Source organism: Carcharodon carcharias, chromosome 9 (assembly GCF_017639515.1).
Source record: "Carcharodon carcharias isolate sCarCar2 chromosome 9, sCarCar2.pri, whole genome shotgun sequence".
In the NCBI taxonomy this organism is placed as follows: domain Eukaryota; kingdom Metazoa; phylum Chordata; class Chondrichthyes; order Lamniformes; family Lamnidae; genus Carcharodon; species Carcharodon carcharias.
The window spans coordinates 162,163,286-162,451,643 of record NC_054475.1 but is presented as its reverse complement, the minus strand read 5'-3'; positions in this window follow the sequence as shown (position 1 = coordinate 162,451,643).

Below are 288,358 nucleotides of genomic sequence, written 5' to 3'. Positions count from 1 at the left end.
GGTTTAAATCCGGCTCCCCAGAGAATTACCCTAGGTCTTTGGAACAGTAGTCCAGTGACAAGATCACGATGCCACTTATGTCTTAATGTCTCCTTATTTTGTCTCACTGTCAATTCTTTTTGTCTTGCAGTGTCTTGAGGAATTTTCCTACATTAAAGGCACAATATAACTGAAAACTGTTCTTGAAATACAGACCAATTTTACCAATTGTTTCATAAAACTGTGACAATCAAATAATAAGCTTTACTAAACATTTTGAACTTTTGATTTATTCCAAACCTATTATTAAGAACCAAAATTCTTGTGAAAATTCAAAGTTAATTTATTTCGAAAGACACTTCTATACCCTGCATCCATTAAAAATGGCTTATTAAAAACATTTATGTCAAACACTGGTGAAGAAATGAACCGATTTACTCATAAGAACATAATAAATAGCAACAGGGATAGACCATTCGGCCCCTCGAGCCTACTCCACCATTCAATAAGATCATGGCTGATGATCTTGTGTTTCGATTTCCTACTCCCATCTACCCCCTGATGCCCTTTGATCCTATTGCCTAACAAGAATCGATCTAACTCTGCCTTAAAAATATTCAATGACCCCAGCTCCAACGTCTTCTGAGGCAGAGAGTTCCTAGGTTATACAACCCTTTGAGAGAAAAAAATTCTCATCTCTGTCCTAGAAGGGTGACCCCTAATTTTAAAACAGTGGCCCCTAGTTCTGGACTCACCCACAAGAGGAAACATCCCATCAACATCCACCTTGTCAAGGCCATTCAGGATCTTGTATACTTCAATCAAATCAGCCCTCACTCTTTTAAACTCCAATGGGAACAAGTCCAGTCTGTCCAACCTTTCCTCATAAGACAACCCATTCATTCCAGGTGTTAATCTAGTAAACCTCCTCTGAACCACCTCCAATGCATTTACATCCTTCCTTAAATAAGGAGACCTAAACTGCACATGGTATTCGAGGTGTGGTCTCACCAATGCCCTGTATAACTGAAGCAAAACATTCTTACTTTTATGTTCAATCCCTCTCGTAGTAAAGGATAGCATTCTATTAGCCTTCTTAATTACTAGTTGGACCTGCATACTAACTTTTTGTGACTCATGTACTAGAACACCTAGATCCCTCTGCACCTCAGAATTATGCAGCCGTGCTCCATTTAAGTAATACTCTGCTTTTTTGTTCTTCCTGCCAAGGTGAACAATTTCATATTTTCCCACATTAAACTCCATTTGCCAGATCTTTGCCCACTCACTCAAACTATCTATATCCATCTGGAACCTCCTCATGTCCTCTTCACTACATGCTTTCCTACTTATTTTTGTGTCATCTGCAAATTTAGCTACTATACCTTCACTCCCCTCATCTAAGTCATTGATGTAAATTGTAAAAAGTTGAGGCCTGTAGGACTCTACTTGTCACATCCTGCCAATCCGAAAAAGACCCATTTATGCATACTCTCTGCTTTCTGCCAGCCAGCCAATCTTCTATCTATGCTAATATGTTACCCACTACACCATGTGCTTTTATTTTCCATCGTTGGAATGGCATCATTTCAAATGCCTTCTGGAAATCCAAGTACAGTACGTCTATAGCTCCCCTTTATCCACAATGCATGTTGCTCCTTCAACAAACTCCAATAAATTGGTTAAACATAATTTTCCTTTCACAAACCTATGCTGACACTTCCCAATTGACTTGAGCTCTTCTAAGTGCCCAGCTATGACCTCCTTAATGATCAAAAACTCTCCATTGGTTGGAGTCATACCTAGCACAAAAGAAGATGTTTGTAGTTGTTGGAGATCAGTCATCTCAGCTCCAAGACATCACTGCAGGAGTTCCTCAGGGTAGTGTCCTCAGCCCAACCATCTTCAACTACTTCATCAATGACCTTCCTTCCATCTCAAGGTCAGAAGTGGGGATGTTTACTGATACTTGCACAATGTTCAACACCATTCGCGACTCCTCAGATACTGAAGCAGTCCATGTCCAAATGCAGCAATGTCCAATATCCAAGCTTGGGCTGACAAGTGGCAAGTAACATTCATGTCACACAAGTGTCAGGTAAAGACCATCTCCAGTAAGAAAGAATCCAACCATCGACCCTTGATGTCCAATGGCATTGCCATTACTGAATCCCCCACTATCAACATCCATTGACCAGAAACTGAACTGGACTAGCCATATAAATACTGTGACTACAAAAGCAGGTCAGAGGCTAGGAATCACGCGACGAGTAATTCACCTCCTGACTCCACAAAGCCTGTCCACCATCTACAAAGCACAAGTCAAGAACGTGATGGAGTACTCCCCACTTGTCCGATGAGTGCAGCTCCCACATCACTGAAGAAGCTAGACACCATCCCGGACAAAGCAGCCCGCTTGATTAGCACCACATCCACAAACATTCACTCCCTCCACCACCGACACACAGTAGCAGCAGTGTGTACCATCTACAAGATGCATTGCAAGAATGCACCAAGGCTCCTTCAACAGCACTTCCCAAACCCACGACCACTACCATTTAGAAGGACAAGGGCAGCAGATAGATGGGAACACCACCACCTGGAAGTTCCCTCCAAGTCACTGACCATTCTTGACTTGGAAATATATTGCCGTTCCTTCACTGTTGCTGGGTCAAAACCTGTAACTCCCTCCCTAACAGCACAGTGGGTGTACCTACACCACAGGGACTCAGCGGCTCAAGAAGGCAGCTCACCACCACCTTCTCAAGGGCAAGTAAGGATGGATAACAAATCCTGGCCCAGCCAACAAAGCCCAGTTTCCACGAATGAATGAAAAAAACTTCCCCACGGAAGATGTCAAGCTAACAGGCGGCCTATAGTTTCCTGTTTTCTGCCTCCCGCCCTTCTTTAATAGAGGGGTTACATTTGCTACTTTCCAGTCTGATGGAACTTTTCCAGAGTCTAGGGAATTTTGGAAAATTAACACCAGCGCATCGACTACCTCATCAGCCATCTCTTTTAAGACCCTAGGATGTAGCCGATTGGGACCCGGAGACTTGCCAGCTCACAGCTCCATCGGATTGCTTGGTACCATTTCCCTAGTGATTTCAATTCTACCAAGTTCCTCTCTCCCTTTCACCTCCTGATTAACAGCTACAGCTGGAATGTTTTTTGTATCCTCTATAATGAATATAGAAGCAAAACATTAGTTCATTTCATCCGCCATTTCCTTATTATCTTCTATTAACTCTCCATTGTCACTCTCTAGAGGACCAACACTCACTTTACTTACTCTTTTACTTTTTAAATACCTGTAGAAACGCTTGCTATCCATTGTTACATTTCTAGCTAGCTTCCTCTCTTACTCTAATTTCTTTCTCCTGGTTAACCTTTTAGTCATTCTCTGCCATTTTTTATATTCTGACCAATCATCTGTCCTGCCACTCATCTTGCAGAGTTGTATGCTTTTTCCTTAAGCTTGATGCTTTCCTTAACTTCTTTACTTAACCATGGAGGGTTTGTACTCCCCTTAGAATTTATCTTTATAATAGGAATGTACTTATTCTGAATACTCTGAAATATCTCCATAAATGTCTGGCACCACTTCTCTGTTGGTCTATCCTCTAGCCTAGTTTCCCAGCTCACTTCAGCTAGCTCAGCTTTCATCCCCACATAATTGCCCTTATTTAAGATTAAGATACTAGTCTTAGACCCACTCTCCTTCCTTTCAAACTGGATGTAAAATTCAATCATATTGTGGTCAGTGCTACATAGGGATGCCTTTACTCTGAGGTCATTAGTTAATCCTGTCACATTACACAATACCAAGTCTAATATAGCCTGCTCTCTGGTTGGTTCCAGAATATGCTGCTCTAAGAAACTGTCTTGAAAGTGTTCTAAGAACTCTTCATCCAGGCTACTACTGCCAACCTGATTTTTCCAGTTTACATGTTGATTAAAATCACCCATGATTTTTGCTGTCCCTCTAGCACAATCACACAATATTTTCTTTTGAATACTTTGTTCTACACTGTGGCTACTGTTAGGGAGCCTGTAGACCAATCCCACAATAACTCTTTTCCCTCTACTATTCCTCAGCTCAGCCCAAACCGATTCTACGTCCTTATCTTCTGATCCAAGGTCATTTCTGATTATTGCACCAAGCCTTCTTTGATTAACTGTGCTACCCCTCCACCTTTACCTAGCTTCTTATTCTTCTTGAGTCTCATTTACCCCTCAATATTCAGGACCCAATCTTTGTAGTCCTGCAGCTATGTCTCCGTAACTGCTATCAGATCATATTTATTTACTTCAACGTGGGCCATCAATTCATTTAGTTTGTTATGAATGCTACGTGCATTCAGGTAGAGATTCAGTTTTATCTTTTTGTTACCTTTGTAACATCTAGTCCCGACTATTGATGTATTCTTAGGTTTTTTCTCTCTGTCCTTTGTCTTTTTTAACAGACTAATGAATAAGATAAATTCTAGGAATGAGAGTGATTATAACATGTTGCTAAAGGATAATTAGAAAAAATCTCTTGATTAGGTCTAAACTCTAGTGATATAGAAATATAACTCACATGTCTATAAGAAGAAAGAGAACATTTTTATTTCTGAACGATTTAAGTAAAATGGAACCCAAAGGATCATGTATCATATCCTCAAAAGAAAAATAACACTTGAAACTACTTGAGCTTTTTTTTTTCACTTAGGATATGTTTTGGAAAGGCGTAGTGCTGTTTGGCTGCTTCAGAGATTACATGAGGGTTGTTGTTTTTTCCCATAACATATGCATTAATTACCTTTAAAACCAGTACAGATGTATGGGGCTCAATTTTCCGACCCCATAGAGATGGTTTAGGAAGGAAGAGTGCCAGAAAAATAGAAGGAATTTACATTGGGATGGCTCCCAGATGGGAGCCTTTCCCAGGGGTCAGCAATGACCTGGGTGAGCTGCCTGCTCTGTGAAGGCGGGCAACAATCAGGACAATGAATGCCCTTCTTTGTGGTCATTTTGCAATGGCACCGATATTTATGACCTCCTGCCATGAGCAGAAGGTGCCTGTGGGGGGGGGGGGGGGGTCACTAATGTCAAAGGCTCCATGCCCCAGTGATAGGGCTACAAAGGTGAAAGGTTGCAAATGCATCTGTCACTGCTCTTGTTAAGGGGTTTCCATTCCATCCATGGCCCTACAGGCTTCAGGACTCTTTGTTTGCTCTTGAGACAGCCAAGGGTGCCTCCAAGTTAAGGTGCCCTCCTGATTACCTGCCTGCGTCAGCAGCGCCCACCTCTCCATGGGTTTGTTGGCCATCCAACGGCGCAGGCCCTCTGAGTCGGCCTCAGGCCTCCAGCCTCGGGATCTTGCCCGCTGTCCTTAACGGGATGCTGAGCGCAGAGGCAGCCAATTCGGAAGTCCACTCCAGGAAGGTTGCGCCAGCGGACAAGCTGACCACATGGGTAGGCTCAGGAGCCCCTTATGGACTCGGCATTAGGGGTCCCGACACCTGCCGGAAAACTCAGCCCATGATTTTCAATCGCGAGTTCCTTAGGGATGGAAGGATTCTCATTCCTATGTTATGAATAAATTTTGCATGGGAAAAATGGAAGCTGCTTTTGGGATGATTTTTAAAATAAAAAATTCCTGGTAGCGCAATTTCTCAAGTTGCAAGATGACACACAAATTCTGATCAATTTATGATCAGAATAATTTTAATCAGATAATGTCATTAGATACTTTGTGAAATAATTAAATTGGCTTAAAGATTGATGGCGTGCATCTTCCAGCTTGGCATAGATGTATTGCTCTACAATACCATTATATGTACATGTGCAACCTACTTTAATATCACTCGCTCTTTCATTTGACTGAATAAAACATCAACGAAGGTAGCTTTCAATCCAGAATCTTTGTTCATGTGTCGCTGGAAAAGATCTGAGAATAGTTTGGATTTTGATACATCTTTTAAAAATGAAGAATTTGAATTAATATAGTGCCCTTAATATTCTCAGAAAACCCCAAAGAGCTTTGCAACCAATGGTCTAGTTTTGAAGCCTAGGCACTGTGTCAATGTAGGAAATGTGGCAGCCAATTTTGCACACAGCAAACTCCCACAAACAGCAATACGATAAATAAAAACAGAAAATGCTGGAAAAACCCAGTTAACGGTTTCGAGTCCAATATGACTCTTCTTTTCTGAAGATATTGGACCTGAAACATTAACTCTGTTCCTCCCTCCGCAGATGCTGCGAGACCTGCTGAGTTTTTTCAGCATTTCCTGTCTCTATTTTTGATTTCCAGCATCCATAGTATTTTGTTTTTTATTTCAGCAATGTGATAACCTGTTTTAATGGTGTTGATTGACTGAGGGGAAGACCCTGGCCCTTCTTTGAAATAGTGCCATGGGATATTTATATCCAGCTGAGAGGGTAGGCAGGGCCTCGGTTTGACATCTCGGCCGAGGGATGCCCACCCCCGACACTCTAGCACTCCCTGATTGCTGGCACGGAGAGAGTAATCCCGGATTTTGTTCTGAAATCTCTGGATAGTCACTCAAAGCCAGCAACCATCTGATCAGAGGTGACAATGCTATTCACAGCTGACACCCGGTTAAGGGAAGTAGCTCACCCCCATCCTCTCTGGGAAATTTGGAAAAGGTATTTAATGTTGGATTCACCTAAGTCACCCATGCCCCGAGAGCAAATAGGAGGAAACGGGTCTGTTTGAACCAGGCTAGATAATTCAAATCACTTTTTTCTGTACCTTACATTTGAGGTTGGAACCTTGTGCCTTCCCCAGTGGCATGTTTGGTGGCTGGAGGACATTCTCGAGGGTAATTAGGAATGGGCAATAATGCCCACACCCCATGGAAGAACAAATAACATTTAAATCGGCTGGGAAGGTGAGGGCACTGCCATATTCCCGACCCCACCCCAACAGCCAATCAAGGCCCTTAAGTGGGCACTTGATGGAAAGCGGCAAGGAACTTGGCCATCAGATGGTACTGGCTTAGGAAGGGATGCTGGAAACAAACAGGGAGCATTCCTTGCCCTTCTTTGAAATAGTGCCATGATTTATTTTACATCTACCTGAACTGGGAGGTAAGGCTTCGTTTTAATATCTAATCTTAAAGTTAGAATCCCCACGGCATACACCCAAGCATTAGCTTAGAATATAGGTTCAACACTTAGAGGAATCTTTGAGGTCACAATTTTATGACTCAGAAACAAAAGTGCTATAACTGAGTCAGCCTGATGTTTAATATATCAGAAAATGTTGCTGAAACATGCAGATTTATTCAGATTTATCAATGGTAATGTATCTTAAACTACTTTCTCAAAAAGTTCTGAAGATTTTGCTTTTCAAACATAGGACATTTTAATTGGTTTTAAAATAAAAATATCACAACATTTCATTTGGGAAGAAATGTAGTCTTGGAACAGTTTGTTCTTTCAATAATTAAAGGGTAATAATTAAAGAATTTTCATAAAATTGCTCTGGGCACCTACTGATGTTGTGTGCTAAACAATGCCACAAATATGAAGCAACTAGTTGCCACTTTGGGTTGATGCCAAGTTAGGTATTTAGGATGGGATCTTGTGGAGGTGGCAAGGAGCTTGGCCATCAGCTCAGGAGCTGGAGAGATCTCTGCGTCATCACTCCTTGGTAATGCCCGCCACATCTTGTGCTGTTCGGGTGCTTAACAGGCCAGCAGTGAGCATTCCCCCTCTTCCCCGAGACCACGAAGCCTGAGGATAGAATTAATACCCCACCCGAGAGCTGCCGGCGAATCAGGAATGGGTAGCTCCTCTGTTCTCAGCAGTGCCACCAGGGAAGTGGTGGTTGCTGCTGATACTACACCTACCCGTAGCTTCGGATGAATGAGGGACCCAGGAACAGATAGTGATGGAGGAAAGGGGGGTGTCAGGATGGGGAGGTCATGAGGTGGGGGGGAGGGTTCAGCAGCAAGGGCAGAGGGTGGCTTCTGAGTCATAAAATTGTGACCTCAAAGATTCCTCTAGTTTTTGAACCTATATTCTAGGCTAACGCTTCAGCGTATGCGGTGGGGATTCTATCTTTAAGATTAGACATTAAAATGAAGCCCTACCTCCCAGTTCAGGTAGATGTAAAATAAATCATGGCACTATTTCAAAGAAGGGCAAGGAATGCTCCCTGCATGTTTCCAGCATTCCTTCTTAAACCAGCACCACCAGAACCAGCTGAACTGAGCTGTTCGTTGATTGTGATTAGTTTGGTAACATGTGCAAGTTTCCCATGTAAAGACGCAATTCCTGAACCTACACTTCACGAATAACATTTCTGCAATTTTGTTGCTTGGTTGCTTTACATCCCAAAGTTAGAAACAATCAGATCTTGAAGATTATTTTGCCTTAAGTCCCATTATTTTCTTAATTACCATGGTTTAACTCATTAACTCCCACTGAGTTCCATATCTTGACTTATTTTTAGGATTTATTGCACCACTAGTACTTAGTCCTCTCCCTCCACTGTGAAAACATTTGCAAGGTACTCATTTAACACATCGTCCACTATGTTATTATCCATTGTATTGTCACCTGTACCTGCTTTCATGGGCCCACATTTCTCTCTTCTGTGCTTATTCTCCTAATTTTATTGGTAAAAGCTTACTGTTTCTTTTGATATCACTTGTAAGTTTTTGATTCATATTTTCCTTGTGCACCTTCTCATTGTTGATTTTCAAAGTCCCTCCAGTCCACTGAATTTCTAAATCTACATTAGATACTTTCCATTAATTCTGTTGTTTAGCATCTCGTTGAAATTTACAAAAGACATAGGTCAGAATTTTACACCTCGCGGGCAGGGGTGCGCCCGACCCGATAAGGCATAAAATAGTGCGAGAAGACATCGGTCGAGTGTTCTGATGTCATCTCGCCCACGCGTAATCTTCAGGTCAGCAGGCACACACAGGTTTTGGAGCCATCTCGCCATCAAGAGGCCACTTAAGACCATTAAAAACCCAATTGAACCCAATTTTACGTTGCCCATGTGGTTTTGCACTTGGCGCATGGGCAAAATGGGCAGGCGGGCAGCCCACATTTTGCAAATCCTCATCCAGGGGATGAAAAGGATCACCAGTATTGCCAGTGTGAGTAGTGAGGAGATTAGGAGATAGTTGGCCGCTGGTTGCTTATTCAAACATGACAGCTTCATCTCAGTTCTGAGATTCAGTCTTAGCATTTCTAGGCTTCATTCCAGGGCTCATTGGCATCTCCAAGGCCCTCGGAGGATTTTGACCATATGAACCCTTCCAGGTATCAGACAACCTTCTGTTACTCTTGTAATGGGGATTGTGCTATCCAATGGTGGTACCTCCCCTGAAAAGGGAGAGAGGGGCAGAAGGGAGAGGAGGCCAGGTGTCCCTATGCAGTTCCCATGGGAGGGACCTGTGGGAGGAGAAGCTCAGGCACAAGGGGCGCAAGGCAGAAGATGCCACTAGCCTGCTGCCAGGTTTTACAGGCGGCAATGTAGCTACCTCAATATGTCCGAGGTGCAATGACGAAGGAGGCTCCACCTCTCGGGGGAGACTGTGACCTCCACCTGTCAGATGATTTGTCAGCTCTGACTGTGAAGGTGGACACCCAAAGCCAGTGACTCTGAAGGTCACAGTGGCCCTCAACGTCTATGCCTTTGGCTCTTTCCAGGGGTCAATGGGGAAAGCTATTCAGTGCTCAAGCCCAACTGGATGGATGGCTGCTGGGTGACAAGGGCTATCTGTTGAAAAGATGGCTTTTAATGCTTCTCTGTCACCCAAGAGCAGAGGCAGAGCAGCGTTTTAATAGGAGCCATGCCTCCACAAGGGCGGTGATAGCGCGGACCATGTGTCTTCTGAAGATGGGCTTCCGATGCCTGGACCGTTCAGGACAAGCACTACAATACCCGCTCCGAGCGGGTGTCACTGATCGTGGTTACATGCTGTGCTCTCCACAATCTGGCACTGGAAAATGGGGACCCACTGGAGGAAGAGGATCTTAACACAGATCCACAGGCCACAGAGGGTGAATCAAGTAGTGAGTCAGAAGAAGGGCATGGTGAGGGAAATGCTGGGGCCATGTATGCTGACCTCTGTAGCATTCAGGAAGGCAGGGACACCTTGATCCAACGCTCCTTCAGCCAGGCTGCCAAAGATCTGCTACCACCTCATGCCAGGGCTGGCACCTCTACCCCGGATGTCTGAAATGACCCTTTCATTTGAACCCAAAGTCCGCTCAGTGCCTGTGCAATAAAGTTTAGAGCCACTTACACCCAGCACTACGTACTGCCCCCCCAAAAAAACCAAAAAGGTGAAGCACGGCAGCAAAAACAAAATTGATCTAAAAAAATTACCATAACCTTCTCTGGCCTTCATTCCCAAACCAGTAAAAATAAACAAAACACTATACAACAGAAGATCACCTGTGACCAGCTCCCCCTGTGCTCATGGTGCCTTAAAATTTCCTTTGTGTGTGCCACGTCCTCGTGCACCCACCTCGCTGGCAGCGGCATTGGAGACAGCTGCTGACTCTGGTGTCTTGTTGTCCTTGACAACCTTGGGGGTTGTCCTCTGGCCAGTGGAGCCATCGCTGGCCCCGCCTGGGAGGAGCAGCCAGTGCCACGGCTGGCATCTCCCCAGTCATCGTGGCCTCATCAGACACCATGATCACTGGCAGAGGGGCGGAGGAGCTGCCACTGTCATCCAGAGCATCTTGAGAGGACCCCCCAGAGATGACAAACAGCTCATGCGCCAACGTCAGGTCACTCTGGACCTCCCTGCTCACCATTGATGGACAGGCACCTGTCTGGGATACTGGGTGCCTCATCAATTTCCCACAATGGCACTGACCACCTGAGGTCATTGCCTGTGTGAGGGCTTGCAGGTCCAAGCGCAACTCCAGGAATTGTTCCTGGAGCTGCCTCTCCAGGAGAGTTGCCACTCTCTCAATGGAGGAGGCAGTGTACTTGGCCATGAGGGTCAATGCAGTGCTTACGCTCTGCATGGACTCCTCCACAACAGAGATGATGGCACACATACCCTCATGGATCACCGCACATTACACTGCACATCCAGCATCTGCCACCTAGTGGACAACTCCAGGGGCTTCTCATCTGCCTTTGACTCAGCATCGTCCTGGTCCCCAGCAGTCCCCTGACTCCCTGTGCCCAGGGCATTCTCTGCCTCCACCTGCCCCTCAAGGGAGTGTGAAGTGCCCTCACTGCTGTGTTCCAACATTCTAGCTGACAATCTAACTCCCACCGAGGTGCTGGTATCTGCACTGGTGCCTGGTTCAGAGACGGGGTGTAATGCAGATGCATGTGAAGCTGGTGGTCCTCTGGCATCAGGGGTGGCTCTTCAGGGTCCTGCAATTGAGTACATGCTGGCAAACTTAATGGCGTGCAACAATATGTCATTAGTTAAAATCACCACACTGTCACTGTACATGCCAGGCACCCTGATGAGACAATGGAGATCTGCATCATGGTGCCATTGTCTTTCAATGATCAATGGGGACTCCAGTTTTGAGGCTCCCATCAGTGATGAGACTACACAAAAATGTTTGCACTATCTAAAACTCTCACCTCTTTGCACGGCACTCTTACCTTTGTCTGACATCCCAGCCTCTCCACGACAGAGGTGCATGGAACCTCCCCAGCTCCAAGGCATCCTGCTCATACCTGGATAGGATTAGGAGGTTTGGGTGGGGGGGGTGGGGGGGCTCTGCCTGTCTGCGACCTTTCAATGTTGTTCTGGGACGTCTTCTCCTGAAAGGACAGGGGAGTATTTAGTAGTCTACTCTCTACCTGCAGCACCATCACAGCCTGGACAACCCCACCTGAGGAGCACCTTGCAGGGCACATCTGAGTCGTGGCCTGAGTTGCAAGGCACTCAGTGCAAGCAGCCAGGGCTCACCCCCTTGGCCAGACTCTGAAGCCCCTGAGCTCCATGGGGACCGGAGGGTGGTGGCCAGACCTTATCTCTTCATCACACTGATCCATGCCAAAATGGTATTCACCCTTCCCGAGCGCAGCGGGTCATTAAACCTTTTGCGGCACTGCACCCATGTGCACCGCACGATGTTGTGGCTGCTGACCTGCGCTGCCACTTCCTCCCAAGCTCTTTTCGTTAGGTACCCTGGCCTCCTCCTTCCATCTCTGGGGACAAGGTTGTCTCTCCTGGCAGCCACCTCCTCCCATTGGACCACGAGGCGTTCGTCAGAAAACTGGGGGGACCGATTGCCCACCCAGCCTCCCCTTCCGCCTGGCGTCTCCAGCCACACTTGAGGTCATAACTTTGGCCTTCAGACCGCTGCAAGTATGTTCTTCCCTGGCAGCCTCCAAGGAGCTGCGTATGCCGTTCTTAACCCAGCCACCGTTGGACCTGGTGGCTGACAGGCCCCCACCTCCGCCCGGCCCTTCCTGACCATTGGGAAGACGTGTTTCACACTGGATGGGCCTTAATTGGCCAACCAACGTGAAATCACGGTCAGGGGAGGGGCCAATTGCGGGTGGCAGCCTGTTTCCCAACTGGTCGCTGGCCCGCTGATTGTGCCCGCCCGCCAAGGGTAAAATTCAGGCCACAAAATTCTTAGAGGGCTTGACAAGGTAAATGCAGAAGGGGTGTTTCTCCTGGTAGGTCAGTCTAGAACCAGAGGTCATAGTTCAGGATAGGGAGTCAACCCTTTAGCAATGAGATGAGCAGAAACCTCTTCACTCAGAGCATTGTAAATCTTTGGCATTGTCTTCCCCAGAGGGTTGTGGAAGCTCAGTCACTGAGGATGTTCCAGGCTGTGATTGATAGATTAGTGGACACTGAAGGATTAACTTGGGATATAGGGATAGAGCAGGAAAATGTCAAAGTTCAGCCATGATCTTATTGAATGGCAGAGTGGGCTCCTGGCACTATATGCTCTTAAACACCAAAAGTGGAGCTTCTGGCTTTTAGAGGCATGCAGTAGTTTTGTATTATACAAGATACATAGAAGCACAGAAATAGAACCATAAAAAATTTATGGCACAAAAAGAGGCCATTCAGCCCATCATGTATGCACTCGCTGAAAAAGAAAAAGTAAAGAAGTAAATAGCCGCCTATTGTAGTCCCACTTTCCAGTGCCTGGTCCATAGCCTTTGCAGGTTACAGCACCTCAGCTGCAGATCCAGGTGCCTTTTAAATGAGTTGAGGGTTTCTGCCTCCACCACGAAGCCAGGACGTGAATTCCAGACACCCGCCACTCTCTGGGAGAGTTTTATCTCATGCCCCTGTAATCGTCCTACCAATTACCATAAATCTGTGCTCCTTGATAATTGACCTCTCTACTAAGGGAAACAGGGCAGCCCTGTTTACTCTCTCTAGGCCCCTCATAATCTGGTACACTTCAATCAGGTCTCCTCAGTCCCAGGCCTATCCAATCTTTCCTCATAGCTGCAATTTTCAAGCCCTGGCAACATTCCTGTAGATCTCCTCCATACTCTGTCCAGAGCAATTATGTCCTTCCTGTAATGTGGTGACCAGAACTGTAAACAAAATTCCAGCTGTGGCCTAACCAGCGTTTTACACAGTTCCATCATTACATCCATGCTTTTGTATTCAATACCTCATCCAATAAAGGAAAGCATTCCATATGCTTTCTTTATCACTTTATCCACCTTCCCGCCACCTTCAGGGACATGTGGACATGCACTCCAAGGTCTCTCACTTCCTCTACCCCTCCCAATAACCTCCCATTTATTGTGTATCCCCTTGCTTCGTTTGCCATCCCTAAATGCATTACATCACACTTCTCTGAATTGAGTCCCATTTGCTACTTTTCCACCCACTCAACCAAACCATTTTCTGGAGTTGTAGTAATTAAGGTTTTATTTATTGTGTAATCTACCTTTAAGAGTAATAAGTGTTCAGGAAGATCACATGATCTGAAGTAACCAAGAGGAGAGTAGCTCAAGGCTTCCTCAATAATCAGTGTAGAGGTAGAGTTGGAGTAGAAAGCACACATGTTGTAGCTGCTGAGAATGTTGTAAATAAGCTTAAAGTTTCAACCAAGAAGTGTCTGCAGTTCAACTCTATCAGCAATAGTAGCAACTCGGCGACCCTTACAACAGGAGTCGACAACTGCCTTTTCACCATCAACAATAAGTGTACTTGATTCCCCTTTTGAATGTTGCTGATGTGCTTTCAAAACCAAAAGTTTATTGCAAGCTACAGCATTTTGAGTAAAATCTTTGAATAATTTGTCTGCGTTTATATCTAATATCAGTTTGCCCAGGTTACTAAGGTTAATTCATTCCTCTGCCCTTTGAAGTTAGAATTGCGTAAAATTTAAAACCTTGGCTTGTGACCCTCCCTTCTTCCTCTCAGACGTTACCTATTTATATATCTAACCGGCAGGTATTCAGAGATTTAAGTTACATAGAATTTACAGAGTAGAATTCTCCCCCCCAATCAGGGGGGTTGTGCGAGGGTGGGCACAGGCGGTGCCCCCAATCGGGTCCGCGCTGCCCGTGAACGTGGGTGGGCCGATTAAGGCCCCCCCAGCGTGACACACGCCTGGAAGCGCTGAGTGCTCCCTGTGCGGGCGGGGTGGGGGGTTCCCTGAGTCGGGAGTGCCTCCACAGAGGTGCCTCAGGGAGATTAGTTTTAAGTTTTAACAGTTCAATAAAGTGTTGGAAAAATTTTTATGACATGTCCCCTCCTGTGAAACTGCCGCATGCGCTGGGACATGTGCATTAATTTCAATAAAAATTTTTTGAGAAAATTTAAAGTCATTCATGAAACCTCATCCCGCCCGTGGATGAGGTTCCATGAAAAATGCAAAGGCCGCCTGGGCTCTTCGCCTGCCCACCTCCCGCCCCCCCACCACCAACCTTAAGGTTGGACGGGCAGCCCCGTTAATTATTTTAATTGTTAATTAAATGGTCTTAATAGGACTTTGACAGTTTGGCGGGTGGGCAGCCGATTCGGCAGTGCGTCCGCCGAACTGGAAATCTAAATGACGCGTGGTGACGTTGGGATGCCTGCCCGATGTCACCCTGTGTCATTTTACTCCTCGGCGAGCAGGACCCGTCCCCGTTCACCAAGCCGAAGATTCAGGCCACAGTTCAGAAACTGGCCACTCTGCCTCTACCATTAAAGAGGTGGGGTGGTGGGGAGGAATTGCAATGTGACAGCATCGCTGGCTGATCATCAGTCCTAACTGGGACCTTATGCATTGGAGTTTCTTTTATTAGTCGCTAGTTTTTGTGACACCTATATACCTACCACATTGTATTCTCTGCTGAAAGGGGAGGCTGAATGGCTTAAGCCTGTTCCTTTGTAATGTGCAAAAAAGACTGAAAGCAAAATTCAAGTGAATTCCAGTAAAATGTAGTTCTTGGGTCAAATGTTTGCTGAGACTTTATACCAGATTGAAAAGCACATGTCTCAACCATCTATCTAACGTAGCAATTCAAGAGTTCAGCTCTATCTCTGACAGTACCAGGGTGCCTCAAAGTGCTAAAATTTACAATAAATGCCACACTTTTGACTTTGAGAGCACATCAGCAACATTCAAAAGGGGAATGAAGTGCATGTGAGAAACCTTTGATCACATAGAGGGGTAGGAACTGAAGAGAGCATTCACATCTCCCTGAACGTACAGCAGGATAATCCAATTATATGCAAGTCCTTACGTGATACTTAAGGTTTCTCTCCATGGTCTTCCATCAGGGAACTTCCACAGGAGGTGCACAGCGAGTGCAGTCGATGGTCACAATAAATTTTTTAAAAGTTCAGATTTTCCTTAAATTAATCCTTAGATTCAGGTTTGTGGAAGATTATTCCAGTCCTTAAAATTGTTCTTGGGAAAAGAGTTGGCACATATGCAGTTGGAACTGTTGGTTATGAACTCTTCGAGCTTGATCACTTTTGATTAATGGACTGCTTAGAAATATTTTTTCGGTTTTGGAGACTATGCCAGCCTAGCAACATAACCAGCTGGGAGACACCAGAATGTTAAGGATAATTGTTCACCTGGCATTGGACAATGTGTTTAAGCAGTATATGGGTCCCAAGCATTGTACTCAAGAATGGTCCAAGCATTGAAGTAAATATTGTACCAAATATGGTCATTGAAGAACGATGGAAGCTCAGTTTCATGAACTCAAGCATGTTGGTGCTGTGCAGGCTGGGGATTGACTTTGTACATTCCACCTTAATTGCCGACAAGGCATCGGGACCAGATGAGGGTCCAGAGGAGGTTCACGAGAATGATCCCAGGAATAAAAGGCTTAACATATGAGAAATGTTTGAGGACTCTGGGTCTATACTCGATGGAGTTTAGAAGGATGATTGAGACTTACAGAAAAGTGAAAGGCCTTGGTAGAGTGGATGTGGGGAAGATGTTTCCATTAGTAGGAGAGGCCAGGACCCGAGGGCACAGCCTCAGAGTAAAGGGAAGACCTTTTAGAACAGAGATGAGGAGAAACTTCTTTAGCCAGAGAGTGGTGAATCTATGGAATTCATTGCCACAAAAGGCTGTGGAGGCCAGGTCATTGAGTGTATTTAAGATCGAGATAGATAGGTTCTTGATTGGTAAGGGTATCAAAGGTTAAGGGGAGAAAGTGGGAGAATGGGGCTGAAAAACTTATCAGCCATGATTGAATGGCGGAGCAGACTCGATGGGCCGAATGGCCTAATTTCTGCTCCTATGTCTTATGGTCTTATGGTCTAAATGCATCCAAGGATATTGAAGGAAGTAAGAGTGGAAATTGCAGAGGCAACTGGTCACAATATTTCAGTCTCCCCTAGACTCAGGGAGGTGCCAGAGGGCTGGAGAATTGAAAAAATTACACCCATGTTCAAAAATGGTTGTACAGATAAGTCTAGCAGTTACAGACTAGTCAGTTTAACTTCAGTGGTGGGGAAGCTTCTAGAGACAATTATTCAGGATAGAGTTAAAGGCCACTTGGAAAAACATGTGTTGATTAGCAAGAGCCAGCATGGATTTCTAAAGGGGAAATTGTGTTTAACTAACTTGTTAGAGTTCAGGTTACATTCAGGTTACATTCAGATTAGCCATGATCTTATCGAATAGTGGAGCAGGCTCAAGGGGCTGAGTGTCCTCCTCCTGCTCCTAGTTCATACATTTGTATGAGTTTTTTGAAGAGGTAACAGAAAGGGTTGATGAGGGTAACGCTGTTGATGTGATGTACATGGACTTTCAAAAGGCATTTGATCCAGTGCCTTGCAACAGACTTGTTAGGAAAGTTATAAATCATGGGATAAAAGGGACAGTAGCAACGTGGATATAAAATTGGCTGAATAATAGGAAACAGAGGGTAATGGACATTTTTCAAGCTGGAGGAAGGTTTGTATTGGAGTTCCTCAGGGGTTGATATTGGGGCCCTTGCTTTTCCTGATATATATTAGGTCTTGGTCTAGATTTTGGTGTGCAGGGGACAATGTCAAAGTTTGTGGATGAAACGAAGCTTAGAAGCATTGTAAACTGTGAAGAAGACAGCGTAGAACTTCAAAAGGACATTGACACATTGGTGGAGTGGGCAGATAGGTAGCAGATAAAGTTCAATACGAGAAGCGTGAGGTGATTTGTTTTGGTAGGAGGAACATGGAGAGACAATATAAAATAAGGGGTATGATTCTTAAGGGTATGCAGGAGCAGAGAGATCTAGGTGTATATGTGCATAGATCATTGAAGGTGGCAAGACAGGTGGAAAGAGCATTTAGTAAAGCATATAGTATCCTGGGCTTCATTAATAGGGGCTTAGAGTAGAAGAACAGGGAGGTTATGCTGAGCTTATATAAGACACTAGTTATACCTCAGCTGGAGTATTGCGTACATTCTGGATGTCACACTGTAGGAAGTGAACACATTAGAGGGAGTGCAGAAGAGGTTTACAAGAATGATTCCAGGGATGAGAAACTTGAGTTATGAGGATAGATTGCAGAGGTTGGAACTGTTTTCCCTGGAGAGGAGAAGGCTAAGAGGAGATTTGATAGAGGTGTGCAAAATCATGAGGGGGCTAGACTGAGTAGATGGGGAGAAGTTGTTCCCACTCATAAAAGGATCGAGAACAAGAGGACACAGATTTAAAGCAATTTGCAAAAGAAGCAAATGTGACGTGAGAAAAAACCTCCTCACTCAGCGAGTGGTCTGGGTCTGAAATGCACTGCCTGAAAGTGTGGTGGAGGCAGGTTCATTTGAGGCATTCAAGAGGGCATGAGATGATTATTTAAATAGAAACAATGTACAAGGGTACAGGGAAAATGCAGGACAATGGCACTAAGTCATGATGCTTATTTGGAGAGCTGGTATAAGCACGATGGGCCAAATGGCCTCCTTCTGAGCCCTTAAAATGCTGTGAATTTCAATGTGGATTCCTAAGTAACAGCATTCTTCAACTTAAGGGGAGAAATCATGCATTATGTAATTGGGTGCTGATGGATAGAGTATTACCAATTCTCATGTTGTTACATTTCTCTCTGTTGAATTGCTTTCCCACATATTGGCTGATTTGTTGAGAATTAGATCTTTTTGAAGGCTGACCTCATCTGCTGCTTCAGTAATGGCTCTGTAGACCAGGCTGTCAACTGCAAGTATCTGATCTGACTTGATATTCCTTCCTGGGTGTCATTTTAAAGAGGCGAAAAATGTAGGTCCAGGGCCGTACCTTGGAGCACAGTGCTTAAAATGTGTTTCCAGTTTGCGGCTTCCCTATTCACTTGGCTCTTTGCTGCCATTTGGCGAGAAACGTTCTTCTCCATTTCTTAGCATTTCCTCTGACTCTAATGATTCAGTTTGTCCAGTAGCTTTGTGTGTGGTACTCAGACAAAAAACTTTGGAAAAATCTAAATAGCTAGACCAATGGTGACGTGATTGTCAAGGTTATAAGTCGGAACTGTTGTGCGTGTTATAATGATATATAGGTACCAATCATTCATAAGGGATTGTGCAATTGCGCATTCATTTATCAATTCTAGGCACCTGTGCACATATATACATGGATAGAAAGCTTGAAGACGTCAGGGCGACAGGGCTGCATGGCTGTATCCTGCTCCAGACCAAAGTGAAATTGAGGCTATATCCCATGACACTTCCCTTAAAGTGACAGGACGCTTCTATCCCTTAAAGGCATATTACAACCAGATCATGGATGGTAAAGATGTGTTGAGAATCTGGTGATCTGACTTTACAAAAGGCTGTTCATCAGTGAGGATATCCTGCTCTTCAAGATGTCTCATTAGCTGACTATCAATGATGTCTTCTCGTGATTTACAGCAAACGTTCATTAGCAAAATAAGCCAGTAGTTTGCTGGGTCGGTAGGGGGTCCTTTCTTGTAAATTGGAAATGTTAGCTCATAACCAGTCAATGGGTAGTTCTACATGTTTGTAACATTGATGCAAGCTCACCTGCTGCAGTTTATTTGCCGCAGTGTTAAGTGCATGGTTTGGGATGCCATCAGGTCCACAAATTGAAATGGATCAATGTTTGTGAGGAATTTCTCAACACCTTTTGTTGTGATTATAACATCAAGCAGCCTTACAAAACCATGCCGGCGGACAACAGATTCACACTCAGGTGCTCTGATTCCTTCTTTGAAGATGCTCTGAAACTGCAAGATTAGAGCCTTCAGCTTATTCCTTGTCAACCAAGGGTAACTTATCCCCTACATGCAGAATTGGTATTCCAGTATTATTCTTATTTTATTGATTTAATACACCTCCAAAAATTTTCTGGGGTTCTCTTTCCTGGCCAGTTCAATTTCATATCTACACTTGGTGTGAATCTCCATTGACCACAGTGTGACATTGTTCAAACATAATTCAGACTTCCTCTTTCTTTGAAGGGTTGTTGTTCCACCAACAATGTTTAGCATGGATATATAATTTCTCCTTCTTGCAACTTTCTCTTTGAGATAGCCTGTAAACAGTGGAGTAGTCCTCTTTCCAGAGTAATTTACAAGATGATTTACACACTTGGTAAACACCTTCCAGTTCTTTACCAGGAGAGTTGTTAGGGGAAAAAAATCTGTCATCTGTGCAGCTTGGCTCCTAAAAGCATCAACATTCCTGCACTGTCGCTGCCGCACTTTCCTTGATGGTTTTTGGTGCAGTGGTGCCTTAACTCAACAATCACCCAAGACTGTTGGTTAAGTGGTCACTTATCTCGGAATGGGGCCCGACAAATCTCAAAGCAGGGAGTGTAATGAAAAGTATAACATAAATAATGAAAATAAGTCATTTGACAGAGAATTTCAGCAGCATAGAATGGGATTTAAGTTGATGTTCTGATAGCAAATCCAATGAATAAAAACTCCAAGTGTTTCTCACCTCCTTATAGCTAGAACACCTTTTGTGTCCCCGTTGTTGAGGCAAAGTCAAGGAACAAAGCCTACTTAGAGCTAGGCCCTTCAGGAGCACTTCTTTACACCAAGGTTAGTAGAAATGTGGAATGGCAAAGTTATCAAGTATGACAAGGTAGTTGCAGCATAGAAACAGACCATTTGACCCATCGGGTCCATGCCAATATTTATACTCCTCAGAAGCTTCGTCCCACCCCATCAATACATAATGGCTATTTCTTTCTCCCACATCCAGCATATCTTTGAATAGATTTCTGCTATTAGCCTCAACCATTCCCTGTGGTAGCAAAGTTCCACATTCTAACCATACTCTAGAGTAAAGAAGTTTGACCTGAATTCTCTGCTGGGTTTATTAGTGATTACCTTATAGTTATGGCCCCAAGTTCTCGTCTTGCTCAAAAGTGGAACTCTCTCCCTCAAAATCCTATGAGATTGGAAGTCAATTTAAAACTATCAAAACTGAGATTGGTGGATTTGTTAGACGATTGGATCATAACTGATCTGTATCTCAACCCCATTTACCCACTTTGGTTCTGTAAGCCTAAATTCTGATTGATATTTGCAGGGCAGGGACTATCCATATGGAAGTCATTAAAAGAACCAATTAGAAAGTAATAAAACACAGCAATGAAGGGAGGAAATGCTTGATCAATGAGGAAGATAAAGGAGATGGTGTTCGTTCATCCTCCAGAGATTGTATTTCTTGGCTGGCTAGCAGTTCCACATTGACTTGATAGGATTACAGTTGATTAAACATTACATTTTTAATATCTTCCTTAGTGTTGGGTTGCAATGTCTCTCCCTTCACACTTCCTCGACGGGGGGAGTGGGTGATGTTCTTGTTTGCTTTTCTCACCTTCACCTTGAAAGGTGGTCTTGCATTTTTAAAGCAGTTTGTGCCGTCTCATTTCAAGTTACAGAGTTTCAGTTGAAGGTTTCTTTAAACAATCATTTTTCAAAAAAATAATGAGCTGTTATTTCAGGACACCTCGATAAATTCACAGCTTATCATAAATCACTAACAACAAGTTGCATTCACAGAGCACCTTTAAAATGTTCCAAGGTGCTTCATGGTTGCATAATCAGACAAAAGTTGATGCCAAGCCAAAGAAAATAGGTTAAGGCAGGTGGCCAAAAAACTTGGTCAAAGAGGTAGGTTTTTAAAGAAGGGCCTTAAAGCAGGAAATAGAGGTGGAGCCAGAGAGCTTTAGGGAAGAAATTCCAGAGCTTGGGGCCTAGACAGCTGAAGAAATAGGGGCATCAACATATAGCAATGGAAAATTGGGGATACGCAATAGATCATAAGAACAGAGCTCTTGGAGAGCTGTAGCGTTGAAGGAGGTTACAGGGATGAGGAGGGACAAGGTTAAGGAGAGTTAGTTGGTAGTGAATCCATAACTTCTTGATAAGCCCCTTAGTGTTCAAGGTTTTACTAACAACTAGGGGCCTCAGACAATTCCACCCACAGACTTGGCTGTATCACTATAGATGACCAAAATGAAAAATATTACTATAAAGTTGTGCTGCTCTGCATTATTCTAGAGAAGTAAGTGATAAAGGTTAAAAGTCATTTAGATGAACAACCAACATTAGTATTTGCAAAGGCAATAAAAAAAAACAAATCTATCAATCTACTGTTGAAGCATTCATTATATGTATAAACTTCAAATCCTGGGCATTGAAATTAAATTAGGCTTGTTAGTCTACATTTAAGAGAATTGGTTTCTGTAAGATGAATGGGGAATGTCGTAACAGGCATACACTGTAGGTATATTCAAGTTGCATGTTAAAAGCAAAAGGTTTGTGCAGGACAGAAAAAGACCATTTCCATCAATCTGGATGGCCCAGAACTCAAAAACCAAATATACAGTTCACTAACCAATATCACTCAATTGATTTTCTTGTCATGGGCCTGTCCAATACCTTCTTAAAATTATGGATGTTAGTAGCCTTAATTGTCTCCCTCGCTAGTCTATTCCAAATATTCAAGCACCCACTGTATTAAATAGCTTTATTTGATCAGCTCATTTGCCTTCCCTCCTTCCAGCTTCATCCTAAACTCCTTAATGCTCCTTGATTAATGGACATTGAGTTTCCTAAGTAACACACTTTGTGTGTACCTAGACCATATGGCCGGCAGCAGTTCAGAGAGCTGGTCCATTGCCGGATTCACAAGGGCAATAAATGCTGGTCTTGCCAGTAACAGCCACATCTCATGCAAAAACATTAAAAAGCAGCTTTCCCATTTGGCTAATGGACATTATGGGTGCACTTACCACTAAGTCTAACAGAGATTAGGTGAAATGGGGGTGAGAAGGTACCCAAAAACTTAGCCTTAACACCCTACAGCATCATGAAAAATTGTAATTAAACTTTCAAAATTTAACATTACCATTAAATCTTCAGCTGCTATTTTTTAAATGCATCTGTTACTGCATATATCATTGGTGTGTTAAATTAGTCACCACTTTACACATTCTCTGATGATATTCATGTCACATCATTGAGTCTTTATGCTGGATATTTTCTTGAGGTATCTTCACCTATCTCTCCCGTATATGGTGCTTGTGCTCCTTATAATCTGGGATATGTCTTAATCTACCCAAAATTCAAGGTAAACATTAACTAGACTCTGGGGTCAAAACTGAAAACCCTCACACGTATCAAGTGACGTCATGGGATTCTGCTCTGCTTCAAAGATGGACTGAATACATGCTTTATTGTACCTCACAATCCTCCTCAAAATACATCCCAGGTTGCTGAAAGAAGCAAAGGTGGAGGCAGCAGAGGCATAGGTGTTAAATCAGTCCCAAGCTACTTGAGGCATGAGACTAGCCACTAATACTTTTCTTGCTAATAGGTTTATTTATAGAACACAGCATTACCTACACCGACTTCTGACCCATAGCCCAGAAGTTCCTCTTTATACTCTTTTGAATACCAATTTAACAAATTGACCAATTAAGAAAAGCCAATTGATTGCCCCTTAAAGAGCACTAAGATGATATTGGCGACCATGGACTTCCATTGGATTGGTCCATGATTATGCTTGGCAAAGTATTGCAGTGATTTGCCATTGCCTTCTGTAGTATGGCTGACCAGAAAACTCTCCCACTCTTACTGCCTGTCATTGGGTATATTGAAAGGATTTAGAGCCTTATGATCAACCTGTTTGGCCACATTATAAATGCGCTTTTAGTTGCAGTAAAATCTTGAAGTGGGAATAGAACTTGAAGCTCCTGGCCCAGACATAGGGATGCTATCAGTGCACCACAAGATCTCCCCCTTGACCAGAAGGCATTCAAAAAAGTTCCACATGGAAGGCTTGTTAAGAAGTTGAAAGCCCATAGAATTAAGGGAGAATTATGGCTGGCTGGTTACTAACTTGGCTCAGTGACAGACAACAAAGAGGGTGACAGGTGATGTTTTTCAGACTGGGAGGTAGTTTGCAGCTCTAGCTCCTCCATGGATAATTTTGGGTGCATTAATTTTCCAGTTTTTATAGACAACCTAGAATTGGGTTTAGGGAGCAGCATTATAAAGTTTGCAGCCAATGCAAAGCTTGGCAACACAGATAATGACAAGGATATTTATAGACTTAAGGATAACATAAACAGGGTGGTGAAATGGTTAGAAATACAACCGATAGTGTTCAATGCAGAGCAGTGTGAAGTGATGCACTTTGCAAAGACCAACAGGGAAAAATCAATATATCATAAATGGCACAATTTTGAAAAATCTAGATGAACGTTGAGACCCTGTTGTCTATTTGCACGAATCCTTTAAGATGACAGGGCAAGTTGATAAGGTGGTTAAAAAAGCATATCACTTACATGGGTTTATAAATAGAGGAAGAAACAAAAGAGATACATTTACATAGCACCTTTCACGACTGCAGGACAACCTAAAGCACTTACAGTCAATGCTATACTTTTGAAATGTTGTCACTGTTGTAACATAGGAAGTGCAACAACCAACTTGCACAAAGCAAGTTCTCAGAAGGAGCAATGTGATAATGAGCAGATAATCTGTTTCTGTGATGTTGATTTCAGGATAAAATTTTGCTGGGACACCAGAGAAAACTCCCCAGCTCTCCTTTGAAATAGCACCATCTGCCTGAGAGGACAGGTGGGGCCTGAGTTTGGCACCTCATTTGAAAGCTCATCCAACTGGGATGGCAAGATTGTTGTATGAGTAGAGATTGGGCTGGCTAGGCCTGTATTCACTGGAGCTTAGAAGAACAAGAAGGGATCTCATTGAAATGTATAAAATTGTGACAGGGATGGACAGACTGGATACAGGGAGGATATTTCCTCTGGCTGGAGGATCTAGAACAAAGGGTCACAGTCTCAGGATACGAGGTAGACCATTTAGGACTGAAATGAGGAGAAACTTCTTCACTCAGAGGGTGGTGAGCTTATGGAATTCTCTACCACAGAGGCTGTGGAGATCAAGTCACTGAATATATTTAAGAAGGAAATAGATAGACTTCTGGACTCTAAAGGTGTCAAGGGGTATCGGGAGAGCATAGGAATACGGCCTTGAGATAGAGGATCAGCAGCAGGCTTGAAGAGCTGAATGACCTATTCCTATGTTGCTGTGCAGCACTCTCTCAGTGCAGCATTGGAGTGTCTGACTATTTGTGCTCTAGTCCTGGAGCAGGACTTAAACTCATAACCTTCTGACTCAGAGGCAAGAGCACTCATCACTAAAGCCATAGCTTACACACTGAGGCATAGAATATAAAAGAAAAGAAGTCAAGCTAGAAATGTACAAATCTTTGGTACAGGCCTAGGCTGGAGTATTGTGGACAATTCTGGCAATAACACTTTAGGAAGGATGTTAGGGTCTTAGAAAGGGTACAGAGGAGGTTTATTAGGATGGTATTAGGAATGGGGGATTTCAATTATGAAGAAAGGTTGAAAAAGTTAGGACTGTTCTGTTTGGAACAGGAAAGATTAGCAGTTACCCTAATAGAAGTTTTCAAAAATGATGAAAAGTTTTAATAGGGTAGATAGAGAAAAGCTATTCTGTTTGATGGGTGGGTCAATAATCACTAGGTATAGATTTTAAATCATTAGGAAGAGATTTAGAGGGGAGATGAGGAGAATTTTATTTCATTCAAAGTTGTCAGGATCAGGAACATTCTGTCAGAAAAGGTGAAGTTGATTCTATAAATAATTTTAAAAGGGGGTTGGCGAAGCAATGGATCACTCATACTTACATAGGTTATTGATTACTTGTATAAGTATACTCAAATACAATTCCTGCTTCCATTAAGCTTTGGAGATATTTTATAATCTGACCATCCATAATCAAATTGTCAAAATGTTTACAGTTTACAGCAAAAAATAATACAAGTTAAAAATATAACACTAACAAAAATCACCATTTTATTACATGAGCGAGGATTCTTTTCCTTGTTCATTTTAGTGCAAATCAAGAAACACGTAAAAGTTTTGATAATAATTGAATTGTAGGAAGAGGAGAAAAGAGTGACTCTTGCATACAGTGGGCAAAAACACAGATCTATTAGGTACTATCCTGAACAGCACATCTCCAGCAACAGGCTTAACATGACAGAGGAACAGTACACAAAGAAGCTGGGGCTCCATGAAGAGGCTATGACTGTTCTGTATCAGTTGGTGCATAGGACCTTCCAGATAATCACAAGGGGCAGCTCGTGAGTCACTTGCTTTGCAGTATAGTCTTCCTTTGAGCAGGTTCACAGTTGTAATATGCCTTTAAGGGATAGCAGCATGCCATCACCAGAAAGGAAGAGTGTCATGTGATCCAGTCTTAGTTTCACTTTGGTCTGTGAGCAGAACTTAGCACACACAGCTCTGCTGCTGATGTCTTCAAACTTTCTGTTCTCATGTACCTAGTTTAAATAAAAAAAACTAACAATGTGTTTACACAATCATTCAGGAGTGATTGGTGCCTTATATCACTTTAAAAACATGACAGTAACTATCATCTATGCCTTTTCTATCTCTAAACTTAATTGTTCCAATGCCACGCTGGCTGATTTCTCACCTCGCACCCGCCGTAAACATGAGCTCATCCAAAACTTTGCTGTCTGGATTCTTAACTTGCACCAGGTTCTGTTCACCCAGCATCCCTGTGCTCGCTGGCTTACATTGTCTCCTAGTCCTGTCACACCTCAATTTAAAATTCCTGTCCTTGTTTTCAATCCTTTCATGGCATCTCCATTCCTAATCTCTGCCTACCCTATAAACCTCTCAGATCTCTGCACTCCCCCAATTCTGAACTCTTGCCTATCACTGATTTTCATCACTCTAGCATCGGTGATTGTGCCTTCAGCTGCCTTGGCCCTAAGTTCCGGAATTCCATCCTTAAATTTTGTGACCTTTCTGCCGCTCTTTTAAAATGCTCCTTATAACCTACCTCATTGACCAAACTGTCTTAATGTCTCCTAATATAGATCAGTGTCAAACTTTGTTCGCTCCTTGGGATGTTTAAATTAATTTAAGGAGCTATAAAAATGAAAGTTGTTGTTGTTGTAACTAGTTCTCTCTCATCATGTCCGGTGAAACATATGTCAGAGGCATCCACTAGCAGTAAGTGTTTTTCCACTTTGGTAGTCTTTGCGTGTTGCATTGAGTCTACAGCCATCCTCATTCACACACCAAACAGCAATACTATGCCACATGTACCAGGGAAGAGTACATGGTATCCAAACTTCACAAGATCAGCATATACCTTAAGTTACCATTCCCAAGAAATATGAATGATGCTTTCATTCTGAGGCAATGGCATATGGGACAGGTCTTTTGAATGAGATGAAGTAGGAGAGGCTTAGCTCCACAGACATATGTGTTCAATGGTGCAATCATTGCCATAAATCCAGTCATATGAAGGCACTTCTTCATAATACACAGCAGTCTTTGTAAATGTGAGACAAAAGTAGAAAATGCTGGAAATACTCAGCATGTCAGGCATCATCTCTGGAGAGAGAAACAGAGATAACGTCTCAGGTAATGGACTTGGATGTTAATTCAGCTTCGCCAAATACTATTTTTTAACCAATCAGCACACCTTTTCTCCTATAGTATAAATTGTGATGATCGTTTGAAATTTGGCATTCTTGGGTTTGCCCTGATGAGTGCAAGAGTCAAAGCTTATTTCTCTTTTCAGTAATACCTCTGCTTTTCCCTCCACAGCTGCTACGTGACCTGCTGAGTATCTCCAGCATTTTCTGTCTTCACTTCAGATTTCCAGCATCCACAGTATTTTGCTTTTGTAACTGTGAGCTTGTGAGCATCTCTGATGTCTCAGGATTTCACAGGATTGTTCTTCAGTAAGACAATAAAGGCTACATCTTAGAAATGGATCAAGAAGCCTTCATAGCAGCCATGAGCTCATTTTTGAGCGATGCCCCCACTCTCTCTGGCTTTCAAAACTGAGGACTCCACTGCAAAATGACACTGATGTTGTTATTTGCTCAAAAGAAGTGGCATTCATAGAAAGATAGGAAGAACAGAAGGCCCTTAAGCTCTTTGACCTTGCTTCACCATTCATTTAGATCATATCTGATTTACTTCAATGCCATTTCTCCCTTTATTCATCTTTGCCCTTTATCCTTTGACACTCTTGCCTAAAGAAACCTATTGACCTTAGCCTTGTGAACTTTAGCATTTTGGGAAAGGGAAACAACTGTTCCTCAATGATGTCAACAACCTAAGTGATTTCAGTGAATATCTGGGTTTTGTAAACCCTGAATGCGCTCAGGCCACCTTCCAGTCTTGTCTGCTTGATGGACAGGTGAATTTGCAGTGCATGTTTCTCTAATAGTTTGCACTTAAAGGTAACAGGGAAGCCTACATTGTCAGACAACTGAGAGAGGATCTTTCAACATGCTGTCTCTTGCATCCTGTACTTCAATGCTGACCCCTCAGTGAACTAATGAAGAATTATCTGCTGCATGACTGCTTTTTCTCTCCAAAGCTCAGGGTCTAATAGGCTCCTCCTACTGCTGCCTGACAGAGATCAGCCAACTCAATATAGACCTGGTATGGTCTTGTTCCATATAGCTCAGCGTCAGAAAAAAAGTGATGCACTCACCCAATTAAATAGCAACAGTTAATCTCCCATTGTGCATTTCTTATTAAAATAGGAGAACAAACATTTGATGCTAAATGAAGTTCAAGCTCACAATGTGGAATCAAACAATTTGCAACAGAAGCTCCCACCTTCAGACTGATGCACAAGTGACAACTCTACACCTGGTGCTGACACCACTAAGAAAATTAAAAGGCAACACATTCAGCCAGATGACATGGTTGGCGCAAAGCCATATTCTGAGCAAGGTCACAACAGATTTCTGATTGTAATTTTGGCATGAGTTATTTTGACTTCAAGCAGATATACATCACTAAAGGGATTGGATTTAGCAAATTGCTTAATCCACTTAGGTCTCACTGTTAAGACAATTTTACCCGTGCACTTGGAAGTTGTAAGGTCAAGGATACAGTAAAAGTATCTCTCAATATCTCTCTGAAGGTTCCTGGATCCAAACTGTCTTCAACTTACTTGGTCAGAAGAAAAAAGGATTTGCAATTATTCAGGGCTTTACATCCAATATTTTCTTTTTAAGTGTAGTCACTGGCATAATGTAGGAAACTCAGCAACCAATTTGTGCACAGCAAGATCTCACAAACAACAATGCAATAATGTCCAGATAATCTGTTTCCTGGTCTATTTTTGTTGACAGGGCATTGATCTTCTTTGCAATGGTGTCATGGGATATTCCATATCTAGCTGAGAGGATAAACAGGGTCTCAGTTTAAAATCACATCTGAGAGACAAGACATCCAACAATGCAGCATTGCCACAGCACTGCAATAGAGTGTAAGCCAAGCTCTTGCACTATAGCCTGTGCAGTGCGTCTTGAAGAACCGCTGAGACATGGAGAAAAGTCACAGGCATTCGCAAATAAGTTCAAGACCTCTTAGATGTGCGTTAGCTCATACTTACATAGATAGGTGTACATCATAAAGAGATACGTTAGCATAAATGAAGTGGCACAAGCCTCCAATGCCGTCATGTAGCTTTGCGCAAGTGACAGTAAGTGCTGCCTTTGCAAACTTAAGCCCAGAGCTCAACAATGATCTCAATGAATGACCTGAAGGGCTGAATGGCTTACTACTGTTCTTAGAATCCTAAGTAGTTAAGTGGCCTTGCCATCTGTAAGTTGATAGCTGACACAAGCAGGAAGAACTTCTCCTGAAATCCAATAGGAAGACAGCAAAACGGAATTTGGTGTTATAGCACTGTAATGAATAGTCATTCATTCATATGAATAATTAATTAGTTGGTTCTAAGGTTCTATTCATCTCATTTAATTATTGAGTCATATTACGCAGGAGGACTTTTGGCCCCTGTCAGCAGCCGGAGCTATCCAATTATTTACGTTGCCATTTTGTTTCCATAGTCCTGGAAGAGGTGACTGAATTTAGTGCTAATGGCACAACTTCTGCCGATGGGCCTGATGACGGGGGTTGTGGGGATGGGGAGATTCCGTTATGGCTGTTAATGGGACCTGGGGCCACGTCTTGCACATCTTGTTAACCAGCTGTCACTGAGGTAGCTATCCCGATTAAGGATGGCCGCCGATCCCCAAAAGCCTCCAATCACTTGGAGGGAGGCTACTGATGGGCCTGAGCCTGGAGGAGGCAGGCGGACCAATGGATGTGCGCCCTCGCAACCAGGTCAGTGGGGTCTGGGACTGCTGGGACCAGTCAGGCAGGTCCCCGATGAGGGCAGGGAGAAGTTGGTGAGAGCAGGTGGCTCTTTGACATGTGGGTGGTCATTGCCAGTGGCGAATCCTCCATGGGGCATAGAGTGTCCAAAGAAACAGTTGCACCCCCCATAAGGGGGCTGGTTGGAAGGCTGTCAGTGTTTACTTGGCGATCTCTACACGCAAAGGAGGATTGCACCCGCGTGGTCAGTTGGCCTCTGGGCAGGAGGGCCATCCGCCATTTACCTACCACTGGAAAGATGGCATGGCAGCGGGAAGATAAGGCACACACCTTTCACCCTGCCTTCCCATGCCATTTAGGAGCCCCTGGCTCCTTGCCTGTCCTCAGAAGTCTGGTAAAATTCAGTCCAAGCTGTTGGACAATCTGGTCCAACTCCACCAATTCCACTTAATCTCATTCTGACTTTTGATTCTCTGAACTCCAGCAAATGCTTCCTCTTACAACTAACTGACCACCAAGAGAAGCTGTATCTAAACTTACAGATGCAGGTGCAGTGATACTGCAGGAACATGGGACATAAAAAAAACCATAGAGAGGCACCTGGGAAGTTTAAAAAAAAGCTTAAGAGGAAGGGAGCTGGGAAATTTAAAAGCTATCTTAACATCGAGAACAGAAAACAATATTGCACAATGAAGTGCTTAAGCAATTGAGCTGAAATGTAGTGAATAATGCTCTGTTACCGGACTTTGACATGCCTGCCACAATATGGTCTTTGGTGTGAAAATTTGGAAAATATAAGAGTTATTAAACATGTAGCTGCCCCTTTGCAATTTTTACCTCAAAACCAGACAAACAGGGATGAGAATAGATGGATCCAGGAAAAGGGCTTCATGCAGAATAACTTGAGCTTTGGAGTTAGCCTGGGAACTGGAAAATTCCAGAAGGGGAGGGACTATGTGAGGTCAGGTGGCAGAAAGAAGCCGATCAAGTGAATGGACGAAGATTTAAATCTGTTACATGTAGAAGGATATAAAAGAGGACACTCTACCCTTTGAAAATGAGTGTAATGAGAGCATGCATGGTTATATGTATCGTAAGTGATTATATAACTACGCCCTTTTTAAATTATTTTTCTTGCTCAAGGAATAAATAAAAGTACCGAGAACTGCTGAGCATTAGGAGGTTCTGTGGTGCAATGGGTAGTGCCCTTGTCTCTGAGCCAAAAGCTCTGGGTTTGTGTCCCACTCCATGACTTGATAGCCATGGAAGGTGTATTCATAATGTCGCAAAACATGATGATTATCAACCAGCAAATCTTTCCAACATGCTGATGGTGAGCAGGAGAAATTCCTGGTCAGCCATGCTCGCGTTTTCATCCCCTGATAAATGGGGAAGATTTAGCAGCAAGAAGGGCTTTGAAACTGCCCGCCAAATCCAAAAAATGATGGTTGATATCAAGGTGATCAACCAGCATTCTGGTGACCCCATGTAGCATGGGCAAAGAAGATTGAATCTCTAAGCATTGGCTGTTTTTGGTACTACTCAAGTAAAAAGAATGTAGTCACCTTTTTAAGATGTTTTACTAGGTCAAGCCAATAAATTGCGTACTGTCACCTCTAGCTTTTGAGTATCTGGAGGAGCAGAAGAAGAACGTATTTTAAATGGTGTCAGAAAATGAGCCAATGAAGAATAGTTGACATACTGGGCCTTTCTGTTGTGCTATACTGCAATGGTGCCATGAATGATCATGGGAGAAAGGTCAGTGAGTGAGAGAATGAGGGAGAGAGTGAGTGAATGAGTGACTGAGCTGGTGAGGAAAGGCTAAATTAAATGAGGAGATAAAGAGAATGAGAAATAAAAGATGCTACTAACAATAAGTTCCAGGAAGGCTTCCAACATCCCTGTCCCCAATTTATTCTACTTCCTCCAGTCCCTAAAACACCTTCTTCTCATTGGAGGTCAAAGGTTGTAGGTTAAATGAGCTTACCTACTGCTGCAGCTTGGCATTTGCAAAATGTCCTTTGATGCACACAGAAATATATTTATGTTGAAACGAGGAACCTGAAAGATGTTTGGTACTCAAATACCTAATCAATTAGCTGAGTTAGGTAAGTTTGTGAACTAACTGTATGTCTCTGCATTTGCAGCTAATGTGTTTAATATGTTTCTTCGGTGACACGTATAATGGGGCCAAGGGTCAATGTATTGTCATGGCAGCATTACACAATGACATGGTGAAATATAGCCTGTGCATTTGGAAAGTACATGTATGGGTGCCAGAGTGCAAAGTAATGCTTCCTTGTAATCTCCACAGTTGTTAAGGTGTCTTCAAGGCAAGATTATAAAAATAATCAATACGTTAGTAGAGCTTAGCTTAGCAACAGTCCTCACTTGTTCCCATCTCTGATGCCCTCTTTTAGCCTCTTCTGTCTGGATGGCTCTGTTTATTGGTTGGTGACTGTTAACCTTTTCTAGCTTACCTTCAAAGCTGCTTCATCGAACGTTCATAATCACTGCTCCATTTCTTTTGGACAAAAAATGCAGGGGACAGCAGCATGGTGATAATGTTACTGGATTAATTAGTCCAGAGCCTCTGACTAAAGCTCTGGAGGCATGAGTTCAAATCCCACCATGGTAGCTGGATGAATTTGAATTCAATTAATTAATAAATCTGAAATAAAATACTAGTCTCATTAGTAATGATCATAAAACTACTGGATTGTTATACAAACCTAACTGGTCCACTAATGTCCTTCAGAGGATGAAATCTACTGTCCTTCCTTAGTCTAGCCTACCCACTGTCTCCAGACCCACAACAATGCAGTTGATTCTTAACTTCCCTCTGAAATGGTCATGCAAGCTTCTCAGTCATAGGTATCTCACCACCATCTGCACTAGGGCAATAAATACTGGCCTTGCCAGTGACACCTATATCCCAAGAACAAATAAAAAGAGGTAATGGTTCTGACAATCCCATTCATACTTCCTTTAGAGCCATCTTTTGCTTCTTGTCCCATTACCATTTCCTTTTTTATGCCTTGCACCATCATTCCTTTTATCATTTAATCTCTCCTGTCTTCCAACCTATCACAAACCTTCCCTTTTTTGCTTCCCCCATCCCCTTTCTATGTCTCCGTACTTGCTTCAAACATCTCCACAAATATCACTGAGTATTTCCAGCATTTTCTGTTTTCATTTGCAATTTCCAGCATCCAGAGTATGTTGTTGTTCATCCAACAGAGCTCGTCTGGTTTATTTCACTGGCTGTGTTTGCTGATGATGTAACTGCAGAGGGCACACCCCTTGCACATGCAGTTCCTGTGACATCACTGAGAGCGATGCCAGGCAGCTGCCTCATCAGAAATGATGCAAGTCAAACAAAGAGAGAAAAGAGCACATAGAAACATAGAACCATGGGAAGTAGGAGCACGAGTAGTTCATTTGGCCTTCGGGCCTGCTCCACCATTCAATATGATCATGGCTGATCCTCTATCTCAATGCCATACTCTGCATACCCCTTGACACCTTTAGTGTACAGAAATCTACTTAAACATATTCAGTGACTTGGCCTCCACAATCTTCTGTAGTAGAGAAATCGACAGGTTCACCTGAGTGAAGAAATTTCTCCTCATCTCAGTCCTAAATGACCTACCCTGTATCCTCAGACTGTGACCCCTTGTTCTAGACTCCCCCCCCAGCCAGGAGAAACATTCTTCCTGCATTCAGTCTGTCCAGCCCTGTCAATATTTTATACGTTTCGATGAGATCCCCTCTCATTTTTCTAAACTCCAGTCAACCCAATCTCTCCATAGATGACAATCTTGCCATCCCAGGAATCAATCTGGTGAACCTTCGGTGCACTCCTCCTATGCCAGTATATCCTTCCTTATGTAAGGGGGCCAAAACTGTACACAGTACTCCAGGTGTGGTCTCACCAAGACCCTGTACAGCTGCAACATGACACCATTGCTCCTGTACTCAATCCTCTTGCAATGAAGGTCAATATACCATTTGCCTTCCAAACTGCTTGTTGCACCTGCATGTGTGTTTTCAGTGACTGGTGTACAAGGACACCCAGGTCCCATTGTTCATCAATATTTCCCAATTGATCTCCATTTAAATAATCCTCTGCCATTCTGTTTTTCCCTCCACAGTGGATAACTCCACACTTAGCCACATTATACTGTATCTACCATGTATTTACCCAATCACTCAACTTGTCTAAATCGTCTTGAAGCCTCTTACCATCCATCTCAACTCTCACATTCCCATCTAGTTTTGTGGCATCAGCAAACTTGGAAATGTTAGGTTTGGTTCCTTCATCTAAATCATTGATATATATTTTGAATAGCTGGGGTCCAAGCACTGATCCCTGGGGTACCCACTAGTCACCGTGTGCCACTCCGAAAAAGACTTATTTATTACTACTTTCTATTTCCTGTATGTTAATCAATTTTTAATCCGTACCAATATATTAGACCCAATCCCATGTGCTTTAATTTTGAACACTAACCTCTTATGTGGGACTTTATCAAAAGCTTTCTGAAATCCAAATACACCACCTCCACTGGTTCTCCCTTATCTATTCTACTGGTCACATCCTCAAAAGACTCCAGCAGGTTTGTCAAGTATGATTTCCCTTTCATAAACCCATATTCACTTTGCCTAACCCCAATGATATTTTCTAAGTGTCCTGTTATCATATCCTTTATAATAAATAGACTATATCATTTTCCTTACTACTAATGTTAGGCTAACCGGTCTGTAATTCACTACTCCATGCCACCTCCCCACACATTTTTCACCCATTCCTGCCACCTCCCCACACTCACTTCATCACTCCCTGTCACTACCCCACATTCTCTTCACCGGTCCCTAGCACTTTCCCATGCTGTCTTCATCACTCCCTCCCACCTCTGGCTCCCTACCCTTCCTCCGCTCACTGGTCCCTTCACCAATCCCTGGTGCTTGCCCCCCCCCCCCCCCCGCCCCCCGCTTCCACTCTCTTTACCAACCCCATTGTCACTCCTTCCTTCTTCCTATGCTCACTTCGTCACTCCCTTCCCCGCTTCCTCCTGTTGCACCCCCCCCCCACTCTCTTCGCTGCTCCCTTTGCCACTCCCTCCTGTTGCCCCATCTCCCACCACTCTCTTTGGAGTTCACGTCATCGCTCCCTTCCACTCAAGCGCAACATTCAAGAGGTGACAGCCTCGTCAAGTCTGTACCAGAACCATTGTATTGGCAATGAGTATTCTGCATATTACAATATTTGAACCTGCATCCTAGTGTGCATAACTCTTCTTGTTTGTGTTGCCTTTTCTGCTAATCTACTATCCAGGCAATTGTAGGTAACAATTTATCAAGACTGAAAAAAATGTGAGAAACACAGAACGCGATGATTTAAGTGAAACTTGTCCAAGGATATTCAGCTTCTGTTGAAGAGAGTTCATGCTAAATTATCACTGACAACAACAGATAGGGAAAATACAGTCCCTATTGATTTATTTGATTTTCAGGAAGCTTTTGACAAGGTTCCACAGTGACAATTAATGGCTACCATAATAAAATAAATAGCAAAGTCTGACACTAGAGAGATAAAAACAGCAGAGTGGAAAGCTTTCAGTGGCAAATTTTTTGAACTGTCAGAACATTATGCGTTGGTTACATTTGTAAGGTGTCAACTGTGGCTCAGCGATAGAACTCACACCTCTGATTCAGAGTGTTCATGGGTTCAAGTCGAACTCTCGAAACACAAGGGAAAATGTCAAAGCTGACAGTGCAGTGAAGTGATAGTGCTGATCTGTCGGCGTACTGATGAGACGCTCAGGCCCCATTTTCTCTATCAGACAGAGGTAAAAGATCCATGGCAGTTGTTTGAAGAGCAGAAGAGTTCTTCCTAGTGTCCTGGCCAACATTTATCCATCAACATCACTAAAAGGAGTTTTCTGCTGTCACATTTCCTACATTACAACAGTGATTGCACTTCAGAAAGTACTTCATTGGCTATGAAGTGCTTTGAGACATCTTGAGGTCAAAAAGGGCTCCTTATGAATGCAAATTCTTCCTTTCTTTCTTTTCTTTTAAGTACTTTCGTAAACCTCCGAGTGTGCTGCTAGTCCATGGTCTTGCAGACTGCTGTTTATGGTTGTTGCATGGTGCTGCCTTTCCACAACCCCTTATAGTCAACTAATTACATTTTGAAGGTTTGCCTCCCAGTGTATTTTCTAGCACTCCAAATAGATTGTTTATTTGTTAATTTATCTCTCCCCAAAACCTTCTCTCGATAGTTAGATAAGAAATAAGAGGAGGGATAGACAATATTGACCAGTGAGCTTGATGTGCTATTCATGGCTGATCTTCCACCTCAATACTTCCCAAAGTGGGGTGCATGCACTCCTGTGGCTTTGGCAGAAGTCCTTGGGGGGCACTTTTTCCTTATATATAATGGCAGACTTTCAGGACTGAGAAATTTTTCTGAACTCCGTCATCAGCTCTAAACACATGTGTCTCTGGTGCTCATGCCATTCCCACTGCTCGCTGCTCCTCCAATCGCAGGTTAGAGCCATAGAGTCATACAGCACAGAAACAGGCCCTTTGTTCCTCTCCCACGGTTGCAGCTAATAGGCTCACCAGTGTGATGCAGTTGTGCCTACCAGCAGCCAGCACGGGAGAGGAACAACCTGTGATTGGAGGAGCAGCAAGCACCGAGTAGGTGAGTGGCAGTCCATGAGCCTGAGCACCAGCTGCAGCGGTGGTTGGAGAGCCCGCAGCTGCCAACCGAAACACTGTCCAAGTGGGAGAGGTGGCGGCTTGATCTGCAGGTCACCTGACCGCTGAGCAGGCACAGCTTGCTGGGTCAATGCCATCACCCTGGTGGAGCCATCTCACCAAGATACCAGGGAGCGAGTGGGGCAGGGGATTTGGGAAGAGGGGCTGCTGAGTGAATGAGTTGGAGGTGGAGAGGGGATTTGGGGAGAGGAGTTGCCAAATGAGTGAGTAGGGTTATGGGGGTTGGTAATAGAAGCTTCTGAGTGAGTGGGGAGTGGAAAGCTGGAATGATGGGCTGCTGATTGAGTGAGTGGGGGGAGGGGATTCATTGAAGTATCTATTATCTAGCACTTTTTTCACAATATGTTGATCAAAATTTTGTAATTAGCTTCTTCATCATAGTATTAAAAATTGTATCTAGAGTATTTAAATTATTTTCAAATTTGCCAGTGAGAGTACAGCAAATGCAGAAAAATATTATGTGCACTCCTTGCAGCCAATGATCATACAACTTGGTGTCAAGCCCTATTAGAGCCTTTTCAGTTTGTAACTTTTCCAAAATGTGCGGCTATTAGAGGGGTAGTTAAAAAAGAAACTGTCTTCAGGGTTGCACAAAACATTAGTAAATCTGAATAGGGGTACACAACAAAAAAAATTGGGAACTGCTGTTCTATTTCAACATCACTTTCCTGCTCCATGCTCATATCCCTTGATTCCCAAATTGTCCAAATATTTATCAATCTCGGTTTTGAACATATTCATAGACTGTAAATCGACAGCCTTCTGGGGTAGAGAATTCCAAAGATTCACAACCCCTTGAGTGAAGAAATTTCTCCTCATCTCAGTCCTGAATGGCAAATCCTCAGACTGTGACCTCTGGTTCTGTGCATTCCAACCAGATGAAGCAGCCGCTCAGTGCCCATCCTGTAAGAGTTTTATGTCATTCAATGACACCTCATTCCTCTAAGGTCCAAAGAACATAGCCTCATTCTGCACAATCTCTCCTCCTAGGACAACACTCCAATCCAGTCTTAAAATACTTTTCTCTCGACTTCTGTTGAAGTGATTCATGACCCGGGATGATCTAATTTGAGATGTTCAGGATGATTAAAGAATTTGATAGGATGGATAGAGAGAAACTATTTTCTCTGGTGGGAGAGCCAGGAAAAAGAAGGTATAGCCTTAAATTTACATCTAAGGTGATATCAGGAAGCAGTTCTTCACACAGAAGGCTGTGGAAATCTGAAGCTCTCTCCCTGCCAAAGCTGTTAAGACTGAACATCAATCAACTGAAAAAAAAATTTCAAAATTGAGATTGATTCCTTTTTTTTTGGTTAGGCAAGGGTGTCAAGCGATATGGAACCAAGATGGCTCAATAGAATTAAGATATGAATTAGTCAGCACTAATTGATTGGTGGCAGCCCAGTAGGGCTGAGTGGTCCAATCTGTTTCCATAGGTTGTGAATTTGAAGCTCTCTTTAGTGTAACGTTGAAGAAGAGAGGTTTGCTCATGGATATGTGTTGAATGACAAGAATCTTGTAGGGGTGATCATTTGTCATGCTCTGAGACTGACTGAATAACTGACTCTTGTCGCAATGTCTAAGCTCATTATCAATGTGCCTCATAAACATGCCCCTCTGACCTTGATGCAAGCATTGACTTTCTTCAGTGAGACAGAGATTCCACATCACAAATGATATATTTATTCAGAGGATTTTTTTTTTAGTTACTTGAAAAGTGTAGGACATTGAAAATTATTAAATTCTGGCATATTGCACTGACTCAATGAAAGCACTCTTGCCTTTGAGTTGAAAACTGTGGGTTCAGGCCTTAGAGTTATTGAATGATATAGCATGTAAGGAGACCATTCAGCCCATTGTGTCCATGTCAGCTCTTAGGTAAGGTTTTCCAATTAGTCTCACTGTACTGCTCTTTCCCCATCGCCCTGTTTATTTTTCCTTCATATATTTATTCTGTTCCCTTTTGGATCTTACTCTTAAATCAGTTTCTACCACCTTCTCCTCATGTCACCTCTGGTTCTTTTGCCAATCACCTTAAATCTGTGTCTTCTGGTTACTGATCTTCCTGCCACTTGAAACATTTATCTTTATTTACTCTACCAAAACTATTAATGATTTGCAGCACTTGTATCAAATCTCGTCTTAACCTTCTCAGCTCTAAGGAGAACAGCCCTAGTTTCTCCAGTTCCTTCATATAATCAAAGTCCCCACTGGTGCCATTCTAGTAAATCTCCTCTGTGCCATCTCCAAGGCCTTGAATCCTTCTTAAAGTGTGGTGCCCAGAACTGGCAGAGCACAGAGCACATAATCCAGAATGGGGAGATGATGATAGAATGGTAGTGTCACTGGACAAGTAATCCAGAGGCCCAGGCTGATGCTCTGGGGACACTGGACAAATTTCACCATGGTAGCTGGTGGAACTTAAATGCCGTTAATAGTCAGGTATTAAAAGCTAGCTCAGTAATGGTGACGATGAAACCATAGTCATAAAAATCAATCTGGTTCACTGATGCCCTATAGAAAAGGAAATCTGCCTTCTTACCTGGTCTGGGCCTACATGTGACACCAGACCCACAGCAAGGTGGTTGACTCTTAACTGCCCTCTGAGATTGTCGAGCAAGCCAATCAATTGTATCAAACTGCAACGGAAAAGTTAGAAAGGAAAGAAACCAGACGGACCATCCGGCATCAACCTAGACATCGGAAACAGTCCTGTTGTCCTTGCAAAGTCCTGCTTACTTAACATCTGGGTGGGGGGGCTTCAAAGTCTAGCACCAAGACTGCTTGGTAGCACCACTACTGAGTGAGCTCGCTGAGTCTTAAAGGACTTTGCCGTGTCACTGAGTCTGCGGCAGGTGGTGAGGGAGCCAACAAGAGGGAAAAACTTACTTGATCTTGTCCTCACTAATGCACCTGATACAGATGCATCTGTCCACATAAAACTCAAAACTGGGCATCCATGAGGCACTGTGGGCCATCAGCAGCAGCAGATTTGTACTCAACCACAATCTGTAACTTCATGGCCTGGCATATCCCTCACTCTACCATTACCATCAAATTAGAGGATCAACCCTGGTTCAATGAAGAGTGCAAGAGCAGCAGCAAGCATACCATAAAATGAGGTGTTAACCAGGTGAAGCTACAGCACAGGACTACTTGGGTGCCAAACAACGTAAGCAGCATGTGGCAGATAGAGCTAAGCAATCCCAGAACCAACAGATCATATCTGAGCTCTGCAGTCCTGCCACACCCAGTCTTGAATGATGGTGGACAATTAAACTACTCACTAGGGGAAGAAGCTCCATAAATATCCCCATCCTCAATGATGGAGGAGCCGGGCACATCAATGCAAAAGAGAAAGCTGAAGCATTTGCTACAAGCTTCAACCAGTAATGCCAAGTGGATGATCCATCTCGGCCTCCTCCAGAGGTCCCCAGCATCACAGATGCCAGTCTTCAGCCAATTCTATTCATTCCACTTAATATCAAGAAATGGCCGAAGGTCCTGGATACTGCAAAGGCTATGGGCCCTGACAATATTCTGGCAATAGTACTGAAGATTTGTGCCCCAGAACTAACCATGCCGCTGGCCAAGTTGTTCTAGTACAGCTACAACACTGCCCTCTACCCAGCAATGTGGAAAATTGCCCAGGTATGTCCTGTACACAAAAAACAGGACAAATCCAATCTGGCAAATCACTGCCCCATCAGTGTACTCTCGATCATCAGTAAAGCAATGGAAAGTGTCGTCGACATTGCTATCAAGCTGCACTTACTCAGCAATAACCTACTCACTGAGTCTCAATTTGGGTTCTGCCAGGGCCACTCAGCTCCTGACCTCATTACAGTCTTGGTTCAAACATGGAAAAAAGAGCTGAACTCAAGAGGTGAGGTGAGAATGACTGCCATTGATATCAAGGCTGCATTTGACTGACTGTGGCATCAACGAACCCGAACAAAACTGGAGTCATTGGAAATAGGGAGAAACCTCTCTACTGGTTGGAGTTATACCTAGCACAAAGGAAGATGGTAGTGGTTGTTGGAGGTCAATCATCTCAGCTCCAGGACATCACTGCAGGAGATCCACAGTGTAGTGTCCTAGGCCCAATCATCTTCAGCTACTTCATTAATGCCCTTCCCTCGTTCATAACATAAGAAGTGGGGGTGTTTGCTGATGATTGCAAAATATTCAGCACCACTTGCAATGCCTCAGATACTGAAGCAGTCTATGTCCTTATGAAGAAAGACCTGGACAACATCCATCTTGGGCTGAAATGTGACAACTTACATTTACACCACATAAGTGCCAGGCAATGACCATCTCCAATAAAGAGAGAATCCAACCATCTCCCTTTGACATTCAATGGCATTACCATTGCTGAATCCTCCACTATCAACATCCTGGGGATTACCATTGATCAGAAACTGAACTGGACTAGCCATATAAATACTGTGGCTACAAAAGCAGGACAGAGGCTAGGAATTCTGCAGCGAGCAATTCACCTCTTGACTCCCCAAAGCCTGTCCACCATCTACAAGATACAAGTCAGGAGTGTGATGGAATACTCTCCACTTACCTGGATGAATGCAGCTCCCACAACACTCCAGAAGCTCGACCCATTGAGCAACCCACTTGATTGGCACCCCATCCACCTCCTTTAACATTTATTTTCTCCACCACCAACGCACTGTGGCAGCAGTGTGTGCCATCCACAAGGTGCATTGAAGCAACTCATCAAGGTTCCTTCAAAACCATCTTCCAAGCCCATGACCACTACGACCTAGAAGGACAAGGGCAGCAGATGCATGGGAACACCACCACCTGCAAGTTCCCCTCCAAGCCACACACCATCCTGTCTTGGAACTATATTGCCATTTCTTTATTCAGTCAAAATCGTGGAACTCCCTTCCTAAAAGCACTGTGGGTGTACCTGTACCAGATTGACTGCAGCAGTTCAAGAAGGTGACTCATCACCACATTCTCAAGGGCAATTAGAGATGGGCAACAAAAGCTGGCCTTGCCAGTGATGGCCACATCCCATGAAAGGATAATTTTATAACACCAGTGCAGGACTTCATTGTCTGAGACACCATCTTGCAGAAGAGAAGCTAAACCAACATCTTGGTTGCCCATTCAGAAGCATGTAAAAAATGCCTTAGGACCATTGGAAAAGGACAGTGTTATGTCCTTGCTACCATTCCTCCCTTCACCAAGAATGATAACCATTCCCTGGTTCATTGGCCATGGCAATGTTTGACTAATCAGAGTCGATCTGCCTGGTTTGAATTCAAACAATAGCTTGGAAGTTAACTGTTCCTTGCTGTATGCTCCATGGCAATGCCTTCGCCAATCAGAGTCTATTTGCCAACCAATCAGCACTCTCTACTCATGCAGTATAAATTGTTGTTCAATTTACTGCTGGTAATCTTGCGATCTGTCCTACTTCAATAGCATACCTCTTTTTGCAGCAGTGCTCAAGTTCTGAGCTACCAAGTGACTATTTGAATAATTATATGTTCATCCAACTGTTGTTTATTGGACTTTGCTGTGCCTATATATAAGATCTGTGGCTATACTTACAGAAAGAATTGTTATGGAATATTCTGCAAATATTAAAGGTTTGGAGGGATTCAGCTGTTCCAGTGATTTGTGAACCTGGACAGTAGGCAGCTAAAGAGACTCTCATACAACGCACACAGTTGGTTCATAAACCAAAAGTGACTCTTTAATGATTTGAACAATTCACATGAGCATCAAACAAGTCGGCAGCTGCATAAAACCTTTTAAACCAAGGATTTCAGTATCAAGTCAGGAGTGGTTACATTCCACTTCAAAGTTCTTCCTCTTGTGCCTGGGCACCCTTCCTCGAAGGTTCCTCTGTCCACAGTAAAGAATTTGCCACCATGTCTCATTTCGACCACTCAATTATGCATTAACTGAGGCTCTCAAAATCATGTGAATCCAAATTTAACTTTTCCCCTGTGTGAAAACCTCCTACCATTTTTCCTCTAGGTGAGAATATTGTGTGAAATGTCCCATAGCACCCTGTCCATTTTGAAACCAGCTACTGGACTCCTAATGGCCCTTCCACTAATGAGATACTGCCATAGTCCAAAAAGATGTTCTGCCTACCACAAAGTGCACTAATAACTACACTAGCAAACAATTTAAGATAATCAGGCAAGCTTTTAACGTGCCTCATTCACAATGGCTACCACTTTGGTAGGAAAAACAGAATGGCAGAGTGTTATTTAAATGGTGATAGATTGGGAAATGTTGATGTACAAAGGGACCTGGGTGTCCTTGTACACCAATCACTGAAAGCAAGTGTGCAGGTGCAGCAAGCAGTTAAGAAAGCAAATGGTATGTTGGCCTTCATTGCGAGAGGAGCAAGGATGTCTTACGAAGGTTCACCAGACTGATTCCTGGGATAGCAGGATTTTCGTATGAGGTTAAGATTGGGCCAACCAGGCTGAATTCACTGGAGTTTAGAAGATTAAGAGGGGATCTCATTGAAACATATAAAATTCTAACAGGGAAGGACAGACTGGATGCAAGGATGATGTTTCCGCTGGATGGAGGGTCTCGAGCAGGGGGTCACAATCTCAGGATATGAGGTAGACCATTTAGGAGATGTGGAGAAGCTTACTCACTCAGAGAGTGGTGAACCTGTTGAATTCTCTACCACAGAAGGCCAAGTCATTGAATATATTTAAGAACTCTAAAGATGTCAAGGGATAAGGAGAGAGAGTGGGAGTACGGTATTGAGATAGAGGTTCAGCCATGATCATAGTGAATGACAGTGCAGGCTTGAAGGACCGAATGACCTAATCCTGCTCCTATTTTCTATGTTCCTATGGGCTGAATTTTACGCTGATTGGGCGACCAACCTGAAAGGGTAATTTGGCCCAAAGGGCACAATTATCTGTCATTTTACGTAGCCCGTGCAACCTTACGGTTGGCGGAGGGGTTAATCAGCCAGGCAGCCTTTGCCTTTTTCAACAAACCTCATCCACGGGTGGGATGAGATTTCCCTGATGAAGTAAACTATAAATAAATTTCTGTGGACCCACATTTTCATTAAATTTCCAGGTGACGGATTGTGATGCACGGACACTTTTTTTTCAGCTTTTGAAACCATTATTTTTGCTGTTCCAGGTCCTCAGCTCCCCGAGGTAGCTCCCTGCTTCCAGGGGGCTCTCTTTCAGTGCTGTGCCCACCACCCCGCACCCCCCCCCCCCCACCCCCCCAACCCCAACCCCACCAGCTGCATTGACATCATCGCCCACCCACTTCCTGTCCCCACCCAGGCAGCGCTGAGCTTTTCAGCGCACGGTTCACCTAGGCTGGCCTTTAATTGGCCGGCCAGCGTGAAACCATGGTCAGGGGCCTGATTGTGGTCGGCGATCCATTTCCCAGCCAATCCCAGGCCCACTGATCGCGCCTGCCCGATGAGCTGAAAATTCCGGCCTATGTTTCTAAGTGAGGTACTTTCATACGCAGGGACCTGTCCTCTGAAAACAAAAGGAGCATGTTCAAGCCTTTTGTGAATTACCTGGAAGAATGGGGAGTGTACAGTTCGAAACAATCCGCATCCCATTTCTCCTGTAGTCGAGATTTTTTTGATTATTTGAAAATCGACCTTCTTGCATTTGTCCTGATGAATGCAAGATGAACAGCTTTGGCAACGTGTCTCCCCTCTCACCAATATTCAAGTTCTATGCTACCAAGCGAGTGTTAGAGCTGTTATGATCGATCTTAGATGAGCATACATTGAGGAGGGGTGTGAGGAGGCTCATGTGGAATCATAAATCATAGACCAGTTAGGCCGACTGGCCTGTTTTAGTGCTGTAAACCTGATGTAACTCAGTGTAAAGACACGCACACCTATCCATACTCCAAATTAATCTGCGTACGATGCAGGATTCAAAGCCCAGCTGAAATGTTCAGTTATAGACTGATTCACAACTCAAACCTTTGGTTTTCAATCAAAGAACGGGCCTGTAAATGGTAACTTTATTTCGGGTATATCTGAAAGCAAATTTTATGGATGCATGTATGTAGTGCCTACCACCACCTCAGGACATGCCAAAACACTTGTCTTTTTATTGTTTGATGTGGTGTGGGCATCGCTGACAAGGCCAGCATGTGTTGCCCATCCCTAATTCCCCTTGATCTGCGTGGCCTAGTAAGCTACTTCAGAGGGTAGTTAAGAGTCAACCACGTTGCTGTGGATCTGGACCCACCTGTAGATCAGATCATGTAAGAAAGGGGAGGGGTTGCTTTCCATAAAGGTCATCAGTGAACTAAGTCAGTTTTTACAATCAATGATAGCTTCATAGTCACTATTACTCAGACTAGCTTTCAATTTCAGATTTAATTGAGCTGAATTTAAATCCCACCAGTTACGATGGTGGGATTTGAACTCATGCCCTTGGAGCATTAGCCTCAGTCTCCATCACACTATCATCTCTCCTTAGGGAAGCTTTACCTACAGACAATTAAAGACCTTTGAATGTAGTCACTGTTGTAATGTGGGAAACCCTGCCAATCAATTTGTGCACAGTAAGAGCCCATAGGCAGTAATATGAGAATGACTAAATAGCTTATTTTAATAGCGTAGAATGCAGGATAAATATTGGCTCGGAAACCAAGGAGAACTCCCCTGCCCTTCTTCAAAATAGTGTCATGGAATCTTTTACATGCATGCGTGGCTGTTTAACTTTGCAGTCAAAAGACACCACCTCTAACACTGCAACAATTCAGAAGTACTGCACTGCAGCGCTAGACTAGGATTTTAGGTACGAGGTTCTAGAGTAGGGTTTGCAACCCACAACCTTCTGACTCCGGGGGAAGAGTGCTCCTAACTGAGACACAGCTCACCGAAGGCATGAATTAGCAAATAGGAACAAAGGAAAAGGCTTGTTTCGTGGGAAGCTGACTGAATCGTACAGCATTGCTAACCCCACGTCTACCTGTGGGATGCGCTGGGAAGGCAGGTAAGGTGGGGTCGAAGGCTTTTTTTTAAATAGATAAACAGAAAATGCTGGAAATACCCAGCAGGCCAGGCAGCCAATATTGAGTTCAACAACTTCACATCATCCTAACCACCGCTGCTTTGTTTTCTCAGACAGCTGATGCCAGTAATGATTCTCCTGTTGCTGTTTACATTTCCGCTAGATCCACTTTGTTTACTTTATTTGTCCAGTTATCACTCCCTTTTCCAACTGATCACAGATCTTCCCTTTTATTCTTCCACTCTCCCTTCCAACCCGCACCCGTTTGCTTTTCCCTGACTCCGCGCTCGCTTATACACTTTTCATTTTCCAGTTCTGCTGAAAAGTCATTGACCTGAAACACTGGCCGGAATTTTCCAGCCCCTCACTCCCATCCCTGCCGATGGGAACGGAGATTTCAGTGGCTCACTGGGCCCCCCCGACCCCCTTGCACAGGGCTGGAACATTCCGGCCGTTCGCTCTGGGAGGAATTGCCCGTGCCTGCTGGCGTGGGGCATGTTCGGCGGTGTGAGTGGACAATGTGGTGAGAGAAGGCCAAAAATTGGTTTCACGACATCGTGAAGCCAATTTACAACCGTCCACTCAGCCTGTCGATGGTGGGCCACGTTTCAGGCCATTGTGCATCGGAAACTTTATTGTAATACATCAGCGTATCGCTACAAGGCCAGCCCGCCGGGATCATTCCCCCCCCCCCCACCCCAACCGCTGGATTGTCCGCCCACATCAGCGTGATTGCACGCCAACATGTTTCACAACAGCATATGAAAGGCATGCACTTGGCGGGCTGCACTCTAAGGGGTACTCGGGGGTGAGTGCACAGTAACGTTGCAGAGCGCTCGCCAGGGACGCCTGTTGGACTTCAAGGTTGAGGTGCTTTGGGGGAGGGCAAAGGCTGCCCTGCAGTTGAGGCGACCTTGAGTGGGGGGCGAGGCCGGTGGGGGTCAAAGGCTGTCTTGCGGTTGAAGGTACCGCGCAAGCATGTGCCAGCTGGAGGGGGGGGGTGCAGTGGGCACACCTTGCATACAGCGACCATTCTTCTGCAGCTGAGACAGTTCAGGCACAGCCACATTGATGTGATTGGAATCGGGCCTCTAGCTTATCTGCCCACTCAAGCAACACAGGGGCATCAAAGTGCCACCAAGCGCTCCGAACCTTTTTACCCCTCTTGGCACAGAATGCAAACTAATGAGTGTTTTAGTGGACTGCAAAACAGTTGGACGATTGGGCATGTTGTACAATCTCCTCGCTAAATCTGGCCATGGTGCAGTCACTGGTGGAGGTGCTCACAGCCCCTTGCAATGTCAGCATCCCGGTTTGGATCAGTCTCCCCCAGGGTTCAAGCTAACAGTGCAGCCTTGCAGTGCACGTTAGGAGAATGCCTGTGCCTGAGCTGAGAGCACAACGTGCAGTCCAATGGGCAAAGCTGCTGCCAATCGGTCGGGTGGTGTGGGACGGAGGTGGGTAGGATTTCGGGCAGCCATGCAGCACAATAATCTCTGGCCATCAAGCTTGGTGGAGCAGACCATAGGGATTCGGAAAATGAGGTTCCGGCGCCTGTGGATCCTAGTGGATCCTTGCAATATTGTCCACAGAGGGTATCGTGTATCATCCTCATCTGCTGCACTCTTACAACCTGGTGTGGCAACAGGGAGAGGAGCAGCTAAGGAGAAGACATAGGAGCTGGAGGTCTCCTCCAATGAGGAGGGTTTTGACACTAATGAGGGTGAGGTGGTCCTCGAAGGTAAGGATGACAGGGATGAGGCCCTTGCACTGGCCAGACAAGGCAGGCACGCTCGGGAGGCCCTTATAGCTGCTAGATTTGTGGAGGATAATGACGACATGCAGTGAAGAGACACCATAAGATCCTCAAATTGCATCTATGAACATGTGACCCCAGTCTGGCTTATGGCAACGCAAATACCCTCTGTGAGAATGCTCCTGTCATGGAGACGCAATGGAGGCCTGAATTGTCGCTCGATTGCAGGAGGATGATGATGACGTGCAGTGAGGACACCCCATAGATCTTCACATAGCCTCTGAAAATGTCTGACTCCTGTCTGGCCAAGGGCAACTTGCTTGCGCTCCATAACCAGGGCCATCCGAGACGCAGCCATGAAACTTGAGAAACAATTGATCCTTTGTCCGCCTTCAGCACCTGAGCCCTTCAGGAGCACAGCATCACTGGTCACAGGTGCTGAAGAGATGGGGGCCAGCCCCACCATAAAGGTGAGAATGATGGAACTCTGTGACGTCTGCCCACAACATTCTGGCAGCAATGACAAGCACCGTTGAGGAGTAGGCATCATTAATGTGTCCAGGGAGCGTGAGACCGGACCATCACTGTGGTCTGAAGGCCACACAGAGCACAGGGAAGAGGCGCTAGACTGAGATACCTACCTTTATCTTGTGCAGAAAGGTTTAACATCTGAGTGACATGAACACTGCTCGTCAGAACAAGGAGCCAAAGGCAGGGAGACATTCTTGGGAGTTTATTGACAATAGTGAACAGTATATGTACAAGTGATTTACACCCATGCCCAGGCTGTGCAATTACATCTTCTTAACCTTCCTAACCCTGCCACTACCTCTTGGTGCTCCCCAGGCATCCCCAGCGGAGGTGGAGGCATCCTGCTCACTGCTACACCCTGTCTGTGATGACCTTGGCGGGCATCCTCTGAAGGGCCGAGACCTGGCGGGTCTGGCCTGCATTCGGGGTCCTGCTGTGAGACAGTGGCACTCTATTTAGCCTGTGGAGCTGGAGCTGCTGAGGTCACAGGAAGATGGGCCGGAAACCCCCAGAGTCACTTGGTTGGATGGGCCTGGGGAGTACACCTGCTGATCCTCCTCCCTATAGGTGCCTTAGGGCCCCTGGCTGACTCCTTAAGGAGAAGGGGTAGCTGGACTGAGATCAGGCTACTAGCACCCCTCTCGCAAACACACTGTTGGAGGCCAAATACGGCATCAGTGATGGAGTTCAGCCCACGCAGCAATGCAGTAGCGATGTCCTGGACCAAGGTCTCCATGGCGGCCACCATCCTACCGATGCTGACCTTGGTGTGTTGGCACACCAGTGCCATCACCTTAACCTGAAGGCGGACGGACTCCTCCATCGTGCCTTGCAATCTGAGGAGTGCAGCAGACATCCCTTCCTGTTGTTCCCAAGCTTGCCTTTGCAGCTCCAGCAGTTGTGATATGACTGAGCCCAGAGGCTCATCATCTGACTTGGACTCAGCAAATCTCTGGCAGTCCTCTGTATGTCAGGGACCTGGGAAGTCGCTGCCTCTGCAGATAGTGCGATGTGCTCACCAGACCTAAAGCTAGGTCCCACCGAGGTGTGTGTCTGCGCTGAGTGAGCGCTGTGACGGGTCTTCAGGGAACATTTCAACTGATTCCACTTCTGAGCTTCCCTCACAGTTTGATTAGAAGCCCTCGGCCATGGAATCCCTTGACAGTTTCCCAGATGTGCCTGCGAAAGCAAGGAGAGATAATTAGTGCACGACAGTGGCCTGTGAAAGGGGACACATCACTCACAGCATGGTTACCTGATGGATGTTGCACTGTTGGATCCTCACTTGGTAGAGCACCACCAATCTCACCGTCAGCACACGGCTGGTCCAGATCCTCACCGGTCAGCTGGATGACTCTGTTTTCAGAGTATGTGAGTATTTAGATTTCAGGCATTCCTCCACCAGCCTATGACCTCTCCCTCTTGTTGTGTGCCAGCTTGGACTGCATGAATAGAGATGGAGAGAGTGTAAGCAGGATGCCTGCCAGGACAGATGATAAGTAAGCCTGGCATGTGTGGGTGGTGAGTGGTCCCATGGATGGGATGAGGACAATGAAGGTGCTTGTGCGAGAGTGAATGGTGATGTCCCTTGAACTTGCAGTGAATGAGGGCCCTGTGGATGTGTGATGGGTTTGTGAGTGTGAGAGTTGGGAGTGATGAGAAGAGTGACTTATCCTGGCAGAACGGAAGAGATCATTCACCCTCTTGCGGCACTGGGTGGATGTCTCTTTCGCAGGGTATTGGTGCAGAACACTGCTGTTACTGCCTCCCAAGCCAAATTAGTGATGTTGCTGCCCATCCTGCCACCAGAGCGGGGGATAGAGAACACCACGGTGTCCAAAAGGCACTCGAAGGATGCATCATTGAACTGGCCTGCAGTCTTTCGGGGCCATGTCTTCTGTGCAGCAGTTGTGGATTAGAAGCACTGAGATGTGCGCGTGCGGCTGCACTTTAAATATGGTGCCCGGCGGATGAAGCGGCAAGGTGATGGCGCAGTGGGCGAATGAGAGCCCGGCAGCCATGGAAACCGGGTGTTTTCCGGGAATGCATAATTAATGCGGAGGGTTTGGGACGATATGGCGTGAAAAGTTGCCACTGCGGCTGATGGGTAAAATGTCATTTTATCCGTCCGCTACCACACTCAGTACAAATCTGGGACGAAACCACGCTCTAGTTGCTCCCAGGACCTTTGAGCTTTCCAGCATTCTCTGTTTCTATTTCAGGTTTCCACCATCCAGCATCCTCTGCTTTTTGTACCGATGATATTCTTTTTTGCCCTGTTCCTCAAACTCCCTAAGTTGGTTTGTGTTGACCTGCTGTGTGTAAAAAGGCTCGCTGGAGAATATTGTATCAAAACTGCTCATGAATCAGGAGCTGTATACAACAGCAAGAAAGATAAAGTAATTGGCAACCCAACAGTGGGAAACTTACTTACTTATACAGCCCTGAAAGGCATTATCTAAATCTTTTTCATCTCAGCAGAGGATTTTCAAATATACTATAGTCCGATGTGCCAAAAAAAATGTTGCACATAAGCAGAATTTCATACAAGTAGGGAATGCATGCTACCCTCTTTTACATCCTCCCTGTCAACATTCTGTACTCTATCCGATCGAACTTTCCTGCTACACTTGCTCACTGCTCCGCTCCACCCCAATCCCCACATGTTGCGGATGTCATAGAGTGCTCAAATCTGACAGGACAGTCTTGAGGGCCAATATGGCCTGTGCATTTTCCTATTTCTTATGTTCTTACATTGCCTTTATGCCTATCTTCAGCTTGTTGATGGCTCCCTGGGGCCATCCCATGTGTGGACGCTTGTGGTTTAAGCCCTCAGCGTCCTATACAAGAGGTATCTCAGCTTCTTGGTGTTCCCATTGCTGCTGGAATAAGGATTGAAATCGATTTTATTCAATCTCATCACTGGTGTTGCCCATTTCTACTTGCCCTTGAGAAGTTGACTCTTCTTGAACCACTGCAGTCAAAACTGTAGTGAAAGCATCCCATGGGAGACCCCAGGGACTCCAGTTTAATGTGTACCCACGCTCTATTTTTCCTGATCCCTAAGCATGTGCAGTTTCCCTAGGGGAAGCAATCAGAAAAGTTGACTCAATAATTTTATTTCAGATCCACATGTCGTGTTGTGTGCTTTCCTATGCACCAAAGAGTGACTCACCAATGTGTTCAACATTAAATTCAAGATTTTACCAGGATCTTCTGAGAGATTTGGAACCCGTATCAGTGTCTTCCTGCCTTGCTGTCTTGATGCCATCTTCTCTATTTTGGGTGCTCCCTGATGTCTCTCCTGCACTATGATGAGATTGACAGTTAAATGTAATCTTGCTCTTGTAAAGACTTTTATTGTCACACAGACAGTTTCTGCAGTCATTTCCCTTCTTGTTTGATGTATTTTTAAAAATTCATTCATGGGATGTGAACATCACTAGGTAGGATTTTGATCCAGCGACAGTGAAGGAACTGCAATATATTTTCAGGTCAGGATGGTGAGAGACTTGGAGGGGAACTTGGAGGTGGTGGTGTTAGGAGGTGCATTACTTGCTGCATGATTCCTAGACTCTGACCTGCTCTTGTCACCACTGTATTTATATGGCTAGTCCAGTTTCTGATCAATGGTAACCCCCAGGACCAAACTGGACTAGCCATATAACTATTGTGGCTACAAGAGCAGGTCAAAGACTGGGAATTCTGCATTGACTAACTCACATCCTGACTCCCCAAAGCCTGTCCACCATCTACACAGCTTAATTCAGGAGTATGATGGAATACTCTCCACTTGCCTAGACAGTGCAGCTCTCACAACATTCAAGAAGTTTGACAACATCCAGGATAAAGCAGCCCACTTGATTGGCACTCTATCCACCACTTTAAACACTCACCCCTTCCACACCAACACACAAGTTGCAGCAGTGTGTACCATCGACAAGATGCACTGCAGCAATTCACCAAGACTCCTTTGACACTGCATTCCAAATCTGTGACCTCTAGTACCTAGGAGGCCAAGGTTAGCAGATTGATGGGAACACCACCTGGAAGTTCCCCTCCAAGTCACTCACCATCCTGACTTGGAAATATATCGCTGTTCCTTCACTGCTGCTAGGTCAAAATCCTGGAACTCTCTTCCTAACAGCACTGTGGGGTTACCTACACCACATGGGCTGCAGCGGTTCAAGAAGGCAGCTCACCACCACACTGTCAAGGGCAGTTAGGGATGGGCAGTAAATGCTGGCCTAGCCAGTGATGGCCAAACCCTGTGAAAGAATACATTTTTAAAAAAATCCATCTCATCTTTTTTACCCAGCCTCTTTTGAAGAACTAGCTGTCAGTGGAATCAAGACTAGACTCACTTCCAAAGGTCAAATATCTTATTTATAGGTTATTTATGGAGCGCATTTATGGGCCATTAAGCTGATTATTATGTATCATTACAACATAGAGCTTATTGGACAATTATATTTATAACTACTCAGTTTGTTTCCTAGAAAAAGATATGATTTCAACAATTAGAGAATTTCAGGCTAATGCACACAATTTAGGACAGGACTGTTAGAGTAGTGCCTGTTAGTGAATTTGGTATATGTGTCAGTTGTTTCATGTGTTCTGCATGGCAAAGCTTTAAATATGTATTACCACAATGAGGTGGAATTAACAGCGCAGAAACCAGTCACTCGGCCCAACTGGACCATGCAGGTGTTTATGCTGCACACAAACCTCCTCCCATCCTTATCTAACTCTATCTGCATAACCTTCCAATACTTTGTTCCTCATGTAATTACCTAGGTTCCCCCTAAATGCATCCATGCTATTCACCTCAACTACTCCTTGTACCGGCAAGTTCCACGTTCTCTCCACTGTCTGACAGAAGATGTTTCTCCTGAATTCCTCATTGGGTTTATTAGTGACCATCAGATATTTATGATCCCTGGTCCAAGTCTCCCCCAGAAATAGAAACACCCCTGTTCACAGCTACCCAATCATACCCCTTCAATTTTTAAATACCTCTATTATATCACTCCGCAGGCTGCTCTTGTCTCGAGAAAAGGGGCCCAGACTGCTCAGCTCTTCCTGATAGTTATAGCTCTCAGTGCTAGTAGCATGGTTGTAAATATTTCTTGCATGTTCTCCAGTGTCTACATCTTTTTTTGCTATATGAAGACCAGAGGTGCAGTACTCCAAGTATGGTCTAATCAAGACTCTGTATCAGTTTAACACAATCTCTGTATAAGTTTGACATGAACAATCAACAGTAAATTTGGTGAAATTTTCCTGTGTAGGTCATAGGCTATTACATATCATTATTTCAGCCATGTTTGATAAGATATTACAGCTTGCAATTATTGTTTCCCTGATTAACCTGATGCTATAATGGAATCATCAATGATGGAGATAATAGGAACACACAATATGCGATTTAGGAGCAGGAGTAGGCCATTTGGAGACTCAAGCCTGGTCCATCATTCAATAAGAATTTGGCTGATCTGATTGTGGTCAACTCCACATTCTGCCTACCTCCTGTAACCTTTGACTCCCTTGTTAGTCAAGAATCCATCTACCTTGACCTTAAAAATATTCAATGACCTTGACTCAACTGCTCTTTGGGGAAGAGAGTTCCAAAGACTAGTGACCCTCTAAGAGAAAAAAATTCTTCTCATCTCCATCTTAAATAGGAGACCCCTTATGTTTACACTGTGTCCTCTGGGTCTAGTCTCTCCCACAAAGGGAAGCATTTTAGCATCCACCCTGTCAAGTCCCCTCAGGATCTTATATATTTCAGCCTCTCAACCTTCTAAACTCCATTGGATACAGGCCTAGCTTGTACAACCTTTCCCCCTAAGATAAACCCTGACCCCAGGTATCAGTCAACTGGACCTTCTCTGAACTGCTTCTGATGCATTTATATCCTTTCTTAAATAAGGAGATCAAAACTGTGCATAGTGCTCCACATGTAATGTCACCAAAGCCTTGTACAACTGTAGCAAAATATCCCTAATTTTATACTCCATTCCCCTTGCAATAAATGCCAACATTCCATTTGCCTTCCTAATCACTTGCTGTATCTGCATACTAACATTTGAGATTCATGTACCAGGAAACCCAAATCCTTCTGTACCTCAGAGTTCTGCAATCTCTCTCCATTTAAATAACATGCTGCTTTTCTATTCTTCCTGCCAAAGTGAACAAGTTCACATTTTCCCACATTATACTGCACCTGCCAAAATTCTGCCCGCTCACTTAAGCTATCTTAGCTCTTTGCAGACTCCTTGTGTCCTCTTCACAACTTTCTTTCCTCCCTATCTTTGTGCTATTATGCAAATTTAGCAACCACACATTTAGTCCATTCATCCAAGTCATTGATATAAATTGTAAATAGTTGAGGTCCCAGCACTGATCCCTGGGGCACTCCATGCATCACATCTTGCCAACCCAAACATGAATGACTTATGCCCTATTCTCTGTTTTCTATTAGCTAAGTAATTCTCTATACTAATATATATCGCCCTACACCATGAGCTCTTACTTTGCATAGGAACCTTTGATGTGGCATCTTGTTAAATACCTCCTGGAAACAAATACCTCCTATGTAAAAAGCATCCACATGTTTCCTTTATCCATGTTGCTCATTGCTTCTTCAAAGAGCTCCAAGTAAATAGTCAAACATGGGTCAACATTGGGGGGATGTGCGGGAAATGGGTGCAGGCGGGCAGGTTCCCAATCGGCGCCGCCATTTTACGTGGGCGGGCCAATTAAGGCCCACCCAGCATGATGTCCGCCAGGAAGAGTTATGCGCTCCCTGTGCGGGCAGGGGTGGGGGGGGGGGAGGATTCCCTGATCCGGGAGTGCGGTCTTTTGCACATGTGCACAATATAGCGCACAGCACTCCCTGAGACAAAGTGCTGCATCAGGGAGATCGGCTCAGGTTTGCAACCCTAAATAATGATGAGAAAAATTTTTTGCTGCCCTGTCCCCTCTATGTGACACTGTCACATGAGTTGGGACATGTCCATAACTTTTATTTTAAAATATTCTGAAATTTTTAAGTACATCATGAAACCTCATCCCACCCATGGATGAGGTTCCGTGTTTTTTCAGAAGCCCGCCAGGGATCCCAGCTTGCCTGCTAACCTTAAGGTTGGACGGGCAGGTCCATTGATGATTTCAATTAATTTTTTAGTGGCCTTAATAGGCCGTTGACAGCTCGGCAGCTACACAGCCGACTCGGCTGCCCGCCCGTCAACATGAGAATGTGACATCGGGATGCCCACCTGATATCACCCCACATCATTTTACAAGTTGGCCAACGTACCCTGCCACCCACTCGCCAACCGGAAGATTCCGCCTATGATTCCCCTTCCACAAAACCATATTGATGCTGCCTGATTGCATTGAGATTTTCTAAGTGTCCCACTATAACTTCCTTAATAATAGATTCCAGTAACTTCTCTATGACAGATGGTAAGCTAACTGGCCTGTACTGTTCTGCTTTCTGTCTCCCTTCTTTCTTGAATAGAAGAATCACATTCACTATTTTCCAATCTGAAAGGACCTTTTCAGAATTTAGGGAATTTTGAAAAATTGAAATCAATTCATCTACTACCTCAACAGCCACTTCATTTAAGAACCTAGGGTGAAGCCCATCGGGACATGGGGACTTGACAGGTTTTGTTTCTGAAGATTTGCTTTGTACTCTTTCCCTGTTGATTGTAATTGTTTTATTTCCTCCCTCACTTTCACCTCCTCATTCACAATTATTTCTGGAATGTTATTTGTATCCTCCATAGTGAAGGCAGATGCAAGATATCTGTTCAATTCAATGTTATTTCCTTATTTTCCATTATTAATTCGTCAGTATCACACTCCAGAGAACCAATGTTCACTTTACTTACTCTTTTCCTTTTTAAATACCTGGAAATACTCTTGCTTTCTGTTTTTTTATATATTTTTAACTTGCTTTCTCTCATATTCTAATTTCTTCCTCCTTCTTAATCTTTTAGTCATTCTTTGCTGTTCTTAACATTTTGTCTAATCTCCTAGCCTTTTTAAAAATTTGTTCCTGGGACGTGGCTAGACCAGCATTTATTGCCCATCCTTAATTGACCTTGTTCAGAAGGCATTTTTAGCGTCAACCACATAGGGTCTATCTTCTCAGAATTATATGCTTTTTCTTTCAATTTCATACTATCTTTGACTTCTTTAGTTAGCCACAGATGGTGTGGCCTTTCCTTAGAGTTTTTACTATCTCACTGGAATGTTTCATTTCTGAGTATTCAGAAATACCGCCTTAAACATCTGCCAATGCATCTCTATTGACCTGTCCCTTAACCTAATTTTCCATTCATTTTAGCCAGATCTGTCTTCATGCCCTCATAGTTGCCCTTATTTAAGTTTAAAACACTAGTCTTAGATCCACTCCTCTCCCCCACCAAAACTGAATGTGAAATTCAATCATATTATGATCACTGCTACTTAGGGGCACCTTCACTATGGGGTCATTAATTGACCCTGTCTCATTGCACATTACCAGATCTAGTATAGCCTGTTCTCTGGTTGTTACCAGAATGCGCTACTCCAGGAAGCTGTCCCATAAACACACTATGAACTCACCATCCAGGCTACCTTTGCCAATCTGATTCATCCAATATATATGCAGATTAAAATCACCCATGATTGTCACTATATCTTTCTCACACACTCTCAATATTTATTCTTGCATACCCTTTCCTACATTGTGTTTACTGTTATGGAGCCCATAAACCACTCTCACAAGTGACTTCTTACCTTTATTCAAACTGATTCTACATCTTGATCTCCAGAACTAAGGTCCTCTCTCTCTATTATAGCAATGTCATCCTTAATTAACAGAGCTACCCCTCCACCTTTTCCCTAGCTTCCTGTCCTTCTTAAATGCCATGTACCCTTGAATATTCAGGTCCCAGTCTTTGTCACCCTGTAGCTATGTCTCTGCATGGGCTATCAGATTATACATATATATTTCCATCTGCGAAGTCAATTCATCCATTTTTTTATTCATTCAAGGGACGTGGGCTTCACTGGCTAGGCCAGTATTTATTGCCATCCCTAATTGCCCTTGAAAAGGCAGTGGTGAGCTGCCTTCTTGAACTGCTGCAGTCCATGTGGTGTAGGTACACCCACAGTGCTGTTAGGGAAGAAGTTCTAGGATTTTGACCCAGTAGCAGTGAAGAAATGCTATTATGTTATGAATGTGATATGCAGTTAGATACAGAGCCTTTAGTTTTGCCTTTTTATTACTTTTGTCACCTTTAACCTTGAACTTTTAGGTGTCTCTTTCTCTTCCTGCCATGCGCTGATCATCATTTTCCTTTTTGTAACCTTGCTTTCTTCCCTTGTCTTCTCTATATAATTTATCACATCTTCCCAAACTTGACCTCTCGTCCACAGTATTTTTTTAAAACTATCTCTACTGCCCTAGTTATATGACTCACCAGAACACTCATCCCAGCACATTTCAGGTGAAGATTATCCCAATGGTAGAGCTCTCACTTTGCCCAGTATTGGTGCCAGTTAATCAAAACCCATTTCTCTCAGACCAAACTTTGACCCACGCATTTAACTCTCTAATCTGAGTTATGCTACCCAGATTTGCTTGTGGTTCAAGTATTAATCTAGAGATTATTACCTTTGAGATTCTGCTTTTTAATTTCAGCCCCAGCTGCTCATACTCCCTAAGAAGAACCTCTTTCCTAGTTCCTGCCATGTGGTTGGTACCTATGTGAACCATGACCACTGGCTCCTCCCCCACCCCACTACAAGCTCCTCTCCAAGCTAGAGCAGATGTCCCAACCCCTGGCATTGGGCAGGCAACACAGACACCAGCACTCCCGCTCTGGGCTGCAGAGAATTGTGTCTATCCCCCTGATTATACTGTCCCAACCTACCACAACATTCCTATTAACTCCACCCACTTGAATGGCTTCCTGTACCATGGTGTTGTGGTCAGTTCACTCACCCACCCTGCAGCCTTCGCTTTCAGTAACACAGGCTGCAAGAACTTTGAACCTGTTGGACAATTGCAAAGGCTGAAGCTTCTCCTCTTCTGCCTTCTGGGTCCCCATACCTGGTTCACTCGCAATCACACCCTCCTGTCCTTGACCACTGACCAAATCAGAAGACCCTATCCTAAGGGGTTTGACTGCCATGTGACATATCAAAAGAGCAGTAAAACATCCGAAGACACTTCACAAGAACATAGGCCAGGATTTTACATTCGGTGTGTGGAATTCGGGCCCGACACCCCGGAATGTAAAATGATGCACGATGATGTTGGGCGTGCGTCCCGATGTCATTGCGTTGTCTTGTGGCGTTTCATTTGGCCAGAGTCAGCTGCTTGCCTGCCTACCGATAATTAAAAGGTCCATTAAGGCCATTAGCAACCTAATTAACCTGAAATTTACAACCTAACATTTGGCAGGCAGGCAAAAAGGCCAAGCGGCCTTTACATTATTTAGAAAACCTCATCCACGAGCGGGATGAGGTTTCCTAAAGTTTTAACAAATTGAATAAAAACTTTTCCTTTGGAAAATAAAAGCACGTCTCATCTCATGCGACACAGTCATATGAGGGGACGTGTTTTATTAAATTTTTAATGTTTCGAATAATTCCTTCAAAAAGCGTTTCAATCTCCCTTAGGTAGCTCCGTGCCTCAGGGTGATTGAAGTGCTCTTTCGCGCACATATGTGAAAGAGCGCTGGACCCAACTCTCCCTCCTTCCCCCGCCCGCACAGGTGGCGCTCAGCGCCACCACTTGTGGTCCATGCTGGGTGAGCCATAATTGGCCCATCTGTGTGAAATTGCGGTGCCGAACTGATCGCGGCCGGCTCCATGACTACCCCCACTCACTCCTGCTGAGCCCACCGGACGCAGGAAACATTCAGGCCATAACATGTAACTTGTTGGGTTGAGAGGAATATCAGAGAAGTCAGAGATAAAGAAATAGAAGCACACGTTGATAGCGTGAGATGAAGTAAGGTAGACAGAGTCTCATGTGGGGTATAAACACTGGCATGGATGCATCAGGCTGAATGGCCTCTTCATGTGCTGCAATTTGTAAATTCCTCTCCGCTCTTTGGAAGCAATCAGTAACTGAGTTCTGAGATAACAGCGTCCATGTCCAAGATACAGCATCCTGCATCCCACCTATTTATTACACATGGATTGAAGCGTACAAAGATGATTAATCAAGATGTGCAGCACCATGTGTGACCGACTTTATATTTAAGAAAAATGTTGGATAAATTGGAAGGCTTAGCTTGATGGTTATTGAATCAACTTTAAGAGGTGACTCTGAGGTATTTTGGAGTTGTTGGTTAAACATTATTGCACTGATCATCAGAAGTTTATTTAATAAAAAAATGCATTGCAGAATGATAAATCACTGGGGTTTCTGGGGTTTTTTTCAACAAGCGATGGAAATAAAAGGCCAAAATTGGTGATTATAAGTGTTGGTAATTTATACTATTTTAAGTAAATTCTGACCAGATTTCACCCTTTCAGAATAATAGCCTAACTGTTTCTCCATTACAGGGTTAATGTAGACCTGAATAGATGAATGGGATCTCAGTTGTAGCATCTCTTTTAAAAGATAGAAAGAAATGAACTTTTTTAAAATTCATTCATGGAATGTGGGCATCGCTGGCTAGGCCAGCATTTATTGCCCAACCCTAATTGCCCTTGTTCAGAGGGCATTTAAGAGTCAACCACACTGCTGTGGGCCTGGAGTCACACGTAGGCCAGGCCAGGTAAGGACAGCAGATTTCCTTCCCTAAAGGACATTTGAGAACCAGAGAGATTTTTCATGACAATCAACGATGGTCATCATTAGACTTTTAATTCCAGATTTTTTACTGGATTTAAATTTCACCATCAGCCTTGGTGGGATTCAAACCCAGGTCCCCAGAACATTACCCTGGGTCTCTGGCATGCTAGTCTAGTGATAATACCACTGTGCCACCTTCTCCCAAATGCATGGTGCATTATCACATCTGCATGTTATGCATATAGTGACAATTGTTACATAGACATATATGGCAGTCATTTACTCACCATAATTATGCAAAGAGATGGCTGACTAGTTAATCTATTTACGCTGGCATGTTGGTCCTGATACCCAATGGAATTCTATTCACTTCTTCAACTGCTATCGTGAAGAAAAAATGTCTTGCATTTGGTTATGAGGCTATGTCCTTTTATCTTTGAAAATATGACTTTTCACCTTTCAACTGACTGGGACGTTTGCAATTTGATAGGACAGACAGAGCAAACTGTTTTAAAAGGCAAGGCCACATTCCAAGGTGAAGGTGAGAAACCAACAAATCGCCCTCAGGGGAGTGTGAAGAGAGAGAGACATTTCCTATAAACCAGACACCAATCAAAACTCATAATCGTCTAAGGAAGAGACAGTAAGAATGCAAAGTACTGGATATTGAACCAATGGCAGACATACCAAAAAACCTCTTGGTGAACTATTTCAAGGCCAAGCTGCCAGCCACTAGAAAGAGATTGCAACTGACCAACTGAGGAGGTTGAATAGGGCGGTGTTAGTTCACCCCTTCTCACCTGGTCATAATAATTTATACAGTGCCTTTCACAACTTCAGGACATCCCAAAATTCCTTACAACCAATCAAGTTCCTTTGGAACTGTAGCCACTGTTGTAATATATGAAATGTGGCATCAATTTGAACACAGCAAGCTCCGACAAACAACAGTATGATAAATGACCAGATAATCTGCTTTTGTGATGTTGGTTGAGGGAAAAATATTGGCTCATGCAGGGAGAATTACCCTGCATTTCTTCAAAAGAGTGCCATGGAATCTTTTAGATCTAACTAAAGGAGCAGTTTAATGTCTCACCCCAAAATACAACACCTCCAACAGTGCAATACTCCCTCAGTACTGCATTTGAGTTTCAACCAAGACTTTGTGTTCATTGGGTCTACCACCTCAGACTCTAAAGCAAGAGTGCTAACCACTAAGTCATGGGACTTTGACATCTACTGACACCAGATGAACATGTACTTTGGTTTTTAACATCTCATTTGAAGGACACAACCTCAAACAATGCAGTGGCACTGCATTATAGTGTCAATTTAAATGATACGTTTCAGCCCACAACCTTCTGAGTCAGGAGCAATGACGCTACCAATATAGGCAAGACTGCAAAAAAACAAATTCATAAACTTGAGTAGCAATCATCGGGTATGATTTATATTTTATATTTTATATACGGAGCTCCATTTTACAATGGGTGCAATCTAATTTAACCTGCTTCCTGAAAAGGGTTCGTGGGATGTAAGTGTCACTGGCAAGGCCAGCATTTATTGCCCATTCCTGGTTGCCCTGAAGAGATAGTGGTAGGCCTTCTTTTTGAGACGTTACAGTCCATGTGATTTGTAGCAATTTAATACAAGTAAGTCGTTGCTCGGCCACTTCGGAGAGAAGTTAAGAGTTAACCATGTTGATGTGGAACTAAAGTCAGATATAAGGCCAGACCAGGTAAGGCTGGCAGATTTCCTTTGCTAAAGGACATTAGTGAACCAACTGGGCAATTACAGCCATCTGACAGTGGCGTGGTCACTTTTACTGATCCCAGATTTTTATTTCTAAAAGTTTTGGTTGATTTACCAGTGACATAAAGGGAAATGGAGATAATGTGGGAAAAGGGTATCGAAGTGGATGATCAGCCATGATCATATTGAATGATGGAGCAGGCTTGACGGGCTGAATGGCCTACTCCTGTTCCTATTTCAAATTCTCAAACTGCCACAAAGGGATTTGAACTCAAATCCCATGGATTACTAATCCTGACAATTTAACGTCCAGATTGCCATAGCAATGTCATTTAGTGCTCTCTTACTTATAATAGCAAATGTATTTCATTACAAAGGTTGTACTATTTAGCCTATAAAACTCATAGAATCTTACATAACAGGAGACTCTTTGACCCATTGTGCTTGTGTCAGCTCTTCACAAGAGTTATTCTATTTAGTCGCACACACCATCCTCTTTCTCCATAATCCTGCAAACCCAGAGGTCATTAGTATCGGATGTGTTGATTCTGTTCCTGGTTTTTATCATCACCATCAACCAATTGTATTCAATTTTTAGGTTTCAAAAATTCATCCATGTTTAAAAACGTTTTCTAGCTGTTCTGTTCTAAATTAAATTTTTCACTGCGTTCTGCAATTTCTGCTACCCAGCCTCAGATCTCCATTTCTGCTATTTCTGGCCTCTTGCACATCCTCAGTTTTAATTGCACCACCATTAGCAACTATGCTTTTTTATAAATTCCTTCCATGCTTTCCATCCCATTGTTTCATGGGACGTAAGGTGCCTCTGGCATGGCCAGTATTTGTTTCCCAGCCCTAATTGCCCTTAAACTGAGTGGCTTGCTGGGCCATTTCAGAGGGCAGCTAAGAGCCAACCCCATTGCTGTGGGTCTGGAGCTGCATCCTTACCAGACCAGGTAAAGACGGCAGATTTCCTTCCCTAAAGGACATTAGTGAAGCAGATGGGTTTTTACAACAATCGATGATAGTCCCATTACTGAGACTAGCTTTTTAATTCCAGGTTCATTAATTTAATTTGTTACAGCATAGCTGATGGTAAATGCTGAGCTGCTCAAATCCCAAAGGGAAACTTCACACAACTGCCACAACTGTTTTTGCAATTTGTATATTTTGAGATGCACGCCTTGAATTCAATAGTAATCAGACCACTGAGTCTTAATGGTGGCTTACAAAACTAAATTAAGCCTGCATGAATAGAAAAAAATATTTTAAGCTCTTACATTGGTCTACAAATTACCACTATGAAAACTTGTAAATCGCCTAATTAATCTAACTCCCAGTTACACCTCTGTTAAGGCAACAGTAAAGCACACAGATTTAAACAGACCCAGGCAAAGCACACACCCTGGACAGTCAAATTCAAAATGAGTTTTTCTCAGCTTTGGTTCCTTGTAGACAGCAGCTTAAGTCTTAGATGCTGGAAGCTTTTCACACTTGCATTGGGTCTTAAATTGCCTTCTTTCACACACAGCCTTCTCTCCTTTTATACATACATTCCCCTTTGAATGCAAATTCCCTTGCTTCGATATATCTTTTCAACTCTACTTTCCTAATAATAAAAACCTTTCATAGTACCAACTTTATCAGTAAGCTTTGGGAAAAATAAACACACTGTTTGTCTTAGCCTCTGTTGGCTAGGTGTAACACCTTGCCACCTCTTTGAAATTCACTACTCTAATTTATCTAAAAAAGCAAAAGTTCCCTTTACACCTCACATTCTAAAACTCCAGCCATGTCTACATATTTAACATTTCAAACCTAGCTTCTCTTCTTGATACATCAAAGCCTTGAGACCAGCTGTCTCTTATTCAATTAAGACCCATACACACACACACACACACCACTATTACTCTACAATAAATTCCAATGACATTGTGAAAATTATTATATCTTCCTGGCAAATTTAAATTCCACCAGCTGCCATGGTTGGATTTGAACTAATGCACCTAGAGCATTAGACTGCATTGCTGGGTTACTAGGCCAGTGATATTACCACTACACCACCAACTTCCCTAAATACTACTAAATCAAGGCTTTCAACTGCCAAATCTCTAAGCTCTGGAATTCCCTCCCTAAACCTCTCTGCTTCTCTCCCTTTCTCCCTTCCTTTAAGATATCCTTTAAAACCTACCACTTTGACCAAGTTTATGTCCTCTGTCCTTATGTGTCAAATTTTGTTTTGAGTGCGCTCCTGAGAAGCTACATTTTGCTACGTTTCCGGTACCACAGAAATGCAAGATGCTGTTGCTAAAAAGCTTTGCCTTTTAAGCTATTGCTTATCAGAGGATAGATATTTGTTGCTATAGATTTCTTAGAGATAAAGAGAATCATTTGTCAAGACACTCATGTTTCACAATGAGATGAGTGAAATGGGCACTTGACAGATGGTACCAATAACCCTGCAAAACATGTCCACGAAGACAGCTGAGAATCTGATTATTTTAATATAATGCTATTTTGCACACACTGTATGTTCAAATGGGAAGAATATAACACCCTCAAGAAATCAGCGGCTGCTATCATTAGTATCGTTTATTGAATCTGTCACTCATTCATAGGAATGGATAGAGGGAGCAGTGTAAGATTGGTGTAACTGGGTGAGGACATTGTAATAAGCATATTAGCATCAATGACACAGGATAAACCACCGGTAAATAGCATATTTTCTCACCTAAGCTTTGATGCAGTTTTGAAAAAGATAAGTGGGGATGTCAACCCAATTATTTAGCTCTTGCACCAAACATGTGTTGGTTTAGCGTATGCAGTTCTGAGGTGAATCCTATTCCCTATCTGTGATTATTCATCATTAAGCATTAGGCTATTTTTTCCAAAAGCTCCCCTCGGTCATTAATCTGATGAAATTAGAATTGTTTCCTTTCTTTCACTGCTTTACCACCTCACACCAGGATATTTGGAATTTACCAGGCCACACTTAATTGATCCAACAAATTAAATTGGTGCAGCACGAGAGCCTCTGTCTAATGAGATTATTACTCTATTTCCTCCTTAAGATGGAAAAGCAGTTTCTCCTCATCCTCCTTGCCTGCAGTACTGAATGCTGGCTCCCTGCTCTGGTTTCTGAATCTGTCACCCTGATGCACGTCACTGCGAATACCATCAAAAATTGAGCAGCACTCTAATTGAGTCATTGTGAGTTACAGTCAAAAGGAAGATGTCTGCACCTGCTACATCCTTTATTGCATGTCAAAGGCATTGCCTTTCTCTACAGAATTGAACATTGAGTCACTAGATAAATGATAGTCACCATTAACTCCAGCTTAATATGTTCTCTACCTATGCCTCATTCTGTTATACATCGACAACAGCTGCTCGTTTGAAGATGTGGTTATATATAAATGTATTTATTAGAAAGGGAAAAACAAGGTATTTTTGTCTGGTATCATTGGAGGTGACAATTAACACCATGGGCCACAGTTTGTGGGAGCTGTTTGCCCCATTAGTTTGACCTGTTAGTGCACATTTAGATATGAAAATGTTTCTTCCACAAAGTTGCTGGATTGGTGAGCTGATAGCACCTTAGTGAAGGCAACTGGGACCTTGGTGGACAATGGGAGCAGCAGCGTGTGCCCTTAATCAAGTTTTAAGGATTGTCTCAGCCATGGCTCAGTTAGTATCGCTCTTACTCTGAACCAGTAGGTTGTGGGTTTAACTCCCACTTCAGGATATGAGCTCAAAAATCAAAGCTGATACACATTGCAAGTATTGAGGGAGGGCCACACTGTCGGATGTGCTGTCCTTTGGCTGAGTTGTTAAACAAAGGCCCTAATTTCCCTCTCAAGTGGACATAAAAGATCCCATGGCACAATTTTGAAGACGAGTAGGGGAGTTATGACAACAGCAACACCTTACATTTATATAGTGCCTTTAACATAATAAAACAACCCAAGGTGCTTTGCAGTACTATGAAACAATATTTGACACTAAGCCACATAAGGAGATATTAGGTCAGGTGGCTAAAAGCTTGGTCTAAAAGGTAGCTTTGAAGGAGCATCCTAATGGAGGAAAGCAAGGTAGAGAGGTGGTGAAGTTGAGGGATGGAATTCCAGAGCTAAGTGCCTATGCAGTGTAGAGTAAAGGGTTAACTCTAACACTATTCTAGTCATAGCTATTTGAGCATGTGTGTAAGGAGTTATGTCACAATGATGTCGCTCAGAGAGAGATGAACGAGAAGAGCCTAAAGGGAGCAGAGGCTCTGCCCTGATGTTCTGTAATCTTATATTTAGTTAGCTTTGTAAATAAAAGCGTTTTTAAGGAAAGATCTTTGCCTCAGCCAGATCTCTTGCTAGAGTAAGATACCGGATATCTTCTGGTACATTGAGTATCTTACCCAACAATAACAGGGGCAGCTGAGGTAAGAACCATCAAAGATAGCACATGAAAATCGATAACAAAAACAAAAATACCTGGAAAAACTCAGCAGGTCTGGCAGCATCTGCGGAGAGGAACACAGTTAACGTTTCGAGTCCGAATGACCCTTCAACAGAACTAAGTGAAAATAGAAGATTTCACCTCTCTTCTATTTTCACTTAGTTCTGTTGAAGGATCATTCGGACTCGGAACGTTAACTGTGTTCCTCTCCGCCGATGCTGCCAGACCTGCTGAGTTTTTCCAGGTATTTTTTTTGTTTGTTTTGGATTTCCAGCATCCGCAGTTTTTTTGCTTTTATCTACATGAAAATTGATAATGTCCAAGAGGCCATATTTGGATGAGCACAGATATCTTGAAGGGTTATGGGACTAGAAGAGATTACATAGATAGGGAGGGGCAAGGCCACGGAGGTGTTTGCAGAAAAAGGATGTGAATTTTCAAATCGAGATGTTGGCTGACCAGTAGCCAGTGTAAGTCAGTGAGCACTGGAGTGATGGGTAAATGGGATTTGGTGTGAAATGGGACACCGGCAACATGAATGTTGGAAACCGGCCAGGAATGCATTGGAATAATTGAGTCAAGAGGTGGCGAAGGCGTGAACGAGGATTTCAGCAGCAGATAAGCTCAGGCAGTGGGGGAGTTGGGTAATGTTATGGAGATGGAAATAAATGGTCTTAGTGCAAAAATGTGGTCGGAAGAACATGCGGACCAGAATTTTTCCGTCGGCGAGCTGGGGGTGGGGCCCGCTCGCTGACACGAAAATGATGTGGGATGATGTTGGAAGGAACCCCCGACGTCATCTCCCCTCCCCCCCCCCCCCATTTAAATATTCAGGAAGACGGGCAGACAGCGAAATCAGCTGTCCACCCGCCGACCTGTCAATGGCCAATTGAGGCCATTGACAGGATAATTAAGCCAATTAAAGGCCCTGCCCATCCAACCTTAAGGCAGGTGGGCAGGCCAGGAGCCTCAGTGGGCTTCTGAAAAAAACATGAAACCTCATCCGCTGGCGGGATGAGGTTTCATGTCTGTTTTTAAAAACTTTAATAAAGTTTATGTGATATTTATTAACATGTCCCATCTCGTGTGACATTGTCACATGAGGGGAACATGTTAAAGATTTTTTAATTTTTCTATTTGTGAAGTTTAAAAAACTTTCAGCGCTCTCCCTGAGGCAGCACTTAGTCCCAGGGAGATGAGTGCACTCTGGCAGTTGGGGAATCCCTCCACCCCCCCACCCCCGCACACTTCCTATCGAGTGGCCCAATGAGTGGGCCTCAATTGGCCCACCCACTCAAAATGGCTGCGGGGCCCATTTTGGCGGCAGCAATCGGCTACCCGCCCGCCCATCAAGGGCAAAATTCTGCCCACAGGATCAAATATGATGCCAAAGTCGTGAACGGACTGCTTTGGATGCAGACTGTTACCAAGAGGAGGGATGGAGCCGGTAGTTAGGGAATGCGGTTTGCAGTAGCGATCAAAAACAACAACATCAATCTTCCCAATATTTCATTCGAGGAAATTTCAGCCCATCCAGGGCTGGATGTGAGCCTGATAATTTAGCAACAGTGGGGGAACTGAAAGAGGTGTTGGTCAGATAGAGCTGGGTGCCATCAGCCTACATGTGATAACTGACACTGTGCTTTGAAATTATGTTGCCGTGGAGCAGGAAAGGATGGGGAAAATGACAGATCCTTCATACGCACCAAAGGAGCAGGAACAGAAACCACTGGAAGCGAAATGCTGGCTACAATTAGATAGATAAGGATAGAACCAGGTGAGAGTTGTCTCACCCAGCTGGAAGATAGATAGTGGAGAGGCATTGGAGGAGGAGGAGGATGTGGTCAACCATGTCAAAGGCTGCAGACAGGTGGAAAGGGATGAAGAGGGAAAGTTTACCTTTGTCACAGTCACAAAAGGATATCATTTTTGACTTTGATAAGAGCGGCTATGGTACTATGACAGGGGCAGAACCCTGATTGGGGAGGGGCTGGTGTAATGGTATTGTTACTGGACTGGTAATCCAGGGACCCAGGGTAATGTTTGAATCCCACCACAGCAGATGGTGGAATTTGAATTCAATAAAAAAAAATCTGGAATTAATTAAAAGTCTAATGATGGCCATGAAACCATTGTTGATTTTCACAAAAACTCATCTGGTTCACTAATTTCCTTTAGGGAAGGAAATCTGCTGTCCTTACCTGGTCTGGCCTACATGTGACTCCAGACACACAGCAATGTGGTTGACTCTTAAAAAAAAATGCCCTCGGAACAAGGGCAATAAATGCTGGCCTAGCCAGTGATGCCCACATCCCATATACAAATAAGCAAAAAATTCAATTATGGAATAATGGGAAAGAGTGACTATTTGGGCGGTGACAACATATTCAAGGGGCGAGGAAAGCGAGATTGGAGATTGAGTGGTAGTTTGCAAGAATGGTGGGGCCTAGGGTTGCTTTTTTGAGGAGGGGGTGACTACTGCAGATTTAAAAGAGAGAGAAATGATCTGAAGAGAGAGAGAACAATTTACAATATCAGCCAACACGGGGACCAGGAGGGGTAGTTGGGTGGTTAGCAGTTTAGGGAAAATAGGGGTCAAGGGTGCAGGAGGTGTGCCTCATGGACAAGATGAATAAAGATGCGAGTTCAGGGCTAGGAAGTGGCGAGTTTCAAAGGAGCTTTGGCCTTGGAGCCTAACGGAAGGGAGGGACATGGCACAAGCAGCTGATCTTGTGCTCTTATACTTAGATAGAAGTCCGTGGGCTCCTTGCACTTATTGTTGGAGACAAGAGCGGAGAGGGCAGGGGAGAGGGGTTTAAGAAGACAATTTGCAGGAGGGAAAAGGAGTCAGGATTACCCCTCCTTTCCTGGCTAATACTTATCACTCAATCAACATAAAAAAAGCAGACTATCAGATCATCAAGTTGCTCCTTGTGGGAGCTTGCTGTGTCATGTTTCCAAAACTATAGTGATGACAAACCCTTCAAAAGATGTGAGTTCAGGGCTGTATGCTCTTTGGGACATCTGTTGGTTGTGATCAACGCTATATAAATACAAGCTGCCCTTTCTCTTTTGTTCTGGGAAATAAGCCCAGGAAGGACTGAGAAGGACTGAAATAATGTCAAATCAGGTACAGAACGAGAAATAAAGAGAGGGGAAGAAAGACTTGATAAAGGGAGGTTGAAAAAGAGACAGGTAAGAAATGTAAGTTATTTTTTAAATGTAAATATTGACATTTTTAAAATCGACTAAAAAAATTCACTATCTGGTAGGACGAGACTTCACATGCTCACTTTCTGGGTAAGAGAGGTTGATTGGCCATCAGTAATAACTATCGCATTATTAAAGTGGACTTACGCTGACTTAACTAGAATCGACTGCCTGTGGTGGTTTTAATGGGTATTAACGTATACTGGTAACCACTTTGTGAATCCTGATTCAAAGGTAATGATAAGTTATAGATCTTGTAATGGCAGTAGCAGATACTGCAATGATCCAGCAGCTTTTGGCAATTTGCAATTCTCAGGAAACCTCGTCCTTGAGCTGCGGTCGATTTGTGCATTAATGACACTGAAGCAGCGCCCAAGAACATTATTTTTTTCAGCAAAAATCTGGGCCGCTGAAGTGACCTTAAAGACTAATTGTTGAACAGTAATGTCGCAAGTACACTCTCACTGGACACCAAGGTGGAGTCATGGAAGTATGCCTATCATAGGGCTGAATATTATGAGCCACCCAGGGGCAGGTAAACAGCTGGGTGGACCCACAAACTAGGGCACCATGCCATTGGGGCATGCCTGCTGCTGGCCTGTCCACCCTGCCACCCCCACCCACCCAAACCCCCCCCACCCAACCCCCCGCCATGATTTTACAGGCAGCGGGGGCAAGGGATGATAGGTCAATACCAATTGATCCTCTTACGTGGGCATTTAATGCCCCATTAAGAGCCTCATCCCATCTCTGCTTAACAGGTGGTGGGAGATGCCAACGGCCAAAGTGCAGCCCCACACATTTAACCCTGCGCACTGTTGCTGGAAGGGGGGCGGGGTGCGGTGTGACTCCTTCCTGGGCCCCTCCATTAATCAGAGACGCCCCATAGTTTGGCTCCCTGCATCCACCCTGCCCTATCCGACATGCCTCCCCCCCCCCACAACCACCTCTCTGGGGCCTGCCAACTCAGCCCCGGCGATGTCCCGGGCTTACCTAGCTTTGGGGGCACCCATGATCCCTCTTCCTCCTAGGCCTCCTGCAATACCAGCAGTGGCCACCAATCCTGGTGTGGTGCAGAGCTGCTGGCAACCAATTGGCCAGCAATCTACAAGGTGGGACCTCCTCCGGGAGGCAGATGGAATTCCAGCCTCATACTAATTAAAGACCCGTTGCCCAAAAACTGAAAGTGGGGCGAGCCAACCAAATGGAGTCAGGCTCTCCCCATGTGTACAACAGGGTTTACGCACAATGCTTCAAAATGTCTACTCCATGTGACAACCCAGGCTTCCAGCTCTTTTCTACAGTTTGTTTACTTTCCTCAGGGTCCGCATCTAGGTTTAACCAATCAAGCACAGTGTGCATCAATATCAAACAGGCTCACAAGATCAAACACAGAACAAGTGAACACCACAGTAGCAAGTTCCACATTCTGGCACTCATTGGGTAATTAAGTTTTTCTTGAATTGCATATTAGATTTATTATACTTATAGACTGTACTTTGGTCTCCCCCACTGGTGGAAATAATTTCTCTGCATTGACCTGATCAAACCTTTACATAATTTTAAAGATCTTTCAGATAACCCTTCAGCCATCTCTTTCCTCAAGAAAAATAATCCCAGTTTATTCAGTCTTTCCTGATCGTTTTCACCTCTCAAATCTGGTATTATTCTCATGCTTTGCACATTCTTCAGTGCCTCCACATGAAGACCAGGATGTTCATCTCGTAGAACTGAGGTTCTATATAAGCTTAACATAACTTACTGCTCTCCTTTTGAAACCTCTCGAAATAAACCCCGGTGATTTGTTTGTGTTGTTTATTTGTATTGGGGTACCTTATTGCTACAGGGAGTCGGGGGAGAATTAGTTTGCCTCTGGCCAATACTGAACTTGGGAGTACTTGAAGATAATTTTCCAATGCTCGCATCTATTTTTTAAATTTATTCTCGGGATGTGGGCTACAGTTGCAAGGCCACATTTATTGCCCAGCCTTAATTGGCTTGTGAACATGGTGGCTTAACATGTGATTTCATGGCTATTTATCTCACTAACCCATTTCAGAGGGCAATTAGGGGTCAACTGCATCAGATGGAAGTGGAGTTACATGGGGAGGAGACATTAGTGAACCCGTTGAGTTTCTAGAACAATCCAGCATTCTAATTGAAAGAGAATAGACTCTCAGGCAATTGGCCAAAGAAGGATAGGGTGAGAAGAATTATTTTTATGCAATGCGTTATTATAATGTGGAATGCACTACCTGGAAGGGTGGGATATGCAGATTCAATTGTAACTTTCAAAGGGAATTGGAAAAACACCTGAAGGAGAGAGCAAAGCAGCAGTGGGATGAATTAAATAGCTCCAGGATCAATGGGATAAATTGCCTCCTTCTGTGCTGTATGATTCTATGGTCAGGATTTTCCACGCCTGCTGACATCAGGCATGTTCAGTGGTGTAAGTGGACAATATGGCAAGAAGGCCAAAAATCGGTTTCATAATGCCATGAAACCACTTTGCGATCGCCCACTCAGCTTGCTGAAGGCGGGTTGCGTTCCCCACCATCGGATTTTAGGAACTTCATTGTAGTCCGTCAGCATTTCATTATAAGTTCAGTCCGCCGGACTTGCCCCTGGATTATCTGCCCACGTCGGCGGGAAAACACGCTGGTGCAGAACACATCTTGACAACTGAGATGTGCAGAAGTCAGGGCCTTGCCCACATCGTGGGCATCCGAGGAGCAGAAGACGCTGGAGCCCGACAGCAATGGGATTCTGGAGGAATGCCCGTCGCCTGCTGGGTGGATGGTCATGGATGTAGTTCTGCTGGGAAGCAGCTCACGGAAGTTGGAAAGTCACCGTTGATGCTCACAACGGATGGTGGCCGAGGGGATGGGAGAGGAGGGTCTAGGATCGACTGGGAGAGGGAGAGGTGTCGGGGGGGTGAGTTTGGGAGGGAGGGAATGAAGGTGTTGGGGGGGTGAGGTTGTGGGGTGGGGGGAATGAAGATGTCAAGGGGAGTGAGGTTGGCGGGGAGGAAGTATTGGGGGGGAGGAGGAGGTAACGGGGGAGAAGGTGGCAACTGGGGAGGTAGGTGTAAGGGGGTGGAAGGTGTAAGGGAAGGAGTTCAGAGGGGTGAAGGAGTCCAGCGGGAGGCAGGCGTGCGGAGAGGGGAGGGCGTAAGAGTGGAGGAAGACGTCGGGAAAGAGGAAGGAGTAAAGCTGGAGGAAGAAGTGAGCGTGTCTGAGGGAGTAAGGAAGGGGGTGGGGCTAATTGGGGAGTGGAGCCTACAGGGTTGGAGGTCTAAGGTGGAGGAAAAGGGTTCCAGAGGGGAAGGGGTCAAGCAGGGGGAGGGTTTCCGGCGGGGGGAAGGGGTCCGCATAGGGGACGGGATTCCAGGCAGGAAGGCGGTCCAAAGTGGGGAAGGGGTTCCCGGGGAGGGAGGGGGGGGGGGGGGGGGGGGGGGGGAAGGGATCTGGAGGAGGGAAGGGGTCTGCAAGGGGTCATGCCCGGGTGAACGTGCAAGGGAGGGTCCATGGCTGCTTCCTGGGGAGTGACGCGGTATGAGGGAATGGTGGGAAAGATGGTAGGTCATGGAGAGGAGGAGGAAGGTGATGCCGGGGGTGGGGTCAACTCTGATGGGGGAAAGGAAATGGGTGACTGAGAGAGGGGAGAAGATGGGGGAACACACGAAAAACCGAATCCAGGCCATGCTGTCCAAATAAAAAGTGAAACAGGAGTCATGGTGGGCGAGATCAGGCGCTGCACGGGAGTGTGATCATTGGGCGGACGGAGATACAGCTCAGCTCAGATGGACAACCGAAAGTGAACCCCAGCAGGCAGCACTGAAAATGCTCAGGGTTTTGAGGTGAGTGTGAAACATGAAGGATCCATGTGTGTGGGAGAGAGCTTGCATGAGGCTCCAAAAGGCCCTGATACACGCACCGTTCTCCATCTGGAATCACTCGTTGTCTAGCTGCTCCCTGTGCAGCGACAGAGGACGAGGTTGAGGGGCTCACAGGCAAAGGGGACTCGGAGGGAGAGGAAAGCCTCTCAGATTCCTGAGTGGATGACCCAGGGGTGTCCAGCGGCCGCTTCTCTTCCCTTTGGGTGCCTGGAGGCCCCAGCCTGACTCTTTGAGGGGAAGGACACCCGGAGGGACATTGAGGTGCCCCATTTCCCTCTTGCGTTGCCACTGCAGGAACTCACCCACAGCTCCGGCGATGGAGCACAGGTCTGCACACATCTACATGCTCTGCTGGACCTATGGCGTCCACCAGCCTCCCCATGGAGACCTCCATACACATATATGTGAGCACCACTTCATCAGAGAGCAGGCAGATGCATTCTTCTGACTCGCGTGCCATCCTGTTGAGGGCTTCCAACAGCTCTGCGCGATGTTCCCATGCCTTCTTCTAACTCTCCAGGATGTGAAGGCCAAATCTAGAGGCTTGTCATCTGACTCAGACCTCACAGATGCCTGATCCCCAGCAGTTCTCCGAGTGCCAGGAGCTCGCATGAACCTGCCTCCTGCTGCTGCAGACACGTGTCCAAGCGGTGACCACCAGATTGTGAACCCGAGCGGGTGTTCGCTGCCAACCTCACCATCACTGCAGGCACAGTCCATGCCCTCAACAGTCAGTGTGATGGCACACTCATCAAAGTGAGTGAGGGGCCTAATGTGGACCACTCTACCCCTGGTCTTGGACCTCTTCCTGCTGATGTGAGCAGGCCTCTCCTGCATGAAAACAGTTGGAGAGAGTGTGACACATGACACTGCTTGGAATGATTGTGTGGTGAGTGGAGCCATGGACAGGGTGAGGATGCGAGCTCCAGAGGGTATGAGGCTGATGGAGATGTGAGGGTGTATGTGTGAGAGTTAGTGGTGTTGTCTCTTGAGGTGTGAGATCCCTGTGGATGTGTGATGGGTTTGTGAGTGTGTGAGATGAGAGTGATGAGAAGAGTGAATTACCCTGGCGGAACAGATGAGACCATTCATCCTATAGTGGCAATGGGTGGTTGTCTGCTTTTGCAGGACATTGGCACTGACCACCGCTGCCACCACCTCCCAAGCTGGATTAGTGAAGTTGCTGCACATCCTGCGGCCAGAAAAAAGATTGAAATCTAAAATACCAAGAAGTACTTGGCACACTAGAGTACATGCCTCTGTTATATGCTCAAATAACTCTTTGAATTAATCAATGCTAGCTAAGCAATAATTACTCATTCATTTCATTAATCCGAATCCTTTGCCGTTTTTTGAAATATAAGAGGTACTTGTGTTTCATATTACTTCTTATCTTGAAAGATTTTGAACCATTTTGCGCACGTAAGGGTTTTCCAAAATTACTCAGATGCAGTTTTATTTTAATTAATTTTCAGTGTTGACGAAGTTCATGCCTTTTGAAGATTACAGAAATTATGCTGTACCACTCTGGAAAAATACATCAGTGCTGAATGCTTGTCAAATATTGTATTAGCATATTCATGCTAACTACAGGAAACATTAAAATAGCACAGTTGGATGCAACCTTGAGCTAACCGATGTTTTAGAAAGAAATACTTAATAGTTCCAAGCAGCAAACATTTATCATAATTGAAATGCACTGATTGTAGCTGTGTAGCCAAATAATGAATGTGTAGCTTTTCAACCTAAACCTCTCTGCTATCTTTTTAATTGTAAAATCAGCCAATAACGGCTGCATACAATTTAATTTATCTGTATCCTAATTGTTTTGAGGAACTGTAAAAGAGCTGTGTCTGCTCCTGAATGACTCAGTGGATGCGTTTTCATGAAGTGGACAATGTTAAGTTCTTCATTATCCAAACTCATTTTGTTGGTGTGTTTGGAGGGTCGAATGCTGCAGCCTTTTTTGGGAGATTTCAGCATTCTTACTCGGATTAGTTTCCTGCTATTAAAAGAACTGTTGACAAACCTTGGAACAATTGCATACGAATGGAAGTTCCCTGTCAACAGGCATTCAGGCATCCTGCATCAAATAATGCTTGCAAGTTAATTAGTGACTGCTGGTAACATGGAAAATAAAAATGTACGGAACAAGAAACAACATACGGTCCTTCGAGTCGAGTCCCTTCACAGTTCTATCTAACCCTTTATGGGCTACCTCACATCTTAATCTCCTGAAAGTCCTTGATCTTGAACATGGACTCCAAATACCTATCCACATTCCCAATTAGCTATCTATGACATATGGAATCCTAGGCTTTATTCATAGAGGAATGGAGTGCAAAAGCAAGAAAGTCTTTCAAAATGTTTAGAAATACTGCTAAGGCCTCAGCTGGAGTATTGTCTTCAATTCTGGGCACCGCACTTTAGGAAGAATGCCAGGCTTTGGAGAGGGTGCAGAGATTTAATAGAGCAGCGCCATATCTGAGGAACTTCAGTTCTGCAGAGAGACTGGAGCAGCTGGGGTTGTTTTCCTTAGAGCAGAGAGGGTTAAGAGGAGATTTGACAGAGGTGTTCAAAATCAGGAGTGGTTTTGATAGCGTAAATAAGGACAAACTGTTTCCAATAGCAGATGTATTGGCAAGCAGAGGACACAGATTGAATATCATTGACAAAATAACAAGATGCAACAGGAGGATTTTTTTTTAATGCAGCGTATTGCTGTGATCTGGAATGCAACACACTGAAAGGATGGTAGCAAGAGATTCAATGGTGACTCGGGAAAGAAAATTGGATGTTACTTGAAAGGAAAGAATTTACAAGGTATGAGGAAAGGCAGGGGAATGGGATTAACTGGACAACTCTACCGATAAACAGTTGACAAAATGGGCAGAACGGCCTCAATCGGTGCCATATTTTTCCTCGGGCCTGATTTTAACCTTTGGTGGGCGCGCCCGATCGGCGGGCCCAGGAGCAGTCAGGAAAGGGACCGCAGACCGCGATTGGTCCCTCGCCGCAGTTTCACAACGGCTGGCCAATTAAGGGCCAATCAGCATGAAACGCGAGCTGATATGTTCAGCGCTGCCAGGGCGGGGGGCCGGGAAGAGGGCGCGCGATGATGTCACCACAGGGTATGGGTGAGCGCGGCGAGAAAGCCTGCCCGAAGGCAGACGGTTCATCTAGGGAGCTGCAGACCTGAAAATCATCAAATAAAGCTGAAAAAGAATGTCCATGCATCACAATCAATCACCTGAAAATATAGCTGATAAAAATGCTGCCCGTAGATATCTACTTTTATTTTATCTCGTAGTGTTAATTTCACCCCGCCCTTGGATGAGGTTTGATGAAAAATGTAAAGGCCGCTTGGCCGATTTGCTTGCCGCCACCCATAAGACTGGGCGGGCCACAAAAAATCAGGGACGATTGCACCATTAATACTCTTGATTGCCCTCTCGATTGCCGGCGGACACGCTTCTGACTTTTGCACGGTACCGCCAAGCGAAGTATCGCGCAAGTGCGCCATGATGTCGGGACGTTTGCCTGACATCGTCTCGCGTGATTTTTACACCCGATCGGGTTGGGCACCCGCCCGCCCACAAGATGTAAACTTCTGCCCTCGGATTCCATGGGCTGAATTTTCCTGGCCCATTGGCAACACTAGGAGGTGGGGGGCGGGGGGGGGTGTAATAGGACAGGGAACGTGTCAGGAGTTGAGCTCAATGTCTTCCTGTAGCCCTGGCATTTTACCAGTGTGTTGTCGGGTAGCTGAGTTGTACCATTAACGATAGCATTGATCAGCAGCCACTTCTTGGGTGGAAACTTAAAGTTTATTTACAATGTACTCAGCAGCAACGACACATGTGCTTTCAACTCCAACTCTACACTGTCTGCTGAGGCAGCCCACACTACTCTCCCATTGGTTACTACAGGTCATTTGATCTCTCCTAACAAGTATCTTTTTTTAATATATGCTCATGGGATATGGGCATCACTGGCTAGGCCAGCATTTATTGCCCATCCCTAATTTCAGGGTCAACCACAGTTCTGTGGGTCTGGAGTCACATGTAGGCCAGACCAGGTAAGGGACAGCAGAATTCCTTCCCTAAATGGCCTTAGTGAACCAGATGGGTTTTGATGACAATGGGCAATGGTTTGGTGGTCATCATCAGGCCCTTAATTCCAGATTTTGATTGAATTCAAATTTCACCGTCTGCTATGGTGGGATTCAAACTCGGGTCTCCAGAGGGTTACCCTGGGTCTCTGAGTTATGAGTCCAGTGACAATGCCACTACACCACAGTCTTTGACACATGAAATAAAACCATGATGCTACATTCCTCCCCCTTTAACTCGTACCTGGTTTTCTGACTTCCCTGACTCCCTTCTACCTTCCCCTCTAAATTCGGCATCATTAAGCTAAATCTTGTTCTGGGATAGTGGGCAGAATTTTAGGTTTGTCTGCCCGACCGACTCAGCAGCGGGCAGCCAATTGCCGCCGGCAAAACGGGCCATGCCGCCATTTTCCGCGGGCGAGCCAATTAAGACCGGCACCGCGGCATTGTGGCACCCGTGGAGAACGGGAAAATAGTCGCGGGGGACGGGCGGGCTCAGACTGCCGGTTCCAATGGGGAGCCGGCAGCCTGTATAAAGAATGGCCGGGCAGCCTGCTTGAGGCAGTGCACCATGGCCACTCAGAGAGGCAGAAATGCTCCAAGGAGGGCAGAGGAGGAGGTGGAAGAGGAGGGGGGGCCAGGCTGCAGGAGAGGCCAGCGATGGCCCACTGTGCACCCAGATTTTCTGATGCTTTCCTTGCTGTCCTCCTGGAAGAGGTGGGCCAGCGACGTGATGTTCTGTATCCTGAGGATAGGAGGGGGAGGGCCCCCCCATGCTACCAGCCAGGCGTGGGAGGAGGTGGGCGAGGATGTAAGTGCCCACGATAACATCAGACACACTGGCACCCAGTGCCAAAAACGCTTCAATGATTGGCTGCGCTCCGGACGGGTGAGTACCATGTCTGTCTGGGCTATTTGAGGTAGAAGGCAGCCTTAGCCTTTGCAGCACCACCCACCTCCCCACCATGTCTTGCTGCCGTTACTGTATTGGGCATCTGTCACACGCTGGGTGGGCAAATGGTTACTGACAATGCTTATATCAGCCTTAGTGGTTGAGGAGAAGAAGAGCTTTCTACGCAGCATATGTTGGTTTCTGTGGCATTTGAGTAGTTTGGGGGCAAGCTGCAGGGGAGGCCGGTAGACACATACTCAGAACATATTGATGGTAATGACATGGTCTAAGGGGAGCCTCAAGGTCTTTTGGGCAAGTCCCATCTGCTGGCATCGGTGCCGCACCTATTTGATCCTCCTTTCCATGGGTGCTAGGACCCGTGTGTTATTCAAAGTGATGGACGTTGAATGTGTCCAAGGTGTCCAATCGGGGAGGGGTTTAGGACCAGCTGTACTATCTTCTGGGGACTCATCACTAGTAGTGTGGACAGGAGCCGCTGGAGGCCTCAGATGTGCCACTGTGGTTGTGGTGCAGCTTGCGCGTGCAGAGTACATGAGTGACCTGCCCCAATACATCCTCTTATATGTTTTGCAGGCAAAAAGTAACCACAATGCCCAGGAGCACCTGAGGACTGGTGGTGGGCACACCCTTCTCCAACACCTCACCCCATTCGAGGAACAGGCCATGAAGCTGGGGAGGAGGCAGGAGGCCAGGGCGGCTGGGGGGCGGTGAGGCTGGGGTCCGAGGGGCAGGTATTTGAGGTCCACAGTCCCATCCACTCTGTGTGCCCACCATTCAAGGCTCTGATGGTTGCTGCAATCGTTGATGCTGAAACAATGCTCATTCACTGACTGAGACATTCTGACATGAGGGCCATACAGGAGGGACCCTCGTCCCTTTGAGGATTCGCCTCTCCACCACCTTCCAAAGTCACCTTATCCCATTTGTGACCACTGTCACCATGGTCTAACATGCCATTGGGTTGCCGCTGCACAACCAAAGACCTATTCCATTTTCGGGGGGTTTGGGACCTCCAGCTCCCTTTCAGCCAGTGCGCCCCACGTTACTCTGTCCAGAAGCTCCTCAGCACCTCAACTGTGAACCTCATGACACTCAACTTAGATGAATGCCACCACGTTACTCATCCCTGCGCCAAGGGGAAATGTTGCCTTTTGCCCACCTGGTCTATACCCCACCTTACGGAATGAAGGCCAATAATGTGACCTCTCAATCTCCTGAGTCCGGTGGAAAATGACACAACTGTTTGTGATGCTTCCTCAGCCCCGCAACTATCCAGGCCACAATGCATCCAGGTCAGGTACCTCCGCACTCTCCCCACTCCTTTGGTTCATAACCTGCCATGTGGCATTCATGAGGCCATCTGACCAGCCTGTCTGCGTGTGCATTTAATGTTTGGGGCTCGTCTTGACTCAGTCAGACCTCACCAATGTTCTTTTAAAGGTCTTTAAGGGTGAGCTACTTATGCGGCTGGTGGGGGGAAAGAGATGAAAGGTTGAAGTGAATGAACGCTAACAGATGCACTGTCCTTGTTGTTAATTTCAGCATCACCACCAGAGCGACTCACTCGTCCTCAATGCAGCGCCCCCTCCACACCTGAGGGGCAACATGTGCAACTTGTGGCACATCATTTCAGCCAGCCAGGCACCAGCGCAGACACATACACCACGGTGGGGAATTTACTGTCCGGGTGACAGTGGAGAGGGCACATCACAATCTCTGGAGGAGATGGTCGGGGCAGAGAGTGCCAATGGCTCCAGCAGCTGGAGGGCTGCAGGGGATGAGGCACATGCTGAGTCCGGCAGAGATGATGTGCCTCTGGAGTTGTCCCCATTGCAGCAGCTGCAGGACAGGCGGCAGGAAGTGCGTTTGCATCTGGCAGGGTTGCATGAGGGAATGGTTCAGTTGCTCTCTGCGTCGGAGGAGTCTAGGCAGAGTGCATTCGAAGAATCTGCCCTCAGGGCAGAGCATCAGGATTCCTTCAATGAGAGATTGGCAACTCTCAGAGAGGGGCTTCCACCAAATGGATCAAAATATGATTGGGTTACACTCTGAGCTGCAAGCCCTCACAGCGGTTCTGGGCACAGACGGTCTTTCCCATTGTGGGAGATGTCGTGGACACCAAGCGCCGGCACTCGGTGCCCATGCACCTGCGGTGAGCAGGGAGGTAGATTTGGACCTCACATTGGTGCAGCAGCTGCCTGCCGTCGCTGAGAGATCCTCTCAGGGCGCTCCGGATGAGGGCAGCAGCTCCTCCGCCCCTCTGCCAGTCAATGTTTCTTCCATTGAGGCTGCAACAACTGGGGAGGTGCCAGTTCTGGAACTGGCCGCTCCCTCCCAGGCGGGGCCAGCACAGGCTCCACAGGCCAGAGGATGCCCGCCAAGGTCATCGAGGCCAACAGGACAGCAGAGTCAGCAGGCTGGCTCACAAGCCACTCCGAGCGATGGGGCGGCACCTAGACATAGCACCGGCAAACATAAGCATAAGGCACGTTAGGCACTCCACAGGTATATCACTGGTGATTTTGTGTTGGCCTTAGAATAGGGACCCCTTTTTGTAACATTGTCAAATAATCATGTGGGCTTTAATTGTGGACAGAATAAAGTCCACCTTTGTTACCATGGCTGAACATCTTTTTTCATTTTCACAAAATTATCATGAGTGTTTGAGTGGAGGTTGATGTTCCTGTACTAAGGCCTTAGTTACAGCTGATCAGGTGGGAGATGTAGCACCTAAGTGCCAGGTGTGGAAGTTCCAGGCAATGCTGCTCCTGCTGATACATTTGTGTGGAGCTAGCTGAAGGTTCTTTGGATTAAATTGTCCCGGGTGTCCCTGACTCCTTGGTGTAGGAGCGGGTCAGCGTTCTGCCCCTCATCATCGCCCTGTGCTTCCTCACCCTCTGAGGCACTGCTGGATTCATCATGTGCAGCCTCATCCACTGTGTCAAGGTCTTCATCATCAACTGCATCCCCCCTTTCCAGTGTAAGATTGTACAGAGTGCAACATGCTACCACTATCAGAGAGACACGGTCTGGGGGGTACTGGAGTGTGCCCCCTGAGTGGTCCAGGCAACGGAAGCACATTTTGAGAAGACCAATGTCTCTCTCCACCACAGCCCTTGTGGTGCCCTGGCTCCTATTGTACCGCTGCTCAGCTTCTGTTCTTGGATGGTGGAGAGGCGTCATGAGCCACCTTCTGAGGGCATAGCCCTTGTCACTCAGCAGCCATCCATCCAGCCGGGCTGGAGCACTGAAGAGCCCCGGCACCTCGGAGTGTCTGAGGATGAAGGTGTCGTGGGAGCTGCCTGGGTACCTTGCACAAACTTGTAGAATCAGCATCCTGTGATCACACACTATCTGCACGTTCATGGAGTGGAAGCCCTTCCTGTTGACGAAGGCACCGGGCTCACCCGCTGGCACCTTGATGGCCACATGTGTGCAGTCTATAGCACCCTGGACACGGGGGAAGCCAGCAATGGCCACAAAGCCTCTGGCTCGCTGTGTCTGGCTTGCCTGGTCCCAGCGGAAGTGGATAAAGGTGGATGTCCATCTGAACAGAGAATCTGTAACCTGTTTGACACAAGTGTGGACAGCTGATTGGGAGACACTGCAAAGATCACCCACCAAGCCCTGGAAGGAGCCAGAGGCATAGAGGTGGAGGGCAGCTGTGACCTTCAGAGCCGCTAGCATGGGGTGTCCACCAACACAGTTAGGGGAAGTCTCAGGGCCAATCATCTGACAGATATAGTTGACTGTCTCCCTTGAGAGTCAGAACCTCCTTTGGCACTGCACCTCAGACATATTGAGGTAGCTGCTTCACCGCCTGTATACCCTGACAGCAGGATAGTGGCGGCTTCTGCGGTCCCTTCCACCTTGGACAACCTCTTGGCCCTGCGCCCCTTGTGCCTGCAGCTGGACACCCAAAGTTGCCTCCCTTAGAGGCTGATTGTCCAGTCCTGGCCTCCTCCTGGTTCTATCCCTCCCTTCCTCCTCAGGGGAGCTGCCTCCACTGGAGAGGTCAGAACCCATAGCCCCAGGCTAGATGGAGGCCTCCAGAAAGCTGCAAGGCCAAAAAAGAATGCTGTCTGCAGACTGGTTTCACTTTACACAAAAACCTCTTGGACATCGATGAGAACTACTAACAATCACACAGGTATGTTTTAAACACTTTCATCAATTCTAACTTCGTGAAAAACATGAACAAACCCTCTGAGTCCACATATCCCGACATTGCAAAAGTTTTCTTAAATAATCTCCTACCCACCTTCCCGTTGGGCTCGTGCGCCAACCTGAAGTTCGCACGGGCCCCTCAAAATCGGACACAATTGGCAAGTTAAGGGGCTTAACGAGCCCTTCAAATAATGGTGGGTGAACTGATCGCGCCCGCCCACCGAAATATCACGATGGCGCGCTCTGATGTCGGCGCCCGTCGTTTAACACGCTGATGTGCGGGCTAACGCCATCCACACGTCAACCGGAAAATTCTGGCCAGTGTTTCAACAATAACGCCACAGGGTGTGACATTTGTTGTAGTCCTGTAATGAAAAAGAAAGCATGCTAGCTTGATTGCCAAGGAATCACCAGTTAGCTTTTTCATGCCTGTCTTGAATGTTTGAACTGCCCTTTCGGCCAGTCCGTTTGAGGGAGGGTGTTATGGTGCAGTTTTCACATGAGTGATACTGTTGAGGCTGATAAACCGTTGAAACTCAGCGCTCGTAAATGCTGTGCCATTATCAGAAACGACTACTTCTGGAAGTCAGTGAATGGCAAAGCTCTGACTTGGTTTCTCAATTGTAGAGGCCGATGTTGGTGACTTCACCTCATATACATTCAACCATTTTGAATTGGCATCGACAATTCCCAGGAAAAATCCAACGTAGTCAATGTGTAACCGCACCCAGGGTCTACCTGGCCACTCCCATGGGTGTAATGGAACTGTCACTGGCAACTTTTGCAGTTGCTGACATTGCATACAGTGCTTTACTAAACTCTCTATTTCTCTATCCATCCCAGGCCATCATAGATAGCTGCATGCTATGGTCTCCATTTAGGAAATTCCTGGATGGGCACTGTGTAGTTCAATTAAAAATGGCTCCCTTTCCTTTGGAGGAATTATCACTCATGCTCCCCACATTAAGATACCATTCTGCCTGGTTATTTCATGTCTTCTGTGGAAGTGCAGCTTCATTCCATCAGATATGGGCTCCTGTGACCAACCATGTAGCACTTGTTCTCGAACTTGAGATAGGACTGGGACCCAACTTGTCCAGTCTAAGAAATTTAACAGTAAAACAAGTTCCTGTGGAACTGGATGTGCTCATCATTTTCTCTTAAAGGTAAATGACTAAGGGCATCGGCATTTGTGGTTTGATTGCCGGGCCAGTGTACGAAAGTGTACTCATATGTTGCCAGAATTAAAGCTGATCATTGTATTCTTGCTGAGGCTATGGGTGGTATAGCCTTGTCCTCATTGAACAATCCTAGCAATGGCTTGTGGTCTGAAATAATTGTAAAATGATGGCCGTGTACGTACTGGTGAAATTTCTTAACACCAAAGATGATGGACAGGTTTCTTTTTCTATCTGCGAGTATCTCTTTTCCGCTGTCGTAAGCGTTCTTGAGATGTAACCTATTGGCCGTTCCATGCTGTCGTTCATCTGATGAGAGAGCACTGCTCCCACTCCGTAGGGAGATGTGTCACGTCAGCACCAATTCTTTCGTCTGGTTATAATGCACTCATAGATCGGACGAGTGCAACAATTGTTTCACCTTTATGAAAGCTTCTTTCTGGGGCACCTCCAAACACCAACATTGGTTCTTTTTGAGTAGAGAATGCAGGGGGGGCCAGCACTGTAGACAAATTGGGTAAGAACCGCCCATAATAGTTCCTAAGAATGATTTGAGCTCTGAGGTGTTCTTTGGGGCAAGTGCCTCTCTTATGGCTCTCACTTTCTCCTCAGCTGGGTGGAGGCCCTGTGACTCTACCCAATGACCCAAATAGATTACCTCCCTCGCTTGCAATGTGTACATTGCTTTTTTTAAAAGCACTCCAGCTTGCAAGAAACATTTTAAGACTTCTAAGTTTGCCAAATGCTCTCTTTCAGTGAAGCCTGTCATCAATACATCATCTAAATAGACTACGGACTGGGGTAGTTCCTGCAGTGAGCTTTCCATTGTTCTCTGAAAGATGGCACAAGCTGAGGAGAGACCAAAAGACAATTGTGGATTTTGGTACAACCCTTTGTGGATATTAATTGTGACAAATTCCCGGGAGGCATTATCCAATTCTAACTGTTGGTAAGCATCACTCATGTCAAGATTTGTGTACATTGCCTCTCCTGCCAGCTTGGCATACAGGTCTTTGATTTTTGAAATGAGGTGCCTGTCTAGCTTAGCTACTTTATTAACCTTCAGTTTGTAGTCTCCACAAATTCGAACGCATTGGTTGGGTTTAGACATGGGGACAATGGGTGCAGCCCATTCTGAGAACTGAACAGGTTGTATAATGCCCAGTTTCTCTAGTCTGTTCAGTTCAATGTCGACTTTTTCTCTCAGGGCATATGGCACTGGTCTCACCTTCATGAAGCGAGGGGTTGCTTCCAGATCCACGTGAGATTTGGCCTGCAGGCCATGGATTTTTCCCAGTTCATCCTTAAAGGCAGTGGCGTACTTTTTAAGTAGCTCTGGTAGCCCACTTGATCTCAACTAGAAAATTTCAGAACATTCTAACTTAACCTCCTTTAACCAATTTCGCCCCAGGAGACTTGGCCCTTCACTTGCTACCACCATCAAGGGTAGCTTTGCCAGTTGGCTTCCATAATGGACAGTTACTCTGCTTATGCCTTTTACTTGAATGTCTTCACCCGTATATGTTTTTAGCTTCGTGGCTGTTTCTTCTAAACTTAATTGATGTTTACAATTATTCAGATATCTGAAGGTATGTTCCCCAATTACTGTAGTGGAAGTTCCCATGCCCACTTCCATTCTAACAGGTTTGCCATTTACTTTCACTGTGACAAGTATTGGTTCTGTCTTTCCAACTTTCAGATTAAACATCGAGTAAATAGCTGCATTTGCTGTTTCAGCCTCTTCTACATTGTAGATTTCATTGGGCTTCTTCTTTTGATTAAAAGCCTGCTTGAATCTTTCCTTGCACTGCCTCAGCATTTATCCATTTCTGTGACAATAGTAGCATTCAAATTTTTTAATCTATCAATCGCTAAAAAAGACAGCTTGTTTCCACCTCGATTAAAAATATTCTTCGCTTTCGCTGCTACGTTATTGTTCTTTATTCTTCGGCTAGCAGGGGCTGCTTCCCGCTCCTCAGTAGAGTCTTGCTTTCGGCTGAGGTTTTCGGCCCGATGTGGAAGACAGCGCCATTTTGCGCACCCTGTATTGCTTTTGAATCTCTTACTGGGTTGACCCTGGCCAGCACTATCTCTAGCGCCTTTTGGAATCTCTTACTGCGCTTTCCATGGCAGCTCCAACTCTAGCGCCTTCTTGAAATCCAAATTCACTTTGGACGATAATCTTTTCTGAATAGAGTCTTCTTTCACACCACACACTAAAGGATCTCTGAGCATGTCGTTCAGAATTGTACTGAATTCACAACGTTCCATTAACTGCTTCAAATTTGCCACATAGCATGCAATTGTCTCACCTGAGTCTCTATTTTTTGAATTAAACCTGAACCTCTTCGCCATGACGGAGGGCTTTGTTTGAAAGTGACCCTTCATGAAGTCCAGCAATTCATCAAAATTCTTTGAATCTGGGGCAATGGGTGCCATCAAACTTGGAATCAAACCATCGATTTTGCTCCCACAAGTACTCAAGAGAATCGCTCACCCCTTCTCTTTCCCCATAATCTTGTTCACTTGAAAAAAGGAATGTGATGCGTTATATGTATTGAGACCAATCATCTGTGGCAGGTTCAGAAGGATCAATTCTCCCAAATTGTGGCATTTTGAGAGGTGATAAATTCTTCAATTCTAACAGAGCTTGTTACTTACAATCACTGGGCGAGGTATAGTGCTGATTTCTTTCTAACTTGGTTTCTTCTGTTCAATCCTGTTTTCTGCCTGTCACCAGTTTATTGTAGGGTGGCCGAGTCATGCAGTTAATGATAGAGGTGATCAGCAGACACTTCTTAGGTGGAAACTTAACATTTATTTACAATGTACTCAGCAGCAACTACGCGTATGCTTTGAACTCCAACTCTATCGCTACACTGAGTGCTGAGGTAGCCTGCACTACTCTCCTATTGATTACTACAGACCATGTGATTTCTCCTAATAAGTATTATTCTTAAAGGTACATTACACACTAAATAAAACCGTCATTACTACACAGTGGCAGCTCCTCAGCAGAGTGGCTGCCTGCTGGGGGGGGCCAATTCAGCCACTTAAGGCCCCCATTAAGTGCCATTTCCTGCCTCCATTTTTCCCACATCAGCAGGGCCCGCTGCCCCGTGGGGAGACCATTGGGTAAAGCCCCCAGTAGATTGCCGGTGGGCCGGCCCCACTTAAAGGCCACTCTGTGACCCTCAGAGGGCTCTCCTGGTGGCAGCCCACCTCCTGCATGGCTAGGGCGCTACCACTCGGAAGAGACCCCACACCCCACACCCCCCCCATCGCTGCTGTCTGCCTGCCTAGCCCTGGCTGTTAAACTCATCTGCCCTTCTCCTTCATGCTGCAGCCTCGGCGATGGGCACTGCAGGCGATGGGCACTGCAGGCGATGATGCTGCTGATGCTGCTGAGCTGGGCTCTGATGGGGCCAGCAACTCTGGGGGAGCCGAGCAACCATCCTCAATTGGACAGCAGCCCCAAGGTGGCAGAGCCCCTTTTATCCAGCTCCAGTGGCGGGTCTCGATCCCTCAACAACAATATTCATATATCGTCTTTAACATAATGGGGCAGAATTTGCCCATCGCCGGGTGGGGGTGGGGGTGGGGTGGGTGGGTGGGGTGTGGGGGCGGTGGGGGGGGGGTGGTGGGGGGTTGGGGTAGGTCCCGCTCGACCCGACTTCACCGCGCACCATCGCGATATTTCGCTGGACAGGTGCACAACGATGTCCAACGCGTCCGTGCCATTAACTAACGGGCCAGTTAAGGCCCTTGACTCCACAGTCGACACCGATTTTTCAGCGCCCGTGCAATCTTCAGGTCAGTGCACAGCCGTAGAGATAGAGTTGGAGTTCAAGGCACACGTGCAGTTGCTGCTGAGTACATTGTAAATTATTCTGTGAATTTAACTAATCCAAGATACAAATGAGTCACATACGACAACCTGCATCACGTACTCACATGTACAACCCTGATTGTCAAACTGACATCAGATAAATTGTATTCTGTAAAAGAGAGTGCATATCTGTATTGACATGGCACCTCAAGACATCTGCAGGACATCCCCAAGCATTTTGCAACCAATGTGTTACGATTTGAAGTGTAATCACTGTTGCTATATGGCAAATGCAGCAAACAATTTGCAATCAGCAAGCTCCTGTCTGAATAAATTACTTGTTAAACTGTCCAGACACAGCCTCAGTTTAACATTTTTAAAATTGAAAGAACATGCATTTCTATAGTGCTTTTCATGACCCTATGAAGGCCTGAAAATGCTTTACAGTCAATGAAGTAGTTTCGAAATCACTGTAATAATGTAAGAAATGTGGCAACCAATTTGCGCAGCCAGGTCCCACTAACTGCAAAATTAAAATAAACAAACCATCTGCTTTCTTTAAGGTTGTTTGAGGGATAAATATTGGCTGGGTCATTGGGAATAATTCCCCTGCTCTTCTTCGAAAGAGTGCCTTGGGATCTCTGGCTGAGTTGGCAGTCAGGACTTACCTTCTATATAAAAGACAGTACCCCTGACAGTTCAGCATTTCTTCAGTACTGCATTTAAATATCAGGCTGGATTATGTGTTTAAGTCCCTGGGGTGGGGCTCAAACCTTTTGAATTAGGCGAGGGCACTAACACGTTCTTACACACATTGTGACACTTGAACCACTGATGTGATTTGGTGTCAATGATGCCACCGACCATGGCTAAAATGGCATCAGTTTAATTCAACTTTAGATACGGCAAAATATACATTTAAACATGCAACTCTGAGATAGCAGTCACTGAGGATGGTGTTTGACATATATATGAATATTGCAAAGTACAGTTGGCATATCTGAATTCTGCTCACATCATTGAATGTCAAGGCCCTGACCTTAGTATAATCTGGGAATATTTATCTTGCTTTACATTCAAATTACCTGCCCTCATTGTAAGAGGTTATCACATTAGGCAGGCTTTACTTAAAGTTGAGGGATAAGCACGAGAAGTTTGCCAGCAGCAAATGGCACAAGGTGAATATTTCTGGTTGTAGTAACTTTGCAGATTGGTGGCTGAGATTTTTAGTGATAATTCGACATCAAAGTAACATTGAAAGGACAATAAGGTAAGAATAATTCTGAAAAGAGATTACATTATATGGGGTTTTGATAGAGTAATTAAGGAGAAACTGTTTCCACAGCTAGCTGAAAGTTCAGAAACCGGAGGATGTAGTTTGAAGATAATTAGGAAAAGAAGGCGATAATTTTTTTTTTAATGTAGCCAAATGTTATGACCTGAAATGTACTGTGTGAAAGAGTAGTGAAAGCAAATTCAATCATAACTTTTAATGGGAACTGGAATTTGATAAATTGGCATTGGTAAAGGAAAGATGTACAGGGCTACGGGGAAGAATAGGGATGGGACTAATTGGACAACTTTTTCAAAGAACTAGCACACACATGATGGGCTAAATGGCTCCCTTTGCTGTATCATTCTATGATAAACTTTTATGATATGAAACCTGTATTTGTGGACAGATAAGAACATCATTTACATTTAATTTCTGGTTTGCACTAATAAGATGACTAAAATAGACATGATATGAAAAAGGAAAGTGAGTAGAGGTTAGATCAGATTAAAATAGAAGAATGAAAAATGCCTCAATTGAAGCTACGATATCCTAAACTACACACAATGGGAGAAGATTTTCTCTGTGTGCTGTTGTATAATGTCATTGTTCACCTATTTACAGGAAGATATTGCATATTTTATTACACTTGGCAAGAAAAGAAATCTTCCTTCTATTTGCAATGCCTCCTCACCAATGGTAAATACAAGGGAATGAATTGTTCCCCTGATGAGGCTATTTCACTCTGACTAAGAGTTGAATGGTTGATATTCACAGAACATTCCATTGTCCCTTTGACCAAGTGAAACTGTTACTTTGTTTTCTGCTCAAACTCATTCCCTTGGAGTCCATACTTTGTAGCATGGAAATAATGGCCAACTCTGAGGACATTTGTGGAGCCCTCCCCCACTGCAGCACAGACAGAAGGCACCCAACCTCAGAGTGCCACAGTGGATGCTCAGGCTGAGGTCATGAAATCTTAGCTGGTTGCCACACAAGACGCAGACTGCTACCAACGTGGACACCAGTGCTCTAAAGGGGCATACAGGCTCTCGCAGCAGTCCAGCAGTCTGAACTCCAGGAGATTATTAGAATTGCTGAGCTGTCAGCCCAATGGCTCCGAGGATCGTGAGCCTGCTGACCTCTCTCGGAATGACAGCATTCTTGCTCCCGCAACTACCAACTCACTAGTGCCCCTGCTGTTACCTGCCAGCCAGCCAGCCCGACTGCTGTCACCAACTCTGATGGGTTGCAGCCCGAAGCTGAGCCCGGGGCTGCTTGAGATTGCCCAGCAAGGACATCTTCAGTTCACCCCAGTGAAAGTCAGCAGCCTTCCACCAGCCATGCTGCAGCTGCTGGGGCAACACCGCACAGGAACACTAAGACAGACAAAGGTATCAACAAGACAGGCACAATAAGTTGGGTTATTTGAGTACTTTATGGCTCATTGGATGTGACGTCTGTTAAAACTAGTGTGGAATGACTATCTTGTGGTGGGCTTTTATTTCAGGATTGTGGCTGAGAGGATGCCGTGATGGTTCATAACTGGGGGATGGGAATGTGACTGCTATGCAATGGGGAGCCGATGTTTAATTCAGGGGAACCAGGGCCTTATATTGCGCTCACGTACAACCAGTTCATAGCATGGATGTGTCGGCTGAGGCCTACCTTCCTCCTCCTCCTCTTCTACACCCTAAAGATACTTGCTGAACCCATGGTGGCAAGGACTGTGCCCTCATGATGGATGTGGAGGGTGCAACAGATTGTTCCAGTGAGTAATGGAAGGCTCCTCCCAAGAGGTCCAGGCAGCCGTTATTTCTGCACCAAAATGATCTGCTCACTGACTTTCCTCCTGGCACTATGGTTCTCATTGTATGAATTTCTGTGAAGGGTTTGCCGGAGGTGAGTCATCAGCCAGGTGTAGAGTGGATTGCTGATGTCACCCAAAAGCCTTCCCTGAGCTCAGTGTGGTGGCTGAGAGATTGTCGGACCACCGGGCTAGAGAAGGAAGAACAAATCATGACTGCTGCCAGGATAGCAGACATTCAACAGCATAACGGGCTGGCTGTGGCTGCACACCAGTTGCACATTGAGCGAGTGAGTGGTAATCTTTGCAGTCCCCTTGTGCACATGATCAGCAGTGTGTGTTTAAGAGAGTGTTAACTACAATGGCAAGGTCAAAAATGGTGGATGGGTCAGCAAATTGGCGTTAAGACATTGACTGATGTCTTGCTCTCCCTACTCTGCTTCTGGGGTGCATGTTATAGCTGGACGAGAACCCTTGACAACGTGGCATTCGCCACCTTGTAAACAAGCGGTTGCACTACTGACGCCATTTTGCCCCTAAACGGAGCTGAAATTTTCAGACTAAGGCAACGTGTAAAAGATCAAAGTACATGCGTGACCTCAAGGCACATGATCCTGTGAACAAATCTATGCGTCAAAACATCAGCATCAGACAAAGCAGCAGAATCAGGCAGCAGCAGGAACTAATTGGATTTTCAAAAGTGCATTGAAGTAACTGGAGATCAGCAATTAAATCACTGAGCCCAGGATGCACTGACTATAAATTCCTCTTCCGAATGTTTGCTCTCTGATATTTGACTTTCGATGCAAGCTGAAGATTAATTCCATTTCTTCACTTAGGAAATTAAATAGCTCACAATAAAAAAACTTGATTTAAAGTTCTAATTTCAAATTGTTTTCATTCTGACTCTGTAATGAATTGACCAATAAAAGAAAATATCTATAGGCTCATAAAACAGCCCCATAGCTGGTGTCTGACTGCAGCCACAGCCACAAGTACAGGCCGGAGGTATATTACATTATGATGAAACTCAATTCCTACCTACTTCTATTGCTCAATTTTCCAAGGCCAGGATTTTATGGCCTCTCCAGCCTGTTGGGATATTAAGGTCCTGCTGAACTGAAAGGAGATTTAAATGGCTCGCTACATCCACTGGGGGAAGACAGGTCACGGCAGGGCTATAAAACCTTGGCCCATGTGTTCATGTAGTGCTTTTTGAAATTCTGCGCCTTCCCTGGGTATAATTACAAAACACTGCCCTTGAATTGCCTGCCAACTAATAATAACTAGAGTAGGGAATAAAAGTCAAGATAATGTCAACCTCCTAATTCTGGTTTGACATAAATTAACAAGCTGACTGACCCAGCACTGATGTATAAAGAGGGAAATTATCATCTTGTAGTTACTTTCCCACCAACCAGCATCTCATCTGCCTTAACCTCCTAGTGAATCTCGTCTGTGTTCTCTTAATGACTTTGACTTCTTTCCTAAAGCCAGGTGCTGAAAGCTGGGCGCAGTGAGAGTACAGTGGTTATGTTACTAAACTAATAATTCAACAGTCTGTCCTAACTTTTGAGAGACATGAATTCAAAAACTCACCGCAGAAGCTGGAGAATATAAATTCTGTTAATTTTTTAAAAAGTTAATATCAGTAATAATAACCATGAAATTGTTGGATTGTCCTTAAAAAACCCACCTGGTTCACTAAGAACTTTAGGGAAGGAAACCTGTCATTGTTACCTGGTCTGGTCTATATGTCACGCCACACTCTAGTGACACACCAGTTATGTCAGCAATGTGATTGACTCTTAACAGCCCTAGGAAATGGCCTAATAGTACACACAATTGGCAATAAAAGGTGGCCTTACCTGCACCGCACACATCTTACGAATGAATTAAAAAACAATACCTCAATTCTTCACCAATGCTCAAGTTCAATGAGATTTCCAACCTCACTAAATTTCACCATCAGATCTCAGGCTTAATAAATAGGACTGATGATCATCCCTGTGCATAGAGAAATGACTGACTTGTCACAGGAAAATGAGAGTGCAAACTGCAGCTGGTCCCGAATCATCGGATCACAGAACTGTTGCAGCACAGAAGGAGGCCGTTCAGCCTGGCGTCTCTGCACCAGCTCTCTGAATGAGCAATTCGCCTAGTGCCATTCCCTCGCCTTCTCCCAGTAAACGTGCACATTCTTCCTTTTTGGATAATAATCCAATTCCCTGTTGAGCGCCTCGATCGAACACTTAATGTGCTCATGTCAAATTCCTCTTCTTTGTGTTAAGAGGTGTTATCCTGATGAACCCAAATATGTTAAAACATTAAAACAGTGGAAAGAAGTATATGAATGAGCATGAGCGGGTGAAAGGTTCGTACTATAATATAGCATCAAAATATTACATTTCAGAACTGTACTTGGGAAGCGAAATGTGGCCTTTTTCAAATCCACGTCATCGGAACACGAAATTATCTGTCAGAACAGTAGTGAAATTATAATGGAGGGTTGACCATCAAGTGCAGAATTAGAATGAAGAAAATTCACCAAAAGGTATCAGCAGAACTGGGGAAAGAAAATCACCGATAATTAAGAAACAACACAGGAGCAGAGGAAGTTTGCAAGTCATTAGATTGACCTGAGGTTAGGTCTGTGGCAACATGAAAATTGGAATAGCAAAATAATGGAGAGAGAGAGAAAAAAAAATCTTACGTGATTATTTTAAAGAAAGTGATGAATAATGAATTAGATGATAAAAAAAAATCATGGACATGACATCTTTTCAGTGATAAAATGGTCAGCATCCTCTTAGAACATTGTCCTCTAGCATGTCATAAGGATGGTAAGAGAAAAATTGACAGCTTATGTGCTCCAGACTGTATTTTTAAATGGCTATGAAAAATATTATTTTTAATTCATACCAAATTATTACTTTCTGCTAAACTGTTACAGTCATTCTTTCTTCAGAAGGAGAATGCTATTTGCTTGGTTATTGGCACATGGGCTTAGATGGGCTAATGATAGAGGAGCTAAATTTGCCGTAGTGTTTTTAGGTTAAGCGATGGGGAGATTCATTTGCTCATCTTAACCACTGCTTGCCACCACACAATCAAATCAATGAGAAAAGGAAAAGACAGCCCCCTCACTGTCTTCGTTTTCTTTTTATTCATCCTCACGATGTGGGCACTGCCGGCAAAGCTAGCATTGAGTGTCCATCTCTTGTTGTGCTTGAGAAGATGGTGGCTGACCATCAGCATCTGACTGTCCTCCACTCCTGAACCTTGATGTTCTCTGGAACTCTCTCCCTAGGACTCTACCTCTACCTCTCTCTCCCCTTCTAAGATGATCTTCAAAAACTATATCTCGTCCTAATATTTCCTTACGTGCCTCAGTGTCAAATTTTGTTTGATAACTCTCATGAGATGTTCTACCACATTAGAAGAACTATATAAATGCAAGTAGCTGTTGTGTTTTGTCTTTACTGTTATATTGACTTGTTCCGTACTGTAGCTGTGCCATGGTTTGCAGGTTGTGAAAGCTTGATAGCTAATTCAAGGATTAGCTCATCAGTCCTTTCCCTGCAGAAAAAAGCCTTTAACATTTTTTGGACTCAACGTGATTCAATTTCCTGATTGTCACCCATCACTTGTGCTGCCCAGTTGTAAGCAGCTCCATCTACTGTCAACGCAATAACAGATATCAACAGCTGAACCTTAAAGAAAAGCTTTCATTTAAATAGCGCTTTTCATTTTTCAATCTCCAGACTTCCCAAAATGCTTCATAGCCAATGAAGAGTCTTTAGACTGTAGCCATTGTAATGTGTAACCACGGCAGCCAATGTGTACACAGCAAGATCCCACAGACAGCAATGTGATAATGGCCAGATCGTCTGCTTTAAGGTGTTGGTTGAGAGATGTATATTGACCAGGACACCAAGGAGAATTCCTTTGCTATGCTTCAAAATGCCACAGGGTCTTTCACCTGACAGGGCAAACAGGGCCTTGGTTTAACATCTCATTTGAAAGATGATACCTCAACAGTGCAGCACACCCATACAGCACTGGGATGTCAGCTTAGATTTTGTGCTCAAATCTCTGCAGTGGGTCTCGAACCCACGATCTTCTGACACATGGGCGAGAGCGAGCCATGCCTGACACACCCAAGCCATGCAACATCCTTCATCCACCACCACCCCTCCCACCCCGACCCCTCCCCAAATTGCGAGCTTCTTAAACCCATGCAGCACCACATCTAGCAATGCAGCTGAGAACTGTTGCATCATTCCAATTGTAGCAACTGGATTCAAGCTTCCTTTATCCAGCTGGGGACAAGCAATTCTATCTCCTACACTATCACATTACCAAAAATAAATCCCAACTGATGGGTCTGTGATATCCAGGTGACAAGATTGCACTGTTGTCTACGGATGTGCCCTATTAATGGGCAGCAGAAAATTGCTTTTGGATATTAAGTCACTTTGCGGATTATTACCACTAAGCTGCATTTCATTCTCTGAATTAGTCACACGCATTAAGCATTACCAGCGAAGGATAAAATTGCTGATTTACTAATCAGTGGGCTGAACAGAGCAAAATAAGCTCAGTGCAGGGTTTAAGCACTAAGCATGTGCAGTCCGGGTGCCTCTGCAGTAGACTTTAGTTCATCCCATCTGCGAGTGCTCAGAAGGGCTAATGCCACAAGCAGCCTTTGATAAGATGACTGAAGAAGTTGTGGGACCGCTGAAGCATCGAGTTGACAACTCTGCTTTAGTGCAATTCTGCTGCACCACATCCTGCCTCCAACAGCCTCACCCTCATACTCCCACCATTGGTCACCTGACAGGCCCCTCCTCATGATGCACTGCCATCCCTTGACCAATCAGAAAGCAGAAGACTCTTCATTTCCCAATTGGGTGACTCTCGACTGATGGCCAATCAACATTTTTTTTTCCAATCTCCAATATATTTAAAGCTAATAATAGCCAATAAAAGACATGATTAAAAAAAACATGTTTCTTTTCTCAAGCCCTTGTCACTTTTTTCCTCATGTTATTCGCAGCAGCATCTACAATTCTAGGAGACTCTAGGCTAATCCTGGAGGGTTGGCAACCCTAACATGAATGTGGTTCAGTCTGAGGTGCATGTGAGGGATTGCCCTCTGGGCTATACCACAGCACTATCCCCATGATCAGCATTGTGACCTGTATGATAAGGAGGTGAAAGAAGATGGATCAGTAAAGTCATCACAGTCCAACATTTTGAGGATCAGCAATCCTTTTATGCTGGATTGTATGAGAGGCCCACAGACAGCGAACCCTCTCAATCCTTCCTGAAATCTATCATGGAGGTCTTAGATGACAGTACATGGTAGAGTCTGGACAAACCGCTAACTCCTGATGAACTGACTGAGGCTCTTAAGCCCTTTGAGAAGTGTAAGACTCCTGGAAGCAATGGCTTACCGGTTGAGTTGCATTTGGCTCTGTGGGACTGAATCGGCCCAGACCTGCTAGAAGTGTACGAGAGTATGCTCCTGGCTGGCAGCATGTCAGAATCCATGAGGAAAGGCACCACCACCCTCATCTACAAGCGGAAAGAGGAAAGGGAGGAAATTAGAAATTGGTGGCCCATCTCACTGGTGAAGGTGGACTATAAGATTCTGTCCAAGGTCATTGCCAATCGGGTCCAGTCTGCTCTGATGATCCACACTGACCAGGCTTGTGCTGTACCTGGCAGGAAGACCTCTGAAGCCTTGCGCTACTCAGGGATATGATTGCCTATGTACAGGACAGGGATGTGGACACCTACCCCATCAGCCTGGACCAGGAGAAGGCCTTTGACAAGAGTATCACACACCTACATGGTGGATGTGCTCTCCAAAATGGCGTTTGGGGAAGGCATCAGCAATTGGATCCAACTGCTCTACACAAACATCTGTAAGCGCAGTTTCAATCAATGGGTGGGAATCAGAAAACTTACCAATTAAATCTGAAGTCAAGCAGGGCAGCCCTCTTTCTCCTGTCCTGTTTGTGTGTTGCATAAAACCATTTTCTGAGCCCATCAGGAAGGATCCGGGTATATGTGGGGGGGGTTGACGATCCCAGGCAGTGGAGGCACTCAGATCGAAGCCTCCCTGTACATGGGCAAAGTCACCGTCTTTTGCTCGGATCCGCTGTCGGTGCGCAGATTGATCCACATCTGCGACCAGTTCGAACTGGCCTCGGGAGCCCAGGTAATTTGCGGCAAGAGCCATGTTCTTTGGGAACTGAGCTGACTGATCCTTTATCCCCTTCACCATCAGGGCTGATGGCCTGAAGGTGCTGGGGATATGGTTCGGAGGGACCAGGGCACGCGTTAGAAACTGGAAGGAGCGAGTGGCTATGGTGAAAAGAAAACTGGGCATGTGGGAGCAACGCTCCCTCTCCATTGTGGGTAAGAACCTGGTCATCAGGCGTGAGGCACTCTCGCTGTTGCTGGACGTGGCGCAGGTCTGGCCCATTCCTCACTCCTGTGTGAGAAAAGGTGAGCCACCTTTTGCTTTACCTGGAGGTCGAAAATGGATCGTGTTTGCTGGGATACAATGTACTAGCCTCTAGATAAAGCGGGAAAACCGTGCCCAACATTGCCCTCATCCTGATGGCCACCTTTGTGTGCGGCTGCATCAAGCTGTGTGTAGACCCTCGGTACGCAAATACCAAGTATCACTACGTGCTGAGGTTCTACCTATCCCTGGTGTTGCGAAGGATGGGTCTGGCCACACTGCCACGGAACGCTCCAAGTAGTTGGACCGTGTCAGACCACCTGTCCCTCGTGGAAAAAATTATGCAGAGAAACCCCTTTGACCACAAGTCCATCAGGCAGTGGTCAGCACATAACACCCTAGAGGCCCTGCGGGAAAAGGAGATGGTGGGTCCTGTCATATGGTTCCCCAAGCAGACTGTCAAAGTCATTTGGCAGAATGTCTCATCATCAGAACTTTCCAACAAGCACAAAGATGTAGCTTGGCTGGTGGTGAGAAAGGCCCTCCCCGTCAGATCCTTCCTGCACCCCAGGAGATTCACCCCCTCTACACGTCCCTCGAGGTGGCTGTGGAAGAGACTGTTGTTCACCTCCTTGTGGAATGTGTCTTTGCAAAGAATGTCGGGAGAGAAATGCAGTGGTTTCTGTCAAGGTTCATCCCGAGCAGTGCTGTGACACAGGACTCTGTGCTCTACTGGCCGTTCCCAGGGACACACATTGAGACAAACATCAACTGCAGCTGGAGGGATCATCAACTTGGTGAAAGACACTCTTTGGTCTTCCAGCGCAAAGAGTTGTCCCTGACTGAGTGTTACAGACTGACACATTCCCAGGTCCAGGACTACATGTTGAGGGACGCCCTAAAGCCTGGGGCAGCCGCCACAAAGGCGCAATGGGGAAAGGTCGCTGTCTAAGACCTTTCAGCCATATTGCACCGAGGGTCTGGGAAAGGTATAGACCCCTCGGGCTGTACGGCTCACATTGAACGTATGCATTGAATGTTACATGTATCACCTCAGAAGCACCTCAGAGTGCAACATGATCTATGTAGACAACTTGAATACCATTGTACTGTCTGACTGTCTGTAATGACCATGTTGAAATGTCTGTAATGTTCATTGATTGTATTGAAGCGCCTCATGATCTATGTGAAAAAGTTGAATATGGTGGCACTTTTTGTGATGGCCATTTTGAAATGTTTTGTAATGTTCTTTCAGATATTTTATGAATAAAGTGTATCTTTCAACAAAAAAAAAATGCCCTGGGGGTTGAGTGATGTTTTAGTATGCATCTGACTGATAGTCACACTCTAGACCTGGGATTAAATCCCTGGCTGGGGTAGTTCATGGAGGTTTGCCTTCTCACCTCACCCCATGCTGATGGAATGGTGCCCATCAAGCTATTTAGAATCAATTATCTATCTCTAATGGAGAGGGACTCTGGCTAATCATAAATACATGGCTAATCAGACAGCTCTCTAAGCAGGCCTGGATAAAAGTGGCTGAGGAAGCCATCAACATGAGTGTGCTTCCTCCAACCTGGAAACAGTGCATCAAGAGGATCCAGGAGGGCAGGAAAGATGCGTGATGTAACCTTTTCAGGTGTCAAGCCCAACACTCTAACTTTCCCAACACTCTCCTGCACAGCACCTCCTCAGCTCAATATACCTTGCAGCTCCACTCATTCCTCTCACTGGAGGTGCCTTACACCCCCATCTGAACAATCAGCACTCACACTCACCCTCATTTTATTGTCATCATATACTCGAGCCATGATGGACATTAACACTACTTTGCTTTCTCTCCTTGCAGGAAAAGAAAACACACAACCTCAAGGAGAGGCAGAGACCCAAAGTAGGCCAGAGGCGTGAGCATGGCCCTCCAGGGACAGGCACTTTGTCAGCCATTTGCACTGAATGCCCACCTGCTCCACCGGGAAGGAGGTCTTGTTCCAGAAGGTTGCAGATGTCAGCAGTGACCTGTCATGAAATTCTGAACCTCCTGAGCCACTAGTGCTCAAACATGAGAGACAGCTGATCCTCTGCCTGTAGACCCTGTGTTGGGCTCTTGTCTCCTTCCAGCTGGATCTCAGTGCCCATCCCCTCTGCCCTGCGGAAGGACATGGCTGAAGCCAAAGCAGTTGAAGCCGCTGCAGCTGGTGTTGCTAATCCTGCTACTGTTGCCAGTGGCGGTGGTGTGGCCTCTGCTGCAGAACCTCATCAGAGGTGGAATGTATATAAACTGCCCCCATGCCATGATGAAGATTGGCTGCAGGAAAGTGCAGCTGATGGTGAGTGAGGTACTAAACAGGTGAAGATCCTTCGAAGGAGTGGGCAAGCAGTGAAAGCACACTCTGAGAGAAGAAGTGCTTTGAACAGCAGTCTCTCAATGGCCATGTCTGGAGCTCTTCAGTTTCACTAATTAAAGACTTCCCAGCTTGTCAATTTTACTGAAGAAGCTCTCCCCGCTGTACACTCGCCTCAGTGACTTTGAAAGAAGGAATTCATGGTTAAGAAAAGCTCTTGGTTGTCTTTTTAACCTCCTCAATTGCTTTTCCACCAAACCAATGGGGGTTTCCTACATGTCTCAGAACCTGAGAAAGCAGGAAGAGGATGTGATGAAGCCAGGATCCCATAATTCTTCAAGGAATTTCTCACCCTTATGCAGGGGAACCAACTCCAGCTGGCTGGAAAAATTCTGCCCACTGTGACTAGGGTGTTTCCAGCATAAATTTGGTAAGTATTGATATACCTCAGTCCAGCTATTGGATCAGCTGTCCTTAGGGAAGAGAAGCCTACCCGTACAATAACTGTCTGCCAAATTGAAACATATATTGGTGTGCAGGTACTCAACAATGGGCATGGAGCACTGTTTGTGAAGCCTGGTCTGCCAGGCAGCCTTCCCCAACCCTCTCAACATTCCAACAGCAGAATCCAGATAGAGGGAAACCCCACTGGAAAACCCTTTCCTGTTTATAAAGGTATTGTAGGAGACAACTTAAGAACTTACAACAATTGACACCAAGGCTTAACTGGACCTGTGTGCTAGCAGGAAAAAAAAAATGAACAAAACCAGGTAAGAAGTTATTTAGTTAAACTCCCCTTTAAACTGCCTTGCCCTTTCCATGTTTTGCAAGCTTCTGACTGCTGTCAAGCAACCATCAAATGGGCATTTTTTACACTTGATGTGCTGCGCAGCAGAACAGCAGGAAATCATTAACCAAAAGTCTGATATTTTCTGCAACGATTAAGTCCCAGGTTAAAGAAACCATTAGCCAAAAGAGGGGGATAGTTCACCAAAACTCAGACTGTGACTGTACAGACACCGATTAAGGTTAATATTGATGATTGCCTCCAGCCCCACTGACTTGGATCATCAGGAAAAAACACATTGGGGCAAAAACTCAATCGGACCTCTGCTTATTTTTCCATCGCTGGATCTTCTTGCTTTCATTATTGCCAACACTGTAACTTTGCCTACTGAAGCACCCCCATAAGCCCTCTGCATTTCCCTTGCAGTGGTGCTGTGACTTGTGAGTCTCGTTTGCACACGTGTTGCGGGGGTGACCAAGTTGGTACTTTAGATAGAGTAGTTCTGCAGACACTTCTTAGGTGGAACACATTCTGTTTATTTACAAGGTACTCAGCAACAGCTACACGTGTGTTTCTACACCAACCCCCCTCTACGTACTTCTGCTGCTCACTTGCAGACTACTGACTTCCAACTAACTACTAACTAACTACAGAGTTAGCCCGCACTACTCCACTGTTGGTTACACAAGATCGTGTGATCTTCCTTTATAATGTTCTTCTTAAAGGTATACTACACATCAGATTAAACCATAGTTACCATAAGTGGGATATTTGATTTGTTTCGGAATTGGCAGTTCAACAGCCAGTTAGCGCAAGAGCGTGGGATTGTTGTGTTCACAATTGCCTCTTCTGTGAGCTATTAACTTGGAATATCAAACTTCTGTGCCTAAGGTTTCAATGGACCCATTACCAAAAGGTCAAGTGGTCTATTTCTAGTTATTAAGCTATATGGTTTCCATGAATACATCTAACATTCTATTAGATGACTTAATTTACAAATATAGCTGTAAATTAAGATGTGTAAACATCATAAATCATTTTTTATTGGATAATGACTTCACATTTACTACCAGGATAGGTTTTAATAACCACATATGGACAGCTTTAGCTTCGTAATTAACAATGTTTGCTGAGGGATCTGAAAAGGGGCCTTAAAATGCCTCAACAGTAACAGAACTGGTCCCTGGTCAGATGTACAGTAATGGGGAAAGAGACAAAGAGGAGCCTCAGTTTTGTAAATCGGGTAAGCATGTTAGCAAAATTTTAAATAATACCACTGAACCTCAGTCCTAGGTTAGAGGATGGATCGATAGAGAAGCAGTGGCAGATATTTAAGAGGATAGTTCAGATTACTCAGAATAAGCATGTTACTACAATAAATAAAAATTCTAAGGGGAGCATCCACTGTGCGTTGTGAACTAAAGAATTTAAGGAAAGCATCAAACTTAAGAAAAAAGTATGTAACTGTGCAAGGATGAGTGGTAGGCCAGGTGACTGGTCAGAATATAAAGAACAGCAGGGAATGGCTAAAAGGTTAATCAGGAGAAAAAATTGCAGTATGAGAGGTAATCTGATTTACAAACCTGAGGCTCCCCTTTGCCTCTTTCCCCATTACTGTACATCTGACCAGAGACCAGTTCTGTTACTGTTGAGGCATTTTAATAATGGGGATCAAAGGTTACGGGGAGGGGATCAAAGGTTACAGGCAGAAGGCAGGAGAATGGGGTTGAGAAACTTATCAGCCATGATTGAATGGCGGAGCAGACTCGATGGGCCGAATGGCCTAATTTCTGCTCCTATGTCTTATGGTCTTATGGAGAGGAAGCTAGTGAGAACTATAAAAATGGATAGCAAGAGTCTTTATAGGTACTTAAAAAAGAAAAGAGTAGGTAAAGTGAGTTTTGGTCCTCGAGAGTGTGACAGTGGGGAGTTAATAAGGAAATGGCAGATGAAATGGCCAAATATCTTGCTTTTGTCTTAATGTAGAGGATCCACAAAAAAAAATTCCAGTAATAGCTTTAAACCAGGAGGTGGAAGGGAGAGAGGAACTTGATGTAATTACAATCACTAGGGAAGCGATACTGAGCAAACTGATGGAGCTGTGGGCTGACTTCATTCTCGGGTCTTAAAAGAGGTGACTAATGAGGTAATAGATGCACCGGTGCTAATTTTCCAAAATACGTTAGATTCTGGAAAGTTTTCATCAGGCTGAAAAGGAGCAATTATAACACCTCTCACATGAATACCAATATAAGGGAAAAACAATAATTCATACTGTATGAGAAGAGAGTGCTGATTGGTTGGCAAGTAGAGGCATTGTTACGGAATGCACCAGTGAAGGTGACTGACAGTTAACTGCCAAGTATTGTTTGAAAATTAAACAGGCAGCTTGACCCTAATTGGTCAAGGCATTGCCCTGAGGAATGAATCTGCGAATGGCTGTCACTTATTTTGTTTAGCTGAAACATCTGTGATATGTGTAGGGACATAGGAACAGGAAAAGGCCATTCAGCCCATCAAGCCTGCTCCGCCATTCAGTACAATAATGGCTGATCGAGCACTTCAATGCCTCTTACCCACACTATCCTCATTACCCTTTACATTATTGTTTATTGTTTGTGTACATGTTCTTGCTGTCTGCAGAGAACAGGGCCTTGTGTATTAATATATGTAGCTTCCAGTACACGCAAATGAGCCACACTGCGAGACTGACTGACAGTCTTAAATTGGTTGTCAGTGTAATTCTTAGGACATTGAGGATTCTTTTAGCAAATGTTGTCCCATTGTGGAATCACATTGAACGTTGGTCACTGTGTTTTGTGTTTTGCAAGCATGGGCTGGTTGGGTGCAGTCTGTACCTTGCCCATTGTGAACAGTAACATGTTGATACAATCTTAGGGATGTACAGCCTACATACCTAGCATCACACTGGTACTGAAATCCACATAGCACATTGCTCATTTGTGTGATTGGCAGGACATCTTTTTGGCTTGACGGCAGCATCCTGCTAGTGGCGAACACCACCCGTGTTGCTCCTGCATAGCAGCAGTGTGAAACAGCTAGTTTCGCCTGCTGCTCAAATTTTTTGAGATACCTTGCCCTTCCAGAGGAATCTGAGGTAGGCCGGGCACTTTTCAGGGCCGAAAGTGATGGTCGTAGGCCCATTCATGAGTTTGTGTGATATACAGCGTGAAATGATCTGATCAGGGTAGCCATTATCCTGCAGGATGCCTTTGATTGCCCTATTTCACTATTAAGCTTGCATGATGAACAAATGCCTCAATCCCTATTTACAAGATTGCGAGTTACCCGCAATGGTGGCAGGTCTAGATTGCCATGATATAGTGCTGCAGTGAAACTATCTATGGCTTCCTTAAGTGGAACATTGGCTAGCAATATCAAATGAGCACATGGGCACAGCATTGCTATCGATATGTGCCTTCACCTGCCTAGGCTCTTAAGCTCTTGAATTCCCTCCCTCAGCCAGATTTTAACCATTACAAATCAACCTCCTGTGACTGTCAGCTGTTTCACGCTGCTAATACTATGCAATAGCAACACAAGTGTTATTCACCACTAACAGGATGCTGCTGTCAAGTCAAAAAGACAGCCCTTGTGGAGGTGTGGCTCCCATTGTACCGCTGCTCAGCCTCTGTTCTTGAATGGCGGAGAGGAGTCATGAGCCACCTTCTGAGGGGATAGCCCTTGTCACCCAGCAGCCATCCATCCAGCCGGGCTGGAGCACTGAAGAGCCCCAGCACCTGGGAGTGTCTGAGGATGTAGGCGTCGTGGGAGCTGCCTGGGTACCTTGCACAGACTTGTAGAATCAGCATCCTGTGATCACACACTATCTGCACGTTCATGGAGTGGAAGCCCTTCCTGTTGACGAAGGCACCAGGCTCACCTTCTGGTGCCTTATTGGCCACATGTGTACAGTCTACAGCACCCTGGATACAGGGGAACCCAGCAATTGTTGCCAAGCCTCTGGCTCGCTCTGCCTAGCTGGTCTTGTCTATATGGTAATGAATGAAAGTCAATGCATGCCTGAACAGAGTTGTGTCACCAGTTTGACACAACTGTGGATAACTGATTGGGAGACTCCACACAGATCCCCCACTGAGCCCTGGAAAGAGCCGGAGACATAGAGGCTTAGGGCCATTATGACCTTCAGGGCTGCTGGCATGGGGTGTCAACCCACACAGTCAGAGTTGTCTCAGGACCGACCCTTTGACAAATGGAAGTCACTGTCTCTCTTGAAAGATGGAGCCTCCTTCGTCATTGCACCTCACACATATTGAAGTAGCTGCATCGCCACCTGTAAACTCTGGCAGCAGGATAGTGGTGTCTTCTGCAGCCCCTTTCACTTCGGCCTTCCTGTTGGCCCTGCGCCCCTTGTGCCTGCCACTCTCCTCCCACAGGTCGCTCCCCTGGAAGCTGAATAGGGACACCTGGCATCCTCCCCCTTCTGGCCCTCTCTTCCTCAGAGGAGGAGGTGCCTCCAGTGGAGACCACAACCCCCTTTACCATGGTAAGGGAAGGCTGTCTGATACCTGGAAGGCCCCAAGTGGTCTGAATCCTCCGGGGGCCTGGAAGACCACACTGAGTCCTGAACAGAAGCCTCTAAATGCTCTGAATGCAGCGCTGAAGCGAGAAGCAAGCAGCCGCAAGTGATATCCAAAACTATTCACTATTCGTTTTGTCAAGCCCACTGACCCCTCTTCTCCCACCCGTGGGTGAGGTTTTGCAATTTGTGGCCTGCCCGTTTTGCCCATGCGACAGCCTGAAAATCGCACAGGCAACGTAAACTCGCAGACAATTGGTCTTTCAAGGGTCTTAATTGGCCTGTTAATTAATGGCGGCCGTGCCTCCATCTTCATCATGCACCCGCCTAGCGAAATATCATGAAAGCGCACATTGATGTCAGACACGTGTCCGAAGTCAACACGCTTTACTACACGCATAGGCGTGTTGGCACGTGCCCAGGGTAAAATTCTAAAATACCATTAGGTGTGATTCCAGGATTGGACAACATTTGCTAAATAATCCTCAATGTGCTAAGAGTTATGCTGACAACCAATTTAAGGTTGTCAGTTGGGCTCTCAGTGTGGCACATTTACGTGTATGGGAAGCTACAAATATTAATACATAGGACCCTGTTCTTTGCAGACAAAAAGAACATGTATACACATTATGCTTGTTTCAGCTGAACAAAGTAAGTGATAATAAGTAGTTGGAAGAACATGGACAGGCAACATAAAATAAGGGGTGAAATTTTGAAAGGGGTCCAGCAGCAGAAAGACCTGGGTGTAGATGTGCATAGATCAGTGAAGGAGGGAGGACAGGTAGGGTGAGCAGTTATTTAAGCATATAGTATCCAGGGCTTCTTTAATAGGAGTAGAGTACAAGAGCAAGGAGGTTATGCTGAATTTATATAAGACACTCGTTAGACCTCAGCTGGAGTCTTGTGTACAGTTCTCGGTGCCACACTATAGGAAGGATGTGAACACATTGGAGAGAGAGCAGAAAAGGTTTGCAAAAATGGTTCCAGGGATAAGAAACTTCAGCTATGAGGATAGATTGGAGAGGTTGGGACTGTTCTCCTTGGAGAGAAGAAGGCTAAGAGGAGATTTGATAGAGATGTTCAAAAACATGAGGGGGCTGGACAGAGTAGATAGGGAGAAACTGTTCCTGCTCGTAAAAGGATCAAGAACGAAAGAACAGAGATTTAAAGTGATTTACAAAAGAAGCAAACATGACATGAGAAAAAACTTTTTCTCACAGCAAGTGGTTCGGGTTTGGAATGCACTGCCTGGAAGTGTGGTAGAGGCAGGTTCAATCAAGGCATTCAAGAGGGTATAAATAATTATTTGAATAGAAACAATGTGCAGGGGTACATGGAAAAGGCAGGGCAATGGCACTAGGTCATAATGTTCATTTGGAGTGCTGGTGTAGACATAATGGGATGAATGGCCTCCTTCTGTGGCGATAAAACTATGTGATTCTGTGATTCGCTGACTCATTCCTCAGGGTAATGCCTTGACCAATCAGGGTCAAGCTGCCTAATTTAAATTTCAAACAATGCTTGGCAGTTAATTGTCAGTCACCATCAGTGGTGCATACTCCATCGAAACGCCACTTGCCAACCATTCAGCATTCTCTTCACATAGGCCAGAATTTTTCACTTGAGGTGCGGGCGTGTGCCCGACATGCTCGAGCATTAAAATGACACGCAATGACATTAGGCGAGTGTCCCGACATCATCGCGCACTCGCACAACATTTCAGTCAGCGGGCACGCGTGTAAGACAATTAAGGGGGCTATTAAGACCCTTAATCAACTAATAGAGTACAATTTCTTGCTGCCCGTCCAGCCATTTGATTGGTGGATGGGCGAAAAGGCCAAGCGGCCTTTACATTTTTGGCAAAACCTCATCCACGGGCGCGATGAGTTTTCAGCCAGTGATTAACAAAAAACTTTTTGCACTCCTGTTTAACATGTCCCTGCTCATGTGACAGAGTCAGGTTTTTATTGTTTTTCATTTCTTTATTTTGAGTGCTGAAAACCTTCAGTTCCCGGAGGCAGCTCTTGTGCCTCAGGTCACTTTTACAGCCCGCACCCACATGCATGCACAAAATTCAGTGCTCGTGTTCTTCCCGCCCCCACTACAGCAGTGCTGAGCGCCGCTGTGCCTTTCATACTGGCTGGCTGTTAATTGGCCAGCCAGCGTGAAATCCCGGTCAGGGCCCTATGGCCATCAGTGATCGGCTTCCCAACCGTCCCTGGGCTTGTCTGCCACGCCTGCCTGACGAGGGACAAATTCTGCCCATGCAGTATAAATTGTTGTTTTCCCCTCATATCAGTATTCTTGCAAAGTGTCCTGATGATTGCAAGACGGAAAGCTTAGACATGTAGATAAAAGCAAAAAAAACAGCGGATGCTGGAAATCCAAAGCAAAAACAAAAATAGCTGGAAAAACTCAGCAGGTCTGACAGCATCTGCAGAGAGGAACACAGTTAACGTTTCGAGTCCGTATGACTCTTAGCTAGAACTAAGGAAAAATGGAAAAGAGGTGAAATATAAGCTGGTTTAAAGGGGGGGGTGGGTGGTGGGACAGGTAGAGCTGGATAGAGGGCCAGTGATAGGTGGATCTTTTTCAGCGATACTGAAGTCCTGTTCTACCAATCAACTAATTATGGCCCCTCTATTCAAGAAGGGAGACAGGTAGAAAACAGGAAACTATAGGCCTATGATTAGCTTGATGCCTGTCGTGGGGAACGTGCTAGAATCGTTCATTAAGGAGGCTATAACCGGGCACTTTGAAAAACTCAAGGAAATCAGCATGGTTTTGTTGAAGGGGAAATCATGTTTAACCAATTTATTGGAAATTTTTGAAGGATAAAGGGGAGCCTGTTGACATACTGTAGTTGGGTATCCAGATGGCATTTGATAAGATGCCACATCAAAGGTTATTGCGGAAAATAAAAGCTCATGGTGTCGGGAATAACATATTATCATGAATAGAGGATTAGCTGGCTGGCAGAAAAAAGAAAGTATGCATAAATGAGTCATTTTCAGATTGGCAGGATGCGATGACTACAGGGATTTGGCCGGTGCCTCAACATTTACAATTTATATCAATGACTTAGATGAGGGGGGCTGTTATGGCACAGTCAATGGTAAACGCTAAGCTGCTCAAATCCAACAGGGAAACTTGAAACCACTGCCATAACTGTTTTGCAATTTGTATAAAGTTCGAGATGCGTGCCTTGAATTCTGTAGGAATAAGACCAACCAGTCTTATAGGTTTCTCACAAAACTAAATTAAACCTTTATTAATATAAGAAATTATTTTAAGCACACACATAAATCTACAGATTACGACGATGATAACTTCTAACTCCCCTAGTTAATCTAACTCCTAGTTACGTTTCCGTTAAGCCAACAGTAAGACACATAGGTTTTAAAAGACCCAGGCAAAGAAACATGAACAGTACCCTGAACAATCCAATTCAAAGTGCGTTTTCTTAACTTCAGTCCTTTGTAGACAGCAGGGCCAGAATGTTCTACTCACTGGGTGGATGCGCCCAACCCAACCGAGCATAAAATGACGCACAATGATGTGTGGCGAGCATCCCGAAGTCATCGTGAACTCGCACAATATTTCGGCCGGCGGGCGTGTGCAGGAGTCAGTAGCATGCCCGCTGACAATTAACAGGCCTATTAAGACCATTGACAATCTAATGGAATTCAATTTTTCACTGTCCGTCCAACCTTACGGTTGGTGGGCAGGCGAAAAGGCCAAGCGGTCTTTGCATTTTTTGCGAACCCTCATCCATGGGGCGGGATGAGGCTTCGATCCATCTTTGAAAATTTTTTTTTAAAAATTCGCACCATTTTCTAACATGCCCCTGCTCACATGACAGAGTCACACCTTAAAATTCTTTATTTTTAATTTTTTTTTATCTTCATCTCTCCGAGGCAGCTCTGTGCCTCAGAGAGCTTTCCCTGCACGCATGTGGGAAGTTCCCGCTCGCCCTGCTCCCCACTCCCACCGAGAGGCAGCACTGCAGCGCGCGCTTCACGCTGGGTAGGCCTTAATTGACCCACAAGCCATGAAATCGCAGTCGTGACCCTTCGAGTCCACACTGATGAGGGCAAAATCCTCGCCACTGTTTCTGAACCTCTCCTGCCCAGGTGTAATATTTCACTCCCGCTTTTAAAATCAATCAAGTCTGGTTTATTTAAAAAATGCAAATGTTCCCTTTACACCTCTGTTTACTGACTTAACGTTTCAAACCTAACTTAAATTCTATAACAACAAAGCCTTCAGACTGGCCTTTAATTCAGTTAAGCCCCACCAACCCCGCCACACACACACACACACACAAACACAGACACCACTTTCACTCTACAATAAGTTCCTGACAGGAGAAAAGGCGTGGTAGCTAAATTTGCAGATGACACAAAGATAGGTAGGAAAGTATGTTGTGAGGAGGACATAAGGAGTTTGCAGACAGACATGTTGAGTGAGTGAGCAAAAATCTGGTAGATGGAGCACAATGTGGCATAATGTGGGAAAATGTGAAGTTGTTCACTTTGGCAGGAAGAATAAAAAAGCAGAGTACTACAATGAGGGAGGAGCAGGCTCGAGGGGCCAAATGGCCTACTTCCGCTCCTATTTCATATGTTCATACGTCCTTAAACCCTCATCTTCAACACAAAATCATGCATAAACATATTATTATAACAGCTTCACCACCTTCTGCTCTGTAGGGACATATCTAAAAAATGATACCTCTGTTCCCTCCTGTGTTAAAGCTCCTTTTTAAATGTGTTTTTTGAAACTGACCCAATGATTAATTTTTTATTGCTACAGCCCTGACTGAAAATAGCCTAATATATATGTCGTGTTAAGTTCCACATTTTTGATGTGTTTATGAAATGCTTCATTCTACTAACCCCAATCAATATTCAGAAAATTTATAATATTTTTACTTAAAGCATCCAAACTTCTATTCAAAGGAAGATGTGTATTCATGTGGCTCCTTGCGCCATCTCAGGATGTCTCAAAGCCTTTTTGCAACCTATTTTGAAGTGTAGTCACTGGTTATGTCGGAAATGTGACAGTAAGTTTGTGCTCATGAGCTCCCACAAAGAGCAATTTTGATTATGACCAGATTTAGTGATGTTGGTTGAGTGATAAAAATTGGCCATAACACTGGGAATCTCCCGATCTTCTTCAGATTAGCACCATGGGATATCTTTATCAGAAAGTGTAGAGAGGACATCAGTGTAGCATCTCATCTAAACAACTTCCACAAGAGTGCAGTGATCCCTTCATACAACACTCGAGTGTCAGTCCGGATTACATGCTTAAATCTCAGTGAACGTTCAGCCATCTGACTTAGAGGCTAGGGTACTACCATGGCTGACAATTACTAGATCAAGGTAGTTAAGTAGGGGCCAAATGAGTATTTCCAGCAATTCTGACTCACTGTGATCTGTGGCCATAATTTCAGGATAAGGGGAGGTAGATTTAAATCAGAGGTAAGGAAGAATTACATTTCCCAAAGGGTCGTGAATCTGTGGAATTCACTACCTCAGAGTGCAGTGGATGCCAGGACGCTGAATAAATTTAAGAAGGAGGTGGACAGGTTTTTAATTAGTACCGGGTTGAAAGGTTATAGGGAGAGGGCGGGAAATTGGAGTTGAGGCCAAAATGAGATCAGCCATGATCGTAATGAATGGCAGAGCAGGTTCGAGGGGCTGAATTGACTACTCCTGCTCATAGTTCTTATGTTCTTATGTTTATGTTCTTATCTTGATACTTCACAACAGTCGGTGGCGTGAGCATGTTTCAGACATTAAACCTCATTAGCTGTGCCAGTGCCTTCCATATCCAGGCCTTGTGCAATTGTTCAAAATAGTCTTTTGCATTTGAGTCAATAAATTAGGAAGCCATTTGTCATTAATGCTGTATTTCTGCTCTTAGCAACCAAATCAGACATTTGTATGCAAAAGGTGTCACTTACAGTGCCTGATGGACTATTGGGACTGTAATATATTTATTTCCCATGTTTCACAAACGTCAATATGTACTCCGATGCTGTACTCAGAGCAATAAAGCAGAACTGACATTAAAATTATGGCCAGGATCTTCAGCTCAGCATGTGGGTGTGTGCCTGACAGGCCCCAGCATGAAATAACGCACAATGACATTGAGCATGTGTCAGACGTCATCACGCACTCACGCCCCATTTTGGCCGGCAGGCACGTGCGAGAGTTGGCAGCGCACCCGCCGACAATTAACGAGCCTATTAAGGCCCTTAAGCAGCTAATTAAGCAGAATCTCTCCCTGCCCGTCCAACCTTACAGTTGGCGGGAGGGCGAATAGGCCGGGCGGCCTTTGCATTTTTAGCGAAAGCTCATCCACGGGCAGGATGACGTTCCCAACGATGAATAAAAGTAACCCATCTTTTTTCAAACTCAGTCTTAACATGTCCCTCTTCGAGTGACTGAGTCACATGTGGGGACATGTTTATGTCAAATGTGGATTCTTCTTTTCTCATTTTAAAACTCTTCAGCTCCCTGAGGCAGCTCTGTGCTTTCAGGGAGCTGTCAGTGCGCACTTCCACCACCCCCCCCACCCTCCGGCACATGCACAGACTTCAGTGCTCGCGCTCCTCCCACCCCACCTCCACCAACCCGGCAGTGCTGAGGCTCGCGGTGCACGTTTCACACTGGCGGCCCGTTGATCGGCCAGCCGGCGTGAAATCGCGGCCGGGACCCGATCACGGGTGGCGGAGATTTTCACGGCCACCCCCAGGCCCTCCCACCATGCCTGCCCAGTGAGGGGAAAGCCCTGCCCTATATTTCTGTTCTATATTGTGCTCATTGCAACATTAAACACGTAATGCGTATTGTGTCATCGGTAGTACTCTAGTCCTGCGATCTCAAATCCGCCCCGGCCCACAAGCTAATATAATTCTTTTTAAATGTTCTTTTTACAGGTGATTGCCTGACTGCCAGGGTGAGCAGGGAGTGCTTTAGTTACAATGCCCCATGCTTGGTGGACCAGCTGGTCTTTCCCTCTCTGTGACTTTCATACGTTCAAGGGAAACAAAAGCCAAGTCGGGTGTAAAATGGACCATACTCTCGAGTTATCGCCTAGGGCTCAGTTTCACTCTCATTGTCATGTCTTCCATGTTGGACATACCACGTGAGGTCCTGTTTGTGCCTGTACTGAAGGAGCTGTCAAATTAAACCCAATCCTCCGCTCTTCCCCATTGCCCTGAAAATTCTTCCATTTCAAACTTGTATCTAATCACCATTAAACCTGATCCACCACAGTTAGGACTGTGCATTCCAGGTTATAGCGACTCATTACATAAAAAATTCACCTCATCTTTCCCTACTCTCCCCCCCACCCCCCAACCCCGGATCCCCCATCCAACATGATCCACTGACCTTTTATTAAATCACTTTGTTGCACATCTACAAATACAATTTCAGGGGGAAAAAAATTGAGTGGAACCATTTTTTTCTAGTGTTGGATTGTGGAAAGCTGCAAACAGGGGAAATAAAGGAATATAAGAGGGAATTGTGAATGGAGAAACTACCCTTCCAGTGTACTAGCCATCAAGACAAAGGTGAACTAATCTTATCAGGGCACTTCAGTTATAATTGGGACCAAGACAGCACAAAGGTCATTGGCTCTTGAGTGATATTCTGAGGTTATCTTAACTGGCTGTACACAGGTGCCTAGATTTCCACCAGAGCAAGAGAACTCTTCAAAATAATTGCACAAGAGAGCAACTCTGTTCTGTTTCATATGTCACTGAATAGGGAATCTGAATTGAGAATTGTTTTATCACATTTAATTCCATGTGATTGCTACCACCTTCAGAGAGAAGGAAAGCACAACACTTATTTTTGCTCGTTTGATTCTTCCAAAGGTCACGTCACAGAGGTGGGTGTCCGCATAATTGTTCCTGCAGTATAGATACACTATTATCAGCAAAACAACCCAGTGGGGGTGCTTGGTCTGCCTGCCAAAAACACACTGTACACAGGAGACAAACGTTCCACACAACTCATCACAATGCAAAATTCATTTAGTTAGGTTTATTTCGGGGCATTGCTCTTAGTCATTCTCTGGATTATTCCTCCTTGGAGTTTTGAATGCCATTACGAAGTTGGTTGGATCAGAGAAAGCAAAGAAAGACTTTGCATTTATATAGCACCTTTCACGACTTCAGTACTTCCCAGTTGCTTTTCACCCAATGAAGTATTTTCTGAAGTGTGGTCACTGTTGTAATGTAGGGAAACAAAGCACACAGCAAATTCCCACAAACAGTAGCATGATCGTCTGTGAGATAATCTGTTTTCAGTGACGTTGGTTGAGGGATAAAAATTGGCCAGAGCACCGGGGATAACTTTAATGCTATTCTTCAAAATAGTGATGATGGGATATTTTCCATCCAACTGAGACGGCAGATCGGCCCTCATAAACTCTGACAGTGTAGCCCTCAGTACAGCACTGAAATATCATCCTGGATTCGTGTGCTCGATCTCCCAGTGAGGGCACAAGAATTAGACCTTTCGTCCCTCACATGTGTTGAGGGTATTAACACACAATGGCATTCATGATAAACATAGTGCCTTGCAAAAGTTTCCTGGACTGTCTTATATGGAAATGAAATGAGCAACAATACTTGAGAGCCAAAATCTGATTAATCTATGGGCAGCCTCAAATGAATAACATAGCAACATTAAGAACAGGAATAGACTATCCATCCTCTTGGGCCTCAACCACCTTTGACTCAGCTTTGCTCCATATCTTGATTTACATACTAACAAATAAATCTATTGATCTCATTGTTGAAAGCTCCATTTGTCCTCCAGCATCCATAACCTTTGGGGGAGGGAGTTCCAGATTTTTTTGTCTGAAAAAGTACTTCCTGGTTCCACCCTTGAATGGTCCAGCTCTATTTTTAGGATTATGTCCCTTTGATCTTGATTTTCCCTCACTGGAGGAAATGACTTCACTGTCTACCCTGTCGAATCCTTCTAACTTTTTAACCAGTTTAATCAGGTCTCTCCTCAATCTTATATATTCAAGGAATACAAACTAGATTTATGCAACAGATCCTCAAAATTCAAGGCACCATGCCCTAAAAGCAAATAAAACTAGTAATAAAAAGAGATTAAGTGATAAGTAGCTAAGTAGTCTGGCTGCTGAATTTTAGTTCAATTTCAGCTATTGCTTCCAGGTATTATTAAGTGAGATACAGGGGAGAATTTTCTCCCAGTCAGGGGGCTGAGTGGGAGCAGGCGCAGGCGGGCGTGCTGCCATTTTACGTGGGCAGGCCAATTAAGACCCGCCCAGCATCACGCCCACCCAGAAGCGCTGAGTGCCCCCTCTGTGGGCTGGGGAAGGAGGCTGAGTCAGGGCCTGCGTGCGGAAGTGCGCAGAAATCTCCCTGAGGCACGGAACTACCTCAGGGAGATTAGTTGGATTTTGAAAAAGTTAAATAAAGGCAGCAAAAAAATGAAGACATGTCTCCTCATGTGACATTGTCACTTGAGCTGGGACATGTCTGTGAAATTTATTATAAATTTTTATTAAAGTTTAGAAACCTCCATGAAGACTCATCCCACCCGTGAATGAGGTTTCATGATAAATGCGAAGGTTGCCTGGGCTCTTCACCTGCCCCTCCCCCACCGCCAACCTTAAGGTTGGATGGGCAACTATGTCAATTATTTTAATTGATATTTAAATGGCCTTAATAGGCCTTTGTTTGGCAGCCGCACAGCGGAGTCAGAGGATCTGAATGACGCGCGGTGAAGTTAGGACACACGCCCGATGTCACCGCGCGTCATTTTACACAGCGACGGGTGGGGCCCACCCCCGCACACTGTCCCGAAGTTTCTGGCCACGGTGTTGGCCATCTTCAGATGAGCAATTTGCTGGTGCAGGTGGATGTAAAAGATCCATTGACGCTATTTGAGGAAGTCCTCCCAGTGTCTGAGCCAAGGGTGCACCCGCATTCAACATGCCATCAAAATGAGGGTGTTAGGTCTATTAACCAATTACTGTGTGAACGCAAATTGGTTGCCATGTTTGCTGATGCAATGGTGACTATACTTCTAGAGTGCCTAGTTGGTTAGGCAATACCTTGGAATGTTCTGAGGGCATGAAACGTTCTAGGCAAATGCAATTATTTTCTTATTTTTGTTTGTTATTAAAGAATTTCTCAGCTGTGCCTTTCTTATCTTCAGACGACTATTTCAATGCTTTTCTGGTCTTCCACCTTCAGTCAACTCGAGTTGAGCCAAAAACTCTGCTGCCCATATCCTAGTGTGTTACAAACTCTGTTCACCCATCAGACCCTGTGCTTGCTGAACTACATGGGCACACGGTCCAGCAAAGGCTTTAATTTAAAATTCTCATTCTTGTATTCAAATCCCTCCATATCACCCCTCCCTAATTCTGTGACCTCCTTCAGCCTTACAAGCCTCCAAGATCACTGCACTCCTCCAAACCTGATCTTGATTTTCATTTTTTTTTAAAATGTATTTGTTCATGGGATGTAGGCGTCACTGGCTATTGCCCATCTCTGATTGCCATTGTTCAGAGGGTATTTAAGAGTCAATCACATTGCTGTGGGCCTGGAGTCACAGGTAAACCAGGCCAGGTAAAGACAGCAGATTTCCTTCCCTAAAGGGTATAAGTGAACCAGATCGATTTTTACAACGTCCAACAATGGTTTCATGGTTATCATCAGACTTTTAAATCCAGGTTTTTACTGATTTCACATTTCATCATCTGTTGTGGTGGTATTCAAACCTGGGTCCCCAGAGCATTGCCCTGGCTCTGTGGAATACCAGTCCACTGACAATTGAGCCACCAATGGCAATTGTGTCTTCATCTGTCCAGAAGTAGGAGTAGGCAATTCGGCCGCACGAGCCTGCTCCGCCATTCAATAAAAATCACAGCTGATCGACCCCACTTTCCTGTCTGCCCCTCCTAATAGCCCTTGACCCTCTTGTAGATGAAATATCTGACTATCTCAGCTTGAATATGTTTAATGTGCCGGTCTCCACGGCTCTGTGTGGAAGAGAATTCCAGCACTTAACAAAGCTCTGAGAGAATAAATTCCTCCTCATCTCCATCTTAAATGGAAGACCCTTATTTTGAAACAGTGCCCTCTCATTCTAGATCCCCACAGGGGAAACATCCTCTCGGCACGCTTGAATAAGGTCACCTCCCCTTCTTCTAAACTCCAATGAGCAGGGGCCTAACCAGCTCATCCTTTTCTCATAAAACAATCTCTTCATCCCAGGAATCGACCAGTCAATATATTTTCTATCCTTCCCACCAAAATGGACAACCTCGCACTTCCCCACATTATACCCCATTTGCCAAATCTTTGCCCACTTACTTTTCTTATCTGTATCCCTTTGCAGAGTCTTGTGTCACCCTCACAACTTGCTCTCCTACCTATCCTTGTATCATCAGAACATTTGGCTACAGTACACTCGGTCCTTTCATCAACGTCTTTAATATAGATCATAAATAGTTGAGGTCCCAGCACTGATCCCTGTGACACTTCATTTATTATCATTTGCTAACCTGAAAATGATCTATTGATCCTGACTCTGTTTGCTGTCGATTAGCCAACCCTCTATCCATGCTAAAATATTACTCTCAACACTGCGAGCCCTTAACCTGTGTAGTAACCTTTTATGTGGCACTTTAGGGAATGTCTTTTTGAAATCCGAATACGTTACATTTACTGGCTCTCCTTTATTCATCCTGCTTGTGCATCATCTAATACATGATTTATCAAACATGATTTCCATTTCAATAAATCCATGCTGACTCTGCTTGATATTAGTTTGTTTCCCTATATGTCCTGCTACTATTTCCTTAATAATGGATTCCAACATTTCCCCAATGATAGATGTTAAGCTAGCTTGCCTACAGTTTCCTGTTATCCGTCTCCCTCTTTTCTTGAATAGAGGTGTCACATTTGCAGTTTTCCAATCCACTGGTACCTTTGAAGAATCGAAGGAATTTTGAAGATCACAGCTAGTGCATCCATTATCTCTGCAGCCACTTCTTTTAAGATCCTAGAATGCAGGCCATCAGAGCCAAAATATGTGTCAGCTTTTAGTCCTATTAGTTTTTCTATTAATTTTCCTCTAGGGAAATGATTGTGTTAAGCTCTTCCCTCCCTTTTGCTCCTTGATTTTCTGCTTTCTTTGGATGCTATTTGTGTCACCTTGATACAAAATATATCTTCAAAATCTGTGCCATTTCCTTGCTTTCCATCATTAATTCACCTGTCTTGTACTCCAAGGGACCAACTTTTGCTTTAGCTGCTCTCTTGCCTTTTTTCTACACTGGTAGAAGCTCTTACTGCCTATTTTTACATTTCTTGATAGTTTTTCATATTCTAATTTCTCACTTGTTTTTAGCCATCCTTTGCTGGTTTCTAAAATTTTCCCAATCTTTTCTCCTATGACTAATCCTGCAACTTTGCCATTTTTTTTTCAATCAGATACCATGCATAACTTTCTTGGTTAACCATGAATGATGTATCCTTCTTGTAGAGTCATTTTTTCTCAATGGAATATACCTTTGTTAACAGTTATGAAATATCTATTAAATGTATTCCATTGCTTCTCTACCATCTTACCTTTTAAGCTATTTTTTCAAGTTTACTGTATAGCCAACTCTGCCTTCATATCTTTGTAATTGTCTTTATTTAAGTTTAAGATATTAGCTTCAGACTCAAATTTCTCACTCACCCTCAAACTGAATGTGAAATTCGATGATGTTATGATCAATTTTGCCTGAAGGAACCTTTATGGTGAGATCATTAATTCATCCTGTCTCAATCACATTATCCGATACAAAATAGCCTGTAACGGTTGGCTCCAGAATGTGTTGTTCTAAGATACTGTCCCGAATATACTCCATGAATCATCCTCAAGGTTACCAATTAGATTTGTCCAATCTATATGAAGATTAAAATCACCCGTGATTATTTTATATTTTATTCATTCACGAGATGTGGGCTTCACTGGCTGGGCCAGCATTTATTGCCCATCCCTAGTTGCCCTTGAGAAGCTGGTGGTGAGCTGCCTTCTTGAACCACTGCAGTCCATGTAGTATAGGTACACCCACAGTGCTGTTTGGAAGGGAGTTCCAGGATTTTGACCCTGCAACAGTGAAGGAACGCAATATATTTTTAAGTTAGGATGGTGAGTGACTTGGAGGGGAACATCCAGATGGTGGAATTCCGGACTATGTGCTGCCCTTGTCCTTCTAGATGATAGTGGTTGTGGGTTTGGAAGGCGCTGTCTAAGGAACATTGGTGAATTCCTGCAATGCATCTTGTAGATGGTACACACTGCTGCTACTGTGCGTTCATGGTGGAGGGAGTGAATGTTTGTGGATGTGGTGCCAATCAAGCGGGCTGCTTTGTCCTGGACTCTGTCAAGCTTCTTGAGTGTTGTGGGAGTTGGACTCATCCAGGCAAGTGGAGAGCATTCCATCACACTCCTGACTTGTGCCTTGTAGATGGTGGACAGGCTTTGGGCAGTCAGGAGGTGAGTTACTCATCAGGGTTCCTTGTCTCTGACCTGCTCTTGTAGCCACAGTATTTATATGGCTAGTCCAGCTCAGTTTCTGCTTAATGGTAACCTCCAGGATGTTGATAGTGGGGGATTCAGTGATGGTAAAGCTATTGAACATCAAGGGGCGATGGTTAGATTCTCTCTTGTTGGAGATGGTCATTGCTTGGCACGTGTGTGGTGTGAATGTTACTTGCCATTTGTCAGCCCAACGCTGAAAATTGTCCAAGTCTTGCTACATTTAGACATGGACTGCTTCAGTATCTGAGGAGTCACAAATAGTGCTGAACATTGTACAAGGTATTGCAATAACTTTCTTACAACCCCCCTTTATTTCATGATGTATACTCTGTCCTATAGTGTAACTACTGTTAGAGGGCCTATAAATTACTCCCAGCAGTGACTTCTTTCCACCTGAACTGATTCTACATAATGATCTTCTGAGTCAAGCCTTGGTCACTTTGCAACCAATTTTCTATAATGGCCATCATATCATACCACTTTATTTCTATTTGTGCTGTCAATTCATCCATTTTGTTACAAATATTGTGTGCATTCAGATAAAGGGCCTTTAATTCTGTCATTTTTCCCTAACCTTACTCTCTTTGCTTGTGCAATGTTATGTTTGTACTCTCTGACCCTTTCCATCACAGTTTATTTATCATTCCTCGCATCGCTACCCAGCACTGTTGTCTTGTCCTTTCCGGCTAATTTTCTAAATCTCCCCTTACATCAATCCCCTCCCGCCCAACTTTTATTTAGTTTAAAGCCCTCTCCACAACTCTACTTTTATGATTCCCCAGGTTCCAATATGATTCAAGCGAAGTTCAACCCAACAGTACAGCTCTCTCTTTCCCCAGTACTGGTTGCGGTGTCCCCATGAATCAAAACCCATTTTTCTCACCCCAATCTTTAAGCCATGCACCCAAGTCTCTGGTCTTGCTTGTGGCTCATGTACTAGCCAAGAGATGATTATCTTTATTCTTCTGCATTTTAATTTAGGCCCCAGCTACACATGCTCACTTAGCAGAACCTCTTTCTTAGTCTGACCTGTGTCATTGGTACCCAAGTGGACTATGACAACTGGATATTTCACCCCCCCACTTCAAATTCTTCTGCAGCCCCTGCTACTAAAAATATGCTCCTTGTTACTCCCCCAACTTAAATACCCCCCTGTAGCATGGTACTGTGGTCAGTTTGCTCATCTTCCCTGCAGTCCCTGCTCTCATCCGCACAAGGTGCAAGAACTTCAAACTTGAAGGACAAGTGCTAGGGCTGAGGCCTCTCCATTGCTACATTCTGGGTCTCCATACCTACCTCGCTCATCATCATACCCTCCTGTCCCTTCAGATCAATCTGAAGTACCTAGCCTAAGGGGTGTGATAGTCTCCCAGGGAAAAAAAAATTGTCCAGGTAACTTTTCTCCTCCCTGATGCATCAAAATACCCAAAGCTTGGACTCCAGCTCATCAGCTCTGAACCAGGGTTCCTCCAGCTGCAGACGCTTACTGGAGACGTAGTTGATGTGCATTGCATTCATGTCCACCATCCCACATGCTACAGCTGCAACTCATCACCTGCCCTGCCATCATTATTTAACTGTTTAATTATGGCTTCAAAGTCTTGAAAGATTACTTTATGATTATTTGTGCATATATTAAGTAGTGTAACTAGTTAAGCTATAAATTTAACACAGTACCTATATTACTCCAGTACTAGTTTAAACTACTGCCAAAGTTTATAGGAAACAAACCCATAAACTCATCAATCACCTACCTCCCTACCCAATTAATGCTGTGGGATTAGCTAAAATAAAAACAGAAAAGGTTGGAAATGCTCAGCATGCCTGGCAGCATCTGTAGGAGAGAGAAACAGAGTCAATTTTCCGTCCCAGGGCTAAGCCCCATGGGTGGGGTGGGAACCGGGATTTTTTTCCCACTGCGGAGGCCAATGGGAATTCATATCGCACAATATTGGCCTAATTAATTATGCAGTCTGAGTTTCCCAGCGTTTCATGGTGGACCAGGCAGATGGCACCCACCACCGTATTATCGACCTGTAATACACTAATACACCGACCCGCAGAACCTGCTTCTCCTTCCGTTTCCACTCCAACAACTCTCAGCCTCCCTTAACCAGCCATTGCCGAACCCTCATTCTCCCACGCTACCAGCTCCCACTGCCCCCTTTAACCCTCACCAGCCCTTCCTATCACCAATTTGTTCAGTATGCCCCCCACCCAAGACTAATCAGTTGATGCCACAGATCCCTCCCTCTCTACCCCTTTCCCCTCTCCTCCCCATGCCCGTTCACACCTGCGCACCCCTCGGCCTGCACTCCAGTACAGCCCTTCCCACCTTCCCACTCCAAACCACCTCACCCATTCCATAGCCCCCACAGCATCTCTTTCTTCCCTACCACCCCACTCCCCATATGCCTCCACACCGGCCCCACCTCTTTATTACTCTTCTTTCCGTTTAATCCCCCCACCCCCAGCACAGACCGTCACCACCCAACATTACCTCATGCAGCTGTCCACCTGCAGCTTGAAGATCCACCTCCTGGAATCTGCTGCAGTGAGAAGATCCACATAGTTGATGCTCCACCCAAGCACTGCTGCACCTGGTGTCCCAGTGTCCTCGGTCACTGGAGACCTCCACCTTCCGATCTCCGAAAGCTGCTTCTTGAAGGTAAGTCCCGAACTGTGCTCGCCAGGAAGGTCCAGACGTATTGCGGACTGGAGTGATATCCCATTGTTGGCAGGGAAAACCAGACACTGTGGGGGAGGGGTGATTCCAGTCAGGCTTTCATCTGCATCTCATGAATGCCTCTGGCAGGAATGGTGACCTGTCATGATGGGCGGGAGCACACGTTCCCACCGTCATTTCAAGCTAGCGGGAAACCAATTCTTCATCTCCCGCTGCATTGTCTCCACACCACCACCCCCCCCTCCCCCCCCACCCCCCCCACCTCACGGCCATTAAACCCGCCACAGAAGGAACTGGAATATTCCACCTAATGATTCAGGTCAATGAAGCTTCATTAGCACCCATGGGATCATTTACCCATATATGGCAGACGGGGCCTATGGTTTAACATTTATTCATAAGACAGCTGACACTCCATCACAAAGGTGCCAGGCTGGATTACATGCTTAATTATTTTGACTGGGATTTGAAACAGCCACCTAACACAGAGGCAAGAGTTCTGTCTGCTGTGACAGATCCAACATAACCAACGTCAACATTATTTTCAGGTTGTCTATTCCTTTGGGCCATCACTGAGTAAACCTCCTTCAATACCCTCTAATTCAGAATCACACCCCCTGTAGTCCCAATGTGAGCTTTTCATTTCCCAGGCAAGTCATCCCTAATGTTTCTTTGAATGCATTCGCCAGTTGGGTATGAGTGATGCTTACCTTCCGACTCATCCATCATTCCCAGTTACCACTCTCCGAGCATCATGGTGTTCTTACTTATAATTAGCTCTTCAAGTCAGCAGGGTCCATAGACATTTTAATGAAATGCCATGGATTTATTAAATACACAGTAATTAAACAAACCCTTTAAAGTCATCTGTACAACAAAAGTATGTGGATTCAGTACTCTCTGCACTTCATTGACACATACGTCCTTTATCAGCAGGCAAGAACTCAAGGTTACTATTACTGCACCAAAAAAACAATCAATAGCATTTCACTGGTAACAGCTTTCAAGGCAGTCTGAGCAACCCTTTCCATACACTACAATGAGCAATACTTTTAAGGAGACTGCATTTAACTATTGTATGAGTAAATGCGTGCTATGGCATGATTATTAGAGCGAGGAAAGATTTCTCAATCACCTTTTCACACGTGGCAAACTTGTGTAACATTCCTTATCAGAGAAGATAATCCCACAGCTTTTGTTTCCATCCAGGGGTTCCTTGGATCAAGTGCCCTTCAACTCATCTCACTAGCAAATCAAACAGTGATCCATTTACAAAACACCTTTGAGAAATTTCCAGTATCAGATTGATTCCAGCTTTAAAAATAATTGATTTTTTTTCTCTCTAATTTACTGAAATGATTTGAAAAACAAAAGTGTGCAAAACAGCTTCTTGTAAAGTTCTGAGGTGGTGTTAAAAGCCATGTTAACATTCTTGTACATTATTCATCCCCTAGATAGCATAAACGTGTAATGGAGAATGAATATTGTATGAAATCTGGTAATTGCTTGATGTGTCACATTAGGATCCAAGTCGGAGGTTAATAGCATACCCAGTTTACACACAGCAATCCAAATTTTCAAGCAAGACACTTCACTTGTGAATCGCAATAGATGACAGGGCAAACAGTTTTTATGCAAATAGTAAGTGTTATATCAGGTTATTTATTACCATTCACATTGGTAATGTTTGTTATTTTCACTGAATATTTTCTTCTCTGTACACAATCAATTTGTAAAATGCTTCAACAGTGCAGTTAATTTTTAATTCAATGCCTAACATCTACCTGCATTTGTGTCAATCACACTGAGTTGCTAATGTGATTATTACTGTTCCAAGCAGATAAAATAATATTGATCTGTTACTGCGCATGCTGCAATATGTATTTTTTTTCTAAGTAGTAGCTGCACAGGAACATAGGATGAGGAGTAGGCCATTCAGCCCATTGTTTCTGGCCACCATTCAATTAGCTTATGGCTGATGTGCATCTTAACTCCATTTGACCATCCTAGTTCTCTAACCCTTATTATCCATGCCCATCAAAAATCCACCATCTCCAGAGTTGAAATTTTCAATTCCCCCACAGCTTTAACAGATTTTTGTGGGCCAGGGAGTTCTGGACTTCCATTACCTTTTATGTGAAAGAATCACATCATCCTCATGCTGCTGGTCTGAGGTCAACATAAGGTTGAGCACATTGGTTCATAATGAAACACGAATGCTGAAAATACATAGCAGATTGTCAACAATTGCAGAGAAAATATATGAAAGCTGGGAATTTCCTGGAAGTTACTCATGCTCCAACATAGCAAACTTTGCTGGAAGCATGGTGCAAGCCTCCTGTGCGCACCTAAATGGGATTCCCATCACACTTCTATCAAAGTTATGATGTAAAACCATGAACAGCACCAAGAAAATTTGCTTGCCCACAGAACTTGCCTTATCACTTGCTCAGGACAACTCCGAGCACTTTAATAAGATTAACATTTCTCTAGTACCTCTCATAACTACAGACTGTCCCAAAGCACTTTGCTGCCAATGAAGTACCTTTAAAGTGTAATCATCATTGTAATGTAGGAAATGTGGCAGCCAGTTTGTGCACCACAAGCTCCCATCAACAACAATGTCATAATGACCAGATAATCTGTTTTTATGATGTTGATTGATGGATAAATATTGGCCAGAATACTGGGGAGAACACCCCTGCTCTTCTTCAAAATAATGTTGTGAGATCAGTTATGTCCATCTAAAAGGGCAGATGGGGTCTCCATTTAACGTCACTTCCAAAAGGCAGCAACCTAAATAGTGCAGCGCTCTCTCGGTGCATGCTGAATGTCAGCTTTTAGTTTTGTGCTCAATTCCTGGGGTGGAACTTGAAACCACAGCCTTCTGATTCTGAAATGAGAGTGGCCACCCACAGCTGATGCACTTTACAATCACCAATTTTTAAAAATTCATTCATGGGATGTGGGCGTCGCCGGCTAGGTCACCATTTATTGACCATCCCTAATTGCCCTTGAGAAGATGTTGGTGAGCTACCTTCTTGAACCGCTGCAGTCCGTGGCATTTATGTAGTGCCTTTACCATAGCAAGCCAACCCTGAAGGTGCTCCACAAAAGCAATTAGCAAGCACAGTTGGACACTGAGCCATAAAATTAGATAAGAGGGCAGGAAGCCAAAAGCGTAGTCAAGGAGTTAGGCATTAAGAAGTATCTTAAAGAAGGAGAGGGAGATTTAGGAAGCAAATTGCAGAACTTAGTGCCAAGGTAGCTGAGACCACTGCAAGCAGTGGCGGAGCAATTAAAATCAGGGATGCGCAAGAGGCAAGAATTGGAAGAGTGCAGATATCTCGGAGGGTTATAGGCAATGAATTGCTTGTAAGGTGTTGCTGAGTAAAGAGACTTTTTTTGTCAAAGCTTTTCATCTTGCACTCATCAGGACAATTTGCAAGAAAATACCAATGTCAGGGGAAACCGCATATATGGTGACTGACAGTTAACTGCCAAACATTGCTTGAAATTTAAACCAAACAACTTGACTCTGATTCGTCAAGTGATTGCCCTGGGGAATGAACCAGCGAATGGCTGTCACTTATTTTGCTTAGCTGAAACAGGATGATTGTGTGGTACATGCTCTCTCCATCTACAAAGAACAGGGCTCTGTGTATTAGTATATGTAGCTTGCAGTATTTGTAACTGCACCACACTGCAAGCCCAACTGTCAATCTTAAATTGATTGTCAGCGTAATTCTTAGCATGCTGAGGATTACTTAGCAAATGTTATTCAATTGTGAAATCACATCTAATGTTGGATACTGTGTTTTGAGTTTTGCAAGCACCGGCTGGTTGGGTACTATCCATACCTTGCCTGTTGCGCACAGCAGAGGGGACATGCTGTTTGATATGATCCACCAGTCTTTGGGATGTACAGCCTACATACCTAACATCACACTGGTACTGAAATTCATATACCACATTACTCATTTGTGTGATAGGCAGAATGTCTTTTTGGCTTGACAGCAGCATGCTGTTAGTGGCAAATACCACTCATGTTGCTACTGCTTAGTTGCAGCGTGAGACGGCTAGCTTCATCTGTTGCTCAAATGTTTGAGATACCTTGCCCTTCCAGGGTAATCTGAGGTAGACTGGGCACTTTTCAGGACCGAAAGTGACAGCCTTAGACCTGTTGATGAGTCTGCATGATATACAGCATGAAATGACCTGATCAGGGTAGCCATTATTCTGCAGGATGTCTTCGATGGGCCCTATTTCAGCATCAATCTTGCATGGTGAGAAAATGACTTGGGCCCTATTTATGAGGTTGCCAATAAGGCCAATCTTATAGCATGTGGAACGGTAACAGTCCCAATGCATGTATGGACCAGTGGAAGATAGGCTTGCAGTAGGCCATGGTAGAGAACCCCCTGGCAGATTTCTCAACTAGTACGTCAAGGAAAGGGAGTTGATTTGACTGCTCCATTTCAAAGGTGAATTTGAGCGCAGGATGGAGCCCATTAAGACGTGTAAGGAAATTGTTACATGCAGCTGTGGGTTTAAATATTGCAAATGTATCATCCAGATATCGAAAATATGCAAGAAGTAGGATGTTGGGTGTCATCCCATCAAAGACACGTTTCTCATGGAACCCAACAAAGATTTTTTCAAGAGCTGGGCCTAGCGGGGATCCCATGGCAACACCGTCTATCTGGGCACACGTAGTGTCATTAAAACTGAACACAACTGTGTGAGTTGCCAAGTTCGTTAGTTCAATAAATGCTGATTCACACAATGGTGGCGGGTCAGGATTGACATGATGTAGTACTGCAGCACAAATATCTATGTCTTCTTTAAGTGGAACATTGATGATTAAGCTGGCATTGTTAAATTAGCACATGGACACAGCACTGCCATCAAAATGCAAGTCCAGTATGGCCTTTGCAAATGTGAAGGAATCCTTCACCATGCATTTGGAAAACGTGCTGGATGTGACAATTCGCCCAACCATTTGGCCAATTCCTGCTGTACAGAACCAGTCAGAGATAGAATAGGGCATGAAGGGACAACAATTTTGTGTGTCTTGGACAGCCCATACGTACGCAGATGCAGTGAGTCGTGAGGAAAAACCCTATCATAAATATCACATGGTAGCTCATCATTCTTACACAAGTCCAGCAAGCATTTTTTAGTTTACTTTCGAGCAAGGCTGTCCAGTCATGTTGAGAGGCAGGTGCAATGGATACGAATTAAGAATGGTGTGCATTTTGTTAATATAGTCACGCTTGTTAAGGATGACTATTCCCATCCCTTTGCCAGGTTTACTGATGTGTATGTCTGGGTTGGTCTTAAGGCCTTGCAACGCTGTAAGCCATTCACGTTGCATGTGAAAGTCAGGCAGGTCATTTGGATTTACATTAATGGAAGCTACATATATTAATACACAGGGCTCTTTTCTTGACAGGCAGAAAGAACAGATGCACACATTGCGTCTGTTTTAGTTAACAAAAATAAGTGACAGCCATTTGCTGGTTCATTCCCCAGGGCAATGTCTTGACCAATCAAAGTCATACTAGCTGGTTTAAATTACAAACAATTCTTGGCAGTTAACTGTCAGTCACCATCAGCTGGTACATTTTCCATGGTAGCATCTCTACCAACCAGAGTCCACTTGCTAACCAATCAGTAATTTCTTCTCATTCACTATAAAAATGTTGTTTCTCCTGACATTGGTATTTTCTTGTGAATTGTCCTGATGAATGCAAGATAAAAAGCTTCAACAAAAAAAGTATATTTTTTCTGCAATACTCAAGTTCTGTACTACCAAATGACCATTTGCTTGTGAGGTGTTATGAAGGAATATGTAGCAACCTAATTTACACAGAGACAGTTCTACGCAAAGTAGGAATTCCAATGTTAGAGGTATGCAATCTTTATTATTCAAAACTGCTCCTGAAAATCTTGCTATTGCTGCCCCTGCTTTTATTCTGTGATTACTGACAGCCTGCAGAAAGGCTGAACACTCCATAATTAATTATCATTATAAGTGCCTTCACTCAAAGCTACTCAATGGAACACATTTGTACAGGCTGCAGATATAATGAGTCTCCCTCATTATAAGTTGCAATTTGACAAGCTAGGCATTGAAACAACTTTTGGATATCAGACCAGCCAATGTCTTAGAAATGATTCTTATTTATTTGTTGATCCACCTGATGGGGGCTAGGAGTAGGGATTGGAAAGGAAAAATAACAACGGTTCTTCCTTGTCACTTGTACGGTTGCATGGCCTCAATGAATGAGTCTACAATTCACATTCTCTAAACCTAATGATTGTTGTTAACACCAAAGCAAAAGGTTGGAGGCAAGAGGTTAAAATGTGCAGCAGAGAGATAAAAGGACACACAAAAATGATGTCCTATCGAAGAAGATTCCCACGACACAATTTTGAGGGACAGCAATGGAATTATCCCTATTATCCTGGCCAATATTTATCCCTCATCAACGTCACTAAAACAGACTGTCACGTTACTGTTTTTTGGGGACTTGCAGTGTGCAATTTGACTGTCGTGTTTCTTACATTACAATGGTGGCTACACTTCACAGAAAATACTTTTGTGACTGCGAGATGGGGTGGTGTAGTGGTAATGTCATTGAAATAATAATCCAGAGGCCCAGCCTAATAATCGGTGAACCCAGATTCCAGTCCCACCATGGCAGCTGGTGGAACTTAAATTCAGTTAATAACATTGGAATATTAAGCTAGTCTAATTAATGGTGACCCTGAAGCTATTGTCGGTTGTGTTGTGAAAACTATACTTACCTTAAAGTTGAGGTCAGGAGCTTCAAATCTTGATGGATCTCACAGCACATACGCAGGTCTGCATTTTCCAGCACGCCCAGTGCAAGAAGGAAAAATGGTCCGAAAACCCAGGTCATGTGACTGGGACAGGAGAGCCATTGTCAACAAGTGTCCCAGGCAGGGGACTGGGAGAGGTCCCAAAAAGAAGAGCCCCAGAGAGGGGACAGGACAGGAAAAAGAAGGGAGCAGAGAAACAGCCCCCACACAGGAAAAGGGCTGCGGGGAGCAGAATTTAAGTGAAGAAGATAGCTGAAGGTTGGTGACTCTGTGCTCTGGGACGTTGGGGCAAAGGCGCCCTTTTGCAGCAGTAGTATTCTGCTCAGCATGGCCAAACAGCTGATGTTGTGCTTCTGAGTTGGTGTTTGAATGTTTGAGTTCTGATCCAGGGATCAGAAACTCAGGAGATAAGATTGAAGCCCAGTGAGGTGGGCCATTGTTGGTGCTGGCCAAGTCTGGTAATTGAAGAGGGCACAAGAGAAGCCCTTAAGTTCTAAGAAGGCCGCTATAGGTTGGCGGCTCCATGCTACAGGCCATTGGGCAAAGGTACCCCTTTGGAGCAGTAATGATCTACGCGGCATGGCCAAAGAGCTGAAATTGTGCTTGTGAGTTGGTGCTTGAGTGCATACTTGGGAATCCAGAGGAAGGAAATGTCTGGAGACAAGATTGAAAAACCTCGAGGTGGGCCATTGTTGACACCATCTGAGTTGGAGCGACTTTTGGCACGATCTTCAAAGGTGAAGATTGGAGAGATACAGGGTTTCAGTGAGATTGGGTGACTCACAATGCTTACTGACATCTGGGTGGGTTGTTGATAAATTCATGGACTCTGTCTTGGTCACATCTGCCACTTATTGTGTAATGTGGTGTGTTTGGCCACAGTTTGCTTGTTAATTCACATGCTCCTCATATTAACCCTGAATGTTAGAGTGTAAGATAGATATTATGATTTGTTTTGTTTTTGTGGCCTGTTGTAGTAAAGTTTACTTTTGCTTGTTCAAAACCTGTGGAATATTGTAGCTTTATTCACTGAGCAAGTTTCTTGAATCTCAAACTTTGCCTATTTTCAATGAAACATTATTGGTCCTTAACTTGATCTTACTAAAACTTTGGGGATCTGGTCTAGGATCATAACAATTGTCATAAAACTCATCTGGTTCACAAATGTCCTTAGTGAGGGAAATCTGCCCTCCTTACCTGGTCTGGCCCACATATGCCTGCCCTCTGAATTGGCCTAGCAAACTACTTAGTTCAAGGAAAATTAGAGATAGGTAACTAATGCTGGCCTTGTCAGTGATGCCCAAATCCTATGAAAGGAAAAAATAAATAAAAATAAAAATGCTTTGAGATGTTCTGAGGTTGTGAAAGGTGCAAATGTATATATAAGCCTTTCTATCTGTCTCATTTTCTCTTTAAAGATAACTCACCAAAGCGTGTATGGGACTTCAACTTGCCTCCTTTAATTTGAATGATATGTGACTCTTTCTCATCCTTACTTGGACAAGCAGCTCTGAGTTTGTCACCAACCATATGACCATACAAGCATTTTTGTCAGAACCCACAATTACAATTACTAAAATTAAATGTTTTCTCGTTTACCCTGCAGCTAAGTGATGAAAGAGGACTCCCATTGCAATTCAAAGTTATATTTGCATAATTGGTTTGGGGAAATTGTCAAAATTTAAATGTTACTTTATAACAGAATAAATTGATTTCAAGGTGCTTTGGCGCATAAAAGAGTTAATGGATTTTTATTCAAAATCTTCAGCAAGTTTTTTCAATTGGAAATATAATGATAATTTAATTATTAGAAGATCATTACCAAAAAGGCAACTGTTGAAATAGGTTTTGTATACAAGGCAGCATTACATATTTTGCTGCAAGTGGTTTACAAGGTGTATTTACCTTTTGAGTACTGAATGTCTAGCAAAAGGCTTTGGCATCCTTTTATCAGTTTTGATATTTTGAATGTTACAAAGAAATATTTTATAAAAAGGTGTTAGGCTATGCCACATGCTCCTCATTCAGTAATTCAGCCATGCAGATCAGGATGGCATCAGTCTAAATCCCTTATTTTAACTAAATTAGATGATTTATGGGAGGGTGGTAGAGTGCTAAAACTGGTCTCAGCAACCCAGAGTTATTAGAATATGCCTAAAGTTCTCACTCTCTGGAGCATTATTCAATGACATCTGCTGGGTGTGTATGAGACTGGCCCCTTTTTGTATCATTTTAATTCTGCTTTTTCTTCCTCTATCCTCCTTTTCATGGACCTCTTCCACTGAGGGTTGTATGTACACAAAAATAAGGTGAAATACAAATTTACATGTTGAAAATAGTAAATTGACACATTATTCTGCCCTCAGCCCAATTATTTCATTACAACCATTACAGAAACATGATAAAAGACCTTGTCAATATAATCATCTGGATTTTCCTTCAATAAATGAAGGCAGAAATATATCTTAAAACATTGTTTAAAAGCAAAATACTGCAGATGTGGGAAATCTGAAACAAAAACAGCAAATGCTGGAAAAACTCAGCAGGTCTGACAACACCTGTGGAGAGAGAAACAGAGTTAGCGTTTCGAGTCTGTATGACTCTTCTTCAGGGCAAACACTGTTTGTTTCATTAGATGCCTCATGTAGGAACCCCATGTTGCACGACATGAACTATCTGTTAGCCAATGGATCATCCGCCCTCAAAGAATGTCACTTTTTTTTTTGCAATTTCCTTGCAATGTCATTGTTTTTTTTTTGCAATTTAGACAAGCTAAACCCTGAAGGCAATAAAAGGGATGCAATCGAAGTATTTGGGCTTCACGAGGTCCTGACTGAATGTTAGATATCCCTACAAACAGAATGACACATGCAATTGAAACTCACATTTAAAATAAAAAAGCCCCCTCAGGCTCTTTCAAAACAATTTGAATTGTGCCACTGCTTAACAAGAACCCAGCTTGCAGGCATCGCACTGATCACAATGTACATTTGTCAATCCTGAGATCCAAGTGAGAGTTGGGCTTGAAGGGATATATGGGTTTGAGAAAAGCAAGGATGCTTTAGCATCAATTCTCCAACTTATGCACCCTTCATCTGTAGCCGATCGCTGAATTTACTTTCATATTCCTTGTCAACAGGATTCAACAAGAATTTGAATCAAGACTTTGAGCTGTTGTGAAAGTTACAATTCCTTCACTATGACTATTTCACTGAAATGACAACTTGTTTGACCTAGTGAAAGTAAGTTTCTTCCTCTCTGTGTTCATGTGATTAGTCAGTCTCCCTATACAGCCTTCAGCGATCTCTCCCTTATACATGGAGAGAGACCAGTAGGTGTCAAGAAGTAAACCCTAATTGTACCAGTATTATCAGTGTATCATTAAATTCTGGAAAGGTTCCATCAGATTGGAAAGTAGCGAATATAAACCCTCTATTCAAGAAGGGAGGGAGGCAGAAAATAAGAAATTATAGACCAGTTAACTTGACATCTGTTATGGGGACGTTATTAGAATCGATCATTGAGGAGGTTATAGCTGGGCACTTAGAAGAGCTCAAGGCAATTGGGAAGAGTCAGCATGGTTTTGTGAAAGGAAAATCATGTTTAATCGATTTATTGGAGTTTTTTGAAGGAGTAACATGTGCAGTGGATAAAGGCGAGCCTGTGGACATACTGTATTTGGATTTCCAGAAGGCACTTGCTAAGGTGCCACATCAAAGATCACTATGAAAAATATAAGTGCATTGTGTAGGGGGTAACATATTAGCATGGATAGAAGATTGGTTGGCTGGCAGAAAGCAGAGAGTATGCATTAGTGGGTCTTTTTCTGATTGGCAAGATGTGACGAATGGAGTCCCATAGGGGTCTGTAATGGGACTCAACATTTTACGATTTAAATCAATGACTTAGATGAGGGGAGTGAAGACATGGGGCAGAATTTCTATCTAGGCGGGTGGGCGCACGCCCGACCCACTCGAGCGTAAAATGACACACGTTGTCGTCGGGCTGGAGTCCCGACATCAGCACGCAGTCACGTGATATTTCGGTCAGCAGGCACACGCAGGAATCAGCAGTGGACCCGCCGACAACTAAAAGGCCTATTGAGGCAATTAAAAAGGTAATTAACTTAATTTTTTTTCACTGCCCGTCCACCCTTACGGTTGGCGGGCAGGTAAAAAGGCCAAGCAGCCTTTGCACTTCTTAGGAAACCTCATCCACGAGCGGGATGAGGTTTCCAACATCAACTAAAAATAAAATATTTCACAGTTCATTTATAACATATCCCTGCTCATGTGACAGAGTCACATGAGGGGACATGTGTTATAACATTTTTAAAATCTTTATTTTTTTTTGAGAACTGTTCATCGCCCTGAGGCAGATCTGTGCCTCAGGGAGATTTTCAAGTGTGCACTTGCGCGCATGTGTGCAATTTGCGCTCGCCATCCTACCCCACCCACAAAGGCAGCGCTGAGCCCTGCCACTCGTATTTCACATTGGGCGGGTCCTAATTGGCCCACCAGCATGAAATTGCGTCCAGCTCCAATTGCGGGCCGTGGTCGGCGGTCAGCTTCCTGGCCACCCCTGGCCGCCCCCACCGAGCCCGCCTGGCAAGGGCAAAATTCTGCCCATGGTAGCTAAATTTTCAGATGACACAAAGATAGGTAGGAAAGTATGTTGTAAAGAGTGTGGAAGACAATGGCATTGTTGCAGGGCTAATAATCCAGAGACCCAGCGTAATGCCCTGGGGACCTGGGTCCAAATCCTGCCATGGCAGATGGTGGAATAAAAATCTAAAAGTCCAAAGCCTACTGATGACCATGAAACCATTGTTAATTGTTGTAAAAACGCATCTGGTTCACCAATGGCCTTTAAGGAAGGAAATCTGCTGTCCTTACCAATCTGGCCTACACGTGACTCCAGGCCACAGCAATGTGGTTCACTCCTAAATGCCCAACTGGCAATAAATGCTAGCCTAGCCAGTGACCCCCAAATCCCATGGATAAATAAAAAAAAAAAGGACACGAGGAAGTTGCAGATGGATACAGATAGGTTGAGTGAGTGGGCAAAGATCTGGCAAATAGAGTTTAATGTGGGAAAATGTGAAGTTGTTCATTTTGGCAGGAAGAACAAAAAAGTGGAGTATTACTTAAATGGATAACGGGTGCATAATTCTGAGGTGCAGAGGGATCTAGGTGTTCTAGTACATGAGTCACAAAACGTTAGTATGCAGGTACAGCAAGTAATTAAGAAGGCTAATGGAATGCTATCCTTCACCGTGAGAGGGATTAAACATAAAAGTAGGGATGTTATGTTTCAGTTATACAGGACATTGGTGAGACCGCACCTCAAATACTGTGTGCAGCTTTGGTCTCCTTTTTAAAGGAGAAGTAAATGAATTGGAGGCAGTTCAAAGGAGGTTTACTAGATTGATACCTGGAATGAGTGGGTTGTCTAATGAGGAAAGGTTGAACAGACTGGGCTTGTTTCCACTGGAGTTTAGAAGAGTGAGAGGTGATTTGATTGAAGTATACAAAATCCCGAACAGCCTGGACAAGGTGGACATCAAAAGGATGTTTCCTCTTGTGGGTGAGTCGAGAGCTAGGGGGCACTGTTTTAAAATTAGGGGTCGCTCTTTTAAGACAAAGACGGGGGGATTTTTTTTTCTCTCAGAGGAGTTCTCTACTTCAGAAGGTGGTGGAGGTGGGGGTCATTGAATATTTTTAAGGCAGAGATAGATAGATTCTTGTTAGGCAAGAGAATCAAAAGTTATCACCGTTAGATGGAAATGTGGAAATTGAAACACAAGAAAATAGGCCATGATCTTATTGAATGGCGGAGCAGGCTCGAGGGGCTGAATAGTCTACTCCTGTTCCTATTTCTTATGTTCTTATACAAAGAGAGGCTTTTGTTTTTAACTGAAGATATCCTGTGGCTCAGCAAAAGAAGGCAAGACTCTTTTGAAAACTTGCCACACATTTAACAGCAGAAACAATCAGTCAGATAGACCAACTTCTCTGCAAGACAAGACCATGTCCTTCTTGTAGCTCACAAATTCATCTAAACCTGCTTTAATACTTCCAAATAAGACTATTCTGTCAAGTGCAACCCCTTCTTAATCTTTTTCATTGATGCACCTCCTCAGGGAGAGACACTTACAAATGCATTTTCACCTTGGCAATTAGTTTACTCTTGTTGACAAATACTACAGACCTGTGACTAAGTAGTAGTTCATTTATCTCTCAGTTGTCAGCTTGTAGTTGCAAGTACCAGTCCAGAGAGTTGAGCACTCAATGGACGCTTTCAATACAGTAAAGGGGGAATGCTCCACTGTCAGGAGTGATGTCTTTTGGATAAGATGTTAAATTGAGACCCCTTCTGCCCTTTCAAATGGGTATATATGATCCCACAACATTATTTTTCAGAAAAAATGGGGAATTCTCTCTGGTGGCCAATATTTATGCACCAACCAACATCATAAAAACTGATTCTCCGCCCATTATCATTTTGCTGTGTGTGGAAACTTGCTGTGGCACAATTTGAGTGCTAAGTTTCCTACATTACACACCTCAAAAGTATTTAATTGACTGGAAAGCAATTTGGGGCATTCTGCAGTTGTGAAAATTACGCTATAACTGCAAGTTACTTCTTTATAAACGTCCTTCCATGCCTGAATAGATCCTCAGAACAAGACGAAAACTTCCAGGTAATGGGAGGAAGTAGCTTAGGGGGGTGCTGCCTTATAAACATGTGCAGTAAATACTATTGGTCCAACTCAACATCAAATACAATTTACCATGCAAAAATCACAAATTCTACTTCTTCCTTGAAAGCTGGATACTAGAGAAACCCACTTTCACATGACAAGCAGTAGAAACCAACCACTTGTAACAAAGTTGCTTCAGGTGAGTGAGAGGAGCTCCAAGGACATTCCAGGCCTATATCTCAGACAGAATTGCTTCACTTTTCCCATTTCTTTAGAAGGAACCCTTGTGTTCCGACGTAAACCCTATGCTTCGTCTCTTAACTCTAACATCTTTGTATAATAGCTGAAAGTTCCATTTCCCACACGCTGAGTTCATCACTAAAGTTGATGTACACGCCAATCTGAAAAGTTACACCTTGATGGACGGGCTATTTTTAACAGCTGCTATTTTTCAACAATTTCAGTTCTTCACCTGCAGTGGTAATAGGGTTTTGATTATTCCAGCCTCAGACTGGGGTAATCATTACAGCCTATTGATTTTATACCATTTCCTACTTCAGGGTGGTGTATCAGTCGACTTCACTTCCTTATTGACAATCCTTTCAACCCTGTGAAGCCTGCTGGCTGCATCAGCAAGGAACATCTATTTGAATCCCGCGTAGACAGTAACAAGCTTGTAGCATTAAATTGGAAATTGGTGATGGAATGAAAAATAGATAACATGCATTATCCACCCCCTCTGCTCGATCTGGTTTTACTCGCGTCAACAGAACTGACCATTGGATGAGTCCAGAAGGTATCCCATGTGCTATACTTGCTTTCTGTTCCTGTCCATGTTCAATTTCACTCCTTTATACTTTTCGAGAAGTAACCTGATTATTTCTGGTGTCATTTTGGGACTGTTAATTAGACGGCTTTCCACAGTGACTTTAAACAGTTTCTGATCAGTTTCCACTACCCCCCTCCCCCCCCACCCCTCCACCACCACCACCACCACCACCACCAACCACCCACCCTACAAAGATATATGGTTCGAACATCCCCAGGGAAAATATTTTGAGCTTATTTCATCTTTGTTGTACTTAGGATCATGAGGCATAAGTCACAGGCAACAGTTCTCTCAGTCTTCTTTATGTTACATTGTTAGTCGACACCATTATTAGTGTCAAAATGTATTGGTGAGGGTGCTTCAGAGATTTCACCTTGCCCTTATTCAGGCACTTCTCATGGTGACACTTATGTGCAAACTCGTGCTCATTCTTCAGTAGCACACAGAGAGAAGCAGCTACTGCTAACAGCTTCAGAGAACGTTGATGCAGACAGTTCCAATAAGACTTGAAGAATGTTAAGCACTCCATCAACTTTAACAGAATCTTGATTCAATTCATCTTTAGACAGCTGCTGACCGGCACGTATTTTTTTTTTGCTCATCCGTTAACCTTTATTTCATCTTCTCTTTGGTTGTGTTTTATTAAATCTTCTGTTGATGCTCCTTTCCCTGTGCCATTAACTTTGATATTGGCATCAAAGCCTTCATTCCTTCCAAATTTTTAACATGTTGTGTAACCTTCCCTGAATTCCTCAGGAGCTGATAAAATTTCAAAAGGCCATCACAGCCATCTGTCTCTTTCCCATAAGGATGAAAAGATCATCAGCTAGCTCAATGCGGCCCAAGATGCCAAAACCCAATCTTTGCATTGTCGACAGTTAATTTTCACTTTCAACTAGCTAGGGTAGTAGTTGTGTTTTGGAGCTGTGTCAAGTGGCTCTGGATGAATACGCAGACTTACTTTATCATTCTATTTGATCAGCAGGACCACGATGCTGACCTAGTCAGTCAGGATACCAACTGGTGCAAGAACCTTTATATCAAAATACGCAGTTTCTGAGTGGTGTTGAAACTTTGACAAGTTGGAAAGTGCCTTCTAACTTGGCTTCTGTGTCGATAACACGCTGCTATCTGACTGCTAAATCTTGATTTCAAGGCTTTTCACAAACCATTGATTGCCATGATGTCACAAAAGAAAGAAGGTATGACAGACATTCTAATAAGTACTTTTGAGGTGTAATCACTGTTGTGAGGGGAGAATTTTTACCTTGGCGGCAGGCGTGTGCCTGACCGGACTGAGCGTAAAATGATGCGCGATGGCGTCAGGCGAGCATCCCGATGTCATTGCGCACTTGCACAATATTTCGGTCAGTGGGCGTGCGCTGGAGTCGGCAGCGCGCCCACTGACAATTAAAAGGCCTATTAAAGCCGCTAAAAAGTTAACTGAGAGAATTTTTCCTCTGCCTGTCTAACCTTGCGGTTGGCGGGCAGGCAAAAAGGCCAAGCGGCCTTTGCATTTTTTAGGGAACCTCATCCACGGGTGGGTTTGAGGTTTCCAACAGCAAATAAGATTAAAATCAAAATTTTAAAATTTAATTAATAGCATGTCCCAGCTCATGAGGGGACATGTGTTGTAACATTTTTAACATCTTTATTTTTTATTTTGAAAAATGCTCATCTCCCTGAGGCAGCTCTGTGCCTCGCAGAGATTTTCAAGCGCTCAGTCACGCACTTGCGCAAAGTTCGTGCTTGCCCTCCTCACCCCCCCATCAACTACCAGCCCCCCCCCACCCCACCCCCCTCCCCAGCACAGGCAGCGTTAAGCATTGTCTCTCACGTTTCACCCTGGGCGGGCCTTGATTGGCCCACCAGTGTGAAATCGCACCCCCCCCAAGCCGAGCCTGCCTAACAAGGGGAAAATCCTCCCCGGGTGAATTTTCACAACAGCGATGAAATAGATTACCAGATAATATGGTTTAGTGATGCTGATAGAAAAATATTGGCCAAGATGCTAGGAGAACTCATTCTCCTCCTTATGCCACAGGATCTTTTACATCCACCTAAAAGCCCAGGTGAGGCATTGGGCTTACAGCTTATCCACTCTGACAGTGAGGAACTAAAGCATACACCAGATGAGGTACCTGTAATGAGTCTTGAACCGACAACTGTCTAACTCACAAGTGAGAATGCTGGTCAACATTTTCCCAAAGTTCAAAGGGCCAGAACTTCTGAGAAGTGGCAATCACAGTCAAATTGCCCCTCCGCTCCTTTTACTTCCCCAGGTCGGGAGTTGCAAATTTCTCGCCTGCTCATCTGGTCTGGTTCTGGTGAGAAACGTGCAGCGTACCTGATTCCCAATGCCTTCCAGTGCAGGGCAGCAACATCGGGATAGTGAAGCCATTCCCCCCTTTTAAGTTAAACCAGGTAGGCTTATTGGTCCCTGTGTTTACATGCACCTTGAGAAGCTAGGGAGAAGTGAAGTGTGTAAGGTAAGTGAGTAGGATGGAGTGGAGAGGTGGGGTGCTGAGTAGGATCGCTACTGAGGGCGTGGGTAGGATAGGTTGGGAAAGGTCTGATGATCAGTCAGTGGTGGAGCATTAGTTGGGGGTAGTCAGAGAATTGGTGGTAATCGGGGTATGGGGAAGTAGTTTGGGGGTAGTCAGGTGCTGGGTGGGTTGTTGGGGGGTAGGTAGGATGGCCAGGAGGGTGGGGAAGATAGTCGGGGGTTAGTCAGGGGGTAAGGGGTAGTTGTGGGGTCAGGAGGACAGTCGGGTGGTGGGGGGTGCTGTCCAGTGTAGGGGGGGTCAGGAGGGGAGGTCAGTACCATAGTTACCCGGGAGTTAGAAGTGATTTTAATCCTTCTAACCTTTCCTGCATAACTATTCTAGATTCGGAAACATTCAAAGTCTCTGGTTTAAATTGGAGTATGGGATGGTTCCCGGTGCAGGATAATTGCCCATCGGAAGTTTAAACTTCCTGGACAATTTCCATTCAGTCCTTGCATGTGGACTTCAGGAGGTCACCTAGTGCATCTTCTGAGATACCTCATGGGTACAACTCCCCAGAGATCAGAAGTTCTGGGCCAATATATGTTAGATGATCCTCTGTTTTGAACTGGTTCAAACTCAATTATCATCCTTTTCAGTTTTCATAGGTTTGTAACATCAAATCTTTAAAGGCTTAATTTCAGTTTTGTTGAATACAGGAGTGAAATGATACCTCGCGATCTTATCTTGAGATCTCCACCGTCATAGATCTTCAGACAATTCAATCTGTACCATGTGATATCAAGAAATGGCTGAAGGCACAGAGTATTGGAAAAGTTATGGCTGTGAGAATATCCTAAAGATTTGTGCACCAGAACGAGCAGCATCCATCGCCAAGCCTCCTTCAACATCACCTTCCAAACGCACACCCTCTCCCACCTAGAAGGAGGTATATGGGAACATTACTGCCTGCAAGTTCCCCTCCAAGTCACTCACCATCCTGATTTGGAAAAATATTGCCGTTCTTTCACTGTCACTGGGTCAAAATCCTAGAACTCCCTCCCTAACAGCACTCTGGGCGCACCTACACTAGAGGGACTGCAGAGGTTCATGAAGGCAGCTCAGCACCACCTTCTCAAGGATGGACAATAAAGGTTGGCCTTATCAGTGATGCTCATCCCATGAAAGAATTAAAAGATGTGTTAGCCATCCAGCACCAACCACCAACCATTTGGATATTTAGATTATCAATCTACAGTATTCATTATCAGGTGTACTATTGTCAGAGTAGACAAGTCTGGCAGAATCCTGTTGTGTATGAACATGCTGCAATACAATCTGGTGTTGTACAGCTTTAACATACATCAAACAACTTCAGGTGATAGAATGCCGTGGCACTGAATGGCCTATTCCTGTCCTATGTAATCCTCCTTCTAAGTCACCCAAGATTCATGTAAAGTGTCCAATCATTGCCTGCCTTTATCCTGTTTTTTGGACCTAGAACTAGATCAGGTAAGCCTGATGCATAGGTTTTTTCATACATGGGATGCAGGTATCACTGGCTAGGCTGGCATTTCTTGCCCATCCCAAATTGTCCCTTGAGAAGGTGGTGCTGAGCTGTCTTTTTGAACTGTTGCAGTCCATGTGGAGCAGGTACACCCACAGCGCTGTTAAGGGAGGTATTCCAGGATTTTGGCCAAGGACAGTGAAGGAGTAGCTTGTCGATGAAGTGGATTGGAATTCAGGCCCTTGTGGTTGCAACTGAGGTAGGAGGGGACAGGGTGAGTTTAGAGCATATGTAGCCCATGCTGACTGCATTCAGGACAATCTAGTATATGGAAAGGAGCATCAAACAGACATTAGGTCCCTTATTTAGAATCCTAGGCCCCACCATGGCGTTTCTCCCCCCATGGGATGCGGCGAGCCATTTAAATCTCCATTCAGTTCCACAGGACCGTAGCATCCTGTTGGACAGGAGGGCCTGTAAAATCCTGGCCATAGAATATAAAAAGGAATGAACACCCATTTCAGCTTCACGCCATTGATGACTCTGTTGATGTCTAAATCAATATGGTGAGAGATGGACTTTCTGCTCTGAAAGGGTTGAGTTCCCTACTGTTACTATCCTAAACCAAACCGTGACAGGCCTTTTTTCCCTTTTGGATCCACTGCCTATTTTGGTTACTCTTAAAATTACCTGGGCTTCAAAAGTGGAAAGCTTTTCTATATTTTCATTGTTAGGGCCTGCGCCGTTCATTTCTTCCAGCTGTTACAGTTCTTAGCTCTCAGCCCCCCAGTCGTGGTGTTCAAGGTGCCAGCCAATTCTGTGGCTCTGTTGAAAGGTTACGGGGTTTCCTGGTCAATATTTGTCCCTCAACCAAAAAGAAAATGATCTGATTAATCTTACATTGCAGTTTGTGGGAGCTTGCTGTGTGCAAATTAGATGCTCTGTTTCTTACATTACAACAGTGACAACACTTCAAACGTGCTTTATGAAAGTGAGGTTGTTAAAGGTGTAATACAAATTACAAAAGCTCCCCAAAAGCTCCAGTTATACAGACTGACGAAGCTACAGAAAGCTTGCTGCTTCCAACATTATTCTTCCACCAGCTCAGTGGTTGCACACGTTGTAAATGTGGCGTTCGCAGGTTTCATTGATTTCACCAGCTCAGAACATTTCAATCTTGGTAGGAGGAGCAACACTGTCAGCCTCGTTTCATCCATTTCAGGTATTGGAGGCATTCTCAAGGCTTCTCTGCCCATGCAGAAATTAGTGTAATGGTCCTGATATATTTGTCTGCTTAGAGAGATGGAAAGCCATCTCACCATCATTCCAGTTTCTTCTGAAGACTTTCCAACTGCTTGCTAGGTAGCCAGCAGTTTCTAGCTTCAATGGGAAGAGCACAGTTTGATGGGTTTAAAAGCTGAACAATTCTTTACATTCTTGCTGCCTAAGGTTCAAACTTATTTTAAAACTCTATCAATGATTCATATAACACAAAGCAAGAGCAGCAATGAAGTATGACTTCTGCTGGATTCACTGCGAAGCACATGGATATATACACCTGAATTTTGGCTACGTAGAGGGCGTAGAGAAGTTGGGGTTGATTTCTTTGGGTAAAGAAAGTTAAGGGGAGACATTATTGAGGTGTTCAAAATGATGAGGAAGTACACAGGGGGGGAATTGTTTCTGCTCTTGGGGGGATTGAAAACCAAATGATAAATTTTAAGTTAATTGGAAATAAACCAGACATGAGGTGAGCATACATACGAACAAGGATCAGGAGTAGGCCATTCGGCCCCTCAAGCTTGTTCCACCATTTAATAAGATCATGGCTCTTATGGCCTGAAAGAGTGTGGAATTAAATTCAAAAGTATATCTTAAAAGGAAGCTCTTGATAAAGAAACATTGGCAGGGCTGTGGAGGAAAACAGAAGACTGGGACTAATTGAATATCAGCTCCTTTAAAAAGCTGGCACAGGCACAATGGACTGAATGGCCTCCTACTGTGCTGTATGATTCTATGATTCTAAGCACACTGCAGAATATATGGTCCTGCTGTAAAACGCTGGCTTTCCCTGCATCAACTATCATTTACTTGTTGCATAACATCTTCCTCTGGTAGAATCTCTGTTTGCTGCTTTCACCGCTGATATCTGTTATAATCTCCAGTCAAAAACTGGGACTCCAAAGACAGCTAACTGTGATCTTTACCATCCTACCGACTGTAAGGTGCAGCCGTTAATCACTGTGGACATTCCCATAATTCAATATCAATGCAAATGTTCCATTCAGTATTGATGCAGTTAATAAATTAATTTAAAACCTAAAATTTTACATCTATATATAGAAAATAGAGAAATAGAAGACTTCTATCACCTGTAGTAGAGAATAGTAGCAGTGTCGTTATGTTACTGGACTAATGATCCACTAACATGACATCAAATCCCTCTGCAGCATCAGAAGTTGGGCCTGATTTTCATCTTTGGGTGGAACCTTCCAGCCCCACCAGCAGCGGTGGGGAATCACTCCAACTTCCACCCCTGCTACCAAACTTACACTTCAGATAATTTGCCCTTTCATCCAGAAATTGCAAATTAGGTCATTTCCCGGAGTCAGGATCCCGGCGGTGCCAGCCCACACTATTTTCATGGTGGGGTGGCAACGGCGGACTAGATTCGATGTTACTGTCTCAGGAAGCAGGCCAAATGTGGAAGTGGGGTGCAGATAGATGCAAGGAAGGCTGGTTAGAAGGTGCACTTCACCTCACTAGGACATTGGCCCAGTACAGTAGTTGAACATAGAAACATAGACATAGAAAATAGGAGCAGGAGTAGGTCATTCAACCCTTCAATATTATCATGCTTAATCCTCTATCTCAATGCCGTACACTTGCACTCTCCCCATAACCCTTTAGACTCCAGAAATCTATCCATTTCCTTCTTAAGTTTATTCAGTGTCTTGGCCTCCATAGCCTCCTGTGGTAAAGAATCCCACAGGTTCACCACCCTTAGAGTGAAGGAGTTTCTCCTCATCTCAACCCTAAATGGTCTATCCCATATCCTGAGACTGTGACCCCTTGTTCTAGACACCCCCAGTCAGAGGAAACATCATCCCTGCATCCAGCCTGTCCATCCCTGTCAAAATTTTTAATGTTTCAATTAGATCTCCTCTCATTCATCTAAACTCCAGTGAATACAGGCCTGGTCGACCCAATCTCCCCTCGTATGACAATCCTGCCATCCCAGGAATCAGTCTGGTGAACCTTCACTGCACTTCCATCTATGGCAAGTATATCCTTTCTAAGGTAAGGAGACCAAAACTGCACACAATACTCCAGGTGTGGTCTCACCAAGGCCCTGTACAGTGTAGTAAGATATCCTTGCTCCTGTACTCAATCCTCTCACAATGCAAGCCAACATACCATTTGTCTTCTTAACTGCTTGCTGCACCTGCATACTTGCTTTCAATGATTGGTGTACGAGGGCATAAGGTCCCTTAAACCTCACCCCCTCTTATGCGTCATGTTATATCCCCTCTTAACCCCCATTCTCGCTCATCCATGTCCCCATAGCTCCTCACTGCTCCATGCACAGACTCCAGACTCATAGCAATGTGATTGGCTCTTAATTGCCCTCTGAAATGGCCTAGCAAGCCACTCAGTTAAGGGTAATTGGGAGTGAGAGGGCAGTAATAGATGCTGGTCTTGCCAGGAGTGCTCACATCCCATGAATGAATTTTTAAAAATCACAGATGATAGCAAGACTCTGTTGTCACAGTATTCTGCATCCTAAAAAGTCTGAAGCTCCACTGCATTTGAAACCATAGGATGATCCGAGATTAACAAAGCATATAAGGATTTGCATTTTCATAGCACCTTTCATGACATCAGGACATCCCAATGCATTTTACTGCCAATGAAGTACTCTTGAAGTGTAGTCACTGTTGTAATGCAGGAAATGTGGCTGCCAATTTGCACACAATAAGCTCCCACAAACATTAATGGGATAACAGCCTGATAATCTGCCATTTAGTGATGTTGGTTGTGGGATAAATATTGGCCCTGGGACACCTGGGAGAACTGCCCTCCTCTTCTTCGAAATAGTGCCAAAGAAATCTTTTATGTGCACCTGTGAGGACAAATTAAAGACGGCACCTCCAACAGTTCGGCACTCCCTCAGTACACCACTGGGAGCGTCAGTCTATATTTTGTGCTCAAGTCTCTGGTGGGTTACAAACTCCTAACTCAGAAAAGGAAAAGCTACCCATTGAGACACCGAGGGCACTGTGATTAATAATAGGACATGTATTACACAACTCCTTAGCCCTGGACTCTATCAGCGTCCATGCCCAACAGTGCAAAAAAGATTAATTTTACTTTGCTTCTGCAAAGATTATACTCTGTTGCTTTATTTTCATTTTATCTGAGGACAGTCAGCCCTATTTTCTCAAAAATAATTTTGACAGCACTCTGAGTCACAAGTGCTTTGATAGGTTTGCCAGCATGGGATTTAATTTTCGTGACAAACAGCCTGGAGAGCATCTTTTTAAAAATGTTTTGGTCTGCACAGCACCCTAGTCTATTTAGTGATGTTTTATTTTATACGGATGATCCGGAACAACGGAAGTAATTTTCCTCACTTTATGTCATAAATTTTGATTGAAAGTGCGGTTGGATTATTGTAAACCAAAGTCAATACTAACATTCATGTAGGATTATCATCTTCTGGATTGGCAATAGCTATGTTTTTAAATAGGAATTAGTGTATTTTTTAATATGTAAACAACAACTTGCATTTCTTCTTTTGTTTTCTGCCCATGGGTAGGTCCAACCCACAGCTTCAAAGCCTCCCCTACAGGTAGGGCAAGGAGATCGATCTGAATCCACTCCAGCCAGAACAGGGATCATACCCCATGCTGTTGGCACCAATCTGACCCGTACCAATTGTCCAGCCAACCAAGACAACCAAGAAGTCCACGTTGCTGTGGCAACATGCACATCGTAGTCCAGAGCTATTGTTAGAGCTGGCCAATTCTCTCACTGGGTGATTCCAGAACTAGGGGGCACTGTTATAAAATTAGGGGTCACCCTTTTAGGACAGAGATGAGGGTTGTGTGACTTTAGAACTCTCTGCCTCATAAAGCAAGTGGAGGTGGGGTAATTGAATGTTTTCAAGGCAGATAGATTCTTCTTAGGCAAGGGAATCAAAGGTTATCTGGGGTAGATGGGAATATGGAAATTGAAACCATAGAAGATCAGCCATGATCTTATTGAATGGTGGAGCAGGTTCAAAGGGGTGGATGGTCTACTCCTGTTCTTTCCATCATATTGTTGACCAGGAATCCCTCCTGCTCTTGCCACCAAATGTTGGAAGGATTGGTAAGTTGACACTCGATCTGTTTGGCTGCATTATGAACCATATTCCATGGCCATCAAGTCCTGGAGTGGGACTTAACCTGGAGCTTCTAGGCTCAGAATTAGGGATGCCACCCACCACACCACAAGACCAACTTATGTTTATGTAGCTCTTTTAACATATTAAGTGATCCCATGTTTCTCACAGGGGCATTATGAAACAAAATCTGACACAGAGCCACTTAAGGACATATTATGACAGATGACCAAGAGCTTGGTCAAAGAGGTAGATTTTAAGAAGTTTCTTAAAGGAGGTAAGTAAGATAGAGAGTTGGATGATATCGTCACAATTAACTCTTTCTGCCATGTGTTCTGAGCTGATGTCACTGTATTTTGAATCAATGCAGCAGTATAAGATTGCCTCATCTGTTCTATGCTGTTTTATGTATGCATGTGACAGCACTGTGCCCTGTGGTCTGGTTGTTCTGTGTTGAAACGTGACTCTTGGAGGAACAATAAAGCTCCAGTGTGTCAATTTGTAAATGTCTCTTGCACCGACACCTTTGCCATCTCCATCATTAATCCTCCTTCATTCACCAACATTGTTGGCTTCACCAACCCACCCTGTCTACATGGCTAAAAAAATGCCTCCAGGACACTAGGGTTATAAAAAGAAAATGTTGGAAGATACTCAACAGGTCAGGCAGCATCTGTGGAGAGAGAAAATCCAAAAGTAGGGGGTTATAAATACAGGATAGTTACTAATAAATCCAATAGGGAAATAAAAAGAAGTTTCATTCCACAGAGGATGGTTAGAGTTTGGAATCAATATCACAGAAGTATTTGAGGTAAAGAGCTTAGAAACTTTCAAAAGGAAACTGGATGAGTACATGAATGGAAAATGAATGTGCTGAAAGGCTGAGATGAGACAGATAGGATGGGACAAGACTCATATAAACACCAGCAGAGACCAGTTTGGCTGAATGTGCTATATATTCTATGTAATTCTATGTAACCTTTCAAGTCAATGAGCATTCATTGTTCCTTGCCCCTGTTCTGCTATAATCTTTTAAACACCCTCTCTGGACCTCTCTATTCTTTCTATACCTGTCCCATTATCACCCTCTTTTTGCCTTGCACGATCATCTCTTTTGCCAGTTAATCATTTTACCCTTCCACTCTATCAGAAACCGTCCCTCTTGTTCTTATCCGATTCAACTTTTTCCCTGGCTCTATACTTGCTTAAAAGATTCATCTCTGAGATCTTCCATTGCCGATGAAAAGTCATCCAACTGAAATGTTAACTCTATTTTTCTCTCTTTGCAGATGCTGCCAAATCTGCTGAGCAAATTTTAATTTGTCCAATCAGAGCTAAATGGAAGGTCAAGGATAGGTGGGAACTCAGGAGAGATTTGACAATCTGCTGTCCCTATCTCGTCTAGCCTGTATCTGATTCCAGATCCACAACAATGTGGCTGACTCTTCACTGCCCTCTGAAATAGCCAAGAAAGCCATTCAGTTCAAGAGCAATTAGGGATGGGCAACAAATGCTGGCCGTGCCAGCAATGCCCACATCCCAGGAAAGAATAAATGCATTTTATAAAAACACAAAGCTGCATGAGACTCTTAAGCAGCTGGTGCAGCTACTTTCATCCACCCATCCATTTTCACACCGCTTCTCCTGGTGAGGGTCGTGGTGACAGTAAGCTGAGCAGGGTCGACCAGACTTCCCTTTCCCTCAGCCGCAGATTCCAGATCCTCCTGGGGGATTCCCAGGCGTTCCCAGGCCAGCTGAGAGATGTAATCCCTCCAGCGTGTCCGGAGTCGGCCTCGAGGTCTGCACCCAGTGGGCCATGCCAGGTACAGCTCCAGCAGGAGCCTACCGGCTGGCATCCTTATCAGATACCCGATAAAAAAAGCTACTTTCAGTCCTGTGATATCCGCTGTGTCCCATAACACAACCATTTCACACCACAGTCTGAACATGGCTTCAGCATAACAAAGGCTGCAGAAACATCAACATACAAACTTAACAGGAGGAGACGTAGAATAAAGTTTATAACAAAGCAGAAAGCAAAAAACCCTGAAATACTGAAAAAGGTACAACTTACAGTTTGGACAATAAGTTCCCTTATTTCTCTTTAATACTGCTTGCTGCTGTAAATCTTCAAGTGATAGCTAACACCCACCAAGGAGAGTCAGCCGAGGCTCATTGGTAGCAAACTCAGCTCCGAGTCAGGAGGTTGTGAGCTCAGATCTGACCCTAGGGCCTTGAGCTAGCAATCAAGGTTGGTATTCAGCTTGGTGCTCAAACAGTAGACACTGATTCATCAGGTTCATTCAAGCAAGAAGTAGTCAGCATAGAAATCATGAAATGTGGACACTCTCTAGTATTAATGATGGTCAAAGTGATCTCCGAGGTTAGTTGTAATAACCTAAGGGGCTCAAGGAGGGATTTTCCAGATTTATTTTCTGTGTTTTCAATCCTGGCTTTTAACCTGGGGCAGAATTTTACAGGTCCCCATCGGTGGGTTCGCAGGTGAGGGAGCTAAAATTCAGAGGGTGGCCTTTCAGTCACCTACCTGCCTGCCCCCAGCCTATCAGAATTTTTATGGGGCTCAGGCGAAGCCTAAGCTGGCTCACCTCCATTGTCCCAAATGAAGCCCATAAGTGGCCAATTATTGGGCACTTAAGGGCCACTTCCTGTCCATCCGCAATTTTGAGGCTGACAGGAACAGGTCAGGGATGGGGGTCAGACCGGAGGCTGGCAAAGGGAGTGGGGGAGGGGTGCGGGTGTGGCATCTCCATCACCAGCCTCGGTTCCTAATTGGGGCACTACCCCAAAGGTCTCTCCCCCATCCTTCACCCCACCACCCCCCCCCCCCCCCCCACCCTGTGCATCGGTGGTGGAGGGAGTGAATGTTTGTCGATGGGGTGCCAATCAAGCGGGGCTGCTTTGTCCTGGATGGTGTCGAGCTTCTTGAGTGTTGTTGGAGCTGCACTCATCCAGGCAAGTGGAGAGTATTCCCATCACACTCCTGACTTTAGGGAGTCAGGAGGTGAATTACTTGTCACAGGATTCCCAGCCTCTGACCCGCTCTTGTAGCCACAGTATTTATGTGGCTAGTCCAGTTCAGTTTCTGGTCAATGGGCCAGAATTCCTCCCACGTCAGGCAGGCTCGGTGGGAGCGGGCGGGGGGCTATCGTGGAGCCAACTGCCGCCAGCAATCAGCTCCGCACCGCCATTTTACTCGGGCGGACCAATTAAGGGGCCCCCAGCGTGGACCGTGAGTGGTTAGCGCTCAGCTACCTGTGCAGACGGAGGGAGGAGGGAGAGTCGGGGACATCGCTCTTTCACACACAAAAGAGCTCTTCAATCTCCCTGGGGCATGGAACTGCCTCAGGAAGATTGAAGTGCTTTTGAAAAACATAAGTAAATGTAATAAAAGTTTACTGAAACATGTCCATTCATGTGACTGTGTCACATGAGATGGGACACTTTTTTTTATTTTTCTGGAAAACTTTTTATTTCATTCGTAAAAGCTTTAGGAAACCTTGTCCCGCTCATGGATGAGGTTTCCTAAAAAAACGTAAAGGCCGCTTTGCCTTTTAGCCTGCCTGGCAACCGTAATGTTGTTCAGGCAGCGTAAACCTGAAATTAATTACTTGGTTAATGGCCTAAATAGGCCTTTCAATTATCGGGGGAGGGGTTGTGCAGCCAATTCCGGCACATGCCCACAAAACGAAACATCGCGAGACAGCACGATGATGCCAGGACACACGCCCGATGTCATCACGCGTCATTTTACGCGCCAGTGTGTGGGGCTCACCCCCGCTCGCCGACTGAAAAATCCTGGCCATGGTAATCCCCAAGGTGTTGAGCGCAACAGGCAACAGTTTGTGCAACAGGCTCAATGGACCTTTTTAATGTCCATCATTATTCACATGTAAATGTTTTGGTTCCCTCAATAGACCAACTACTCAACTACTATACATATGGTGGTGGTGGGGGGGGGTGGTGCTTAGGATAGGCAGAGTGGACAAGGCCCAGGTTCAGTCCCTGCTCTGCTCTGAATGAACTGGTCTCAACTGGGCAGTGTTGTTGGGAGCACTGCTCCCAGTATCTTTGTGGGTAGGGAGCATAAAACCGGTCAGGGTTCTAGTTGCTGACGTGAACGTGTGGATACGATGATGATACTTTCTGTATTGTCTTTAAAGTACCAAAACACCTCAAGGAGCTTCCCAGGACAGGTAACAAACAGCACATGACACCAAGCCACATAAAGTGATATTAGGCCAGGTGACTAAAAGCTGCCAAACAAGCTAGATTTTTAAGGGCCATCTCGAAAAGGAGTTTAGGGATAGAAAATAATTGCTGGCCTTTCCATCTACACCCACATTGTGCGAATGAAGAAAAGAAGGAAACCTGGCAACTAATATGTACACAGCAAGCTCCTACAAATATGGATTAAATTAATGTCCAAGTAATCTGTTACCTTGTGATGTTGATTGAGGAACAAATATTGGCAAAGGGAGAGAGGTAGAAAGGCAGACAGGTTTAGGGAGGGAATTCCAGAGTCTTAGGGCCTAGGCAGCTAAAGGCAGGCCCGTCAATTATGGCGTAATGAAAATCGGGGGTGCACGAGAGGTCAAAATTGGAGAATTGTAAAGATCTTGAATAGGATGCAGAACTAGAGCAGGTAACAGAGACAGGAAGAGGCGATGTCATACTGAGAGTCCAACCAGGAGAGCATTGGCATGGGATAGAATAAATCCTCACAGCTGATTGGCCCATCAGCAGTCACTGAGTTCAAGCCTGCTTATTGCTATAAAGGCGCCATTTTGAATGGCGTTCTACCACTGGATGTTCAAAGTGTTTTGTTGGTTCAGGTGGGAAACCCCTTTAAATATAGAAATCAGGGTTCTTTCGGAGAAGTGGACAGCAAGCTGCCATTTTTCATGATATCAGTGCAAGTTGTTGGTGTTGTTGTTGTTACTTCTGTGTAGCCATGAGGGAATGGGGCTAAGGGCAACCAGCGGAATTCTGCATTGTCCCCAGGGCAAGAGGGCAAACAGTGGAAGTGGAAATGGTTTCCAACTATACAATAATTAGAGTGATTCCATTTTTTAAAAAATACAGTAAATGCTGCTGTAGGCTTTTCAGTCAGTAATGAGAAAAGTAATTGTCAAGGTTATTGCTTAAAAGCGTTAACCTTGCAATTAACCTAAAAAAAAATGATCCCTTGCTGCTCTGTTCCTGTGTAAATGCTTTTAACTGGGGAAGAGCAACTAAAATTCTCCATTGACAGTGCAAGCCTTGGATGTGACAAAGCTAAAGAACAAAGTTTTATTTTGTCGTTGAGCAGTGAGAAACACTATGCCTCCTGTAAGTGGTGAGGTGGGCGGATTATTATATCTAATCCGTGCCGCCTGACAATTTTTAAAACTATAGCTCAGAGATGTTCATTAGTGGCCAAACACTTAACATATTTTATAAAACCTCCCTGTAATCCACTACATTAGCAGGGGCGGCAAAAAGCATTTAAAATGAATAGAAATAAATTGGTTTAACAGCTGTGTTAAAGTGGCAGAAAGAGAAATCTCAATGTCTGTCAGTGTAATTTTCTTTTCGTTCATTTACAGGATGTGGGCGTCGCTGGATAAACCAGCATTTATTGCCCATCACTAATTGCCCTTGAGTAGGTGGTGGTGAGCTGCCTTTTTGAACCGCTGCAGTCCATGTGGTATAGGTACACCCACCGTGCTGTTAGGGAGCTTGTGTTCCCTGAGGTCAAGAGTGAAGCAATCAAGTAGTGAAGCCCCTTTTAAACCTCACAAGATCCTATTCCGGATTCCTGGCCCTTGTCCACTTTCACAGGAAAGAGAAGCATGAGAAGGCTTAAGAACACTGGTCCAGAATAATTAACAATGAGTTTTAATGGCCGTCACTTTTACTCAGGCATAAAACATTCAACAACTTGTGGCAAGGAAGAGATACCCTGTGAGTTGTGAATCATCCCAAACTAGAAAAGCTTTGTGCTGCTCCACTTTTAGTCTCGCGAGAATGGCAGCTCGCTGTCAACCTCCTGAGGGAGGGGGCATGTGCTGGCCAGCCTCAGTGGCGACTGCTGAGGTGGGGGGTGGTCAAGTGCTGACCTGGCGCTGCATCCCGCAGGAAATTGAGGTGGGGGTGGGGGGCAGGGTAAGCGAGGGAAATGGCCATGCATTAGGGACACCTGTATAAAGTGAACATGGCTCTGGGACTAAGACTGATCAGGCCCAGCCACAGTGATTTGACTGGGGTCAGGCTCCTAACCTGCCCGTCCATGCAAGCAACGCAGAGGCACCAAAGGGTCACCAAGTGCTCCATACCTTACCCCGCACCCCCACCCCCCCCGCCTCACTAGACCCCTACGACCGCCCCCCCACCCCCACCCCATCCCCAAAACCCCCAGCACAGACTTTGTGTCCGCCACCACTTTATTGGACTGCGGAGCAGTTGGACTGCACACGTTGTACAACCTCCTTGCCAATGGTGGCCATGTAGCAGTCACTGCTGGAGGCACTCACAGCCCCTTTCAATCTCAGCGTCCCGGTTTGGACCAGTGTCCCCCATGTTACAGGTTGACAGGGCAGCCATGCAGCGCACTCATCTCTGGCCATCCGAGGGGTGACCAGCACTCTCCAGGAAGCATTAAGGGGCAGTCACACAGGGTCAGGAAAGGTGCTATGTACAGCCATGATAACCACGTTTCTCTCTCTTTCATGCAGCAGGAGGACCACGTCAGGATCATGGATCCTGGTGACCTAGCTGTGTACCTGAAGGCCCACAGAGACTGTAGAAGATGGAGGAGAGAGTGACTGAGGCTCCTGGCTGTGCAAAGGCAGGAGCAGCAACCTCATGAAGAAGGGGCAGCAGGGACTCCCACACACACTGCCCAGGAGCAACAGTGAGCCATGGCTGGTCAGCACCTAGGGACACCCAGGGTCAATAGACACCACCAGCCATTCCTGCAGATGACTGAGAACAAGTCTCGCCAATGACTGCGTAAGTCTAGGGATCTGCCACTTACTACAGGACTTGGTGCCAAGGGGACATGGAGGGCATCCACTGCCAGTGGCTGTGAAAGTGGTTGCGATGCTCAATTTCTATGCCAGTGGCTCCTTTCATGGCTCCACAGGTGACCTCTGTGGGATTTCACAATCCGTCACCCACAAATGAATCCATGATGTCACGGATGCCATCTTCTCCATGGCAACAACTTTGTGCATTTCGCCCGGGACCGGGACAGCCAGGATGCAAGGGCCATTGGATTCGCCCTGATCTCGGGATTCCCATAGGTGCAGGGTGGGATTGACTGCACTCATGTGGCATTCAGGTCTCCGTTGCTACGCTCAGTGAACTTCATCAACTACAAAGGCTTCTACTCACTGAACGTGTAGCTGGTCTGCAACCAACAGAAACACATCCTGCGGGGTGTGCGCATGATTTCCAGGGAGTGTGAGGCTGGACCATCACTGTGGACTGAAGGCTGCAGAGAGCACAGGGAAGAGGCCCTGGACTGAGACACCTGTCTTTATCTTGTGCAGAAAGGTTTCACACCTGAGTGACAAGAACACTGCCCATCAGAACAAGGAGCCACAGGAAGGGTGACATTTTAGGAGTTAATTGAAAATAGTGAACAGTGTGTACAAATAATCAACACCCATGCCCAGGCTGTGCAACTACTCTTACCTAACTTCCCTAACTCTGCCCCTAGGTCTAGGTGCTCCCCAGGCATCCATAGCAGAGGTGGAGGCAGCCTGCTGACTGTGACGCCCTGTCTGTAATGACCTTGGTGAGCGCCCTCAGGAGGGTTGAGACTTGGAGGGCCCCGGCCTGCTTTCGGGGTCCTGCTGTGTGGCAGTGGCACCCTCCTCGGCCTGTGAAGCTGGATCTGTGGAGGTTACAGGAAGATGGGGTTCAGATGGGCCGGTCACTCCCAGAATCACGTGGGTGGATGGCCCCGGAGTGTACACCTGCTGATCCTCCTCCTATGGGTGCACGAGGGCCCCTGGCTGACTCCGTGAGCGGAAGGGGTAGCCGGAGTGAGATTGAGCTGCCAAGTATCCCTCCCATGTGCACGCTGTTAGAGGCCATGTCATCAGCGATGGAATTAAGCATGCGCAGCAGTGCAAGATTGACGTCCTGGACCAAGGTCTCCATGGCGGCCACCATCCTACCAGTGTTGACCTCGGTGCTTTGCAATTCCGGCACTATCACCTCAGCCTGAAGACGGACGGACTCCTCCATTGTGCCTTGCAGTCTGAGGAGTGCAACGGACATCCCTTCCTATTGTTCCCTAGCTTGCCTTTGCAACTCCAGCAACTGTGACATGACTGAGTCCAGAGACTCGTCATCTGACTCGGACCCAGCAACGTTCTGGCCTCCAGCAATCCTTCGAGTGTCGGGGATCTGGGAAGTCACTGCCTCTGCCTGCTGTGGATCAGAAAGTGTGATGTGCTCATCAGATTGTGGTCCCAAGGCTACTCTAAAGCTAGGCCCCACTGAAGTGTGTGTGTCTCTGCGCTGGTGGAGGGTGTGGGTGAGCGCTGTGACGGGACTTCAGGGAGGGTGCCTTCAGATTCCTCTTCAGAGGTTTCTTCGGAGATTGATTGGAGGCCCTGGGTCATGGACGCTGTTGGCTGTTTGGCAGACATTCTTGCGAAAGCAAGGAGAGATAATTAGTGCATGGCAGTGGCCTGTGAAACAGGACACCTCACTCACAGCATGGTTACCTGATGGATGTTGCACTGCTGGATCCTCACTTGATGGAGCAGCGCTGACCTCACCGTTGGCACAGGAATCATCCTGGTCATCGCCGACCAGCTGGATGGCTCTGTTTTCGAATTCTGTCAGAACTTCGATCTCCGGCATCTCTCCACCTGTCTGCGACCTTTCCCTCCTGTTGTGAGCCAGTTGGTCCTGCATGGATAGAGATGGGGAGTGTGTGTCAGGACGCCTGTCTGGCCAGATGATAAGTATGCCTGGCCTGTGAGGGTGGTGAGTGGTCCCATGGACAGGATGAGGACAATGACGCTGTGTGTGAAAGAGTGAATGGTGATGTCCCTCGCACTGGCAGTGAGCGAGGGCCCTGTGGGTGTGTGATGGGTTTGTAAGTGTGGGAGTTGGGAGTGTTGTTGGAAGTGATGAAGAGTGACTTGCTCTGGCAGAACGGAGGAGACCATTCATCCTTTTGGGGCACTGGGTGGCTGTCCTCCTCTGAAAGGCATTCACGCTGACCACCTCTGCCACCACCTCCCAAACTGGGTTGGTGACATTTCTACCTATCCTGCGCCCAGAGCATGGGCAGAGAACATCCCATCGGGCCTCCACAGCATCCAGCAGTCGATTGAGGGACCCGTCATTGAAGCGGGGGGTGCTGTAGTCTTTTTGCATTTGCTGGCCATGTCTCCCGGACAATGGTGGTGGGCTGGGGGGTGATGAGCGCTTTGCTGGTGGCTGCCTTTTAAAGATGGCGGCCGGTGTGATGCAGCAGCGGGGTGATGGCGAGCGGACGAACAGCCGCCCGCCCACCGTGGAAGCAGCATGTTCCCGGGAATGCATAAACAATGAGGCGGGCTTGGGAACATATGGCGTGAAAACCCGTCATTATCGTCGGCGGGTAGGGCTCCATTTTACCCACCCGTTACCGCGCTTAGTGCAATCTTGGGAAAATTCCGCCCTGTGTGCCTAACAATATTTTGGGAGCACCATCTCTACATGGATAGCAGTGGTTCAAGAAGGCGGCTCACCACAACCTTCTCCAGGGCATCTAGCCATGGGCAATAAATGCCATTCTTCCCACCATTGCCAGTATACCAGAAATTAAAAATAATTGAAAGCGTTTGCTTGTATTGCTTTTGTTTTTGTTTTCCGAGGGGATTTGAGCAAAAAGTAAAGTGAATGTGCTTTGGGTTTTTTTTTCAGCTATATTGCCACTTGAACAGTTTGGAAATAAACTTCCCTTTGCACTGAAGTCATTTGCAAGTAGCTTCCAGCTGTTGTTCACAGTAAGTTATTTTAAACATAACTTATCTTATTAGAGAAATTTAAAACTAAGACCTGGAAAGGCTCCCACCTCTTGGGAAAGGCAATAGTAATACATGGATATAAAGCGTCAACAGGAAAGAAGCATATGGCTGATCTGGTAGAAAGGACCTGCCATGAGCTTGCTTGGCAAAGGGGGGGAAGTGGCCTCGGGCAAGGGAAGAGGCTGGAGGATAAGGGCTATAGTGGAGAAGGAGGGTAACGCAGGGTGTGTGTGTGGGGGCACATGTTGACCTGTGAGAGTGGCCTCAAGATGGTGAGGGCTCAGGAGACAGGCTCCAGAGGAGCTGAGGCCAGATGAACATGTGAGGGCGTGTGTGTGAGAATTGGTGGTGATGTCCCTTGAGCTGGCAGTGAGTGAAATGCCGGTGAATGTTCAATGGGATTGAGTGTGTGAGTTTAGAGTGATGAGATGGTTGCCATACCCTGGCTGCATGGATGAGATCATCCATCCTCTATCTGTATTGGCTGGCCAACCTCTTCTGGACAGCGTTGGCACTGATCACCACTGCCACCACCTCCGATACCTGGTTGGTCACGCTGCTGCTCATCCTGCGGCCAGAGTGGGGGTAGAGGACATCACGCAGGCCTCCCTCGTGTCCAAAAAGCATCCCAGTGACATGTCACTAAACCTGGCAGCTGCAGTCTTTATGCCTTTCATGGACATCTTCCCTGCAGTAGTTGTGGGCTGGAAGTACTGAGATGCATGCACATTGCTGAACTTTCAATATGATACCTGGCTTTCCAACCTTTACCATCAAGAAGAACCAGAGCAGAGGAACAACGTTACCTCTGAGCTCGCTTCTAAGTCACACACCATCCTGACACATTTTGCTATTCCTTGTTTATTGCTGGGTTACAATCCTGAAATTCCCTATATCAGAAGAACTGCAGCAGCTCAAGAAGACCCACCAACCCCCTTCTCAGGGCAGTTAAGGAGTGGACAGTAAGTCCAGCCTTACAAGCAGTGCTCACATCCCATGAATGCATTTTTAAAACTTTCCAGGAAAACTTTTGCTGTTTTATTGGATAAACAACTATGATTTTGTAATGTAGATAATAGTATGTGCAGTCCCGACAAAAAAAGTTTTAAGTCTTTTTATAAGTATATATATATATATATATATTTAATTAGAATCATTGAACTGTTTAACATATATATATATGTTAAACAGCTTAATGATTCTAATTAAAGTTATCTCTTAGTGGCAGTGATCAATAGAACAACTCCTGATCCCTAAATTCTGGAATTCCCTCCCTAGTCCTCTCTCAATGGCACTGTTGCTCCTTAAAATTCATTTCTGTGAACAAGCCATTGGCTACTTGTTCTGACATCCCCTGATGCAGCTCAGTGTCAAATAATGCTCATGTGAAGTGTCTTGGGACTTTTTGTTACTACATTAAAAGTCCTATATAAATGCAAGTTGCTGTTGGTGACATAAATATTGAATTTTGTGTGGGTTATTCATGCTGTAGTCATCAATGATCTGGAACAGGTGACAGTTTATTATTGCTCTGAATAAAGCTTTACTTTCCACAATCATTCAACCTAACAAGTTCTTGCCTCCTAGCTAAAAAAAAGAGCAGCCATTTTACTTAATAGCACATGCTTGAAATGAATGGAAGCACAAGGAGAATAAGTCCTCAATTTCCTATGTATGTAAGTGTGAAGGAGGTTATTTTCACTATCAACTGTCCAAGAAATCCATTTTCAAAGGGAAGCTGAGAGTAGGAACCTAAGTTACCCTCAGTAGAAGTGGCATGTATGGAAGATAAAAAGGGCTCTGAAGCTGAACTACACTGTGAATACTTAATTGCACCCTAGTTAACATACTACATTATCCATGATATGCAAATTATATTAAAAAGCAATATTTTCTATCTAAAGTCAGATTTCATAAGGTTGGCTACCTGTTTAGCAGCAACTGAACCTAACTACACAAGGCAAGTTATATGTTAATTTCTACATTTTATTGCCTTAGTTAAAGGAACAAATGAATCACGCTGTATCATCCCAAACCCGCTGCATTCGTTATTCATTCGCCCGCCAAGCCATCACCTCATCACTGTTATGATCCTTGGCCAGACCCATAAGTTGTTGATGAGATCCGGGGACCAATATTGATTATTTAAAGTAGACAAAGTTTGAGATTCAAGATACTTGCTCAGTGAATAAAACCATAAGACTCCACAGGTTTTGAACAAGCAGAAATAAGCTTTACTGTACAAGGTCAGAAAGATAAAACAATTTACAATATCTATCTTATACTCTAACATTCAGGGCTACTGTGAGGTACGTATCAATTAACAAGCAAACTGTGGTCATGCACATTACGTTGCATAATAAATGGCAGATGCAACCAGAATGGAGTCCATGGATTTATCAGCAACCCACCCAGATGTGAATCAACCAATCTCACTGAAATTCCCCTCTCTTATGGGAGTTTTCAGACTTCACTTTTGAAGATCCTGCCTTGGAATTCTCTCCGAAAATCAATCCAACTTGGGCAGCTTCAACAATGGCCCAACTTGCAGGGTTTCAATCTCGTCTCCCAAGATTCCATTCCCTTGGATCCCCGAGCCTACACTCAATGACCAATTAACAAGCAAAGTTCCAGCTCTTCGGTCATGCTGAGCAGAACACTACTGTTCCAAAGGAGTACCTTTGCTCTAATGGCCCTCTGTACAGAGTCACCAACCTTCGGCTGCCTTCTTGGATCTTCAGAGCTTCCCTTGAGCCCTCTTCAACGCTTCTGCCCAGCCCACTACACTTAAAGTCTGCTATCTGCAGCCTTTTCTCTGTTTGGAGCCTCTTTCTCTGCTCCTCTTTTTTTCTTAGCTTAACTGGGACCTGCTTCTGTGCCCTGTCTTTGCCCATTATCTGAGATTTCCTTTTGGGACCTCTCCCTGTCCCCCTCTCCTTTTTTAGACTTCTCCCTGTCTCTTCGCAACCACCACCACCCCCCCCCACCCCCCCCCCCCCGCGCTCCCCCCCACCCCGGGATACATGCTGGTTATTGTGCTCCACACCTTGTCACCTGACCTGATTTCTTGCACCCTTTTTCCTATGCACAAGCGCACTGGGCCACAAAGAATATAAAAAGGCCAATCTGAGCATGTGCAGCCCACTCCTGCAGTGCGCATGCACAAAATTCCGAGGCCTGTCAGGAGTTGAAATTCCCAACCTCCGAGCTCAACATCAAAGGATCAGTTTGAGTTTCACAACAGTGGAAAAGCATTGTTAAAGTAAGCTTGGTTTACTGTGGCGCATCCTATAGATTGCATATGTGGCAGCCACTAATACACCAGTGCAGAACTACTTGACTTGATTCTAAATATTTGTCTCACTAGAGAAGTATTTGATCTCTAGTAATGCTTATCTTGGTGACCTGACCAAGATCAGAAACTCATTGCGTGGAGAACCAGAAGATAATCAACTTATTTTGAAAAATGCTTCAACATAATGGATGATTCACTGAGAATTGAGAGAATTTCTTGTTTAGTTTCTGAAATGAAAGCAAGGACACAAAATAAATCATGATAATAAAAAATATGTCACACATTTGAGGGTGGCGTACTTTAGCTAAAATCAACAGTCAGAAGACACAAACCATATGTTGTTATTTTTGCTAATTCTGAAATTTAGTTTGCAGCTTACTACAAGATGTTTCCACTCAAGTGTATTCCACCAAGGAATTTATGTTCAAATCTCCGCTTCTGTAAGGTCAAATGAGAATTATCCACTAAATTAGTTAGTGCTGCATAAACTGCACAAGAGACGAAAATCAGGGCCAATGTTGTTCATATCTGTTTTCCACTGCTTAAATTATGTTTTGTTCATCGACTCTTTTTCACATCATAATTAATGCATGTGGTGGAGTCTCCCAGAATTCTCATGCAATTTAAAAAATTGAAAGGTAACACTATTTTAAGATGAAATAAACAGCAGCACTGCAACAATTTAACCAAAAATTATTTATGCAGTAACCATAATCTAACGATGAAGTACCAGGCCTTTAGATCACAGCCTCGGCTCAGTTAATAACAATCTTGTCTGTGGAGGCAGAAAAAGGCTGTTGGTTCAATTCCCAATCCAGATACCGGCGCACATTACGGAGCTGACATTCACACTGCAGCACCGAGTGTTGCACTAGCAGCATATGCTGTCATTCAGCTGAGATGTTAAAACGAGGCCCTATCTGCCCACTCAATTGTCTTACGGCACTATTTCAAACACAATCAGGAGAATTGTCCTCCGTGTCCTGGCCATCATCTGTCTCTCAAACAGCATCACAAAGCAGGTTAACTAGTTATCATTAAGTTATAGGAGCTTTTTCATTCATTTACAGGATTGAGAAGGTGGTGTTGAGCTGCCTTCTTGAACTGCTGCAGTCCATGTGGTGTAGCTACACCCGCAGTGCTGTTAGGGAGCGAGTTCCAGGATTTTGACACAGCGATATATTTCCAAGTCAGGAAGGTGAGTGACTTGGAGGGGAACTTCCAGATGGTAGTTTTCCCATGTGTCTACTGCCCTTGCCCTTCTATATGGCAGCGGTCATGGGTTTGAAAGATGCTGCCTAAGGAGCCTTGGTGAGTTTCTGCAGTGCATCTTGTAGCTGGTACATACTGCTGCTATTGTGTGTCAGCAATGGAGGGAGTGAATGTTTGTGGATGGGGTGCCAATCAAGTGGGCTGCTTTGTCCTGAATGCTATCGAGCTTCTATGAGTGTTGTTGGAACTGCATTCATCCAGGCAAGTGGAGAGTATTCCATCACAGTCCTGACTTGTGCCTTGTAGATGGTGGACAGGCTTTGGGGAGTCAGGGGGTCAGTTACTCGTCGCAGGATTAATAGCCTCTGACCTGCTCTTGTAGCCGCAGTATTTATATGGCTAGTCCAGTTTAGTTTCTGGTCAATGGTAACCCTAAGGGTGTTGATAGTGGGGGATTCAGCGGTGGTAACGTCATTAAATATCAAGGAGAGATGGTTAAATTCTTTATTGTTGGTGATGGCCATTGCCTGGCACTTGTGTGACACGAATGTTACTTGCCATTTATCATTCCGAGCCTGATTGTTACCCAGGTCTTGCTGCAAATGGACACTGACTGCCTCAGTATCTGAGAAGTTGCAAATGGAGCTGAACTTTGTGCAATCATCAGCGAACAAACCCACTTCTGACTTTATGGTGGAAGGAAGGACATTGATGAAGCAGCTGAAGATGGTTGGGCCTAGGATAGCACATTGACAAACATTTGCGGAGTCAGGAGGTGAGTTACTCGCTGCAGGGTTCTTAGCCTCTGACATGTTCTTGTAAACACAGTATTTATATGGCTAGTCCAGTTCAGTTTCTAGTCAATGGCAACCCCAGGATGTTGATAGTGGGGGATTCAGCGATGGTAATGCTATTGAATGTCAAGGCTTGCCACTTGTCACTCTAAGTAACATGTGCGCCACACAAATGCCAGGCAATGACCATCTCCAACAAGGGAGAATCCAACCATCACCCCTTGATGTTCTATGGCATTACCATCACTGAATGCCCCACTATCAGCATCCTAGGAACTGGACTAGTCATATAAATACTGTGGCTACAAGAGCAGGTCAGAGGCTGGGAGCCCTGTGGCAAGTAACTCACCTCCTGACTCCCCAAAGCTTGTCCACCATCTACAAGGCAGCTTGCGGGGCGCAAATTGGCCGTTATGTTTATTACTTTACAACTGTAACTACACTTCAAAAGATTGACTGTAAAGCATTTTGAGATGTACAAAAGTCATGAAAGAGGCTATATAAATGCTATTTCTTTCCTTCTTACTAGTCCACTTGGGCTCACTGCGCAACATTCTAAACTTCTGCTGGGTCTGCACAATTCAAGGACAATGAGCTGGGTGTTTCCCCCAAAGGGGGCAAACCATAAACCGGGGGGGGTTATTGGTTGGTTGGCTGGAAAGGAATTCTAGAAAGCTACACCATCAGGACTGTTGTGACCCAAAGGAGAGCAGTTTCATAAAAGTATCTTGCTGATGATACTCGTATTTGTGAAACTCGAAGGTGCCCTTACCCTGCATGAATACGGTGGAAATATGAGGCTACGTGATGCTACATTTGTGCAGGGAGTGAGCCAGATGCTTGTGGCCCTATAAGACGTATTATTGGCTATTTAAAGTGAAATTTATCTTTTTTATATGAAGTATCATTCGCCCGTCAATTCATATTTAATTTCCATTGGTTCTGATTTGTGCTAAGTAAAAGTTACAAAAAGTTAAATCTTGTTGGCAATTTCTTCATTTGGGGGTCTTTCAGTAAATTTGGTGATTTTGGTTTACGGTTTACCCTATGGAGATCATAATAGGAGCTATAGATACAGCAATGAACCGCATCTAATAAAATGGCACAGCTCAGTGATGGCACAAATAAGAGAAACAGTGCTGGAGCATGAGATTTTGCAACTTGTAGTTATTATACCACAGCTAAAGTCTATTCTCCATCAATTTAGTGAGTGGGTTCAAAATGAACTATGCCAGATAGAAGCCTTTATTTCACAGACGAACATACAAACTAGTAGCAGGAGTAGACCACTCGGCCCCTCGAGCCTGCTCCACCATTTAATAAGATCAGGGCTGATCTGATTGTAACCTCAACCCCACGTTCCTGCCCACCCTGGGTAACCTACCACCCCCTTGTTAATCAAGAATCCATCTAGCTCTACCTTTAGAATATTCAAAGACTCTGCTTCCATTACCTTTTAAGGAAGAGAGTTCTTGATAACATAAAACATAGCCTCACTTTAAGCTCTTGTTTTTTGATTTCCATTTGCTGTTTGTTCTTTAGTTCTTCTTGAGTGTCCCACTTTTTGGATATTGATATTGTCAGATTTTGTGCACAAGATTACTGAGTTCAATTAGGTTCTTTTCTAATAACTATATTCGGAGTTCATGCAGCAGGAAATAATATTTAATTTATGCAGGAGTTGAACTAAAATGATCAAAGCTCATTGTTACATTGGGGAAACGTAATTTAACAACTACATAAGCCTATAAGAAATAGGAGCAGGAGTATTCCATATAACCCCTGCTCCGCCATTCCCAAGATCATGGCGGAACTCCTGCACCAAATCCAGTTTACTGTCTTTTGTGGCCATTGTTGTTGTGTCAAAAACTTGTGCCCATCTTTCCCAGAAGGCCATGCTTCGATCCCTTCAGTATTGAAATGATTTATGAAATAAGTGACAGCCTACGTGAGTGCGACAAAGGTAAACTATCCCTCCTTGACCTTCTCGACTTGTCTGCAGCCTTCGACATGGCTGACCACACCACCCTCCTCCAATGTCTCTCTCCGTCATCAAGCTGGGTTGGGCTGTACTCGCCTGGTTCAACCCTTGTCTATCCAATTGCCAGCAGAGTATCACCTGCAATGGCCTCTCTTCTTGTTCCCGTACAATTACCTCTGGTGTTCTCAGGGATTCTTGGCTCCCTCTTATTTCTCAACTGCATACTGCCTCTTGCTGGCATAATCTGAAAACCAAACACCCATGGGCAGAATTTTGCCCTTGATGGGCAGGCGGGCCCCACCTGCTCGGCGGCGGCGATCACGGGCCCCGCTGCCATTTTAAGTGGGCCTGACGGGAAGCGCTATGCACTTCCTGTGCGAGGGGAGGGGGGAGGGATTCCCCAACTGTCAGAGTGCGCTCTGTCACGCATGTGCACAAAAGAGCGCACATCTCCCTGAGGCTAAGTGCTGCCTCAGGGAGATCGCTGAAAGGCTGGCAAATATAAAAAAAATAGAACAATAAAAAATTCATTAACATGTCCCCCTCATGTGAAAATGTCACACGAGATGGGACATGTTAATGAAATAAATACTTTATTAAACTTTTTTAAAATCGCTATCAAACCTCATCCCACCACTGGATGAAGTTTGCAAAAAAAATCACCTATCCCACCCCCCTCCACCACACCCCCCGCCCTCCCCCGCCCATTGGGCCCATCGGCCAAGCCGAAGTTCGCACTGGCCCCTCAAAATCGTTGATGATTGGCAAGTTAAGGGCCTTAACGAGGCCTTTAATTAATGGTGGGCGCACAGAAATATCGCCAACAGAAATATCGCAATGCCACTTGTTGACGTGTCAGTTGACATTGACAAAATGTCAGCGCGTGACATTTTAATCGTTGGCATGCGGACTCCGCTACCCGCACACCAGCCAGAAGATCCTGCCCCATGTTTGCCTCAACAGTGATGATTCGTAGTTCTACCTAAACCCCACCTCTTTCAATCCCTTCACTATCATCCTGCTTGTCTGACATCCAGTATTGGCTCAGTAGGAAATTTCTCCAACTAGATACTAGGAAGTCCAATGCCATTATTTTATGGACTTTTGGGAAAACAAGGGATTTGGAAAGCGTGCAGGAAAGTGGACAATGATCAGCCACAATCATATTGAATCATACAGCAGGTTTGAGGGGCCATATGGTGTACTCTATTTCTTAACATCTTTGGTCCTCACCACAGACTCCATATCCTCGCTTTCAAAACCATCCTTCTTCCTGGCCACTGAGCCAGGCTATCTGCAACCGTGGTGTCCAATGTGACCCCAAGATGAGCTTCCAACCTATCCACTCAATCAGCAAGACTGTTCACTTCCACCTCTGTAACGTCACTTTTCTCTGCCTCTGTCTTAGCTTACCTGCTGAACTACTGAAACCATCATCCATTCCTTTGTTACCTCTAGGCTTGACTATTCCAATGCTGTCCTGACTGGCTCCCTATCTTGAATCCTCCATAAACTTGGGCTCATCCAAAGTTCTGCTGCCCATATCTGAACCTGCATAATGTCCCGCTCACTCATCACCCTTTGCTCACTGACCCAGATTGGATGCCGGTCCAGCAGCACCTCGATTTTACAATTTTCATCCCTATTTTCAAACGTTGGCATGGCTTTGCCTCTCAAGATGTCTGCTAAGACCAACAACCCTGCTAAGCTCTGAGATATCTGCACTCCTTGAGTTCTGGCCTCTTGTGCATCCCTAATTTAAATCTCCCCATCATTAATGGCTGTGCCTTTAATGGCTCTAAGCTCTGGAATTCTCTCCACAAACCTCTCTGCCTCAATCTCTTGCTCCTTCTTTAACACGCTCCTTAAAACGTGTTTGACCACACGCTTGCCTTGTCAAGTGTCAACTGTGGCTCAATGATAATCCTCTAGTATCTCAATCAGAGCGTTGGTAGCTCAAAACCCACTCCAAAAACATGAGCATAAAATGTGTGATGGTATTTCAGTGCAGAGGGAGTGCTCCCCTGGTAGAGATGTCTTTTCTTTTTGGATGAAATGTTAATTTGAGGCCTAGTCTCACCACATATAAAATATCCCACAACATTACCCTGACCAATACTCATTCCTCAGCTAGCACCAATAAAACTGATTGATCTCATATTACTGTTTGTGGAACATTGCTCTGCAGATCCAGCATTGCAGAGGGAACAACGCTTCAAAAGCACTTCATTGGTTGTGAAGCACTTTGGGACATCGTGAGGTCATGAAAGGTGCTATATAAATGCAAGTTATTTTTCTGTTTCTTTCATGTGACACTTGTGTGTGTACTTTTCACTGAACAGCTCCTTTGAGAAGTGACAGAAATTGCACATTCATTGACCTGCAGCCAAATCCATTTGAACTGTACCAACATTCAAGGTTCTCTATCAAAAAAAAGAGAGGAAATTGTGCTGAATCCAGCTTGCCAATTACTTGAATGATTATCTCTAGTCTCTGAGCACTCAGAAAAGCATTAGTCACTTCAGACAAGGTCTAAAGGAGAGCTCTGAGCCCATGATTATCCCATTGAAGCCTCGTACTGTACTTGTGAGCTGTGTTGAATTCACTATAAAACGGAGATGGCTGATAAAGCAGTGGAGAGGGCCTGTTAACCAAAAACAAGAAAGAAGGATGTGTAACAAGGTTTAGCTGTTTCAATTATATGGTACTTCAATGCTCATTGGTTCAATAGAAAAATTCAGGGCCAGAATTTGAATAGCCCTGCTATTTGAGCAGGGACATGGGTCGCGATTCATGACCTGCTCAGCCCCTTTCAGGTCGAGCTGGGAAATAAGCAAACTTTATGTGCCCCGTCAGCTGAATGGTTGTAGGATCACCGAGAATATTGAAGATGTGAAACTCGCATCACGAACAACATTGATGGTGAACCTTATGCCCCTTCTCAATTCCCAGTTCACTCTCATGCTGCTATCTGGCATGAGGAGTAAGCTGCTAATGGTGTGACCATGGACCTCTTGCTTTCCCCCTACACCCCCTTCCCCAACCCCAACCTTCCCTTTTCGAGGTCCTGCTTTCAGCCACCTAAGAACTACCCATGAGGTAGAGGCTAGGCATCCTGCAATGAGTAACTCGCCTCCTGACTCCTCAAAGCCTGTCCACCATCTACACGGCATAAGTCAGGAGTGTGATTAAATACTGCCCACTGGCCTGGATGAGTGCAACTCCCACAACATTCCTGGACACCTTCCAGGACAAAGCAGCCCGCCTGATTGGCACCATATCTTCAAATATTCACTCACTCCACCACCGACGCACAGCAACAGCAGTGTGTATCAGCTACAAGATGCACTGCAGGAATTCACCAAGGCTCCTTAGACAGCACCTTCCAAACCCCTGACCACTATCATCCAGAAGGACAAGGGCAGCAGATATATGGGAACATCACCACCAGGAAGTTCCCTTCCAAGTCACTCAACATCCTCACTTGGAAATAAATCGCCATTCCTTCACTGTCACTGGGTCAAAATCCTGGAACTCCCTTCCTAACAGCACTGTGGGTGTACCTACACCACAGGGGCTGCAGCGGTTCAAGAAGGCAGTTCACCACCACCTTCTCAAGGGCAACTAGGGATGGGCAATAAATGCTGGCCCAGCCAGCGAAGCCCACATCCCGTGAATGAATATAAAAAAATAAATATAAAAACCTGCCCAGCTATAGCAGGCCCGGGAGCAGGAGAGAGAGTAACATACAGCCCAGATGAAGAGGCCCTGCACTCCTGATCTGGCCAGCTCCATTGTGGGGGTAGGCATCTCCTAGAGCCTCATCATTTTCATGGAGTCAGGCCAGCTTCTCTATGATTCATGGTTGACTTGCAGCCACCAGTTCAGACACTGGTGCCGCACGCATCTTGGAGGATCAACACATGGTGAGTCAGCAGGCATGAGTGGAATGCAGACAGGCCAGGGGGACAGGATGGTTTGAGTGCCAGCTCGCCGGAGGGCATGGTGACAGAAGTGCCTTGCTTCAGGGAGTCAGATGAGGAGTTCGATGGGAGAACATACAAGGGAACACAGGATAAGCTTGCACGCCAGCAGCCATGACTGGCCTGCCAGACAACCTCCTGTCGCTGTCAAAGAGCATGGAGGAGTCTTGCTCCAATGTGGCAGAGGGCACCATGCTGAGCTTTCCCTCCCTGCAACCTCTGCTCCATCTCCCTGTCAGATGGCAGTCCCAGTGGCACGGTCACTGCTGTTCCCATCCTCTTTCAGCCTTTGAGTGCACAGATCACCTGCTCGTCTACCATCCCTGTGAAGATGTAGCAACACTCTCTGACAAATCATAGAACTCACCAAAACACCTCCAAAAGCATTCTACAGTGCTTCCAGACACCTTGTAATAGCAGAAGTTCCAAAAATTTAATTTACCGGCTTTAAGGGTGCCTGGCTCTTTAAATATTGCTACTGCACGGCCTGTCTTACAGCTTCACATGTATTTTTTTTCTCACATAAATAACATAGATGCTGCCTGGACACTTGTTGCCCTATTGAAGCAATTGGGCAGGATAGTGCCAAATCAGAGCCTTCTGATGCCCTGGTGATGGAATGTCTGCTGGCCACATAGGAAGTGGTTGGCAGCATAGGGGACACAGTGCCACTATACCTTTGTAACACCACCACAAGTGGCACTACATGAGGCAATTTCTCAGCCCTAGGCAAGATTTTCGCAGAGTTGAGGGCACCTTTAAAAATTCCGGGATAATGATGCGGGTAGCACTCCCAACCTGGCTGGCTCCATTGTTGGGGTAGGCACCTCAAAGGCCATCATAATTTTCATGGAGTCAGGCCAGCTTCTCTATGACTCATGGTTCACGGCCCCTCATGATCACCAACGCCTCCGACTGGGAAGGATGCGGCCATGTATTGAAACTTGCATTGTGCATTTTGTCCACTTGAGGCTACCACACACACATACCAGCAGAGGGAGTCTGCTAGAAAGAGATAATAAAGGATTCATGTTTTACATCTCATTGAGTTCTAATTCTAAATGTCTCTGGTTAAATATATAACTGTTTCTGTCCCAAGAACTTCATAGATGCCTCTAGTGAAAACCATGTACTTTCCAGGGTCACCAACTTCAATGATCACAACATGCATTTCAGTAGCTCTTCTCGTGTAAGGAAAAATATTGTTGAGCATTTTACAGAGTAGATGAATCATCAAGTGCCGTTAAAACTCAACTGAACAAATAATGAAAAGACTGGAGTGGGAGAAGAGAGAGTTGGCCTCAATCTGAAGTTATAAGACTGCTTTAGCAAGGTCTGATGCAGAAATATAGCTTGTACTCACTGTCAGCACTGATAAACTTGCAAGAAGGAGAAGACAAAGGCAACACCAATATAATAATAAAGATTTACCCTTATAACCAATTTTACCAGCTAAGAATTCATTATCTGCTTGTTTCTAAAAGGTAACTGGAGCCCAGCAGGCAAGTTCCACTTCACTTAGAATTTAAATAGTGGAGTGATTTATAAACTCACTGTGTCACTTCATTTGCTTTACCACCATCTATAAAACTCAGAACATCTAATAACTTTATATTATTACTTGTTTTCAGGCACATTAAAGGATCAGTCAATAATTCATGTCATGTTGCTCAAGATGAGGGTTCTAATTTTTGACTGATATGGTTTCTTTGCAAGGATCTAAAATGCCCACACTAAATCCTTCATTGTCTTTTTCATGTGATGTCATTAATTGTTGAACATAATGACAACCTAACTAAATTGAACGAATATCTCCATCTCTGTAACAACCTCCTGCTCTACAACCCCTTCAGTGATTTGTGTGCTCCCCTATTGTACATACTCCACTTCCTTTACCCCACTATTGGCTGTGTCTTCAGCTGCCTTGGTCTTTGGTTCTCAAATTCCCTCCCTTTCCAACTCCATCTCTTCCTTTATGTCACTCCTTAAAAATTATCCACCACCAATTTTTTGATAACGTGTCTTGATACCTCCTTATGTAGCTCGATGTCAAATTTTGTTTAATAATACTCCTGTGAAGCATCTTGCAACATTCAGCTATGTTAAAGGTGCAGGTTGTTGTTGATAATCAACAATGTGATGTCAACTACGTCACTGACCAAGCTGGATGTCCAGCATGACTTCAAACTGTACAAAGAATAAGTCATTGAATGGAAGACCAAGAGCTGGTTTTGGTACAGGTGATTCCCAGGCGAACTTTAAGGGAAATGGAGAAGAAGGACAGTGGTAGGGGTGAGTAAAGGCATTGATGTACTCAAAGGAGAAGTTGCCATAGGAACAAGGGCATGCTGGGACTCGGCAATCAGAAGCATACCTCCACATCATGAGTTAGGCTGGGGAATGTGGTAGAGTTTGCAGCCGCGAGGAACGATTTCAGTAAGGAGTGAGAGTGTTCATCCTTAAGCCAAAAAGCATTTATGAGGCTCAGATTGCAATCAATTGTTCTATGATGAGGCCATAAAAGATGCCAATTTTACATGGAAGTAACTGGACATTTTGAAGAGCAATTTGCAGTGAATGAATAATAGAAGGCCCATGGAGGTGATCTTACAGGAACATAAGAATAAGAGCAAACCCTTCAACCCTTTGAGCCTGTTCTGCCATTCAGTAAGAATTTAGCTGATCTGTACCTTAACTCCTACCACCTGCCTTGGCTCCATTATCTTTTATACTCTTAGCTAGCAAAAATCAACTTTAAATCTAAAATTATTCATTGAGCTAGCATCTACCGCCTTTGTAAGAGAGAGTTTCATATGAATGCCACCCATTGTGTGAAGATTTGTTTCCTAACTTCTCTCCTGAATGGCCTGCCTCTCAGTTTAAGGTTATGTTCACTTGTCCTAAAATCTCCAGCCAGTGAAAATGTTTTTCTCTATCTACCCCATCGATTCCTTTCATTTTGGGTCTGAGGGGTGGTTCCTACAAGAAAGGGCATCACAGAGATTCAATCACAGTGAAGAAGATTGGATCAAGAGAAAGGAGTGAAGCAGTGCATGTTTCAACATCTTCTAATGTTGTTGCTGAGCATTAGTCAGGCTTCATTAATACCATAAGATAAAAACAAAAAACTGCGGATGCTGGAAATCCAAAACAAAACAAAAACAGAATTACCTGGAAAAACTCAGCAGGTCTGGCAGCATCGGCGGAGAAGAAAACAGTTGACGTTTCGAGTCCCCATGACCCTTCAACAGAACTGATTTTTCTTTACACGGAGAGGGGTGAAACCAGCTTATATTTCACCCCTCTCCTTGTAAAGAAAAATCAGTTCTGTTGAAGGGTCATGAGGACTCGAAACGTCAACTCCTTACTTCTCCGCCGATGCTGCCAGACCTGCTGAGTTTTTCCAGGTCATTCTGTTTTTGTTTTGTTTTTTCACGAATACCATGCTTTGTTGGCTTACCTCACCTTGATAAGTCTTTGCTTCCCTTTTATTAAGAACTATTGACAAAGAGCTCAGGGTAAGCACATGATATTCAGAATACAGTCTATTCAGTGCCTAGCTCTCTTGGAGCCTCTCAATCATCTGGCTATGATGTCACAGTTACATCATTTATAGCATCATGGTCTCATTAGCATATTCATTAGCCCATTACTTTACAGTGCAGGTTTCTACTTTGATAAATCTAATGGCAAAAACCATCCTGAGCAGTTATCCAAGAAGAAGGTGTTGGACCCAAGAGGGACTCAATCCAGGGGTGGTAAGAAAGGAGTTCAGTGGAGAAGAAGAAGCATGTGTGTTGGGGTGTGATGTAGCAAGGGTGAAAGGTGAGAGGTGATTGATGACAATTACAAAGAAAATGAGGGGGCAAGAGGGGGAAAAGGGTGCAAATTGTACTGGAAGGAAATCAGCATGAAAGTGAGGAGCTTAACTTTGAGGCAGGAAGTAAGATCTGTACAAAATGGATATTCTGCAGGAGGTCATCAACTTGAGTTTAATTTATTCATTCTCGGAATCTGGGCCTCACTGCCAAAACTGACATTTATTGTCCATCCCTATTTACCCTCAGAAGGTGGTTGTGGGCCTTCTTGAATCCCTGTGGTCCATGTGATGAATAAGCTCCCAAAATGCTGTTTGGCAGGGAGTTCCAGGGCTTTGACCCAAACACTGATGAAGGAAAAGCGATAAATATCCAAGTCAGGATGGTATATGACTTGGAGGGGAACTTGGAAGTGGCCGGTGCTCCCAATCACCTGTTGCCCCTGCCATTAAGATTCACACTATGAGAAGAAAAGACTAGGAAAAAACTTTCTTTGTGCAAAGTGCCATTGGCAAAATGGGATGCTTTACAACAGAACAGAGAAGGGGAGAGTGAATAAACATTTGTGGAAGAGGAAGTTAGGGGGATATTATGAGAGAGTTGAACAATTAAATGGATTTTTGGATTGCTCTAGTAAAGAGATAACACAGAAATCATGGGCTAAATGGCCTTCTCCTATGCAGTAAACCTCTATGGCAATAAGTTTTGGGTTACAGAAACAAACCAATCTATGGACCGGTACTCATTACACATGCTGCACTACTTTCCTTTCAGTTGACTTCAATGGGGTGTATAATGGCTGCCTAAGGCTAACTAGGCTAATTAAGGAAGTTAAAGAAAGTATCAAATTAAAAGAAAAAGTGTACAATACTGTAAAGATTAGTGGCAGGTTAGAAGATTGGACAGAATATAAAAATCAGCAAAAAATGGCTAAAAATGTAATGAGGGGGAAATGAGAGTACGAGAGAAAGCTAGCTAGAAATATGAAAACAGATCATTAGAGTTTCTACAGATATATAAAAAGGAAAAGAGTTAATAAAGTGAGCATTGTTCCTCTGAAGGATGAGAATGAGGAATTAATGATGGAAAGTAAGGAAATGGCGGATGAATTGAACACATTTTGCATCTGTCTTCACTGTAGAGGATACAAATAACGGCCCAGAAATGGGTGCATCAAGAGGTGAAAGGGACAGAGGAACTAAAAACAATTACAATCACCAGGGAAAGGGTACTAAGAAAATTATTAGAACTAAAAGCTAACAAGTCCCCAGTTCCTGATGGACTTCATCCTAGGGGCTTAAAAGAATTGGCTGCTGAGATAGTAGATACATTTGTTGTAACTGTCCAAAATTCCCTGGATCCTGGAAAAATCCCAATAGATTGGGAAATAGTGAATATGATTCCTCTATTCAAGAAAGGAGGGAGGCAGAAAGTAGGAAACTACAGGCCAGTTAGCTTAGCATCTTAACATTGGGAAAATGCTGGAAACTATTATTAAGGAGTTTATAGCATGGCACTGAGAAAATCTCAATGCAAGTAGGCGGAGTCAACATGGTTTTGTGAAAGGAAAATCATGTTTGACTAATTTATTAGAGTTCTTTGAGGAAGTAACAAGCAGCATGGATCAAGGGAAACCTATGGTTGTTGTGTACTTAGAATTCCAGAAGGCATTTGGTAAGGTGCCACATCAAAAGTGAACAAGAGCTCATGGTGCTGGGGTAAGATATTAACATGGATAGAGGATTGTTTAGCTAACAGAAAGCAGAGAGTAGACATAAGTGGGTCATTTTTGGGTTTGCAAGATGCAATGAGTGGGGTGCCAGAGCGATCGGTGCTGGGGCCTCAATTACTTATAATTTATATCAATGACTTTGTTAGGAAATAGAGATAGCATAAGTAAATTATGTGTATTTGGGTGTTAGGAATAAGGTATATCTTTAAGTTTAAGTTTAATTTAGTTTTTCTATTTGTGGGTTAAAATGGGAAATCTGGGATCTAGTTTCACTTTTGAATGGAGACAGCAGGACTAAAGCTCTGTTTGTATAGCTACGTTTCTAATGAGCTTTATGACTCCTGAAGAGAAGTTAAAGCAAACACAAGAGTAGAAAAACTGTGCTGTTGCCTAGCAACGGGGGCCTAGAGAGGGAGACCCACCCACCCACACACACACACACAGACACACAAATACACAGAAAAAGCAAAAGCTGGAGTTCAGTTGGAAGAAGATGCCAGAAAAGGCAGGACATGAAAAGGGACAGATAACAGATTCCAAACTAAAGAAGAAAGTCATCAAAATCCAGGGAGTGTAACAAGAGAAAGTCCCAAGAAGACCTTCTAGTCAAAGAAAAGACAGGAACCTGGAAAAGGGCCTGTTAAGTGAAGTTAAGAATGAAGAGCAGACAAAGGCTCCAAGCTTCAAACTTAAAGGGAGAAAGCAGCAGGGAGCAGGTTTAAAGTGAGAACGGCTTGTGAGAATTCAGAAGGCCCAAAGACACATCCGAAAGTCTGTAACTATTTGCCATGGGCATGTGAAGCAGCACTGTTGACGGCTGAGTCAGTGAGAGAGAGTGCGTGGAAGAAAGCTTGAATGCATGAGGTGACTCAGGGGAGAGGAACTTTGCAAGGAGAATTTGAAACCCTGGAGGTGGTCCCTTTCGGAAGGCGTCCGAGAGAAAGTGTCGGTTTGGGAGAAGATTCCAAAGCAAGTTCTTGGAGAGTGGAAATTGGATGCCCTCATGTGAAAGGCAGAGTTCAGTGAGACCGGTTGGCTCATGGTGCAACAAGCATTTGGTGGGAGTTGAGGAGAGATCCATAGCATTTGTTTGGGGTGGCATCAGTCACTTGGCTTCAGAGTGTGGTTGTCTGACCACAGGTCATCTATTGTTTTACATGGACTGTGTACTTACTGTGAACATTAGAGTATAAGATAGCTTTTGTAACTCGTGTTATCCTTACAAATCTGTATATATCTGTAAAAGTGTAGTTGTGGTGAACGGGTATTATAATATAATTCATCTTTTCTTGTTCAATAAGTGTTTTATTCTTTTGTTAGAAGTTAACCAGCTGACTCCTGTGACTTTGTCCAGAAGCCATCCTCCATGTAGCTAAACAAAAAATAAAAGTTATGATCTATCAAGCTGTGTTCCATCCTGGGATCAGGTTTGCCCAGTGATATCATCAGCTGGGATAATAACAACTTGGATGAAGGGGCCAAATGTATGGCTGCTAAATTTTCTGATGGCACAAAGATAGTTAGGAAAGTAAGTTGTGAAGAGGATCTACAAAGGTATAAAGATAGGTTAAGTGAGTGGGCAGATGGAGCATGATATGGTAAAATGTGACTTTGTCCACTTTGGCAGGAAGAATAAAAAATCAACATATCATTTAAATGGAGAGAGATTGCAAAACTCTGAGGTACAGAGGGATCTGGGTGTCCAAGTACATAAATCACAAAAAGTGAGTACGCTGGTACAGTAATTGATGAAGAAATGGAATGTTGTTGTTTATTGCAAGAGGAATGGAATATAAAAAGTAGGGGTCTTTTGCTACAGTTGTATATGGTATTAGTGAAACAACATCTGGAGTACTGTGTGCAGTTCTGGTCTCCTTATTTTATTTAATTGTATTTGAAACAGTTCACAGAAGGATCACTCGACTGATACCTAGAATGAAGAGTTATCCTATGAAGTAAGGTTGGGTAAGTTGGGCCTGTATCCATTGGAGATAAGAAGAATGAGAGGTGATTTTATCGAAATGGTGGCACCACCATCATTGCCTAGAGTGTGCTAAATGGGAAAGATTTTGAACAGATCTAGCAACTCAAGACTGGGCATCCATGAGGCGCTGTGGGCCACCAGCAGCAGCAGAATTGTACTCGAACACAATCTGTAACCTCATGGCCTGGTATATCCCTCACTCTACCATTACCATCAGCCAGGGGATCAACCCAGGTTCAATGCAGAGTGCAGGAGGGCATGCCAGGAGCAGCACTAGGGATACCTAAAAATCAGGTGTCCATCTGGTGAAGCTACAGCAGAGGACTACTTGCATGCCAAACAGCATAAGCAGCAAGTGATAGACAGAGCTAAGTGATTCCAAAACAAATGGATCAGATCTAAGCTTTGCAGTCCTGCCACATCCAGTCGTGAATGGTGGTTGACAATTAAACAACTCACTGGAGGAGGAGGCTCCACAAATATCCCCATCCTCAATGATGTAGGAGCCCAGCACATCAATGCAAAAGATAAGGCTGAAGAATTTGCAACAATCTTCAGCCAGAAGTGCTGAGTGGATGATTCATTTCAGCCTCCTCCAGTGGCCCCCAGCATCACAGATGCCGGTCTTCAGCTATTTTGATTCACTCTACGTGATATCAAGAAATGGCTGAAGGCACTGGATAGTGCAAAGGCACTGGGCTTAATCCCCCACTATCAACATCTTGAGGGTTACTATTGACCAGAAACTGAACTGGACTAGCCACTCAAAGAGATTGAGACCACCCTAAGCTGCCTGCTTGATTGGCACCCCATCCGCAAACATTTACCCCCTCCACCACCGACACACAATTGCACCATCTACAAGATGCACTGCAGGAACTCACCAAGCCTCCATAGACAATACCTTCCAAACCCACGACCACTACCATCTCGAAATACAAGGGCAGCAGACACATAGGAACACCACCGCCTAGAAGTTCCCTCCAAGCCACTTACCATCCTGAATTGGAAATATATCACCGTTCCTTCACTGTTGCTGGATCAAAATCCTGGAACTCCCCCCTAACAGCACTGTGGGTGTATCTACACCACATGGACTGCAGTGGCTCAAAAAGGCAGCTCACCTCCACCTTATCCAGGGCAGCTAGGGATGGGCAATAAATGCTGGCCCAGCCAGCGACAGCCACATCCCATGAAAGAATCAGAAAATATAAGATGCTGAGGGGACTTGACAAGGTAGATTCTGAAAGGATGTTTCCCTTTGTGGGAGAAACTAGAACTGGGTGGCACAGCTTAAAAATAAGGGTGGGAATTTTCTAGCCCCTCATGCCAGTGGGATCTTTCAGTCCTGCCGATGTGACTGGAGATTTCAATGGTGGGGGGGGGTCTGGAAAATTCCAGCCAAGGGGTCTCCCATTTAAGGTGGAGATGCGAAGAATTTTTTTTTTTCTCTCAGAGGATCCTGGGTCTGTGGAGTGATCTTCCCCAGACAGCAGTGGAGGCAGAGTCATTGAGTAATTTTAAGGCTGAGTTAGATAGATTCTTGATTGACAAGGGAGGCAAAGAGTATAAGGAGATAGGAGGGAAAGAGGATCTGAGGCCACAGTCAGATCAGCCACGATCTTATTGAATGGCGAAGCAGGCTCGAGGGGCCGAATGGCCTCCTCCTGATCTTAATTTGTACATTCACACGTTCGTATGTAGCCTCTAACTTATCACCCTTTTCAAAAGTTAAAGTTACCTCCTATATGTTTAAAATAATTAAGGCTTGTGCAACCATTAATGGGGAATGGTTATGAGCTTGTCTGGTGACCAGTCATTTCTGTGCGATTGAAGGGAATTTTAACTTAGCTTTGGGGGCTTTCATAGGGTTGCTGCAGTGCATAAGAATCACTCGTCTTCGTCATAGAAACTGAATATCAGCATTCACTGAAAACCTTCCTGGTGCCGAACGATATAAAGTACACTGAACTTGTTTTGTGAAGTGTCCCTCAATTAGTTACCCACGATGCCTGAGATTCAGAAGATCTTTGAATAGAAACAGCAGGCCGCAGGAGCCTTGATAATCCCATACTTAAAATGTACAATTTACTTTTATTTGCAAAGCAACACCATGATGCCATGTTTAATGACAATTTTGTGCAATGTCATGAATACAAAAATAAAAGCAGGTGAATTTTGACACAGCACAGCCTCACTCAACATAGCGTTGGAGATAAGGTTACAATATAATGCCCCAGTCACCAATAATGAAGCCCTTTGCCAACTAAGATTACCAACTCTGATGCTATTGATTCCTGGATGTATAATTAAAAGACCTCTGACGGCCCTGTCAGTCAGACAGCCATCTTTTCCATATCCAATATTATTATAGCAGATTAAAAAAGAGTGCTTAAAGAAAGTAAAAAGATACAATCTTTTCAAAGCCCGCTGTGATTTTTCTCCTGAGATTGCTCACAGCAGTGTCCAGGTGATTAATCTTTAATTGCTGGAGGTTGTAGGTCATTCCTGGAAGGTTGGCAATCCTAGCACAGGCTTTAAAGCCTCACAAAGTTACTTCAGTAATATCTTTAGAGGGCCACAAAGAAGTATTAGCATTAGACTGTTTCACTTTGCTGATGCATACTTTTGGTATTCTAATTATAAGTCTATATTCTCCTCTGCAATCCTGCCCAAAATAAGCTAGGATAATGGTAAAGAATGAGAAGATATTGGCCTGAAGCCTCACAATTTTCACCTTGATTTCTCTGTCCCTGTAGTAATTGTAAGTTAAACCATTACTTACTGTTATGGGGATCATGTGACTGTATAGACGAATCAGCCCTAAGCGTGGGGAATCTAAGGGGCAGAGCTTCTGAGCCTGGGTTTTGGAACAAGCATGTAGCCTTATCTGGGAATATGTATGTAAAGTTTACTCTTCCTTACACTCCAATTTTATTACATTCCCCTTCCAGGACTGTAACTGGTCATTCCTTGGAGAGGCTGCAGAGGAGAATTACCTGAATGGTTTCAGAAAGGAGCGACTTAGTTACATGGAGAGGTGGGATTGTTCTCCTTCGAGTAGAAAAGTTTGAAGGGACGTTCAAAGTAATGAAGGGTTTTGATAGAGTGAGTAAGGAGAAACTGCTTAGCAATGTTGGCAATGAGAGGACATAGATTTAAAATAACTAGCAAAACAAAAATGGAGGGAGATGAGGAGAATTTTTTTTTTCTGCAGCAGGTTGTTGTCTGGAATGCTCTGCCTGAAAAGGGGGTGGAATCAGAATCAATAGTAACATTCAAAAGGGAATTTGATAAGTACTTGTAAAGATGAAGTTTGCAGGGCTACAGGGAAAGACCAGGAGCTGAGAGGCTAATTGGGTAGCTCTTTCAGAGAGCTGGCAGAGGATGATGGGCCAAGTGTCTTGCTACTGTGTTGTAAAACTTTATAATTCCGTGATTTCCCCACCAACCCTACCCCACAACCCCAACCCAGCCTCTGCACCTAATGCCATTGGTATGTGATAAAGCTGAATCCCCATTCCTTTCCTCTCCTGTCTGCCCTTGTTACAGCTTCTGTCCAGGACTACCAGGTGGGAGACCAGTGGTGTTGGTGTTAGTGGGCCTGAACTCAGGGAATGGAGGGAGTTAGACCATTTTTTAGCTGTTATTTAGAGTCTCTTGCAGCTACTAGCACATGAGGTAACCCAAATCTCTCACAGAGCAAGAAATTCTACTCTGATCAAAGTATCATTGTGCTTTGTACTCAGCAGATGCTGTCAGTGATTGGTGTTTATATTGGCAAGTTTAACTTGTCTTCAATAACTTCTCCTTGCATTTCCTAGAAACGACTCTACCAGGTTGATACTGGCAGAACAATCTGTTGGTAGTTTACATTTCTCTCTCTTCTTCTCACAGTTTTGTTATGTTCTGCTTACCTGTCCTACCTTTCAAAAGTACAGTGTGTCCTGCCTTGTACCCTGCTAAGGCTCCAGACACATGTTTTTTCCCTCCAAACATGATAGGCAGGAAACAGAGAACATCAAACACTCTGATTTTAGTCGGGTTGATGGTTCTGTGCTTTTTCCTTTTTTGTTTATAGTTATGGTTATTAAGCACCACTATTCCAGTGGAGATGGCTGCTAATCACATCTGGAGATCACACTGCTAAAAAAGTAACAGGGATTGATCTTAAGCACACAATTTGTGTCATGCAACTATTCTCCACCCACTGCATTTTTCTGGAAAAAAAATAAACCACCTTCAATTCTCTACATGTCAGATTGATTACCCAACACCTGCTACTGGATGAGCAGAAATCTCCTAGAATTAAATGTTTGGAAGATTGAAGCCATTGCTTTCAGTTTTTGACAACAACTATACTACCAACAAATTTCCCAGTAACTGTCTAAGGCTGAACCTTACTGTTTGCATCCTTGTGATCAGTTTTCAATTACATATCTCCACTACCACTAAGTCTGCCCATTTTCACCTCTGTAACATTGCCCAACTCCACTTCTGCTTGAGCTCTTCTGCTACTGAAACCCTCACTCATGTCTTTGTTACCTTCATATCGACTATTCCAATGTGAGGTCTCCCTCTGGACCATGAAAATTGCATCAGGTCTTTGAAAACTTTGCTGCCCCTTACCCAATTTGAAGCAAATGCCATTCACCCATCACCTCTATGCTCACCGACGTACCTTGGCTTCCAGTTAAAAAGCATCTTGATCTTAAAATTCTCATCCTTGTTTTCAAAGTCCTCCACAGCCTCCCCCTTCCCTATCTTTATAATCTCCTTCATTCCTACAAACTTCCAAGATATCTCCACTCATCCAATTCTAACATCTTGAGTATCCCCAGTTTTAATCACTCCACCTTGGTGGCCACACATTCAAATGCCTAAGCCCTAAACTCTGGAATCCCCTCCACCTCCCTGTCTAGCTTTTTTGCTTTAAGGCATTTCTTAAAATCTACCTCTTTGACCAAACCTTTGGTCATTTACCTAAAAATGGTGGCTCGGTGTCACATTTTGTTTTATTATACCTCTGTGAAGTGCCTTTGGGTGCTTTACCACATTCATAAATAATTGTTAATTAATAATTGCAAGTATTTAGTGTTATTTTATCAGGAGAAGTTGCTGTAGTTTCAATGCTGAGTTTTGTTTGCTGTAGTTTATAGTGACTCTCTTTAATGTAGACACTGTTTGCTGTTTAAATACAGGTTTGCTGTGAGTCTTGCAATATGTCTCACCTCCACATTAACTGATATCATAAATGATTCTGTCTCTCAGTTGCCCCTCTCTCATTTAAATTTGCTGTCAGCACCCTTTTCATCAAAACAAAAACAAGCCTTTATCCCACTTTCATTCACCTACCGTGCCATCCACAATCTCCCTTTCTTGCCCAAAGTGCTTAAATGTGTTGTCACCTCCCAAATCCGTTCCCAGCTTTCCCAGAACTTCATGTTTAAATCCCCCCAATTAGGTTTCTGACCCTACCACAAATGACAGAAGCAATGTCTACTCAGCCTTCTTGATCTGTTTGCAATCCTTGACATGGTTCACCACACCATCCTCTTCCAATACTCCCCACTGTTGTCAAGCTGGGTTGGACTGTTGTCACCTGATGCCATTTTTTAAAAAATCATTCATGGGATGGGGTTGTCGCTGGCTAGGCCAGGATTTATTGCCCATCCCCAATTGCTCTTGAGAACTGAATGGCTTGCTAGGCCATTTCAGAAGGCATTTAAGAGTCAACCACATTTCTGAGGGTCTGGAGCCTTGTGTAGGCCAGATTTCCTTCCCTAAAGGACATTAGTGAATTGTTTTTTATGACAATCAACAATGGTTTCATGGTCATCATTAGACGTTTTTTATTTCTGATTTTTTATTGAATTCAAATTTCACCATCTGCTGTGTTGGGATTCAAACCGGGGTCCTCAGAGGAACACCCTGGGTTTCTGGATTACAGGTCCACTGACAATACCACCACACTACTGCCTCCCCAATGATCTATCTAAACATAGCTAGAGAATCACTTCTCTTTCCATGTCCGCACCATTACCTCTGGTGCCCCAGAGTCTATCCTTGCCCCCTCCTATTTCTCATCTACATGCTGCCCCTTGGTGACATCATCCATAAGTACAGTGTTAGTTTTCACATATACACTGACAATGCCCAGCTCTATCTCACCACCACCTCTCTCCACTCCTCCACTGTTGTCAAATTATCGGACTTATTATCCAACATCCAGCACTTGATGAGAAGAAATTTCCTCCAAGTAAATGCAGAAGACTGAATTAAGCCATTGTATTCAGTACCCACTCCACGGTCCATTCTCTAACCACCAGCTCCATCCCGCTCCCTGGCAACAGTCGGAGACTAAACCAGTCTGTCACAACTTTGGTGTCATACTTGCCCTCAGGATGAGCTTCCAACCTCACATTTGTGCCCTCAATAAGAGTGATTGATTCCACCATCGTACCATTGCCTGACTTCGCCCCTGTCTCAGGTCACCTGCTGCTGAAACCCTTATTCATGCCTTTGTTACTTCTAGACTTGTTTGTTCCAATTCATGCCTGGCAGATCTCCCACGTTCTACCCTCCAAGGTCATCAGAAACTCAGCTGCTCGTGTCTTAGCTTCCACAATCACCTCTGTGCCCGCTGACCTACATTGGCTCCCACTCAAGATAAAAGTCATTTCAGTACTGTGGTAGGGTCAGAAACCCTATTCACGGGATGGGAGCTTCACTGGCTGGGCCAGCATTTATTGCCCATCCCTAGTTGACCTTGAGAAGGTGGTGGGTGAGCTGCCTTCTTGAACCGCTGCAGTCCATGTGGTGTAGGTACACCCACAGTGCTGTTAGGGAGGGATTCAAATTCATTTTAAAATTCACATCCTTGTTTTCAAATCCCTCCATGGCCTGGCCCCTCCCTATCCCTGGAATCATCTCCAAAGCCACAATCCTCCAAGATCTGTACACTTCTTGAGTTCTGGCTTCCACTACTTACTTAACCGCCAGGATCGACCACACAGTTTCCCTGGCTGCAGCCCCCAGCTGCCCGAATTCCCCATCCGTGGATCTGGTGTAAATTCGGGCAGGAGTCAGCGATATGTTTTTGGTAATGCGGCCTGGTGATTAAGGTAGGCCTCTCTAGGTTCACCAGCTACTTCTGGGATTTATCTCACCAGGTCCACCTTTCAAATCAGGGCCAACATGTTTAATATACGACTTTAATACTAAATTTATTTGTGCACTTTATGTTTTTAAGCAAATGTTTTTTCACTCTTCATGGTCCAGAGTGCATAAACTTTGTTCAAAGAGCACAGTGTGGAAGACTGATAAACTAGGAGAGTCATTTTTCTTGCTTTTCTCTCGGTTAAATAGCTTCACAATGAAATTCTATCCTGTGGGTGGATTTTACCATGAACTGCTATGAATAGTAATCTCCCAGGGTCTCATTGTGCTGCACAGGTCAATGATTTGAAATAAAACAGCATGTGCCTCGCTCTTCATTTAAGAGGGAATTTGTGCAGACAAAGCAATTCACCATTTTGCAAAGGCAGCAAATATTCCCAAGGGTTCAGACAGAGATTGTGAATCACGCCTGCTTCAAAACCATCGAAAAGATTGAAAATAATAGATTTCCAATCTGGTGTACTTTTTTTTAAAAAAACAAATTGTTTGTTTAGCTGGTTTAGATTTCAACTCATTGCATTGTCAGCTATGACTCAGTGGGAAACACTCTCGCTTCATAGTCAAAACGTTTGTGTGTGTAAGTCCCACTCTCAGGACTTGAGCACATAATCTGAGCTGACATTCCAATGCAGTGCTGAGGGAATGCTGCACAGCAGGAGGTGCTGTTTTTTGGATGAACCGTTGGAACGAGGCCTTCATCTGCTCTCTCGGGAATATGTTAGGTCGCTTGGCGTCATTTCAAAGGACAGCAGGGGAGTTCTCCCTGGGGTCCTGACCAATACTTGGTTCTCACCAGCACTAAAATAAAACAGATTAACTGCTTATTATCACATTGGTGTTTGTGGGAGATGTTGTGCATAAATTACCTACCATGTTTCCTGCAACAGCAACTAAACTTTAAAAGTACCACATTGGTTGTAAAATGTTTTGGGAAGGCCTAAGGCAGTTTGGGAAGGCGCTTCATAAATGCAACTCTCTCTTTTCTTTATTGTTTGATTGAGGGGACTGGAGTCTAAGAGCCAATCCATCTTGCTTGATGTTTTGCATGGTAGGTCCAGATCAAGTGTAGTTATCAGGTGAAATGGTAATAAAAAATGGATTGCCAACTCTGGTTTGACTTGTTCCTGTAGGTTTAAACACCGCAAACAGTCCCAGTTCTCACACTCTCACTACTGATCACCTGCCACGCCCATCTTCACAGAGCACCATCTTCCTGCATTAATTGGAAAGCAAACAGACTTTTATTTTCCATTGCTGCATTGTTCCAGTGAAGCCCAACGCAAACTGGAGGAACAGCACCTCATCTTCCGACTAGGCACTTTACAGCCTTCCGGACTGAATATTGAATTCAACAACTTTAGATCTTGAACTCCCTCCTCCATCCCCACCCTCTTTCTGTTTCTTTCCTCTTCTTTTTGTTTTTTCCAATAATTTATATACATTTTTCTTTCCCCACCTATTTCCATTATTTTTAAATCTTGTTCACCCTGCTAGTCTTTCCATCCCACCCCCACTACAGCTGTACCTTGAGTGCCCTACCATCCATTCTTAATTAGCACATTCATTTAGATAATATCACCACCTTCAACACCTCTGTGTTCTTTTGTTCTTTTGTCTGTGACATCTTTTGATTATCTGCTCCTATCACTGCTTGCTTGTCCCTACAACCACATCACCACCCCCCCCCCCAACTTCTCTTCCCCCACCCCACCCCCCCACCTTAAACCAGCTTATATTTCACCCCTCTGCTTATATTCACTCAGTTCTGTTGAAGGGTCATGAGGACTCGAAACGTCAACTCTTTTCTTCTCCGCCGATGCTGCCAGACCTGCTGAGTTTTTCCAGGTATTTGTTTTTGTCTTTTATTTTCTATCCTCCAGTTTATTGTAAATGTACCAGTCATATACCAAAGACTAGTAAAACAATAATGTATGTCCTTTGTTTGAAGATAAGACTATGTACAGATAATGATAACTAGGGAGCAATGTAGACACATCTGAACTGTAGGACTGCTGCTGTGTTCAATCTGCAGAGTTATGGGATTATACATCACGTCCTGTCTTGCAGTGATAGAAAGCAGTTTAAGGTACACTCCCTTAAAGGTACAGGTACATCACATCACAACATCTTTGTTACCCAATTAAATAGTTGACTGTCGGTGAGGCTGCTCTTTTATCTCCATCTCCAATAACTTTTTAATGCATAAACAAACATACTCAAAGTCAATGAAAAAAGGATGGTTCCTTGTAGTGTCCATATTTTTAACCTTTCATTGCTATAGGCTCCAGGCTAATCATGGAGAGTTATCCCCGGTTAGAAGTCAGAACAAGGCATTTAGGAAGTAGTTCATTCACCATTTAAAGTCATGTATTTTGTTCTTATTCTTATATTTAAACTTAAATTGAGTATAGTTGAAAAAAAGAGACATGTCTAAGCTTTTCGTCTTGCATGCACAAGAATACCAATATAAGGGGAAAACAACAATTTATACTGTTATGTGAAGAGACTGCTGATTGGTTGGCTAGTGGAATTGCTATGGAGAATGCACCACTTATGGTGACTGACAGTTAACTGCCAAGCTTTGTTTGAAATTGAAACCAGACAGCTTCACCCTGATTAGCTCGAGGAATGAGTCAGTGACAGTTAACTGCAAAGCTTTGTTTGAAATTGAAACCAGGTAGCTTCACCCTGATTGGCCCGAGGAATGAGTCAGTGACAGTTAACTGCCAAGCTTTGTTTGAAATTTAAACCAGGCAGCTTGACTCTAATTGCCCCGAGGAATGGGTCAGTGAATGGCTGTCACTTATTTTGTTTAGCTGAAACAGGCACACCGTGTGTACATGTTTTTTCTGTCTGCAAAGAACAGGGCCCTGTGTATTGATATATGTAGCTTCTAGCATATGCAAATGTGCCACACTGCAAGCCCAACTGACAATCTTAAATTGGTTGTCAGTGTAATTTTTAGCACACTGAGGATTATTTAGCAAATGTTGTCTAATCGCGGAATCACATCTAATGTTGGACACTGTGTTTTCAGTTTTGCAAGCACGGGCTGCTTGGGTATGGTTTGTACCCTGCCCATTGCAAACAGCAGCTGGGATATACTGTTTGATATAATCGGCCAATTTTTGGGATGTACAGCCTACATACCTAGCATCACACTGGTACTGAAATTCATATACCACATTACTCATTTGTGTGATAGGCAGAATGGCTTTTTGGCTTGACAGCAGTATCCTGTTAGTGGCGAATACCACTCATGTCTCTACTGCATAGCGGCAGCGTGAGACAGCTAGCTTCACCTGTTGCTCAAATTTTTGAGATACCTTGCCCTTCCAGGATAATCTGAGGCAGACTGGACACTTTTCAGGACCGAAAGTGATGGCCTTAGGCCCGCTCATGAGTTTGTGTGATATACAGTGTGAAATGATCGGATCAGGGTAGCCATTATTCTGAAGGATGCATCTGAAGCGCCCTATTTCAGTATTAAGCTTGCATGGCAAACAAAAGGCTCAGGCCCTATTTACAAGTTTGCCGATAAGACCAATCTTACAGCATGAGGAACTGTAAGAATCCCAATGCGTATATTGAAGGTAGGCTTGCGGTGGACTATGGTAGAGAAGCTCCCGGCAGGCATTCTGCTGGATCGTATCAAACAGGATGTCCCAGCTGCTGTTTGCAATGGGCAGGGTACAGACTGTACCTAAGCAGCCCATGCTTGCAAAACTCAAAACAGTGTCCAACATTAGATGTGATTCCGCGATTGGACAACATTTGCTCAATAATCCTCAATGTGTTAAGAATTACGCTGACAATCAATTTAAGATTGTCAGTCGGACTTACATTGTGGCGCATTTGTGTGTACTAAAAGCTACATATATTAATACACATGGCCCTGTTCTTTGCAGACAGAAAGAACATGTACACACATTGTGCCTGTTTCAGCCAAACAAAACAAGTGACAGCCATTCACTGATTCATTCCTCAGGGCAATGCCTTGAGCAATCAGGGTCAAGCTGCTTGGTTTAAATTTCAAACAATGCTTGGCAGTTAACCGTCAGTCACATCAGTGACGCATTCTCCATGGCAACACCACTTGCCAACCAATCAGCACTCTCTTTACATGCAGTACAAATTGTTTTTCCCCCTATAGTTGTATTCTTGTGAGTGCCTTGCGTGCAAGATGAAAAGATTTGAAATATCTCGTTTTCCAGCAATACTCAAGTTCTGTACTACCAAACGACTATAAACTTAGATTCCTATACCAACAATAACAATGTTGCACAGACTAGACTTGCATTCCCTGGATTATTAAAGATTAAGGGGTGATTTAATTGGTGGTGCTCAAGATGATTAAAGAATTTGATAGGATAAATAGAAAGTTTTCCCTCTGGTGTAGGGAATGCAGAACAAGGGACCAGAACCTTAAAATTAGAGCTAAGCATTATGCATAAAGGGTAGTGGAAATCTGCAAATCTCTCCCCCAAAAAACTGTTCACGTTGTGAAGCCATGGGGGAGGTGGTGGGGGGCGTGGTGGGGGGCGGGGTGGGGGGGTGGGGGGGGATTGAAAATTTCAAAACTGAGATTGATAGACTTTTTTCCAGGAAGGATATGGATCCAAAGATGATTGATGGATTTAAGATGCAAATCAGCCATGATCTAATTGAATGGCAGAACAGGCTCGATGGGCTGAATGGCCTCCACCTGTAACCACATTCCAACTTACTTCTAGACTAGTTCTGCCACTCCGGTTGTGGACTTTTTCTTAGAAACAGAATTCTGCATAAATACAAAGCAAGGCCATATAAAGTGCAAATACTTAATTTCCTTAAATACAATTTGTGTTGGAAAAATGCTCTTTTCAGCAGCTTTGAGTTTTCATTAAAACATTATGTTGTACTTGGAAAAATAACAAATGGAGCAGTTCTGATACAATCCATTGAAAATTGTTAAACCATGTTTCTGAACCATTGCTGGCTGCAGAGTTACTGTTACAATTATCGAATGGCTGCTGAGTCATTCTTTATGTCTCAAACTCTACTTACAGTCTCATTTAGCACCAGCTGCACTGCCCATACATTTGGCCATGAGTTTGGCGATGATGATGACTAACAGGTCTGAACCAGTGTCACTCAGAGCAAAAAGAAAAGTTTGAGCGACTACAAAAGAAAATCAAAGATTTATCACAAACATGCACCATAAAAACCACAAGGGTCGTTTGATTCTTTCACTTTAAAAGAATCTCGAACTATCCCAGCAGGGCAGGTCCGTCTTATTCCAAGGTATGAGGGTAAATCACAAGAGCTCTCAGCATCAGTCTTGGGATCTAGCAAAGTCTGAAAATCACAGCTACAGTTTTCAATTCTTTGAATTCCTGATATAAATAAAGAGAGCTTGCATCTTTATAGCACCTTTTATAACTTCTGGATGTTCCAAAGCACTTTATAGTTAATGAAGCACTTTTGAAGGAAAGCAAAATACTACTGAAGCTGGAAATCTGGGGCAGAATTCCCACCCCACCTCCCACACCACCCCCCCACCCCCCCCCCCCTCCCCACCCCCCCGCCCCCCGCCGCCGTTGGGGCCAGGAGGGAAGTTTAGGAGCGTGTGTGTGGAGGCATGCCTCCGAATGGCACTCCCGATTGAGGGTGCGCCGCCATGTTACATGGGCGGGCCAATTAAGGCCAGCCCAGCGTGACGTCCGCGAGGAAGCGCTATGTGCTCCCTGTGCAGGCGGGGGGCGGTATCCCTAAACCGAGAGTGCGCTTTTTCACGCATGCACCCGAAAGAGCGCACTCATTTCCCTGAGGCTAAGCGCAGCCTCAGGGAGATGAGCGCCAAATTTAAAAATGTTAACAATGGAAAATTAAATTCCTCTGACATGTCCCCTCATGAGACACTGTCACATGAGTTGGGACACGTCCATCACTTTCATTGACACTTTTATTAAAAATTTAAAAACCTACATGAAACCTCATCCCGCCCGTGGATGAGGTTTGATGCTTTTTCCAATGCCCACCAGGGTTCCCAGCCTCCCCGCCAATCTTGAGGTTGGATGGGCAGGTCCATTAAGTACTTCAATTACTTTGTCAATGGCCTCAATAGGCCATTGACAGGTCGGTGGGCGCATAGTTGATTCTACTGAGCCCCCGCCCGCCTGAAAATTGAAATGAGGCGCGGTGATGTCGGGAGTTCCACCCGATGTCGTCCCGCGTCATTTTACATGTCAGCGAGCGGGCCCTGCTCCCTGCTCACCGACCGGGAAATCCTGGCCCCTGAAGTAAAACAGAAAATTCTGGGATCACTCAGCGTGTCTGGCAGCATCTGTGGAGAGAAACAGAGGCTGGGATTTTCCCGGGGGCCGCCAGTGGCGGGCGGGACTGGAAATTCCCGGCCAGAGTTAATGTTACAGGTCAATGATCCCCCTTCATCGGTACTTTTGAAGCTAGCCACTGCTGTAATGTTAGGAAATGTGGCAGTCAACTGGTACACAGCAGGATCCCACGTGCTGTAAAGTGATAACGACCAGGTAATCTGGTCAGGGGTGTTAATTGACAAAAGAAGGAGGCCTTGTGGCGTGGTGGTAGTGCCCCTACCTCTGGGTTCAAGTCTTAATTCGGGGCTTGATGGCCATGGAAAGTACATTCATAACGTGGCCAAGCAGGTTGATTATCAGCCTGTAAATCCTTCTAATCTGCCTGATGGTAGGTGGCAACAGCAGGAGAGTTTCCTGGTCAGCCATACTGCAGAAGGCAATGGCAGGTTGCTGCAATACTTTGCCAAGCATCATCATGGACCAATCCAATGGAAGCCCATGGTCACCAATGCCCTCTTAGTGCATAGTAGCTGAAGGAGGGGGAATTGAGGGATAAATATTGACTCCCAACTCCAAGTTAGGACTCCCCTGCTTTTCTCCAAAATAGTATCTTGGGATCCACTGTGCCTGCCTGAGAGGTGGCCTCAGCTTACTGTCCCATCCAATGGACGGCACCTCTGACAGTGCAGCACTCGTTCAGTGCTGCACTGAAGTGCCAACTTGGATTATGTGTTTATGTTTCTGGAGTGGGAGCCCTGTAGGGTCACAGTTCCATCAAAGCTACTATTCTTCACTGATTCTCCAGAGATCAGCACCCAATGCGCTAGAGCGGCTGTAGGTCCAAGTCCTAAATTATTGGACATACAGTACCCGTAGGGGCAGAACAAAGTTCAGCAAAGGCAACGCAGTACGATCCTCATGGGAATACCATCACTTCCAGGTCAAGCTCCATCCTTACGTGGCCATTAATTTGGATAGTCAGGAGTAAATCCAAACGAGAATTCAGAAGAACCTTTAACAAGAAAGAGATCAGAATGTACAATTTGCTATCACAAGGAGTAGTTAGGATGCACAGCATAGATGTGTTTAAAGGGAATCTAGATAAACAGACACAGGGGAAAGGAAATGAAGCGGGAGAAGCGGGTGGGAGGAATCACATGTGGAGTATAAACATTGACATTGACCAGTTGGGCTGAACGACCTGTTTCTGTGTTAGACGTTCAATGTAATAAATCGCTTTCCTTTCTAATATATAGGTCATAATCCAGTAATTCCATTGTGGGGACACCTTCACCACAAGGACTGCTGTATTTCAGGAAGGTCCATCATTACTTTGTCAGGGCAACTAGGGATAGCAGTAACCTTTCAGCATTGCTTACATGCTGAGAATAAATTAAATACAAAACACACTCTGCTGGGACCCCACGTGTAAATCACCTGATGGTCTCATTTTTAATCCATTCCAATACAGTGGATGCACTTGCTGAGCTGCAATCCACACTCACAGTACCAATTCCAAATGAATGCTTCAAGAGAATGCACCATTCACTTCCACTGCACCGATACAAAATATTTCTATATTAGCTTTTCTTAATTCATTCTTAGGATGCAAGTGTTACTGGCAAGACCAGCATTTATTGCCCATCCCTAATTAATCTTAAGAAGATGGTGGTGAGCTGCCTTCTTGAACCGCTGCAGTCCATGTGTTGTAGGAACACCCACAGTGCTGTTAAAAAGGGAGTTCCAGGATTTTAACCCAGTGACAGTGAAGGAATGGCAATATACTTCCAAGTCAGGATGCTGTGTCCCTTGGAGGGGAACCTGCAGGTGGTAGGTGTTCCCATGCGTCTGCTGCCCTTATCCTTCTAGATGGTTGTGGTCGTTGGTTTGGAAGTTGCTGTCTAAGGAGCCTTGGTGAGTTCCTGCAGTGCATCTTGTGGATGGTACACACTGCTGCTACTGTGCATCAGTAATGGAGGGTGTGAATGTTCAAAGTGGTGGATGGGTTGCCGATCAAGTGGGTGGTTTTGTCCCGGATGTTCTTGGGTGTTATTGGAACTGCACTCATCCAGGCAAGTGGAGATGATTCCATCACACTCCTGACTTATGCCTTGTAGATTGTGAACAGACTTTGGGGAATCAGGAGGTGAGTTACTCACTGCAAAATTTCCAGCCTCTGACCTGCTCTTGTAGCTGCAATATTTATATGTCTGGTCCAGTTTAGTTTCTGGTCAATGGTAACCCCAGGATGTTAATAGTGGGGAATTCAACAATGGTAATGCTATTGAATGTCAATGTGAGATAGTTAGATTCTCTTTTGATGGAGATGGTCATTGCCTGGCACTTGTCTGACACAAATGCTACTTGCCACTTATCAGACCAAGCCTGAATATTATCCAGGTCTTGCTGCATATGGACACGGACTGCTTCATGGGATCCTCTCTTCCAGCTACATGGAGGCTTTCTTGAAGGAGTTCACTTTGTTTAAGCTACAAAGCCCAAATCCTCAAACTAGAACGTGTGCCCCAGAGGCTACTCCATTTTAAAGTTGCTTAATCAAAAGGGCTTCCAGCAGCCCTTTCATTGCTACTGGCATCCAACATTCTGATCCTGATCTCTATGTTACTTCCAGTAATTAAGTGCTAAAATGAACTGACCTCACATTTTCATGTGGCTCCTGCTTATTTCCCAGATAAATATGAGGAATAATATTTGGACAAACTCTCAGAGTTTGGCCAGTGGAATTTACCTGGAGATTTTCCGTTGTTTTGCCTCAGATCCCTCTGCAACTACTCCTGTCATTCCTGAATATTAGTGACTCCTCCCAACAAGGAATGTGGTAACGAGATGAAGCAACCATTTATCTGTACAACAGTGTCATAATCCAGGGACTTCAGCAAGCATCTGAGGATGAAGGCATTCTCATAACTTTTTTCAATATTACTCTTGATGCAAAGGTGCAATTAAGCCATAAAAATACCTTGGTAAAAATCAATTGTCATTGATGTTTGAAAATTATATGTCAAGATCCCTTCTGCTGATTTAAATTTGGACCTTTTTTTGAAAGCTTTTAACAATCCCACTGCTAATAGATCCAACTTTGATTTGCTTTTGTTGTTAATTTTCTCTTTCTTGCTTCTGTTAATGACACTGATGCAATAGGACGTATTCATCCTCCAAATCTCATCAAAAAGTATGTGTTGGCCTTGACAGTGATTGTTGCCAAGGTCTTTGACCCTGGGTGGCTTCACAGCCAGGTCCAAACTCTGTCCTCATCGACATTTGCACATTTGTACTCTCAAAAAATGGATCAATGTACAGCAAACAGGAGGAGGAATCCTGAGCAATATTTTCCTCTCCCACATGGGACATTGGTGGCTTGGATCTTAGGGTCTTAAAGGAAGTGGCTGCAGATATAGTGGGTGCATTGGTTGTAATCTCCCAAAATTGCCTGGGTTCTGGAAAGTTCCCAGTAGATTGGAAAACTGCAAGTGTCACACCTCTATTCAAGGAAGGAGGGAGACAGAAAGCAGGAACTACAGGCCAGTTAGCCTAACATCTGCAATAGGGAAAATGCTTGAATCCATTATTAAGGAGGTAATAGCAGGACATTTAGGAAATGATAATACAATCAGGCAGAATGGTTTTGTGAAAGGGTACTAGTGTTGCACTGATTTATTAGAGTTATTTGAGGAAGTAACAAGCAAGGTGGATATTTGGAACCCAATAAATGACGGGCACTTGGATTTCCAAAAGGCATTCGATAAGGTGCCACATAAAAGGTTACTACACAGGATAAGAGCTCATGGTGTAGGGGGTAACATATTAGCGTGAGTGCAGAATTGGTTAGCTAACTAGAAGCAGAGAATAGGGTTAAATGAATTGATTTTGGGTTGGAAAACTGTAACTAGTGGAGCGCCACAGGGGTCAGTGCTGTGGCCTTGTCTATTTACAATCTATGTTAATGACTTGGATGAAGGGACCAAGTGTAAGGTCGCTAAATTTGCTGATGACACAAAGATAGATAGAAAAGCAAGTTGTGAGGGGGACACAAAGGCCTGAATTTCACAGTTGGCGTGTGCGCCAAGTCGGCAGGAGCGGAAGCGGATGGGGTATCCGCTCCTGACTGTGGTAGCGTTGAAAATGTGACTTCACGCTGGATGGCCAATTAAGGTCCGCCCAGCGTGAAACGCGTCCTCTCAATGGTTGGGAAGGGATGGGCGGGGGCAGGAGTCTGTCGGGCGCCGGGTCCAATGGTGACCCAGTGGGTGCTTTAAAACCAGCAGAAGCCGCTCCCTGACAGCTGCCAGGGGAGATCTTTGGAGTCTGTCCAGGAGACTGGAAATATCAGCTGAGTTTCTCTGGATAACTACTCCAGTAACACACCAACATGCTGCTGTGCCCTTGGTGAATGCCAAAGATGAAGAATTTTCTCAGTGCGGCTCTCACACTGCTGCCCTGCCTCTTGCTAGAAGTGTGGCTGAAATTCTATTTCTTCCCTTTGAATAATTCCTCCTTCATATCTTTTCTTTAGTTGCCACATTCTCCATTTTACCACCAAAACATTACAAATCACTTTTACATAGGCTTGCTTCTATTTGTTAGAACAGAAAATTTGAATAAATCCTCAGTTAACTTATTGTTCTAAGTTAAAGTCTGGTGAAATTAAATCTCTGGTCTAATCATTCAGTCATTGGTTAATGAAGCAAAACTAACTAAAGTGCCTTTACTCTCAAGGTATTTTGCCTATGACGTTTAAGGATGAATAAAATGTTGAGTTTGGTTCCATCTGTTTTTGTTAGGCATGGAGGCCTCTGTTCTGCCAAGTTTTGTTAATATGTTTACTGGTGTGACTATTAACACCATATATTTTTATGCTCATTTTATGTGAGTGTCAACATGATATAAATTTTGCTTTTATCTTAGTGGTCTGAGTATGCCTCACTTGTTTTGTAGGTCCGGGGCATGCCAGTATCTAATGCCGCATGTGAGTGGCTCTAAATTATTGTACAGGCACTGAGTGGACTGAGAGGAAACGGTCATTTCAAACATTTGGGATGGAGGCAGCACCCCTGGCATGAGGTGGAAGCAGATCTTTGGCAGGCTAACTGACGGAGTGTTGGATCAAGGCGTTCCTGGTGTCCCTGCCTCAATGAAAGATACAGAAGTCTGCCTCCATGCCCTCACTGGGCTCCTCACCAGCTCCTCTTCTGACTCATCCCTGGATTCATCCTCAGTGGCCTGTGGAGCTGCCTCAAGACCCTCTTCCTCCAGTGGGTGCCCCCTTTCCAGTGCCAGATTGTGGAAAGCACAGCATGCAACCACAATCAGTGACATCCGTTCTGAGGCGTATTGTAGTGCTCCCCCTGAACGGTCCAGGCATCAGAAGCGCATCTTCAGAAGACCTATGATCCTTTCTACCACTGCCCTTGTGGAGGCATGGCTCCTATTGTAACACTGCTCTGCCTCATTCTTGAGTGGCGGAGAGGCGTCATAAGCCAGCTTTTCAATGGAGAGCCCTTGTCACCCAGCAGCCATCCATCCAGTCGAGAATGAGCAGTGAATAGCCTCGGCACCTGGAAGTGTCTCAGGATGTACACACCATGGGAGCTGCCTGGGTACCTCACACAGACTTGCAGAATCTGCATCTTGTGGTCACACACTATCTGCACGTTCACAGAGTGGAATCCCTTCCTGTTGACAAAGGCACAGGGCTCACCCGCTGGCGCCTTGATGGCCACATGTGTGCAGTCGATTGCACTCTGGATGAGGGGGAACCCAGAAATTGCTGCAAAGCCTCTGGCTCACTCAGCCTGGCTGGCCTCGTCCATATGGAAATGGATAAATGTCATTACCTGCCTGAAGAGAGCATCAGTCACAACTTGACAAAACTGTAGACAGCTGATTGGGACTCTCCACAAAGATCCCCCATGGTCCCCTAGAAAGAGCCGGAGGCAAAGAAGTTGAGGGTCACTGTGACCTTCAGAGCCACTGGCTTTGGGTGACCACCCACACAGTTGGAGCTGATCTCAGGCCCACTTATCTGACAAAAGGAGGTCACAGGCCCCATGGAGAGACAGAGCCTCCTTGGACAGGTTGAGGTAGCCACACGCCGCCTGTAAACCTTGGCAGCAGGATAGTGGTGTCTTCTGCAGCCCCTTCCATCTGGGACTTCCTGCTGGCCCTGCACCCCTTGTGCCTGTGCCTCTCCTCCCAAAGGTCGATCCCCTGGGAGCTGCATAGGGAAATGTGGCTTCCTCTCCCTTCTGCCCCTCTCTTCCTCCCCAGAGGAGGTGCAACCAGCAGAGAGCACAATCCCCATTACTAGGGTTACAGAAGGCTGTCTGGTGACTGGAAGGGTCCACAAGGTCACAATCCTCCAGGGGCCTTGGAGATACCAATGAGTCCTGAAATGTAGCCTAGTAATGCTAAGACTGAAGTTCAGAACAGAGATGAAACTGTCAAGTTCGAATGAGCAACCAGCAGAAAACTATCTCCAAAACTCCTCACTACTCACAATGGCAATGCTGCTGACCCTTTTTATCCCAGCCTCAGATGAGGTTTTGTTAAAAGTGGGCTGCCAGTCTGCCCATTTTGCATGTGTGCCGGGCACAAAATCATGCAGGCAATGGAAAATCGAGTACAATTGGCTTTTTAATGGCCTTAAGTGGCACTTTAATTCTTGGCGGGTGCAGCGCTGACACCTGCGGCTGCCTGCTGACCTGAAGGATGCTCACACGTGCAGGATGACATCATAATGCTTGTCCGGCATCATCTTGTACTATTTCATATCCATTCGGGTTGGCGTAAAATTCTGGCCAAAGAGTCTGCAAAGGGATATAGACAGCTCGAATGAGTAGGCAAAATGTTTGCAGCTGGAGCATAATGTGGGATAAAAGTGAGCTTGTCAATTTTGGCAGGAAGAGTAGAAAAGCGGAATATATTTTAAATGCAGAGAGATTATAGAGCTCTGCGTTACAATGGGATCTGGGTGATCTTGTACATGAATCAGAAAAGGCTAGCATGCAGGTACAGCAAGTAATTGGGTAGGCAAAAGGAACGTTTACCTTTATTGTAAAGGGAATTGGGTATAAAATTAAGTACGTTTTACTGCAGCTATACAGGGCCTTAGTGAGGCCGTATCTGGAGTACTCTGTACAGTTTTGGTCTCTCACTTTAGAAGAGATATAATTACATTGGAACCAGTTCAGAGAAGGCTCACTAGGCTGATTCCTGGGATGGAGGTATTGTCTTGTGGGGAAAGATTAAGCAGCTCAGGCTTATGCTTACTTAGAATTTGGAATTTAGAAGGATGAGAGATGATCTTTTTGAAACATATCAGATTCTGAGGGGACTTGACAGGGTGTGTGCTGGGAGGATGCAGGGGAATCTAGAACTAGAGGGCACAATTTAAAAATAAGAATTCTCCCATTGAGATAGAGATGAGCAGGAATCTCTCCTCTCCAAGTGTCACAGACTTTAGAGTTCTCTTCCTCAGAGATAAGGGGAGGCTGGGCCATAGAGTATATTCAAGGCTGAGTTAGACAGACTTTTGGTCAACAAGGCAGACAAGGGTTATGGGGAGCAGGCAAGAAAGGGGTACTAAGGCCACAATCTGATCAGCTATGATCTTACTGAATGGTGGAGCAGGCTCGAGGGGCCAAAAGGCCCACTCCTGCTCCAATTTCTTAGGATCTTATGGGACCAATCAAAACAGCTCTACTGCTCTCTGATTTAACTCTGTGCTAAACCTGGAATCTTGCTGACATACACGGCTCACTCCTTACCTGGCAAGCCTGTTAGGGTGGATTTTCTTGACCCTTTAAAGATTCAGAGTTGTGGAAAAGGGGCAAAGACCCATTGTTCTAAGCTTTTGCCCATTACACCACATCCAGGCGGGGGTGGCAAGGCTGGGCCGAGTCTGCAGTCGGCTCATCACCAACATGCCATTTTATTTTATATGTTCTAGGGCCAGCCTTTATTTCCCACCTCTAATTGCCCTTTAGAAGGTGGTGGTGAGCTGCCTTCCTGAATCACTGCAGCCCGTGAGGTGTGTGTCTTATTTTGATTTTCCTGTAGCAGTTTTCATACAACTGACTGCTTCGCTCAGCTGGTTCAAAAGCCAGAAAAGATTCCACTACGTTGCCGTGGGTCTGGAGTCACATGTAGGCCAGACCAGGTAAGGATGGAGGATTTCCTTCCCTGAAGGACATTAGTGAAACAGGTGACTTTTTACTAAAATTCGATAGTTTCATGATTATTATTAATAAAACATGTATTTTGTTATTAATTGAATCAATTATTTACAGATTTATTAATTAATTAAATTTAAATTCTCCCTGTTGCCATGGTGGGATTAGAACTCATGTCTCCAGAGCGTTAGACCAATCCAAATGAGTTGCGGGGGAGTGGGATTGCTGGTATTGAATATCAGCAGTGATGAAATGAGGTCCTCACTCGGGAATTAATTGCCCACTTAATGGTCTCAGCTGGTGTCTGGGTGGGTAGGCCGCCCACAAGCCTCAGGTGTGGCAGAGAATCATTTGTAGCGGCAAAGTGGCGCAGAGGCTGGTAGCACAAAATTCTACCCTCGCCCGCCCTGATCCTGACCCCACTCCATTAAAATCCAGTCATTCACACACACACTCTCACACACACACATTCACACACATATATATACTCTCTCACAAACACACACTCTCACACACACACATTCACACACACACTCTCACACACACACATTCACACACATATATATACTCTCTCACACACACACACTCTCACACACACACATTCACACACATATATATACTCTCTCACACACACACACTCTCACACACACACATTCACACACATATATATACTCTCTCACACACACACACACACTCACACACACACATTCACACACATATATATACTCTCTCACACACACACACTCTCACACACACACATTCACACACATATATATACTCTCTCACACACACACACACACACTCTCACACACACACATTCACACACATATATATACTCTCTCACACACACACACTCTCACACACACACATTCACACACACACTCTCACACACACACATTCACATACATATATATACTCTCTCTCACACACACACTCTCACACACACACATTCACACACATATATACACTCTCTCACACACACACACTCACACACACATTCACACACACACTCTCACACACACACATTCACACACATATATATACTCTCTCTCACACACACACTCTCACACACACACATTCACACACATATATATACTCTCTCACACACACACACTCTCACACACACACATTCACACACATATATATACTCTCACACACACACTCTCACACACACACATTCACACACACACACTCACACACACACATTCACACACACACACTCACACACACACATTCACACACATATATATACTCTCTCACACACACACACTATCACACACACACATTCACACACATATATATACTCTCTCTCACACACACACACTCTCACACACACACTCTCACACACACACATTCACACACATATATATACTCTCTCTCACACACACACTCTCACACACACACATTCACACACATATATATACTCTCTCACACACACACACTCTCACACACACACATTCACACACATATATATACTCTCTCACACACACACACACACTCACACACACACATTCACACACATATATATACTCTCTCACACACTCTCACACACACACATTCACACACATATATATACTCTCTCACACACACACACTCTCACACACACACATTCACATACATATATACTCACTCACATACACACACACTCTCACACACATACATTCACACACATATATACTCACTCCCACACACACACACTCACACACGCATATTCACACACACACTCTCACACACACACATTCACATACATATATACTCACTCACATACATTCACACACACACATTCACATACATATATACTCACTCACATACATTCACACACATATATACTCACTCCCACACACACACACTCACACATGCACACTCTCACACACACACATTCACATACATATATACTCACTCACACACACACACTCACAAACATACATTCACACACATATATACTCACTCCCACACACACACACTCACACACACACGCACATTCACATACATATATACTCACTCACATACACACACACTCTCATACACATACATTCACACACATATATACTCACTCCCACACACGTATATTCACACACATATATACTCACTCACACACACACTTTCACAAACATACATTCACACACACACTCTCACACATTCACATAAATATATACTCATTCACTCACATACATACATACATTCACACACAAAAACAGGAAATGCTAGAGAAACTCAGCGGGTCTAACAGCATCTGTGGAAAGAAAATAAACAGAGCTAACGTTTTGAGTCCTTAGACTCTTCTTCAGAGCTAGAACATACTTTTACACAACATAGACAGTCACACAAATATAAACTCACAGGCACACAAACAAATTTCCTTTTCGAATACTTTGACCCCAAAGTTTAACTTAGCTCCCAGTTAGCTAGATGGCATGTGTTTTGGATTGGTACTAACAGCACAGGTTCAATTCCCATTCCAAGTAAGGCCAACATGGGACCTACCTCCTCACCCTGCCCCTGAGACTGGAAGGCAATAGCAAAACTACACCTGACAAAAGCCGCCTAGAGAAACAGCTTAGGGTGAAGCATGAGCAGATAAAGAGCCAAGGACCTGCCTTCAGGCAGAGCCCACATGCCATGATACAAATGTGTTTCAGCTGAAATTGTTCTTTCATTAATTTTTGTAGAGCTGTAACTGTTTTATTTCAGTCATCATATATTATCTCAGAGGGTAAATCTCAAAACCTCTGCGATTTCAAAGTGACAGTGTACACAAAGTATTTAATGATACTGTAACTGTCAGGCTATAAAACAGTGGGGAGTTGGTAATGTTCAAATGGAGGAGCTGAAATTAACTCACTCATTGTCTATCACCTTCTGCTTAACTTCTCCTCCTATTCAAACATCTAACCTGCTGGAGACTGTATTATGACCCTATAAAAACTGACTGATTTGAAAAACAGCAGTTAATAGATGCAAGTTCAGTTTAAATGATACAGATGTTTCCCGTCTGCAGATCTGTTTCCTACAATCCCTGAGCTTCAGTGTTTCGTTGAAGAAAAGCGAAAACAGTGAACAGACTTTGACGACGCAGGAAGTTTGGCATGTGTAAGGTACATGCTCGTGACTCTGTCAGTCCAGGTGATCTATGCATGCTTCAAGACATCACAACAAAGCACCAGGAACAGCTGTCATGTCCACAACGGGAGCAGCATCTGCTTTCATGGGCAAACCTGGGGAATTCCCTAGTTCTGGACTTCTAGGTCACCATTGGAACTATTGCACCTGCTCTCTGCCAGGCAATTGCTCCAACTTTGTCTTAAATTAATTCCTGGTTCTGGCCATCTCGAGGAAGGGCAGCATTTATTACTCATCTCTAGTCTTCCTCAAGGAGATGGTGGTAGGCCTTCCTCCCGAACCACTGCCTTCGAGCTGGTTGACTCTTCACTGCCCTCTGAAATGGCCTTGCAAGCCAATCAGTTCAAGGGCAATTAGAGATAGGCAATAAATGCTGGCCTTGCCACATCCCATGAAATACTTTTTTTTTAAAGATGTGATGAAAGCATTCATTCCCACAGTGTTACTAGGTAGATAGTTCAGAGATCTTTACCCAGCAGCGAAGAAGGATTGCTGAGATATGTCCAAGTCCCTACGATTTGGAGGGGAACTTGGAGGCGATGGCATTCACATGCAGCTGCTGCCCTTGTCCTTTAGATGGAAAAGGTTATGGGTTTGGCAGGCTGAGGAAACCGTGGTTGCTGCACTGCGTCCTGTAGACAGCGCGCATAGTAGCCACAGTGCGCCGGTGGTGGTGAGAAGAGATGTTAAGGTGGTGAAAGGGCTGCTGATCAAGCAGACTGCTTTGTCCTGCATTAATGGAGGGCATAAATATTGGAAGAAGTTGGTAATGATCTCCTGCCTGATGGAATCTACAACTGGTTGTGGGTGTCTAGGCTCATCCCTTCTCATTCCTGGGTTTCTTTGTTGTAAACAGGAAATTAGATTTCACTACCCTCTTATTCTTCACCTGTTGTCCTTGGAAGGTCCAATTCCTTTACAATGGCTAAATTCTGAAAGATGCTGCAAGCCACTAGACTTCGGGAAACCTTTATTCCACATGATCTTTCATGAAGTAATGGAGAAGGTTGATGAGGGTAGTATGGTTGATGTTATGTATATGGACTTTCAAAAGGCATTTGACAAAGTGTCATGTAATAGACTTCTTAGCAAACTTAATTCCCATGGGGTCAAAGGGATAGCAGCATTGACACAACATTTGCTAAGGGACAGAAAGCAGAGAGGAAAGGTGGATGATTATTTTTTTCAAATTAGAGCACTGCATACAGTGGTGTTCTCCAGGGCTCAGTATTAGCACCAGTGACATGGACTTGGGTACACAGGGCAAAATTTCAAAGTTTGCAGCTGATACTTAACTCGGAAATGTAGCAAACAATAAGAAGGATAGTGAGACTTGAGGAGGTAATGGATAGACTGGTGAAACAGGCAGACACATGGAAAATTAAATGTGTGAAACAATGCATTTTGATAGGGATAATGAGAACAGGCAATATAAATCAATATAAATCCCTTTTAAAGGGATTGCAGCATTAGAGAGATCTAGCGGTCCAAACACACAAATCAGCAGGAGAGATTGAGATGGGTGTACAAATAGCATACGGAATCTTTGGCTTTATGATTAGGTGCACAGAATGCAAAATCAAGATGTGCTAAACCTTTGTAAAACACAAAGCGTTGTGTTCAATTCGGGGTACTACACTTTACGAAGGATGCCTCGGAGAGAGTGCAGTCATAACATTCAAGTCTATGGGCCAAGTGCTGGTAAATGGGTTTAGGTAGGTAGGTCAGGTGTTTCTCACATGTCGGTGCAGACTCGATGGGCTGAAAGGCCTCTTCTGTACTGTGTGATTCTGTGATTCTGTGAGAATGGTACCAGGGGTGCAGGACTTCAGTTTTGTGGTTAGACAGGAGAAGATGGAGCTGCTTTCCTTAGAGCAGACAAGGTGAGGGGGGAGATTTAATACAGATGTCCAAAATCATGAGTGGCCTTGATAGAGTAAGAAAGAGGAAGCTGTTTCCAGTGGCAGGAGAGTCAGTAACCAGAGGACACGGGTTTAAGATGATTAAAGGGAACATGAAGAAATATTTTCTTACACAAAGAATTGTGATTTGGAATGTGCTACTTGAAAGGACAGTGGAATCAGATTCAATGATGACTTTCAAAAAGGAATTAGATAAATACTTTAAAGGGAAAAATTTGCAGGGCTGTGAGGAAAAAGCAGGGAGAGTGGGACAAATTGAATAGCCCTACCAAAGAGCCAGCATGGACATGATAGGCCAAAGGGCCTCCTTCAGTGCTGTATCATTTTATTTCAATGATTCAATGGCCTGACCGGACACAGGAAACAGGTCTTGAAAATTTCAATGTTTACTCCACCTTAATCAATTTGTTTTCAGCCTGTATCCTTGGACTCTGAAAGGGTGTGATTAGGCAAGGTTTGTATCAGTCATCCTATCACATTGCTGTGTTTAAGAATACATGTATCATGGATAGTCCCTGGCTATAGCACAGTAACAGAATGAGGTGACCAGCAACACTTGTTATCTGATCAGTCAGGTAATGATATACCTTCCTATAATGTTGATGGGACTATCAGTAGGGGCCATTACAGTGACGTGAAGAAAGAAAGATTATTGCACCTTTCATAATGTCACAAAGCACTTTACAGCCACTGAAGTACTTTCTGACAGTGCAGCAATCCAACATACTGCACTGGAGTGTCAGCCTAGAACGTGCGCTCAAGTATCTGGAATGGGAATTGGAGAACCTTCTGACTTAGCAGCAAGAATTCTACCCACTGAACTACAGCTGACTCCAATATGGCCACCTTACCCTTATGAGAATCCAGCACTTGGGAGAGTTTCGTTGTCTATCTCTGTTTTACTGGGTCCAAATGAAACTGAACAAAGTCAGATGTTTGTCTGCACAGTGACTGATGTAATTAACATAAACCGGAGGCCAACTGGAAACATCCAGCTGCACTGTAGTTAAATGCTGCAGCCAGCCACCTCCACAGCTACTGACAAGACACTCCCCGCAGCAGAAAGAGGCTGTATGCCAACTTCCAGCAGTTGGCCTATCTCTCCGACAGTATCAGAGAGGAAACACAGCTTTCTTCCTAAGTCTAGAGGGAAAATCTGGATGGCACCCTCATGATTTGTAGAGTTTGCAGTATGAATATGAGTGGATGGGGTGTTGCCCAGGTCACACACACTCTCCTTTCCTCTTCTGTGTCCTCATCACCACCTTCCCCAATGCACGGAAACAATAGAAGAACATGAGAACAGTACTGTAGGAGTGCCACACTGTCAGTGCTGCTACCTTTTAAATGTGAAGTTTAACTGAAATGTTAACCTGCCTGATCAGCTGGATATAAAAGATCCTAGGATTAATCAGTTATGTCAGTCAGATCCCAATGATATTTAACTTTTGGTCCTGAGATTGGTATCTGGTGCCCACTTTGTTAGGGAAGTATAACACCAAAGAGCAGCAGGCCCAGAAGAGAGTTCATTGTAAAATTGGGTTCCCTCATAACCCCACAAGGAATCCTAGGGCCTCTCCGGCCCTGAGCTTCCCCTTGCCCTTCTCAATACTGTGACTGCCCCTAGAAACCCATCCCTCCCTTGTCCCATTGACCCCTCCATCATGTTTCTCCCCGCTTGCCTCACACTTGTCCCTCCCCCAATTCTTGACCCCGAACACCAGTTAAAACCAGGGCTACTTTTGGAGCATCGTTCACCCCATGTAACTTTGAGCTTTCCAATCCCTTCTTGCCGGCGGTCTATCGGATTGGCTCAACACTACCACCTTTACAGCTGATTTTCAGGCATGTGAAGTAGGTGTAAGTGCAGGGAAAACTTGGGTGGGAATTGTTGCACTCAGCTTCTCCTTGAGCGCCACAGTTCATTTAAATGCTGTGAGCAACACTTCCAACCAGCTGATCAGGGTTACAGTGGGGTCATGGGATGGTCATCACAGTGACCAGTTTATAAGGGTGTACTTTTTGAGAAAGGTGCCTCCACCTTACCTTCACTTAACTAACCACCTCCTCATCACCCACAAACAAGCACTTTACTTTTAAAGGAAGGTGCACGACTAGATATGGGAATCTAATTAAAAGATATTCCAAGATTTTCAAGAATGGCTTAAAAAGATGAATCTCTGACCTTGCACTCTAAGGAGGAGCTCAGTTCAACGGGAGTATATGTCCCAGATTGAACTGCTGCGCAATGGCGGCACTCAGTACTAGGAACATGGAATTAACTCTTAATGCTGAAAAATTCATTTTGAAAATATTGCCCTGATAAACTTATAAATAAAGGACAATTCATTCGGAAATGACTAAACTCCAGCCTTAGTCTTGGGAGATGCAGGAAGGATGTTCCCGATGGTGGGGGAGTCCAGAACCTGGGGTCACAGTCTGAGGATACAGGGTAGACCACTTAGGACTGAGATGAGGAGAAATGTCTTCACTCAGAGAGTGGTGAGCCTGTGGAATTCATTACCACAGAAAGTGGTTGAGGCCAAAACATTGTATGTTTTCAAGAAGGAGTTGGATATATCTCTTGGGGCAAAAGGGATCGAAGGATATGGGGAGAAAGCGGGAGCAGGCTATTAAGTTGGATGATCAGCCATAATCATAATGAAAGGTGGAGCAGGCTCAAAGGGCTGAATGGCCTACTCCTGCTCCTAGTTTCTATGTTTCTATGATTATTTCAGGGTAAGGCTATTGTGAGGCCTAGCTTATGGAGTATTCGATTTGATAGTCTTACATACTTGAGTAAGACGTGAAGGCAGTGTAACAAAATATGTCAGCTGCATGGCACTGAAGGTATGAATAAGGTAAAAATGGGAGTAATCACCATTGCTTTCACCCTGGAGCCCATCTGCCTGACTGAAGACAATGGTCTCACTGTCAAATGCTGAGCCTAAGCCGGGGAATGCAGTGAATGTACTGAGTGGCTGACCAATACTCCACCCTAGAGACACAATTTCAGACTGAAAGGCAACATAAAATATAATGTAAAAGTTTTTAAAAAGCCTCAAAAACAAGGCTAAAGTAATTGTTAGATAATACCACCTTCTGTGATCCTTTTTAGCAAACACCAAGTGGTCATAGCGGCCTGTGATTAATTTTAATGTGCCTCTCGCTTTGTTCCCTTTCTGTTGAATTTGCAGAATACTTGTGCTGGTGACAAAGTGAGCACAGTTTGCTGGGCCCACCTTTGTGAACAAACTGTTAATGAACATGTATAATTGAAACAGGAATGCTCCAAGTTAATGGCTGCACCTGCATGAGGTTAATTCATCTCTTTCCCACGTCGATTCAGTAACTTCACCAAGCTGGTTTGCCAATTATCTTACTAGAACTCACCGTCAAGATAAATTATTTTGAAATCCTCACAAATAGGTGAGGAAAGAAAGCAGATATGCTCAGATGAGGTCACTTCTGGAAAGACAGATAAATTTGTTTAATTTCTGTGCAATAGAAGGAATACAGAGAGAAAGAGCCTGCTTTTACGTGGCGCCTCCCCTGATTTTGGGGTATCCAAGATGTTGCCAAGGAAGTATTGTTGAAGCTCAAGCGCTGTCGTAACGTGACAGCCATTTTGTGCACAGCAAGATCCCTCAATGGTCAGGTAATTTGATTTTAGGTATTTGTTTAGGGTATAAGTATGCCCAGGGAAAGTGGGGAGAACCCCACCAGCACCACCCTATGATACGCCGCACACCCCCGCTCTTCTTCAAAATAGCGCCATGGGATCATTATCTCATTATCCCTGAGCCCACCACAATTCAATGCTGGCTCGGGGATTAAATGAGAGCTGCACAGCTCTCCTGCGCCTCCTGATGGCCACCCAGAGAACCCTGTCAAGTTTGCCAGTGCACTCCCGAAAGACGCCAGTCATAGTCGGGCACTCTGTGCCTGATCGAGGCTCCGGAAAGGCGGGGGTGGGGGTGCCGAAAGCCATTCCCCCCCCCGTGCCCTTTCATCCAACACCCCCCCTCCTCATCTCCTGTGACTGCTGTCCCACAACCCCCTCTCTGCAATCCCCATCCCGCCCTCAATAACCTGTGGTCTGGGATCCCTCGATGATCCTGGGCCTCTGGTGGGTGCATTCCCATCACCTGCCACAGATCCCATGCTGTGCGGGCAGCAAGGAGGGACTGCTAGACTCTAATTGGCTGGCAGCTCTCAGTGGGTTGGACTTCCACCCCCAGGGACCTCAATCATGTGGAAGACCCACAGTGGCCACTAGAGTGTCTAAAGATTTGATTCTGCCGGGCCATCCCCAGAACTGAAGGGGGTTCCTGCCAATTCTCCAACCAGTGGGTGTTGTGTTATCACCACCGCTGCTTACCACGTTGTATCATGGTGCTAGCTGTGGCGTCTCTCACTGACAAGATCTCAAGACTGGTATGTTTAAAGGGTATGAACCATTTATTGCTAATCATTAACTACGTACAGATCCTAGATATTGTCTTGCATGGTGCTGGTGCCATGTAGGTAGCTGCTTCTTGAGTGTTCTTTCTAGACTGTTCTCTCAGACTATTACCATGTGACACTATACATCATACCGTGTGTGATACTATTCTCCAGTTCCACACTAACTTTTGCTCTGCCAAGCACCTTCAAATTATAATGGCATGCAGGCACACACATCATCATAAAACAGTGGGCAAGACCCCCGTCAACCCAACAGAATCCCTGCCTGTGATCCAGTTAAAGTGCCAATGCCCCAAAGTGGCAGGTAGAATATATTGAAGAAATGAAAAGTATAAGCGTGTGTTTCTTCTACAATATATTTCAAGTGCCCCCAGCATCTATTATGGTAGCTGTCAAAAAGTTAATGTTTAAAAGTTCATTTTTTATTAAACATAGAGGCCCAATATAATTGAGTGATAAACAGGCACCTCATGTTTAAACAGGCTTTTTTTTATGATTGCAGAATGCAAGCACAGGAGTGCATAGCTCTAGATTTGACAATGACCACACAATGCCACCAGCTAAACTGTGCATTATTGATGCAGAGCAAAGGGAAATGATTTCTAGCTATTATTTTTGAAAGTGTGATTTTAAAAAAAGAAAAAAAAAATTACCAAACTCTGGAGTGAATTATTGCAAAATATTCCTGTCTTCACATTGAGGATACCCTCCAATGTGTTGTGTGGCATTACCACTGTGCTAAGTGGGATAGATTTCAAACAGATCTAGCAACTCAAGACTGGGCATCCATGAGGTGCTGTGGGCCATCAGCAGCAGCAGACTGGTGCTCGAACACAATCTGTAACCTCATGGCCCGGCATATCCCCCACTCTACCATTACCATCAAGCCACGGAAGCAACCCTGGTTCAATGAAGGGTGCAGGAAAGCATGCCAGGAGCAGCACCTAAAAATGAGGCATCAACCTGGTGAAGCTACAACTCAGCACTACTTCTGTGCCAAGCAGTGTCAGGAGCATGCGATAGACAGAGCTAAGTGATCCCACAACCAACGGATCAGATCTAAGCCCAGTACCCCTGCCACACCCAGTCATGAATGGTGATGGACAGTTAAACAACTCATTGGAGGAGGAGGCTCCACAATTATCCCATCCTCAATGATGGGGGAGCCCAGCACATCATAGCAAAGGATAAGGCTGAAGCATTTGCAAGAATCTTCAGCCAGAAGTGCCAATTGGATGATCCACCTCGGCCTCCTTTGACGGTCCCCAACATCTCAGATGTCAGTCTTCAGCCAATTCGATTCACTCCACGTGATATCAAGAAATGGCTGAAGACACTAGATACTGCAAAGTCTATCGGCCCTGACAATATTCTGGACATTGTACTGAAGGCTTGTGCTCCAGAACTTGCTGTGTCCCTAGTCAAACTGCTCCAGTACAGCTACAACACAGGCATCTACCTGGTAATGTGGAAAATTACTCAGGTATGTCCTGCACACAAAAAGCAGGACAAATCCAACCCAGCCAATTACCACCCCATGAGTCTACTCTCGATCATCAGTAAAGTGATGGAAGAGGTCATTCAATGCTGCTATCAAGCGGCACTTGCTTAGATATCACATACTGCCTGATGCCCAGTTTGGGTTCTGCCAGGATCACTCAGCTCCTGACCTCATTACAGCCTTGGTTCAAATATGGACAAAAGAGCTGAACTCCCAAGATGAAGTGAGACTAGCTACCTTTGACATCAAGGCAGCATTTGACCGAGTGTGGCATCAAGAATCCCTAGCAAAACTGGGGCCAGTGGGAATCAGGGGGAAAACTCTCCACTGGTTGGAGTCATACCTAGCACAAAGGAAGATGGTTGTGGTTGTTGGAGGTCAGTCATCTCAGTTCCAGGGCATCACTGCAGGAGTTTCCTAGGGTAGTGTCCTCGGCCCAACCATCTCCAGATGCTTCATCAATGACTTTCCTTCCACCATTAGGACAGAAGTGGGGATGTTCGCTGACGATTGCACAATGTTCAGCACCATTCATGACCCCTCAGAAACTTCAATAGTCCATGTCCAAATGCAGCAAGACCTGGACAACATCCAGGCTTGGGCTAACAAGTGGCAAGTAATCATCGCCCTTGACATTCAATGGCATTACCATTGCTGAAAGCCCCACTTCAACATCCTGAGGGTTACCATTGACCAGAGACTGAATTGGACTAGCCTTATAAATACTATGGCTACAGGAGCAGGTCATAGGCTAGGAATCCTACTGCAAGTAACTTATCTCCTGAATCCCCAAAACCTGTCCACCATTTACAAGGCACAAGTCAGGAATGTGATGGAATACTCTCCACTTGATTGGATGAGTGTAGCTCCCGAAACACCCAAGAAGCTTGATACCATCCAGGATAAAGCAGCCCGCTTGATAGGCACCCCATAGACAGACATCCACTCCCTCCATCGCTGACACACAGTAGCAGCAGTGTGTACCATCTACAGGATGCACTGCATGAACTCACCAAGGGCCATTTGACAGCACCTTCTAAACCCACAACTGCTACCATCTAGAAGGACAAGGGCAGCAGATGCATGGGAACACCAACTGTCGCTGTGTCAAAATCCTGGAACTTCCTCCCTAACAGCACTGTGGGTGTGCCTACACCACATGGACTGCAGCAGTTCAAGAAGGCAGCTCACTCCCACCTTCTCAAGGGCAATTAGGGATGGGCAATAAATGCTGGCCCAGCCAGTGACGCCCACATCCCCTTAATATTTTTTTTTAAATTACAGCACAGGAACTGGTCATTTGGTCTTTCTGGTCTGTGCCAGTATTTATGCTCCACTTGAACCTCCTCCCATCCTACTTCTTATGACAATATCACCGTAGACATCTATTACTTTCCCCCCTCGTGTGTTTATCTTGCTTCCACTTAAATGGATTTATGCTATTCATCTTCACTACTCACTGTGATAGCTAGTTCCACATTCTCAACACTTTGAGGTTTCTCCTGAATTTTCTATTGGATTTATTAATGACTATATACATATCTATATAAATGACTGTATATTTACAGTTGCTTGGTATTACAGACTTGAATATTGCTGAAACGAGAAACATGTTGCCAAAGCTTTTCAACGCTCATCAGGACAAACACAAGAATATCAAATTTCAAAACAATCACAGCAATTTATACTACAAGAAAAAAAGGGTCCTGATTGGTTAGCAGTTGGGCAGCACTTGCTGAACAATCCTGGGTGTAATAACAGCAATGCTAACAATCAAGTTAAGATAGTTAGTAACGTGGTACATTTATGCTTGCTAAACTTGGACTTTAGCGGGAATTTTCCACTCCCATTTGCAGCAGGTGTGTTTGGCAGCATGAGCAGGAAATTTTACAAGATGGTCCTAGTCACAATTCCTGGCAAGGTAAACCCAGCACGCCTCCCCACAACAGCGGCAGGCCACACTTCCTGCTGTCCAAAAGCGGGAACTTAATTTATTATGTAACTGCATCTCACGATTGTGCCCGCATGCTGGAATCATCCCTCCACATCAAATTTAATTCCCATGTTGGTGTAACTTCAGATCCACGTGATTTATGACTGCTTTTAAAAGGCATGCGGGAACCCAGAGGTGAGTGCATGCAACCATGCTGAGCACTCATGAAGATTGCCCGTAGGACACCAAGGAAGAGGCGCTGCACAATCATGAGCGGGGAGCATAGGCAATTCGCTTTTTCCCGGCTGGCTTTCAATGCGACGTAGGGTAAGGGTTCCAGTGTGGGTGGGGCCAGTGGGGGAGGGGTGGCAATAAGGCAGCACAGACTGATGGAAGTACACAAGCGCATGCCGGTAGTGGGAGGGGGGGTTGGAGGAGGGGAGAGGGAGGGTAGGAGAAATGACCACACACCTTGTTGAAGGTGAGCATTCTGCCTCGGCTGAGAGTGTTCACCAGCAGCTCCACTGACGTGCTTGGAGTCGAGCCTCTGAATCATTTCTGCCCACTAACACAATGCAAAAGCATGAAAGTGCCACCAAACGCTCCAGAATGTTTCACCTCTCAGGCGCAGACTGTAAATTAATGTGTGACTGCAGAGCAATTGGATGAATGGGCAAGGTGCAGAATCCCCTGGCCAAAGGCATCTGTGGAGCAGTCACTGGTTGAGGCATTCACAACCCTTTGCAATGTCTTTACTCAAGTTTGGACCAGCAGCCCTCAGAGTTCAAGCTAACAGTGCAGCCTTGCAGTGCAGGTTAGGAGAATGCCTGCACCTGAGCTGAGAGCACAGCATGCAGTCCAGTGGGCGAAGCTGCGGCCAATCGGTCAGGTGGGGTGGGGTGGAGCTGGGTGGGGTTTTGGACGGTCAGGAAGTGCACTAAGCACTGGCCATCCAAGTGGGAGCCAGCACTCTCCAGCATACTTGAAGGGGCCTTGAGATGTAGCTGGAGCCAGAGATTGAACCAAGAGAGATCCTTAGGAGGTATATGCTTTGATGCTGCAGGAGGAGAACATCAGGATGATGGAGCCTGGTGACCTAGTTGTATGTCTCAGGGCTTATTGGGAGCAGAGAAGAAGGAGAAGATTTTGACAGAGGCGCCTGGCTTGGCAAAGGGAGGAGCACCACCCTCAGGATGAAGGACCGGCAGGGCCTCCTGCACACATAGCTTTAGATCCACAGCCAGCTACCACTCGTAGGTGCCTCGCCAGTCCCAAGGTCAATAGGTGGTGCCTGACATTCCTGCAGATGACCGAGAACCAGCGTGGTGGAAGACTGTGCATGTCTAGGGAACTGGTTACTCACATATGCCACCTGCCGCAGGATTTGGCACCTTGGGGACTTGGAGGGCATCCACTGCCAATAACAGTGAAAATGACCACGGCACTCAATTTTTATGCCAGTGGCTTTTTCCAGGGCTCCACAAGTGACCTGTACGGAATCTCACAAGCCTTCAACCACAAGTACATCCAGGAGGCGATGGACGCCATTTTCACAAAAGCATTTCGCCCGGGATCGGGAAGGTCAGGAAGCAATACTTCTGGGATTTGCAGAGATCTCTGGTTTTCCACAGTTGCCGGGAGCCATTGACTGCACGCATTTGGCACTTAGATCTCCATAGCAACAAACAATCCAGTTCATCAACCACAAGGGCTTCCACTCGTTAAATGTTAAGCTTGTCTGCAACCACAACAAATGCATCCTACAAGCCTGTGCATGATACTCCAGAAGCATCCATGACTCCTACATCTTTGAAGGTCTCAGATCCCTGACATCTTCCAGGGTTCACGGAGGCTGCAGGGTTGGCTCCTTGGAGACAAGGGATTGGCTGATGACACCCGTGGGACAGCCTCAGACTGCAGCAGGCCGGACTTTGTTGGAGCACACAATTTGCATCTTGAAAATGGCGGAGCATTCTGGTACAGTCCTCAGAGGGTGTCACGCATCATTGGCGTGGGCTACACAATCTGGCGCTACAATGGGGAGAGGATCTGGCTGAGGAGGAGATGGAAGAGCTGCACATCTCCTCTGGTGAGGATGATGTTGAAGGGGATCTGGGTGATGAGGTCCTGAAAGGCGAGGATGCTGGCAATGAGGCCATCACACTGGCCAGATAAGGCAGGCATGCTCGGAAGGCTCTCATAGCTGCAGGACTCCTGGGGGATGATGAAGACATGCAGTGAGGAACTCCATAGATCTTCACATAACCTCTTTGAACATCTGACTTCTGTCTGGCTGAGGGCAGCTCGCTTACGCCCTGTGAATAGGGTCACACCATAGAAAAGCAGCGGTGATACTTTAAAAGCACCTGATCCTTTGTCAGCCATCAGCATCTGTCCCCTTCAGGACCACAACGTTCCCAGACACAGATGCTGAAGAGATGGGGCCCAGCCCTACCTCAAAGATGCTGAGAGCACATAGAGAGAATGGCGAAACTCTGTGATGCCTGCCCACGACATTCTGGCAGCTATGACCAGCACCATCGAGATGCAGGCATCAGTAATGTGTCCAGTGAGTGTGAAGCTGGACCATCGCTTTGGTCTGAAGGTTACACACTGCACAGGGAAGAGGCCCTGGACTGAGACACTTGTCTTCATCTTGTGCAGGAACCAAGGTTTCACATTTGAATGACGCAAATGCTGATCATAACAACAAAGAGCCACAGACAAGGAGACATTCTTGGGGGTTTATTTACAATCATGAACATTATGTACAAGTGATTAACACCCATGCCCAGGCTGTGCAACTGCACCTTCTTAACCCTCCTAACCCTGCCGCTACATCTTGGTGCTCTCCCATCATTCACAGTGGAGGTGGAGGCAGCTTGCTGACTGCTACACCCTGTCTCTGATGACCTTGGCAGGTGTCCTGTGTGGGACTGAGACCTGTAGGGCCCCGGCCTGCTTTCGGGGCATTGCTGTGTGGCAGAGGAACCCTCCTCAGCCTGTGGAGCTGGAGCTGGAGTGGTCACCGGAAGAGGGGAATCAGATGGGCTGGACACTCCCGGAGTCACTTGGGTGAATGGTGCCAGGGTGTGCACCTGTTGATCCTCCTCCCTATGGGTGCCCAAGGGCCCTTGGCTGACTCCTTGAGGAGAAGGGGCAACTGGAGTGAGCTCAAGATGCCCTGCACCCCTTGTGTTGGCACTGATGGAAGCCTGCAAGTGCCTCAGTGGGGGAGTGCGGGACTAATGTCCTGGACCAAGTTATCCATGGTGGCCGCCATCTTACGAGTTATGACCTTGGTACATTGGCATGCTGGCGCTATCACCTCAGACTGAAGGCAGACAGACTCCTCCATCATGCCTTGCAACCTGAGGAGTGCAGCGGACATCCCTTCCTGACGTTCTCGAGCTTGTCTTTGCAGCTCCAGCAACTGAGGTAGGACCGAGACCAGGGGCTCCTCATTTGACTTGGACTCAGCAGATTTCTGGCCTCCAGCAGTCCTCCAAGTGCTGGCAACCTTGGATTTCCCTGCCTGAACAGGATGCTATCGAAAGCCTTATTGAAATCAATGAAGTTGATTACAAGGCTTCTGATACCCTAGACTCTGGTCTATGATGTTCCAGTGCATAAAGATGTGTTTGCAACATGATCTGTCACCCCAGAAACCTGCCTGTTCTTCACGAAGGGTACCATCTACACCTGCTTTCAATCTGCTGAGGACCATCATGCTGAAGACCTTGCCAGGTACTGACAGCAGTGTTATGCCCTTCCAGTTGTTGCAGTCACTGAGGTTCCCATTTTTTGGCAGCTTGGCGATTACTCCTCACCTCCAGTCATCCAGGATGTCCTCCGCAGTCCAGATCTTGTTGAACAAGTCTGTGAGCTCTGTTTTGACAATATTCTTGCCATGTTTCAATAGTTCTGCTGGTACCTTACCAATCCCAGGTGCCTTGTTATTCTTCAGGCTCTTGTTCATCAGTCTCTAGTGGCAATTTCTCTCAGGCAGACGATCAGCTGTTGAGGTACGGTGCTGTTATTGAACTCAACATGGAGCTGGGGTTCAGCTGGTTGAGGATCTCCACCCACACATCTTGCCTCCTGTTCCTCGTCCATCAATAGCATCCTGCTGTCCTTTCCCTACAGTGGTGTTGCTTCTTTTATGTCACTTCCTGTACGATCCTGTAGAGCATCTTGGAGTCATTTTGATTTGCTGTTTCTTGTACCTCCCTACCTTTTAACTCTATCCAGCCTTGTTTATCTCTCCTTCAGCTCTTCTTCAGAGCTTTATCCAGTCTTCAATATTTCTCAATGTCTTCTTGTCTTTGCTTAGTGTTCCTTTCATGGTCCCTCTTGCTCTTCGCCAGCTTTCTTTCTTTAAACAACTTTCACTTTGGTCAGCGATCCACTATTCTTCGTTGGTTCCTCTCCTCTGTCTGATGGTGACTTCTGCATTATCCTTCACTCCTCTTTTGAAAATTTCCCACTGCTCCTTGATGTTGCCCAACCTCAGTAGTACTTCAAATCTGTTGGAGAGAGCCAGCCGGAAACTGTTGGGCATGTCCTTGTCCTTCAGCTTCTCCATTGCAAATGGCTGTTGTGACTTCATGGCTGTTGCCTTCTTCAGCTTCAGGTGGATTTTGCCTAACACAAGGAGGTGGCGATTCTCCATCAACTCATTGACAAGTTGGGACATCTTGCAGGGGTGTCCTCCATCTGGTGTTATGCATATATAGTCACTCTCGTTCAGGGTGTTATCATCTGGAGACATCGATGTCTTCTTGTGGATGTTCTTCTATTTGAAGAAGGTATTCCCAATGCTGAGCCCATTGCTGTTGCAGAAGGCCAGTGGACACTCACCGTTTCCATTGTGCATGCTTGCTGACCAATGGGATCCGATTGTACTGTTCATTCCTCGCTGGTTGCCATCGAGCTTAGCACTAAAGTCATCGATTAGTAGCTTGATTTCATAGCTGAGTACCTCATCCAACATGTCCTGCAATTGGTGTTAGAATTCATCTTTCTCCTTCTCTGTGTCTGTCTCTGTTGGCGAATAAACTTGAGCGACAGTGATTTTGGTGTGTCTTGTGTGGAACCTGGCAGTGACGATGCAATGATTTCACTGGCTTCTACCCAACAAACGCTTGTGCTGAACATCTATTGAGTGTGAGACCACCTCCATGGGTGTAGTTCTTCTTCTTTCCCGGTGTACAGGGTTATTGCACCTTCACCGCTGATTTATTTTTGGCCTGTCCATCAATCTCGCTGATACCTAAGATGTTAAGTCAATAGGCTTATAGAATCTGGGATACCTTCCCACACTGGAAGAGTGTTCAGACATTCCAGGTGCCAATTCTGGCAATGGTTTTGGATTGAAGATTGAGCTTGTCAAGGATCGGACTTCCTTTCGGCTTTCATCTAGTCCCATCGTACGTATGTCCTCAGATGTGCCATCCTTCCTTTGCCAGGATTTACCAGTATGGCTACTTCTTGATGGTTCTGTAGCAGCGATCCGTTTTTACAGGATGAGGGTGCTAGCCCCACATCCAACCCTCCTCAGTTGCCAACCAGGCTTGGGACTGGCATCGGTGGAGTTCGTCTGGCGCTAGCTAGAAGCAACATACATTTATACACAGGGACCCATTCTCTGAAAACAAAAGGCATATGTTCAAGCCTTGCCCCTTTTTTGAATTACCAAGGAGTTCGGGGAGTCAATAGTTCCCCGCTGCTTTCTCCGTGGCAATGTTTCGGCCAATCAGTGCTGACTTGCCAACCAATTATGCCAACCCTTTTCTCCTGTAGTATAAATTGTTGTGATCATTTGAAATTTGGCATTCTTGTCTTTGTCCTGATGAGTGCAAGAGAAAAAGCTCCAGCAGTATGTCTCTCTTTTCAGCATGTTCCTTGGTTCTGGTCTCACCTGCAAGTGGAAATATGTTCCTCACATCTGTGCTACCAAATCCTTTCATAATCTTAATCTAAGAGCTGTCAGATCACCCCTCATTCTTCCTTTTTCTTGAGCCTGCTTGATCTTTCCTGATAGTTATAACCTTTCAGTTCTGATATGCTAGTAATTATTTTCATGCCTTCTCCTGTTCCCTTAAGTCTTTTTTACAATACGGAGACTGAATCTGTCAACAGTTCTCCAAGTTTGATCTAGCCAAGGTTCTACACAAGATTTAACATAACTACTCTGCTTTCCAATTCTATTCCTCTAGAAATGAGTCCTCAGTGCTATGATATCTTTAAGGCCTTATTAACTTGTGTTGCTGCTTTTAGTAATTCTGTATCTGTACCTCAAGATCCCACTGTTCCTCTACCCCATTTGGTAACTTATTTCCCAAAGGAAATGTGACCTCATTACTGCTCCTACCAAAATGTTATTACCTTGCACTTACCTATATTAAAGATCATTTGCCAATTACATGTCCATTTTGCAGGTGTATGAATGTCTTTCTGTATTTTGCCACAGTGCTCCACTGTATTGAATACACCCTCTAACTTGATGTCATCCACACATTTTGTAACTGTATATTTGATTGCAAAGTCAAAATTGTCTATATAAATGGTGAACAACAGTGGTCCCAGCAGCGATTAGTGTGGCCATTCCATTTGCCATAATTTGCCAATTGGAGTAATTACCTTTAACCCCAATTCATTGCCTCCTGGTTTGGAGCCAGCTTGCTAACCATTCTGCTTCTTATCCCCTGAATCCACAGATTCTGAGCTAAGCCATGAGTTTACCATATAATAAAGGTGTTTTTGGAAATCCAAATGCATTTTATCCATTAAGTTCGCCTTACCTACGCTTAAAGCCAAAGGCCAGTCAGGCATGATATTTTCTTTTGGAATGTGCCGTCATTCTTTATTATGTATTTAGTTTTTGGATGTTTTTCGACTGCACCTTTAAGTAAGGATTCCATTATCCTTTCTGCCACCTATGGGAAGCCAATTAGTCCAAAATTCCCTGGACTTGTTCTACCTCCCTTTTTTATATATAGAAATCACCATAGTCCTTTTGAATGACTTGTTTTATAAATGTGTAATTGTGCCTCTGCTAGTCTTCCCTAACATCTTTTAATATGGGCAGATGCAATCCATCAGGTCTCGGAGTTTTAACCTCATATTCCTTGATAATTCAATCCCGTAGGTAACTTTGCCTTCTTAATTTTTGTTGTTTCTTTCTAGCCTTCTCATATTCACTTTTTCATCCTCTCCTTTGCTGCTTATATAATTACTGTTTGTCTTTTTCTTTAGTTTTAATATTTTCCTGATTTATTTATTGATCTGTAGTGCGTCGTCACTAGCTAGTTTGTTCTTACTTTTTAGTGACATATATTCCTCCTGGACTCTATTGGTCAAAACGTTAAACGTTTTCCGCTACTGCTCTGTTGCTAGGTCAGTAATTTTTTCCAGTTTACTTTCTTTCGTCCCATTCACAAACCCTTAAAACAACCAAGATAGGACAATGAAGTTCAGTCATTTGCAGGAGTGAAGTAAAAACATTTCTTTTGACATTGCACCATTGCTTCCAGGACTTTTGAGAGTGCTCTGCGGCTGATTTCTGAATCACTGATGTCTCCTGTGTCAAAGCAAGCCAAAGGGAGCTCTTGTCACCGTGATATAACCTTCAGCATTTTCAGCAATCTTGTTAACATTTTCAGAAAGGCTTGACCTTAACACTTACCCTCATAAGCTCAAGACGGAGCCAGTTAAAATTCAGTCCAGTTTGCAGAAGAGCTGCAGCGCTCTGGGTAACATAGTGGTTATATTACAGCATTAATAATCCAGAGGTCTGAGACAAAAGTTCAAACCCCACCCCACAACACTCAGGGAGTTTAAATTCAGTTAACTAAATAAATCTGGAATTAAAAAGTTTGTATCAGTGATGGTGACCACATAACTACCTGATAGTTGGAAAAGCCCATTGTGTTCACTAATGTCATTGAAGGAAGGAAATCTGCCATCCTTGCCTGATCTGGCCCATATGTCACTCCAGATTCACAGCAATGTGGTTGATTCTTAAGTGCCCTCTAATAATGGCCCAGCAAGCCATTCAGTTATCAAGGTACTGCCTCACGAACAAGTCTTCTCAGTGGTGATTAAGAGCGGGCAATAAATGCTGACTTTGTCTATGAATGAATAAAAACACTGTGTCTAAACATACTTCAAATACTATCGTTCATTTCCATTTAAGCAGAAACTTTGAACATAACAAAGAGCTGAACATTTATAATGCAGAAACATAATGTGGAGCCTGTTTCTTGAACTCACTTATGCTTGGTTCAGCTCATCACTGGAGACAATCTTGCCTGAATGAAAATGCTGTGGGATCAAATCCAACCACAGCACCTCAGTTAAGCTCACACTTCAATGCAATGTAAAAGTTGCGCTGTATCTTCAGAAGTCCGGTCTGTCGGGCGTAATGTTCAACTGAGGCCTGCTATGCCTCTACAGTGGATGTAAATCATCCAACTTCCTTTTTTTCTCATAACAGCATGGAGTTCTATGGGTGTCCTGAATGATGTTTCTCTCAAAGAGCACCAGCTAAACAGATTGCATTTGATTTTTTTTTTGTGTGTGGAAACTTGCTGAGTGAAAATTGGTGCAGGCTTTGCACACTTCAGAAATAATTTTTAGGATGTGAATTGTTTTGTGTTGTGGAAAATATCACAATGCTACAGTGGAGGCTGCTCTCTGAGGAAAAGGCAGGGTAGCGTGAGTTTTGCGTTGCTTGTGACTGTGCTGTACTTGACAGGGAGTGCTTGATAGTGATTGTAGGTTCCTGAACTCCTTACTTAACATGATCATAGAGGCAACACCACCACAAGGACAACAGCAGCTCAAGGAGTAGGTCCACCGTCATCCCAGGACAAATGGAGATGTGCAATGTATGAGGCCCCACCAGTATTCGTGATACCAGCTGTGGTTCAGTTCTCAGTAGCAGCTTTTCCATCTGAGCTGGAAGGCTCAAGCCCCATCTCCAATGGCTTGAACAGAAAATTTAGCCTCAAACTCCAGTGCGGAAGTGAGGAAGTGATATCTTTTGGTTGAGACGTTAAACCCTCCCTATTAGATGCAAGACATCCCGTTGCATTGTTTCAACGAAGAGGAAAGGAATTCTCCCTGGCATCCGGGCCAAAGTTTATTCCGAAACAACACTTACAATTAAACAAAAGCATGGGGTGACAATGGTCCCCTGGTGCATTCTCCATGGCAACACCTTGACCAATCAGGTTTTCCTTGTCAACCAATCAGCAACCTTGTCTCATCCAGGAAAAATTGTTGCCGCCTTTGAAATTTAGCATTCTTGCACCTGTCCTAATGAGTGCAAGGTGAAAAGGTTCATCAGCGTGTCTCTTTTTTCAGCAATACTCAGGTTCTAAACTACCACATGGCTAATTATAATAGTTCATTTATTCATTATCACAGTGCTGTTCATGGGAGTTTGCTGTGCATAAATTGGCTCCAGTGCTTCCCACATTAAAACAATGGCTATGCTTCAAAAGTACTTCATTGGCTGTAAAGTGCTTAGTGAAATGCTGAAATAATAAAAGGTGCTATATAAATGCAAGACCTTTTTTTGCTTTTCTTTATTACCCATTTACTGTGAACACACAAAGATGTGAGTACTTCTTTTCCCAGTCCGAACATACCTCACTCTGATTAATAAAATAAAGCCAAAATAATTAGCAGGCTTGTATTTTTATGTCGTTTATAGCTGCATTTAGATTTGAAGTGCAGGTAATTTGTTGATTTATTCAAAACTTGGTGTTTAAAATCAGCTGCATGAAATGAGAATTCAGCATAGCATCTTTGCCAAAGAAACAATAATTCATTCCAATTTTCTGAATGTATGATAAGGTCAGACGTATAAACCAAGAAATCCCATGTCAACACTGATAATTTTCAACAAATTGCCAGTAAATCAAATTGACACATTTAATACAGTCATTCTGCATTTCCTTAGAAGATTTTGTGTGCAATAATAGTCATAAATAATTGACTTTAACATTAATGTAAAAACTAGTTAAAATTGATGTGCAGTGGCAAACTTCTCTATGGGGTTTGTGAGATTAGAACAAAAGAACTTTGGTTTCCTACATTACAATAGTGACTTCACTTTGAAATTACTTCATTGGCTGTAAAGCACTTTGGAGCATCCTGAGGCTGTGAAAGCACAATAGAGATGCAAGCCTTTCTTTCTTATTGATATGGTCTTGTACAGTCAATAGATTACCTCTGAATTGAAGTCACTGCCGAAATATAGGCAGATGAAACAGTCAATTTGTGCACAGCCAGGTCCCACAACAGCAAATGAATACATTGCGTTGATCATTGACCAGTGGCACCATTGGCTGAGTGGGAAATTTTAGCCCAGATATTTGAGGAATACCCAGTAGTGCCTTGAGTTCATTGAAAGTCAAGGTGGGGTGATTGAGTCTTTTCTTTTTGGAGGTGGCCATTGCCATGACACTATGTGATGCGGATGTTACAGACCACCTGTGAGCATGAAGACTGTAGGCTGGCATGGACTGCTTCATGGTCTACTTACTGGTGGCCCTTAGCTATGAGGTCAGCAACTTAACATGACAGCAGGACTCTAGAAAGCTGACAGCTCGTGTGCAATTCCACAGGAATTCACTTGGAGTACAAAAATATTTCAAAAATTTTGTTCTTTAACAACAAAACAATTATCATTATGCTGCTTTTAAAATGACCATCATGACATTTCCACTGGTGTGACATTTGTAGCTAACGATTCTACAGTGACTGGTTAAAAACACAGGACCAAGAGAGGCCCCTTGTCACACTGAGACTGTTCCACTAACCAATGAGATCATGGCTGATCTGTGAACTAAATCCGTTGTCCAGAATTTCGTGAAGAATCCGAGGACCTTTAAAAATGGTATGCAGGACCCAAAGTGGAAGTGCCGCTCCCATTTCTGACAGATCTAAATTTTGCCAGGAGGAGGAAGGGGGAGAGGTATGATTCACACTTAAGGAAAACACAAGCTTAGCAGGGACACGTGAACTCAGTGCTGAAGGAGAGTTGGAAAAACTCTGATTTAGCGGTTACAGTAACTCTGTTGACATTTCCCAAAGGACTGCCATGTCATTATGAATGCTCAGCTGCTTTCCACTAGCTATAATCTCAGCAGGGATAGGGGGAAGGGACATCATAAATTCTCAGTTTGATTGACACCCTCAAGAGTTTACTAAAGGATTAGATGTCTTTGATGTTAGATTGTGTGAAGAAGTTTGTTTTTTTATGAGAAGTGAAGCACTTAAGGAGATTTAAAAGGTTTGAGTGGGCTTTCATGAATGAAGCATTTATTTTAATTTAGTGAAGGGTAAAATACAGTGATCTTCACTATTTTTAAAGTAAGGGCTACTTTAGCAACAAACCTGCAATGTGAGAGCCGCATTCACTACTTTACTAAGTTACCTACTCCTTCATGATGTTTACTACTACTTCATGATGTAATGCTCCAGAATGACATGTGTAACTAAAACAAAATAAAGTTGTCACGTTCCTGAAAATTAGGACTTTAAGTGAAACGGCTTTAAGGGCAGAATCTTCTGGTCGGAGTGTGGGGGCGGACCCTACACCCCGACACATAAAATGATGTGCGGTGATGTCAGGCATGCATCCCAATGTCACCGAGCATCGTTCCGATCTTCAGTTCGGCGGGTGCGCACCAGAGTCAGCTGCGCGCCTGCTGAACTGTCAAAGGCCTATTAAGGCCATTAATCAACTCATTGAAGTAGTTGTCAGGGCTGCCTGTCCAACCTCAAGGTTGACTCTCCCTCCTCCCCCTGCCTTAATTGGCCTGCCCATGTAAAGTGGCGGCACTTAGCCGATCACGCCCACCTGTGCCCACTCCCACCCAGCCCGTCTGACGGGGAGAAAATTCTCCCCTAAGTGAATCATTGGTGCCCATAGGAATCAATGTTAGGTTCTGAAGGAACTTCCTTATCAGAAAAAAAATCTTAAAACATTATACCCTCTAAGTTGCAATATTCTACTTAGCTAAATTCCTCCATTGGTAAATTAATTAACTTTTATATTTTTTTTTAACATATTTTATTTTGAAAGAGAAATATAACTTTCTACTTAAGTTACCTCCTGCCTGCCCCCATTCCTGTTTCCCTAACCTCCTGCCCCCTGATACTCCTGGTCACTGCAGATCCTCCTCCTCCCCAACCCTCAGGATTGTGGTCTCTCCTCCTCCCCGACTTTCGAATTGTGGCCTCTTGCCCCTCTCTGATCCAACCTCTCACAGAACCTCCCGCTCCCTGACCCACCCTCTCGTCGTTTTCCCTCTCCTGGAATTGCATCCCGATTCAAGATCCTGCCACAATTTGGAGATCAGGGCTAGGCTGCAACTCGGAGGTTGGGGAGCAGCAAGAGTCTGTTGCAAAGTGGCGCCAGGCCAGTCACATGGGAAATGACATTAAAACAAATTTTGCGACGCGCAATGAGATTACAGGAAAGGAAGAGCTGGGGAGCATCAGGGACCATTGGAGAGCTGCACCTAGTGAGGACAGAAGCCACCACTGGTTCGTGGGTGTTGCAATGAAGAACAATGGTGTAATATAAATTTGGACCTTTATTTCATTTCATCTCAACATGGCTACTGAGGTCTGCCTATGGCGTATACTGGGTGAGTTAGCATGGCGGCTATAAAGGGCCGTGGGTTTGGGTTGGGCAATGTGTTGGCATTGGGGGGGAGCATGAGGGACCATTGGGATGGCATGAGGAGTGGATGGTGGCATGAGGAGTGGGTGATGGGTTGTGATGGGGTGCTGAGTAGAGGGCAAAGAAAATCCCAGAGAACTGAAGTGGGCTTTCAAATCAGCTCGCTTTGGTGCATTGTCACCCTGTGGGCACCTCTGATCCCCTTCCAGGGGCCCGCTGCCTGACCCTATCCCACACTCACCACCCTGGAGCGTGAATTGGGTTCTGAGAGGACTCTTTCTGCTGAGGCATATCTACCAAGTCAAAAATTACCTGACTCAAGCTACCTACCTCAGTAGCTAAATAAAATGCAGCCCCATATACCTGTCTTTTCCCCATCCTCTTATCACTTTTGGTTAACAAAGATCTATAAATCTGAGATACAAATGAAAAACCTTTCACTTTACGATATAGGATTCTGGAGATTTTACATAAAGGGCAGAATCTTCAGCTTGGTGAGCGGAGGTGGGACCTGCTCGTCGAGGCGTAAAATGACCTGGGGTGACATCAAGCATGCGTCCCGACATCACTGCGCATCATTTAAATCTTCAGTTCGATGGGCGCACACCCGACTCAGGCAACCAGCGACCCCCCCCCACCCCCACCCCGCCACCCGCACAGGGAGCGCTCAGCACTTCCGGGCATGCATCACACTGGGCGGGCCTTAATTGGCCTGCCCAAGTAAAATGGTGGCACCCAGCCAATTGGGAGCACCGATCGGCTCCGCACAACCCCCGCAACGGGGAGAAAATTCTCCCCAGACTTTTACAGCACAGGAGTAGGTCATTCAGCCTAACAGGTCTTCGCCAATGATTATGCGCCATACAAGCCTCCTCTGGCTTTACTTCATCTTGTCCTATCAACATATCAAAAAGATTGTTTTAAATGTATTCAATCATCATCAAACAGTGGCCCTGCTCTACTGGGGGCTTCAGTTTAACATTTACGGAAAGATAGCATTCCCTCGGTACTGCACTGGAACGTCTGCCTAGATTTTTGCCCTCAGTTCTCTGGAGTGGGTGGGGGGCAACCTACTGTCTCAGAAGCAAGGTTGTTACCCACTAAGCCAAAATTGAAGGAGAATAAAATATATCTCAGCAGTAAAATGCTATGATTTAAATTATTTTATTTCAACTGGAAACCACTTTTTGTGGTTTGGGTAATAATCAGATCACCAAACGTAATCAGCTGTTCTTGAACCCTGAATCAAGTTATAGAGAATTTGCAATACATTGCACAATAGAATGGTCAACAAGCTTCCATAGGGATGAACTGTGACTCCTGAACAAGTCTGACCAGGATTTTTCGATGTTGTAAGAATATTCAGATCAGTGCCCTCACAAGAATGTTTTATCAAGAGCACCAGGCCAAATGTTAACCCTTCATCACCCACCCCCCCCTTAAAAATAAATGTTAAAAAAATCTTAATATTAGGTAGCTGGCGTTCACTGCCCAGATTCTGCCTCGTAGTGACTTATAAGACATAGGAGCAGAAATTAGGCCAATCGGCCCATCGAGTCTGCCCTGCCATTCAATCATGGCTGATAAGTTTCTCAACCCCATTGTCCCGCCTTCTCCCCATAACCTTTGATCCCCTTACCAATCCAGAATCTATCTATATCAGTCTTAAATACACTCAATGACCTGGCCTCCACAGCCTTCTGTGGCAATGAATTCCATAGATTCACCACTCTCTGGCTAAAGAAGTTTCTCCTCATCTCTGTTCTAAAAGGTCTTCCCTTTACTCTGAGGCTGTGCCCTCAGGTCCTAGTCTCTCCTACTAATAGAAACATCTTCCCCACATCCACTCTATCCAGGCCTTTCAGTATTCTGTAAGTTTCATGCCTAAATTTGTCTCACTAAACTGTCCAATAACAACTAGTTCAGATAATATTAGAACTTACACCTCCCATCAGGGTCTGCAGGAGTCCTATAAAGAAATGAATTAACGCCATCTCACCATGTTCCTAAAGGAAAAGATAGACAATTGGCAATAAAGTTGTGAGCTACCAATTATTTATTATGCTTAGAATCTTGGCAGAGCTTAAATACTGAGAGTTAAAATTATTTAGTCGATAGGGTTAACTGTCAAAAAATATAAGCTATTTAGAGGGTGATTAGGAATCAACCACATTAGCTGTGGTCTAGAGTCACATGTGGACCCAAACCAGGTAAAGATGGCATATTCCCTTCCCTAAAGGATATTAGTGAACCAGCTGGATTTTTACAATAGCTGACAGTTCCATTGTCACTTTTATTGGTACCAGCTTTATACTTTAAGATTTTTAATTTATATTTGAATTCAAATTCTCACACTGTCATGGTGGGATTTGAACTTACCTGCTTCTGGATTCCTAATGCAGTAGCACTACTGCTGTTCCTGAGTAGACGCAAATAATTGGTATCTGCTTTTCCATGGCCACACAAACTCATTGACCGTTTATATCTTTATAAAATGCTTTTAACATAGTAAAAATTTCCCAATGTACTTCACAGCAGTATTATCAAGCATAATTTGATACCAAGCCACGTAAAAAAGATATTAAAGCAGATGACCAAAAGCATGGTCAAAGAGGTAGGTTTTGAGAACATAAGAAATAGGAGCAGGAGTACGCCATTTGGTTCCTCAAGCCTGCTCCACCAGTCAATAAGGTCATAGCTGATCTGATGTAGCTTTAACTCCACTTTCCAGCTGCCTCCATAACCCTTGACTCCCTTGTCAATCAAAAATCTGTCCAACTCAGCCTTGAATATATTCAATGATCCAGCCTCCACTCCTTGCTTGGGGTAAGAATTCCAAACACTAACAATCCTCTGAGGGGAGAAATTCCTCCTTATCGTCATCTTAAAATGGGACACCCTTATTTAAGCAGCATCTTAACAAAGGAAAGAGAAGTTGAGAGATGGATAGAGGGAATTCCAGGGCTTAGTGCCTGGGCAGCTGTAGGCTGGCCATCAATGGTGGTGCGATGGAAATCAAAGTTACTCAAGAGGACACAATTGGAATGGCTCATTTAGATTAAATTCAGATATTTACTTTTATTAGACTGAGTAGAGCAGCAGATTGATCATGGGTTTTCATAAGGATGGTTTATGTTAATTAATAACATGCTTTGACCCTTTGTCACTTCATCAAGCTGTCTCTTGCTGTTTGTGGCACTATCTATGCATTAGCCAGAATCTGAGATAAACACGTCTAAAAGTCAATCAGAATGACTTAGCCGAAAGAGGCATAAAGGATTCTCAAAGAAAATCTTTCAATGATGAAAGATACTGTGTTTTAATAGAGCAGCAGCACTTCTGGCAATCAGGCAAATGGTTGAAATTGGATATTGGCACTAACATAATCTGGTTTTAACCAAGTGCAAGGTACAGCAGAGAAAATTTAAAACTTAACTCTTGATCCACTGGCATTGAATCTGTGAACTCCCTGCCCATTAAATCACTAGAAGATCATTCACTGCTTTGGATCAATACTGAGTGAGACAATGTTTAAACAGTGAGACTTAACAAGAATTCTTTTTAAAATTAGGGACCAGCAGCAATTTTTTCTTCTTGATACACCTGACTCCACTGCATTCTGAAATCCACACTCAGTGCCATGCGCCGCCATATGAACACACTCGACCTCTCCCTCCAGCAGCACCGCCGTACCCTTTTACAAAGCTGCGCATGCCCCCAGTTTCATTTTATCCTTCGGCTCATCCGACGCCTCAACAAGAAACTTTTTCTCTTTCTCTCAAGTGCTAAGGAACGCAAGCTCCAACAACTCATCGACACCAACACCCATCTAGGACCCTCCACCCCTGCCTGTCCCTCCGTCCCCACCCCATCTTCCAATCCCAGCCCCAGCCGTGTATTCACTATACCCCCTGGCCTTCCCCTGTCCGACACTGAACGTTCAGTGCTCAGCAAAGGACTTAGTTTCATACCCGTACACCCTCACCTCAATGAATTTCGGGCTCGGCATGATACTGAACTCTTTTTCCGCCGTCTTCGTCTCCGGGCTCACTTCTTTGGGCAGGAGTCCTCTCCCAGTTCAACGGATCCTTTTACCCATCTCCAATATTCTCCCTCCACCTGGACCCCTCCCTCTGGATTCTTACCTTCTCTCGATCTTTTCATCGAGAACTGTCGGCACGACATTAGTCGTCTCAATTTCTCTGTTCCTCTCACACATTCTAACCTGTCTCTCTCTGAACTTACTGCACTCCATTCTCTCAGGTCCAACCCTGACATTGTCATCAAACCCGCTGACAAGGGTGGTCCTGTTGTTGTCTGGCGCACTGACCTCTACCTCGCGGAGGCTGAGCGTCAACTCGTAGACACTTCCTCCTACCTCTCCCTGGACCATGACCCCACCACTGAACATCAAGCCATTGTTTCCAGAACTGTCACTGACCTCATCTCCTCTGGGGATCTCCCTCCCACAGCTTCCAACATGATAGTCGCCCAACCTCGGATGGCCCGCTTCTATCTCCTACCCAAAATCCACAAACAGAACTGCCCCGGTAGACCGATCGTCTCAGCTTGCTCCTGCCCCACAGAACTCATTTCTCGTTATCTTGACTCCCTTCTCTCTCCCCTTGTCCAGTCCCTTCCCACCTACATCCGTGATTCCTCTGACACCTTACGTCACATCAACAATTTCCAGTTCCCTTGCCCCAACCGCTTCCTCTTCACCATGGACGTCTAATCCCTCTACACCTCCATCCCCCACCAGGATGATCTGAGGGCCCTTAGCTTCTTCCTCGAACAGAGCCCCGAACAATCCCCATCCACCACTACTCTCCTCCGTCTGGCTGAACTTGTTCTCACACTGAACAATTTCTCCTTCAACTCCTCTCACTTCCTCCAAATAAAAGGTGTGGCTATGGGTATCCGCATGGGCCCCAGCTATGCCTGTCTCTTTATGGGGTATGTGGAACATTCCTTGTTGCAGTCCTACTCCGGCCCCCTTCCACAACTCTTTCTCCGGTACATCGATGATTACTTCGGTGCCGCTTCATGCTCTCGTCGGGACTTGGAAAAATTTATTAATTTTGCTTCCAGTCTCCACCCCTCCATCATTTTCACGTGGTCCATCTCTGACACTTCCCTTCCCTTCCTTGACCTCTCTGTCTCAATCTCTGGTGATAGACTGTCCACCAATATCCATTACAAACCCACCGACTCCCACAGCTATCTCGACTACAGCTCCTCACACCCCGCTTCCTGTAAGGACTCCATCCCATTCTCTCAGTTCCTTCGCCTCCGTCGCATCTGTTCCGATGATGCTACATTCAAAAACAGTTCCTCTGACATGTCCTCCTTCTTCCTTAACCGAGGTTTTCCACCCATGGTTGTTGACAGGGCCCTCAAACGTGTCCGGCCCATCTCCCGCGCATCCGCCCTCACGCCTTCTCCTCCCTCCCAGAAACATGATAGGGTCCCCCTTGTCCTCACTTATCACCCCACCAGCCTCCGCATTCAAAGGATCATCCTCCGCCATTTCCGCCAACTCCAGCATGATGCCACCACCAAACACATCTTCCCTTCACCCCCCTTATTGGCATTCCGTAGGGATCGCTCCCTCCGGGACACCCTGGTCCACTCCTCCATCACCCCCTACTCCTCAACCCCCTCCTATGGCACCACCCCATGCCCGCGCAAAAGATGCAACACCTGCCCCTTCACTTCCTCTCTCCTCACCGTCCAAGGACCCAAACATTCCTTTCAAGTGAAGCAGCATTTCACTTGCATTTCCCCCAACTTAGTCTACTGCATTCGCTGCTCCCAATGTGGTCTCCTCTACATTGGAGAGACCAAACGTAAACTGGGGGACCGCTTTGCAGAACACCTGCGGTCTGTCCGCAAGAATGACCCAAACCTCCCTGTCGCTTGCCATTTTAACACTCCACCCTGCTCTCTTGCCCACATGTCTGTCCTTGGCTTGCTGCATTGTTCCAGTGAAGCCCAGCACAAACTGGAGGAACAACACCTCATCTTCCGACTAGGGACTTTACAGCCTTCCGGACTGAATATTGAATTCAACAACTTTAGGTCGTGAGCTCCCTCCCCCATCCCCACCCCCTTTCTGTTTCCCCCTTCCTTTTTTTTTTCCAATAAATTATAAAGATTTTCCTTTTCCCACCTATTTCCATTATTTAAAAAAATAATAAAAAAACCCTCCACTAGAGCTATACCTTGAGTGCCCTAACATCCATTCTTAATTAGCACATTCGTTTAGATAATATCACCAACTTTAACTTTAACACCTATGTGTTCTATTGTACTATTGTCGTTGACATCTTTTGATGATCTGCTTCTATCACTGCTTGTTTGTCCCTACAACCGCACCCCCCCACCCCACCTCTCTCTCTCTCTCTCTATCTCTCCGCCCCCCACACACGCACCTTAAACCAGCTTATATTTCAACTCTTTCTTGGACTCGAACTCAAGTTCTGTCGAAGGGTCATGAGGACTCGAAACGTCAACTCTTTTCTTCTCCGCCGATGCTGCCAGACCTGCTGAGTTTTTCCAGGTAATTCTGTTTTTGTTTTGGATTTCCAGCATCCGCAGTTTTTTTGTTTTTATCCACTGCTCCCCTAGTGGTTAAATTTGTATATTGAAGGAAGAGCTGAGACATGCAACACCAATTTGCACTTATATAGTACGTTTAATATAGCAAAAGGTCCCAAGGCACATTGTAGGAGTATAAATAGCCAAAATTTGACACTGAGATACAGCAGATGACCAAAAGCTTGAGCAAAGAGAGAGATTTTAAAGTCTTAAAGTAGGTGAGAGAGATGGAGAGGCAGAGAGATTGAGGGAGGGAATTCCAGACACTAGTGAAACTAAGGATGAGCAAGAATATTCAATGTTGCATGACCAGTTTGTGTTGAGTTGGTTGATCTAAACTGGAGGGACAGATATGCGTGATATAATTGGCCTCAGTGCCACTTGGAAGGGGAAAGGTTTGTCTGGGATTTTGCTCCTCATTGGAAGAATGTAACCTGTTCTGAAATTGCCTTTGTGTAAAGAGCAGGAATAACGTTAGTGCCCGTGCAGTTGGAGAACCAGCTGATATTCACTGCCAAGGCTCAAGTGATTAATGGCCTCATGATAAATGTATGCGAGAGCAGCTGGTACTGATGGAACTATGCCACACACCATCCTGACTTGGAACTATATCGCCGTTCTTCTACTGTCACAGGTTCAAAATCTGTGAACTGCCTGCCCAAGAGCACCGTGGATGTACCTACACCATAGAGATTGCGGCAGCATTTAGGATTGGCCAACAATGCTGGCCTTGCCATCCCATGAAAGAATTTTAAAAATCACATTCCCAAAAGGACTCAATGTATGCGGGAGAGTAAGAGGCGGGAATATTGGTGAAGTGAAAAGTCATTGGATTCTGATTGCCAAGAAGTTAGAATTTCTAAATATGTAAGCTCTTTGATGGAACTGAAATCAAAATTGAAGTCGCATCAAAGCTGTGACTTTGATAGCCATAAAATATTGGTTAAAAAGAAACTTCACACAAATATATCTTCAGTTCCATCTTCAGTTTCTGAGAATCTGGGTTTAGGCAGTTTAGAAACGTAAAAATTAATGTTTCAGCTCTGACATGCAAGTGCCAAATTTCCTTCAGCATTTAACTGGTGTCCCTTAGTGGGAACCCAGCAGGACATTTTGATAAGTAGTCCAGATTCATGCTGGCTGGCTCCTGAACTTAGTTGTGAAAGTTGTGGCAGCCGTATAAAGCAGAGGTTGCCGTGACTCAATGGGTAATGACTCTTGTCTTTGAGTCAGAGGGTCGAATTCAGGAACTTGAGAACAAAATCTCAGCTGACACACCCAGTGCAGTACTGAGGAAGTTGCTGTGTTGTTGTCTTTTTGCAGGGGTTGTTGAACTGAGACCCCATCTGAAATCTCAAGTGGGCATAAATGATCCCATGGCAAAGTGTCAGGGGTGTGCAGGAAAATTCTCCCTAGTGTCCTGGCCAATATTTGTCCCTCAACCAATATCACAAAAAAAACCAGGTGATCAGGTCATTATCTCATTGATGTTTTTTGGAACTTGCTGTGCACAAATTTGTTGCCATGGTTACAACGATGACTGCACCGCAAAATCGCTTCTTTGGCAGTAATGAGCTTTGGGATGACCTGACGCTATAGAAACACATGCATCTGCTGTCCTTACCTTTCTAGATGTTAGTAGTCATGAGTTTGGATGGTGCTTTCAAAGGAGCCTTGTTAAATTGCTGCAGCGCATCTTGGAAATGGTATACACTGATACCACTGAGCGTCGGAGGTGGAGCAAGTAAATGTTTAAGATGGTGGACGGCGTGCCAATCAAGTGTGTTGCTTTGTCCTGGGTGGTGTCGAACTTCTTGAGTGTTGTTATAGTTGTACTCAGTCAGACAAGTGGAGAGTATTCTATCACATTCCTGAATTCTGCCTTGTAGATGGTGAACAGGCTTTGTGTAGTCAGGAGGTGAGTTATTCACCATAGAATTCCCAATCTCTGACCCGCTCCTGCAGCCACAGAATTTATATGGCTGCTGCAACTCAGCTTCTGGTCAATTGGAACCCCCTGGATGTTGATAGGAGGGGATTCAGCGATGGTAATGCCATTGAATGTCAAAGGGAAATTGTTAGATTCTCTCCTGTTGGAGATGGTCATTGCCTGGCACTTGTGTGGCATGAATGTTACTTGCGACTAATGTCCAGGCCTTGTTGCGTGCGGGTACAGTTAGGCAATTGTATTAAGGGTTATGGAACTATTAAGATACAGATCAGCCATGTTCTGATTAAATGGCAGAACTAGCCAGAAGGGCTGAATGGCGTACTCCTATTCCTAGCTTCAAGCAGCAGGAATCTTGCGAATGATGCGTTTTTAATTCATTAAATTAACTAATTCTTATTTGCTGTACATGGCTCTCTGGTGAAGTAACCTTAAATTGCATTTAACATGTATATTCTGTTTCATAAGAATCATTTGCTGATGTACTTTTTGAAGTGCCATCAATTAAATGAATAAAGCTAACCTGCAATAAAATAAAGAAAGTAGGAGAGAAAGACTTTCATTTCCATCGCACCTTTCACAAACACAAGACATCCCAAAGCTCTTTGCAGCCAATGAAGTCTTTTTGAAGACCAGTCACTGTTGTAATGATTTGCTTCAGGATTATTGCTCAGAGAAAAGAAAATCCAATTTGAATTGTGATGTTTCCACCTCAGTTAATTTAATCACCCATGTGGCACAGCTGATTCTAAAGTAAAATAGATTATCATGCAAAATGTAGACTCCTGTAAGAAGCAATTGGCACACTAAAATGACTGACATTCTGAAAGGACTCGGTGTTATACTGACAGTGTAAACGCAAGTAACTGGAAAACATCTTATGCTTGTATCAGATCTTCCACAGATGGTTTACAAAAAAAAAAAGCCAAGGTTTAATATTTCTACATCACCCCATCTAAACTCTCATTCTGCAACGGAATTTTTATTAAAACACTATCACACAGCATCAGCACACAGGCATCTCAGCTGTGCAAGATGCTTCTGGTGTGAAAATGAGATGATTGACATTTTGCCCCAACAAAAATTCCCTGTGTTGAGCAAGATGGAGCAAAAGTAATTAAGGGGCATCTTCATATCTGGATCATGGATATCCATTAAGGAGTTGTATCTTGCTTCACTTTACTTTATAAAGGGATTGGCTCTGAAGTAATTTTATACATGCTAATTCCATATTTGGAACATTAGGAGCAGGAGGAGGCCATTCAGCTTGAGGGATAGTCAAGCATGTTTCACCTTTCAATGAGATCATGACTGTGCTGGACATCAACTCCATTTACCTGCTTTTGCTCCCTATCCCTTGACTTCTTAACTGATAAAAAAAAAATGTCAAGCTCAGTCTTGAAAGCCACAAGTATCCCCAAGCATCCACAACGTGTTCACAGAATTTTAATGGCACAGAAGGAGGCCATTCAGCCCATCGTGTCTTCACCAGCTCTCCAAATGAGCATTATGACCTAGTGCCATTGCCCTGCCTTTTCCCCGTACCCTGCACATTGTTTCTATTCAAATAATCATCTAATGCCCTCTTGAATGTCTCGATTGAACCTGCCTCCAACACACTTCCAGGCAGTGCATTCCAGACCTGAACCATTCGTTGTGTGAAAAGGTTTTATCTCACGTCACATTTGCTTCTTTTGCAAATCACTTTAAATCTGTGCCCTCTCTTTCTCGATCCTTTTACGAGTGGGAACAACTTCTCCCTATCTGCTCTGTCCAGCCCCCTCATGATTTCAAACATCTTTATTAAATCTCCTCTTAGCCTTCTTCTCTCCAAGGAGAACAGTCCCAATCTCTCCAATCTATCCTCATAGCTGAAGTTTCTCATCCCTGGAACCATTCTTGTAAACCTCTTCTGCACTCTCTCCAATGTGTTCACATCCTTCCTACAATGTGGCACCCAGAGCTGCACACAATATTCCAGCTGAGGTTAACGAGTGTCTTATATAAATTCAGCATAACCTCCCTGCTCTTGTAATTTATGCCCCTATTAATAAAGTCCAGATACTATATGCTTTATGAACTGCTGTCTCCACCTGCCCTGCCACCTTCAATGATCTATGCACATATACACTCAGGTCTTTTTGTTCTTGCACCCCCTTCAAAATTTCCACCCCTTATTTCACCACTTTTAGGGGAGAGTATTCCAGATTTCCACCATCCTTTGCGCAATTGCATGCTTCTTCATCTCTTTTTAAATGTCATTTGATAACGATTGCAATGAATTTCTTCGTGGTTTGGATTTATGTTTGCTGTGACATTTCCCTTACCGAAACAAAATATGTGCATCCCTAGAACATTGAAATGCAAATATAACCTTTTCTTCTTCTGACTAGCAAATTGAGATAGGGGGAAATAGAATGAACCTAAGGCTACAGAAAATAGACTTTTTTTTCCAAGAAAGGCCAATTTGACTAATAACTTTTCTCAAAGAATTTGTCAACTGCTAACAAGACACCCTGAGAAGGTTATTGACCTCAGCCATGTCTATAGTGTCTAGGTAAGGTAAACGTCAACCCAGAGGTTGGATCGATCTCGTGGTGTGCACTAACAAAAATTCATTACTTTCATGAAGCTAGGCCAAGTCTGATTTCTCAGAACCCCTGCAGGCTCACAGCCGATTAGTTGAAGCAACCTCTGTTGAGGAAAGCAAGCATTAACATTTCATTTCCCAAAATAACCCACATCAAAAGCTTTACCACATTAACTCTGAAGCAATTTACTTTTAATTCAAAGTTAAGGAGGCTGATTTGTCTTGAGGTATTTTATGGAGAACTATCACATAACTTATTTTTTAAAATGACTTTGATAATGTAGTTTGCAAATGAGAAAACAAAAATAATGCTGATTCCAGATTAAGATCATTTTACAAGGTCCCAAATTTTCACCACCTCCGCTGCAATGGGATAAACCCAGGGCTTTGGGAAACCTGTTTGACGGATTCCTGCAGAGTTCTGTCCAGTCACTTTTCCTGCAACTCGTTAATATTCAGGATAGATGTCAATGATGTGAATAGGACTGTTGTGTGAGGAACCACGTCATTATTGACTGATACACAAAGGTCTGAGAAGCAGGCTGGCAAAGAGTGCGTTTTCTCGCAAATTAGATCTTGGCAAATGCAGAAGCTTTTTTTAATATACTGTGCCAATGCTAGCTTGAATTGGTCATTCAACCAGCAGTGACCACCCTTGGGCTATTGCCAGGAATGCTCAGGTAAAGCAGTCCAACATAAAAATGTTTGTATAAGTCGCTGCCCAATCCTTTCTGGCAGGTTTTTATTGCTGTTAAGCATTTGCCACAAATTCTGTCACTTCTAAAGAGAATTATAAGTAGTGAAACTATGCACACTTCCTTTTTAAAATATCATCAAAATCTCAAATGACCACAGATTGCTTTAATTAGAAAATATTGCTCAATGAGATTTTTTTAATGACTGATTCCAAGGCAAAGATTTTGAAAACTGTCCCCTTAATTTACTGAACCCTATCCTGGCACCACTATGATCAATGGTTTGAGCATAAATAGGTTGCATAATTCATCACATGAACCAAGCACTCTTTTTTCCTTTATTGGTAAAGAAGGATCCTATGCACAATAAGATTAGATGCAAGGGAAAGATCCTCTATCTAAAATTCCAATCTGTTGCCAATTTTCCTTTAAGCATTATGTCAATGATGTACAGAGACATCGTTAAGAAAAAAAATGGGATAAATTGTTCCTTTTTCAAAGCTAGATGGTGCTGAAGTCTAACAGCCTAAAACATATCAAAATAGAACGCCAAACAACAAACTGCTAGAATGACAATCATGGCCCTAAAATGGTGTTCAATTGGCAAAATTACCAGACCAGCTCCAACCCTTCACCGTACTCTCAAAAAACACAAAAGGTTAATGCAATATCAGAGAATAAATACAAGCATGAAAGCCCCAAAAATCATTTCCACAGTTGAACCGGACGAGCGCAAAGGAAATTTACCAGAACGGTACCAGGGATTAGGGACTTCAGTTGTGTAAAGGGAATGGAGAAGCTGGGATTGTTTTCCTCAGAGCAGGAGTGGTTCAGGAGAGACTTAAAAGAGATGTTCAAAATTATGAAGGACCTTGATAGAGTGGATAGGAAAAAAATTGTTCCCAATAACAGGAGGTTTGTTAACCAGAGGACACGGTTTTAGGATAATTGGCAAAAGAAGCACAGGGGAGATGAAGTGAGTTTTTTTTTACTCTGAATTATTATGATCTGGAACACATGGTTTGAAAGGATGGTGGAAGTAGATTCAATTGTAACATTTAAGAGGGAATCGGATATATACTTTAAGGGAAACATAGAAACTAGGAGCAGGAGTAGGCCATTCAGCCCTTCGAGCCTGCTCCGCCATTCATTATGATCATGGCTGATCATCCAATTCAATAGCCTGCTCCCGCTTTCTCCCCATACCCTTTGATCCCTTTCGCCCCAAGAGCTATATCTAACTCCTTCTTGAAAACATACAATGTTTTGGTCTCAACTACTTTCTGTGGTAACAAATTCCACAGGCTCATCACTCTCTGGGTGAAGAAATTTCTCCTCATCTCAGTCCTAAATGGTCCACCCCATATCCTCAGACTGTGACCCCTGGTTCTGATTCCCCCACCATCGGGAACATCCTTCCTGCATCTAACCTGTCTAGTCTTGTTAGAATTTTATAGGTTTGTATGAGATTCCCCCTCATTCTTCTGACCTCCAGCGAATATAATCCTAACTGACTCAATCTCACCTCATATGTCAGTCCTGCCATCCCAGGAAACAGTCTGGTAAACCTTCACTGTACTCCCTCTATAGCAAGTACATCCTTCCTCAGATAAAGAGACCAAAACTGCACACAATATTCCAGATGTGGTCTCACCAAGGCCCTGTACAATTGCAGCAAGACAACCCTGCTCCTGTACCCGAATCCTCTTGCTATGAAGGCCAACATACCATTTGCCTTCTTTACCGCCTGCTGTACCTTCATGCTTTCCTTCAGTGACTGGTGTAGGAGGACACCCAGCTCTCATTGCACGTTCCCATCTCTCAATTTATAGCCATTCAGATAATAATCTGACTTCCTGTTTTTTGTCACCAAAGTGGGTAACCTCACATTTATCCACATCGTACTGCATCTGTCATGCATTTGCCCACTCACTCAGCTTTTCCAAATCACACTGAAGCATCTCTGCCTCCTCCTCACAGCTCACCCTCCCACCCAGCTTTGTGTCAAATGCAAATTTGGAGACATTACATTTAGTTCTCTCATCTAAATCATTAATATATATTGTAAATAACTGGGGTCCCAGCACCGATCCCTGCGGTACCCCACTAGTCACTGCCTGCCATTCAGAAAAAGACCCGTTTATTCCTACTCTTTGTTTCCTGTCTGCCAACCAGTTTTCTATCCATCTCAATACACTACGCCTAATCCCATGTGCTTTAATTTTACACGCCAATCTCATGTGGGACTTTGTCGAAAGCCTTCTGAAAGTCCAAATAAACCACATCCACTGGCTCCCCCTCATCAACTCTACTAGTTACATCCTCGCAAAATTCCAGTAGATTTGTCAAGCATGATGTCCCTTTCATAAATCGATGCTGACTCTGTCCGATTCTGCCACTGTTTTCCAAGTGCTCAGCTATTAAATCTTTTGTAATGGACTCTAGAACTTTCCCCATTACCGACATCAGGCTGACTGGTCTATCATTCCCTGTTTTCTCTCTGCCTTCCTTTTTAAATAGTGGGGTTACATTAGCTACCATCCGATCTGTAGGAACTGTTCCAGAGTCTTTAGAATCTTGGAAGATAACCACCAATGCATCCACTATTTCTAGGGCCACTTCCTTAAGTACTCTGGGATGGAGATTATCAGGCCCTGGGGATTTATCGGCCTTCAATCCCATCAATTTCCCCAACACCATTTCCCTACTAATACTGATTTATTTCAGTTCCTCCCTCTCACTAAACCCTGTGTTCCCCAACATTTCTGGTATGTTATTTGTGTCCTCCTTTGTGAAGACAGAACCAAAGTATGTATTTAGTTGGTCAGCAATTTCTTTGTTCCCCATTATAAATTCCCCTGTTTCAGACTGTAAGGGACCTACATTTGTCTTCACCAATCTTTTTCTCTTCACATACCTATGGAAACTTTTACAGTCAGTTTTTATGTTCCCCGCAAGCTTACTCTCGTACTCTATTTTCCCCTTCTTAATCAATCCCTTGGTCCTCCTTTGCTGGAATTCTAAAGTACTCCCAATCCTCAGGTCTGTTGCTTTTTTCTGGCCAATTTGTATGCCCCTTCCTTGCATCTAATACTATCTCTAATTTCCCTTGTAAGCCATGGTTTGGCCACCTTTCCTGTTTTTCTTTTGCATCAGAGAGGAATAAACAATTGTTGCATTTCACACATATGCTCTTGAATGTTTGCCATTGCCTATCCACCATTATCCCTTTAGGTAACATTTCCTAATCCATCATAGCCAACTCGCGCCTCATACCATCGTAGTTTCATTTATTAAGATTCAGGACCCTAGTCTCAGAATCAACTATGTCACTCTTCATCTTGATGAAGAATTCTATCATATTATGGTTACTCATCCCCAAGGGGCCTCGCACAACTGGATTGCCAATTATTCCTTTCTCATTACACAATACCCAGTCTAGGATGGCATGTTCTCAAGTTGGTTCCTCAATGTATTGGTCCAGAAAAATATCCCGTATACACTCCAGGAATTCCTCCTCTACATTATTGTTACTAATTTGATTTGCCCAATTTATATGCATATTAAAGTCACCCATAATTACAGATGTTCTTTTATTGCATGCATCGCTAATTTCCTGTTTAATGCCATTCCCAACATCACCACTGCAGTTTGGGGGTCTGTATACAACGCCCACTAACATTTTTTGCCCTTGGTTTTTCTCAGCCCTACCCACAAAGATTCCACATCATCGGAGCTAATGTCTTTCCTCACTATCGCATTAATTTCCACTTAAACCAGCAATGCAACTCCACCGCCTTTTCCTTTTTGTCTGTCCTTCCTAAATACTGAATACCCCTGGACGTTCAGTTCCCATCCCTGGTCACCCTGCAGCCATGTCTCCGTAATCCCGACAATATCACACCTGTTTACATCTATTTGCGTGGTTAATTCATCCACTGTATTACGAATGCGCTTTGCGTTAAGGCACAAAGTCTTAAGGCTTGTCTTTTTAACTTTACTTATCCCGTTCCCACTCTTTTTCACTGAGGCCCTGTTTGATTCTTGCCCTTGATTTCTCTGTCACTTTTCTTATTCTCCTTTCTGTCTTTTGTTCTTGTCCTTGATTCACCTTCCTCTGACTCCTTGCACAGGTTCCCATCTGCCTGTTATTTTAGTTTAAACCCTCCCCAACCACTCTAGCAAATGTTCCCCTAGGACATCAGTCCCGGTCCTGCCCAGGTGTAACCCGTCCAGTTTGTACTGGTCCCACATCCCCAGAACTGGTCCCAATATCCCAGGAATCTGAAACCCTCCCCTCACACCATCTCTTCAGCCATGTATTCATCCGACACATCCTGCTATTTCTACTCTGACTAGCACGTGGCACTGGTAGTAATCCTGAAATCACTATTGTTGAGATCCTACTTTTCAACTTACTTCCTAACTCCCTATAGTCTGCTTTTAGAACCTCATCCCTTTTTTTACCTATGTCGTTTGTACCAATGTGTACCATGACCACTGGCTGTTCACCCTCCCCCTTCAGAATGTCCTGTAGCCACTCTGAGACATCCTTGACCTTAGCACCAGGAAGGCAACATACCATCCTGGAGTCTCGTTTGCGGCCACATAAACACCTATCTATTCCCCTGACAACTGAATCCCCTGTAAAATTTATCAGGGTATGTGGGGAAAGGGCAAGGAAGTAGGACCAATTAGATAACTGATACAGGTTTAGTGGGCCAAATGGCATCTTCCTGGGCTGTGTGACTCTATGGGCTGGATTTTTGTTTTGAGGTTGGGACTCTGAAGCTGGGATCCTGACCACGCACTGTGTTGGAAATAGCCACCTGACACGATTTTCATGCTGTTAAGCACAGCAGCTGGGCTCTTGACACAAGGGAGCCAATAGGAGGCCCTCTATCACTGAAGGAACTGGAGCCAGCTGATACAGAGGCTTCAAGATGGAGACACACTCTAGGTATGTTTTACAAACTGAACCAAAATGTTCACAGTTGCTGGATCACAATTCTCTGCAGAACAGCCTGTGGCCACAACTGTTGTCGCTAGGGGCGGCGGCTCTGTTTGGAGTGAGGGGTCTCAAATTGATCCTGGAGCACAAGCACCCTCACACCACCACTTCCCACTAGCACCGCACCCCCTCCACCGCCCCCAAGGTCTGTCAAAGGAGGCAGTTTCTGTCAGGTCCCAGATACCATGGACTGGAAAATTCCCATTGGCCTCTGATCATTGCCCTTAACAGGTCTTTTAATTATGTTAACAAACTATCTGCCGCTGCTAGCTATCGCCCTGCCTGTTCCACCTCCTTAAAGATGGTCGCAAGAGGCAGGAAGGTGCATGTTGGCCGGTGCTGGGAAACTCCGGGGCTACCTGCTTCTGTCAAGCTTCTGAAATCCAGCCTTATGACTCAATGAGCTGATCAGATCCCAAATAAACAGGTAAAGGAGAACTTACCCTTCCCAATTCCCAAATAGTCATAAAGTCTCCCAAGCTCTCTGTGGTGTCCCCAATACTTTACTGAGGTCTCAAAGCATTCCTACATGACAGCAATCCTGGCCAGCTGCTGTAATGGTTGCAAATGTCACATTTATTTCAATGGATAAGTCCCCTGCAAGATCGCAAATGCACTTAAAATAATTTGTATTCTTTTGCACCTAGCGCACAGTTAGTGGGAGTTGGACTTTTGTTTTAAATTTTTTAAAGTGTTTTGAAAGTTGCAAGTCCAAAGTGAAAATGATTGATTTACTTTCCATTCCAATCCAAGTGACATTGACGGGTTGAACAGTGATAAAATTACAAAATGGAGTGAACTTGTTCACCTATCTTTTTTTTCTCTAGTGGACGCACAGCTGAATAGCAAAAGGCTGTCTGTCTGTTGACGTTCGTTCAATCAATATTGGTAAGAAGGTTAACCAGCTTTGGAAATTCAGACTGGTGCAGCAAGGGGACGGGGTGTTGATGACAGAATTATGATTTATTTGTTGATGCAGGAGTCAGGAAGCTTTGATCTGAGTGTGACAGAGGCAATGCTCGATACTGAACAATAGGATTTCTCATTTCCCCAAATCAGGATCTCATATTTTATAAAATGAAACATTGTGGAGAACAAATAGAAGGCACTATCAAATCTAACCCCAGCCTAATTGAACTCACCTTTTCCTTTTCAACATTTATTCAGTGTACAAACGTTGAAAGTCGTCCATTTTGATGACACAAGCACAAACCCTAGAGAAAGCTAATTCTCCAGCAACCTGGAATGCTGCTTCTGCCCTGACATCTCCACTCCAATTCAGAGAAGACAGTTGTGTTCATGTTCAATCTATATAATGCCTCTGGGAAAGAACTCAACATTTCCTTCGAGGGAATGGGGCTTTCCCAGGAGGTCCAGGTAAAACACCTATGTGTCACAGTGCACAGAGTTCTCAACAATCTGCCTCTTCTCATTAACACTGTCAAAAGGTTAAAGACCAGGGTGAACCTGGTCCAGAAATTTATTGGAATGTCATTAGGGAATACAGAGTGAACACTTCACCATGTGACTGTGACCCTAGTCTACTGTGGGGCAGAATGCTGCACTGTTTCATGGTCCTGCAGCCTCCACACAACGATTATGAACTCCACCATGAGAACAACGGCAAGGACACTTGAGTCAACTCCAACAGAATGGCCCCCAGTGCTGGCCTACATTGTCCCAGCTGACTTTCGCCAATGCAATTGTGCTCCATGGGATGGAAAGATTCATGAGCAACACCAACCCATACTATAAATGAAGACTTGAAAGTTGCACTGTTAAAATACTTAAAGTTGTACTAGCCATTCTGGGAAACACCAGCTGCTATTCCTGCTCCTGGTATCAACCTACTATCCAAATAAGTTGAATCCTGGACCACAAAGTGCATGAAGGACAAACTCCTCATCACTGACCCAACAGCAGATCTGCCTGTCTTAAACGTTGGTGCACTATGGATATTAACCTGTGAAGCCAATGCAGCCAAAGCAGAAGTAGAAGCAATGTCCTTAAAGACAGTGGGCAGTGCTCAACTGCATCTGAACAGGGCATGGATGATGTGACCATCTGCTCCATAAGGGGAAGACGAGAGACAACCCAAAGTGCAATTGTGTCCATAAATCCCAGGCCATGGAAATCATTACGTCAATCGGCTCACCGAGATCTATTGCGTGAGATGCCTCATTTCTCCACCCAGCATCTCAGGAGGCAGTTAAAAAAAACTAGACATCCCATTATAAGCTCTGTCATAAAAAAGTAACAGTTTAAGGCCAACTTCTGCAACATGTCGCTTTTTTCAGCAATATTAAGTTCTGTACTACCAAACGCGTGTTTGAAAAGCAATTCATATGAAGAAAAATCTGGTTATGGAACACATTTGCTCTTATTGGATTTGTTGGAACAAGCTCCATTTTACTGCTAGTCACTACAGAAATAGGCATTTGAATGACAAGAGAATAATCGAACAGTACAAATGTTTAATATTGTAGCTGTCTCATCTCTGCTGAGGTTTGATTCAACTCTCTCATACATAATTAAAATTAATCAAGAATAGCTTAGTAGCATCCAACATCAGATGTAAAACATCAGTATGTTTATACCAAATATGGCAAATATGTCCAATAAACATAACCCCTACATTTCTGTCATGATTTTTGAGCAATGCTTTTATTATACAATTACGTGCAATTGCAGAACAGAAATAGACTATTCGGCCCATCAAGTCCATGCTGGTGTTTGTGTTCCACATGAGTCTCATCCCACCCCTCTTCATAACCCGACCAGCATATTCTTCTGCAGGAAATAGAAAAATAGTAAGTGAAATTAGAAGGCAGGCGAAACAAAGGTGAGTATCAGCTAGGCTTAGAGCGTGGAATACGGACAAAAAGACAAAGTTAAGGTCACTCTACCTGAATGCACGCCACACTCGCAACAATAGATGATTTAAAGGCAAATGGTGGTAAATGGGTGTGATCTAATTGCCATTAAGGAAACATGGTTACCGGATGACCAAGGCTGGGAACTGAATATTCAAGGATATTCGACATTTAGGAAGGACAGGCAAGTAAGAAAAGGAGGTGGTGTTGCACTGATAATAAGGGATGGGATCGGTGCATTAGTAAGGGTGGATCTCCGATTGGGATAACAAAATATGGAATCTGTTTGGGTGGAGCTAAGAAACAGCAAGGGGCAGGAAACACTGGTAGGTGTTGTTTATAGGTCACCAAACTGTAGTGGTAGTGTAGGGCATGGTATTAATCAGGAGATTAGAGAAGCATGTAGCATGGGCAATATATTAATTATGGATGACTTCTGTGAAGATTGATGTTTTTCTTTTAATATTTTTGGGAATATGTGGTATTATGTAAGGGTGTGTGTGTGTGTGTGTGTACACATGCGTGCATGTGTGTAATTAAACTGGGGAGAGGTTAGGTTAGTAAAGGCAGTGTGCCTGTGGGAGCAGAGAGATGAAAGATAAAGGAGCTAAATGCATGCATTTGCAATGAGAGGCAATGGTGAAGTTGAATGTACAAGTAAATAGTTGCATTTCAAATTTGCATTCTGAGATAAGGAGGAACTTTACTTCTCAGCTGTTAAATTTCAAAGGGAGCTTAGAAGTGACAAGGGACTATTACAACTTACAAAGCTTTCATAAGTAGACAAGGGAAGGTTATTAGATTTTATTTGACCCGAAAATGGAGACAATAGGAAGATATGAGCAATTTTTATAGTTTAGGAAAATTGAGTTCAAAGAGGTGCTTAGAACAATGGAATCTAAGATCAAAGGGGAAAAAGATATTTAAGGGAGATGTTTAGTTGATTAAGGTGGCTGTGTAGGGGGAGATGTCCTGAGACCAGCTCTGTGCTGAGAAAAATTGTGAATTTGAAGCAGCCATCTAGTTTTAAGTCAGAGGAGTTTTTGTTTTCAGACAGCAGTCTACTTCTGAGCTCCCTTTGTTTTTTTTTACCACAGCAGAGTGGAAGAGAGTGAGATGCTGTGATGTATACTGTGGAAGATGTGACTTGAGCATTTGAAATCTTTGACTAAAGCTTAGTTGAGAAAGTTAGTAGATGAAGTGCAGGTGGAAATAAAAGCAGAATTCTGTAAGGCTGAAATGGTTGAAGTACTTTCGTGCACTTAACGTTGGAACAGACACCTGAAACTAAAGCTTCAGTTGCAAATGAAGCAGCTTGACTTAGGAAGAGATAGGGAAAGGCAAAAACTTGAACTGAAGGAAAGAGAGAAAGAAGAATGAATTGGAAGATACAGTAAAAGAAAGAGCAATGAAATGACATGAGTTAGAAAGAAATGAGAAATAAAATGAAAGGGATAAATTGAAAAAAATAGAAATGAAAAAGCTTCAATGGCAAAAAGAGCGAGAAAAAGGAAAAAAAAAACAGAGAGTGCAAGAAATAGAAATGCAAAGTTTGAGTTTGAGTATCAGGGAGAGACAGAGCTCAGACAGCATACCCTGGCTAGGATAAAATTTAGAATAAAGGAAGGAAGCACAGTTGGTGATTCAGATGGTGACCATGATTCCTTTGAGGAATTTGATTTACCAAAAATCTTCAGTTCGTGCCTAAATTTACAGAAGATGGAGTTAAAGATATTTCACTTCATTTGAAAAGATAGGTTTGAAATTGAATTGGCCAGGAGATGCTTGGACTATAATGTTACAGAGCGTTTTGTCAGGTGCAGCAATGAATGTGTATGCTGGCTTATCAGAGGAGCAACCTGCAGACTACAATGTGGTAAAATAAGCAATATTAAATGCTTATGAGATTGTCCCTGAAGCTTATCAGTTGAAGTAAGAAAGAGACCTAATTAGACATTTGTAGAGTTTGTAAGAGAAAAAGAAACTCTCTGGGATCAATGGTTTAGGGCATTAAAGTTAGACAAGAGCTCTGAAAATGTAAGAGAGATTGTGATTATGGAAAATTTAGAAAAAGTATTCCAGTAACTGTCAAGACATATTTAGATGAAAGACAAAGTAAAAAAGATCAGGGAAGTTGCTGTTTAAGTTGATACTTATGATAATTAACACATACAGTTGACTGTGGGAAAATTATCATATGGGAGTCAGCAAGAAAATTGGAGGCATAGAAAACCAAGTGATGGTGAAAGTGTTGGTAACAAGGAACCAGTTGAAGGACGCCAGTCTATTAAAGATGGAAAGGTAGAAGACAAAGGTGGAAGAAGAAAAGTAGTAAGTTACCATTGTAACAAGGCTGGACATACAAGATCAAAACGTTGGAGGTTAAATGGGAAATCGATTGCAGTGATAGGAGCTCAGCAATGTTCTATAAGTAAAAGTGCAGAGGGCTCTGAGGCCCACGTGCAAGACAAACCAGTACCCTTTGTAGAGGTGAAAAAGGAAGAGTCATTATAAGACAGTGAGGTGGGAATGTGTTTGCAAACTTTTTTAAAAATTCATTTATAGGATCTGAGCTTTGCTGGCTAGGCCAGCATTTATCGCCCATCCTTAATTACCATTGAGAAAATGGTGGTGAGCTGCCTTCTTGAATCGCTGCATTCCATGAGGTGCAGGTACACCCACAGAGCTGTTAGGGAAGGATTTCCAAGCAACAATGAAGGAACGGCAATATATTTCCAAGTCACAATGTTGAATGTCTTGGTGGGGGACTTCCAGGTGGTGCTGTCCCCATGTGTCTGCTGCCCTTGTCCTTCTAGAGGGTAGTGGTCATGAGTTTGGAGGGTGCTGCCTAAGGAGCCTTGGGTGAGTTCCTGCAATGTGTCTTTTAGATGGTGCACATTGCTGCTGCTATTCGTCGGTGTTGAAGGGAGTGAATGTTTGTGGATGGGGTGCTAATCAAGTCAGCTTCTTTGTCCTGGATGATGTCAAGCTTCCTGAGTGTTGTTGGAGTCGCACTCATCCAGGCAAGTGGAGAGTATTCCATCACACTCCTGACTTGTTCCTTGTGGATGGTGGACAGGGTTGAGGAGTCAGGAGGTGAGTCACTCACTGCAGGATTTTGATCTTCTCCATTAGCCATAGTATTTATGTGGCTAGTCCAGTTCAGCTTCTGGTCAATGGTAAGCCCCAGGATGTTGACATTAGGGGACTCAGTGATGGTAATACCAATGAATGTCAAGGGGCGATGGTTAGATTCTTTTGTTGGAGATGGTCATGACTGGATTTGGCAGGACTGCAGTGTTTAGGTCTGATCCGTTATTTGTGAAATCACTTAGCCCTGCCTATCATTTGCTGCTTATTCTGTTTGGCATGCAAGTAGTCCTGTTGACACCTCATTTTTAGGAATGGCTGTTGCTACTCCTGGCATGCCCTCCTACTCTTCATTGAACCATTGTTGGTCCCCTGGCTTGATGGTAATGGTAGAGTGGGGGATATGCCGGGCCATGAGGTTACAAATTGTGTTTGAGTACAATTCTGCTGCTGCTAATGGCCCACAGTACCCTCATGGATGCCCAGTCTTCAGTTGCGAGATCTGTTCAAAATCTATCCCATTTAGCACGGTGGTAGTGCCACACAACACGATGGAGGTATCCTCAATGTTAAGACAGGGCTTCATTTCCAAAAGGACTGTGAGGTGGTCACTCCTACCAGTACTGTCATGGACAGATGCTCCTATGGCAGGCAGGTTGATGAGGATGAGATCAAGAATGTTTTTCCCTCTTGTTGGTTCCCTCGCCATCTACTGCAGACCCAGTCTAGCAGTTATATCCTTTAGGACTGGGTGAGCTCGGTCTGTGGCAGTGCTGCCAAGCCACTGTTGACGATGGACATTGAAGTCCTCCCTCACAGTATATTCTGCGACCTTGTCACCTTCAGTGTATCCTACGAGGAAGTTCTGACGGGCAAATTGTAGAGATGTTTAAAGATTTTAAATGCAAAGGGAAAGTATATCCATGTATTTCTGGGAAGAGCAGGAGAGACTGTTAAGATCTCAAGAGATACAGGAGCTAGCCAGTCATTAATGTTATGAGATAGTGATATCTGCTGCCCAGCAGGGTTATTGCAGGATAAAGTGTTAATTAGTGGAATTCATGGGGTTGGAGCTCATTTTGTCATATAAACTAAATTTAAAAGTGATTTGGAAAGAGAGAGAGGTGATTGTTGGAATGGTGGAGAAATTGCCTATTGCAGGGATTCAATTTATTCTAGGAAATTATATAGCTGGATCGCAAATATTGACTACACCTATCGTAGTAGAGGAACCTGTTGAGATGCAATCAACGGAGGTTTTACAGAAGGAGCATCCCGGATTGTTTCCAGATGTGGTGATAAGGTCACAAACACACAAACTTAATTAAGAAGAGGAAAAATTCAAATGGCAGGGGGAAGATACCAAACCTCAGTTGGCTGGATCTATCTTTGAAAAGACTACTCAGGAGGAGAAGGTTAGAGAGAATGAGGCTGAGGTTTAGTTCCTTGAAGTTAGTGGAGTTACACCAGCAGGGTCCTGACTTAAAGCAGTTATACCAGAGGTTTTTTGAGGATGTCACTAATAGAATTGGTAAAGGGGTGGACATATTATACTTGGATTTTCAGATGGCTTTTGATAAAATCGCCCACAGGAGATTGGTCAGCACAATAAAAACACATGAGATGGGAGGTAATACACTGGCATGGATTAAGGATTGGCTAAGAGGCAGAAAACAGAGAGTAGGAATAAGCGAGTCATTCTCATGTTGACAGGCTGTGACTAGTGGGCTATTGCAAGGATCTGTACTTGAGCCCCAGCTGTTCACAATATATATCAACGATTTGGGTGTGGGGACCAAATGTAATATTTCCAAGTTTGCGGATGACACAAAGCTAAGCAGGAATGTGTGTTGTGAGGGAGGTGTGAAGCGGCTTCAAAGGGATTTGGACAGACTTAGTGAGTGGGTAAGAACATGGCAGATGGAATATAATGTGGAAAATATAAAGTTATCCACTGTGGTGGGAGGAACAGATGCACAGAGTATTTCTTAAATGGCAATAGATTAGAAAGGGTAGATGTACAAAGGGAGCTGAGTGTCCTTGTCGATAAGTCACTGGAAGCTAACATGCAGGTGCAGCAGGCAATTTGGAAGGCTAATGTGGGAAAAATGCATTGAAGTGGATGATCAGCAATGGTCATATTGAATGGTAGAGCAAGCTCAATGGGCTGAATGGCCCACTTCTTCTATTATGTTCCTATGTACCCTTCTCCCTCATGCATTTATCAAGTTTGCCCTTAAATGCATCTTTGTCATTTGCCTCAACCATTCCCTGTGATAGCAAGGTTCAGTTTCACCACTCTCCTGTATTCACTATTGGATTTATTAATGACTATCATACTTATGGCCAGCTGAGTAGAAATCTTTTCTCTGCATCTACACTGTCAAAATCTTCCATAGTCTTAAGTACCTAGATCGCCTCTAGAGAAAAGAGCATCAGCCTGTTCAATCTTTCCTGATAGCTATACCTTCTCAATTCAGCATTTTCTCCAGTGCCTGTATATCCTATATCTACAGAACTTCATTGTGCTCTAATCAGGATTATTTGCAAGTTTTACATAGTGACAATAATATAGAGGAATGGGAAGACAAAGACAAGGAGGAAACAATGGAAAAAGCCAATGTCAACTTTTGACTGTCACACAATAATTGCAGGACTCCCTACATAAGGTGGCGCTGTTGCACATCCCAGCTTATGTTGCTGAGCTCTTGCCACAATTTTCTCCCTTTTTCTCCTGCATTTACTCCTGACTGATTTTCCAACTTTCTAAGTCACCCGTGCACTTCTGATTTCAGGCTTCAACCTACCAAGCTGACTCACTCAAGGGTAATTTCAGATTCCCAACTGATTCTTGAGCCACAGAAAATCCTACCCATCCCTTCTTCCAGCCCAACACCCATCCCCTCTGTTATGATACAGCAGATGGTGTTTGCCAGGCCAACCTAATCCACAAGGGAGACTTGACCTGGCTATCAAAACGGTTTTGCAATTTGCATTTTTTACAAGAAGCTTTGTGCACTGAATTCAGAAGTCATGAGTCCACTAACACCTTTAGAGATTTAAAATATTAAATTAAAACATTTATCAACAAAAAAGGAATAGAACACATACAAAAGATTACAGTTACACAGTTACTTAATATTATAACAATTCCCAAAATTCCTAATTAACCAGACTGTCAACTATACACCCCATTTAAGGCAACAGTCCAAAATAGATTTTAAATTTACAGAAACAATCCAGCAAGTCTACCATAAGCACCCACTCGACAGTGGAATTCCAAAGGCTTGCAACACAACTTTGGTGATTGGAACAGCAGACTTCTGTAAAGTGGCTAGACGCTTTTCCCCAAGTCTGTTTCACATGGTGTATCTTTCAGATCTCACACAGCCACATCCCACACAGCTTTCTATTCTTCTTTAAAATATATTTCTTCCTCCTTAATCTGTAAATCCCATTGTTCGCCCATGTCTTTGGAATTTAGTTTTCCCATAATATAAAAATCTTTTATGTTGTCTTAATGATCAGCATTTTTGGGAAAAATCAACATAATACTTTGTGTTTTTTATCTTGTCAGCTGTAAAAACCTTATCATGTCTCTTTGAAAATCCAACAACTTTTCCCCTAATCTAAAAATACAAATTTCATCCACACCCTATCTGCTGACTCTACCTTAGCCCACTCATTAGCATATCAAATGCCTTTTTACACCTCACTCTTTGGATAATTTTAACCTTGCAGTCTACCCGTTTCTAATGTAATTAAATCAGCCACACACAGAGCCACAGAACACCACACATATACACACACATGCATGCACAAACACACACAAAAGGCCACTTTACAATATCCGACAATAATGATGTGTTAGGAAATAGGAATAGTTTAAGCAAGTTATATTGGTACTTGTGGGGGCTCGGAATGAGTTTTAGCTTTAGTGTTTAAGTTTGCTTTGTATTTCTGTATCTGTGTGTTCAGAAAAAGTCAAGTAGAATTTTAGTTTCACTTTAAAAGGAGCCTGCATTTCTAATGAGAGTTTATGACTATAAGAGAAGTTAAGTAAACACAAGAGTAGAAAAACTAGGCTGTTGCTTAGCAACAGGGGTCCAGAGAGGACGGTCCCTCCCACAGACACACACACACAAGAAGCTAGAAACAGCAGTTTCAATTAGAAGCTGTTTGAGTTCAGTTGGTTTTGAAGACAGCTGCCAAGCTGAAGCAGCCTAGAAGGCTCAGATAGCAAATCCCAAGCTAAAAGTAACGTTCCAGAATACAAGGGAGTGGAACAGGATAAAGGACCAAGCAGACCTTCTAGTCAAAGGCAGGAAACCTGGAAAAAGTCCTGTTAAGTGAAGTAAAGAGTGAGGGGCAAAGAAAGGCTCCAATCTTCAAGTTTAAAGCTTCAAGCTACAGGGAGCAGAGTCAAAGTAATATAAAGGCTTGTGAGAAGCCAGAAGGTCCAAAGAGATCGCTGAAGGTTTGTAACTCTGCTATGGGTGTGTGAAGCAGCGGTGCATTGTTAACAGCTGAGTCAGTGAGAGAGAGAGTGAGTGTAAGACAGCTTGAATGCATGTGGTGACCCAGAGAAGAGGAGCTTCATGACAGTTTGAAACCCTGGAGATGGACCCTTGCGGAAGGCATCTGAGAGAAAGCGTCGGTTTGGGAGAATATTCCAAAATGAGTCCTTGGAGAGTGGAGATTGGAAACCCTTGTGTGAAAGACAGAGTTCAGTGAGATTGATTGGCTCATGACATGACAAATGTCTTGGGGTGGGTGGGGAGGAGTTGACAAAAGATCTATAGCACCTGGTTGAGGTGACATCTGTTACTTGGCTTCAGGCTGTCTACTGGGTTACATGGACTACGTACTTACTGTGAACATTAGAGTTTAAGATAGCTTTTGTAACTTGTGGTACATTTACAAATCTGTATATATCTGTAAAGATACAGTTGTGGGTGAAGGAGTATTATAATGGCCCATAACTTCCGCACTCCACAGCATCGGATTTGAGGGGGTACCCCAAAGATGCGCTGGGGAATCCCTCTGGGAAGTTCCCAGGTAAGGATTTGCACAGCAATTGCCCAGAAGCAACACTTCCTCTGACAATTGCGCTGCACTGGGAACCATCCGAAAATGTGATTTAAATCATTAACTTCGAATGGTTCCGCAGGGGTTATACCAATAGTTACCCAGAAAAAGTTAGAAGAGTTTAAACCTTTTCTAACTTCTGAGTAGCTATTCTAATGACCCAGACTCGCCCCCACAGGATTCCCCCCACACCCCAATGTCCAACACTCCCCAGCCCCTACTCCCTGACCTCGGACAGAACCCCCCCCAACCTCAGGCCCCCACCCCCCCACCCCGACCTTGGACCTACCAACCCCCTGATAACCTTGGATCCCCACCCATCCTCGACCTTTGACCCCATCTCCCCCCTGACCTCAGAGCCCCCTGACTTTGGACGCCCAAACCCCCTCCCAGACTTCGGACACCCCCCTGACCTCAGAACATCCTGACCTTGGACCAACCCAAACCCCCCTCACCCCCCCAATCTCAGACAGGCCCCTGGATTTCCAAACCCTCCCCCTCATTCCCCCCTCCACCCACCCTCCCCCACCGAACCCCCCCCCCCCCCCCCCGACTTATGACCGGTACTGACCTCCTAACCCCTCCTGGGCATCCAAGCCCCCAGACCATATCACCTCCCCCCCCCCCCCCCCCCCACCCCAACCAATATTCTGCCTCCTAGCCTGTCAATTTCCCTGGCCCTTTAAATTTACCTGCTTTATAGCAGCAAGTGCCATAAAAAAGGGGGCATGACCTCATTGAGTAAGCTGGAGCTAGACTTCGCTGGGGCCTGCAAGGTGCCTTTCGATGCAAGTCCCAAGCAGCTCCAACGAACGGAAGTTTCAACATTATTTTCAAGACCAAGTAAGTAGGTATTTATTTCTTCTAATTTCCGTGGGCCAGCGCTTTCTGACATTAGTCGGAGGTTATTACCCATGATAGCTCATCTTTTCTTAAATAAATGTTTTATTCTTTCATTAAAAGTTCATTAGCTGACTCCAGTGACTGTTTAGTAACCACTCTCCACGTATCTAAATAAACAATTAATAGTTAGGATCTATCAAGCTGGGTTCCACTTTGGGATCAGACTTGTCGAGTGGTAACCTCAGCTGGGGATCATAACATACGAAACATATGATAATTTTGTAATGTCTCCCACCCAACCACATGGTTTACCCTCTTTCCCTGTGTAGACCAATTAGTCTGCTTCTAGTCCTAGCTGGTTTAATGCTTTGCAGTGACCAAATTCTCCTCTGCCCCCTTCTGCTTGGCCATTTTACTCTTCTGTGTCCACCTCAAGTGATTTCACTAAATACTATATTGCTGACTGAATGGTCACATTCAATAAATTAACCTTCATTCAATAGTGTGTTGACAGAAGTGAGGGTTTGCAGAAGGCTGACAATCTACAGAAAATCATGCACCCTCTAACTTGCCTTACAAAATGCCTAAGAGGAATTAGTCCCTTTTAACCTCGTGTCTATGACCAAATAGCAGAATAATCCCTTACACGTTTCATAACAGGATCAGGCATCAGGGACCAATTGGGAAACAAGCAGTCTCCTTTATTACCTGATTAGATTATTCTTGGTCCTTGGTCAAACAACTATTTTTTCTCTATCTCCAAGAAAAGAAAGTGCCTAAAGGATCTGGAGAAAAGACATTTTTTTTGGTAATGCCTCTTCTAGTGTAAAGGGTTAAGGTTAAATATGTAAATAGACAGTGTACATCATCGGTGATATAAGATCACATAAGAACAGAGTATGCTGAGAAATAGTTCGATGTAAAGCCTCGTCTGTACTGTACATAATAGTATATTCAATAAAAGGTAAAGTTTACCGACAGCCTTGCCTCCGGCAGTCTTTGTCAGTCCTGTCCAAGGGTAACGTCACATAAGACCTACAACAATGATAACAGATGGTGACAGCGGAAAAGATGATGGGAAAAAACATAAAGCGAAGAGTCCAGCGACTGGAAAGAACAGCAGGTGAATTGACTGTGGGTCAAGGGCACTGCTGGAAACATTCAAAGAAAGGCTATCATAATGAAAAGTCATGGAGAAAACTTTACATTTACTAAAGTGCTTTGACTATGTGGAAGGTCCAGATCAAGCTGACAATGGTTTAACTGGCATCATAGATTTACCAGGCGCAGAGCTGCTTCGGGATTAGCAGAGAAGACTATCAAGGAGAGGTCAGTACCCTTCACTATGCCATAGGAAGTACTACAGATGACTTAATGGCCAGGCATGGCATAAACAAAGAAATGGCAACATATGAAGATGTTATAAAAGCCTTTGGTGAAGTTCAGTAGGTATACCCAAAGACTGGGAGATAGCGCAGATTCCTTCATTAATGATTTATATTGACTAGCTGAGAATTGAGAACATGGTGCCCTGAAAGACAAATTAATTCAGGATTGCATTGCTTTAGGAGTCTCAGAGGTGACTTCATCAGATTTTCTGCGGTCAAGATAGGATTTAACGCTAATAATGGCTGTGCAGTTAACAAGGCAGACAGAGGTGAGAAAGCAAAATCACATATTTATTCGAGACAAGGCATGGGAAAAAAAAAACTGACACTGTGCAGTTTGTAGGACACACAAGTAGCAGGCCACCTACTCAGAGACAGCAGAAGAGCTAAAAGCGCCATCACTCGGTGTTCTTGTGGTGGGAAAAGCCTGCACCGGCACAAAGAATGCCCACCAAAAATGCGGTGTACCATTCCCGCACAAAGGGAGGACATTTTTAATACTTATACAGCAGCAAAGAACTCATTGCATAGAAATTTATGGTGAAACAAATTAAAACAGGTAACTTTCAAGAAATTGAAGATGAAAAAGACAACGAAGTGTCATTCTTGGGAGAAACTACAGGATCAAATGGGAGCTATTGGGGCTCAGACATTATGGTCAATGGACATAAAATAAACCATAAATTAGGCACTGGAGCAGGGTTTTCGGGTTTTTCAGCTGTGGAAGAGTGGCTAAAGCAAGGCTTCCTCCAGCCATCGACCATGCAGTACAGGAGGCATTCAATTGAAGGTCAGGAGACAGTTGAGTGCTACATTTCAGTACAAAGGAAGGGAAATCACAGGACCATTGGGCTGAATTTTCTGGCTGGCGGGGGTGGGGGGGAGGGGGAGCAGGAGCAGACGCGGATGGGTGCGGACCCAGTTGCTGCCCACGATCAGACCCATTTTACGTGGTCGGACCAATTAAGGCCCGCCCAGTGTGAATCGCGGCTCCCGAGGACAGCGAGAGTGGGAGGGCAGTGGTGGGCCTGCAACGATCGCCGGGTCCAATGGCGACCCGGCTGCCTCTTTTAAAAAGTTGCTGCAGCCTTTCCAAGGCTGTGAATGATGGCCAGTGGAAGGGCTCCCCAGATACGTGAGGCTATTCTTGGCTTGGTCTCCGTGGTGGAGGAGCCTAAGCGGAGGCTTTCCAATGCAATGAGCCACATGTCCGAGTGCCATTCGTCCTCCATGGAGAGAGTGGCGATTCCCGTGGAGAGGCTCCTCCAGGAGACCCATCAGGGCTTCCTGGGGATGCGAGCTCTCACATCTACAATGGTCTCAGCTGGTCAGTGCCAGTGTGGGAGATGGTCTGGGCACCAAGTATCCCAGCTCGGTGCCCATTCATCCACAGTGAGCAGGGAGGTCCGAAGTGACCTCATGTCGGTGCAGCAGCTGCCTGTCGTCTCTGTGGGCTCCTCTCAGGGCGCTCCGGATGAGGGCGGCAGCTCCTCCGCCCCTCTCCCAGTGACTCTTGCTGCGATGACTGGGGAGATGCCAGCTGTGGGACTGGCCGCTCCCTCTCTCAGGCGGGTCCAGCACAGGCTCCACAGGCCAGAGGACGACCGTCAAGGTCATCGAGGCCAACAGGACAGCAGAGTCAGCAGGCTGGCTCAGATACCACTCCCAGCGATGGGGCAGCACCAAGACGTAGCACCCGTAAACGTAAACATAAGGTACTTTGGGCACACCACGGGTTTTTCACTGGTGCTTTTTGTGTTGTCCCGAGATGACTCTTCATGATTTGCTTTGAATTGCAACACCATTGTTGTTTTGTTGGGTACAGTTGCTTTGCTTGTGAAACGTAGCTGTTTTGCGTTTTGAAGTATTGCAGATCAAACAAGCGAGTTTCAGTTACTTTGAAAAATCACTATTTGAGGGAGCACACTCACGACCCCAGTGAGCCCTCTTATCCCGCCCGTGGATGAGGTTTATACAAATGTGTCCTACCCGCCTGCCCGTTACGCCCAATGCGCCGACTCGAAGATTGCATGGGCGCCAAACAATTGGCATCGATTACTGCCTTAAGTGGCCCGTTAATTAATGGTGGGTGCGTATCGGAGAGCATCGCACTCCCGGCCAACGAAATATTGCAATGGCGCGCAGTGATGTCGGGACACTCGCTTGACATCACCACACATCATTTTACGCACACGCGTGCGAGGCCTGCCCCTGCATGCCAACAGGAAAATTCTGCCCCTTGTATGTGATCCAAAATCCACGGTGTTCACTGTCAAGCTGAAAAGTTTGCACAGATCTACAACTCAGCTATAAAGCAGACAAATCAGGGAGACAGGAAAAAAACAAAAGAATTCAGGACAGAATTTCTAAAATTATTTAAAGGTCTGGGCAAGCTGAAAGCAGCATGTCAAAGCTCATTGAGACCAGACGTAAAACCAGTGCACTTGTTCACCACAAGGAGAGTTCCACACCCACTTTTCCAGAAGGTTAAACAAGTGATTGAGTCAATGTTGCAGCAGGGAGAAAACTCAGCTGCAACCAAATCTATAAGTTGGTGTTCAGTGGCACGGTTCCAACACTGAAACCAAATGCTCATTATGAATCTGTGTTGACCTCACACAGTTAAACAAAGCAATGAAAAGGGAGATCCACCCGTTGGTGTATGAGGAATGAGGGTCTGGCAAAGCTAGCAAAAAGCCAATGTTTACCAAACTTGATGCAAATATGGTCCCACCCTGGATGCTGTTATTAGGTTACTGAAAGAAATTTTCGCCACACATGACATTCTTGGTTTATTCATTTCAGACAATGGCCCACAGTTTGCAAACAAATATTTTAAGCAGTTTGTAGAAGCCTATGGATTTGTCCACACTACCAATTCAGCCAGTTATCCACAAGCTAATGGACAGACTGAAGGAGGAGTAAGGATGGTAAAGGTGTTGTTGAAGAAAAATGACAATATGAACTTGGCACTGTTGAGCTATTGTTCCACACCACTTTAGAATGGTTTGGCACCATCCAAACTTATAATGGGAAGTTGACTATGGATGCATCTTGGTGTTCTTCCACACATGCTTATGCCATGTCTCAAAGCAGCAGAAAGAGAGTGAGGGTGAAAAAGGATGAATGTAACACAAATCAAACAGATTATAATCAATGCCGTAGAGTACAAAACTTAGCAGAATATCAGGCAGGGGAGTCAGTATGGATTCATGACCAGAATTGCAAAGGCCAAGTTTTGGCAAAATCACTACACCCGTGGTCGTGTAGAGACTGAAAATAGAATGATGAGAAGAAACAGAAACACATTCTTGTGTCGACAAGAAGTAGACTATCAGTAGAATGGACCAACTGCCCAAATGGTCAGGAAGACAAAACAAAAACAGAATTACCCGGAAAAACTCAGCAGGTCTGGCAGCATCGGCAGAGAAGAAAAGAGTTGACGTTTCAAGTCCTCATGACCCTTCAACAGAACACAGGAAGATAATCTGAACAGAAAAGCAGCAGTCTCTGATGATTCACATACTACTCCACTGAGTTCAAGAGAGAACATGGAGAACTTGAATCCTGTACATCCTGCAAGGGAGCTGAGAAGAAGTTGAATGATGTCAAGGAAGTCAATTTGTAGATCTAAGAATATATTCTGTTTTTGCTGGGTTAGTGTATCTGATGTGATCATCCAATTAACTGTCTTGTACCTAATCTCACAGTCGTAATCTGGAATCATTATCAAGAGGTAGTGCACTGGTCAATGGTTTTCATCAAATCACCTCCAGTGGCTTGTGGTCAGTCTCCACCACAAATCTTTTGACAAGTAGATAGGTATAAAAATACATGATTCCAAACACTAAACCTAATGTTTCCCGCTCAATGTTAAGTAGTTGGGTTGCATTACAGACAGAGGCCATGATTTGCCCCTCAGCGATTTGGGGGCAGGGCCCGGAGGCCGAGGGGAAAGTAATGTGGGAATGACGTTGGGAGGAATCCCCGACATCATCCCAGACCATTTAAATCTTTAGGAAGGTGGGCGCACAGCGAAATCAGCTGTCCGCCCACATACCTGTCAATGGCCAATTGAGGCCATTGGCAGGCAATTTAAAGTAATTAACGACCTGCTCGTCCAACCTTAAGGCCAGGAGCCCCAGTGGACTCCAGATTTTGATGAAACTTCATCCACAGGCGGGATGAAGTTTCACGTCCGTATTGTAAAAAATTAATAAAGTGTATGTGTTCTTTATTAACATGTCCCATCTCGTGTCACATGAAGGGGACATGTTAATAATGTTTTAATGTTTCTAATTTTAATGTTTATGACACTATCAGTATTTTCCCTGAGACAGGACATTGCCTCAGGGAACAGTGCGCACTTGCATGAAAGAGCACACTTTGACAGCTGGGGATTCCCTCCCCCACCACACAGGAAGCACATAGCGCTTCCCATCTGGCAGGCCGCTGAATGGGCCTTAATTGGCCCGCCCACTTAAAATGGCGACGGGCCCCGTTTCAGTGACGGGGGTCAGCTGCCCGCCCGCTGCCAAGCCGGTGGGGCCCGCTCGCCATTCAAGGGCAAGATTCTGCCCAGAGAGTTTGGAGTAAATGTTTGCCTTTTTGTAGTATTTAAGATCCCAGAACTTTCTGTGAGGCATCTATCTCCAGGGTGGTTGTCTCCCTGGGATCGTAAAATTGCAGTGTCAATGCTTCTGATAATGACTGTTTCAGAGCTTCAAAGAGGTATTGGGGGTCTTTGTGCCACAGGAAAGGCACATCCTTTCTTGACAATTCCCTGAGCAATGAAGATTTTTGAGCAAAATTGGGAAAGTATAGAGACAAGAAATTAAAGAGACCTAGACATGTTCAAAGATCACCCTTATCTTGCGGAACTGTCATTGCTTTATTATTGTCTATTTTACTTGGATCGGGGCATATGCCAGCACTGGACTCAAGAGAATGGAAGAAAGTGATCTGCTGCACGTTGATGCCACAGTTCAGGTTGTTGAACATTAATCCTTCAATACCTGGTGCTTGCATCATTAAGTGCAGATTATGGTCATGTTCTTGCTTTGTTCTGCCCACAACAGCAATATTATCTGTGATACAGATGCATCCTGGTACATTGCATGTAACGTAGTCCAGGTGAGCTTGAAAGAGATCCTGGCTCGTCCAAGTGGGGCACAAAATGTAGAAAGCTGTTGGGACTTCTCCACAAGATGTATTGACCAGTAACCATGCTTGGAATCAAGCTTCGATAGGAATTTTGCACATGCAAATCTCGGATTTAACTCTTCTAATTTTGGTATTGTCATGTCAAGAAGGCATGAAAATAACTAAAATATTTTTTTTTCTGTTCCATATTCTCTTGTCTTTTTTAATGGACAATTGGTGGGCTGATAAAATGGCCACAGCTAGTCACATACTGATAATTCTATAAAATTCCAAGCAGTTCTAATGGACAAAGGCAAACTCATCAAACTCCTGGAATGTGACTTGCATTGTATGGGCATTCCAGCCAAGCCAACACAAAGGACTAACAGATGAGATGTATGCTCCAGCCAACACTGGACAAATGCAGAGCTATTTATGACTCCTCATCTCCAGCATTATGAGAATGGTTCTACAGTTGCTTGCTCTAAATACAATGGGTTTGATCAAGGGGGTCTCATTAGCTGAATGACTCGACCTGAAACTAACCTGTCACAATGACTGAGACTTGAGCAGTTTGAATTGCTTTAATTATAAAGCTTTTGGGTTCTATCTTGTTTAACCTCCAAAGAGATAACAGGACTCCAAGCTATAGTAGCCTGCCTCTGACCTCCGTGTCTCTCAAATCTTGATCTCCAGGCAGATTCCTGCATTTGGCCGATGAAGTGATCAAATTACTAGAATACAAGAATACTTTGCTCTACCTTCAGCTGCCTCACCCTTCAAGGAAAAAGACCAGGGCTTCTGCTAGACAAAGCCAACTGAAAGAACCTTCTTTGGACAGTGATTCCTTGGACTCATGTGAAATAATAATTCTTTTTTTTTTTCTGTGGTCTTTGCCCTGAACCTCATTCTTTCCCTAATTGATATTTTATTGTGTGAATATACTGGCATTACCGCATTTTGAATGTGTGCAAAATAAACTAACCCTCTGATTTTACCCTGTCTTGTGTTTGCTGTGGGGTTATTAATCGAGGATTACATCACTCCAAAACTAAGGGGTTGGGGAAAATATGCCACCACATATAAAGGGGGAAATCAGAAATCAAAAACACCTTTCTCTTTCCGGGTGAGTGATGAGAGGAGAAATCAGGACTGTTTAACTTAAACACCTCTACCCCCTCCTGTCTGTAACAGTATTTACAGTATTTACAGTATTTTGTAAGGACAACATTTCAAAATCAAGGCACAATCTCCTTCTCACCGTCCTTCTATATGACACATCTGATTTCCCTGCTCCAATCCGTATGCTCTTATACTGTTCTGATGATTCTGTCTTTCTCTTTTTTGTCTAGTTCAACCTTCAATTTGTCTTGTATGTGGATGCTGCACTTTTATGTGGTGGACCAATTGACGGACTTGCATTTTCTTGCAAGTGTAATTTTACAGCTCCTTTGAAACTGTCAATTTTGTCAAAGCATTTTGGATATTTCAATGTTTGTGTGTGAACTGAGGGGATAGGGGTAGTTTCTGAGGTTGATCTACCTTGTGATGTCTGACTGATTCCATGGATTCTAACTCGTGTGAGGTCATGACATGCTGGTAGACCTGCAATCGCTGGGCCTTCAGATTCCATGATGGAAGGCATCTGTGAAACCCATGATGATAGATTGTCCTTGCACTCCAGGAATATAAATCTCGCATATGTAATTAGTGAACTGTTGTACGCTGAAAGTTGCTCAGTAGTAGGTTTCGCCATAGCCTTCTAGGTCTGTGGATACATGCTTTGAAGAATTCCCAGGGGCAGTATGTTGGCACTTGTCCCTGTGTCAATCTTGGCCAATAATGAATGGTTGCCAACTTTCTTAGGACAAATAATTTTAAATTTTATGAACACTTTGGATGGTGAGATGGCATCTATGTTTTACACAGCATTGATGGTGTGAAACATGTGCTCACCACTCTTCACCTAATCTTGCATGTTATCGTCAGTTTCTGGTTTGTCAGTCACCTCTTGCATATGTTTCTGGTGTGATACTGGTCATTCTTATTGCTTAAAGGTACCCATTGTGCATGGTCTGTTTGGAGCAATGCACGGCTCTTTGTAGCTGCATCAGTCTTTGCTCTAGTGCGCTGCTGCTGCCAATGGCCCTTTCTGCCACTTAATTTGCAAAATTGTTGGCGAGCTGGGCATTTCCTAAGTGCATGCAGAAAGCCATACCTTCCAAATGTCTTGCAAGTTTTGAGTGTCTGCAGTGAGTGCGTCTACATGTGGGGTTGTACTTTGGACCTGTAAACTTCGTCGACCTGCGAGGATTACTTTGTGCATCTTTGAGTAGCTCCTCGATGTTATACATTTTGAGCTTTTCTAGCAGAATATTCTGGAATTCTTCCATGGGAGCAGATGCAATCACCAAACCAACAATTCTGTCTGCTAGCTTTGTTTTTGAAAATTCACAATTATGTACCCATTTCTCTGCATCTGCTGACAAAGTGGTTTGTGGATTCTATAGACTGTCATCGAAATGACATGAATTCTAGTCGATGAATGTAGAAGTTTAACCTGATTCTGAATGAGTCTTCCAATGTAGTCTCTTGGGATCTTTTAGGTCGTTACCTATTAATCCTGATGTGTTCAGCTTGTGTCAACCTTCATTCTCAAATTTTCATGGCTTGCTTGTCTGGTTCAGATACAACTGAATCAAGAAACCATAGCTCTGCACGCTGTTTAAACATTTTGAATTCAGATAGTAGGTCAATTGCATCCCAATTCAGACTGGGGAATTTTGTGCAAAATCTGATAATATCCCTTTGACCTCCCATCTCCCATAGTACCTGGAATGAATGTCGCTGTAGCCGCATTCATGCACTTTTCGGAAGCTCTGCCCATTAAGATGGGTTGTGCTAGGAACGCACCACGGAGTAATGCTGTCTTTGCTTTTTGTTCAATTTCTTGATCAGCAACTCCCAAAACCACCTGTTATAATCACAACCTTCTCTGACCCGATTTTTATGATAGTCATTTTGTTTTCTTCTTCTTTGACTCTCCCTTGCTCGCTATCGATCCGGCCCACATCCTAGTCACTTGTCTTTCCTGATTGGTTTAGCCTGGCGCTAGTCCTCTCGATGTGCCGTCTGACTCATGGAGTTCACAGGCTATGTGCTGCTAGACTAACACCTGAAAGGGAGTTCCAGGATTTTCACCCAGTGACAGTGAAGGAACGGCAATACAGTTCCAAGTCAGAATGGTGTGTGTCTTGGAGGGGAACTTGCAGGTGGTGTTGTTCCCCTTGTCCTTCTAAGTGGTAGATGTCGAGGGTTTGGAAAATACTGATGGCAAGTTGCTGCAAAGAATCTTGCAGATTGTACACACTGCTCTCACAGTGCCTCTGTGGTGCAGGGACTGAAAGTTTAAGGTGGTGGATGGGGTGCCAATCAAGCTGGCTGCTTTGTCCTGGATGGTGTTGAGTTTCTTGAGTGTTGTTGGAGCTGCACTCATTCAGGCAAATGGAGAGTATTCCACCACATTCCTGAATTAATGTGACTTGTAGATATGGTTGACAGGCTCTGGGGGTTCAGGAAGTGAGTTACTCACTGCAGGATTCCTAGCCTCTGACCTGTTTTATAGCCACAGTATTTGTAAGGCTGCTTCAATTCAGCTTCTGGTCAATGGTAACCCCTAGGATGTTAACAGTGGGGGATTCAGCAATCGTAATATCATTGAATGTCAAAGGGCGATGGTTAGATTTTCTCTTGTTGGAGATGGTCACTACCTGGCACTTGTGTGGCACAAATGTTACTTGCCACTTATCAATCCAAGCCCTAATGTTGTCCAGGTCTTGAGGCATTTGGACACGGACTGCTTCAGTATCTCAGGAGTCACAAATGGTGCTGAACATTGTATAAGCATCAGCAAATATCCCCACTTCTGACCTTATGATGGAGGGAAGGTAATTGGTGAAGCAGCTGAAAATGGTTGGGCCAAGGCCACTACCTTGAGGAACTCCTGCAGTGATGTCCTGAGATTGAGATGATTGGCCTCAAAAAAACCAAAAACTATCTTCCTTTGTGCTAGGTATGACTCTAACCAACCAAGTGTTTTCCCCCTAATTCCCATTGGCTCCAGTTTTGCTAGGGCTCCTTGATGCCACACTTGGTCAAATGATGCCTTGATGTCAAGGGCAGTCACTCTCACCTCTTTCTCTGGAGTTCAGCTCTTTTGTCCATGTTTGGACCAATGATGTAATGAGGTCAGGAGCTGAGTGGCCCTGTCGCAACCCAAACTGAGAATCAGTGAGCAGGTTATTGCTAAGCAAGTTCCACTTGAAAGCACTGTCGACAACCCTTCCATCATTTTGCTGATGATCAAGAGTAGACTGATGCAATGGCAATTGGCTAGGTTGGCTTTGTCCTGATTTTTGAGTACTGGGCATACCTGGGCAATTTTCCACATTGCTGGGTAGATGCCAATGTTGTACCTGTACTGGAACAGCTTGGCTAGCAGAGTGGCTAGTTCTGGGGCACAAGTTGTCCATACTATTGCTGGGATGTTGTCAGGGCCCACAGCCTTTGCAGCATCCAGTGCCTTCAGCCAATTCTTTATAATACGTGGTGTGAACTGAATGCTGGCATCTGTGATGCTGGTAACCTCAGGAGGAGGTCAAAATGGATTATGCACTTGGCATTTCTGGCTGAAGATGGTTGTAAGTGCTTCAGCCTTGTCTTTTAAATTAGGTAACTACAGCAATCAGATCCTTTATTTTCATAAATATGCTAATTTATCATGAAAATTTCACAAAATGCCTTCCGGCAAAATAAAACTTTGAGATAGCTCAATGTAAAGTTGCTGCCACAGTACTCAGCTGCCAGTTACATGAATGTTGTCACAATTATGAGAAAACAAATTCCACTGCGATCTTTTTATACTTAAGAAATAAGATTGAATAGCGATAATGAACTCCACATGTATTGAGCAGGGAATTAAAAGCAGCAGGTTGACTGAAGGATTTGAGCTGCAGTTTTGTCCTATAATTGGCCTGCCCGTCTTCAGCTCCATGTTAATACTACAGCCAGTTTTCCATTATTGTTTTATCATTAAAGCCAGGCATTTGTACGACTATTTGCTTGGATGTGATCTGGATAAGCACATGTCATAACACTTGAACCTATTTTGTGTCTATAACGTTCTGTCCAGTCAGCCAGATTTTATAGGAACAAATAAATTCCATTTTTTTTTCTCTTTTAGAATATTCAGAGATATGTATTTAATTAAAGAAAGAAAGATGCATTTATAAAGATCCTTTCATGACTTCAGGACATCACAGTGACCTTTACAGCCAATGAAGCACTTTTGCATTGTAGAGCCCAAGCGCACGTAGGTGGGTTTTGGGGATGTTAAATCTCACCCATTGGTAACTGTATTTTAAATTTGTTCATGGGGTGTAGGCATCGCTGGCAAGGTCCGAATTTGTTGCCCATCCCTAATTGAGAAGGTGGTGGTGAGCTGCCTTCTTGAACAGCTGCAGTCCATATGGTGTATGTACACCCACAGTGCTGTTAGGGAGGGAGTTCCAGAAACACATCCCAATTAAGATGATGTGTGTCTTGCAGGAAAACTTGCAGGTGGCAAAGTAACTGTAGTGGCAGAGTAAATATGGCACAACCACTGCACAGCAAGCACCCAAAAATGTTAATGAGGTAATGAATGGCCCAATCATCTACTTTTAGCTGTTCACTGAGCGACAAATATTGTTAAATTTCCGCTGCTGAGCATAGCGTCTCATCCAAAGGACAGCACCTCTGACAGTGCAGCACTCCCTCAGTATTGCACCAGGTGTGTCAGCCTAGATTCTGTGCTCACATCTCTGGAACAGATCTTGAAACCACATCCTCTGATTCAGAGGTGTAAGAGTGCTACCCACTAAGTCGTGGCTATCACTACTCGTGTAACTCGTGGCACAAACTGAATGGCAAACATGGAACGCTGTGTCAAAATGATGAGAGAATCACACAAAATTGGTCCTGATGCATCGTTAGAATGTGATGGGCCTATAGGGGCCCTGGTCACTCTGCAAGATAAAGATGCAGCTTTCCTGAAAGCTGGAGTTAGAATTCCAACTGCAATTGATGTGTAAAACTTTTAATTAGAATTAATTACCAGAATAGCTCCAATTCTTTGGAGACACCTGGAACAAACAAGGAAAAGCAAAGAAATAGAAAGAGAGAACCAATAGGAGTGATTGGAAACATAGCCATCAGCAAAATATTGTATCCACACAAGAATAAGGAGAAAAATATGGAAATATTTGAACCGTTTCTATACTTTTGTGTATATGCGGTGACAATATACAGGAGTGAAACAAGGGCGTAAAGCTAACCGGGAGACAGGAACATTGATTTTGTGTGTGCCTGTCAAATCAGAAGCAGTATTAAATAGGGAGAACATAAAAATATAAGAAATAGAAAGGGAGGTAATAGGAAAGATTGTGCTTGTCCTCGTTGAAAGGAACGACTTTGATGTGCAAAATAATGAAACATGGGACCGGTACATTGTGATATGATGACATGAGATATGGGGGCATATCTTAAGCTACTGACAATCACTACCACACCGACAGGATGTAATGTATTAGTCCCATGACTTGTAGTCAGTCTGCAAGCAGCAGGAGTGGAGATAAGAGATACAGTACACAGTCTCCCAGTTAACTTTATCCGCAAACAGTGTCATTTTCTAAAGAACCCATGTATTGTTTCACTTGTGTGTGATTGGTACATTTATGTCAAAGAGAAGAATGTCACATGGTGGTACGATGTCATCGTGATTTTGAAGCTGTGAAAAACAAGCCTCAACCCTTCTCACTCAACAGAAGAAAAGAGCTGGTGCGAAAGTTTAAAAGCTATCTCGACTCACCTTGTGTATGGATTCTGAAGTTTTGAGTCATATCTTAAAGATACAGCGATGAAATTTTAGAAGTTCTGATGTTTTGTCCGCTTTCAGCACCCAACCCCTTCAGGAGCACAGTGTCACTGGTCACAGATGCTGAAGAGATGGAGGCCAGCCCCACCTTAAAGGTGATGAGAGCACACAGAGAGAATGACAGAGCTCTGTGGCGCCTGCCCACGTCATTGTGGCAGCAATGACATTCCCAGCCAAGGTGCGGGCATCAGTAATGTTTCCAGGGAGTGTGAGGCCGGACCATCACTTTGGTCTGAAGGCTGCACAAAGCACAGGGAAGAGGCCCTGGACTGAGACAACTGGCTTTATCTTGAACAGAATGGTTTCACATCTGAGTGACAAGAACACTGCTCATCAGAACAAGGAACCATAGGCAGGGAGACATTCTTGGAAGTTTATTGATGACAGTGAACAGTATGTACGATTGATTAACACCCATGCCCAGGCTGTGCAACTAATGGTACTGGGTTTGTAACCCCAAGATCAAGAGTTCAAATCTCACAATGGCAAACTATGAAAAACAATGTAACTTCATCTGAATAGGAACAGATGGAAACGTGTTTGTACTCGAAAGAGTTAATTCTCCTTAACTTCCCTAACCCTGCCTTATGTCTAGTTGCTCCCCGGGCATGCACAACAGTAGGTGGAGGCAGCCTGCTGACTGTGACGCCCTGTCTGTGATGACTTTGGCGGGCATCCTCTGGAGGGCTGACTCTTTGAGGATCCCAGCCTGATTTCAGGGTCCTGCAGTGTGGCAGTGGCACCTCCTTGACCTGTGAAGCTGGAGCTACTGAAGTCACAGGATGGGCCGGACACTTTTGGAGTCACCTGGATGGATAGGCCCAGAGTGTGCACCTGCTGACCCTCCTCCCTATGGGTGCCCGAGGGCCCCTGGCTGACTCCTTGAGGAGCAGGGTAGTGGAATGAGATCAAGCTGCCTGGCACTCCTCTCATGTACACATAGTTGGAGGCCAACTATGGCATCAGTGATGGAGTTGACCCCATGCAGCAGTGCACAAGTGACGTCCTGGACCAAAGTCTCCATGGCAGCTGCCACCCTACCAGCGTTGACCTCGGTGTGTTGGCATGCCGGCGCTATCACCTCAGCCTGAATACAGACAGACTCCTCTTTTGTACCTTGCAATCTGTGGAATGCAGCAGACATCACTTCCTGATGTTCCCAAGCTTGCCTTTGCAGCTCCAGCAACTGTGACATAATTGAGTCCAGAGGCTTGTCATCTGATTCGGACTCAGCAACGTTCTGGTCTCCAGCAGTCCTCCGAGTGGCGGACACCTGGGAAGTCCCTGCCTCCGGACTCAGTCAGTGCGATGTGCTCACCAGATTGTGCTCCAGGAGCTACTCTAAAGTTAGGTCCCACCGAGGTGTGTGTCTCTGCACCGTTGGAAGGTGTGGGTCAGCGCTGTGATGGGGCTTCAGAGAGGGTGCCTTCAGATTACTCTTCAGATGTTTCTTCGGAGCCTGATTGGAGGCCCTGGGTCATGAGGAGGTCCTGTTTGGCAGATGTGCCTGTGAACATGGCAGTGGCCGGTGAAACAGGATATATCACACACGGCATGGTTGTCTGATGGATGTGGCACTGCTAGATCCTCACTTGGTAGAACAGCCTCACCATCAGCACAGGACCTGTCCAGCTCATGGCTAGCCAGCTGGAAGGCTGTTTTCAGATCTGTGAGGACCTTTATTTTGGGTATTTCACCATCGGTCTGCAAGCTCTCTCTTTTGTGTGCCAGCTTGTCCAACACAGATAGAGATGGAGAAAGAGTGAGCAAGATGCCTGCTACATCAGTTCATAAGAATGCCTGGCCTGTGTGGGTGATGATTGGTCCCATGGATGGGATGGTGTGTGTGTGTGAGAGTAAATGGTGATATCCCTTGAACTTGCAGTGAGTGAGGGCCCTGTGGGTGTGAGATGGGTTTGTGAGTGTGTGAGTTGAGAGTGATGAGAAGAGTGACTTACCCTGGTGGAACAGAGGAGATCATTCATCCACTTGCGGCACTGTCATCTGCTGAAGGGCATTGGCACTGACCTCTGGTGCCACTGCCTCTCAAGCTGGATGGTCATGTTGCTGCCCATCCTAAGGCCAGAGCACTAGAGGGACCCATCGTTGAAGTGGGGGGTGCGGGGGTGGGGGGGCTGCAGTATTTTTTTCCTTTGCTAACCATGTCTTTCATGCAGCAGGGGTGAGCTGGAAACAATGAGCGTTGTGCTTGGAGCTGGACTTTAAACATGGCGCCCAGCGTGATGTGGCAGGTCGGCGATGACTGGCGGGTGAATGAGAGCCCGCCTGCCATGGAAATAGCGTGTATTCCGGGAGTGCATAAATAATGAGGCAGGTATGGGAAGATACGACATGAAAACCCACCATGGTGGCCGACTACCCACTCCTGCACTTGGAGCAAATCTGGGAAAATTCCACCTACCAAGTGAACAGAGATTCAGCATGGAGAACATCAAAGAATGTATTTGGCACAGTGGTACCAACAGAAGCTTTTGCCACTGTCCAGGCTATATGCCCACAATGAAAGGTCAGCACCATCTCAATGCAAAATTGGATATCAGTGCAGGTGCAAACATCCTTGAAATGTACGCACAAATGGCAAGAGATGATTCGACCAACTAAAACCAAACTTCCTATGTACAATGACTCAAAGATTCCATCCCTGGGATCTATTACACTCAAGAATCACTACAAAAACTCACCCTAGTCACCCCAAATATTTTACATTGTGGACACAACAGGTCCCGTGATCACAAGTCTAGCAGCATGCAAGGACCTGTCCTTGGTCACCATCAATGGTATCATCAAGGCAATGGCACAGACCACAAACCCCAAGAAGCACCATCAGGAAGCCTATGCTTACACTGGGAGAAGTTTGCCTAACTCTGCAATGCAGATGATCAGCCAACAGCCCATACAACATTTATTGAACCGAATACATATACCTATTCCGAACATGCACACTTCATAGTGGGGAACCAATGTGGAATTAGTATTTGGCAGACCGTGGTGGACAAACCTCCTCAGTCATCACTCGTCAATACTCCCAGGAGTACATGATGCATTACTCGAAAAACAGGGAGAGATGAAAGATGCCCATCACTGGCATAAGACTATTGAATTACCCAACCTGAATACTGAACTGAAAGTTTGACTTTCAGTCAAATGCCTAACTGATGGCACCCAGAATCCAGCAGAAATCATCAGCATATGCCCAGAACCAAGATCGTATCAAGTACAAACACCAAGTAGCATGTCAGTGTGACAAAACAGATGCCAAATCAGAACAAGACCACAACCAGAAGCACTGAACAGTCCTAATATGAACAAAGCATGGCCTAAAATGCAACACAAATAAAGCAATCATAACTATCATTCTGAAAATGTACAGTAGTCTCCAGCAAAGATCACCATAAGTAAAGCTGACAGATAAGCAAACGACCAATATGGTTTGAGACTTGTCAAAATTATTGCTCTGTGTTAAAGTATATTCAGATGCAATATTATTTTGTTTTGCTTTAATGTAAATAGTTCAATTCTTTAAGGGTAAACCTTTAGTTGGTGAAAAAGGAGAATGTTGTGATATGATATGATTTAAGAGGATGTATCTTAAACCACTGTCAATCGCTACCACATCGAAAGGGTGTGATGTATTCGTTCCATGACTTGTAGTCAGTCTGCAAGCAGGAGTAGAGATAAGATGTACTGTACATAGTCTCCCAGTTAACTTTCTGTACATGTTGTCTCACCTTTAAAGAATCCACATTATTTTTTCACCAATCCATGTGTGTGATGTTTATGCCCAAGAGAAGAACGAAACAATGTAAATACACAGTGGAGACCTTTTTGAGAATCCATAAAAGAGGTGATGCTAAAGGAGAAAAATAAAGCTTCTTTGAGTGTTGGATTATATAAAACCGCAACTAAATTCACTGCGATTGCTCCAATCAAATACCAACTAATGGAGGAAGCACATTGCTATCTGTGTTGAACTAGCAAAGGTAAAAAGGGGACGGAAGTAGCTACAAATGAACAATTTGCTTTCCTAAAGTGCATATTTTCCAACCTCAGGCCAATGTAATGTGGCACTCAATTTGTGCAGAACAGCAAAGTCGATCCTTAAAAGGGGGATTTATAAATTGGGGATTTTGAAAAGATAGCCAGAATTTTCCATAGAGGAGGTGGCCCCTCCATGGCAGGGAATCCATGACTTGATTTTACAGCTGTTTGTGTGTTAAGTGGCTTAGGTTGTGGCTCTTGCCAATTAAGCCTAGGGTAGTTAATAAAGATCTGCTGTTAACCTACTGAAGACTACATTGGAAAAAACAGGTACTTCATTGGCTGGATTGTCTGGCTTTGGGACAACCTGAATTCATGAAAGGTGCAATAGAAATGAAGGTTCTTTTAGCTTTTACATTTGCTGAAGATTTATGTACAATCTAATTTGTTTTCCACTTAAAGCATGTTAAATAGATAAAATGAGTACCAGGTTTAATGAGTTCAGGGTTGCATTTGTTTTAAATCATTCACATTAAAAAAGGATTTGCCGTAATTTCAGACATTTTGTTATTGGCCATCCACTGTAAACTGAAGGCTGCATAAAATTCCATCTGCATTAAAGACACCGATTTATTCCGCATTGGTCGCAAGATTGACAACTTAGACTAATCTGAAGCACTGCCTTCTTGGTAGAGATGTCAAAATTACAGGGGTGGTTATTCGAGTAAATAAGGAGAAACCTCTCATTGGCTGAAGCATCTGTAACCAGGGGACACAGAATTAAGCTAACTGACAAAAGAGGAGAACGTCTTGTACTCAAGGACTTATCATGATAAACTCATATATCCATAGACGAATACAGCACAGAAGGAGGCCATTCGGTCCATCGTGTCTGTACTGGTCAACAAAGATCTGACCACACTAATCCCATTTTCCAGCATTTGGCCCACAGCCCTGAGGCTATGGCAACGCAAGTGAGTATCTAAATACTTCTTAAATGTTACAAGAGTCTCTGATTCAACCACCCTTTCAAGCAGTGATATATTCTGTTTAAGGGGGGGTGGTGGGACAGCAGAAGCTGGATAGAAGGCCAGTAATAGGTGGAGGCAAAGGAGAGATTGCAAAAGATGTCATAAACAAAAGGTCGAAGGGGTGTTGATGGTGGTGATACTGGCTAAAGGAGGTGCTAATGGTGACATTAAGAGTCGAAAGCAGGAAGAGCAAGTGACAGATGGCCCTAGTAGGATTGGGTTGGGGGAGGGGATGGTGTGGGAAAAAAAATTGAATTAGGTTAAAAGGTGGGGATAAAACAATAAATAATAGAAATAGGTGGGGAAAAAATGTATATTTACAAAAATTTTAAAAATAAATATTTATAAAAAGGGGATCAAAAAGGGGTGAGGACAGAGGAGACACCCCGATCCACTCCTCCATCACCCCCAACATCTCAACCCCCTCCCACAGCACCTTCCCATGCAACCGCAGAAGGTGCAACACCTGCCCCTTTACTCACCCCCTTCCTCACCGTCCAAGGGCCCAAACACTCCTTTCAAGTGAAGCAGTGCTTCACTTTCACTTCCCTCAATTTAGTCTACTGCATTCACTGCTCCCAATGTGGTCTCCTCTGTATTGGAGAGACCAAACGCAAACTGGGTGAACACCTTCAGTCTGTCTGCAAGCATGACCCTGACCTCCCTGTCGCTTCCCATTTCAACACTCCACCCTGCTCTCATGCCCACATGTCCGTCCTTGGCCTGCTGCAATGTTCCAGTGAAGCTCAACGCAAACAGGAGGAACAGCACCTCATCTTCCGCTTAGGCACTTTACAGCCTTCCGGACTGAATATTGAGTTCAACAACTTCAGATCATGAACTCTCTCCTCCATCCTCACCCTTTTTTGATCCCCTTTTAACTTTTGTATATACACATTTTTCCCCAACTATTTCTATTATTATTATTATTTAAAATTTATTTCCATTCATTGTTTTATCCCCACCTTTTAGCCTATTTCAATCTTTTCTCCCCACACTGTCCCCTCCCCCCACCCCAACCCCACTAGGACCATCTGTTACTTGCACTTGCTCCTCCTGCTTTCTACTCTTAATGTCACCATTAGCACCTCCTTTAGCCAGTATCACCACCATCAACACCCCTTCGACCTTTTGTTTATGACATCTTTTGCAACATCCCCTTTGCCTTCTATCCAGCTTCACCTGTCCCACCCTCCTTAAACAGTATATATTTCACCACATTTTTACTTCTCTTTAGTTCTGATGAAGAGTCATACAGATTCAAAACGTTAACTCTGTCTTCCTCTCCACAGATGCTGTCAGACCTGTTGAGTTTTTCCAACAAATTTTTGTTTTTGTTTCACCTTATCAAAAGCCTTGCTTAAGCCCATGTAGACCACATCAAAAGCATTACCCTCAACAATGCTCCTGGTTACCTCCTCAAAAAATTCAATCAAATTTACCAAACACAACCTTCCGTTAACAAACCCATGCTGACTATCCCTGAGTAATCTCTGTCTCTCCAAGTGCAGATATATTCTGTCCCTCAGAATTCTTTGATGTAACTTTCCCACCACTGAAGTTAGACTGACTGGCCTATAATTTCCTGGTCTATCCCTTCCTCCCTTATTTAATAATGGGACAATGTTAGCAGTCCTCCAATCCTCTGGCACCTCACCTGTGACCGGAGAGGATTTGAAAATTACTGCTAGGGTCCCTGATATCTCTTCCCTTGCCTGCCTCAACAGCTTGGGATGCATCTTATCTGGCCTGCGGATTTATCCACTTTTATGGCTGCTAAACTCGCTAGTACCCCCTCTCTCTCAATGTTAATTTCCTTTAATATTTCACAGTCCTCCACCCTGATGTCTATACCTGCATTGTCCTTTTCCATTGTGAAGACCGACACAAAGTATTCATTGAGGACTGTACCGACATCTTCTGCGTCCACGCACAGATTACCTCTATGATCCCTAATTGGCCCTACTCTTTGCCTAGTTATTCTCTGGCTCCTTATATATTTAAAAAAACCCTTTGGGTTTTCCTTTATTATACCCACCAATGCTTTCTCATGCACTCTCTTAGCTTTCCTAATTTCCTTTTTAAGCACCCCCCCTGTACTTTTTATACTCCTCTAGGGACTCTGCTGTATTGAGCCCTCAGTATCTGCCATAAGCTTCTCTTTCTTTCTTAATCCTAAACTTTATGTCCCTTGACATCCAGGGTTCTCTGGACTTGGTCCCCCACTTTGTCTTTACGGGAACATATTTTCCCTGTATTGGTGCTATTTCCTCCTTAAATGCCTCCCACTGCTCTGACGCAATTTTATCCGCAAATAGCTGCTTCCAGTCCACTTGGGCCAAATGATATCGCATCTTAGTAAAATCAGCCTTTCCTCAGTTTAGGTTTTTATTCCCAGCCTAACCTTATCTTTTTCCATAACCACCCTAAATCTAATTGAGTTATGGTCACTATCTCCAAAATTCTCCCCTACTGATAACACCTTCCACCTACCCAGGCTCATTTCCCAATATTAGATCTAGAACTGTCCCCTCCCTTGTTGGGCTTTCTACATACTGGCTAAATAGGTTTTCCTGGATGCAACTTAAGAATATTGCTCCCTCCCTATCTTGCTAAAACTATCCCAGTTAATATTTGGGTTGTTAAAATCCCTGACTATTACTGCCTTGTAATTCTCACACATCTCTGAAATGTGATTATATATTTGATCCTCTATCTCTCCCTGACTGTTTGGGGGCCTATAGTACACACCCAACAGTGTGTTTGCCCCTTTTGTGTTTTTTTCTTCTACCCATATAGCCTCATTTGATGATCCTTCCAAGATATCGTCCCTCCTCACTGCTATAATTGATTCCTTGATCAATATTGCAATCCCCCCACATCCTCTTCTGTCCCCCTCTCTATCTCAACTGAATACCCTATTAACAAGAATATTGAACAGCCAGCCCTGCCCTCCTTTTAGTCAGGTCTCGGTCACAGCTATGATATGATACACCCATGTGCCTATCTGTGCCCTCGGCTTGTTTGTTTTATTCCTCAGGCTCCTTGCATTAAAACATATTCCATTTAGTCTTGCTAAATTCACTTCTTTCTTATCTAGCCTATGTTTCCTCTGTCTTCCAGACTCATTTCCTAGCATTTTAACTTCTAATTCCATCTCAACTTTTCTCCCCTCTGAAGTACTTTTCAGGATCCCATCCACCTATCAAATTAGATTAAATCCACCCCAACAGCATTAGCAAACCTCCCCACGAGGATGTCGGTTCTATTCCTGTTCAGGTGTAACCCATCCAACTTGTACAGGTCCCACCTCCCCCAGAAATGGGCCTAATGTCCCAGGAATCTAAAGCCCCCCCCTCCAGGACCATCTCTCCAGCCACGCATTCATCTGCTCCATCCTTCTGTTCCTATGCTCACCACTGTGTGGCACCGGGAGTAATCCGGAGATTACTACCCTTAAGTCCTGCTTTTCAATTTCCTACCTAACTTCCTAAAGTCTGCTTGCAGGGCCTCATTTCTCTTTCTTCCTATGTCATTGGTCCCAAAATGGACCACAACCTCTGGCTGTTCACCCTCTCCCTCCTCCGTAACATCCTTGACCCTGGCACCCGGGAGGCAACATACCATCCTGGAGTCAGATCTATGGCCACAGAAATGCCTGTCCACTTCCCTCTTTAATGAATCCCCCACCATTATTGCGCTTCAGAGGTTCTTCCTCCCCCACTGAGCAGCTGGACAACCCACAGAGCCATGGCCTTGGCTCTGGTTGGCCCTCACAGAGGAACCGTCACTCTCACCGTTTTACAAGGCCAAAAAAAACAGTTTGCGAGCGAGATGCACTCGGGGGTTCCCTCACTACCTGCCTGGTCCGCTTCTTCCACCTGGTGGTCACCCATTCCCTTTCTGCTTGCACTTCCTTAAGCTGCGGGGTGACCACGTCCTGAAATGTGCTATCCACAAACCTCTCAGCCTTGTGAATGCACCATAGTGCCCCCCACCCCAGCTGCCGCTCAAGCTCTAAAACCCGGAGCTCCAGTTGCTCCATTCGGAGGCACCTTCTGCACACATGGTTATTCAGACCGCCAGGGACACCTAGGATTTCCCACATAGCACAGACATATCCTAACTAAATAGAATATGGAACTTTGCTTTTATTTTATCCTTATTCCTACTTGAGTACAGACTAGATGCTAGATCCTCTAGGTGCTGCTGACTGCCTGCCTCAGGGTCTCCTCTCGCACTCTCCTCTAGGTGCTGCTGACTGTCTGCCTCAGGGTCTCCTCTCGCACTCTCCTCTAGGTGCTGCTGACTATCTAGAGTCTTCTTCTCACACTCTCCTCTAGGTGCTGCTGACTGTCTGCCTCAGGGTCTCCTCTCGCACTCTCCTCTAGGTGCTGCTGACTGTCTGTCTAGAGCCCTCCTCTCACACTTTCCTCTATGATCCGGAATGCATTGCTCAAAATATTCAATAATAGATTTCAAAAAGAAATTGTATAAACATTTAAGGTGGGGGGGGGAATTATTGTTATGGGAAAAGAGAGAGGCGTGCGACAAAATCAATAGTTCTATCTAAGAAATGACTCAGGTATAATGGACCTAATGGCCTCTATGGACAGTTGTAACAAAGCATGTTAGAAGACTGCAGCTTCTCTGAAAAGCATCATGCACTGCTACTATTCACCGAGTGCAAAGTTTAAATGAAAGCCTCCATTAGCTCTAAGGTGTGCATATCTGTCATGCTTTCAAGAGGAATAAAGAGGCTGTTGGCTGACTCTGCTGAAAGCCTGCAATCAGGATCACACAGTTCAAGGGATTCTATTCAGACTGGGATGAAATTGGTGAGAAGTTTTCTTCACAAATGAAACCTGCAATGAAGAAGAATAAGGCTGTCCTCACACTGTTAAGAAATTGTAGGTAAGAGACCACAGCATTGACATGGTTCCAGTACTTGTGGCATTCACAACAAAATACACAGAGATGCCAATCACAACTCCTGCTGGCTAAGCTCCTTCATGATTGAAGCAACTGGATGCATCCTTCAGATGAAAATGAAAGTAAGAACAAACTTTTTTTTATTCTTTCTTGGGATGTAAGCAATACTGCCAAGTCCAGCATCTATTGCTTATCCCTAATTGCTCTTGAGAAGATGGTGGTGAGCCGCCTACAGCTGAGTGGCTTGCGAGATCATTTCAGAGGCCAGTTAAGAGCCAGCCACATTGTTGCAGTCTGGAGTCACCGGAGGACAGACCGGGTAGGGGTGGCAGCTTTCCTTCCCTAAAGGACATAAGTGAGTCAGATACACTTCAACACATCCTAAATGACTTTCATTTTAATCGTACCTTAGACAAGCTCAGGATATCCCAAAGCACTTTCTAGCCAAGGTAGCCACCGTTGCAATGTAAGACCAGGGAAGACGATGTGGATATAGGGTTTAACAATTTGCTTATAGCAAGGTCCAACAAACAGCAATGTGATAATGACCGGATGAAGTGTGTTTAGTGGTTGGTTGAGGGATAAATATTGACCAGAACACTGGGGAGAATTCCTCTGTTGTTTTTCAAAATAGTACACTTGAGACAGTAGGCAAGGCCTTGGTTCAATGTCTCATCCAAACGATGGCACCTCCAACAAGAAGCCTCTTAAGACTTAAGGGTGAGACTTGACCCCCCCACCCCCACAACATGCCTTCTGCTCAGAGGCAAGATTGCTACAGCCAAGTCGCAGCCAACTCAGGGGCAAGCTACTCAAGAACGGGAAAGCTAGGATGCACTTACAGCAAAGCACCCCACAAATCCAACCTGAAATCATTTGCTATTAAATGTATAGTGAATGGAGTGCTTATACCTCTGTTGGGACAGCCTAATACCATACAGCAGTAGAATGTATTCAAATGGCCAGCACCTGCAGTGTCAGACGTTCTTCAGTAAGAAATGTTTATTTTTGTAGTGATAAAACCATTTCACTATCAGCACCTTTGCAGACAACAGGAAATCACCAGTCATCCCAGCAGAGAATGACCACCACAACAGTTGCTGTCAAAACCAGGAACACACATCACAGTATGCAATATTAAGGGTCTAGCCTAGTTTTCATTGCTACACTGCAGTAAATCCCAAGAATCCTTGCACTTGGTTGACTTAAAGCAGCAACAGAAACTCTTTCTGTTCTGCCAATGCAGCAAGCAGTTGAGCCCTTCGAGCCTGTTTCACCATGTCAGGAAGATATAAAACATTGTATATTTTCAAGAAGGAGCTAGATACAGCTCTTGGGGTGAGGAGGGTATGGGGAGAAAGCAGGAGCAGGCTATTGATTTGGATTATCAGCCATGATCATAATGAATGCCGGAGCAGGTTCGAAGGGCCGAATGGCCTACTCCTGCTCATAGTTTCTATCTTTCTGTGTTTAATTGAATTAGTCTAGGTGCTTTGATCTAAGAAGAGAGGTTAGGTTTGAAATGTTAACTAAGTAAACAAGGGGAAGTTTACAAACGTAGGTCAAGGGAACAGTTAGGAGAAGTTTTGAGATTCCTGGACATGAGTGGGTTTTAACTGAGCTGTTGCTCCACTGACAGAACTATTAAAAAAGAGCAAGAAATCTCAATGGACACAGGAATGTCCAAAGGCATTTGCAACAATTTGAAAACTGTATTAACTATGATGCCAGTTTTGGCAGTGCCCAATTACGCCAAGCAATTTTGACGCGAGCGATATAGGCATTGGGGCCATACTGTTACAAGAAGATGACACTGGAATTGAGAAACCAATAGGGTATTTTCACGGAAGTTGAATGTACAACAGAGAAGATCTTCAACAATTGAAAAGGAGACTTTGGGTTTGGTGTTAGCATTGCAGCATTTTGAAATTTATGTTGCAAACAATTCACCAGAAACAATTGTTTATACAGACCACAATCCTTTAAAGTTTCTGGACAAATTTTGAGATGTGCAAGGCTATTCACATGGAGTTTATTGCTGCAACCATTTAGTCTACAGGTTACACATGTCGCTGGATGAGAGAATTTGATTGCAGATGATTTATCAGGAGTTTGAAGCTTGAAGGGAAAATTGGACATTTAAAAACATTGGGGGGGGTGAGGGGGGAGGATTTTTCCCTCGCCGGGTGGGCTCAGCAGGGATGGTCAGGAAGCCAACTGCCACCCGCGATCAGGGCCGGACCGCGATTTCACGCTGGTGGGTCAATTAAGGCCCACCCAGCATGAAAAACCAGCTGCAGCGCTCGGTGCTGCATGTGTGGGTGGGGGTGGAGAGCAAGCGTGAACTTCGTCCATGCGAGTGCAGGACGCTCGCCCAATGTCATCGCATGTCATTTTATGCCCACCGAGCTAAAAATTCTCCCCCTGGACTCGGAACTGGAATGATTTCTGTTGATGCAAAGGATTTGTATATATATATATTGTTATGTTAATGCATACACCTGGCAATGTAATAGCCTAAGTATATAGATGAGCATTGGAGGTAGTATAAGGTGAATTAGTAGAACTAAATCCATCTTTTTAAATTATGATGGTTCATTTTTCAATACAGAGGGAGATATAATAATTCTCATAACCTTATAGGAACTTATTGTAAAATGCAGTAATAGTGGGATGTGTCCATGAGTCGATGGCCAGGATTTTGCAGTCAGGTGCAGGGGAGGGCCCAACACACTGGCACCTAAAGTGATGCCCGATGATGTCGGGCATGTGTCCCGTCACCATCGCGTTGTCTCGCGCTGCTTCATTCGGGCAGGCGGGCGTGCGCCCATTATTACTTAAAGGGCCTAGTAAGGCCATTAAGGAAGTAAGTAAGGTCAACTTTACGCTGCCCGTCTAACCTTATGGTTGCCAGGCAGGCGAAAAGGCCAAACGGCCTTTACGTTTTTATGCAACTTCATCCACGAGCGGGATGAGATTTCCTCAAGCTTTAATGAATTAAATTTTTTAATTTTCTGCAATGTAAAAACATGTCCATTTCATGTGAGGGGACATGCTTAATTACATTTTTAATCCAGTTATTTATTTATTTCAAAAGCGCTTCAATCTCCTTGAGGCAGCTCCATGTCTCAAGGCGATTGAAGTGCTCTATCACACGCATGCACGAAAGAGCGCTGAGCCCCAGCTCTCCCTCCTCCCCCCGCCCACACGGGTTGCTCTAAGTGCTACCGCTCGTGTCCATAATTGGCATCCATAAAATGGACGCATGGAGCCGTCCACAGACGGCAGTCAGCTCCACAACCGCCCCCACCTGCTTCCACCAAGCCTGGCCGACGTGGGCAATGTTCAGGCCTGTGTGTGTGTGTGTGCGTGTGCGTGTGTGTGTGTGTGTGTGTGCGTGTGTGTGTGTGTGTGTGTGATTTAATTGAATTAGACTGGGTGCTTTGATCTAAGGAGAGAGGTTAGATTTGAAATGTTAATTAGGTAAACATGGGGAAGTTTAAAAACATAGGTGTCAAGGGAGCATTTGCATTTTTAAATAAATCAGACTAGATTGTTTTCAAAGGAGGGGTGAAATGTGTCACCTAGCTAGATGAAGTTTATTTTTCCCAAAGATTAGTGGAAAAACTTAGCGCGATGAGAGGGTTTTATTATCAAGGAGATAATGTCCAAAGGCATCGTGAAACAATGGGCATTTGCCTTCAAAGAGAAAGATATGTATGGGGAAAGAGAAGTCTGCTTTTAAGAGAAGGCATTTTTAAGATCTTATAAGTGTGTGAGAAGCCTTCAGCATCTATGCCTGAAACTGCTGTCCTCAAAGGACTGAAGTTAAGAAACCTCATTTTGAATTCGACTTAATCAGGGTATCATCTGGCTTTGTCTGGGTCTTTTCTGTGTCTTACTGTTGCCTTAAATAAAGTGTAACTGGGAGTTGGATTGATTCAGGGATTAGGGGATTTAGAAGTTATCAGAGTAGTAATTTGTAGACCTATGTATGTATTTAAAATCATTTCTCTTAAAAATAAATGTTTAAATTAGTTTTATAAAAACCTATAAGACTTGGTGGTCTTATTACTATTGAATTCAAAGTGCGCGTCTCAAAATTTATACAAGTTGAAAATTAGTTGTGACAGTTATTTTCAAGTTTCCCTCTGTGATTTGATCAGCTCAGCATTTACAATCAGCTGTGTCATAACACACCATTCCATTCGATGATGTGTACTCCAGCTCTATTTTTCTGCATTGATGTCCTTAGCTAATGATAGTCTATCAATCATAATCTTGCAAAATCCAAGAGACTCCCAATATCCATAGCCTTTTGGGGAAGAAAGTTCCACTAACCTTGTGTGAACAGCCTTGCTCTGGATGTTCCCCTCAGGGAAAAGAAGTTCTCTCTGTCTACCTTGTCAAATCCCTCTATCTTTGAAAGGTTGCAATTAGAGCACCACTTAATCTTCTAAATTCATAGGGATGCAACTTGCCCTAATTTTTCCCTTAGAGCCCTACTTTAATTGGAAACCTACACTGTAGATCTATGTTTGAAGAAGTTTTTTTTTTAATTTTACAAATATATTCAAGGCATTGTAAGAAGATGATATACTGCACTAAATGCAGACTCAAACTAATCTCCAAGAGACAACCTGATAGAGCTAGTTTTTTTTCATCTCTGGTTGCATGTATTCCAGGTGATTTCCATGATATCCCAGCTCCCACTGCCCCAACTCCATGCTTTCGCCATTGGTCCATCCACATGCCGATCCTCATAGCATACCACCTACTCTTGCCAAATGGAAGGCAAATAGACTTTTCACTGCTCAATTGAATGATTCCAGATTGTCAAAAAGCTGTTCATTCCCATCTCCAATATTTTTGAATGATTAGTAAACAAGATTGTTCAAAGAAAATTAAAAATAAAATATACAAATCTGTTTAGATTTTCCTCCCAGGTTACTTGCAGTCGTGTCCTGGAGATTAATCCTCAATTCCTGGAGACAGCAGGACAACCCTGGTGGGGTGGCACTCCTATCTGGTGAATTCAAAACTCACAGTTTTAATATGTTCAGTGCCTGGAGTTATACTAACACTGTCTTCAGAGCTCTGAAGAAGAGTCATACAGACTGCAAACATTAACTCTGCTTCTCTCTCCACAGATGCTGCCAGACCTGTTGAGCTCCTCCAGCATTTTCTGTTTTTATTTCAGATTTCCAGCATCCGCAGTATTTTGCTTCCATTCACATGTTGCCGAAGCTTTTATTGAATTACCCAGGAACTTGGGAAGTCAAAGCTTCTGGTTGCATTCTCCATGGCAATGTCTCAGCCAATCAGATTTGACTTGCCAACCATGATCATTTGAAATTTGGCATTGTTGTATTTGTCCTGATGAGCGCAAGATGAAAAGCTTCGGCAACAAAGTTGCTATAAAAGCGCAAGTTGTTGTTGCTGCATTACTATGATAACCCCAGAGTTAGTGGCCACCAGCATTGCAACATTTGTGGAAATACAGCTAAGGCATCTGTTTTAATGTTGTGTCGAATGCGACATGCCAAGTACTGTTAATAGTCCAAATCCCACACCAGCTAACATATGTCAAAGTGTGTGTTTTTTTTTAAATAATGAGCTTTCTGTTGTAATTCAATTTAAATTGTTGAATATGTTACAGCCAGGTGAGAAGGGGTAAACTGGCTCCGCTCTATTTAGCCTCCTCGGTTGGTCGCAACAAAGGTTTAAGTTTCTTTTTCACGAGGATATGCCTTTTCTGAATCGGAATATATTTAACTATTTATGCAGCGGGTAATTAGAAGCCAATCAAATAAGGTTTTCTTAAGTTCAAGAAAGAGCAACCACTAAACCCGAGGGAAAAAGAATAATGAAAACGTTATGTCACGGACACAGGTATCAGAAATAAGGGAAATTGGAGTCCAATAAAAAAAAAGTTTAAAAGAAATGTTCCATTAAGCGTCCTTTATTTGTCCTTGAGGTATGCATTTTTAAACGTTGCGGCCAATTTGGATTATCTGATTTTGTCAATGCGATCAGACGTAGAAGCTTCTTGGTTCACTGATAAGGTTTCTAGTAAAGTTGTCTTCCGAATGGTTAATATACATTCCAGAAGAGAAAGACAGGGAGATAGAGAGAGCCTTCAGCATGTCTCTTCTGCAGAGTCTCTCTGCAGTGGCTGGCAGTCTTGCCCTGAAATACTTCACCCATTGTGTATTTCCGAGGGGTTTTGGGCCAGTCTGTCTGCGGCAGCCATTCTTCCATTATCTAGCACTTTGCAGTTTAATGTCTCTTCATTAGCTTGTCCACCTACCTTGCATCGCACAGTGCTCATGGCACTTTGGACTCCACTCCGGCTTCATAGGCAGCACCACTTTGCTTTCAACAGGGGTTACAGAGGCAAGGCTCCCTTTACCAGACCAGTGGTAAGGCAGGGTTGGGTTGTAAGGTGCTGCAGAGCAAGGGCTCAACTGTGGAGGAGGGGGAAGGCAAGACAGAGGCAAGGGAAGGGGCTGAAAGACAAGGGCTTGACTGGGGGTGGGGGTAGAAGACAAGACGGGGCAAGGGAAGGGGCTGGAAGGCCAGGGCTTGACAAAGGGGGGGGTGGAAGACTGTGGAAGGTTGCACTCAGACACACGACTGTAGGGAGGGTGGTGCAGTGGACGGAGGTGTCCTCTGGGCCGGAATTGGGAGACAGTTTCTCACAGAAGGACATAAGCGAGTCAGGGACAGAATGAAAGGATTTCAGGGAGAAGAAGCACTTCAGCTTACATTGCTAAGCTTCCAAAGACAGTCCTTATCCCTGTCCTGAGAGGGGGAGGGTGTGTCAGTCCATTGTCAGGTGTGCCCAGCATAGTGTGCGCAGGGAATGGTCATCACATCATGTATAGCGGTTTGGGGGGGGGTTTGGCATTATACTCAGCCGCATATAGTACAATCACAGTCAAGGAAGGCATCTGCAGCCTGTAGATGGGAAACAGGTAGTGTAGGAGCAGGCACTCGATGGTCTCATTGGTACGTGGAGGTTGGGGTCCCTATATGTGATGGTACAGTAGGCCTCGTGATAGGGAGAGGTAAGGTCTATATGTGGCATAGGCACATCGACCTCAAATGACTCAGGAGGTAACAGAGGGATATCAACCACAATCACAATGGGATCAAGGATTACAGGGCGAGGACTGAAAGTAATAGGAGGGAGGGGAACCTAAACATTATGCCCCTTCACAAAGATGGGAGGGATTTTCATAGTCACACTGGGAGGGTTGAAGCTGGTCTGGAAACAAAACCTGAGGTCCGCTATCTGGAACCTCAAGCAATGGAGCAGCAGAAAGTGGAGCTAAGGAAAAAAGCTGGTGGGAGGGTTGTTTTGGCTGCTGGGAGGAGTGCACCACAGTACTCAGCGGTGGGGGGTAGCTGATTAAAGACGCACCCATCTGGGATCTGTATTACCACATGAGGAGGAATGCACAGCTGAGAGAATAACTATAGAGGCAATCTGGAGCCCTCAATGTAATAGCGTATTCATGCGAGATTAATTCTGATGCGTTCCAATCATTGATTTCCCTGCAATAACCCATTGTACCAATCATGGCAATTCCCCACTGTGATAATAACCCCAAAAAACAAGTGGGCATTTAGACAAACTGGAGAAGCCCCTTGGAAAACCCATCTCAGAACCTTGCAGCTACCAGGTTCAGAGATGGGAACTCCCAGGCCCCCCTCAAAGAATCTCATCTCCTCACAGAGCATGTGCCTTCATATATATTCCAAAGGATGTAGTCAAAAAATCCACTGAATGAGTAATTTATCACTGCAAATGAATTTAGAACATCCAAGCACCTGGCCAAATCCATCGCCTAGCAGTACGTCTACTGAAGTGGGACTGTTGGGTGTGGGGGTGGGGGTGAACATACAGCGACACTGAGAGTGGACATTGCGATGGCCAGGATTGTACTAGCTGATCTGTGCCTGGACTGTAACCAAGCCCTTGAACCCACAGCCACTCATGAGTCAGCTACAGGAGGCTGATCCTCAGTAAGTCTTTCTTTCAATGTTCCTGCAGAGAGGAAACCTTCAGTAAGTTGGAAGGTTCATTTAATGTCTCCTGCATCATTGCAGGCTGGCAGGAGGGAAGGCAGAGAAGAGTGCGAAAGTGACACCTGGCTGGCCAAAGGGAGGCGCTTCACCCTGATAAGCAAGGGGCAGCAGGGACACACGAACATTGGCAGAGCAAACCATTGGCATTTTGAAGATCCAATTCTGATGCCTCGACAGATCTGGTGGTGCACTCCAGTACCCTCCCCAGAGATTCTCTCAGATCATCGTGCTTTGCTGTCCCCTGTACAACCTGGTGGGGAGAGCTTGCCTGATGTCAAAATGGAGGAGCTGCATGTCTCCTTCGATGAGGAGGACATCAGGAGGGATGAGGTTAAGGAAGCTCAGGCTTCCAGAAGCTTTACATGGGTCAGACGAGGCAGGCGTGCATATGATGTGCTCATAGCCACCAGATTCCGGGAGGATGATGACGAGTAGCAGTGCTCATCCTGTCTGACCAGTGCCCTCCATGATGGGCCCACATCACCACTAGCAGGGCTAATTTTCTCAACTATCCTCTTTATTCAGACAATGAGTATTTACACATTCTCCTCACCATGTCCTCATCCTTTGAAGGATGATGATGACTTGGGGACATGTGTCCTTGCTGATATGAGATACCAACTGCAGGAGGCCATTCCGGCATCATACGACAGGAGGTGCTGCCTCTTCAAGTGTCTCTCCAGCATCCCAGCCACTAAGGCAGCCCACAAGAAGCAGGAGTCGCACTGCAGTCCTCAGCGGATTCATGACAGTGTACCTTCAGTCCGACAAAGCGCCTCAAGGAGATCCATCTCTAGCAATGGAAAAACACCTTATGTGTCACATTGATGGTGACACTGTAAGGCTAAACTTAGGCAAGGCAGTTGAGAATGTTCAACAGCTATTAATGCTTGTTCAAAGCCCTCAGCATAACCTTAATGACCATTACATTGAGACCCTCCACTCCCAGTCAGGGATGTGGAGCTCCAGTTTGTCTGACCTTTCCATGGACATAGATCACCTCGTGATGATAATCTTCACACATCTGCCTGACAGACATGAAAAAGCTTCCTTTTTGACACTACCAGTTTCCCATAATGGTCAACCCAGGCCCTTGCGACCCTGAACATGCAGGCACACCCATGGACCCATCAAGGGGTCCTGCTTCATTGATAAAAAGGGCACATATCAGCTGCAATACACCCTAGCTCCTAGCCCATTTCTGCCTGAGCATTGTCTTCCCATCAAACTAACATATGAACATCGAGACCATGCTCAACGGCTCCATTGAGCACAGCAGATCTCCATATGGATGTAACATCACTAAGCTCAGCGAGTGTTTAGGGGAGGGGAGAAACAGAATGAATGGGCCAGAACTGCACCTTTTCTTTTTGATGACTGCCTTGTGGGTGCTATGAAGACAACTCCAAGGTGCAAAACGGTTAAAGCTATAGCTTTAAGTGCCAGGACAAAATTGTGCCCGCGAGGGACAAAACACTGGCACATTGAGGTGGAAAGATGCGCACACTTATTGGTCAGCTGGATGTACACTCATAGAGTCGACAATGCACGAGGCTGGCAGGTGCACACATAGCCTCTGAGTATGGGCTTATAGATTGCAAACCCTCATGGATGACAGAAAGCATGGAGTTTAAGGAAAGATTACCTTTTTCCACGTGCATTTACATCTCTCCTTCTACACTACATCTTCACCTTCCACAATGCAGACGAGTTGGGGGACTACATGAGCCTCCATCTTAAACAGCCAAGAATGAACGTCACTTGCCCCTGCAATGCATGTCGATGAGATGTCTTGCTCAAACACACTTTACACTGAGGGTAAAGCATCTGTGATGTCTGGAATGAACTGGGAAGGGGAGCACACTGTGATGAGATGGCTGTGCAGAACATTGACCAGAGGCACATGATGCGAAATCTGTGATAAGTGGCGGGGTGTGGGGGAACATGATGTGAGACCTGATTGACCACTACCCAACTCAGCATACAAAGGAGGCACATATAAGAGGAGATGTGGAATGGGTGCAATTCTATTTACATTGGTGGAAAGTATACACATATGGTGACATCTGTATCACTGTTGTGCTCCTAATATTTCTTGATCTGCCTAACCTTACTACTACATATTGGTGCATCCCCAGCATCCACAGCGCAGATGGAGGCTGCCTGCTGACTGCTACTTCCTGTTGACTGTGATGAATTTGACAGGCATCCTCTGGAGGACCGAGGCTTGGAGGGTCCTAGCCTGCTTGGGTCTCCCCCTATAGGCACCTTCCTCGACCTGTGGAGCTGGAGGTGATGGGGTCACAGGCAGAGGGGATTGGAATCGGCCGGATGACCCCGGGTGGATCTAACTGCTAGTTCTCATCTCTAAGGGTGACTGAGGGCACCTGGCTGGCTCCTTGAGGAGAAGGAGCACCCAAAGTAAGATCGAGGTGCCCTGGCACTCCCTCACATAGCCACTGCTGGATGCCACCAATGCCTACAGCAATGGAGTGCAACTTCTGCAACAGCACAGGTGCTATGTACTGGACCAAGATCTCTATGGCGACTGCCATCCTACCAGTGTTGGCCTCAGTGTGGTATGTGCCGAAACTATTGCCTAAGTCCGAGAGCGGACTGACTCCTCCATCATATGTTGCAATCTGTGGAATGCAGCTGAGAGCCCTGCCTGATATTTCCATGTCTGTTGTTGCTGCTCCAACATTTGCATTAGGACCGAGTCCCACAGGCTTGTCATCTAACTGAGACTCGGCAGGATCCTGGCCTCCAGCAGTCCTCCAAGTGTCGATGACCTTGGATGTCCCTGCCTCCACCTGCTCTGGACCAGAATCTGTGCTGTGCTCACCGAATTGTGACACCGAGCCCGCTCTAAATCTAGGTCTCACCCTGGTGTGTGTGTCTACACTGGTGGAGGGTGTGGGTGAGCGCTTGATGGGTCTTCCACAAGTGTGCCCTCAAAATCCCCATCTGAGGTGCCTTTGGGGTTGGATATGAGGGGCTGGCTCTTGGTGTCCCTGGGGCGTTTGTCTGTGGTGCTTATGAAAGAGAATAGAGACAATCAGTGCATGGCAACAGACTCCAAAACATAGCATTGGCACCCACAGTCTCGCTGTCAGAAGGATCACCTAGTGCAGGGTCCTCGCTAGGGTGTACACCCAGACTCACTGCCACCACAGGCAGGACCTTGGCCCTCTGCGGCCAGGTGTATTATTCACTTCTCATACTGGGCGAGGGCCATGATCTCTGGCATCCTGTCACCGGTGTAGGGCCTCTTCCTCTTATTGTGGGTGAGCTTGTCCTGCACAAAGACAGATGGAGAGAGTATAAGCAAGAAGCATGCCAAGGCAGATGATGAGAATGCCTGTCTCGTGTGTGTGCTGAGTGGAGCGATGTACAGGATGAGGGTGTGGACTGCACAGGGTGTGAGCCTGGATGGAGATGTCAGGGTGTGTGTGGGAGAGGGAATGCCTGGTGCTGGTAATGTGTGAGATCCCTGTGGACTGTCACCCTGCCAATATGCGAGGGGCTTGTGAGGGTGTGAGCTGAGAGGGATGAGAAGGTTGACTTACCTGGCTGTACGGATGAATAATCCATCTGTTTGCGGCAGTGTATCACTGTTCTCCTGCAGGCTGAGTTGATGCTCATCACCACAGGCACCTCCTCCCAAGCTGGGTTGGTGACCTCATGGGACCTCCGCCGGCCATCGCCAGAGCAGAGAAGGTCGCGGCAGGCCTCGGCAGTGTCCAGAAGGTGACCTAGGGAGGTGTCACTAAACTTGGGGGCTGCACACTTCCTGCTTTTGGGGGCCATCTTCCACCAGGAGCAGCCCTGGGCTGTGGACATCGGAAGATTCACAGGTGGGCGCAATTTAAACATGGCGCCCGGAATGAGGATCTGCTGGTGTCATGGCAGAGCGGGCAAATCACAGGCCACCCACTGGCTAAACAGTGTGTTTCCAGCTGCTGAACCGTTAATGAGGCGAGAGGCAGATAATCGGGCACGAAAATGCCCCATTGCGGTTGACGGGGGGAAAGCTGCTTTTACCACCGGCCAATGCACCGAGTCAGTGGAGGGGAAAATGCCACCTCTTTATTTTGAAGCATATAATTTCCTTACCAATTAGCTATGTGCCTGCCATGATTGTATCATACTGATTACTGAGAATGACCAGCTCATTGTCAATGAGTGGATTAAGAGTGCAAGAAACAATTGAATCCCATGTTCAAACCTGTTCATTAAGGACAGGTCATTTTTCCACAGAATAAGATAATAGGAGCATATCTCTTTGATGCTTTTCTCCATCGTGGCAGTATTAGGTTTATGTCTAAAAATAGGTGCAAGATGTTTTTTTGCTGTTAGAGAAAAAGCATGATATATTAACATATAAGTCCATTGTTATTCAGTTCCATTTATAATTTAAAAAGCCTTCCATTTCGATAGCACCTTTCAAGACATCCCAAAACATTTTACAGCCAGTAAAGTACTTTTCACTCTTCATAGTCTCATAAATGTTTGCAGCAAAGAAAGGAGCTATTCGTCCCATCATGTCCTTGCCAGTCAACAAAGATTTGATTACACTAATCCCATTTTCCAGTGCTTGGCCCATCGCCTTGGAGGCTATGGCAACACAAGTGAATAGCTAAATGCTCCTTAAATGTTACGAGAATTTCTGACTCAACCACCCTTTCAGGTAGCAAGTTCCAGACTCCCACCACCCTCTCAGTGAAAAAGATCACCCTCAACTCCCCTCTTAGCCTTCTACCTCCTACCTTAAATCTATGCCCCCTTGTTATTGACCCCTCTATTAATGGAAAAAGTGCCTTCCTATCCACCCTATCTATGCCCCTCATAATCTTATACACCTTTGTCAGGTCCCCTCTCAACCTTCACTGCTCCAAGGAAAACAACCCCAGCCTATCCAATCTTTACTCATGGCTCAGATCCCCCAGCCTAGGCAGCATCCTGGTAAACCTCCTCTGCACCCTCTCCAGTGCAAACACATCCTTCTTATAATGTAGTGACCAGAACCACACACAGTACTCCAGTTTTGGCCTAACCAGCATTTTATACAGTTTCAGAATAACCTCCCTGCTCTTGCATTCTATGCCTCGGCTAATAAAGGCAAGTATCCTATATGCCTTCTTAACCACCTTATCCAACTGCCCTGCTACCTTCAGGGACCTGTGAATGTAATGTATGAAATACAGCAGCCAATTTGTGCACAGCAAGCTCCCACAAACAGCAATGAGATAACGACCAGATGATCTGTTTTACGTGTTGTTGGCTGAGGAATATTTACCAGCACACTGGGAAGAACTTCCCTGCTACTGTTCAAAGTATTGCTGAGAGGGCAGACAGAGTCTCCTTTCAATGCCCAACTTGAAAGGCAGTGCCTCCAACAGTGCAGCACACCCTCAGTGCTAGCTGTGATTTTAGATTACGCCTTGAAGCCACAACCCCCTGATTCAGAGCTGAGACAGACCTGACACCCAAAGGAAGCAACCTGACTCAGTTTCATTTCAAAGCACCTTTGGATTATAAAAGCAAAAAACTGCGAATGCTGGAAATCCAAAACAAAAACAAAAGTACCTGGAGAAACTCAGCAGGTCTGACAACATTTCATCTCTTTTCTATTTTTCCTTAGTTCTGCTGAAGAGTCATACGGACTTGAAATGTTAACTGTGCTCCTCTCCGCAGATGCTGTCAGACCTGCTGAGTTTCTCCAGGTATTTTTGTTTTTGTTTCACTTCTGGATCATGTTGCCTGAAACTTCTTGAGATAGGCGTTGACTTTATGCAAGAGTATGAAATGAGCAATAGTGAATTTGCAACTCCTTTTTATGTCTTTCCCGGTGTTTTAAATTCCAATTCTGCACAAAATAAACACCAAGTTGCCTCTGGTGTAGCAATGTACAATAAATAGCGCTGGACTTTATTGTCAAAGTGGTTGCACAACAGCATATGTGCTGGCTCAGCTGCTTTCATCAGATGGATGCTGACCATATTTCCAAAGACCCTTTGTGCAGTGAATTGGCCACTGGGTCATGACCTCCAAAGCATCCACACCGCCACTATAGTGACACCTACAAGCAAGATATGAAGGTGGCAGACATCGGCACTGACAACAGAGAGACAGTCGTTGACATCCATGACCTCTAGAGGCTGACTGCCTGGAAGGGCATTGGAAGGGGCGAGAAGGAATGGGTGAAGAAGATGGCCCGGAGGAAACAGAGGGCAGTGAACTGTGCACCTACACAGCTAACTGTCCTCACTGCCATGCCAGAGTGGGGCTCCTGAGCCACACCAATCAATGCTTAACATAGAGTTGACCACCATGGCGCAGGTAATTATCTTACGAGATGGAAGACTGCCACGCAAGCCATTTAAAATAAGGCTTAATGCCTCCACTAATATAGAGCAAAATAGCCATTTCATATTAATGCAGTCAAGCACAGCAAAGCTTTATAAATCAATGTTTAGGTCACAGCTGAAGCTGTGTATCCATTTCTGAGTATTGTTCAGTAATTGTAGCGTCAGCGGGAAATGGTAAATATAGCCTGAATTTGGGGTCAGTATCCAGTGACACCAAAGGATGAATGCTAATTTTCCTTTAATCCACTGGATATATCCATCAGGGAAAGATGTAAAATAGGCTGCCGACAACGGGTATGACATAGGGGTTACCTTTTCATTTGTTCATTCACAGGAGGTGGGTGTCATAAGGCCAGCATTTATCGATCATCCCTGACTGGCGAGGCACCTTCTCCACAACCTGGCTGGCTTGTGAGGCCAAAAATCAACCACATTGCTGTGGGTTTGGTGTTATATTTAGGCCAGGCAAGGAACAACAGATTTCCCTCAGAGGTGCACATTAGTGAGCCAGATGGGCTTTTACAGCAATTCAGTAGTTTTCATGATTCATCCAAAGCTTTTTACCTCAGGTTAACTTAGTTAACTGAATTTAAATTGCCCAGTTGCTGGTGTCAGATTTGAACTTATATCTTCACATCTTTAGAGCGGGCCTCCATACATAACATAAACACAATGCTACCATTCCCTAGAAACGAAAAGGGAAGCAGCAACTGGCATATGTATACATTTATCCATTAATATAG